This window comes from Thalassophryne amazonica, chromosome 19 (genome assembly GCF_902500255.1).
Source record: "Thalassophryne amazonica chromosome 19, fThaAma1.1, whole genome shotgun sequence".
Taxonomy (NCBI): domain Eukaryota; kingdom Metazoa; phylum Chordata; class Actinopteri; order Batrachoidiformes; family Batrachoididae; genus Thalassophryne; species Thalassophryne amazonica.
In genome coordinates, this window is record NC_047121.1 from 43,261,773 (window position 1) to 43,479,908 (window position 218,136).

General features: G+C 39.5%; 6 protein-coding genes and 1 long non-coding RNA gene across 9 annotated transcripts; 5 read left to right on the top strand and 2 right to left on the bottom strand.

The window, feature by feature from the left end:
* Positions 1–3,551: 3,551 nt before the first annotated feature.
* Positions 3,552–19,979, top strand: pttg1ipa (PTTG1 interacting protein a). Its single transcript, XM_034194966.1, has 7 exons — positions 3,552–3,798; positions 8,382–8,434; positions 8,821–8,929; positions 9,273–9,375; positions 15,812–15,877; positions 18,966–19,012; positions 19,190–19,979. Exons 1-7 carry the CDS (start codon positions 3,714–3,716, stop codon positions 19,225–19,227), a joined length of 501 nt encoding a protein of 166 aa, XP_034050857.1. The 5' UTR covers positions 3,552–3,713; the 3' UTR covers positions 19,228–19,979.
* Positions 19,980–23,251: 3,272 nt separating this feature from the next.
* On the bottom strand, positions 23,252–39,753 carry LOC117531819. The gene is made up of 3 exons (XR_004566742.1): positions 39,734–39,753; positions 29,347–29,355; positions 23,252–23,507 (listed from the first exon to the last, which is right to left on the bottom strand). It is a non-coding gene; the product is annotated as an uncharacterized LOC117531819 (long non-coding RNA).
* Positions 33,517–41,746, top strand: sumo3a (small ubiquitin like modifier 3a). Its single transcript, XM_034194968.1, has 4 exons — positions 33,517–33,672; positions 34,495–34,623; positions 34,751–34,822; positions 40,982–41,746. The coding sequence occupies exons 1-4, from the start codon at positions 33,652–33,654 to the stop codon at positions 41,042–41,044; spliced, it is 285 nt and encodes a 94-aa protein (XP_034050859.1). The 5' UTR covers positions 33,517–33,651; the 3' UTR covers positions 41,045–41,746.
* A 7,633-nt stretch (positions 41,747–49,379) lies between these two features.
* LOC117531817 (thrombospondin-type laminin G domain and EAR repeat-containing protein-like) lies at positions 49,380–67,162 on the top strand. Its single transcript, XM_034194969.1, has 13 exons — positions 49,380–49,496; positions 49,933–50,153; positions 52,493–52,851; positions 53,137–53,227; positions 57,204–57,360; positions 57,457–57,588; positions 57,671–57,741; positions 61,289–61,453; positions 61,574–61,781; positions 62,735–62,967; positions 64,831–65,009; positions 66,635–66,736; positions 67,007–67,162. Exons 1-13 carry the CDS (start codon positions 49,385–49,387, stop codon positions 67,158–67,160), a joined length of 2,184 nt encoding a protein of 727 aa, XP_034050860.1. The 5' UTR covers positions 49,380–49,384; the 3' UTR covers positions 67,161–67,162.
* A 10,567-nt stretch (positions 67,163–77,729) lies between these two features.
* usp40 (ubiquitin specific peptidase 40) lies at positions 77,730–103,124 on the top strand. 3 transcript variants are annotated; one of them, XR_004566741.1, is made up of 32 exons: positions 77,730–78,304; positions 79,426–79,493; positions 79,595–79,708; positions 80,460–80,624; positions 80,842–80,988; positions 81,190–81,333; positions 81,459–81,587; positions 81,941–82,054; positions 82,138–82,245; positions 82,355–82,549; positions 82,695–82,830; positions 84,587–84,668; positions 92,082–92,256; positions 93,781–93,865; positions 93,949–94,019; positions 94,117–94,517; positions 94,603–94,753; positions 94,870–94,930; positions 95,724–95,777; positions 96,004–96,092; positions 96,300–96,386; positions 96,465–96,501; positions 97,101–97,165; positions 98,182–98,256; positions 98,343–98,584; positions 99,871–99,984; positions 100,119–100,184; positions 100,325–100,535; positions 101,505–101,600; positions 101,672–101,766; positions 101,988–102,693; positions 102,726–103,124. XR_004566741.1 is itself a non-coding variant. In XM_034194964.1 (31 exons), the coding sequence occupies exons 1-31, from the start codon at positions 78,112–78,114 to the stop codon at positions 102,091–102,093; spliced, it is 3,876 nt and encodes a 1,291-aa protein (XP_034050855.1). In that variant the 5' UTR covers positions 77,730–78,111; the 3' UTR covers positions 102,094–103,124. The 3 variants fall into 3 exon arrangements, 2 of the variants coding, with proteins under 2 accessions (XP_034050855.1, XP_034050856.1); XM_034194964.1 differs by having other exon boundaries at positions 101,988–103,124; XM_034194965.1 differs by having other exon boundaries at positions 98,343–98,579; positions 99,866–99,984; positions 101,988–103,124.
* Positions 103,125–108,501: 5,377 nt separating this feature from the next.
* Positions 108,502–110,126, top strand: fabp7a (fatty acid binding protein 7, brain, a). Its single transcript, XM_034194967.1, has 4 exons — positions 108,502–108,643; positions 108,817–108,989; positions 109,062–109,163; positions 110,036–110,126. Exons 1-4 carry the CDS (start codon positions 108,571–108,573, stop codon positions 110,084–110,086), a joined length of 399 nt encoding a protein of 132 aa, XP_034050858.1. The 5' UTR covers positions 108,502–108,570; the 3' UTR covers positions 110,087–110,126.
* Positions 110,127–118,365: 8,239 nt separating this feature from the next.
* On the bottom strand, positions 118,366–216,931 carry LOC117531812 (trichohyalin-like). The gene is made up of 63 exons (XM_034194963.1): positions 216,333–216,931; positions 209,926–210,110; positions 209,753–209,836; positions 209,547–209,651; positions 209,305–209,460; positions 207,717–207,860; positions 207,351–207,494; positions 204,390–204,533; positions 204,146–204,265; positions 178,237–178,380; positions 177,991–178,110; positions 177,570–177,713; positions 177,326–177,445; positions 176,001–176,120; positions 175,651–175,695; positions 175,497–175,544; positions 175,382–175,408; positions 171,250–171,393; positions 169,803–171,158; positions 164,277–166,258; positions 162,572–163,802; positions 160,023–160,115; positions 154,752–154,799; positions 154,324–154,365; positions 153,876–153,950; positions 153,702–153,743; positions 151,677–151,721; positions 151,541–151,582; positions 148,717–148,785; positions 148,479–148,526; positions 148,280–148,327; positions 148,077–148,130; positions 147,861–147,902; positions 147,515–147,586; positions 147,303–147,344; positions 146,731–146,772; positions 144,953–145,003; positions 144,720–144,767; positions 144,516–144,566; positions 137,748–137,801; positions 137,535–137,576; positions 136,791–136,832; positions 135,964–136,032; positions 135,722–135,769; positions 135,521–135,571; positions 135,322–135,375; positions 135,113–135,154; positions 134,840–134,914; positions 132,986–133,027; positions 132,633–132,677; positions 132,510–132,551; positions 131,851–131,916; positions 129,563–129,613; positions 129,439–129,486; positions 128,106–128,153; positions 127,978–128,025; positions 123,993–124,040; positions 123,842–123,880; positions 123,719–123,760; positions 123,564–123,605; positions 119,490–119,531; positions 119,378–119,407; positions 118,366–119,240 (listed from the first exon to the last, which is right to left on the bottom strand). Exons 2-63 carry the CDS (start codon positions 209,957–209,959, stop codon positions 119,155–119,157), a joined length of 8,562 nt encoding a protein of 2,853 aa, XP_034050854.1. The 5' UTR covers positions 209,960–210,110; positions 216,333–216,931; the 3' UTR covers positions 118,366–119,154.
* Positions 216,932–218,136: the final 1,205 nt, after the last annotated feature.

Here is a 218,136-nt window from a genome sequence, read left to right on the forward strand (position 1 = left end):
AGAGAGAGAAGAGAGAGATATGTGTTGTGTACTTTTTTTTATTTGTAACTGGCTTTACAAAATTATGCTTTAATAAATTATTGGAAATTGTCATTGTTTTCCTTCAAATAATTTTAACACATTGCATTATTTGCTTAAGATCTGTCCTACTTTAAAAGCTACAAACCTAAACTCTGACCTCACTGTAGGGGGATATTAGTCTACTTTTACATTTAAATAGAGGTGGAATTTCCTCATCTTCAAAGTTCCTGCATGCAGAAACAATCCTGATTAAAGCTAAAGTACACCTCTTTGTACATCCCACCTTCAAACACAGCCTCATACGACCGTCCATGAAAACTCTACTTAAGCTCCCAATTTTCTATAAGAATACAAACTTCCCTGCAGCACTGCACTAGTAATAATAATCCAATCAGACAGTGAAAGAAGTCACTCAGGTGTTCTTAGCAACATGCTTCATCACAAAGTTATTTCAGAATTAAAAATGATACGTAAATTGACCTGGAGCTTGTCCATGGATTGTCCCAGGCGGGGAAAACCTGCTGACAGCTCTGCTCCATTTTCTGTTCAGGAGTTTCATTCTTTGTTTAAAAAAATAAAAATAAAAATTTGACTTCAGTTTTATTCATCAACAAGGTTGAACTCATTCTGAAACTAGAAGCACTCAGAGAGTGCAAACCTCCGCCAAGGCCATGGGGTCACTGACGCCATAACATCTACACACAGTGGAATCACTGAACCTAAAAAAGTCTAACAATGATGTTTGCTCAGTAGTAAAAAAAAGTTTCATCTGCTGTGACTGGATAGCATGTATCCTTAGCGCTTGCCATTATAGTTTATTGTAACTTGCACCTTTCCCAGAAGCTACTGTCATCTGAGCACTGATACTGATGTTGCATGTGCTTATAGACAAAAACAAATAAGAGACAAAATTCTATTTATTATTCAACTAAACTGCAAATATATGAATTTTTTAACATTTATGAAACTCTAAACAAGGCCATAGGGTCACTGACCCTAAAGAGATTCCCTCCTTGGCACAGTGATCTATTTCTTTTTGTCTCTTTCTCTAAAATTGTATATAATAATCATTACATTATAATATATAAACAAAAATAAATTTAAGAAATATTACAATTTGAAAACAAATGCACCCAAACGTGATGACAGCTGCAACTGCTTAATGCTAACTTTTAACATTGAAAATGCCATAGACATGCTAACGTGTTAGCATCGGTTTCAGTTTTTTAGTGGTGATCCGGATCACCACTAAAATTTAATCACTTGTTCCTCTTGTCATTTCCAACCACTCCACAAAATTTCATCAAAATCCGTTCAAAACGTTTTGAGTTATCCTGCTGACAAACAGACAAACAAACAAACGCGACCGAAAACATAACCTCCTTGGCGGAGGTAATGAGTCAGTTTTACTGACCGTGACAATTCCATGCGTATCTCAGCAGTACGGAGGTAATGCTCACACAAACGCCGCATCTACAAACCAAAAACAGAACTGGTCATTGTTTTGTTCCTCTGACAAATAAACATGCTTCATTCTAAAGAGCCGGCATAACTACTAAAAAGTTTTTGGATTCCACATAAACTGCAAATACTCTCTGACCTGCTCTCATTTTAATTTCCTGCAATTTCAGACGTTGGTATCACCATTAATCAGTCCCTGGTAACCAGACAAGCTCTGAACAAAGGAAATATCTCAACCTTGCCAGTTGTAAAACATGACATCAACTAAATGTGCCAAATCAGAAATACATTTATTCACAAAAACATTTTCATTTTAATTTCCTGCACTTTCAGTTAAAATCATTATAGAAACTTTGCATAATTTATTACCACCCTATTTTACTACCTATTTTATAAACACTACCCAATCTAGAGCCCATGGGTCCCCACAGGCAATGCACTAGTTTCTATACAAATTGAACATGTTTATCATATTTTGCAAAAGCTGGTGAGAAATAACACTTCTAAATTGAGAAACTCTGTTTTTGTAACCAGAAACCACCGCTGAAGTGATTTACAAGACATCTTATGGAGATGTTAGGAGGAACACCGTCATCCTCATTTGAAGCTAATGTGACCGCAGGCTTACAATCAGAGTTGAAGGGATGCCGCCACTATCTGGAACACCACCTGCTAATGTCTGACAGTAAATCTAATCTAACTAAATCTAACCGCGGGTCTAGTTGTCCCCTCAGTAGTCAAGCACACAATGCCAACAAAACGATGTTCGATATACAAACATCTGAATATTCCACCCGAGGGAATCTAGTAACTCCCTCTCTGATCTGAAATTAATTGATCTCCTAGGTCTTCAAACAAAAGCAACCAGACATGCATACTGTGTTTTCATTAGCCATCGACTGCACTCAGCCAAGTTCCGCGAATAACCAGTGTGGGCTTGCGTTAAACAACAGGAAGTGGAAGCATTTGGTCAGACTATGTAGAGCCCGCTTTCATAAGGCAGTCTAATCTTTTAGTCTGCTAACCCTACTCAGTCGACTAAGGTTAGTCACTCAACATTATCCATCTAATCTCCATTTCACATCAACGGCTAAACTTGTAGATTAGCCATTTTACGGTAGTCTACGATTTTCATGGTCACAGCGGCCTCATGAGTGCCATTGCCAAGAAACCCCTCCAATGCGCGACAGTTTTGTTTACTTCTGGGTTGGTCCATCTGCTACAAACATAGCCGAGTCCACTGCAGCACAGGAGAAGTGCTCCTCACCTCAGCATCCGTAACATTTCCAATAGATTATTCCGGTCTCAGAATACCGGCTCATGCCACAATTCTCTTCTTCCTTCCTCCTCCATCAAGTGGTGGCACTTGATAGCCACCTTTTTTAGCTAAGACACTGAAGTTTGATTGACTAAAATAAGATTAACCTCCCCTGTACAAGGGTAAAAGCTTTAGTCCGGTTAACGCAAAACTTTAGCCGGCTAACCGCTTTGTGCAATGACTAACATCCAAAGATGAGTCCACTAAATGAGTTTTGTCCACTAAACAGGATTAGGCTGCTTTATGAAACCGGGCTCAGGTCACAGGTGTCACTGGTCCATTTCTGCAACCCCTTCATAATCTGCTGAGCCTGTGATAGAAAACAAATTTGCAACACTGGCCATTCATTGTCTGACTCATTACCATGAGCATGACTCTATGCAGCCTGTTTACAGTGACAGATGTACTCCTCTGCCTGGGTCATGACTCGTAATCTTACTGTTACTGGGCTCAGTACTCCATGGAGAAATGTTTCTTCTCTGGAAGCAGAGTGGGCGTGGCCAGGAGCTTCTTTCCACATGTTCCATTTAATGGAGCAGACACAGAAACAGACCAATTTATCATGAATTTAGCTACAAACTTTAATTATCTATTTTTAACGCATCTGGTGACGAGTTTGCTAATGAAGCACAGCACAGAATGTGACCCCTTTAAAGCAACACAGTGCCTGTGTACTGGATGAAGAGAACAACAGGTCTGATCGCGCACTCCTTCCTCCTGCTCCTCCTCCCCAGTTCCGTGCGTAATGGGCATGCGTAAAAGGTGTGCGTAAAGGGCGTTTGGTTGTTTCTCGGTAAACTCTCGAGTTTCAGCCGTCGATCAGAAGAGTAAAAGTGTTTATTCCATCGAATTCGCAGCGTCAAAGCTTCTCAGAAGAAAGTCCGATCAATAAATCGGCGATATATTTACGCACATGATGGATTTACAGAAGTTTGTTGCTGCGCTGCTGCTTTTCGGTTTGGCGACTGTTGTCACTCAGTCTTCTGCTAATAATAAAGGTAAAAAAGATTTAACATTATTTATTAAACATTTGAACACTTAGTTCGTCTTTAGTTTTGTGATTTTTAGACAATCGGTCAGTATCTTTTGTGGTTTTTTGTGGTTCTTTGTCAAAATAAATAAATGTGGGTGTTTGATCTTTCAAGCTGCTTTTTAGTTCTTAAAAGTCAAACATTCGTCAAAGAAAACCTTAGAAAATCTTTAGTGATGTATACCTCTGATTTGAAAAGTGGCTGTATTACTGTAAATTAAAATCTTTCAAGAGAAACTACGTTAGTTTTCAGTCCCCCCCCCCCCCCCCCCTCTCTCCTCCCAGGTTTTTTGTTTTCCACCTTTTAGTTTGTAGAATTTAATGGTTACAGTTTCCTCTTTTGTCCTTTGTCTGATAATAATAATATGACTTGCTCTGCATAATGCGTTCACTGGCTTCTGTCTCCATGGGAAATTTCATGTCCCAGGATGATTGTCATGGTTACAAAACGCAGACAACACAAACCAGCAGGCCTCCTTTTTACTATCTGGTTATATCCCCCCCCCCCCCCCCCCACACACACACACACAAACACAAAATCTGCGCAAAGTGAAGTTTGATGGTTTCTTATGTAGCAAGGAAAACAAAACACAGACCTTAAATTTCACTGCCCAGGAGTGAAAAAAAAAAAAAAAAAAAAAAAAAATATATATATATATATATATATATATATATGTGTGTGTGTGTGTGTGTGCATCTGGAAAGTGTTCATAGCGCTTCACTTTTTCCTCATTTTGTTATGTTACAGCCTTATTTCAAAATGGATGAAATTCATTTTTTCCCTCAAAATTCTACACACAATACCCCATAATGACAATGTGAAAACATTTGAGATTTTTACAATGCTCAGCTGCATCCTGTTTCCACTGATCATCCTTGAGATGTTTCTAAAACTTAATTGGAGTACACCTGATTGGACGTGATCTGGAAAGACACACATCTGTCTACATATAAGGCCCCACAGTTGATAGTGCATGTCAGAACACTAAACCAAGCATGAAGTCAAAGGAATTGTCTGTAGACCTCTGAGACAGGATTGTCTCAAGGCACAAATCTGGGGAGGGGTACAGAAACATTTCTGCTGCTTTGAAGGTCCCAATGAGCACAGTGGCCTCCATCATCTGTAAACAGAAGAAGTCTGCATCCACCAGGACTCTTCCAAGAGCTGACCACCCATCGAAACTGAGTAACTGGTGGAGAAGGGCCTTAGTCAGGGAAGTGACCAAGAACCCACTAGGCACTCTGTCAGAGCTCCAGCATTCCTCTGTGGAGAGAAGAACCTTTGAGAAGGACAACCATCTCTGCAACAATCCACTAATCATCAGGCCTGTATGGTAAAGTGGCCAGACGGAAGTCACTCATTAGTAAAAGGCACATGGCAGTCCACCTGGAGTTTGCCGAAAAGGCACCTGAAGGACTCTCAGACCATGAGAAACAAAATTCTCTGGTCTGATGAGACAAAGATTGAACTCTTTGGTGTGAATGCCAAGTGTCATGTTTGGAGGAAGCCAGGGACCATCCCTACAGTGAAGCATGGTGATGTTTTTCAGCAACAGGAACTGGGAGACTAGTCAGGTTTGAGGGAAAGATGAATGCAACAATGTACAGAGACAGGCCTCAGACTGGGACGACAGTTAATCTTTCAGCAGGACAATGATCCTAAGCACACAGCCAAGATATCAAAGGAGTGACTTCAGGACAACTTTGTGAATGTACTTGATCCGATTGAACATCTCTGGAGAGATCTGAAAATGGCTGTGCACTGACACTCCCCATCCAACCTGATGGAGCTTGAGAGGTGCTGCAAAGGGGAATGAACAAAACTGGCCAAAGATAGGTGCACCAAGTTTGTGGCATCATATTCAAGAAGACTTGAGGCTGTAATTGCTGCCAAAGGTGCATCAACAAAGTATTGAGCAAAGTGTGTAAATACTTATGTACATTCATTCATTCATCTTCTACCGCTTAGTCCAGTTAAGGGTCATGGGGGGCTGGAGCCTATCCCAGCAGTCATAGAGCGCGAGGTGGGGTACACCCAGGACAGGACGCCGCAAATAGACAAACAAACACAGACACACCCACACACACACGCCTTCGGACAATTTTAAAGAGCCCAATCCACCTAACCCACATGTCTTTGGATGTGGGAGGAAACCGGAGCACCCGGAGGAAACCCACGCAAACACGGGGAGAACATGCAAACTCTGCACAGAAAGGCCACGTGAATTGAACCCATGACCTTCTCGCTGTGAGGCAACAGTGCTAACCACTAAGCCACCGTGCTGCCCACTTATGTACATGTGATTTCTTATTTTTTTTTATTTTTAATCAATCTGAAAAAAAACTTTTTCATGTTGTTATTATAAGGTGTTGTGAGTAGAAGTTTGAGTGAAAAATAATGAATTTACTACATTTTGGAAAAGGCTGTAACATAACAAAATGTGACTCAACATGTCAGTACCGGAAGAGTTAATGCAACTAGTTGGCCAGATAACAGCAGTTCACTGAATGATTTGAAATAAACAAAAAGAATAAGAATTATAAAATAACAGGTTATATTTGTAATGTCAAAATACAGCACCCAAGTTGGTGGTTATCTGTTTCTTATACTTATATTCTTATAATTTTTCTGGGTTTTAGGTGAACTGCTAATTATGCCAGATAATGTATGGAGATGGAGCATTGGACTCATAGTGGACAGTCATAAGGAAAATGTTAAGTGTTGATAGAATATGCTGTCACACTGTAAGTGCAGTCGCTACAATTCTCTTAGCATATGGGCTCACACCATCATGAGTTTAACATATGGTGTCTCTCTGTTGTGGCTTTGCGTATGAGGTCACACCATTGTGGATTAGTACATGGGGTCACACTGTGGTTGATTAGACTATGTGGTTATACCATCGTGCCCTAGTGTATGCGGTTACACCATCGTGGATTTGCGGATGAGGTCACACCGTTGTGAGTTTAGTGTATTGTCTCACGCTATCTTGGGTTTAGTGTATGCAGTCTCCCTATCATGGATTAGCATATGGGTTGCCACTGCCATGGGTTTAGTGTATGTGGGGACACTGTTGTCACTTTAGCTTACGGGCTCACACAGTCATGAGTTAGCATATGGGGTCACACCATCATGGGTTTAGTATATGTGGTGACACTGAAGTGGGTTTAGCGTATGGGGGTCACACCATTATGGGTTTAGCATATGTGGTGACACCTAAGTGGGTTTAGCATATGTGGGTCACACCATTATGGGTTTAGCATATGGGGTCACACATTTGTGGGTTAGCATTTGGGGTGACACAGTTGTGGATTAACATATGGGGTGACACTGAAGTGGGTTTAGCATATGGGGGTCACACCATTATGGGTTTAGCATATGTGGTGACACCTAAGTAGGTTTAGCATATGGGGGTCACACCATTATGGGTTTAGCATATGTGGTGACACCTAAGTGGGTTAGCATTTGGGGTGACACAGTTGTGGATTAACATATGGGGTAACACCGAAGTGGGTTTAGCGTATGGGGGTCACACCATTATGGGTTTAGCATATGGGGGTCACACATTTGTGGGTTAGCATTTGGGGTGACACAGTTGTGGATTAACATATGGGGTGACACTGAAGTGGGTTTACCGTATGGGGGTCACACCATTATGGGTTTAGCATATGTGGTGACACCTAAGTGGGTTTAGCATATGGGGGTCACACCATTATGGGTTTAGTATATGGGGTCGCAAATTTGTGGGTTAGCATTTGGGGTGACACAGTTGTGGATTAACATATGGGGTGACACTGAAGTGGGTTTACCGTATGGGGGTCACACCATTATGGGTTTAGCATACGTGGTGACACCAAAGTGGGTTTAGCGTATGGGGGAAACACCATTATGGGTTTAGCATATGTGGTGACACCAAAGTGGGTTTAGCATATGGGGGACACAGCATTATGGGTTTAGCATATGGGGTCACACATTTGTGGGTTAACATTTGGGGTGACACAGTTGTGGATTAGCATATGGGGTAACACTGAAGTGGGTTTAGCGTATGGGGGTCACACCATTATGGGTTTAGCATATGTGGTGACACCTAAGTGGGTTTAGCGTATGGGGGTCACACCATTATGGGTTTAGTATATGGGGTCACACATTTGTGGGTTAGCATTTGGGGTGACATAGTTGTGGATTAGCATATGTGGTGACACCTAAGTGGGTTTAGCATATGGGGGTCACACCATTATGGGTTTAACATATGGGGGTCACACATTTGTGGGTTAACATATGGGGTGACACAGAAGTAGGTTTTGTGTATGGGGCTCACACTGTTATGGGTTTAGCATATGGGGTCACAACATCGTGGCTTAGCAGTATGTGGTCACATTATTGGTTGGCATGTGGGGTTGCACTGTGACAGCATATTTTGAACATGTATGGGGTCATACTAACAATGCTAGCATTTCAAGTCATGCTAGTCACATATGCATGCGGGCTTCATGCCAGTATATTTATAGGACATATCATGCACTTTTAATTTTGATCATATTTTCCCTTAGCGTGTGAGGAAAGAAACGGGACCAGCTGTGAAGAGTGCCTGAACAACGTGACGGTTAGTCCTTTATGATTCTTGTCTGCTCACCTGATTTCATTCCATGTTATTGGAACAAAAGGAATGTTGTGAGTGAAGCAACCGTGCAGACTGCTCCCAACCTCCACACCTGTTAGACTGGTTAGAGGAGAAACTGATCTTCCCTTCCCTTCCCTTCCCGAATGTCCTTTTTTTGTGTATTCTGGCTGCCCTGAACATTCAGGTTTATTTGTGTGGCTGAAAGTCACAACAATACCTCTGAACACTCCTTAATCTGTACAACACAAGTTTATTCATAGTTCCTGTTTTTAATGGATCAGGAGGAAATACACAAGTCTTTATGAGTCATAATTCATTGTTTTTTTGAATAAAAGGACCATTATTACATGTGTTACGTTTCTTTACAGTGCTTGTGGTGTATACCCACAAAGTCATGTTTGACATACCCTGTGAGGACCATCCTACCACCACATGCTCTCTGCCCACTGAATGATGCACGCTGGGGTCTCTGCTGGAGTAAGATACCACACCACCACAACGCCAACTTGATTGTACTTTTGTTTTTATGCCCTGCTTCGAATACTATATACTAATTAATTAAATTGACGTCATTAAATATTTTAAATGCCAAGGGCACCCAAATATTTTATGCCACTATAAATTCTATAAATGTGAAAGATCTCATTCTAATTCAGAATAATAATTAATGATTCACTGTCTTCTCCTTTGTTTGCCACATCACTCATTTATTATCACCAATAACATAACAGCAACAAATGTGAGTTATAGAATGACCATAACATGAAGAGAAAAGAAATCAGTCATCTGACTGTGGTTTTTTTCTATCATCTTCTTGTAGTGAACTTCCAGACGCTGATAATCACTTTGGCGGTGTTGGGTGGCGCCATCATCATCGCCCTGCTGGTGTGCCTGTTTTGTTGCTGCAAGTGTGAGAACTTTGGGTAAGCCTGAGTGGGAGCACAGTTACAGACTACCGTCATGATCTACAACAGTAAGGCGTGAACATATTCACACTCAGGTTTCAAATAGGATATGATCACTGCCAAGAGGTGGATTTCATGAAGCTATTAAAGTTTCCTTTGTCTACTGAGGAACTACAGTGTATGAACAGTAATCGAATAACTGGATTTTCTTTATTTTTTCCCTGGTAAAAAAAAAAAAACACTTTTACATGTGTAAATTCTTTAGGGGTAGTAATTCAAGGAAACAGTTCTTAGAGCAGCAAATAGCTGAAACAATACTTCACATGGTGATACAAGCACCAAATCCAGCACAAATTCTCCTTAGACATTGCTCTTTTGAAAAAACCGACGGGCCACTTGAATTTTCAATAGGCGGCCACGTAGGAGTCAATTGAAGAATTACACAGGGGTTAAAATATAAAAATGCTCAAATCATATTGAAAACTATACCACATTATTTGTCTGATCATAAAGATTCCAAAAAGGTATAGTTTACATTATCTAGGACTGAATGTTATGGAGTTATGGGGTAAAAACCTTAAGAATGGTGACAAAGGTCAATTTCAGTTTGTACAGGGGTCAAAAGTTAAAGTTTCTCCAATTTTAGCAAAAAATTGTGCAAATTGTTGATTGAGCTACTTGGATTCATAAATGAAATAGTTTGACTGTGTTGAATGTTTGGTCTCTAAAGTAAAGGTCAAATAATGTTGACGTCCATTGAATTCTATGACATGTGACATATGTTACCCTGTAACGTGATAACTAAGCATGATACATGGTGCAAACTATTCCTTTTTAAAATCCTATTAACTCAGCCAATAATTTGCATCACCTTTGAACAGAATTGGAGCAACTCTAACTTTTGACCCCTGTACAAACTGAAACTTATGTAATTCCAGGGCTGGATCCAGAGTGAAAATCTGACAGATGCATTTTTGCCCAATGATAAAATAAAAATCGCACGAGTCTTGTTATTCAGTAATCTTCATTCTTTTATTTGGCTTTTTCTTATCATGCACACGCTCTGTGGAACAGTCTTCCTGCGACCGTGAAACAATCGGAGTCTGTGGACATTTTTAAGTCAAGACTTAAAGCCTATTTTTATTCTCTTATGAATAGTTTTTATTTTTATCTGTTTTATTCTTTACTTCTGTTTTTAATTATGTATTTGAATTTTTAATTTTATTTATTTATTTTATTTTATTTTTTTATGTTGAACAGTTCCGCCTTGAGATGGATTTTGTTGTGATTTGGCACTTTATAAGCCAATTAAATTGAAATTGAATTGAAAATGAACAATATTTTATTGAGTCTTAAAGTAAATAAATATGAAATTGGTCACTGGATCCTTAAACTTTGGACATAATAAACTCTACATGGTGGATCCTTGATCTCTGGACATAAATAGGAATAAACAAAATCTGTAGTTTTTGTCAAAAGCATTTCCTTTCAAACATTATTGGCATGAATGTCTTTCCATATATCTGAGCTGAGCTCTTGCAGCTGCTGTGCTGCACGTCAGGATGTAATTTGTAAAGAAATACAGCACGTCTCATTGTGGGGAAAAAAAAAAAAACGTTTTAGTCTATTGTACTTTATTATCTGTATTACAAAATTTGTAAGAGGTGTCATTTTATTTAAAGCGGCAATTCGTTTTGAAGTTATTAATTCCGACCGGACTCTGTCTCGGCAGAGAGCCGCGCAATGTTTGGAGCTGTGCCAATGGAATGGAGGACGATTCTCTTTTCTTGACTACAAGACAAGAGTCCCAGTTAGTGACTTTAATCCACACAAAAGTGACTCACGGTATTTTAATGGCTTTGACACTGGTTAAGAAGCAGACTTGCCATTTCTGAAGAGCAGCAAATCAAAGAACCAACGAGCTAGTGGATCGAAGCATTGCTTCAGTGGTTCACGCTTCAAAGTGGAGTCGCGCTGCAGAAACAGTTGATTACAGAGCCACTGCAGACCAAACCCTGAATATCTGACTTTATTTGTACGTCCGTATGACTCTGAAACTCGGAAAAATCAGTTTAATTTACGGACAATCCGTATAGGTTGACACAGTAAGTCTCTTCGGCTGCTCCCTTGTTTGCACTTGGGGTCACCACAGCAAATCCAAGGTGGATCTGCATGTTGAACTGGCACAAGTTTTACGCCGGATGCCCTTCCTGACGCAACTCCACATTACATGGAGAAATGTGGCAGGGGTGGGATTTGAACCCGGAACCTTCTGAACTGAAACCAAGCGCATTAACCACCACCCCCTCCGTATAGGTTGACATGTATGTCGGAAAACCACCGAAAATGTAATTTCAGTCATCATAGAATGCCTTTCAAACACACTATTGTCTGAAAACTATTTATAAACCACTCACCGTTTCTTGCTGAAATAAGTGCCCAATTTTCCTTGCACAACTTTTTTTCCTGGATGCCATGATCATCGACTCGACTGGACTGACGCTATGTTTGGTTGATCCGGTTGAATTTTCATGTGTACACTTGCGTGGTGCATTGTGGGCTCAAATCAAAAGCTGTGTTCACCGCGGGGACATGTTCGGCACTATTCAAGATTTTTTTTTTTACCGATGACAAACGCGTAAAAAAATCTGACCGATGCAACTGCATCATTCCAAACCGGTCTGGATCCGGGCCTGGTTATTCTTCAGTTGACCCCTACATGGCCGCCTACTGAAAATGCAAGTGGGCCGTCTGTTTTTTCAAAAGAGTAATATCTAAGGTGTACTATTGCCAAATTTGGTGCTTGTATCACCACTTGCAGGATTCCTCTATAATATTCTGTTATCTGCTGCACTATCTGACTTTTCTTATAAATATATGTAAGACATTACATAATGTCAGAGACCATCTGTTAATAGGTGCAGTTTTCTAATATTTTTGTTTAAATAGAACATATACACATTTCAAAAGGCAAGTGCGAGTCTTAAAAGTTAATATTAAATTTTGTACTCCAAAATACCCCACAGGAATTAAAGATTTACAGCCTTTTAAAAAGGTCAGTTATTAGGAGATTTCTATGCCTGTTGTATTATGTGAAGATACCGCTAGCCACGCTCCCTTTCCCTTTGGATGCGAGTGTTTTTCTGTCACCCATGAAATCATGTTGATGCATCTCACGGGACAAATTGTCCCAGTAGATGTTTCTCAAAGAGCAAGCAGCAATCCAGATATGAGCTTATGTGACACACGTCACAAAATCCAAAACAACTGATTGTATTCAGTGATTAAATTTAGCTTCTTGTATGAAAGTTGTGTGTACACAAAATTAAACTGAACAATAGCTTCATCTTGATCACTGAAAAACCTGAGAATTCTTTAACAAACAAATTTGTGTTATTACGTTTTTATCCTTCAAAATCAAAATTTTGTTTAAAACCGCTTCATTCGATATCAAGTCTGTGTGGGTATGTATTGCAGCTGTCAAAATAACATGTTAATTTACATTAATTCATTACAGCATCTGTATAACGCATCAGTTTTTTAAAATCTAGATTTAGTGCATTTGGATCATTTTTGTTTTGACTTCACTGACTTGGTCGGTATAAAGAATAACTGGTTTGAATGTCTGTGTTTTTGGACACTTGTTTGTATGGTTAAAGAAACATCACTAGACCAGAGGAAAAAAATTAATAAATTCTTATATATATGTGCCAATGGAAACAAAAAATATTGCTATGAGCACGTTCTTTGTCGTGAACAATCAAAACAGCCTCATTAATCCTCAGTGATACATGCAGGTGAAATACATGTTGAATAGTAATTTGCTTTATTAACTGTCATCAGTATATCTCAAACGTTATGTTAATTGTTATGTTTTTGTGGTGAAATGCTGCTTAGGCTTTAAGAGTCATTAATTAACAGCCACACAGTGCTTTTACAGGTTTAAAACAGTATAAAAATGGGGATGCTTGAAAATGAAATTATCTTGAATCCAGTAAGATAATGATTAAAAGGGTCATATTGTACCAAAACACTTTATAATCTACCTTTTACATTTTCATGTTTGATATTTAATGTTCAATATCTCCAACGTTCCACAATACTATGAGTGTTTTCACAGATGGTTTCCTGATTTAAGCAGAATTTATACCTGACACATGTTTTTGTCTCTGTGACACATGTAACAGAAATAACCCACCCCCCTCAGATCCTCTCATTTTACCTCCGATTATGTGAAAATTACTACATCTCACACACATAGACACACCACCTCAATAAAGAAGTGACAAAAATGTTTTGAAAATACATTTTGTGGTGCAGCAATAAATCATGCTCAGTATGTTCATGTTGACCCATTTTTGCAAAGTTCATAGACTGCACAGTTTATCTTTCTATCTCAGGTGCAAATATTTCTCTGCCATGTGAACTATGCCTGCAGCGAACATTATGTTTATCATCAGCAAGATGTCCTTAGTGGTTTGTGAGTTTGTCTTCCAACAAGAGAACATTCCACGGACAAAAATTTCAATTACATGGTCCACACAGGTTGCTTTTGGCCATTCTTGTTTGAAATGTTTTAGTTGGCAAGGGCTGTATTTGCTATACATCAATAGCATTTATCATTTTGATCGTCAGTTCAGATTTCAGAAAACAAAGGTATATTTTACACAGAGATGCTTATCCTCAAGATTAAGGAAAAATCCTTCATTTAAATCCTTTAAATCCTTAATTTATGATGGAAGGGCGTAAAAATAAGCTTCAGCCCTTTTCTCACGTTTCTGGTTGTGCATCCCTTCAGTTGTGACAAACTGGTGTGTGAGGGTCACAGTTGATGTCGTAACACGATTTGTACCTTGTGACGTGTGCTAAAACAACTGTAACTTGCCTGTAGAATAAAAAGCACAACATTGACACTTTTGCAAAACCTTCTGATGATGTTACGACATGTAGAACAACATCATGGGACCAGAAATAGGAGGGATTACTAAAATATGTCCAGTCTTGTCATTGGGGGGGAACAGGTTTTTTGACATCTTGAAAAGGTAGTGAGTGAAGTCACCCCACTGTGAACTCACCCCAGGTGAAGTCACCCCAGTCCAGCTACTCCAGCTATCCATACTTAAATAATTATGAATGACTAGTTTAAAGTTAGTGACCTGCCAGTGTGATGTATAGAATTGGGCAGTGCGCCCTGCTTCTCCTATCAGTGGGCTTTTTAGCTGACAATTACATTCTGACATCATCTCACTTACAAAACATGAGTAAGAACAGTGTATTATGCCACTGGTGTGTATAAATAATTTATTACATGAACAATTTCAATTTAATTTCAATTTATTTCATTTATATAGCGCCAGATCACAACAAAGCTGCCTCAAGGTGCTTCACACAAGTAAGGTCTAACCTTACTAACCCCCAGAGCAAGCACACAGGTGACAGTGGTAAGGAAAACTCCCTCTGAGGAAGAAACCTCAAGCAGACCAGACTCAAAGGGGTGACCCTCTGACTGGGCCATGCTACACACAGAAATTACAAAACAATTCACAAAACGAACATACAGGAAATGTTGCAGGTGCACAGAACAGACACCATACCCATCTCTGGATGGAGCCGCACCTCAAACAGAGAGAGAGAAAAAAAAAAAAACAGAATCAGGCATCAGAAAGACAACAAATACAATATAATTTGTCAGCATTAAGCAACAACAAGAACAAAAGAAATACTAAGGTGTTTGCCTGCCACTACCCCTAAGCTTCAATAAAAGACCCAGAATTTAGATAAAGTTGAGGCCGCGGCCTGTCTGTTTACTAATAAAATGAATTAAGAGTAAAAAGCATAGAAACATACTATGCCAGTATGCTAGCCATATGAAAGGGAAAATAAGTGCGTCTTAAGTCTGGACTTGAAAGCTTCTACAGAATCTTACTGTTTTATTGTGAACATATCAGAATTGAAATATTGTGTTACTAGAGTGGGGTGACTTAACCTGGGGCGAATTGGGGTGACTTCCTTATGAACCCTTGAAAATCCCACGATGATTAAAACAATACCATGTCAGAAAGAGGACACATACCAGTTGATCATGCAAAATCTTTCGTAACCATCTAAAGTTTTTCCAAGTTATGGACAAGCTTTCAAACTGCGACCTACTGGGATGCATGTCCATGAAAGTGACAACGGGGCTTTATCATAAAGTGTGGAATTCATGTTGTCAGATCCAAATTAAGAAAACTGTTGTCCATTAATGTTTCAGTGAGAAAAGTGATTCAGTTTAAAAGTATTTTTAAACACATACAGGTCCGTTTAAATCTAATCAGGTTTCTGACATAATCCTGTTGTTGGCTTTGGTGTGGTCACTTTATCCAAAACACACACACGCACAGAGTCTCGACTTCACTGTGGCTTTTTGACAAACATGTTTAGTGATTTTAACATCTTTGCCTTATGTTTGCAGAACCCAAAGGTTTGAGGCCAAAATGCAGAGACAGGCCGAAAAGACAAGGACCAAACAAGAAGCACGGTGAGGGAAAACTGATATGCGTGTACAACGTCGTTTCAAGTCTGACCCTGTTTTCGTTGGCAGTCTTTTTTTTTTTTTTTTTTGAGCAACATGTTGCAGGTTTGCATTCCAACCAAATACTCCTAATTCCTCTGATTAACATTGCTATAGGTAGAATAAGGGGGAGGTTAGAGCACTCAAATCTGATTGCTATCCCCATCAGATCTTTGTGATGTCATAAGGTGAAATTATTGAAGAATGAAAATACCCAGTTTGCAGTGTTCAACAAATTGAAGATAAAACAAAACAGTCAAAGCAGGTTTGGGTCATGACATGATTTGATCATTTGTTCTTAACAAAGGGACCATTTCACCATGAAATTTAATTTAAAACCTTAAAACATAATCTCAGTTTTAGTGCTGACAGACACACAGGCAGGAGGCATCATGTGTTGATTGGGCCAAGCTCCTCCTACCCTCGAGTGATGGGGTGAGGAGGAGTAACAGGAGGACAGGGGATGGGAAGGAGAGGAACAGTAGGAGTCAGTAAGCCAGTAGCAAGCAGTATTCTGGTATTTATATTTACATTTTGCAAATTGTTTTTTACTTTTGATACTCTGTGTGCTTCTTACCCTGTATGCTTCTATACAATATTGCTGGAAGCTCAATTTCTTTGAGGGAGTCTTCCCAAGGGATAAATAAAGTTCTATCTAATCTAACCTAGCAATAAATGCATCCACCAAAAATCTTGTCTGACTTCTCAACTGAAGTCAAAGGTTCAAGTAATGGCAACAGGATGGGTAGTTCTGTTCACATGACTTGTTGCTTTACCGTAATGGTAAAATGCACCTGAGGATTTTGACACTTTTCCCAGAGATTCCAAATTCAAAGCTTTGTTGTCTTATGTACAGAGTATGGTGGACACAGTATAATGAAATTCTTGTTTTAATGCCTTCTTCACAGAATAAACAATTAACAAGCAGTCCAACGTTACAATAAGTGCAATAAAATTCTGTATAACTAACTCTACTATTATCAATGTGACCATGAAGGTGAAAATGGTAGAGTGTAGAGGGATTGCGCAGAGTTTGACTTGTTTGTTGTGTGTGTGTGCAGGAGGTAGCTGAATATAATGTCAAGTAACATCAGCTGGTCTGGATTTCTTTTCTGTGTCCCGTTCAGCTCTAGACTTTTACAATCGCCTCTCCATGATTTTGAACAAATATGACCCCCTAATGGGCATAAAACTTTGTCAAAGCAGCTGAGTATGAGACGACTGGGATCGCTGTCTCTGTTAATTAGTTTGGTTTAATTTTTCAACTGCCTTCATAAACTTGGTTTCCCATGAGTCTTGGCGTTACAAAGGTCAGATCCAGTCTGGGAGCATGTGCCCATGTCAGACGCCCTGGGTCCTAAATTGCAAACACCTGGTCCATCCCAGTTTATGAGACGTAACCATCTGTGTAGCAGTCAGGTGAAACTTGGGCATGTCCTTGCCCTTCTCCAGTTGTTGCGGTCCTCAACATTGAGACATCTGTGGAATTGTGCGACATTGCCAAAATGTTCTTGCTTGTGTTCCCTCACTACTCAAGTACAATGCAGACTTGTGGAAAAAAATGTTTATTCTCTTTTTATTTTGGTTCATGAAGTGTTTGGGGTGGGAAAGTCTTTTTGTCACCACTAAGGCCTATGAGAAACAGGCTGCAGGACTTTACAGGGGGGAAAAAAGTGGCTTAGCTGGTCTTCTTTATATGTGTGTACTTTCATAGTTATACATGGAAAAAGGAAAATTATGCGGGCTGTATTTAATAATGGATGATAAAGTGGACCATAAAATACTTATTAAATGGCCATAACCAGCCCACAGACCCCTGGTTTGACACCCTTGTAACACGTTGGTCCCCCACAGTACATAATTGTCCATCCCTGTCTTTCTACAGTGCACTGAAAAAAAGGGACTGCATTTATATAGCGCTTGTCCATCTGCATCAGACACTCAAAAAGCTTTACAATAATGCCTCACATTCACCCCCAACTAGGGGATTAAGGACCTTATCCAAGGGCCCTTAGTGATTTTCTGGTCAGGCTGGGATTTGAACCAAGGATCCTCTGGTCTCAAGCCCAATGCTTAACCACTAGACCATCACCTCCCCAACTTAAAAAGTTACTTCAATTGGTTACACTTGAATGAATTAAGTTGTTTGAACTTAAGTTTGTAAGTTAGATCAACTCTAACTTACAAACTTAAGTTCAAACAACTTAATTCATTTAGATGGTACCAACTGAAACAATTCATTTAAGTTGGTTGAACTATTCTCGCTTTTCAGTGTAGATTTGTACTGTGTTCAAATGCTTTTCTGACTGCCTGTTTAACATGGGCCTCTTTATGTGATTTGTCTTTAAATACCATAAGTCTTTCTCAGAACAGGACACCTAATTTTAATACATGGCTTTGACAGGAAATAGTGTGCCATCAGCCACATAGCCAAGAGATTTTTGTTGTAACCTGTTTCAGCTTGATATCTGATATGATGATGGAATCCAGAGTTGGAACAGTTCTTTGTGCAGTGTACTATTACACTTAGTCTCAGTGGGTTTTCAAGAGCTAAGGGATAGTTTCAGCAAAATGGGGATAGTCAACAGTAAGATTATTAGAAGCAAGAACAACACACTCCCACTATATTTAGTCTTATTAATATTGCTGCACACAAGTTTTTATCTTTTTACAACAGTAATTGATCCTGTCTTGACATACAGTGACTTATATAAGCAATATTCAATAGTTCTTTAGTAATAAGTGAGTCTGTAATTGGTCTTTATGGCTCTAAACTGTATCTTCCTTTTATTTCTGTTTTCAGGTAGTCTTTCAGTCGTATTAATGTGTTTCTAAGTGTAATTTTCCGGGTGCTTCCAGCTGTCCGTGCTGCATTGTTGGTCATGGCTGCATATCACCTTTCCTCATAGCAGAACACAAAAGCAGCAGTGATGCGGGAATGCTGCACACCAGCGTCACTTGCACCAAACCAGTTTGTGCCACGTGACTTGTGGGAGTGTTTGAGAATCAAATCTTAGTCATTGCATGGCTCAAAGATGATGTTTTCCCTTTACAGGAGAGAAGAGATGAGGCAGAAACATGACGAGATCAGGAAGAAATATGGTGAGCTGTCCTAGTCACTGATACCCTGTATTTTTCTTGCTCTCCAACACATTTGTGGGCACAGTTTACATTTATCAATATTGAACAAAATCTCATCATCATCTTCTTTCATCTTAGGCATGGTAGCGTTTCCTTAAATTACTGCCCTTATTTGTTGACTGTTTCCTGTTTTTGTAGGGCTAAGTGGAGCCAACCCCTACTCCAAATTTACATGAGAGGACTGAAGAACTTGGTGCGATGCTATGGACCGCCCAGCTTTCCCTGACCTCTGACCTTGTGCCTTACAGACATCCCCAGGCAGGCTGTGCCTGAAATACTCCAGATTCGAATGAAATGTGTGCACGATATAGTAGTAGTGCCCTCCAAAATTCCAACAATGCAGCCAACGGTAATATTCCCTGCATCTGAAAACTCTGTATATACTAATGTCGGTTAGGAACCTACAATACAACTGTTACTATAGTGCATATGACAGCGCTGCCATCTTACCTCTTCTTTGAGTCCATATGCACATATAAATGTGTCAAATCTGGGCACAAGCGCTGGTGCTGCTCTGCATCTGAACCACCGTGGGTCCTGGATGACAACCACCCAGGCAGACAACTGGTTCGTCTCCACCTCGCTAAAGTAACCACTTCTATCTGCAACATCCAAGTGAAGTGTGGGTGTGCCACAAAAACTTGTATTTTTCAACAGCAGTCTTTTTAAAACATTCCTGATACTGATTCCTCATATTTGTACAATAACACAGCCCCTTGGATGCCGCTAGCATTTATATATAGACTGCGTGCTGAGCATTCAGATGCTCTATGGATTGTAACGTAGTGCTTTTTAGCTATACTATGAGCAGTGGTGGGCACACTTCCGATAATCCGATAACAGATAATGATCAAAGATAATGTTTTCATTATCGGATTATCTTTTTAGATAACTTTAAAAACCATTATCAGACTAATTATCTTCCGATAAATTCTTGTTGGATAACTTTTAGACCGATAATGTAGTAAACCAAGCTGAACAGCAGCACACATTTTTAAAATTTAAAATCAGTTGAGACCTACCTGTTTAAAAGCTTCCTAAGAGATGTATAGTTCTATCTTCTGCAAACAGAAGAGAGCTGCTTTCAGGAGAAACCACTCTATCCTCTGCAGGCAAAGAACTGGTTACAAAAAAAAACAAACATTTTCTTTAACACCATACTGATACACTGGCAATATCACCCAAGTCTTCCAGAGGCATACATTTTTAACTTATGGTTCAAATTTTAACCAAACTAATTTTGGACAAGTTATTTAAAATTACTGTCATGTCTGAAGTTTTATAAAGTGAAAATATCAGATATATGTTTTAGTTTTAAAGTAATGTGCTAATTTTTAAGGTTTTGTGAGCACATGCTATGCCCAGCAGTGCATTATGGGTAGGATAGGGTAATCTCAGTACGTTCACGACAGGATAAATGCATTTCAGACAGTTCAGGCTCCACGGACAGCAGCATTAAACTCTAGTGCCTAAAACTCTTGAGAATATATTCTCTGGGTTTATAGACGTTATTGTATTTGCGTTTGTTAAATTCCACGCATCTTAAATGTAGCAGACACGGATTATCTGGAATTTTGTTTTGGCAAGTTTTCAAGGCCTCTACTGCCATCTACTGGCCATTAGTGTTCATGGCAGTATTCGCCCTAAGTACTAAGCATCTGGGCACCAGTAGATGGCAGTGTTCTATTTATTTTGACCCTGGTTATATCAGATGGTTGTCAAATCAACTTTTTGGCTTTGCAAATGGCTTTTTTTTTTTACAAATTAAGTTTAAAAGCAAAACAACAACAACAAAAAAAACATTACAAGACAGCTTCGCAGTGTTTGCACATGCACAGTGCGAGCGGTTGGATGCTTATAGCTCTTCAGCAGCAGGATACCCTCACGACGGCCGACCAGAATAATATCAAACAGGTTTGATTTTCATTCAACCATACGATCGGCGATCAGGAGGAGGTGGTTGTGAGATGTTGAACGCAGCTTATTACTCCATGTACACTGCATGATGCAGGACGCGCGATTAACCTGAAACTCAGTGCAAAAAATTTGCGCATGAATGAAAAATCATCTGAAAAAGGGCCAAAACTCGCAGAGTGTAAAGCCAACATTTATGTGTCAAGATAATATTGAGTGCACGTTTTACAACATCATAAAACGTGCGCACATCATAAAACATGCGCACAGCACTAATAAAACATGCGCACATTCTCTCCACATGCAAAACATTTTGAGATGACACTTCCAGGGCTCCGTAAAAATGCCTGTTTTTACAAATAAAAATAGAATATTTTACAAAAGCACATTTATCTGTAAACACCAACACACGACACACGTCACATTAACGTGCTGGTTTACATAATGAATGACTGAACCAATCAGTGTTTAGCAGAGGCACTTTTACCCAGAATCCTTTGCGATCTGTCTGTGTTTGTTACAAAACCTCAGAATTAGTGCATTATTCAACATTAAAAGATATGTTATATTTTAACTTTGTACAAATGACAGAATTGACATTAATGGAGTTATTCTATCAGTATTCACACAAAACCATAAGTCAGCATGCCTTTATTTTTCAAGACCTCCGCCTGACCAGAGCATTGTGATTAGTAGAGAGCTGGCTTTGTGATTGCTCTGAGGGTGCTTCTGTGCTGTAGCCATGTAGTTTCCAGCAGGGGCAGCATGTTCAAACATAGAAGTGTGGGCTTGGCTCATTGTTTGGGTCTTTTGATGCTTCCAAAAGCGATTGTGGTGTTAAAACTCAAATTCAGCTTGTTAGTAGTTGCAAATGTACCAGAGACAATACTAGAATTTATCGGTTATCTGTAACTTCCGATACATTTTTGGGTGGTTTATTGGTTTATCTTTATCAAAGATAACTTTTCAGTTATCTGATTATCTGTTATCAAAGTTAATTTTTTGGTTGTCTGTGCCCACCACTGACTGAGTATTCCCATGTAAAATTATTATTATTAAATTATTATATCAGTGCAGTGCTTCACATATAAAATGCAAATTCTAGTGATAGCTAATAAAACCCATTAATTAGGACAGAAATTCATTGTCAAATGTCCAAAATCTTAAATCACCACCAACTGCATACAGCTGTAACTTGTGTAAGGAGTCATTTCAGACACAGTGTCTGTCTTGTGGTTCACACACCTCATGACTTGTACTTCATTGAAACTTTGGCTTAGATTTTTTTTCTTTTTTAATAAAAGAAACAGTGTTTTAGTTTCTAGTTTTAATCAACCAATGAGCAGATCTATTCAAGGAATGCTACTTACTCTCATGATGCACAATGCTACAACAGAAGGCTAAAGTTAGAGGGGCAGCAGTGTTCTTTGTGGCTGTAAGTCGGCTTTCTTGTGACTCGTGTAGCATTTGTCGACTTATTCTGTTTATTAGTCTAACTGTTTAGTTTGTGAATGTGTGTAAAGAATTCATTTTTCTTAAAAATATCTTGGAAAATATCATGCAAATCATCAGGTTTTACAGATTTCTGCACAAGATTCATTAATTGCTGATTTAAACAATGGGAAAATGTAATCATTTTACTTTGTAATTTTTCGATTTTCAAAATGACTTATTTTGAAGTATTGCTAATTGTAAATCATGGAAACCATTTATGTTGATACTGCTGTTTAGTAGCCATTTGTAGCTGCTTTATGATTTTTGGAAGAGAAAAGAGTGAATAAAATACTGACCAAAATTCCAAATTTAGCATTTTTTTTTTTAACTTAATTTTTATTTACTTTTTATCAACAACAGTGTAATGTATACATTTCTGTATTTGTGTATATTTATATATATTCAGACACTGGATACACGAAATGTTAAATGTCCACTTCCAAACATTCGAGGGGACTCCGATAATATTGAGCTTAACGACTGCAACAAAAGTTTTTTTGCTTTTTTTGAAAAAGTGTCGTATGTATGACAGAATGGGTGATAATATGACGTGTATAGAAGGAACAAAACTAAGAGTCAGATGGGGGGGGGGGGGGGGGGGCACAAAGTAACCCTCTCATTGCATTGACAAAGCCATAACTGGGCTCCATCACCCAACAAAAATGGATTTTTTTTGGAGCCCTAAAGTGTATATAATTTGCTCCGTTTAATAGAGATCCCACACTATTTGGTTCCATATATTATAACTTGATGGATCTGGCCTCAGCCATTTAACATTACACATACATACATTGTAATGCAGCTGTGAATAAAATATTCAGTAGATATTTTGTGGCCCTCTCCTCCAGTCCTCCAGGAATTACCCCCAATAATGCCACTGTAGGTTCCTATGGGATATCGTGTTGTAAACCCACTTTAAGGGCATCAAATATCTCTTTCCAATAAACACTTAAATTAGGACAGGACCAGAATATGTGAGTGTGATTAGCGATAAGTGCTACACAGTTCCTCCAACATGAGCTGGAATGAGCTGGGCTCATCTTGGCTACTATCCTAAAAATGTAGTGATTATTTTTCATTTAAATTCCCTCCATGTGTTTGAATTTGTGGCCAGATCTTCATCACCTGGATGGGCATTGAAGGGCAGGTGCATCCGTGACACAGAGAGGCATCAGGGGTGACCTCAATGGGGCTTCCATGTAGAAAAAATCTGGAATAAAATTTCTACAGTAGGAGCACATCCCCAGAAAAGACATTTGTTTTTTCGTCTGTGGGCGGGGCACATTAATGATGGCTTGAACACGTGAGGAACTCGAGCGTCAGTGACACTTTATGTCCATTCTCAGCCAAATGTGTAAGGAGAAGTAATGCGTCATGTTCACATTGGGCCTTGGATGGTGCAGCAACAAGCAAGTCGTCCACATATTGTAATAATGCGGTTCCCTGTGATAAGGTCAAGGAGGCTAAGCTATCAGCTAATGCTTGACAAAAATAATGGGGACTACTGGCGAACCCTTGGGGCAAGCGAGTCCAGGTATACTGTTGTTGACCCTTGAAAGTAAAAGCAAACCAGAACTGAGAATCTGGATGTACTGGGATGGAAAAAAAGGCATTTGAAAGGTCAACCACTGAGGAAAATTGTGACTCTCCTGGGATCTGAGACAAAATTGTGTGAGGATTCGGTACTACTGGGGCGAGCGGTATGATTGCCCCATTCACGGTGTTCAAGTCCTGAACAAAACGCCATTCAGTGGGATGTCCAGCAGGACGAGTCTTTTTCACTGGGAATACTGGCGTTAAAACAGGAGAGTTTTGGATGGGTACCACGATTCCTTCCTTCAGCAGGAACTGAAAAACAGGTGTTATCCCATCCATAGCTACCTGTCTGAGGGGATATTGTTTTTTGATAGGCCTGAAAAATTATTTAGATTTTAGAGAAATCATAGCGCAACCTTTGATCAAACCTACATCATACTTACGATGCGCCCACAAGGTGAGTGAAACAGAAGAGAGATAGGAAGGGACTTTCAAATTTGGCATAGAAGTGGGAGTAGAAAACTCCTCAGCGTCATCGAACTGTCAAAACTCGATGGCCTGTCAGTGTGTGTTGTGCACCGGTTGCCTAGCTAAATGCATTTGTTGAAGATGAATAAGAAATCATAGGCACATTGGTATCTTCCCAATTATATGTTGCATCACAACAAAACACAAATGGACTTGTGTCCTTCCACTCCTTTGAAATGGAGTTAGCAATTGAAATGTGTGGGACCGAGCCAGGGACATCAAAGACTTCCTGCTGATTGTTATTTAACAATATTGAAGCCACAACAAAAGAGTGACTAAAGTAAACATCAGTCACAGTCAGTCCTCCGTTTGCTTCACAGACAGAGAAAAACCCCAAAAACTTTTGTTCATAAAGAGAATCACGTTGATCACAAATATGTGCAGTACAGCGCATTTCTTCTGGTCTCATTTTCAAAAGTTGGAGAGGTTAAATTTTTCACATGCTCTAACTGCATTTCACCAGTAGGTGGCAGCACAGACCAGTTGTACACACAATGAATCATTCAGGCCTTGGGGTAGCAGCACACACTGATTTAGGTCATTGGGGGACAAATACACCTTAATTTCCATGCCCATGCAAGTTAAAAGAAAACAAAATATCACAGCCCAACAACTTTATAGGGCACTTTTGAGATATGACAAACTCATGCTAAAAAGGGTGATTTCACATTTCCCAGTGACACAGAGCAGGTTTAGAGAAAGGTTCTCTCAGAACGTCCCCACTTGCACAAACAAACACGTGTCTTATCCCCAGTTTCAAGACATTCAAAATCAGAGCTCTGTATTAAAGATTTAGTAGCCCCAGTGTCAATCATAAATTTTATTTTTTTCCCCATTCACAGTTAATTCAGCTGTAGGCAAAACTTCAAAAGGCTGAGGTGACGTGAGATACATATTGATATGGATTTGTTTGCTTTTCTAACTCATCAATTTTACTCAGGATTAATTGTTGTACCTCTGGAGTAAAGTTTTGTTTGATTTTTATGCAAATAATCATTTACTTTGTCTTCAAAGCGTGTGTCGGTGTTATGTACCACGGCGGGTGTAAGCGTAGTGTTGGTGTCTGATTCACCGTTTGCCGAGTTGGACGTCTGTCGTGGTCGGCCCCCTAGGGTGTCTTGGCTCTGTTGGGCTGGACCCTGTTTTCCACCGCATCTGCCTTGCCCAAGTGAGAAGCCTCCACGTCTGCATTGTGGCTCTTCATGGTGATGTGAGCACCAAGAGGACCAGTGCTCAGAAGCCCCACAAATAAAACAGCCGTTTGGATCATCAGTGTCTCTGGGTTGAGGGCTGTTAGTCGGTCTCTGATCAAAGTTCTGTTGGCCACGTTGACAAGGGCGCCCCTTTTGAAGGACATCATGGGGAGTGCAGCAGCAGATGTTTCAAGGGCATTCATCATTGTCTGGTGATCATTGTGTCTCCTCTTGGTGGCTTTCCTCACCTCTCTTGTTTCAGCATGGCATGCATGTTTCAGGATTTCTTTCACTCGGTTATCAGCCCATCCTCCAATTAGGGTTTATTCGACTCCAAAGTTGTCTCTTTGTCTCCACTGTAAGCTTCATCGGGCCTCTCACCACTGTGTGCAATGAACTCCTTCTCCAGACGGACGAAAAAGTCTGTCACAGTCTCACCAGGCTTTTCTTTGCAGGCTTGGATTGCTGCCATGTCCACTGTGGCTGGACATTTAGCTTTGATGTCCTCACAGACTGCTTTGACGTGCATTTCATAATGGCTGGTGTTATCCCAAGAGACCGTCTCCGCTCTCAGTCTTTGTGCTGCTTGTTGTTCAACCACAGCCTGGATTTTCAGATATTGTTGGACTGGAAAGAGTGTCTTTAAAAGGCTGGTCGTTTCTTCACCTGTTGGTCTCCAGGCTTGACAGAAAGCAGTCAGTTTTCAGCAAACCCCTCTCCACCCTGGTTGAGTGGAGGTAGGTAGTCCTTTGCCACCATCAGCATTTCTGTCCACATGTGACGATGAACCAAGGCATTTTCACCATTGGCGCCAGGAAACTTGATCATCGGCATGACAATCTGTGTCACTTTGGGTCCTTGGTGTTTGGCAGATGATCTGGTGAGGATGGGGAAAAAAACCTGCCTGCACCTTGGTAGTAAATGGCACTTTTCTGACCCCCAGAGGGACCGGGGCGGTCGTCATCCTGGATTGAGGACAGGACTGGGGGTGGGGGGAGGAGGCTAGGGGCAACATCAGTATGTTCTGTAGCGGAGCAGCGGCTGGTGGATCTGGTTGTTGGGCTGCAGCAGGTTGCTGGGGCCGACAATAAACAGGACACCAGTCTTCCCCTCGTAGACTTTGACCTGTGACATCAGGCTCAGCAAGGCTCGGCTAAAGAGTGTTTGAGGCGTAGGGAGGTGGAAGAGAGGAAAAGGATTAGTAGGTATCCTGTGGATGTTTGTGTGTGTGTGTTTTTTTTCATTTGTTCAGCATTCTTTTTCTGTTTCTTATCTCTTAAATCATATTCGTTTGACCACACAGCATATGCAGCGTAACAATCTGCTATATCTGTCACATCCACTGTTTTCACTTTGGATTTGGACATAATTTTGGCTTTTTCCTTATCTAAATTAGCTTTTAGTAAATCCACTTGAGTTCTGCTTAAACTCCCTCCTGTCGGAAAACCAAAATCTTTCACCCATATATTCATATGTGTGAGACATTTTTCTTCATATTTCTCCTTCATTATTCGTACAATAGAACACCAGTCAACTTCATCAGGTTTTTCTTTTCCTGTTTTGTGTCCTACCTCAGAAAAAAATATTATTATTATTATTATTTTATGGTGACCCCTACTCAGAGAATTAAAATTCTTCTATCCTCAGAGATAACACACTCCTACCACTTAGAATCACTTTTTGTCGTGACTCCTACATAACTCAGAAACCCGCAGGTCTCCTACAAAGGCCCAAAGTCAGTTAAAATAAAGTGTTATTTTAACCTACAATGCCTGTTGTCAACTGGTCAATTTTAATTTCCACAACAAAAGAACAGCCTTGCTCACCAGTGCTGTGTTGGTACAACACGCATGATTCGTGGAAATGCTGCACTGGCGATCGGGAACCCAAACTGGTCGGTCCTCCTTCCGTCAAAGCCAAAGCTGGGTACGAGGCAGACCTCTACTGGCACCGTTTGGCAATCCGCTCGGTTCGGTCCGACGGTCGAGAGAGCATCCCCACTTCAGACACCAATTGTTGAGGTGAAAAATGACTTTAAGTCAAGTTGTCTGAGGCTGTTTGTGGAAATGAAAAAACAAATTGACAGATTGTCGATAAACACAGGCTTTTAATTCGAAGCTTTGAAGTCACACCCAATGCAGCAAAATTCTGAGAAAAGAGTGTGTGAGTGATAACAGCAGAAGTGCTCTTTTTGTACATTCAGAGAAAGGCGGGGTTGTTGCAAACGGTCACGTACATTTTGCCAGTAAATGAAGTTATTCAGCATTTTGCCAGTAAGTGAAACTGTTCAGTCCATGAAAACTCTCGCTAAGAATGAATGTTATTAGAGTTTCTGCCTTGATGGAGAGACAGCGAGTTTATCAGTGCAGCTGCAAAACAGCATTACATAAAAACAATAGAATTTAGATGCAAAAGTTTTAGGCAGGCTATCTGTAAGGCAAAAATGAATAATTTGACATGATATTCCTATTAACAAAAACAATCTCATAATGTGATGGCGCCTTTATAGCAATATGTGTGCTGTTAATAGCTCCAATTACATTTGGGAAACCGGCAGTCGCTGCAGAATCCGCTGTAATGTTGGACTGTGATGTACCTGGATGAGATTTGGATGATTGCATTCCACGGCACAAAGGTGACTGGCACACACCTGACCGATCAACAAGCTCACGCTGGAATTCCCATGATGCCAGGATGCCCAGCATGGTCAGCACCTGGCTCCTCACCATATTACGTTCTGGGCCAGCAACAGCAATCGGTGAGCCAGCTCACCATGTCTCCGGTTTGTGGACAGCTGTTTATTGGCAGGCCATGATGTCTAGTAACCTCTTGGGGACACCATGAGTTCTCAAGATATCCTACAAAGCACCCCAGTCAGTGAAATGTAAGGCTTTGTTAAAATCAACATAGGCCTACCAATAATCCCTGCCAAAATTCCTATGTGTTCATTGAGTATTTGCACAGCCAGGACCCCACCACTGATTAATGTCTTGGACATGAAACCAGACTGATCTGATCACCAAAGCAGCTGGCACTGAATACTACATAGAATGATACTTGCAAATACCTTGCTCAGCATGGAGATAAGTGTAACTGTAGCTGTTGCAATACAAGAAGTTTCTGTCATTTCCAGAGACAGACAACAAGTCCTTTCTTCAAGTTTCTTGGTATCATACCCATCTCCCAACAGAAGCACTATTTGCTTGAAATACCAGCAGAACAGCAACCAGAAGTTTAACCTCAATACTACAAATCCTTGTGGTTTACCCGCCCCCTTTCCCCACCTTTGGAATCTCACTGAAATTTGATGAATCTCAGCTGACCGGTGGATCAGCCACTAGAACCCTAACAGCAAAGATGTTCAACATCCTGGCAGAAGGATCAGCCTCACACAATTACTCTAGCTGGCTCAATGGTACATTACAACAGGATTCTACCATCAACTGTCAAGATTGTGGAGGGGAGAGGTTGGGAGGAAAGCTCTACTTCAGTTCCTCTCTAAGCAGACGGAAGATGGTGTGGTCACAGATTCCTCTAACAAATGCCTCATTCTTCACTCTTAGTATCACATTGCATGCCAGCTGACAGTTTTGTGTGTATGTGTGTGTCTGTGTCCCCTCTTTACAAAACCTATGTATGCTCTGAGACCCATTGATGCTGCGGCTTATCCCGGAATACTGTAGCATGAAGTGGAAGAAAGTCTACAACTCCTTTGCATGAAATGTAAGCTTATTGCAGGATACTTCCCCAGCCAAATCCATACCCATTCACAGCTGGGTGGATCAAGATAATTCAAATGATGTGTCTTGTCAAGGATCCTAAACATAGTGCAGCAGATAAGAGAATATTTAGAGCGGCATCCTGCAAATGGTGATACAAGCATCAAATTCGACATTCCTGTTTTGAAAAAAGAATTGGCCACTTGAATTTTCAATAAGCAGCCAGGTAGGGGTCAATTGAAGAATTACACAGGTCTCCAAATTAAAAGATGTTCCAATCATATTGAAAACTATACCGCATTATTTGCCTGATCATAAAGATTCCAAAAAGGTATAGTTTGGACCATCTGTCACTGATTGTTATGGAGTTATGGGGTAAAAACAACAAGAATGGTGACAAAGGTCAGTTTCAGTTTGTACAGGGGTCAAAAGTTAAAGTTGCTACAATTTAGGTAAAAGTGATGCAAATTATTGGTTGAGTTAATGGAGTTTTAACAAGGAATAGTTTGGACCATGTATCATGCTTAGTTATCATGCTACGGGGGTAACATATGTCACATGTCATAGAATCCAGTGGACACTGACCTTGTTTGACCTTTACTTTGCAGACCAAGCATTCAACACTGTCAAAACCATTCAATGTATTAATCCTATGAGGTCAATCAATAATTTGAATTTTGACTCCTGTGTAATTCTTCAATTGACCTTTACCTGGCTGCCTATTGAAAATTCAAGTGCCCAGTAGGTTTTTTTTTTTCTTCAAAAGACTAATGTCTCTAAGGGGTATTTGTGCCAAATTTGCTGCTTGTATCACCATTTGAAGGATTATTTCAGTTATCTGCTCCACTAACAGATATAAGTAGTTTGTGGGCTTGTTGAAATCACCAGTGATCAGAGAAGTGTCACCTCTGGGAAAGCCATCAATCACAGATTAATGCAGTTTAGGTTTGGGAACATGCATTGGTGTCATGTGGTGCCATATATGTCACACCACAGAACCACCCTGGGTCCTGAATGGCAACTGGCCAGGCAAATAGCTGGTCCATCCCCACCTTTTGAAAGGTGCTATCTATTTATCTTCCACTGCCAAATGAAACATGGACATCCCCTTGGTCTTCTCCAGGTTGTTGGGTCCTTAACACAGAGACATGTGCATGCTGGATCATACCCACAGAAATGCCCCATATGGACGAAATGCCATAGCAGGTGTTCCATCATGATGCAACAAGGGTCCAAGGAGAGATCAAGTACGAAAGACACCTAGTTGTGTTAGGTCACTCTAAATATACTGTAAGAAGCTATACATGTACTAAACAGACAGGACACCCAAAGAACACCTAATTGTGAGCCTCGTGATATGCTCATTGACAGAGGTGATACCTGACACCACTGGCATAGCCAGACAAAAAGTAAATATATCCATCCATCTATCTGGCCACTAACAGGTCTGTGGACCTCGGAGAACAGTGGCACTGCAATGCAGAGCTTTCCTAACTTCATCAGCAATGGTGGAAGATAGTCTTCTTTGCCGAGATCTGCACCAACATGAACTGCCTCAAGTTTGAACCTGTTCACTGCTGTGCACTGGACATCCCTTTAACACCAAACCATTTGCCGCCCTTGGTGCTTACCAGTGGTTTCTTCTTTTTTCAGGGATGAGGACCCAAAAAGCTTTCAAACATTCAAGTCACGATGGAAATCAGCATCAGAGTTATTTCCATGGAAGTCAGAATCTAGAGATATTCTTTCCCCATGACGAGCTTTGCCCAGGCCAGCGATCAAAGATCAGCGACCAAAGATGAGTTATCTGGATCAAAGATCATGATCAAAGTAATCAGGATGAAAGAGCAAAATCAACACTCAGTGATTAGGAACATGTCAGCAATCAGGATCAGAGGCCAGGATCTAAGTGTTGTGGGGCAGACGTCAAACAAAATGATCTTTCACATGAAAGGAAAATGTGTTATTTGTAAATTGTGCAAACATGGCTGTAGCGTAAACGCGCGCTCGCGCACAAACACACAAGGAAACTCTGCAGTCTCTCTGTGCACATATTTTTGCAATGCCCTCATAGGCGCCATGCTTCGCGGGGTCGAGCATTTTGTATAGGCGCGCGCCACCGCTTTGAGTGTGCCTTAATCACCCCCCTCTCCCCCGCATCCGCGCTCCCGTGAGCGACGTCACGTGATCCTGTCGCATCCAATGGTCAAACGCAGCAGCTCAGTGAAGCTGACACCCCCCACCACCACCTCCACCCGCGTAAAAAATCCATGCAAACACTGAGTGCTTCGTTTGTGCAGATTTGTGCCGTTAAATTTTTTTGTTTGTGCTGCTATGGTTTTTGAGATATAAGTTTTATTTTTGGGCACACGTACAGCGCGAGCAGGCGAGTGCGCTGCTGCTGCGTTCAAGTACCGTTGGAAATTACTCGCGTTTTTTTTGTTGTAAAATATATTTTATGTTAATAAACCTGTTTAATGAACTGTATTATATCTTTACTTCGTCAGTCACATTTCTATCATCACAAGACATTAAATGCAATTGCTTGAAAGTTTATTTAGGAACGTGTTTTTTTTTTTACTTTATTTAAAAAATGAACATTATTAAGAACATTCTATACTCCCCATTAAAAATTACACAAAACGGTGTTTCACAGCGAATCGACAAGTCCTCTGAAACAACAAATTCAATGATCTCTACACAATTTTACCATCCAAGACATTAGTAAATGAACTTGTAAAATACAGAGGTTTTAGTTAAAAAACGGAGTTAGCACATGATATAGCTAACATTTTCAATAGGTAATATTTTAATTTACAAATGTTGGAGACTGATATGCTTGTGTCTCCAGGCAGATAATATGGGCCAGAATTAATCTTTTGTGTGGATACAATGAATTATTTTTACCAAAAATAAAATCAAAATCACACCCTTGCCACAAGCCTGTTTGAAACAACAAAAAAGCCGTGTAATTTCTGACGGTACCTGAACGCAGCGCCGTGCGTGTGCCCGCCGTTATCGCGCAAAAATAAAACTTGCAATATCCCAGAAACTATAACAGCACAAACGATTTTTTTAACGGCACAAATCAGCACAAACGAAACGCTAAAAAAAATTGTCCAGTTTGGTTCACTTTGGAGCAAGCTGGGGGGGGGGGGGGGGGGGGTGATGACGTCAGCGCGCAAAAATACAACTCTTAATATCTCAGAAATTGTAACAGCACATATAGATATTTTAACGGCACAAATCAGCACAAGCGAAGCACTAAAAAAAGTAGAAACAGTTTGGTGCATTGTGGAGCAAGCTGGGGGTTGATGACCCCTGAATGACCTAAAAAAATCTTTAATATCTTAAAAACCATAACAGCACAAACGAAAATTTTAATGGCATAAATCTGCACAAACGAAGCACTAACCACTCAATGTGTTTGCTTGGATTTTTTTTTAACACGGGGGAGTGGGGTCCCCCCACCCGCTTCACTTAGTGTGCCTAGATAGAGAGAGTGGCGACATGACGAGTCGGGGGGGGAAATCGGTCACGTGACTCCTGGTGCCATTTTGGGTTCAAAATAGCATTTGTTATTAATCTGTCTGCATGTAAATCCAGCTATTTTATTTATTTATTCGCTGAAAATGCTGGGTTGTTGTGCATTTGGAAGCACAAATAGACAGAACAAGGGCTTTAAGATGGACAGATTCCCTTCAGATCTGAATATTGGAAAAATTTGGGAAAATAAATTCAGCCGTGTGGGATGGAAGCGACTTCATCATCAAAGCTTTGAGAGGTAAATTTATTGTTCAGTCCCATGTACAGTAAAACTCATCTAATCCGCCATTGTATAAACCGGATATTCGCAGTCACCGGACAAAAAAAAATTGTATGCAAATTTAATAGCTTAACTATTTTTATATTTATTTTTGATAGTACCTGTACCTGGATATGTTGCTGTATGTGGTTAAATGATTTAAAAAAAAATGCTGAAAACATTAAAGGTTCATTCAGTAGTTCAGCGCAGTTAGACCCAAAATGGCGCCATGTTCTGTGTTGACGCCACTCTCTCTATCTAGGCACACTAGCTTCACTGAGCTAAACGCAGCATTGGTCCAGGCGCGCACCCGTCACTGGAGGAGGCGAGGGAGCAAAAGGCGTCCAAAAGACAAATAACGGCGGTTAGCCAGCGTTTATTCTGCAAATTATTACACAAAATCGAGCAAGGATGTCGGAGGAAAAGCCAAAGGTAAGATATCAGGCTTTAAAGTGGAACAATGGTGGCTTTGCAGTGCTCCTGCTAAACTGCGATTTTTTATTTTTTTTTTAGATGTGCTATCGAAAATGGCCTGGTTTGCACGTTTGTCTGAATTGGCGCAGTGTTTGTTTCGCAAATGAATGAGTTTTAGCGCATCCATCCTTATGTTTATCACCACTCAATCAATGCAAAATAGACGCGGATGTGAGTTATTCAGTCTCAACAGTCAGAGTGGATACGATTTTGAACAGATATGTCTGTTCCACCGTGATTGCCATTTGCGCATTTTTCCCTTTGTCGGAGCGGGACCACGTTAGCGTCATGTCCGCAACGCTGCAAATGCCGCAAATGCACCAGCAACAATAAAGCGCTACAAGGTGTGACGCACTAATCGAAAAAAAACAGTAGGGCCGTGCTTGTTTAAAAATTTTTTATATTAACCGGCTTTGAAGTGTTTGTCCACAATATAGCAAATAAGTGCTAGCAGGGTTAGCCGGCTGCTAACAGCAGCATCCAGAGGGGCTCGCGTGCCAAACACTTAGCCTGGAGCTAACCATGCTAACTAGCGTCTGTATCCTATAATATATATATTTTTTAAATATAGACTTTATTTTGTATTTTTATAGTAAGCACCACAACAGCACGTATTTGCTTTTTTTAACCTTGTAGTTTTAAGATTGTAGGTTTTTTTTTTGTTTTTTTTTTTCCTCTTGCATTTTTGTAGCATCTGCTGGTGCATTTCTAAAGATCTGTTTGTTGTCTTTGCAGTTTACGGTTTATTTTACTCCATAATTAACCAGTTAATTTCTTCAGGAGGGAGTGAAGACTGAGAACGATCACATCAACCTCAAGGTTGCTGGACAGGATGGTTCAGTGGTCCAGTTTAAAATCAAAAGACACACACCGCTCAGCAAACTGATGAAGGCGTACTGTGAACGACAGGTAGGAACAAAACACAAGTTCCTCCTTTATATGTTGCTTGAAAATATGTTTATCATCTGTATTATTATTAGCCATATGTTTTCATTTCACATGGGTTCACCTTTGTCATCACTGTCTTCTCCATCAGGGTCTCTCGATAAGGCAGATCAGGTTCAGGTTTGATGGCCAGCCGATCAACGAGACGGATACACCTGCACAGGTAAGAAATTGTGTTGTAGCTGCCATTAGTGAGTTTAAGTAGTGACCGTTTTAAGGATCTGTTACGGTGATGTGCGTTTATTCGGTGTTTCGCAGTTGTGAATCTCGTGCCGTCTCGCGGTCCGTGACTCACACGAGAGGTCAGTTTCAGCAGAGATCTGGTTCAGGGTTCAATGTAAACAAATGTGAAGTATGGACAACATCAGGGCACAGCAGAAGTTCATCACAGGTGCTACATACACCTCCTCTAGGTAACCCTCTCAACTTGGAAGAACGTGTCATCATCATAATCCCCCGTGAATTTGCTGGATCAACACGATCCATGTCCTTGTTAGTCATTATTTACATGCACTATGAGATGCTGGAACTCTGTTGGTAACTCAGTGCATTCTGGAAAGCGCAGGGGATCATCAGGGGCATTATGGGGTAAAGTACCGATTGGTGTAGCAGCACAGGTGAGGAGCTTAAAAGGGGACCTCTGGGATTTTACAACCTGAGCTCTGTTTGGCATTTTGTGGGTAATCTTTTCATTTGGGATAATAATGAAATGAACTTATGCATTATTGACTTAGAACGCAAACACCACCACTATCTAACCGACTCATTTATGTAACGGTGCAAGGTTAGCTAAACACATGGAATAAACTACCTCTTGTCACCATGGAACATGCGAAGATGTCATTAGAGGTGTCTGGAGCATGAAGAGAATACCTGCAGAGGTAAATGTGTGCATGTGTCCGTCACTAAATGTGAATAAAGTTTAAAACAGCTGATTATTCAGTTATATGCTTACCTTAGCTACATAGCCATGAGCTGACTGTCCACTCAGTCAACTGCTGACAAAGGGCTCCTTCTATAATGCCAAGGAGCAGTTTACTTGGTGCGTTTAGCTTGCTCCATGCCATTACGGTAGTTAGGTGGTTAGCTCATGATGGGGTTTGTGCTCTTAAACAGTAATGCCCCAATTTAGTTTTTGTTCTAATGGAAAACATGACCCCCGAAATGTGTAAAAATAGAGCCCATGTTGAAAAATCCAGAAGTTGCCCTTGAAACCATGATGGTCAATCTGAGCTAATTGGGTAATTCAGTGACAGCAAAATCTGGCCATATTTTAGCTCAACATTAAAAATTTGTTCTTGTTGTAATTCCATTCCCACGAAATTGGCTGCCTACAAAAGCCAAGAGGAATACTGTAATATATGCTATAACTAATTCTGGATTGATTCTTTGATGGCAAAAGGGATTTTGCCCCGATTATCTGACACAGCTGCTTTAGAATAAATTTGCAAAATCTCTGATACACGTTCCTGTCCACTATAGAATTGTTTTAAAACATGTTTCACTTAAAAACAAGTTTAAATTGCAAGATCCTCTTACCTCACATAGTGGCACCTATTGGAAACTCTGTTTGCTGTTGTGGGCCTGCGGGATACAGTGATTCATCAAGATACCAGATGTGCTAAAAGAAAACTATTTCTTGTTGTTGTAGTGGAGTTTAAATCTTTTACTGCTTCAACTCCCTATTAAGTTCTTCAAAGCATCTGTGTCTGGTTTCAGTAATGAGAGCTTTCTGGGAATTCCTGGAAATCCAGGTTTTTTATTAACATGGTGTACGTTTCCTGGTTATCTTTGTTTTCCCTGCCCGCGTCCAATGTAGTCTGTGGTCTGATTACATGATGTTTGTTTTTGCAAAAACGTTTCGAAATGTCTCTGAGACGCCACAATGGAGATTAGGTATCACGTTTTCATGTCGTGATCCAAGACCGAAGGACAAATGTAACATGCCGCCGCTCGTCCACACAGCAGCAAATGAGAGACACCATTACACATTTTACCGTTAACTCCGCATCGTGTTGAAACTAAAACAGTTGGATGGAAACATTGTTACGTTTCAGGGAGAAGATTATTCACCAAAACGCCGATCCCCAAAAAAAAAAAAAATAAAAATAATAATAATAATCATTATTTATATGGAAAAGCTAACACTCCTGGTAAGTTTTCGATCATGTTTTTTGACGGAATTCATTGTTAGTTGACATTATTTCACATGAATTGGGTTGAATTTCCACGAATTGGGATGAATTTACTTCAAACTGTCTCAGTGCAGACATGATAAACATTTAACAAGCTCGTAGAAGTCACATATTGATGTGAAAAATGTGTTTGCGTCGTTTTGCACCTCACGTAAATTGTCAGTATACAAAAATGCTGACTGGTCCAGTGCAAATATGTGGTTTTATGAAATGGTAATAACACAACATCCTAATCCATGTGACAAACTGTGTATTATACTTCTGTCATCTTGCCAATATGGGAAAATGTGCCTTATTTTGACTAAAGTGAGCAAGAAAATGGGACTAAGAAATGGCTCTCATTTAGCTTACTAATTGCACCAAATTGCATGTAATATTTCAAAATTCAAATTCCAAAAAGTCCCCCAGGCCCCTCATTGGGTGCTGCAGTCCTGTCCTGAAAAAAAACCTTTCAGGTCTTTTTTTTTAAACCAGTATCTGGTAACATGGTATGTTTCAGTCCATTGGTGGTGTGTAAGTTGTGGACAGTGTCAGAGTTATGACTGGGTCAGGCCTGAATTTGTTGGCAGCAGTTCCGGGCTCACTGGGAGCTGTATAATTCATTGCCAAAACAGTAGCTTTGTATATGTCTGGAAGCAAAAGCTACTGGAAGAATTTAATATGGTCAGGTTCTGCAGCAATGGCCTGTGTGGTCTTTGTCAGTCCTGGGCGCATGTGCTGTTGTTGCACATCACCACATCCATAATGCTACAGAACCACCATGGGTCCTGGATGGCAACCACCCCAGCAGACAGCCAGTCCATCCCCACATTTCTAAAATGACCATCTATCTGCCACACCCAGGTGAAATGGAAGATAACCCTTGGTCTTCTTCTGCCTCTGGGTCCTCAACACTGATGTGGCTGCGTGCTGGATCATGCCCAGAGAAACACACCATGTGGCCAAAATGTCGTAGTTGATGTTTCCTCACAATGCGAATGATACTTGTCCATCTCAGTTTTCTTAAGTAAATGTTAATTTGACACAGTGGATCCTCAAAAGAGACATTGGTACCAAAGACATCAAGCTGTTGCCTTCGGTCATTTGGTGGGTAGCATCCAGTTCTCACAGCCATACAGTTGGGAAGCACCAGGATCCTTAGGACTTGGGCCTTCATTCTCCTGCAGAAATAATCACCATCCTCAAACCAATAACATCACGACTACACGAGCTCTTTCCAGACATCGTGTGATCGCTAAAGCAGAGGAAAAGACATGAATTGCACTGCTGAGATTACTGAATGCGCTGTAGTCAGTCAGGGTGTGACGATAACTTCAGCTCATGAAACAACATATTGGGTTCACAATAACAAGACATGGTTGTAACACTTTAAAAAATGTCAATGATCAGATATGACTAGAAGGACTTTTGATTTAAAATTAAAAAAACAAAACAATGCAGGTATATTTTAACATGTTTTAATGATGTAATGATTGTCACTTCAATTCTACTTTCTGAATATGAATTACATGCAGTCAAAAACTATAATATGAAAACGGTGTAAAAGGTTTTTCTGTAGACTACCCTGACTGACTTCTGGGGGTTTCATGACGGCTGATTTTTACCAGTTGACAAGTTTTTTGTTAATAGGAGTAGCTGACACACATGTACAAGCCCCCCTCCAGCCGTCTGAAAAATCTAAGGTGTTGTTTGTTTGTTTTTCTTCACTGTTTGAGGCTGACCCCACCAGCTGAGAGGCACCACATGCTCTCCTCTCTTTTTCTCTCAGTCTCCCATTCTTGACAAAGGCATGCTCCTCTACCTATTTGCTGACTGGCTGGTTTCTGTGCAGTAAAAGTCACCAGATGTGGCGCTAGTCACCTCAGTGTGTGCTCTGTCTTGGAGCTGCAGCGAGTGATGACATGGTGCCTTCTAAAAACTTGGGATTTTCAAAATAAAACACTTGGCTGCAAAAAGAAAAAGGGTCAAAGCACTCTGAAGAAAGACTCGGCTCTACATTATCACCCTGAGGAGAAATATTGTCATGTTTTAATGATGTGAAGCAATCAGGGTATCCCTTGATTCCGTATAAATTGCGGCATCGTTGGGCTCTGTGAAGCTTTTTTTTTTTTTTTTTTTTTTTTTTTTTTTGACAACAGGAGCACCTTAGTTGCTCATCTCCACAACCTGACAACTTCCACTCCATGCAATGTCTGAACCGTGTAGGATTCAGAATACATCGCTGAATGCCAGGCTTCAATCAGGAAACATTCAGCCCTGCTCTGTACAGCACTCCCAGTATAGCTATGGTCACATTAGCTACAAGTGTCGGAGACAGAGTGGCTACTTGGCATTCGTTTGAATCAGAGTGGGCGTTTTGCAGCAGCAAGAGAGAACTTTTGACAAAACTTGTAAAGATGTGAAAAAAATAATTACCCAGGAAAACAAAGGGATACACTAAACCCGACAATCTGAGTGGTGGCGCAGCGACATTGTGCCATTGCTTAGGGAGAGCCCTGGACTATTGATGTTTAAAAATGCAAAAGTACTTTTTATCTGATTACTCAATTAATCGCCAGAATAATCAATTACTAAAATAATCGATAGCTGCAGCCCTAGTTACATCGAGTCTGATGTCTGGTGACACATTCAGCATCTCCACAGAGTTGCTGTGTGTCCTGGATGGTCACTGCCCAGGGAGACAACCTGTCCATCCCCAGCTCTGTAAAGTAGCCATTGTGGTTCTCACCAGGATTTTTTCACAGCATAGGGGAGAACTTGGCATGGTATAATCGCACGGCGAGCGCTGCAGGCATGAGTATTGTAAGAGGGTCTGGGGCCAATGGCATGTCATCATGAATACTTTGTGTTGCTAACTGTGACGTTAAATAACGTGCAACATGTCCTAAAAAAAAAAAAACCCGGCATTGGTTAAATCACAGCGTTGGAGTTCAAATCACAGCTTTTGGGGATCCAAATAACGGTGTAGGACCTGCGCTCACGAGAACCCTGACCATACATCTGCTGCAGCCGGGTGAAACATGCACATTGTCTTGGTGTTTTCCACGTGGATATGGTCTTCAGCATTAAGACACTTACTATACATTATGAATCATGCCCAGAGAAACAAGCCAGACAGCCAAGAATGGAAAATAAGAATCTTCAGAAAGGTGAGGATACCCCTGCTCTCCCTCTGTTGGATGGTGAAGATAACATGTTGGTGACATATTTCTGTGACTTTTAGATTGGTAAGTAAGGTTTTTGTATAGCATCTATCAAGATAAAATCACAAAGTGCTGTACAAGAATTTAGGAACACAGAAATAAAAATACACAAACTAAAAACAGCAATAACATAAAACTAGTTAAAAGCAAGCCTGTACAAATAGGTTTTGAGCTTCTCCGTAAAAGTTCCAACAGAGTCCACGGAATGTAGGTGGAGTGGCAGTGTATTCCACATTTTGGGTGCCACAACCTCAAAGGCACAGTCTCCTTTGGTCTTCAGCCTTGATCTTGGACCTGCTTGTCACATACGAGTGCAACAGTTCACTGATGTAAAGTGGCATTTGATCATGCAGAGCTCTAAAAGTCATCACCAATATTTGAAATTGCAGTCTAAACTGAATTGGGAGCCAATGCAAAGAGGACAGAATGGGTGTTACGTGAGACCACTTAGAAGACCTTGTAAGGAACCTTGCAGCTGCATTCTGGACCATTTGTGGGCGGTCCAGCCAAGACTTACTGAGGCTAGGGAATAGCGAATTACAGTTATCAAGAGGCGAAGAAATAAAGGTATGAATGATCTGTTCTAGCTCAGCTTGAGACACAGTGTTTCTAAGGCGGGCAATGTAAATGAAAGAAGCAAGACTGCACAAGACGGGTAACGTGTGTGTCAAATTTGAGAGCCTGGTCAAATGTAAGACCCAAATTTCTGACTGCTGAGTGAACAAAAGAGGGTAGAGAGCCAAGGGGGCTCAAACAAGGACTTCAGTTTTTGCTGTATTAAGTGACAAATGTATCCAATTTAACAGTTGCCATATTTAAAGTTTTACACTGTTACATTTAAATCAGGGCAGATGTTTGTATTATTGTAGTTGCATAGTTTTCTGGACACACTAAATGAAGCGTCTGTTCTTTTGTCTCTTTCAGCTGGAGATGGAAGATGAAGACACCATAGATGTATTCCAGCAGCAGACAGGTGGCTACTGCTAAGCCCCTCCTACCTTATCGATGGCCACCCTTCAGACCACGCCCTCTGCCACCTTCACTGTCCCTCCCCATTGCTCCTCTCTGTTCTTATTATTATAAGAATTATTATTCTTTCAGTTTAAAGATGTTGATGGATTTTGTCAGGTGCTGGGTGGGTGGGGGTAGGATTTTTAGCTTTTTACATACCCCCTCAGCCATGACTGAACTTTTAGTGTCAACAGTGTCTCTGCTGGCCAATCAAATCAGTTCCTTCTGACACTGCAAGCTGATCGGACCAACAGCACGTCAGAGGTGTTGTTGGTTTGTGTGTGGTTCTGTCTCACTCTCCAGTGAAAGCGTAGTATCCCGGTAGTTTGACGTGCTTTACATCCGTAAGGGTCATGCAAGGCCCTAGAGTTACTCATCAGGGGTCACAGTCGGTTGGCGTGAAAATGTTTTGAAGTGGAAGCAGTACTTTAACTTAATACACATCTGCCATCCATTTCACTTCATTTTCCTTTTTTCTCTGAGTGTTGACAGTTTCTGTTTTGTCAACATGTATTTTTAATTGCATTTTTAGGAGGTTTTGCTAAAAAAAAAAAAAAAAATGAATGAATTAAATCAATTTCTATTTTCTTTTAAGAGATGAAACCCAAGAGCTTGTGAGGTTTCTGTACAGAAGTATCAGTAGATGTTGCATAAACGATCTGTGGCTTGGGTCAAGGCAAAAAAAAAAGGTCTGTTGCATATTTGATATATATATATATATATATATATATATATATATATATATATATATGGATCTCCGTAAAAGCAAAATTGAAGTTCACATTTAGGACTATTTCATCATTTTCTTCCTCCTATCTGAAAGTGTGTCTGTAGATATCTGCCATACAAAGTATTAAGTATTCATTGATCTGGAGGGGGAAAAAAAAATCAATCCAGGTGAGGAGGTTTATGCCGTTGATAGGGATCATTGGTTGGATTCCGGCAGTGCGACCGGAGTCTCTTCATGTAGAATATGTAATTCACCTCTCCTGTTTTTGAAGAAGTGTGCCAATGGCAAGTCCCTGTAGTGTTCTGTCAAGCAGCATTGCTCACTGTTTTTGGATTACGGGCTGAAAGTTCCTTGTGTGAATAAGTTGATAAGTATTTTTGGGGTGAGGGGTGGGGGGTGTGCTGTCAGATGCCAATATTCACATATAGGCTCGTGCGATGGCTGATTTGAGAAAATGCAGTGGCTTCCAGCTTGAGCAGTGAGGTCTTGTGATTGCACGCCTTCATTACAACAGTTTAAATAAGCTATTCGCTGGACACTGCTGACTGGGAGATGTTGTAGACTTTTGCGAATACACCCTTGTCTGCAGTGCTGGTGATTAGCATCTCGACTGTTTTACATTTCAGAGGTAGTCAACCAGTGGAGTTTAAGAGGAAAGTGTTCCGTCCGCATGGCCCCGTTCTTTGTACATGGATTACTGACGTGAGCATGGATTTATAAGAGTCACCATCAGGTCAGTGTTGTGATAAATAGGTGACTTTTTAGGTGTCATCAGGCTTTGAGTAAGGGACTCTGGGATTTTGAACTAGAACGGCACTCTGAGAGCACATGCATCCGACAACAAGCCAGATCTCACCTGTTAAGTATTAGCACTCTACATTTGCCGGCTATGTAGGAGGCTATGTTTTCAGTGCTGTTTGACAGTTATCGGGATTGCACAATAACTACTAAACTCGTTTTTGTGAAACTGGGAAGGGTGGGGCATTGGCCAAGTAAGCAACCATGGTGAATGGATAATCTCTTGAGGAACTCAGAGAAATGTTGAAATATGTCTTATCTTGTAATGGCAGAGAAAGTGGCACTGGATCTGCTCCCAGTTATTGGTTTCCTCCTTGGCCATACTCTACCCTTCCACAAGTTTCAAGAAAATTGGCTCTGTTTTTTTATTTTTGTTTTTTATCCTATATCCTAAAAGACATGCCACTGAAAACGATCTCCTTGGCGGTGGTAAATGCTGTTGTTTCAACTGTATAGTGATTGCAGCAGACTGTTTCTGAAGATGCACTGACACAAGCATGCCTGTGACTCACGCAAGAACATGAACATTGTCATGATGATCCCACCCGCTGTGTTCACAGCTGGATGCCATTCTTTGTTCTACCGCCTGCCATGTGCACTGTGCTGAATGCTGCGTATATAAAATAATTATTTTTGTGGCGGATTAATCATTTTTTTCTGCAAATTGGCCATTGAGATCAACTTTAATCGCTTCCTGAATCACAGAGGAGGCTGCAGCCGGAGCCGTTGGCACACGTGTGCCTAACTACCTGCAGAAAGCATTTTGAGCCGTCTAAAAAGGTAATTATTTGTCATGTTTACATGGTCATGGCTTGATGAAAGTTGTGTGTTCTTTCCTTTGCAGCTGTTAAAGTATGTTTATAACAAGAAGTTAAATCTCTCATAATCCTTCAGACAAGCTGTGCTCTGATGCGATCCACTGATGTCACCACTCGCTCTCACTTCTTTACTCCACTTGACAAGCTGCACTTAGTGTTGGAGATTAGATTGCGGCACATAGCACGACATTTGTGCGTGAAAGTTTTTTTTGAACATTTCAAAATTCTCTGCGCAGTAGCACGTACCGGCGCTCCTCTGGTGTCCTGTCTGCGCCCTTTAAAGACGAGTTTACTCTGCAGCATGACACAGGTTGTCCTATTGCGTGAATCAAAACCATGCTCTTGTCAGTGGGCCTTAATGTAGGCATTTAATCATGCAAATGCAACATGTGTCGGTTCATTTATGAACCGACGTTGCGTAATGACTGGACACTCAGTCATTATGACTGTATTAGTGGATGGTATACAGTCGTACCTTTGTGTGTGATTATTCCCTCATGGCTCGTTCTCCCTACTGCATATAGTCACATCTGTGCCACCGTGCACTATTATATTTGCTTCATTTTAGAGATTTACAGTCAAACAATCTTCTGATTACATTGTAACTGGCACAGTCAGCCTTAAAAAAGTAAAACTAAAATACATCCTATAAGTGTAAACCAGTTTGGACAATCCTAACTAAATTAATGCATACCTTGCAACACAAGGTACTACTTTTACTTATAAAGTTGCTGGCGTATAGCAGCCACAGATAATATTGTTCGTCCTCCTGTACAATGCAGCTTCAGGATTTCCGAGTTCCATGACTTTGATATGACGGTTATTAAACATCCGATGGCCATGGTCACGCTTGTATTTCTTTGTTCTTTTGTCCAGCTACAGTCAAGAAGCCAGTAAGCATAGACCTCGCTAACAGCTAGCAGTGCTAACTGCCTCAAATCCATGTGTCCACTCCACAGCTGTCCTGCTGAGGTCGCTAACCCAATGTCACTTCATAAAAATTGCAAAATTGTATAAACCCGTGCAGCTTTCTCATAGACGTAAAACTAACAAAGGTGTCAAGCATTGTGAACAGTGAGACCGGAATTTGGCTGAATTGGGGGAGGGGGGGGGGCTGACTTGTTAATGAAGCAATGCATTCAAGTTCGTATGTTACTTTTTTTCCCCCTTTGTATGCAGTAGAGAGAACTGGGACCATGTCAGGGAAAATGAGACTCCATCATTCTGTTCTGTGTTTTGTTCTTGAGAGGTTTGATTTTTCGCATAAAATTCAGTGCCTATAAAAAGTACTCAGCATCTTGTGCGTTTTACACAACTATACAGTTTTAAGACCTGCAAAAAATCTAAATGTTTTTTGTTTTTGTAAAATAATTGCAAACTGCTACTCTGTTCATTCATTTTCTGTACCCAATTACTAAGTCATGGGGAGAGAGGGGGTGGAGCAGTTTATACTGTTTAATTGAAGATTATCACATTGATCTGAATGAACAACATTAATAGGTTACATAATAACGCACCCCTTTTCACAGCACACCCAGATCATTTTTGGGACCAGTTGGATGAACGTTTTTGCTCTGTTACTGGACGGCATGTGGCAGCTGTCTTGGTGGCTTCCTTCACCAGTCTTCTTCGTGCATAGTTTGGTTTTGGAGGGTGGGCCTGCTGCAAGCCACTTAGGGAATAACACTGTTGTGTCTGATTTGTGGATGTTCATGCTAGAATTTATGGTCGAAAATTGAGTTTTACCAGAGCCGGTAAAATGGATGTTTGCGACTGTAGTCCAGCATGAACGTCCGCAAATCATCAGACACAACAGGGTTATTCCCATTCTAATCCAATTCCATCATTTGCACAGTTTTTTTCTGTAAGTAATTAGGTCGGCGAATCGTTGTGAAAGGATTTGGTCTGCTCTTCAAAGCTTACAGTAGCAACAGCGTCTTCATGCCAAACTGGAAATTCTGAGAGTAGGCCCACAGATTGTTCCATCTCGTCAGCTGCAATGAGTTAAATCCACGGTAAATCCATTAATCAATCCAGTTAAATCCACACATTTTGGCATCGTCGTCGCTGCACGAGTTTCTGTTGCTCTCAGCTGACAGCGCCATTATTGACACCTGCGCATCACTGCAGTCGGAGCGTAGTTATACATCAAATGTGAAACGGTAGAATATTTTGCAACCATCTACTCTATTTTATGGTCTGAAATCTCACACGGTTAATAAATCAGATTTGTGGAATGAATGTAATTGGATTAGAATTTGCGATATTGTGCCATTGTCTTAGATGAGTTGACTGATCTCCAAGTGACATGCAGTGACGTCTTTTTCTTTTTTTTGTTCCCCCTGTCTAGCCCAATTTGCTGAAAGCCACCTGGCTGTAGAAGTGTTGATTTTGTACTTGATAAGTGGAGTGAGTACAAATGTAACTGGATTTATTTCCCTCACTGAGATTTCAAAATGATTATTAAAATTACTGTATAAAGAAGCTTGTAGCTTTTATTTAAATTTTGATGTCAAAAAACCTGTAAGATAAATGGGTGAATTTTATAGGCACTAAATTCCTTTTTGTAATCTAGGTTGCGCTGAACCACAGGAAAATTATATTCAGCTGTTGCCTAAGCTATGAAACTAACAAATGAGCATTATTTAAGCATAAAACTCATGGTGGAGTTGAGGAATTTTGAATGTTTGTCTCATGAAGTAGGGTGTTTTCATGCAGCCTCCATCAGTATGTTCCATAGATCTTTACGTTCCAGTTGGCTGCTAAAAGTAATTTTCCAGCTTGCATATGTTATAATAAAACATTCACTGTGTTATGACAGTGTGACAGAAAAAGATGATTTTTGTTGTCATCTGCTGTTTAAAATGTGCTCTAGCCCACAGGAATACAAATTTGAACCAGTGTCCCCTGTACATCATCTCAGTTTGTACTTTTCATGATCCTTCTGTTTTTTTTTTTAAAGCACAGTTACACTATTGAGAGAAAAAAAAAATATCAGCTTTTGCTTTTCAGGAACTGAGACCAGCAATTACAACTGGCTAATATAAGCCGAACGTATGAAGAACGGGGCCCAGGTGTTGTCATGTTATTTGTTTCTCTACTGATTTGTACATTATTTGTGGTCTTTTACTACTGTATACAATAAATATAGTTTGGTACTCAGATTCACTGTCACTGCCTTCACTTTTATCTAAAGGTACTGCTTTGTGGAGTTGTTGAACATTTTTAAGCATTGATTGGGATATTTGATGAGACATTTATTGCCGTGCTTGAAATGGAAGTACTGTTAGTCCATGGGCCAAGCAGGTTTTCAGTACCACTTAAGGTGACTAAACAACACTTAGAATCCAGCCTCTGTGTATCACGGCCTATACAAAAATGTATGATAGCAATCTCAGGGTGGTAGCTGTAGCCAGCTAGGGGTCAGTGAAGAATTACAGAGGTCAAACTTTAAAAATGCTCCAATCATGTTGAAAACTATATTACTTGTCTGATCATAACGATTCCAAAAAGGTATAGTTTGGACGATCTGTGATGCAGTGGAGTTAACGGGGTAAAAACAGCAAAAATTGTGACGGTCAGTTTCAGTTTGTACAGGGGTCAAAAGTTAAAGTTGGTCCGATTTCAGTACAGAATGATGCAAATTATTGGTTGAAATAAAAGGATTAATAAATGGAATAGTTTTGACTGGGTTGAATGGTCTCCAAGGTAAAGGTCAAACAAGGTCAACGTATATTGGATTCTATGACACGTGACATATATTACCCTGTAACATGATAACTAAGCATGACAGATGGTACAAACTATTCCTTATTAGAACCCTATTAACCCAAACAATAATTTGTATCATTTTTACTGAATTTTAGCAACTTTAACTTTTGATCCCTGTACAAACTGAAATTGACCTTTGTCACAATTTTTGCTGTTTTTCCCAATAACCCCAGAACATTCCATCATAGATAGTACAAACTATACGTTTTTGGAATTGTTATGATCAGACGAATAATATGATACAGTTTTCAACGAGACTGGAGCATTTTAAAATTTTGACCTCTATGTAATTCTTCATTGACCCCAACCTGGCTACAGCTACCACCCTGGAATGGCTATCATACATTTTTGTGTAGGCCATGGTGCACTGAGACTTCAGTCACCTTCAGTGGTACAGATTAGGTCAAAATTGATGACTGGCTTATGGACTATGTCCTCTGGGCAGAAACTGACTATATGCCTGAGACATGTTGGATCAGCTAGGTGGCGCCACTAAACTTGACAAGTCTCAGATTTGCTGTGGCCTGGAGAGCAGATTTTTAAACTGTTGGCTTAACACAGTCTTATGGTGATAGCGTTATGACCTGATTTAATGTGAGCTCTCTAACTTGTTGAATGGGCTATTGCAGGGATCAAATTGGAAATTGGAACTGCAGCACGTGGTTACCTGCAGTGATCTTTGCACTTGTAATGATGTCCAATTGCAACCACACATGGTGAAAAATAATTTTGAAAATTGAAAAAAAAAAAGTGATATTTTGTGTGCGTTATATTGTATCATGAAGTCTTGCACCTTGGATTTGATTTGTAAATATGGTAGAAAGTGGGTCATAGGATTCTGAGGGTGTATGGTGGGAGCAGGAAGTTGGTTTTAGGTTCTTGTCACATGACTATAAATCTGATGCCATTAAGTCAGTTGTTGAAATAACAATAAAAGGAAAAGCTGATTAAAACAATATCGTGGTGTCATAAAGCCAGTTCTTAACACAATGGGAGAAAGAAAATGATCAGATTAAAGTAGGCATTCCTTAACTATATATTGTGTGTGTGTGTGTGTGTTACAGAATGCTTATTTTGTAATTGATCAGAAAGATGTGATTCATTACAAAGTTTGAAATTCTGAGATGTTTTAATTTTTTTTAATGACCTCTCACAGTCCACCTGCAATACATCGATGGCCCACACTTGCACTGTGGTAATTACAATGTCTTTGTGATGTCATAAAACAGGTTTTACAATAATGAAAAAAAAATGTATTACAGGTAAGATCTTGAATCAGTTCTGCAGAATTATAAGTTTTTGGTGTGATTTAATGTTTGCTGTTTGGATGAGAAAAGCTCAAAGTGGGTGTGGAACAATTTTTGTGTAATAGGACTTTTAAAGTGATTGATAGTACGAGTATTAGTGTACTACTTTCAAGTTACCTGCTAGAACACGTAATCATTTCCTGGTCTTGTCTATTCATGCAGATCTGCCCACATTCTTTTAAGCCCCCCAACCCCCAAGATTGCTTTTTGAGCAATCCTGCTGATTTTTTTTTTTTTTAAAGCATTAAAAGATAACTTCAGCTGGTAATAAGAATTATTTTGCAGAGGGAAGAAACATGGCAGACTTTACTGTGAAAGATGAGTTTGTGCATGCACCGTGCACTTTAAGACCATAATGAGGCAATTGCCTTCATGATAACAGTAAAGCTCATATCCATTTGTTCCACATGATTCTCTTAACTTTGACAAAGGTTATGATGTAATGCGTGAGAAAACAAACCATCACTCTGGTTGTCTTTGAGTTAATGTGAACCTTAGACTCTCACAAACAGCACAGCAGCTCTCCCCCTCTGGCACATTTGTGTCATCAGAAGCGGGTGAGGGTGGATGAGTGATTTGCATGTCTCCGGCATTTAAAAGTGGGTGCATGTGCAGGAATCGGCGCACAGATGCACGGCCGCCTTTAAAGACGCATGCTGTGGGACTGTCTACCTTTTCTGTGTGTTCATGTGAAACCAGTATAGGCATTCTGACTTTCAGCAAGTTTATTTTGAATTTGCATGTGTGTGTGGTAAGAAAATGCTGACTTGGATTTGTTTGTTGGGGACACCACTCCTGTGTTCTGCATCAGTGCAGAAGCTGGAGAAAGACAGATAAAGACAGAATAAACCAGTTTGACATGGAGACATCAAGGCCGACTGGAAACAACCAAATGGGCTGTTTGCTGGAAGCAGATGTGATGCCATCGCTGATGTTTTTGCTGCTCCTGCTCCCGGGGTTAAGGGTCACCGCTGTGATGGCAGATGCAGAGAGACGCCGCACAGGTACTGTCCGGTTCTTCCTATTTTTCACAGTTCCCCACACATCTCAGGTTCGATTACTGATTATTCACTTGGCAACTTACGGTTTTATCTGAATCTTGAGAACACCTGAGGGTAAAATTCTTTTGGATAATTCCAGCTGCTTGCAGTGGGGTGGGAATACTTGTGTGTGCAGATATGCCTGCATTATTAATTTACTGTGATGTTCAATAACGAGTACAGGCATTGGATGTGGTTGAGGTTATGCAACAATAATGAACAGAACAGCAGGACAAACGGAGTGAATATTAAAGGTATATAATGTGACACCTTGCTTTGCCTCTTTAAACCCATAAAGCGCCACCATCGGGTCTGTTTCCAACACTGCAGGAACTTGTGCTGCCTGTTAAGTATGACCATTTCAAGCAGTAAAACAATTTTATCTGGTTGTTTTCTGTAGATTTGCTCCCAGTGGACATTCTGGCATTTGTCCTCAAGCAGGACGCCTCCAAACCTGTGCCAGGGGTGCACATGCAGGAGGCTGGAGGGGTGAGGGGGGTGCGTTTCTCAAGTCCATGTACTTCCACAAGCTTTCCCTTTTCTCATCTCCTGAACTGTGACCATTTCCCCAAAGAATTCTCCCTGGTTGTGACATTAAAGGTCGCTGACATTGCACCCAAGGTAAGCCTAGAAATACACTGCTTACATACAGCCAGGCTTATAAGTATTTGGACAAGGACACCATTTTTGTAATACTGTCTCTACACCACCTCAATGGAAGTGAAATGAAACAATTAAGATGCATGGTAATTCTGTCCGGAGGAGGCTGTTCTCAAAAACTGAGTGACTGTGCAAGAGGAAGACTAGTGAGGGAAGCCACCAAAACACACATGACGACTATGAAGGAGTTATAGTCTTCTGTGGTTATAACGACATCGTTCAACTTTCGTCTGTTGCACCACCAGTCACAGCTTCATGGTGATGTGGGATAGAGGATTTTCACACATGAAAATGGATCATATCTAGGATTGAGTTGGTCATGGTGTTTGTCAATCTGTAGATGAAATTTCACATCTTCATTTTAAGAAAATCCTGTTCACTCCACCATGAAGCTATACCACAGGTAATGCAGCAGACAAAAGTTAAACTATTCACGGTTTCTCCAATCACAACCACCAAAGCCACTAACTTTTCAGAGTTGTCATGGGTGACTTGGTAGCTTCCTTCAGTCATCTTTGAGTATTCACTCAGTTACACAATTTTGTGTTTAGTGGACTTCAAAAGATGGCGTGAAATTTTAGCGGCAGTTTATGAGAAAGTACATCGGAGACTTCCAACAAAACTTTTAATGGGTACAATCTCTGCAATCCCAGCCAACGGAGCTTACAACTTCTTTAGAGTTGTCTTGGTGGCTTCCCTCACCAGTTTCCTTGTTGCACAGTCACAGATTTATCATGAACAGTACCACACTGTATTTCCTAATGACTGATGTAGTTGAAGTTTCATACAAGCAGTATTCATTGACTTGGAAATGTTCTTGTTCCATCCTGTGACTTGTCCCAAGAAAACTGTCTTTAAAAGTGATGATCTGTATACACAATTCTTGTATTTGGTTTGTCTAATTATTTATGGCCTGTGAAAATGTAACGTGTGTATCGCTTGAATTAAAACTAAAAGTTTACATACACAACAACCACATCTTAGCTATTTCATGTTAACGCCATTGTGGTGTGTAGAAGCAAAATTACAAATATAACACAATGCTGAAATATCCTTGGACATATGAGCATAGACTCCTTTATAATTTACAGTTGTGTTTATATATATATATATATATATATATATATATATATTGGGTGTCCCAAAAAATATACAATATGTTATCAGTAAAGAAAATGGTCAAAGCATATGTCTAGGAAATAAATTTATGGCTGGATAGAAAGCTGAAAGATTGAAGTTTTTCATACCAATGTCAAGGGCGTGTGTGTGCGCGCATACATGAGCTTTTGAAAAGAGCAGAAGTTAGCATTGAGCTAACGGACATGAGCATGCACGCTGACATCTGTGAGATCAATTCAATTTATTTCTTTATAGTGCCAAATCACAAGACACTTCACACAATTAAGGTCTAACCTTACCAACCACTCCAGATATGTTATCAGGTTACAAAAACAGCATTTTCCATTTTAGAAGTGTTTATTTGTAGGTAGCTTTGACATAATACATGAGAAAGATGTTATATTTACACACAAATGAAACAGAGTTAGCAGCTAGCTATACCAGACAGTGCTGTCACCACGCTAATGTCCGCAAAATTTCTTGTAAATCACTCCAGAGGCATTTTCAGTTATAGCTGTGTTTATTTTTCACTAGCTTTCAGAGGTGGGAGTAAGTCCCCATCAAGTTACTCTCAAGTCATGAATTAGCAAGTCCCAAGTCAAGTCTCAAGTCATAATGACTACCAAGTGTTTGATAGCTGACTTGAGACTTACAGATTGATGACTTGAGAATGACTTAAGAATGACTTGACAGTGACGTTGTCCCACCTCTGCTAGCTTTTACATAATACATGAGAAACATGTTATATTTACATATAAATGAAGAGGTTATGGAGCGCCAGAGAGAGACCAGCCAGTGACATCACGGTGCTGCTCTACTTGGATTGGCTGTCACTCCCGCCCCTCAAAAAGCAAACCAACAAACAAAAACAAAAAACTGATTTGCATGATTCATAGCATAAAAATATGAAACACAATTTGACTTTTTAACATCTTAAAATAGGTCAAGGTTAGTCATCTTGGAACTTGTTGAAGGTCTGTGTCCCAAGAATGTTTCCTGTGAATTTGAATACTCTGGCAGTAATAGGACGGGACTTATGCTGAGCACAGACAGAAGGACAGATGGACGGACGCAAAGCCTCTGCAATACCCGATGGCCATATTTAATGTCCTAGGGTAAAAAATCATATCACTGCTCAAATACGTATGGACTAGACTACATTTTTGCCCTTTTCTTTTCAGAGGAATGAATATATCTTTTCCCTGATGGCACCAAAAACAGTGGAGACCAGAGCTGCAGAGAAGGATGCTGGGAAAATGTCAGCTGGGCCAATTGAAAGACTTGTTGATGAGGAACTGGAAGCTGGACAAAGAGGCAAAATGAGGAGAGCCAAAAGCAATGAGCGACGTGGCCGGCTGATCATGGCACTGAGATTATCTAGAACGCGTGTGCACTTTGTTTTTAAAGGCCACAGAGGGGCCTTGGAGCAGTTGGCATTTCGAAGCACCTGGTTGGCTGATAACCAGTGGCACACCTTACTTTTTGGAGTTGACAGTGGTCATGTCAGGCTCACAGTGGACTGCAGCTCCCCACAGGAAATGTAAGTTCTGTTCTTTGACACACTCCCTTGAGTGATAATAGATCCTTCATCACAATACAGTGGCACTGTTCCAAATGTGCTCACACCCTGAAGCTGTATCACAGTGCCCTGACAGGATGTGATAGATGGTTTTTAGTGGAAACTCCCCACGGGCCACAGAAGGAGGAATATCGTCACACATACAGCCTCTATACAGTGGCAGCACAGAAAAAAGGAGCAGCCGGGTATAGTTTGGAGAAGTAAAGCCTTCACACTTACGGAGTAATTATATCTTTATGGATGCAGGGTTCCTTCCAGGCATTTTCCTTCAGACCTCAACATCCAAGGTTCAAGATTCCACGTCGGCAGTAGGGGGAGATCGAAAGGCTCCTTCTCAGTAAGAATTATGTGCTTGTATGCGTGTGTGTATATATATATATGTACATACAATATAACATACAACCCTCACGGTATGTCTAATTCATAGTGGCTCCAAACTGTTTGAGTTAAGCAATTATTACCTTGAGTTCAGGCTTTCAAGGTCCCCAATGGTCACATGACTAATAGAAATGTGACATATGAATTAATGTTAGTGTTTATAGTAACCAACCATAGGTGTATCTGTCATCAGTTCCTTGGAATAATATGAACACTGGTCCAAAATGTTGACCTTTTTTTCTGTGAACTTGACATTTACCCATTTTTTCTCAAAATCAAATTGTTTTGTTTTTGGGCTGATCCTCAAGCATTCCGCCAGTTTTGGTCTCCGTAAGTTAAAATGTCTTAAAGTTATTTTGTGTACACCAGGATAGATGCATTGTGTACACCACCAACAACATGAACTATCAAGTGCAGGGGTAATAAATCTTTGGCTTGAAAGACAAAATGACGAATATCGAAACAAAAAAATACAAGAATAAAGGAAACAAGACATATGGAATCATGAGTACTGAGAGTAAATTATAAAATATCCAGCTACAAACAAAATAAATGCACAGGTTAAATCATGAAAAGCCACTGGTCCAAAATAATCTCCATCTATATTATAATAGCCCAGTGGCCTCTGTGTGCATGCGTGTGTATGGCTTCAGTCATGACAAAACTGGGGAGAGCTGACATTTGCCGTTTGGTATGCTTATGTATTTTGGGTCAAGGATGAATGCTGCAAAAATGGAAAGTTGATAGGACTAATATTTTTGGAGAAATTAGGGATATTAGCTAATAACAGTGAACAATGGACATTGTGCTGTAATGCACCATGGGAGTTCTGGGTTTTGGGATTTTATATGTTATTGTCATTCATGTTAGTTTAACAGTGTTGTTAGTGTTATTGATTTATTGTGTTTTTGTAGTTAAATTGGTTTAGTCAGTTTAGTGACGTGTCATGTTGCCGTTACCATGAGTGAGTTAAGTGTCACAAGCAGTATTCTACATACTACACTACACTAAGCACTACACTTTTCACCATGGGTGAAAAGTGTAGTGCTTTTGATGTCTCCAGCCAAAGTCTCTGTTTGTAGGTGTGTAAAAATAAAAGCATCTGCTTGCGGCAGAATGCAGAAAAGACAAAAAGCTCAGGTGCATGCGTGATTCTATTTAGTAAGTTCAATGTAGGTACATAATAATTGCAAATATGTTAAAAATACATGGATGACTGTCAGGGCTGGGTGTGACATGGCACAGAAAGTGGTAGGGCACACAATGCAGACTCACAGGCTGAAGCATGGAGGTAAAAATAGGCTTTATCCAAAAACAGGTGATGGTTCGGTACACAAATAGGCAGTCAGCGGGGCGGCAGTACAGACAAGCAAGAGGCAGATTCGTAGTTCAGTACACAAGCAGGGGTCAGGTTCACAGCGTGGCAAAGATCAGGTTAAACAAGCAAGGTAAAAAAACTAGGCAAACAGACTGACAAGGAAGGCAAGGATGTGACACACGATCAACAAACTAGCAGGGAAGTGAGGGACTGTGAGAGCTTAAATACCAGGGGAGTAATCAGGGCGTGATGCAAAACAGGTGTGGGGAAGGTTCAGGAAGGGGAGTGGCCAGACAAGACAGGTGGGTGTGACAGACAAAACAACTCAGAGCCAGAGACACACCCACAACCAACAGAGACAAAAAGAACTGAATACCACAAACTGATGTGCTCATGTGACAGGACCCAGAAACTAAAAGGCAGAGACTTAACTAAGGCAGAACTCACCAAATGGACATACAAGAGTAACAAATACAACCTATGATCAAACAAACAGATACGTGTAATACTAACAATCTAGTGATGAACGGAACAGATGACAAACAGAATAAAAGGTGATACAATAACTGATAAAGTGGCAAGCAGACTAATGACTAACTAGAAAAAAGATGATTGACAGAGAATGAAATACACAACCAAAGGAACATAACCAGGAGAAAACAAGATAATCAATAACCAAAACCCAGGACTAAAACATAATACACTACATGTGATAAAACTAAACTGAGACTGAAGTAACTAAAGGGACCATGAGTAAAAGAATACAAATACATAACAATGAGCAATAAAGAAAAACAAATTACAAATTGGACAAGAACAAAGACAAAACTAAATAAATGGCAACCAGGTGAAACAAAGAAAATAAATGAAACAAAACTAATCATGAACAGAGCATAACAAAATGAGAAAACATAAGACAGATGAACAGAACCCACAGACAGAAGAATCAAAACCGGATGTGAGGCAAAATGATGAAACCATTACCAGGGCCCTGAGTGGGCCAAATCCTGACAACGACACAAGAAAGTGAAAACAGTTATTTCCATTGTGGTCCATTTAAAAATCAAATGACAAAATAGAAGTAATAATAAAATAATAATACTGATAATAATAATAATGATAATAATAATATAACTACATCAACACAGTAAAGTAACATTAAAAAATTACATAATCAAAGGGTTGAGTTCTTCTAAAACTGTTGAGCTCTAAGGTTCTGGAAATCATTCTGGACTATTCCAGCTCATTATAGAAACTTTGCATAATTTATTACCACCCTTGAAAAATGTCAACTATTTTATAAACACTACCCAATCTAGAGGCTGTGGATCCCCACGGGCAATGCGCTAGTATAAATTAAACATTAAACACACCTTTGTGTTTTGAGGAATATAAAGCTATCTTTTAATTTTCTGACCTTGCATTAATTTATGATTGGTTTCAAAGCAATATTATGTCATTTTTAATTGTCATTTATCCATTCCTTTTCTACGCTTGCTTATTCAAGTTAAGGGTCATGGTGCAGCAGAGGCCCCATTACAGCATTCACTGGCCAAGACAGACTAACTAGATAACTGCAGATGCACAGATTTGGACTGTAACGAATTATGGTGAAGATTAGAGTTTGTGAGCTGCAGCTGGTCTGCTCTGTGTAAGCCTGATCCTGTCAGATCTCAGAAGCTAAGCAGAGCAGGATCTGGTTAGTACTTGGATGGGAGACCTCTTTGGAACACCAGTGGCTGTGTGTTTCTCCAGGTAAAACTGGAGTTGTGTCAGGAAGGGCATCCAGCGTAAAACATGTGCCAATTACCGATGCAGATCTGGCTGTATCCACTGTGGCGACCCCGAACAAAACTGGGAGCAGCCAAATGAACAACAACATTAGAGCTTGTGAGCTCATATTGTTTCTTGTTAATTGAAGTGGGTTTGTGTTATTACCATATTTTCTGGAGTATAAGTCGTGTTTTTTCTTTTTTGTTTACTAGTTTGGGAGACCCTGTGACTTTACACCAGGCGCCCTCTGGTGGCCATTTCTGGCCGATGAAAACATCACTGAGCTCAATACAAATACATGTAATTTGGTCACTTTTCAAAGGGGTCAGACTCGTCAGTAAAGTTAATTTAATGTACAGTGGTTCATTTCAGGTCAGCTTGGTGTATAAATCTCATTGTTTCAGGCAGTGAGAGCTGTCAGCTGGCCGTTAGAAACAAGTTAGAGACAAAACAAAACCAGCTGATCTCAATAGACAATGCAGCCCGAGGTGGTTTTCATCGGGTGGCCAGTCACGGAAGTATGAATTCTCGCCTTCGGATTGGCCACTTCGCCGGAAGTGACACGGCTCTGCGGCAACCCATACTCGGGTGCAACGTATACACTGAAAATAAGTTTGTTATTCATAATAACAGTTACATGATTTATATAGCACTTTCACAATAATCAAACGCTAAACAAAATAAACTCCTATAATGAACAAATAAATGCCAGCAATAAGGGAACTTCAACAACACACAAAAATCCCAATTTAATTAGATGAAAATAGATGTGACGTATATTTCGGTGAGACTTCCTGTATATGTTTTGGTAAAATCATCTGTTTCTCCTGTTGCGCCTGCACAGGGTTTGCTGCGACAGCTGGTTCTGGTTCCAGGTTCTGATGCCATGCCTCTGATATGCCACTCTTCCTCGCCTCAGCTCTCAGCTCTGTCAGTCCCACCGCTCCTGTTAGACCTCCCTGTCAATGCGTGTGAGGCTGAAGGCCATTTTCCTTCCTATGGTATCATACATGCACATTTCACATGAAGCACGTCCTGCGTTCAGACGTACATTTTGATTGTCTGCTCATCTTTGTGTTTTGATCGTGTGCCATCAGAAGCAGAGCAGCGAGTGTCAGTGGGGTTAGAACGGTCGTGTTCACAGCTGCTCCGAGGTCAGATGTGGTTTGAGCCATTCAGGAAAGGACTCTACCTCTGCGATGGAACAGCCTGGCTCACTGTGCTGCAGGGTGAGAATCCACCGTCGGCCATCACATACTCATGAGATGGTTTCTGTTGCATGAAAAACGACCCACCTTTCCACATTCTCAGATCATAAACGTCTGGACTATGTGTTGGAACATCAGGTCCTTATCACCAGCTCAGAGACGCATGATGTAGAGGTATCACTCCCTTCTTCATATTCTTTCATCTATGTGTTGTATGTCCCTACTTTTGCTGTGTTATAAGTGTGTTCCATATTCAGAGGATGTGTACTGTAAGTAATTTTTAAAAAGTTGCTGATAATCAGTGAATCACCAGACACACACAGCTTGAATTGGCTAAATAGTGGGCGTGTTTGTGAAACAATTGCATTTTTTTTTTTTGTTAAAAGTACTAAATCTTGCATATTGTTTGATATATCATAGAAATATTACAGAAAATGACACTTAATTTGTTGTTTTCTATGTTTTCAGGATGAATCCATTCAAACACAATTACATTGATTTTAAAAAAGAAGAAAAAAATTGAGCTTCCTATTGTATCTATTATTATTTTTGTTTGTTTGTTTGTTTATTATACAATAATGTACAAAATTTGGCAACTTTACCATAAAACACATATTCATAGATATTCTACACATATCTGCCCCACTAAATGTGCTACTAACGTTTAGTCTCCCTAGGGTTTTTTAAACAAATATCATATTTCTAAACCTTCACCCCGACTAGCATACACTTACTGTATATGTCTCCCACTTGTCCTGATTTGCATAAAAGTATTATATTAAAAAACCTCTAGCTGTTTTAATTGTTGTATTTAAAAAAAATCATGTTGTGTCCATGATTTGTGTCCACCTGTGTGGCGCTCACCAATCAGAAAGTAATTTGGTTGCATCACTGTTGATGCCGCATTTGAGAATTCTGGTAGGGGTGGAAATTGACTAAAGAAAACAAGTGGTTGTCAGGCACCGTTCACCCCCTGCTCGTGCACTGCGCCCACAGCATGGTCCGATGCAGCTGTGGTGATGGCTATGGGGGCCTCTGTCAGTGGATGAGCCAGCATTGTTGCAGCAGCTAAGGCGGCTTTGGCATCCATGAATACTGTGTCTCTCTCAGCGGACCAATCCACTAAGTGCTTGGGGGCTTTCCCCTTTATGGCCTCATACGAAGGGCACATAACAGCGGCAGCCTTGGGAATGAAGCTGTGGTAAAAGTGCACCATTCCCAAAAACCTCCCGCAGGGCCCTTACCTTGACCGGCCCTGGAAAGGTCTGGACCACGTCCACCTTAGACGGGAGTGGCACAGCCCCTTCCTTGGTGACTCTCTGTCCCAGGAAGTCAATAGTGGTCAAGCCAGACTGGCACTTAGCTGGGTTGATGATCAGCCCATGCAGGCTGAGGCATTCAAACAATATCCACAGGTGGGACAAGTGTTCGGTTTGGGAGGAACTGGCCACAAGGTTGTCATCCAAGTATACAAATAGGAAGGACAGGTCATGTAGCACAGAGTCCATGAGGCGCTGGAAGGACTGGGCAGTGTTCTTAAGGCAAAACAGCATTCTCAGGAACTCAAATAGTCCAAAAGGGGTGATAACCGCTGTTTTGGGGACAGCTGGCGGGTGAACAGGCATTTAGTAGTATCCCTTGACATGATCCACCTTCAAGAAGATGATCTTACCCATCAAGTTCACTGAAAAATCCTGGATGTGGGGTACTGGGTAGTGGTCTGGTGTCGTTAAGTTGGCGGTAATGACCGCTTGGACGCCACCTGCCACCGGGCTTGGGAACCATGTGAAGGGGTGATGCCTATGGGCTGTTGGAGCGACAGATAATGCTGAAGTGTTCCATGTTCTTGAATTCAGCTTCAGCAACACAGAGCTTGGCCGGGTCGAGACGCCTCACCCTGGAGTACACAGGCGGGCCCGTGGTGGCAATATGGTGCTCTACTCAGTGCTTGGCAGTGGAGGATGAAAGAAAAAAGTGCAGGAAATTCTTCAAGCAGGTGGTGAAACATGTCAGCCTGTGACAGCACGTTAGACAGTCTGATGGAATCCACCCCACTGGGGGTGCAGCCGTATGAATAAAAGGTGGTGGCATCAATCAAGCACTGGCTTTTGATATCCCCCTATAGTCCATAAGCACACAGAAAATATGCACCCAGGAGAGGGACAACGACTTTAGCCGTGACGAAGTCCCAGCTAAATCTCTGGCCCGCAAAACACAAGTCCACATGTCAAGTGCCATATGTGCATATGGTGCTGCCGTTTGTGGCTGCCAGGGGGTGGGGGCAAACCCATCAGCACCATATGCAGCTGGGATGTCCAGTATGGAAGTGGGCAGAATGCTCCTCTGTGCACCAGTATCACACAGGAATTTGTGGCCAGAGACGGTGTCTTGGATGAACAGTCGCCTGTTGGTAAGGCCAAAACTCATGGCTACTACTGAGCATCAGCTCCGATGTTTCCCTTTCTGCTGAAAGCACAGGGTGAGCAGCAATGCTTGTCCCTGGATCCATATTTATCATGGTAGAAACACAAGCTGGGTTCAGGATGCTACCGAGGCAAAACAGGTGCCGTTGCCATGAGTGTTGCATCACCTGGTAGTGGTGCAGGCATGTGAAAGGTGTGAGCTGGGGCACTTGTGGCAGTGTGGGCAGGGATGAGTGCTGCACCAGCCATGCTGTGGTGTTAACTAGCTAGAAAAAAACTTGTCCGCTTCATTTGCCAACGAGCAGCAGTGATGGTGGTGTTGGCCAAATCTGCATGCACCTGAGAGTGGTGTGGCCGCAACAAGAGGTGGATGAAGAGGAAATCAGTCCTGTGCTACCGTAGGAGCTGTAACATTCTGTCCATAAGCTCAGAGGGTTTGCTGTCCCCTAAGCCGTGCAGAGAAAAAGCCTGCTGGCCCTCTCAGCATCAGAAAGTTCAAATGTCTTTAAAAGGTGAGCCTTGAGAGCTGAATATTTATTCAGTGCAGGGGGAGTTTGCAGGAGACTAACCAGACTTGTCGCTGTGGAACTGCTGAGGGCCAACACGACATAATAGTATTTTGTGTCATCGGCGATCTCCCACAATGCAAACTGCGACTCTGTTTGGGCGAACCAAGCCGATGCTGATGACTCCCAAAACTTGGGGAACTTCAAAGCCACAGCGTTTGCAGTCATGCTTGCGTTGGTATGTCCTTCATAAACGTTCAAAAGACAGATGTTGGGGTCACCAGTGTGGAAACTGCGATGGATGAAAAAAGGAGCAACAATTTTCCATTTTGACAACACAACAGCGTGATACTTTCTCTCTTCACACAATTCGCAGACTTTTTATAACAGCTTGGCCCTGCCCATTAACCTCACAGGAGTCCTGATAGTGAAAGCACCACAGGGGCTGAGACAGCTTGTCATATACATAGCAGGAATAAACATCACCCATTATCCATGCAGGTGCTAAGACAGGAAACATCAATATGCACACCTCTATGTGTCAACACATGCAGAACAAGGACACATCTGGGTGTGTTACTACATCTCAAACAGGGAACACACTTGGTATGGTGAATTATGTCCACAATGCCCATTACATGTTGAATATCCACCACACAGATAAATTTTGGGTATCATGTAACTTTATTTTTCATCATCCTGTCACTTGCCTTGATACTACAAAGGTAAATGTGCAAATACGTTCAGTGTGTGTATAAGAACTACCTTATTTTTCTTATAACGTATTGTTAGGTGTTTGAGGTACCCGACATGGGTCTAATGGCTGCTATGGCTCACCAGTCCACTGCCTTTGGATCTGCTGTGTATCTGTGGAGCAATGCAAGTTTCCAACTCTATCAGAACATCAGCACCTATGGAGCCCTGGCCTGGAGACACTTCAGCATCGGCAAAAGGTGTGCAAAAAGGAAAATCTGAAAATCTTATGGACTATATAGAGACTTATCATGTAAGCTGTATGTACTATTTCTGATACAGATTTTGAACAAACAGATCATGTGTTTTCTTGTTTCAATCTAGATTTTTCTGGTGACATCTAATTCTGAGAATGAGCTACCCGTGAATGCTAACAAACAGTCAGATGCAGACATCTCTGTGATTTACAAGTGGAGCAACAAAATAAAACGGTTTGTGCAGTTCCAGACACTGCAGACGCATTGTGCACGAGACTGGGAGGCCTTTAACATCAATCGAGAAACCTATCTTGCTGTGGCGAATCACAGACGAGGTTAAAACCTTAACAAGTTTAATTTTTTTGTTTTGTTTTTAATGAAAATTGTGGTGTGCTTGCAATTTGTGGCTTCTTTGTGCGTGTCAGTGTAATTTGCCATCACTCTCCAGCCACTGAGTGAAAATATGTTGCACAACTTGTTTCCTCAAATCGCATGTCATGACATGATAGGAACTGGACAAAGGGCGGGGTTTCTTGGGTTTTTGGTGGTTGTGACATCATATGTATAGATATTTGTGACACTGCAAATATATTTTTTGAAAACAGGTCAAACGATAAAGTGGAAAGAAATACATGAATGAAAAAAGAGAGAATGATAGAAAATCAAAGAAATAAAGGAATTTTATGGATCATTGTGATCTCATAAACAGAAAACTGGGTAAAAGTAAAAGAAGGTGAAAATGGAAAACAAAAGAGAGGGAAGTCAAAAGAAATAGCCAAAGTAATATGTACAGCTCTTCATGATGTCATAAAGCTACTGTTAAAAAAAGAAAATAATGATAAAGGATAAAATCAAGAAAGATGTAAATTGAAAAAGAGAAAAAGTGGAAAAAAAGATTCAAGAAATGTATCAGTGTTAGTGATATCAAGTACAGTTTTTGAAAATTGTAAGAAGATAAATTTAAAAAAAGTCCTTGGTGATAGCTTAAAATGATTTCTTGAAAAATAATGGTGGGGTGGGGGTGGGAAATTAAAGGAAATTAGAGAAATAAAATATAAAATCTGGGTTTTCTCAAATATATTGGAAGAGTGAAGCACCAAAAGTGGTCATAGAAGAAATTTTGTCTTTTGGAATTTTTAGGCAGAATACTTGAGGAAATTAATAGTGGTGCTTTTGCATTATATGCAAGCACACCTAATGATGTATTTATGACGATGAAGGTACTGCTAACGCTCGGAAATCCTGCCATGACCCACACATAAAATATTCTATTGTGTTTATTTTTCAGGTAATAATAATCACACTATAAACAGTGTGATATACAAATGGAACACGCTAACAAAGTCTTTTGAGGTTCAGCAGCTGCTACGCACCTCCGGCGCCTATGACTGGGAGTTCTTCACCGTTGGACCGTACCATTTCCTGGTGGTCGCAAATGCATTTGATGGAGTGACCACGTCGGTGGACTCTGTCATCTACGTGTGGGTCAATGGAAGCTTCCAGGTCTTCCAGACAATTAAGGTGAGTGCTGACCAGAAAACAAATGACAACTAGAAAAAAAAAACTAATTTATTAAAAAAAAAAAAAAAAAAAAAAAAGATAATCTGGCTTAATGGTGCTTAAATATAAAATTTTATAACTAACTTCCACAACTTTTTTTTTTTTCTTGCAGGAGCTGTGCTTTTATTTCCTCTAATGAGATTTGTGTCTCTCAGTATGATGAGGAAAAAACAATAAAAACTATAGCATGGATAGAATAAAAAGAACATAAACAGTGAAAGATAAAACCTTAATGAAAGAGATGCAGTGCAAGGAACAGGTGTGCCTGTTCATTAAAGAAGGGCTAAAAGTAGAGTTTGTGGCTTGCTGTGATTTGCTTTAAAGATAGCGTAGTGCTTTGAATAAACTCATCCAGAACCATGTAATTGAGTCTCGCCACATTTGAGGGGAGAGTGTTGACACGTTGACGGTCTTGTGTGAAACTATAAACAGATCTTTAATTTAGGGGAACTCCACAACTCCACAGTAGAGGAGCACCTTGGGGCTAGGTGGAATTTGTCTTCTGAAATCATGTAGAAATGAGTTAAAATAGAGAATCTGGTGCTTTTTTCACCTTTATTTTTCTGACAAATGCGGTTGTTGTTTTTCTTCTAATAATAATATACAAATAATTAATGTTTATAAGTTCAGTGGTATGAATATTTCCCCTCGTTAAATGGAACATTCCAGCTTTCACTGAATTAAATATTCCTTCCATTCATAGAATGAAAAAACATTCATTGTTTGTTTTATATAATGGTTAAAATAGATCCTTGTCATTTGATATTTTATTAATTTAGAAACAACAGAAAAGGGACTTACATTTTGGTGTTTTACTGGTGCTTAACAGTCTAACGTGAACTTTCAACTGCAGTCCAAAATTGCGACGATGTAGTCCGTGATGCTGTACACTGATTTTATGTACTTCCAAAAAAAAAAAGAAAAAAGAAAGAAAGAAAGACTTTGAGTAGTTCCTCAGTCCAGCAAAAAGTCACGTCAGATATCTGTCCAGCTTTTCATCCTAACACCTCTTCATGCATCGATATGGCTTCCAGCATAGCGGATTTGTTTTTGTATTACAAGAATTAGCAGCGTCAATTTGCTCCTTCAAATTGTTGTCCGCCAGTGAAACAAACTCCACTATGCTTAGTTAAACACTGCCCCCGGTAGTGTGAGCGGGTGCCTTGGTTGGGGCATGCAATAGCACATTTTATATAGCACCAAAATTGCACGCTAAAAAAGAAATATTGCACGGTCAATGAAACACAATGGCAAATGGTACGAATAATCCATGTCAAGTGACATACAACCCACCAATCAAATGACAAGGATCCACTCAGCCATTATATAATAACCTTTATTTAACCAGGTAGAAACCAATGAGATCGAATTCTCTTTTACAAGGATGACCTGGCCAAGAAAGGCAGCAGCACACGTCATAATGGACAGGTTAACATCAACATGAGAACATTGGTGAAAAATAAAATACAGTCATCTTGGTCATAATAACATTGCACACAATGTTGTGTGCAATGTTATTATGCAAACAATGTCTCAAACAGATTTAGGTTTAGAAACATAGGCATTGTGCAAAAGAATCCCATTCGCGATCTCGTAAAATAGACCGGAAGGTGTTCAAGGAGGTCAGTCTGGACAGTTTCAGTTCAGATCTATAGAGTAAACTGGATAAATAGGTCGGAACCAGACCAATAAGAGTTTTGTAAATCACCCAATGTGTATATCACCTAACAGACAAAGAGCGCATGTCCGCTTTGGCGTACAACTCACAATGGTGGGTGAGGCGGCTACAACCAGTGATGAATCTTATTTTTCCTCTCACTCTAGACATATTGTGCCACAGATTGGGAAATGTTCCAGATCGGCAGCAGAGTGTTCTTGGCTGTTGCTAACGGGCATAGGCTTGATGATAATGGACAAAGCCGATATGCCATCAGCTCGACAATATACGAACTGGACATGAAAGGAAAACTCTTCATCCGCTTCCAGGATATTGTCACCCACAGGTACAATTCCTCAAGCACTAAACATTCAGTAAAACACTCCAAATCTGAATCTTCTGTAAAGAAATATTGTTTTTGCACAATCAGTTTGCATAACTCTGGTGATGGGCACAGTTCAGTGAATCAGCTAACAGCTAATTAGTGACGCTAACTTAGATGTTAGCAGTTTGGCTTTTCAGTTAACTATGAGTGGACCAATTAAATGTTTGTAAGCAGGAGTTTCTGTGCATGTAGTAGTTAATAGGCCTCACTCCCCCAACAACCAAATAGTGCAGCGGATAACTGAAAAAATCTTGATGCAAGCACCAAATTTGGCTGAAATACACCTTAGACATTACCCTTTTGAAAAGGCACGGTGCCCACTTGAATTTCCAATAGGCAGCCAGTTAGGGATCACCCTACCTAACCCCAACCTGAGATTAATGAAACCTGGAGCATCTGAGTCTGACACTTTACACCCAAAGCAATCAAAGGGAATAATGTGATTATTAACCAATAGATGACAATGTAAACCCTCTTAAATCACATGCAAACCGTTACGCCACCACCTCCCTGAAGAAGACAATGGTGCCTGGGCAGAGGTAAAAACCTTCCTTCAGGTAAGAAACGTCTACCTTGGCTCCGTTGTCTTCTTCGTTTTAGCAGACTTCCATGTCTGAGAGGAGGACTGTTAATCAAATATCACTCTTCAGAAACGCCCAATCACAGTTTTGCGCAAGAGATCAGAAATGCACTGTGCGTGAGCAGAAATCAACTTTGAGAGGGTGGGAGCACACTGGTCATATTTCCTCCTCACTTGTAGCACCTTTTTCCTCGTTGAGGAACAGTTTCCTCTGAGTGCATGCTTGCAGTTAATATTTAGGTGTGTGAAAAAATATAACACACCCGAATGCATGTTTTATCTCGAGAGTGGTTTTGGCACTAATCTGACACCATAACTGACCTTAACTGGTGTTTCATGTGGACCGCTTATTACAACCCCAATTCCAATGAAGTTGGGACATTGTGTCAAATGTAAATAAAACAGAATACAATGATTTGCAAATCCTTTTCAACCTATATTGAGTGTTGTTAGAAGGAAAAGTGATGTAACACAGTGGTAAACATACCACTGTCCCAACTTTTTTGAAACATGTTGCAGGCATTCATTTCAAAATGAGCAAATATTTTCACAAAAACAATAAGGTTTATCAGTTTTAACATTAAATATCTTGTCTTTGTGGTGTATTCAATTGAATATAGGTTGAAGAGGATTTGCAAATCATTGTATTCTGTTTTTATTTACATTTTACACAACGTCCCAACTTCATTGGAATTGAGGTTGTATTCAGTTTCAAAAGGATTGGTTAACAAGCAATCCCCAATCCACAGCCAGACTGTTGTAACTCATACACACTGCAGTATCAACTCTACGGAGTACATTCTTGACACAGAAAGGAAAGTTACAAAGAGTTATAAGTACATATCGAAGGAATTAGTGTCCAAAATTAATATATCATGTCTAAATAAATATTTTGGCAAATTTGTACTGTCCATGTATATTGACTATTCAAACACTTCCTCTGCAATTACCTATTCCTTTGTTTTCCCTCCCTTTTCTCACCCAGTACTATTTTCTGTCTCTTCAGTGCAATGGACTGGGAGTTCTTCACCCTCGGGGAGGAATATTTTTTGATTGTTGCCAACTCCTTTAATGGCGACTCCTACTCACTCAACAGCATTCTCTACAGGTACTCCGTCTGTCAATAGTGTGAAATAATTAATCTACCCTGATTGCCTCTAAATAGTGGTACTTGTCAAAATATGATGCCAGGCACGCACCGTACTCTTGTAAAGATGTTACATAGTCTCATTTTCCATGTGTGGGCCAGATTTATGGAAGCATTCCAGCACTTTTAATAGTAAAGATCCAGTAGGAACAGAGCATTAGTAATTTGGTGTTTGGAATCAAATGCACCACTGATGTGAATTATCTTCTGTTTTGTTTGTTTTTGTTTTAGGTGGCAGGGATATGAAGGTTTTGTTCCTGTTCACTGGCTCCCAACTATTGGGTGCAGTGACTGGGAATTTTTCAGCTCTAAGGGAGAATCATATCTGATCTACTCCAGTGCCAAAACATCTCTCGCCAAGGTGTTCAAACTGAAAACTTACTAAAAAAGTGTGAATATGGATTTGTATAATATATTTGTATGTATGTATGTATGTATGTAGAGTTGTGTAACCTATGTACATTTGTAATTAGGAGAAAATTCTTGTACATGTGGAAGGAATACCTTAAAATAATGAATTTCCCCAGTCTTGATCAATCTTACACTGCTTTCAGTTTCACTAAAATAACGTTTGTCCGCAGTGCGCTATTTAAAAGTGTAGTTTCAGATCCCAAGGCCTTATACAGTTCTGTTTATTGGTATAGTGCCAAATCACAATGTAAGGCATTTCAAAGAACTATACACAATGATTAAGTTCTTATACACCCCACAAGCATGCACATTTGTAATTTAACATCAATTTAATATCTATTTGACATTATTGTTTGTATGAGACTTTAATACTGAGCTAACACTACCCAAAATTAGAGTTTGATGACCCTAAAGTGAGAGACAAGCCAATAATGCACTACAGATAAGCTACTGAGAACAGACGTCTTTAGTTTGGAATTAAAGGATTCAGTAAAATTACAGTCTCATCTCAGCAGGCAGTCTATGCTAGCTCAGTCTTCTCTGACTTCAGAAGCAGGAAGTTATGTGACATCCAATTTTTGACTGAAACCAGACAATCCGCTCAGTTTGTAATATGAGAGACATTATTTGCATTCAGGGGCAGGTAAAGCTGAGTGCCATCAGTGAAAATGTATTTGGCAGATTTCCATTATGTATGCAAGAGGTGCTCTACAAAGCAACAATAACAAAAGACCTAAAACAGAACCCTGGGGTACCCCATATTGTTGTTACTCAAAACACATTAAGCTGGTTGGACAAGTATAATGTTAAAGAAAAAAGAACCTGACCAAAAATACTTTAACAACAACATGCAGTGATCTCTAGTATAAAAAGTTGTACTAAGTTCTAACAGCAGCAGTACAGGAGTGGTATGTGAACCATGAGAGGAATTTTAGAGAAGGCATATGAAAATGAAATCCACACCCAACAACACGCATATCTGGAAGCATAAGGTGTCGGACCCCTCCTCGCTGGACTGACATCAGGCACTGTTTTAGACTTTACCAGAAGGAAAAAATGAGATTTGGGTGTGGTTAATACTCAAAACTCCCGTGTAAAGGCTGAACAAGCATCAGTGGGTAATCTGGTTTGAGTGAGGGAAGGGGAGGCTTATGTTTCACCTCAGAGCAGCTATTTTTCTCTGTCTGAAGAAATTCAATCAAACCTATTTTATTTTTTATCATATTTTAAATAATGTTGAGCAAATGGTTGTCAGATTTGAATCATTAATAATGATTGGTATTATTTTTCTTAGTCAGTTTGAAATAGCCTGTTAAAAACAGATGTCTGTGTTTGTATACATTGCGTTTGGCAGAAATTAAAGTGATCATGACAATCCCTGCAATCGATACCATTTTGCACAAACAATTAATATTAATCTGTAACAATTTTCACTCCATAAATGTGTTTTCCCACAGTTGTATCTAAAGATGTTTCATTTTCAGCCAACACTGTGATGTATGTTACTTCAACAGTCTTTTTACACAGGTTTCTTTACACTTGAAATCTGAATTTCACATATACGAGGGATGGCTGAAAGGTTTTGCCTCCAACACGATTACTACAACAACAACAACAACAACTCCTCACTTGGGGTGAGGAGAAGTAACAGGAAGACAGGCGACAGGAAGGAGAGGAACAGTAGTAACCAGTAAGCCAGTAGCAAGCAGTGTTTCTAGCATTTATATTTGTTTTTACATTTTGCAACTTTTTACTTCTGCTTTTGACATTCGTGTGGTTCGTACCCTGTGTGCTGCTATACAATGCTACTGAAACCTCAATAGGAGACCACAGTCTCGTTTGAACCCTCCGTGATATCACAGGATTTGACTACTTACGGGGACCTCCATTTAATATATATACACAGCATAACTTTACACAGATAAATTGTACTGTTTTGTTTTCCACTGCAATCACCGAAGCAATCCCAAAAAGTATTTTTTTCAGTTCCCAGTGGAGAAGAAAAGACGACGCTAGTGGGAGACGCTGTGTTGGTTAGCCTACACAGCTAACCAGAGTAGCTGCGTTCTCTCGCCTGCAAAACTGCCTCAACACGTTTGACCGCCGATCATAAACAAACCGCAACATATGTCCACTTTCCCACCGCATCATCACTTTTTCTTTGCATTTTCTTAGCAGTTTCATTCTTGGCCCACTCTTACCAAGTTTTAAGAAAATCTCTTTTGTAGCGTTTGCATAATCTGACAAAAAGACAGACACACAATGTAGAGAAACGTACCTCCTTGGTGGAAGTAAAAATGGTAAAAGTGTGCTCTGTCACAAATTGAAACAGACCTATCACAACCCAGCATGCAAATCATGATGATAATGAGATATGTATATATATATATATATATATATACACACACACACACACAGAGTTGTATGTAAAAGTTTGGGCATCCCTGATGATTTCTGTGATTTTCCTTTATAAATCATTGGTTGTTTGGATCAGCAATTTCAGTTAAATATATCATATAGCAGGCAAACAAAGTGATATTTGATAAGTGAAATGAAGTTTATAGGATTTACAGAAAGTGTGCAATAATTCTTCAAAATTAGGCGGGTGCATAAATTTGGGCACCCCAACAGAAAAAAATATATCAATATTTAGTAGATCCTCCTTTTGCAAAAATAACAGCCTCTAAACACTTCCTATAGCTTCCAATGAGAGTCTGGATTCTGGTTGAAGATATTTTGGACCATTCTTCTTTACAAAACATCTCAGATTTATTGGTTTCCAAGCATGGACAGGCCGCATAAAATCACACCACAGATTTTCAATAATATTCAGGTCTGGGGACTGAGATGGCCATTCCAGAATGTTGTACTTGTTCCTCTGCATGAATGCCTTAGTAGATTTTGAGCAGTGTTTTGGGTCATTGTCTTGTTGAAAGATCCAGCCACGGTGCAACTTCAACTTTGTCACTGATTCATGACCATTGTTTTCAAGAATCTGCTGATATTGACTGGAATCCATGTGACCCTCAACTGTAACAAGATTCTCAGTACCTGCACTGGCCACACAGCTTCACAGCATGATGGAACCACCTCCAAATTTTACTGCAGGTAGCAAGCGTTTTTCTTGGAATGCTGTGTTCTTTTTCAGGCATGCATACCGCCCCTTGTTTTGTCCAAATAACTCAATTTTAGTTTCATCAGTCCATAGCACCTTATTCCAAAATGAAGCTGGCTTGTCCAAATGTGCTTTAGCATACCTCAAGTGACTCTGTTTGTGGTGTGCACCCAGAAAAGACTTCCTCTGCATTACAGCATCTCTTTGTGCAAAGTGTGCTGTACAGTTGAACTATGCACAGAGACACTATCTGCAGCAAGATCATGTTGTAGGTCTTTGGAGCAGGTCTGTGGGTTGACTATGACTGTTCTCACCATCCTTCGCTTCACCTTATCTGAGATTTTTCTCTGCCTGCCACTTCGGGCCTTAATTAGTACTGTGCCTGTGATCTTCCATTTCCTCACTATGTTCCTCACAGTGGAAACTGACAGCTGAAATCCCTGAAATAGCTTTTTGTATTCTTCCCTTAACCATGATGTTGAACAATCTTTGTTTTCAGGTCATTTGAGAGTTGTTTAGAGGCTCCCATGTTGCCATTCATTAGAAGAGATGCAAAGAGGGGAAACATTTGCAAATGGCCACCTTAAATACCCTTTCTCATGATTGGATTCACCTGTGTAAGGAGGTCAAGGGTCAATGAGCTTACCAAACCAATTTTGTGTTCCAATAATTAGTGCTAAATGTATTCAAATCAATAAAATGACAAGAGTGCCAAAATTTATGCACCTGACCAATTTTGTTTAAATTACTGTACACTTTCTGTAAATACTAGAAACTTCATTTCACTTCTCAAATATCAGTGTGTTTGTCTGCTATATGATATATTTCACTGAAACAACCAATGATTTATAAAGAAAATCATGAATATTGTCAGGGGTGCCCAAACCTTTGCATACAACTGTATATAATGTTTACATACCCTGGTAGAGTTTTTTGGGGGGGGTTTTTTTGGCCGTTTTTCAGAGAATATGAATGATAAAACAAGACTCCAAGCTGTCATTGATGTTAAAGGTGGGAATTCACAGTATTATGAACAGGGGTTCATTAAAAAAAAAAAAAAAAACTAAACTAAAATTCTGTCAGGGTATGTAAACTTCTGAGCACAACTGTATATGTGTGTATGTATGATATGATTTTTTCAGAGAGGAAGCAGAAGATGTGCAATGTTTTTGGCTGTTTGTTTTTAGCAGTTCTTGGATTTTTTTTTTAAAGGTTACATATGGCAAAACACTTTCTACAACATTTACAGTATATATGTCATAACTAAGTGCTTAAGAACATATTTAAAAGGGACACACTATTTAAAATTTGTTTTTAATATACCTTTTACAAGCATGTGTGGAAAGGCTTAAAATAAAACATTCCAGACGTCCCACATTTCAATGATTATACATGTGGAAATTTTGGTGCTGTAGGCAAATTTTAAACATGAAACAGCTTGTTCTTCAGTGACAAACCATTTTTGGCAGAACTTTTAGTACCCCTGAATATTAGGTGCAGATTTTAAAATAATGTATGTTAAGAAATAAATGCACCTGAACCTTTTTGTACAATGAGAATACTTAATAAAATGTACAAAGTTATTACAAAAACAACTAAGCACTCGGAGAGCGCAAACCTCCACCAAGGCCATAGGGTCACTGATGTCACATGGAATACCCTTTAGCAAAGAGACTTATTCCACATCATTTCACACATCTACTGTCATGTTTCAGATTCAGTGGTTAAACCCTTAGCTCTTCAGCAAATGTATACTCAACAAAAATATAAACGCAACACTTTTGGTTTTGCTCCCATTTTGTATGAGATGAACTCAAAGATCTAAAACTTTTTCCACATACACAATATCACCATTTCCCTCAAATATTGTTCACAAACCAGTCTAAATCTGTGATAGTGAGCACTTTTCCTTTGCTGAGATAATCCATCCCACCTCACAGGTGTGCCATACCAAGATGCTGATTAGACACCATGATTAGTGCACAGGTGTGCCTTAGACTGTCCACAATAAAAGGCCACTCTGAAAGGTGCAGTTTTATCACACAGCACAATGCCACAGATGTCGCAAGATTTGAGGGAGCGTGCATGTTATGTGTTGGACGCAGGACGGAGAACCGACCAGCGTTTGAAGGAACCAGTATGAAATAAGCAGAGCACGGTACAAAGGATAACTGAATTTAATACATAACAGTGATGTGATAAAAGATATAACAAATAAGTGCGCGGTCTGGCGTGGTAGAAAAGCGGTGCGCTCCCAGCAGCACTAACGGTCCAGAGCCAGAACCAGTTCGGACCCAAGGACCCCGCCGACACCCCCCAGGTGGCCGCGACAAACCGAGTCTGTGAAAGAAGAAATCATTATGTGAGTCCACACTCCACACACAGAGAGACCGCTCAAGGTGTACAAACAGCAAACACTTCCTGGCTTAATTACTAATCAGCTTCCCACCCTGCAGGCATGGAACACCCTGTTCACAAACTCCACTGCAGTGGAAGCTGATTAAACGACTAACATACAGCTCAATATAATAAGGTGTGAGGGACACCACATTTACTGACTGTGCAAATGTTAGTCACAAAACCTAACGTACCTCAGGAAGTGTGCTGACGAGTGTGAGACCTCACCCCCTCCTCTTTCACAGACCATGCATCAAACCTGGACGTTCTCTGCATCCACTGATGATGAGATGGCTCTCGAGACGACGATCTCACCCGTCTGGTCACAAGGTCGAGTCTCTGGCAAATACACACTGTGTACTCCAGTCTTAAATGCCACCATGTTCCAATCCGTGTAGATGCACCACAGCTGTGAGTCCTGACGAGCCGCACCTGATCAGCCTCAGGTGATCAGGGTGAGGTCCTGGTAACTCAGCCACACAACCACTCAGTCCTAAACGCAAGCCACCTGGAAGGAAAACCAAAAGACAGAAACAGAAGACAAACAAAAGCCAGCCAGGCACGCCAGCCACAACAGTGCAATTGGCATGCTGACAGCAGGAATGTCAACCAGAGCTGTTGCTCGTGTATTGAATGTTCATGTCTCTACCATAAGCTGTCTCCAAAGGCGTTTTCAGAGAATTTGGCAGTACATCCAACCAGCCTCATAACCGCAGACCACGTGTAACCACACCAGCCCAGGACCTCCACATCCAGCATGTTCACCTCCAAGATCGTCTGAGACCAGCCACTCGGACAGCTGCTGAAACAATCGGTTTGCATAACCAAAGAATTTCTGCACAAACTGTCAGAAACTGTCTCAGGGAAGCTCATCTGCATGCTCGTCGTCCTCATCGGGGTCTCGACCTGACTCCAGTTCGTTGTCGTAACCGACTTGAGTGGGCAAATGCTCACATTCGCTGGTGTTTGGCACGTTGGAGAGGTGTTCTCTTCAACTCTATGCGAAGGAGATGTTTTGCACTGCATGAGGCAAATGGTGGTCACACCAGATACTGACTGGTATCCCCCCCCAATAAAACAAAACTGCACCTTTCAGAGTGGCCTTTTATTGTGGACAGTCTAAGGCACACCTGTGCACTAATCATGGTGTCTAATCAGCATCTTGATATGGCACACCTGTGAGGTGGGATGGATTATCTCAGCAAAGGAGCAGTGCTCACTATCACAGATTTAGACTGGTTTGTGAACAATATTTGAGGGAAATGGTGATATTGTGTATATGGAAAAAGTTTTAGATCTTTGAGTTCATCTCATACAAAATGGGAGCAAAACCAAAAGTGTTGCGTTTATATTTTTGTTGAGTGTATTTATAAAGAGAAACTGCATGAACTACACAATTTTTTTTTTTTAAATTTTCTAAAGTTTATTCAATGAAGACAAACAAATGCTAAATTATTGTTGTGTCATAACTTAATTTTTGTTCAGCCTTTGTGACCCGTCTTCATGACGTTAGATGCAAAAATGTTGAATTAGGCCCTATCCTGCAATGATAAAGAATCCTTAAAAAAATTACTGGATCCGGATCGTGTTCCGGATCATTACCAAAATTGAATGACTTCTAAGTTAGGCCAAGATACACGCCTGGTAAAAATTTCATTGAAATCCATTGAGGATTTTTTGAGTAATCCTGCTAACCAACCAACCAACCAACAAACAAACAAACGGATGCGACTGCAAACATAACCTCCTTGGTGGAGGTAATAAAAACAAACCCAAATACTTCCACATTGTGAAATAAATATAAATAGTGACATAAAATATACATGTGGCAGTTTCTGTATTATTGTGCACACAAGCAAATGGACTGAAATTATAGTAAATCATTACTTTTCCAGGAATGAATGAAAGTCATGGGATGGATACATGAACATTTCAAGGATGCCATTTACATCAATCATTAAGAAACACAATCTTACACCGACTATACCCTCAATCTACCTAGAGTCAGTAGTTCTCAACCCTAGCCACCAACACATCCAACAACTCTGAAGGAGATTTTCTGATGTGAAAGTGCACCTTTTGTCTGTTGCATCACCAATTACAGCTTCATGATGGAATGGAACAGAGAAAAGATTAGTATGTATTTCCTTTATTCACAAACTTTAAAAAACAAAGTTGTTCAGCAAAATAGAATAAAACACAGAAAAGAAATTAAAAAATATAAAATAAAATAAAAGCACCAGACCTTTACCCTGTACACAGGTGTGTAATCATGGCTGTACATTCTTGCTTGCTTCACAGTTATGTCTCATTGCACACAATTATATAATTTCTTGTGCAAGATTGAATACCTCCTCATCAAAATTATGCTGCCAAGAAGCACAAACATTACTAATGGACTGCAATCTGCCATCCCTACAGGACCTGTACACCTCCTCATCAAAATTATTCTGCCAAGAAGCACAAACATTACGAATATCACACTGAAATTTATATGAAAGGTATCTCCTGTTAACACCAATTATAGAATGGGCCCATATTGGTAATTGGTAATCATCATTCAATTCAATTCAATTTAATCATCTTATAAAGAGCCAAATTACAACAAAAGCCGTCTCAAGGCACCTCACACAAAACAGTTCAACATAAAAATAAAAATAAAAAAATTCAAGTACATAATTAAAAGCATAAGTAAAAGAATAAAATGGATAAAAAATAAAACTATTCATAAGAAAGAATAAAAATAGGTTTTAAGTCTTGACTTAAAAATGTCCATGGACTCCGAAGGCCTCACGGTCGCAGGATCATTATCAGTATTACACATCTTATCAATAAATGTTATACAACACTTAGCAAAATGAAGCTCAATACTTATACAATTTGCAAGATATGGCAGTATTACAATGCTTGGTATATGGCACATGGTAGACTTTATGTATAGCCTTTCTTCAAGCACAATAAACAGTTTCAGTTTCATTTCTGCACAAAGGAAGAATTTGGCAAACAAAAAATGAAGTACAATACCTATGAAACAACTCATTCCTTATGATGGAGTTAGCATTTTTAAAATAAACAAAAAACATATTAAACTAATGATTAAAATCTGCCACACATTTGCCAGCAGTTAAACTAAAAATGTCTTCATGAAGTTCATGACCCAAGTAAGTCTTATGAACTGGAGGTGTAACATTATTTACAAAAATAACAGGATGTGATGGTCTAGCCCTAGTACACTTGTAAATAATAAGCTTGTGCTCTTTTTGCCATTAAACAAAGTGTCAAATTTTTTAGCATACTCCTCACAACCAGTAATCATACATTGTAAGGCTAGGTGCCAGTAATTTGATATCATCTGCATAACTAAATGCACTAGCATAAACACTACCCATATGACAACCAACACACACACTTTGCAACTTGTTCATCAAACCATCAATATACACACAAAACAATATATGAGTCGAGACATGACCCCACCTTGTTTAACATTAGAAATGGAAAAATGCATATTCTCTCATCTAACCCATCGGTTTTTGACTGAGATACATATTTAAAAGAAACCTACAATACATGAGACATAAACGTCTATCAAATAAAACTCTAAATAAATTACAGTAATTAACCCTGTCAAATGCTTTACTTGCATCTAACATAAGCCCGTACCCGAGAACCATTGTTGACATAATATGAAACAATTTCAACAACCATTGCAGTACACATACCCGTTGACAAGCCATCCTTATACCCAAATTGCAAATTACTAGTACATAATTTAGTGCTTTCCTGAAAAAGGATAATAATATCAAATAATTTCCAAATAACACTGACTAACATGACAGCATGAAAGTTATCTGACACTGTTAAATTGAACCACCTACCCTTTGGGATGGGTACCATAGTGCCATCTGACATGCCATCAGGTGTAAAACCATGCTTAATCACGGAAGTATACGAATGGAGAGTACAACACAATTTGCAACTACCATAATATGAGCCGTTGCAAGCTCAGAGGTACCATCTCTCTTATTACATTTAAGTTTTTTAACACCCTCAACAATGTCAGATACTGTGATACTGTGTACATGTAGCATCTACATTACTATTAGCACATATTAACTGATTCATTTCTGATTAAAACTTGCACATTTCATCTTTGTCATATGGAAGACTATTATACAATGCACTGAATTTGATTTTAAAAAAGATCTACAATATTTTCCACAACAACTGTATGATCAACCTTACTTGGATATGAAATTCTCCTACTTCTGAAAGACCCTAACATGCCTATACAAATTTGACGTAGACTTACGGGCCACTCCATCATATCACACTTGATGTCACCCTCTTTCCTAACAACCATTTTATAAGTCCTATGATACTGTGCTCTGGTTTTTCTCCTGAGATCAGCTATCACACCTTATCTAGGACATCCATTATCAACCCACGTTATGCCAGAACAGTGAGGTTTCAAAATACTTTTTGACATACAAACAAATAAATAAATTATTTTAATTTTAACCAGCAGAAAAGTGTTACGATATAACCTCAGTAGCAATTTTCTTTATTATCTGGCGTGTAGATGGAGTGTGAAATACTACATCGCACAAAACTATTCTTTTCCTGTGTTACCTGTGACAACATGAATGACATAAATCAAAATGTGGCAGTAAATTATAATAAACAGGGCTTCAGCTGTTAAAGCTAAGTAATTATGCATCGCTGTGTGGAAATAACTTCAGTTACTGTATATTAATTTTGGATAAGGCTGCGCAAATATGTACCCTGCAGGATCAAAAGCATAAAAGTTTTCATTCCAAGTAATTTCACAGTTAATCAGACAGCTGTTTCGTTCTTTGACACGAATACAAGCCTGCACGCATGGCCCTGGGCACATTTTTGTCAAGCTCAATAAACATTAATTAAAAGGGGGAAAAAATGACTACAACACTACAAATCCCAGGATACCTCAAGAAAAGACCCGAACCACATCAGAAAACTACAAGTACCATAGTGCACCGCTCACGTTTCTGTCTGGGAGAAACATGGCTGCTTACAGTTCTCCGACGGTGCATTTATTTACTTTTCTTACATTTTTGACTACAGATGCGTTAGAAGGCTGCGAAGGGAGGTAAAACGAAACCAAATGTCCCTCTGGTGAAAAAGCAAGATTAGCGCTTCTGGAGTCCGTACACTGAGATTCGCACTGTGACCCAGTAGCATTAGTTAGCCTGCTAAGCTAACTGTTATTAGCTATGTTTAGCCCCGTCAGGTCTTCTTATTTCAGAGTCAGTCCGACTATTATCAACAGAGAACTTGGCAAGACAAAGATGAGATAGCAAGAGGGCACTGACGCACACAAATTACAGCAAGGCTGAGTTCTGACCTAACTGAAGAAAAGTCACAGGAAACCATGTTTGGGAATCTCTTCAAAGAAGAACAGGAGGAAGGTTTTTCTTCCATCCCTTCCAGGGGAAGAGTTGCTAAAGGAGAAGAGCCACCTCCTTCGCGAGGAAGAAGCAGTCTGTGTGGTCTCAAGAACCAGGGAGGCACCTGCTACCTCAATTCTCTCCTCCAGACTCTCCTGTTCACCCCAGAGTTCAGAGGTAAGGTCACATGCTTTCCCTGTGCTAGCAACACAAAACTATAGATGAGTGGGTTTGTCCATGCTCACCAGCTTGTGCAGACGGCGTCCAGACGATTGCAGTGCCTCACCACCACCAGCTAATATTTTGATTTTGCTTGATATCAAAGGGTTGATGCGTTTGCTAGCCCCATGAGAGCAAATGTCGATGCAGAAAAACACATTTCAGTATCTGTTCTTGTTCCAGAGATATGGACACTTCAGGCGATAACCTCTGATATGACATTGACCTTACAGTGATGGCCTTGTCAGAAAACTCCAAACTCTGTCTTCTCACTGGTAGATTTAGTTTGAAAACCACTGGTCCAGATGCAGAGAGACTGCCTTGGTCAGGGGCAAAGAAAGTAGAAGACCCTAAATAGGCATGTCTTTTAAGCCATGTCGAAGTATACATACAAATGAGTGAATACAAGAACATCTCCATATTAAAGAAGCCTGAATCAAAATCTATGCTAAACAGGTACTGTGAGTTAAAAGTTTGACCAAAAAAACTTAGTCATCTTATAGTTTCGATCACATGAAGCGTGATTTCTTCATTTGGAGTGGGTTCAGGATCTTTTTTCCTCCTCTGGCTGCTGCATGTCAGAGATGAGGGGTTTGTCAGTGCGCACGATTCTGCATGATGATTTCTACATTTGGAGTGGGTTCAGAATCTTTTATTTCCCTCCTTCGGCTGCAGTGTGTCAGCACTGAGTTTCGTCAGTGTGGAAGATTCCTGACAATTTGAAGTTTTTGGAGGTGACTCTTTAGATCCTTATTGCCAGTTCAGATTGGGCTGGCTCCCTGCCACACATGCGCCTGCACAGAATCGTCCTCCCTCATGCTGATGAGGAGCAGCCGGAGGAGAAAGAAAGAATAACTGTCCAGAATCGTCTGCACTGACGATTCCTCCCAAAAATGGTTACCTCAAAATTGACTTTTCTACAGTAGTCTGAATTTTCGGGGTCCACAACTTGACCGTGAGTAAAGCCGAATCATGACTTGCTTGTGTATGAGTTAACGGGGCTCACCTGTATATATTTTTCTCCTTAAACTAGATAATCAGAGGTTGATTATTTATTTGTTTGGTGTACATTTGTTTAGAGGAGCTGTTTAGTCTGGGGCCAGAAGAACTAGGGTGTCTAGAAGACAAAGAGAAGCCAGGGGCCAAAGTGAGTATTGCAGAACATATGTAATGTGCATTTTATTTAGCTTTTTTTTTTTGTTTGTTTGTTTGTTTGTGGGACAAATTGTAATTCTTTCTTGTTCTCAGGTCAGAGTCATCCCGTTGGAGCTCCAAAGACTGTTTGCTCATCTGCTTCTCGTGGACCAGCAAAGTGCTTCCACTGCTGATCTTACTGGCAGCTTTGGATGGAACAGCAGAGAGGTTTGTAGGAGCAGCAGAATAGCATCCAGATATTTACCAAGTAGAATATACAGTCAGGTCCATAAGTATTTGGACAGTGACAGACTCTTTGTAATTTCGCCTCTGTTAACCACTACGCTAGTTTAAATTAGTAATTGACAGCATTTACTGTATGAAGGTCTCCACTCTAGTTGTGAAGTGCACCCTGTCTCATTCAGTCCCTGAGTGTAGGTATCATATGTGGAGATAAAGCTGGAACAGTGGATTTGTAGGAGAAAGAGAGGCTTAAGTTACAGTTAAGTGTTACCATCCACTTATGTTAGGATATATAATGGATATACTGCAATTGGTTTACATCAAACATGCTGTAAGTATGAAAGTGATGGTGGCTGCACAATGGTTAAATTCTGTTTCGTCCTGATACAGTGTTGCAGTATCTGCACAAGAGCTTTAAGCACTCAGAGAGAACAGGATGTATCAGTAATGCCACAGGATAGGGAACATGATGCCAGCAAAATGGAAACTGTAACCTGAGCCCAAGGTGAGGGGCAGATACTATGTAGGGGGCAGGGTGTAAGAGTGGCTATACCTTTCTGTAGTTTCTCTTTAATTTATAGTTTTAAGACTTTTTAACTTTTATTGTGCAATGAAAGAGGTGGTGGAGACATACAGTAACGGTTGTGGTTTACGTCCTAACCTCTGTTCCTTCAGCAGTGTGTCCCGTCTTTATGTTATTTAGTGGACTGAACCATTTCTTGTTACAATTTCTCAGGGCACGAATCAGCATGATGTGCAGGAACTGAACAGGATTCTTTTCAGTGCTCTGGAGCACTCTCTTGTGGATACCAGTGGAAGTGCGTTTATCCGCCATCTGTACCATGGGACCATTGTCAACAGCATTGTCTGCAAGGAGTGTGGTAACATCAGTCAGAGACAGGTGTGTGCCCATTGTGCAGCGTCAGACTCATCATTATGCAGGCAGTCATGTTTTAATTTTTTTATGCTTATTAATTAGGAGAGCCAAGAGGAGATGGTAATTAGGTCAAATAATGTATTGAATTCGTGAACTGTTAAATTGTGAGTGTCTCAAACTGCAGGAGTTGTTGGAATAAATTTCACTCCCACTGGTAAGTTTGTGTTTGTGTCTTATGTAGGAGGACTTCCTGGACTTGACGGTGTGTGTCTGTGGCGTGGCCAGTTTGGAAGGGGCTTTGTGGGACATGTTTGTCGAAGAAGAGTTGTTTGAAGGCAACAACTTGTACCGCTGTGCACAGTGTGATAACCTTGTCACTGCTGCCAAGGTCTGTCCCATTCATCAGATTGTCTTAACACAATAAGAAGGCTCAAAAAGCTTCCATTCTTTTCTTTCCTTTGAATATATTTTATAGCACTCCATCAGTTATATTAAAAAATAATGAAAATTCAACATGTTAGCTTAAAGGATGAGTGCAACAAAATGGTCTCCTGCTGTTTGTCACCCACCTCTCCTCGCTTTTATTCAGTCTGCCAAGTTGAAGGAACTTCCTCCATTCATGACTATTTCATTGCTGAGGTTCAGCTTTGATTTTGACAAATGCGAGCGGTACAAGGAGACAGGACGCTACAGTTTTCCCCTCACCATCAACCTGCGACCATTTTGTGAACAGGTACTGAACAAATTGTAACAAGCTGTCCTCTGTGTTGTTTGTGGCTTGGTTTTATTTCCAGACTGTTTTCTAGAAGGATTTTAAGAAGTGTCAGAAATTGAATTGTCATGTTTTTACACCAACAGACAGATGGAGAGGATTCTGATTATGCCTATGAACTCTTCTCTGTAATCATCCACAAGGGCGGCTGCTACGGCGGCCACTATCATGTTTATATACGGGATATTGACCAGCTCGGCCAATGGGAGCCACCGGTAAGCAAGGGCAAATGAGAAAAAGAGCAAAGGAAAGCAAATTACAGTTGTAGATGATTAGAATAAGTGCTTGTTAGTCATTTTAAAGTTTATGATGTCAACAGTTCTTGTAGTGATCAAAAAGCTAACCAAAACACACAAAAAAACAGCAAAATGAATAATGTATTCACAAGAAAAAAGGCACCCCTGAAATATTCCCTCCCTGAATAGGGATGGGATGCATACAATTCTGTGTAATTTATTTTAACATATTTTCTTCTGTGCATTACTGTCTACATAGCAAGAAATAAAATATAAATTAAATTGTGGACATGTGCAATGGGAAGGACAGTATATCTGCGTGTGTTTGCCAGGAGGATGACTGCAAGTCTAAGGCTCAGACGAAAGCCAAGCAGGAGGTCAATTTGTGGAAACCAAAGCTACAAGAAGATGATCCTTTGTCTGTCCTCACTTCTGTTATTGCCCAGGTATAAAAGCAGCAAATCCAAATAGTCCTTTGTTTGCATTTGGTTCCTTTATTATTCAGGGTTGTTAAATACCGATCCACCAGGACCCATCGAAGAGTGTTCTGTTGGACCAGCTCGGACAGAAACTGATGGATAAAATTGGATCGTCCTGGAGCAAAAAGTTCAGAAAGCATTATGGTCCAATAGGCAAGGTGTGTGGTTACATTTTTTCCTGTACCACTTATTTTGGGTTTTTGTGGTTCATTTTCTTCATATTATGTGAAAATCCTTGTTTTTGCAAAAATCTTTGCTTTGACATAGTTCCTGCAGTCGCACAGTGATGTTTTCATGTTGGTGTGCAATGGTACCCGAGTAGCACTGAAGGCAAACCCACCAAGCCAGATGAATGAATTTTCCAGCGTAGAAGAGCAGACTGCTAATACTGATACTTCAGAACTCCTAGCCTCAGGATCTGGTGAAGAACAGCCAGGGCCAGCCAGGGCTCCTGAACCCGAGGTACTCCAGTCATATTTTAGGAGCAGCCAGTGGTTTTTACATTAGAAGACTATCCTTGCATCATTCTAGTTTATTTTTGAGCCTTGGTCAATATTTAATTAGGACATCAGTGACTGTCATTTTGTGGATTCTTGTTCTTTTGAAGGGTAGCCATTGGTTTGACCTCAATGACTCCAAGGTGACCTCCATCAGGGAGTCTGACATAGAGAAGCAGTTCCAGGGTAAAGAGAGCGCGTACATGTTGTTCTACAGAAAAACACAGCTGCACAGGCCGAGTGAAGGTGATGTTTTGTAAAAATGTGTCTTCCTACTAGTCAGAACGAATGGAAGGAAACTGGAAAAATAAAAGCAAATATTAGTGTTTAAATTTTGTAAATTTAAGTTAATCATTTATTGAAATGAATATTGACAGTTTTTATAACTTTAGAAATGCTATAAGTTGATTTCTTGGAGTTACATAATTACAATGCTTTCTATGTTTATGATGGACACCAAACCAGTTTTAAGGCCCCTTCACACATAATGCAAAGTTTGGTAGAATACGGCGAAACAGTGCGAAACAGTTTGAATTAGTGCACCATGAAACATTGTGCCGATGGGCAGGCGTGCATGATCCCGGTGCGAGGGGTCGTGTATGCGACGGTGTCTTTTGAGCAAGAACGCAGTGCGAGAGGCACCACATCGTGCCGTTGATGTGGAATAATTACAAAATAAAAACCAGCTGGTACCCGTGGAACCACATTGTGCTGCTTATGTTGAGTAAAGAAAAACTACCTGGTACCTGTGGAACCACATCGCGCTGCTGATGTGGATTAAATTAAAAACAGCTGGTACCTGTCGAACCAGATCGCACAGCTGATGTGGAATAATAATAATAAAAAAACATACCACCCACGGGATTCATACCTACATTTTACTGATTGCCAGCCCGAAACTTTACCACTGAGCTCCGTCACTGGCCTGTAAACGGTGCAGTGAAAATGCCTGAAATCAACAAAGACATGGACATATTTAAAAAACAAACAAAAAACCCCCCAGCATTTTATATTTAATCCCTCTTATCAAGCGGGCAATACAAATATGATCCATCTGTTCCTCTGTAGATGACCCATGGTCACAGACATACAGTCATGAAATGACATGAATGAGAAGCAGTTCGCTCTTCTCATGTCAACATCTGCTGACGTGTGTCCTGCCTGACGCGTGTCTAGTGGATGCCGCGCCAGAACTGACATTGTGTCATATGGAACAGAGCTCACGTGGGTGACGTGAAAGTCAGATCACCCGCTGTGTATTCTGATTTGACGGTCTGTTTCAGCCTGGGAGTACCCTGTCGCATGCGCTCTGCAGCCCACAGCATATATCGCCACATCGATATATGTTTTCATTTATGTTCATGTGATGACAGCAAACAGACACACGCGCGTCACAGTGGGCAGTTGTTCGTTCATGTCTGTCCAACACAGTACGTGTTGTCCAGCTGGGATGTCCAGATCGACAGATCTCCACAGCTGCTTCTGTCAGCGGCCACACTTCCTGTCAGTTCAGCGCACACACCAAAGCCACACTCGTGGGGAACTTAGACAAATTTCATTGAGAGTACAACAGTGATTGTTTGCTGACTGTTGTCGTGCCAAGAGTCTGAATGGCCACATATTTTCTAAGTGCCATGTGAGCGGTGTTGGATGATCATGCGTGTCACCTGGAATTTGGCCACCACCTGCCGCGAGAGGGATCGATGGCCTCGCACAGTGCACACTCTCTTTCAACCGCTGGTGTGCGCAAATAGTTGTAGCAACAGGTGTATGAGGTGTTTGAGGCAGGGACGATTTTAGCCATTTTGCACACGATTCCTGCTTCATGCACACTTTGCGCGAACTTCGACCACACTTTGCACTATATGTGAAGGGGCCCTTGAGACGGTAATGCATGTACATTCTCTCTGACTATGATAGAAAAGCATGGACAAGCATTATTTAGATAACCAGTGTTTATGTACTAATGGAGATTATCACTGTTAAAAAAATGCATTTATAGCTCTGAACAACCCCCTCTATAAAGTTCCTCCTCATCTCATTCAAATGGCTCAGGAGGAGAACAGCAGATTGCAGCAGTTGCGGTAAAGAAACAAATGCACACATTCACCTATTCTATGTTTTCCCATTTAATATAGTGTCTGAGTGATAAATCTGCCACTCACTACACAATGATGCAATACAAATGTCTGTGTTGCCTGGATTATAGCTGTTTCACCTTGGGCACAGCACCTGTGTTAAAAATGTGCATCTTGGTGCGATGAGACCACCATGCAGCAGATTGAGCATGTGCAAAATGTCTGCGATGTGACGGGTGCAGTATTTCCCGTATTACCTTTTTTCTGGTATATATGTCAGTTTTGTGTACCAAAAATTTTGTTCTTCAATAATAATAATAATAAATGTGTTTATGTAAGGCGTTCCCAGGAATCAATACAATAAACAAAAGAATCTCCCAACGATAAAAGTACACTACGACAATGCACAAAAATCCCAAATTAAAGAGCTGAATAAAAAAAAAAAAAAGTCAAATGTACACATTTTTATTATTTCCAGTGCTGTTGGTCAGGCATCCTTATCCATTTATGTCAGTTAATTTCTAATATGTTGTCCATCATCCATTTATTTGTCTATCTTGATTGTTTTTGTTAATTTAAAAGTCTTATCTCCAAGGACTGCTTATGCACTACTTGCACTTTAAATTACACTCAACAAAAATATAAACGCAACACTTTTGGTTTTGCTCCCATTTTGTATGAGATGAACTCAAAGATCTAAAACTTTTTCCACATACACAATATCACCATTTCCCTCAAATATTGTTCACAAACCAGTCTAAATCTGTGATAGTGAGCACTTCTCCTTTGCTGAGATAATCCATCCCACCTCACAGGTGTGCCATATCAAGATGCTGATTAGACACCATGATTAGTGCACAGGTGTGCCTTAGACTGCCCACAATAAAAGGCCACTCTGAAAGGTGCAGTTTTGTTTTATTGGGGGGGGATACCAGTCAGTATCTGGTGTGACCACCATTTGTCTCATGCAGTGCAACACATCTCCTTCGCATAGAGTTGATCAGGTTGTCAATTGTGGCCTGTGGAATGTTGGTCCACTCCTCTTCAATGGCTGTGCGAAGTTGGTGGATATTGGCAGGAACTGGTACACGCTGTCGTATATGCCGGTCCAGAGCATCCCAAACATGCTCAATGGGTGACATGTCTGGTGAGTATGCCGGCCATGCAAGAACTGGGACATTTTCAGCTTCCAAGAATTGTGTACAGATCCTTGCAACATGGGGCCGTGCATTATCCTGCTGCAACATGAGGTGATGTTCTTAGATGTATGGCACAACAATGGGCCTCAGGATCTCGTCACGGTATCTCTGTGCCATCAATAAAATGCACCTGTGTTCTTCCTCCATAACAGACGCCTGCCCATACCATAACCCCACCGCCACCATGGGCCACTCGATCCACAACATTGACATCAGAAAACCGCTCACCCACACGACGCCACACACGCTGTCTGCCATCTTCCCTGGACAGTGTGAACCGGGATTCATCCGTGAAGAGAACACCTCTCCAACGTGCCAAACGCCAGCGAAGGTGAGCATTTGCCCACTCAAGTCGGTTACGACGACGAACTGGAGTCAGGTTGAGACCCCGATAAGGACGACAAGCATGCAGATGAGCTTTCCTGAGACGGTTTCTGACAGTTTATGCAGAAATTCTTTGGTTATGCAAACCGATTGTTTCAGCAGCTGTCCGAGTGGCTGGTCTCAGACGATCTTGGAGGTGAACATGCTGGATGTGGAGGTCCTGGGCTGGTGTGGTTACACGTGGTCTGCGGTTGTGAGGCTGGTTGGATGTACTGCCAAATTCTCTGAAACGCCTTTGGAGACGGCTTATGGTAGAGAAATGAACATTCAATACACGAGCAACAGCTCTGGTTGACATTCCTGCTGTCAGCATGCCAATTGCACGCTCCCTCAAATCTTGCGACATCTGTGGCATTGTGTTGTGTGATAAAACTGCACCTTTCAGAGTGGCCTTTTATTGTGGACAGTCTAAGGCACACCTGTGCACTAATCATGGTGTCTAATCAGCATCTTGATATGGCACATCTGTGAGGTGGGATGGATTATCTCAGCAAAGGAGAAGTGCTCACTGTCACAGATTTAGCCTGGTTTGTGAACAATATTTGAGGGAAATGGTGATATTGTGTATGTGGAAAAAGTTTTAGATCTTTGAGTTCATCTCATACAAAATGGGAGCAAAACCAAAAGTGTTGCGTTTATATTTTTGTTGAGTGTAGTTTGAAGAAACTCATCAATGTTGAATCACTGCTCAATTTGCACAAAAGATATTGCTACCACCAGGTACCTCACTGACCACATTCTACTGTCCTAGCGTATTTATATATTCTTTTTATAGTCTACTACTGTGTTTTGTTACTCTGTATTGTCTGGGAGACTGAGAGTAATGGAATTTCAATTCTCAGTATGTCTGTGTATCCATTACAAAATTAACAGTTGACTTGACTTAATGGCACACACCACAAACTGAGAAACTGGGGGCTCTCTGCAAAATTCACTGTTCTACATCCGTGTATGACATTTTCTGTTGTCCAAAGTGCACCAAATAACATTCAATATGTTGTGCATCATGTTTGTCAGTCTTGCTCATTTTTGCAGCTCAAAAGTCCTTTTGTTAAATAACAGCACATGCTATGGTGTGCACACGTGCAACACTGACCTCCTGTCTGTTGTTAAAATCACCCCCAGGCAAATTGTTGAAAAGTGAGGTGCACGTACACATAAAAGGTGTGAATTCTGTTTTGTTTTTTTACTCTTCAGAAGGCATTTTATATGGTTTTGCTCCCATTTTGTATGAGATGAACTCAAAGATCTAAAACTTTTTCTACACACACAATATCACCATTTCCCTCAAATATTGTTCACAAACCAGTCTAAATCTGTGATAGTGAGCACTTATCCTTTGCTGAGATAATCCATCCCACCTCACAGGTGTGCCATATCAAGATGCTGATTAGACACCATGATTAGTGCACAGGTGTGCCTTAGACTGCCCACAATAAAAGGCCATTCTGAAAGGTGCAGTTTTATCACACAGCACTAGGGCTGTCACAATTAGGAATTTCTGGAGACAATTGTCAGACAAATAATTGCGATTGACGAATATATTGTCTATTTTTTCCCCCTTCTTTATATTCTACTATTGTAGTATAATTACACAACTCTGGAAGAATGTTTGGCTTCTGTGAGTGGAGAAACTGGGAATGGTGCAACATTTTTATTTTATCTTCATTTTACATACAGTCCCAACTTTTTCTGATTTGTGGTTGTTTCTGTTGCATTTCTGAAATTGTTTCTCCTCATCAGTCACGTTTTGTGCTTAAACACTGCATTAACCTCAAGATTGAACAAATAAATACCTTTGGAAAATAACAGCTGTTAAAGTTCAGAGTTCTCACCGGCTTTTTGTGATCTGTGCGTCTGAACATTGTTTTTTTTTGTGGCTCAGTTCATTCATATATTCTCATTTTTTAAATGTTTTTAAAGATATTTGTTTATTTCATCTCATGATCTCATAAATTCAGCATACGATGCGCACATAGTGTGAATAGGACGGTAACGGCAGAATCACACCTTTAGAGAAAGTTCAGAGAGAAGTAAAGGCAGCTTCACGTTTTCGTTTTCTTAACATGTTCACTCGGGTTAAAATCCTTTCTCTGCTCCGCGCTCTCTGCGCACTGAACGTGTCGCGCCTGCATTCAGGAATCTCCCTCACCCACCCCCTCCCTCGCAGTCTGCAGCCTCTTAACTCCGCGCGCGCACACACACACACAGGTACAGACACACACACAGACAGCTCCGCATTTTAGACGGCTTTTGAAGAAGACGGCACTGTTTTAATCGGCCGTCAGCCTCCATGTTATTGTCCTGCCTTAAGACGAGAGCGAGGCTGCAGCACAATGATTCGGAGTCGTTTTATGCTTTGTGGATAAAATAAATAATTCACGGTAATCGCGAATATGAAAAATAATCGCGAATATGAAAAATAATCGCGATTGACGAATATTGTAATAATTGTGACAGCCCTACACAGCACAATGCCACAGATGTCGCAAGATTTGAGGGAGTGTGCAATTGGCATGCTGACAGCAGGAATGTCAACCAGAGCTGTTGCTCGTGTATTGAATGTTCATTTCTCTACCATAAGCCGTCTCCAAAGGCGTTTCAGAGAATTTGGCAGTACATCCAACCAGCCTCACAACCGCAGACCATGTGTAACCACACCAGCCCAGGACCTCCACATCCAGCATGTTCACCTCCAAGATCGTCTGAGACCAGCCACTCGGACAGCTGCTGAAACAATCGGTTCGCATAACCAAAGAATTTCTGCACAAACTGTCAGAAACCGTCTCATCTGCATGCTCGTCGTCCTCATCGGGGTCTCGACCTGACTCCAGTTCGTCGTCGTAACCGACTTGAGTGGGCAAATGCTCACATTCGCTGGCATTTGGCACGTTGGAGAGGTGTTCTCTTCACGGATGAATCCCAGTTCACACTGTTCAGGGCAGATGGCAGACAGCGTGTGTGGCATCGTGTGGGTGAGCGGTTTTCTGATGTCAATGTTGTGAATCGAGTGGCCCATGGTGGCGGTGGGGTTATGGTATGGGCAGGCGTCTGTTATGGACGAAGAACACAGGTGCGTTTTATTGATGGCATTTTGAATGCACAGAGATACCGTGACGAGATCCTGAGGCCCATTGTTGTGCCATACATCCAAGAACATCACCTCATGTTGCAGCAGGATAATGCACGGCCCCTTGTTGCAAGGATCTGGACACAATTCTGGGAAGCTGAAAATGTCCCAGTTCTTGCATGGCCGGCATACTCACCGGACATGTCACCCATTGAGCATGTTTGGGATGCTCTGGACCGGCGTATACGACAGCGTGTACCAGTTCCTGCCAATATCCAGCAACTTCGCACAGCCATTGAAGGGGAGTGGACCAACATTCCACAGGCCACAATTGACAACCTGATCAACTCTATGCGAAGGAAATGTGTTGCACTGCATGAGGCATATGGTGGTCACACCAGATACTGACTGGTATCCCCCCCAATAAAACAAAACTGCACCTTTCAGAGTGGCCTTTTATTGTGGACAGTCCAAGGCACACCTGTGCACTAATCATGGTGTCTAATCAGCATCTTGATATGGCACACCTGTGAGGTGGGATGGATTATCTCAGCAAAGGAGAAGTGCTCACTATCACAGATTTAGACTGGTTTGTGAACAATATTTGAGGGAAATGGTGATATTGTGTATGTGGAAAAAGTTTTAGATCTTTGAGTTCATCTCATACAAAATGGGAGCAAAACCAAAAGTGTTGCATTTATATTTTTGTTGAGTGTACAACCCCTGGCAAAAATTATGGAATCACCGGCCTCGGAGGATGTTCATTCAGTTGTTTAATTTTGTAGAAAAAAAGCAGATCACAGACATGACACAAAACTAAAGTCATTTCAAATGGCAACTTTCTGGCTTTAAGAAACACTATAAGAAATCAAGAAAAAAAGATTGTGGCAGTCAGTAACGGTTACTTTTTTAGACCAAGCAGAGGAAAAAAATATGGACTCACTCAATTCTGAGGAATAAATTATGGAATCACCCTGTAAATTTTCATCCCCAAAACTAACACCTGCATCAAATCACATCTGCTTGTTAGTCTGCATCTAAAAAGGAGTGATCACACCTTGGAGAGCTGTTGCACCAAGTGGACTGACATGAATCATGGCTCCAACACGAGAGATGTCAGTTGAAACAAAGGAGAGGATTATCAAACTCTTAAAAGAGGGTAAATCATCACGCAGTGTTGCAAAAGATGTTGGTTGTTCACAGTCAGCTGTGTCTAAACTCTGGACCAAATACAAACAACATGGGAAGGTTGTTAAAGGCAAACATACTGGTAGACCAAGGAAGACATCAAAGCGTCAAGACAGAAAACTTAAAGCAATATGTCTCAAAAATCGAAAATGCACAACAAAACAAATGAGGAACGAATGGGAGGAAACTGGAGTCAACGTCTGTGACCGAACTGTAAGACACCGCCTAAAGGAAATGGGATTTACATACAGAAAAGCTAAACGAAAGCCATCAGTAACAGCTAAACAGAAAAAAACAAGGTAACAATGGGCTAAAGAAAAGCAATCGTGGACTGTGGATGACTGGATGAAAGTCATATTCAGTGATGAATCTCGAATCTGCATTGGGCAAGGTGATGATGCTGGAACTTTTGTTTGGTGCTGTTCCAATGAGATTTATAAAGATGACTGCCTGAAGACAACATGTAAATTTCCACAGTCATTGATGATATGGGGCTGCATACATCATCAATAAATGCACAAGTTTACGTTGATATTTTGGACACTTTTCTGATGTTTAAGGATGATGAAATCATTTTTCAAGAAGATAATGCATCTTGCCATAGAGCAAAAACTGTGAAAACATTCCTTGCAAAAAGACACATAGGGTCAATTTCATGACATAGGGTTAATGTCAACGAGCAGATGTGATTTGATGCAGGTGTTGGAAATGGGGATGGAAAGTTACAGGGTCATTCCATAATTTATTCCTCAGAATTGAGTGAGTCCATATTTTTTTCCTCTGCTTGGTCTAAAAAGGTAACAGTTACTGACTGCCGCAATCTTTTTTTCTTGATTTCTTATAGTGTTTCTTAAAGCCAGAAAGTTGCCATTTGAAATGACTTTAGTTTTGTGTCATGTCTGTGATCTGTTTTTTTTCTACAAAATTAAACAACAGAATGAACATTCTCCAAGGCCGGTGATTCCATAATTTTTGCCAGGGGTTGTATATGACTTGTCCAACTTGTATGTAACTTGTATGTGTGACTTATACTCCAGAAAATATGGTACATCATCATGTGCATTGGATAGTGTTGCATAGATGTTATTACAAGCAGACAGACAGAGGCACTATTAAATGTATTTATGAATGAATTTATTCGGGACACTCAGCAATAACAAAAACTCATAAATGACAATTTAACAGTGAACATATGTGACCGAAAGGGAGTGGGCAGAAGCAAAAGCTTATAAATGCCCACCCCTTTTACCACAAAAGTAAAATGTATACATACGCATACTTCCAACAGCAAATACCAGCACAGACAGTATAAATTAATCAATAACAATAATTAAAAAAAAAATCCAAACACAGCTGTGTTTCAATTTCTGTGTTTATTATTGTGCGTTTCTTATGTAGTACACTTCTGTGTTACATTGGAAGGGCACGCATGCAGCATATCGTGTAGTGAGTGGCCGGCTTTAAGTGGCATCTCAGTTTGTCTCAAAAGTGAGCTCACTGCGCACATTTATTTATAAAGAAAAGGGTCTCTGTTTCCCAAAATTAATTCAGCCTGTGTCAACATTGTTTGTGTTGCAGTGAGAAGTTTGAAGCCAGCAACAACTCTGTGGAGTTACGGCTGCACCTGGCCCCCTGTTACAAGGTCGAAAATGGAGCCCTTCGGCCTGCTAGCCAAGAGCACAATGGGAACATAATCACCCTCACCTTTGACCGCAGGAAGACTGTGGGAGACCTGCGATTATTCATCTACCAGGTAACACATTTACCAACACTAGCTGGGTTTCTATTACAGATTTGTGCAGAAGATGTTAATAATAATATAGCTTTTATTGTCATTGTACATATACATACATGCATACAACAAAATTTGTTCTCTGCCTTTAACCCATCCTAATTCATTAGACACAATCCAACCACTAGGAGGAGTGGGCAGCCACAGTCCGGTGCCCAGGGACCAACTCCAGATTTACAGTCACTGCCTTGATTAAGAGCAGAGAAAGGAACAGACCCTAAATAAGCATGTTTTTGATTGTGGGAGGAAGCTGGAGTGCCCGGAGGAAACCCACACATATGAAGCAATATTGTCAGAATGTGAACAAAACACGATAGCAAAGTACCAGCACTGTAATCCCAGTAGCCATGGCGACGGCTGGGTACATTCTCTCAGTATTGCAATTAGTGTTTTTCATATTCAGTCTTGCTGTAATGTCTTATAAGGTTTAATAAGTGCTCTGTCTGCATGTACCATGCCATGTATTTTAGAATGTCATGTCACTTCTAATAATGAGAAAAAGTTGTAGAAAAAAAATTCCATTTGAGTTTTGTGACTTATGGCTTTTTTTTTTTGAATGGCCTGATATTTTGAGTTTTTTCTTTTTTCTTTTAATGCCCCGCGCAGTACTTGCGCTGTGAGGCGGGGCATATAGCATCCGGGTTGTCTGTCCAGCCGCAATTCATTCGCCGTAACGTAGCTTGGCACCTATTGCTCGCAGAAACTTCATAGTTGGTGGGTACATGCTTTGGAGGAGTACTTTGCATGGGTTTTAAGGCCAGTGACCTTGACCTACTTCTGAAGGTCACCAGTGGTCACAACTGTCAAATCCTTTGCCACAACAATGCTCGGCACTCATTGCTCACAGAAACTTCATATTTGGTGGGTACGTGCTTTGGAGGACAACTTCGCATGGGTTTGAAGGCAGGTGACCTTGGCCTACTTTTCAAGGTCACCAATGGTCACAACTGTCAAATACTTCGCCTGAAATTTGTTCACTGCAATGTACCTCGGCACCTATTGCTTGCAAAAACTTCATATTTGGTGGGTATTTGCCTTGGACGAGTACTTCACATGGGTTCGAAGGCCGATGACCTTGACCTACTTTTAAAAAATTGCCAATAGTTGCATTTGTTCGAAGGCTACCGACTTTTTATGGTCACTGTTGGCCACATCCTCTAAATAAATGTAATGTCAGTTTTTCCAATTTTTCCACTGTGTATCCCAGTTTACATCAAACACATGAGGATTCAACCAAATACTTACCCCACACATGTACATATTACTGCACTTTACATGGAAAATAGTACTGTGCGCGGGGCATTTCGTGATGAATGTCTCAAGTTTTCTCAAAATTCACTTTTTCGTCAAGCGTATTTTCAATTCACTATTTCAAATTGTGTGATTTGAAGGTTAATGTAAACCCACCTAGTAAGGGACTGTTTTGAAATCCTGAACTTAAAAATGGAAATAAGTTGTGTATTTAACATCAACTGGTGTGTTCAGATGCAGGAACTATGGGAGGGGGATATGGCACTGAGTGTGGCCAGAAGTCATCCAGCAGGCCTACATCTCTACAGTACTCTTACAGGTTAGACTCTCAGCACATTTCCTCAACAGGAGAAGATAAGATTTGAATATATTTCTTTGTTTTGTTTGCGCCACTCTTTCCAGATGATACTCTGTCCCTGTACAGTGCAGGCGTCTTTACAGACTCTGACCTATTTGTGTGGAACGGCAAAGATGTAAGTGCAGCATCATGTTTCCAAAAATGCTTTGTTTGAACAAACATGCTCCCTTGTCAGTGTCCTAATTCTACTGTCCTGGTACTCATTATTCCAGGTGTGTGGCACACCTGTCCTAACTGGAGCTGAGTGGGAGCCTGTGCTGCTCACCGTAGTCCGCCCCTTCTTAGGGGAAGATGAGGAGCATGAGGTGAAGGGGCGGGTCGGATGTGAAGAAGTTACTAGGGAGATTGAAAATGGAGGGCCGGGGCTTAAAAGGGAGGCGAGAGGATTTGCAGGTGGTGTGACTCTCGGGGAGGTGAGAGATGCCTTGGGCCAGCCAAAGGAGAGTCTGCTTTGCCAGGAGCATAGGGGTGGCACAAGAGGAGAGCAGGAGGGAGGAGGTTCAAGCGGATGGAAGGTGTTCCCCCCTGATGACATGCAGCGCACCTTAAAAGAACTGTCGCTTAAAGACGGGGACGCTCTGCTGGTGCTGGAGCCTCATTCTTTTGGAAGCAGGTAAGTCAATGTCCTCCCCCCTCCCACGTCCTTACACACTGGTGCCTCTGCGTATGACTTTCACAACTACTTCCACTTTATTTAGCATGTTCACTCTAAATGGAGATGTTGTCACGGTGACAACACCGTCTGACTGCCGCTGGCTTCAGGTGGAGTTTCAGCCACACAGAGGAACTGGAGAACAGGAGTCTGAGGGGCAGATAAGGAAAATAAAGGTTCCAGCCACAGGGAATATGGTCAGTGTATTATTTACCTCCCCTCTATGTTCTTATTCTGCCTGGTTGCTCCATTGTAGCATTATAACTTTACTTTCTTCAAACTGATTGTGGTTATTATTCTGTTCTCCCACCAGCTGCTGTGTGAGGTGAAACAGAGAGCTATTGAGGAGCTGCAACTTCAGGAGCAGTTGTCAGGCAAGATACTCTGTGCTCAGGAATAACGTGCAATCCCTTCACTGTGTCCGTCAGGGCCAAGCATCAGCCCACCACCCTTTTTTTTGAAGAAAGTTGGTTAAACGCCCACCTTAAATTAAATTACATGAAATACATTTAATGAATGAGAAAATAACAAAAAATGGACACAATCAGGTGAGTTATTTATGATGAAATTAGACATTTTATTGAAATTGGCATGTCAACGTACATGATATTGGTCATGCTCGGGCATCGGCCCAGAATTTTGCATGGAGAGCCCTGGGCCCTCTGATGGGAGAACTGACTAATATTTTCTGGTGGCCTTCAGTGGCCCTCAGACCCCTTACCAACAAAAGTGCATTTTGACCCCCCCCCCCAATTTCAGATCCTGGCTACAGGCCTGAGATTTTAATTGGTGTTGAATTAAGTAAAAGCTCTAGATAGAAAAGAGATATGGTGAACAGTTTGATCTATGCATGAAAAATTTTTTCAGTTAGATTTTTTTCTTTAATCCCTGCAACTGTCATATTGGCATATCGACCGATATCCACTAAAATGCTGAATATTGGTCAGGCCGATAATCAGTCAACCCCTAATTTGTAATACCTTACATCCTGATAAATTTAAATGCTTTATCTTCATGGACCACAGTTTGACTGGGACATTTTTGGAACAGCTAATGTGTTTGTGAACTTTGTTTTTGTTTGTAATAATATAGCTGCGATGGAGATTTTAACCAAATGTGTTTGACTGTGTACACTCTTAAAGGAATTGTTCTTTGTGTCACTGCTAGGTGAACAGTGCTGTTTAAGACAGGTGGACTGCACTGGGAAACGCCTTCCTCCAGGTACCGTACTTTTTCCCAGGGGGAAGATTTTTTTTAATGGTTCTCATTACTCGTGGAAAACCCCCTCATAATTTAACCTAAATGTTAAGCTAAATTCCTCTAGAGTATCCCCTTGTTAAATGTTGAAAGGAATGCTGCTGTTTGTAATATTTTATTACGTCACCCATCTTTAAAGTCAGTGTTTCCTAAGTGCAAATGTGTTTTTGTGCCCTTCTTTGCTTGACAGTGTGTGAGGAGTTAAGTGTTCGAGATGCAGGGGTGCGACTCATGACAACACTGATTCTCTGTCCTGGGAATGCCCCCAAGACATCACAGGTGTGCCTTTTTATTTTAAATCTTCAATAAGTCCTTTGATCTTGCAGCTGCACAAGAGAAAAGTAGCTTAAAGAACTACAAAACCAAAGATAAAAGTGATGTTAGAATTAATATTTGTGCGACAACCCCTAATTTTTAAGCAGGTGTGCCAGATGATATATAAACGTGGCTAAGAGCTGTTTACACCTTGGTGTCTCTGAATTTCAGCTTTTCTTGCACCTCTCTGTGGGCACAGCGCCCTCTGCTGGCATGGAAATGGACATAATTGTGGAAAAGACGTGTACTGTAAAAGAGGTGAGGGAAAATTATTAATTTGCGAAAGTTGTAAAATATGGATTCTGTGTATTTAATATTTTATTTTATTTTTTTCAGTGTCTAAAAGCAATGTTAGATGCTGTTGCACTTGAAGGTAAAACCCCACAGCACTTGTTTTATTAACTTTTTTACTGGACAGCACCAACTTTTGGTCAACCAGCATTGTCATATTTCTGGATAATCTCTGTGAAAATGATTTAGGCTGTGTACAATTAAAACTGAGAATCAAAAATCTCTCTAAATGCATTTATTTATTAGTGGGCACAGTTCCGCTAACAGCTAATTAGTGACGCTAACTTTTTTGTTAGTGGATTAGCGTTTAAGATAACTTTGACACCATTAGCGAGCCATTATCACAGGTTTTGTGGCTTTCTGCACTGAGCAAACTGTTGAATGGAAGCTTTGTAATTTCATTTGTTGATTTAACTGAGGTGTACATCTCATCAACTGGTCTTGGCACGCTAAACCTTTTTTGGGACCTTCCATGTTTACCTTTTTTCAGGGTTTTAGAGCCAAAAAAAAAACAGGCCAAAGCTAAATTCATTTAATGACAATGATAATAAAAGTTTGCACTTGAATTAAAGGTTTTATTAGTTTAGTTTTATCGCTCTTAAATTTTCAGTTAACAGATTAGCGGTTATCAAAGCTCACCTTTTTTTTTTTTTTGTTAACTTTCTTAAAATGTGGTTCCAGGCAACAGTTGGCACTTGAGGAGGCTTGACTGGTGTGAAGAGGTTGGGGAGCCACTAGTAGACGAAGTGAGTTTTGGACTGTGCATCTTGCGTCATCCTTAAATGAACTTCTCTTTCAGCTGCTCCTCTTTGGGGTCGCTACAGCAGATTGTCTCCGTCTCACCCTGTCCTATCCTTCTTCCTCTTTCATTGTATTCATGAACCAGCTTGGTAGCTCTGTCATCCTCATCCTTTAACTGATGTGTGCCACATCACTCCTCCACACATGCCCAGACTATTTCAGGCTCACCTCTCTGTCCAAACTGTGCAACATCTGCTGTACCCATTCATGAAATCAGGTCCTTTAAGGTTTGGACAGTGACACTGTATATTTACAGTATCTACCAGGCTGGCTCTTCTGTACTTTTCTGTGTGTAGTTTTTCCTGTGTCAAAGTTCTTTCTCCTTGTTAATGTAGAGTTGTCTCAAGGGGCCCATCCAGTGTAAAACGTGCAGATCATCAAAATCTGATTAGAGATAGATAATCTGCTGTGGCAATCCCAAATCAACAGGAGCAGCCAGAAGAAAAAACTTGACATATACATTTGTATGCCCCTCAGTATCTTTGGCAGGAAACTGAGGTCTTGGGTTTTTAAATTTCTCATGTTAAAGTTGAACATCAGTGGGGTAAAAATTGCTCTCGTTTGTTTACACAATAGTGTCTAAAGAACAGCTTGTTCTTCTGAGCAGTGTGGCTGGGATGATCATAAATATTAATGAGCTAATTAGCCAATATCTGCAGAGCACTGTTAGACCTCAAAATCAGCACTTGAAGCTCACATTCTTTATTTGATCTCAGCTCTGTTATATTATGGTGGACAGCTTTAAAAAAAAAAAAATCCAAATTTTGTCAGCTGTGTTCTAGATTTTTTTTTTTTTTTTTTTTTTTAAAGGCTAACAGGATTTCACTTTAGAAGTGCTTTCCTATGCAGCTAAATATTTATGCAATCTTTTAATTTTAAAATGTTTCGGATAAACCAACATGGCTTTTTTCCAAAATTAGTGATCAGGTTAACTAGCACATTAATGTCTTTCTGTCCTCAGGATGCTTTTCTATCCGATCTGAACATCAGCCAAGGAGAGACGTTGGTCATCACAGAAGGACGACTTCCTCCAAAGGTGTTTACTTGCTTCGCTTTTGGCTGAAGTCTGATACCTGTTGATTTTTATTTTCATGGTAGTCATTTGCATCTTTTTTCTGTCAGGGTTTTCTCAAGCTGCTTGTGTGGCTGTATCTGGATCCCAGAAACAATCCACCAGCTTCCACAGAGACAGTCTATCTTCATAACGGTCCTGATGAGAAGCAGAAGGTGGAGACTGTGACTGCTGGAGATGTGTGCAGTCAGTCATTCGCTTCATTTGGTGGCAGTGTGACTGAACCCAGAAGTGTAGGACAAGTGGAGATATCAGATGAAGCCACACTGGAGGAACTCAAGACTCAGGTAGTACACCTTATGAATGCATTCCATAAGAGAAGGTGATTTGTATTCATGAGGAAGTCATCAGTGGTCAGAAATTAAACCATCTGAAATCTGTTTTTGTTTTATTCTTCATAATTTACTGTGTCTGCACACATACCCCCCAGTTCTTTCAGTTAGTTTACTACAACTAGGTAATAGTAGCCAATGTCATGGTGTGAAGATGCTCAGGGCTATGGCAGTCTACCATTTTCCACTTACCTTTACCCAAATGACTTCTCAGGGTAATTCTGGACTCCACATAGGTGCGTGCCACATTTGGTCCAAATCAGGTTGAAAATCAAATTCCTTGACTTTTGCCAAAATTAGTTATTTCAGGGCAAGTTTTGGGTCAACTTTAATTGACATGCCAAATTTATTATGAGTCATATAAAGGAGCGTTGAGGCTAACAAACGGGCAGATATGACCTTGACCTCAATGGCTGACCTTTGGCAAATTTGATCTCGCCTGGGCAGTTCTGGAACCCACCTCCATATGTGTAACAAGTTTGATGGACAACAGAATCAAGTTTGGGAGAATGGACTGGTGCTGTGCTTCGCTGCATCCACAACACCACGGAACAACCTTGAGGATGGCAACCACCCAGGCAGAGAACCGGTCCATCCCCACATCTTGAAAATATCCATCTACTGCAGCAAGGTGAAGCGTGGGCGTCCCCATGGCGTTCTCCAGCCACTGCGGTTCTCAGTGCTCAGGCACTTATATGCTGGACTACGCTTGAGGAAATGCACCACATGACCAAAATGTCAAAGCTGACACTCCCTCACAATGCAAGTGAAAATCAAGATTTTGCCCTTTGACTCCAATGACCTTGACCTTTATCAAAACCAAGTCTTTAAGCTCACCGCTGGTGTTTCACGTTCATCCACATACAAAGTTTGGTGGAATTCTGGGAAAGGACCTGGGAGGAGTTGTGGAACAAACACTTCTCAAGTTAAAATGAACGGGGATGTGCGTTGTTCCAGTGGTGCAATTTTTAGCATGTTATGTCAATGTTTTATTTCTTTTTGTATGGCATGTGACATGGCAGAAAGACACCCCCCCCAATTGCCAAAATCTGTTTGATGGTTTGTTAGCATTGTTAGTAGAATTACATCAACAAACCAAAGTTTTGTACCAGATTTGGTGGAAAAGATGTGTTCAGTCCAAGATGGTAATAATTTAATTGTGAAGATCTGCTTAAAAGGGGTGGAACTATAAAGCTTTTCTCTCCTAATTATCTCTTCTTCCTCGTCTAAATGTGTGTCAGGTGTCGACCCTTCCTGCTCTTCAGGATGTGTGTTTTCCAGCTGCTGCGTTCTTGCGTTTGTGGCAGCTGGAGGGACGGAGGCTGACCCGCATCATCAGAGGACATCAACTCACACTCAGGCAGGAACGCCGCTCTGACTTTATTCATTTTTATAAACGTCATTAATGAACACCAGCTTCATTGCAGATAATAGGTTTGAGTCATTTTGCTGATTTTTGTTTTTTTATTATTATTATTATTTCCTCCTGCTCAGGAAGTTGAAGCTCACCAGCGGCACAGAACTCTGTGTGCAGCAGCTGCTGAAGGAGGAAGATCTTGGGTAAAGCTTGGCATTGCTCATTTCTGGTTATTTTTGGTGTTAAAGTATATTGTAGCATCATACTGTTATATGCACAGTGATCTTGCAGTGAGATAAGTTTCTTCTTTTCCAATATCTTTTTTTTTTTTTTTTTAATTCAGTCCAAAAGATGTGTTACTAAATGTTCAGATGGGTGTGCCAGGGGAGAGATCTTATTATCCTGCAGAAGAGCTGGTTTGGGATACGTCCCATGAGTCCTCTCCCCACTCGCTACGCAGTTGTTTAGCCGCGCACTATGGCCTCCCAGTGGACTCTATGCTCGTCGCCAAACACCAGCCAGAAAAGCACACCTGGGAAGAAATCTCCAACTGGGTAAGAAAATAAGAAACAATTACTTTGTTGTGGCACTCAAGATGCACTTTGTGCATTTGACTTGATGAGTTTTATTCCCTGCTTTGGTAGCTGTAGGGCTTGGACAGCAAACCCTGTGAGACGCATTTATATCTCAAAAAGATGACATGATTTGTGTATGGTGATATATCAGTTCAAAGGCAACTTTGTCTGTCATATCCTGTAGATATGTCTGCCACCTGCTGAATGGATTATGGAAAATTAGGAACAGTTGTTTTACTTGCATGTAGTTGACCTGCCACCTGCTGAAACACACTGAGTCAGTCGTCTGTGTTGGTTTGCTCCATCCTTCATGTCAGCATCTGCTAATGAATTAAACTAACAACTGTGGTGAGAAACATGATGCCCAGTACATGGAAAACATGGGACAAAATAATCGGAGGTGGGACAAAGTCATTCTCAAGTCATCAATCTGCAAGTCTCAAGTCAGCTTGCAAACAATTGGTGGTCATTATGACTTGGTAGTTGCTGATTCGTGACTTGATGGTGATGTATCCCACCTCTGCAAAATATGCAAGTCATAAGAAAGTAAAGTAAAACCAGAATTAAGCAAAAGATAGACTGTCTGGCTGGGGATAGTGCCAATACTGTTCATTGGAATGGCAAAGCAGTGATGGCTACCTCAAAATACTGCTTCCAAACACTTCAAAACCCTTAAAATGCCTGTATTTCAAACATTGTTCTGGAGTCTATGTGAAAATGAAGCAATCATGCTGTTTTGTCACCTGCATGATGCTCCATCCATAGCACATTATAAATTTAATTTTTAAAGTCTGTGGTCAGCACAGAACATGTATTAGTACAAACAGTGCTTGTTGGCATTTTATAGGATTATTATAACGTGATGAAATTTAGCACAAAATATTTGCATTGCATTATCTCATTCATTGACATGCGACCTTGATGCATAATATGTTACTTATTTTTCAGATCCAGCAGATTTCCAAAAGGAAAAAGAAGAAAAAGTCTGAATCACTTCTGTCTGTACCTTTCCACCTCAAAGATGGTGACACAATTGGCATCAAGGTACTGGAAAGAAGGGGGTGGGGGGGTAAATGATTGCTTCAGTTATGTGAATGTGATATTTCCTTTTACAGAACCTTTTGATTGACAACAATAAGGACTTCTGCACTCTGGAGGATGAGCTTGGACAACAGCGGCTCAGAGAACAGGCAGAGCAGGGCCGGAAAGGGTGGGACTTCTGTGCAATCACAGATTACTTTTTAAATGTTTTTTATGTTATGGTAATTGCATGTTTTACTTTCTGAACTAATGGCTGAGACAAAATAAATATTTCTACTAAAGTGAATTTTTTGGTGTGCTCTTGGCCTTGGTCAGTGAGTTGTACTTTTAAAAACTACAATGTGTAGCTAGTTTTTGAACTCTAAAGTGTATTTGTTTGCTTATTGTTAGAGGCTGCAGCGATGCTCAGGAGGCTGGCCCAGTGAAGAAGCTGGGAAAAGCCAAGTCCAGGAAGCCAGAGGTGGCGCTGTCTATCAGTATTGGAACATTTAGATAGCACAGATGACCACACACACACCAAACAAACCCCCCCCCCCCCCCCAAAAAAACACACAATCCGATGCCACGTTGAAAACATAAAACACTTGACATCAATTTTGTGCCATTTTTTTTTCTTGATGAATATAATTTGTCCAGATGGTTCAGATGTAGATGTTTTCTGATTTTTATGAGATGCTTGTGGCAGAGCAAGTTTAGGAATTCCAGCACTGACCTTTTCATGTAACTATAGAATGTATATGTCTAAGTAACATGTGACTACACAACCACACAGCCTTCACACATACTGTACCCTGTGTTTTATCTTCATTTACCCTTTCATTTCAATTCATTTGACTAAAGGATCCTCAGACACTTTGATCTTTAGAAATTAATATTTTGAACATGGATCCGTAATTGCAGCCAGAATTCCTGTTTTGTGTACTATTATAGCAGGTTGTTATACAACAGAATTGTTGCCAAGTGTCATGCGCAAACTTTTTATATATATATATATATATATATACATACACCAGTTAGTGTTTTTTAATATTTGGCTTGTATTTTAAATCCACTACAGTAGCTCCAGTGTTCAGCCCTCATTTGGCCCTGTTTTAGCGTATTGTTGGGGCTCTCCTTTTTATAATCTAGTCATCTCTGTGCTCTGTAAATAAATCAGATTTGTGGGTTTTGTATATGGGCCAGATGTAGGATGGAAAAAGAAGAGAGGTCGGCCTTAATGTGGAGCAGCGTCGGCGCAGCTCTGCCCCTCCCTACCTCACTCTCTCTCTTTGTTCTTACCATCATTTGTATTTCTCCTTTTCTCAAAATGCCTTTGCTTCCTGTGACCCATCATTAAACCAGAACGGCACTCCCTAGAGGGCGTGCATCTGCAAATGCCCAAAATGGACTACTGCTTTATCTGAAGTTTATGTTCTCACTTTCAGGCCAGGTTCAGCTCTGTCAGGGAGTTAATCGCAGTTTTGAAATAAATTTGACAATCCAACAGACAAATGTACTCCAGCAAATGTGTTACATCATTTGTGGAGGTAATAATTTGGACGGCACCACACAGTCTTTGTTTTTTGGTTATGAGATATCAAAACCACAGCAGGGTTAAATGTTGCAGTTTCAAGTTAATTTCTATTCATGAGGAGTTTGAGGAACTATCGTCTGTAATAGACATAATCAAACCTCCATCAAAGTTTCAATTTATAATGTGTTCCCAATGAAAGCAGATATCTGGACAGTTACTGTAGTCATTTCACATTCAGAGATGTAAACATATAATCCTTAACGAAGATACACAGAAATATACTGTAAAATAACATTCTGCTGCTTCCTGATCAGATACAGTTTACATCAGTAAAGATACCATATTTTCTGTTTATTTCGTAATGAAGTAATCCATTTTTTTTTTTTTTTTTTTTGCAAACTTCAGGGAGTCAAATATTCTTTAGATAATTTGGGAAAAGCTACAAAATGTTTGTATAAAAAAATTGTTTGTTTTGGAGAAGAAAATTTTGTAACCTGGACTAAATTGGTGCCAAGAAGTTTTCCAAAAAGAAATTGGTAAACGTTTTTTTTAAGTAAATGTCGGAAAACTGACAATAGATTTTGCAACTGCATTTATTTCTTAGTTTTTGATATGTAGTTTTTGTGATGAGTGATTACTGTGTTGTGACATAAGTCTCTTTTATGTTACATCTGCACAAAATCTGTAAACAATAAAGTTATACCATAGTAAAAACGACCGTAGTAAGCTGTTGTTTTCACAGAGTGACTTGGATACAGAATCTATCTATCTTTTCTATCTATCTATCTTTTTTTTTTTTTGTTATGCATACTGAGTTGTTGCAATGTTGCCCTCTAGTGTAGAAAACCTGCTTTAAAAATAGCTCTTGCTAATCATATCCCAGTTTGCCTTAACCCAGCCACTACACCCTGCTATTGAGGTGGGTGCCATCACTGAGGTATTACCTAGATTTACAGAATTTGATAGTATCTTACTAGGCGTGCTGACAAAAGTCGTAACGTCTACAAAAAACACAACCTGCTTATTTGATCCTATACCCACAAAACTGTTTAAGAACCAGTGGCCCACTCTTGGGCCGACTGTCTGGGCTGACTGGATTTGTTCCTAAATGTTTCAAATCTGCAGTGATTAAACCGTTACTTAAGAAATCTAATCTTGACCCGAGTATATTGAAAAATTATAGGCTGATATCAAATCTATCATTTTGCTCTAAAATTCTGGAGAAGGTGGTTTCACAACAACTCGTGGACCACCTTACTGAGAATAATCTTTTTGAGCCACTGCAGTCTGCTTTTAGAAAATATTCCACAAAGACAGCTCACATACCTGCTACTACAATGCCTCCCTACCTCATGTGCCATGTATCAGCCACTAGTAAGCCACGACTGACCTGTCATTTGAGCCCTGTCCAGCCTTGAATGGCTCGTGCCGCTGCATATGATCCACATCAAGCCACATGTGATCCATATGGTGCCATGTAACGTGACGGTGCACGTTTAGGCATGGGTTTGGTCCAAACCTCCAGCCCTCCCGCACTTGGTCCCTTGTCACATTTTTTTAAACGCAGTCCAAATCAAAGACGCTCCTGGACAGTGCGGCGGGTGTGCGCATCCATGCACCAGGCTGCTGTTCACCTGTGTTCCAGAGTCATTAAATGCAGCAGTTCTGCATGTTCACTCAGCTGTCTGTGACCAGAAGAAAAGACACCACAATGCTGATTGCTGTGGATCACTCTGCCCCCCCCCCCCCCCCCCAAAAAAAACCCACAACACAAAACACATCCATAGACCAGCTAGAACCGAACCACGGATTCCTGGACAGTCGCCTCTGTGCTTCTCGCTGGCTTTATTTCTTCCATGGGTTACAGTCATTTTGACAGTGTGATCCAACTTTTAATTTTGTGTTTGTCCTTTAATGTCTGTAAAATCTCTCATTTGCGTTCTGCGTAAATGCTTGTCTTGAGCGCGAGTCATTGTGTCAGCACGCACAGAGTGCGTCTAATCTCTATCATACGAGTAAACATAATTTTACAGCTGCTTATAAAGAAGGAATGAACATGCAACTGTGTTACCAAGCTTGACCCAACTTTTAACTTTGTGTTCGTTTCTGCAAAATCGCTCTTTGGAGAGCTTGCGTTCTGTGTAAATGCTCGTCTTAGGTGCGAGTCATTGCATCAGTGCGCACACAGGAGGGAGGAGCTCATCTGAAACAAGATGTTAAATCTATCATAAACATACCTTTACAGCTGCTTATAAAAAGGAGAAAGAATGAACAATGAATGAAAGAAGGAATGAACATGCAACTGTTTTACCAAGCTTTTTACAATACAAAAATTACACATAATTACCTTTTAGGCTGTTACAAATATGTTCTCCACCTCAGCGCATGAGAGAGAGAGAGAGAGAGAGGGGTGGAAAAGGGTCCAGATGACACAGTCGTTTGTGATTCCAGAGGCGATTAGAGGTGTTTTCAACTACCAAACTGTGACAGAAGATGATTAATCCACTACAAAATTATTTTATATACAGCGTCCAGTGCACAAAGCAGGTGGGATTGTAGTGCGCAAGAGGGCTGAGCTAAAATAGCCTGTCCTGTCCTTGTAGCTGCCAGGTGCTCGGATAATGGGCTTTTAACAGCCTCATTCTCACTACAAACATGCCTCGAAAATCTTTGTTTGTCCTCGTAGTACCTTGTACACAAACTGCCCCATGCTGTTGTTGCTGAATTTTGAACTTCTTGAAATTAGCGTCACGCTTAGAGTTGAGCCTCATTAGCGAATATTCTGCCTCTCAGAGACACTATTCTCCCACAATTGTTGAATAACTGGACTCATACCAAAAAAACAAAAAAATGTTATTTGGCTCATTATTCATCTGTCATTATTTGGTGGGACCAGGGTTGTAGCTTAAAACATGGATCATTCTTCGAATAATCGCTGACACACCCATGCATGGCTTATTTGGTTGAACTGAGGCTTTAGTTCTACGTTTGATACCGTGGATCATCATGTTCTACTCGATAGGCTGGAGAATCATTTTAGGATTACTGGGAATGCCCTTGCATGGTTGACATCATACCTGACCAGTCGTTCACACTGTGTTTTCTACAATAACACTAACTCTAACTTTAGTGAGATGAAATTTGAGGTTACATAGGGGTCTGTCTTAGGCCCTCTGCTTTTCTCCCTTTATATAGCACCCCTTGGGCACATATTGCGGTGTTTTGGGATTATTTTTCATTGCTATGCTGATGATACTCAGTTGTACATGCCAATAACTGGTAATCTCATCCACATAAAATCCTTAGAAGATTGCCTTGCATCAGTGAAAAGCTGGGTGTCTAGCAATTTCTTACTTTTAAACTCTGATAAGACTGAAATGATGGTTCTTGGTCCAGTGAGACATTGGAATCAATTTGACCAACTAATGCTTAGCCTAGGCGCATGTGTCATACGTCACACTGAAAGTGAGGAGCCTTGGGGTAATTTTTGATCCTACGTTATCATTTGACCTACACATTGGAGATATTACGAGGACTGCTTTCTTCCACCTGCGAAATATAGCGAAGATTTGTCCCATCCTGTCTATGGCTGATGCTGAGACCCTGATTCATGCAGTTGTTCTCAATTATACTACTGCAATGTTCCATTTTCTGGTTTACCGCAGTGAAGCATTAGGGGTCTCCAATTGGTTCAAAATGCTGCTGCCAGACTTTTGACAGGAAGTTGAAAGTTTGACCACATTACACCCATGACCCAAGCAAAGGGTCACCCCTTTGAGTCTAGTCTGCTTGAGGTTTCTTCCTCAATATCATCAGAGGGAGTTTTTCCTTACCACTGTCACCTGTGTGCTTGCTGTAGGAATTGGTAAGGTTAGACTTTACTTGTGTGAAGCGCCTTGAGGCAGCTTTGTTGTGATTTCGTGCTATATAATTGAAATAAATGAATTAATACAAAAAAAGCCAAACTGTAAGTAATTACGTAATCTGTCTGGGAACTCTAGTTAGTGCAGCAGATAACTGAAAAAAATCTTTCAAGTGGTGATGCAACTACCAAATTTGGCACAAATACACCTTAGAACTACCCTTTTGAAAAGTCGACTTGAATTTCCAATAGGCAGCCAGGTAGGGGTCAATTGAAGAATTACACAGGGGTCAAAATTAAAAGATGCTTCAAGCATTAAAAATTATACCATATTATTTGTCTGATGGCAGGGATTCCAAAAAGGTATAGTTTGGACTCTCTGTGACTGAACATTATGGAGTTATGGGGTAAAAACAGCAAGAATGGTGACAAAGGATAATTTCAGTTTGTACAGGGGTCAAAAGTTAGCAGCCGATCTGCTCTGTGTCAGCCTGATCCCGTCAGGTCTCAGAAGCTACGCAGTGCGGGACCTGGTTAGTACTTGGATGGGAGACCTCTTTGGAACACCAGCGGCTGTGTGTGTTTGTCCAGGTAATACTGGAGTTGCATCAGGAAGGGCATCCGGCGTAAAACCTGTGCCAAATATCAATGCGGATCTGGTTGTACCCGCTGTGGCGACCCCGAACACAAAACGGGAGCAGCCGAATGGACAACAACAACAGGGGTCAAAAGTTAAAGTTGCTCCAATTTTGGAAAAAAAAAATTAATGCAAATTATTGGTTGAGTTAACAGGGTTTTAAAAAGGAATAGTTTGCATCATGTCTCATGCTTAGTTATCACGTCACGGGGTAACATATGTCATAGAATCCAATGGACGTTGACATTGTTTAACCTTTACTTTGCAGACCAAACATTCAACACGATCAAAACAATTCCATTTATTATTCTTATTAGCTCAACTAATAATTTGCACCACTTTTTACCAAAATTGGAGCAGCTTTAACTTTTGACCCCTCTACAAACGGAACTTGACCTTTCTCACCATTTTAGCTATTTTTTTTTTTTTTTTTTTTTTTTTTTTTTTTTTTTTAACCCCATAACTCCATAGAAGTCAGTCATAGATAGTCCAAACTATACATTTTTGGAATCTTTATGATCAGACAAATAATATGGAATACCTTTCAGTATGATTGGAGCATTTTAAAATTTTGACCCCTTCGTAATTCTTCAATTGACCCCTACCTGGCCGCCTATTGAAAATTCAAGTGGGCACTCTGCTTTTTCAAAAAAGTAATGTCTAAGAAGTATTTGTGCTGAAGTTTCCATCACCATTTGAAGGATTCCACTCTGTAAATATTCTCTAATCTCCTGCACTAAATTCGAGAGGTGCAGGAGTACCTTGGGCAAGCATAAATAATTATTTTGCAGTGGCCAGTCACAGCTGATGAGATGACTGACTCAACCAATCAGATGTCACCGTACGCTGTGTCACCAACCCCTCCTACAGTATTAGTTTGAGGGACTTGGTGTGAATTTCCTGCACTGGGAGCAGTTTGCAGTTAATTTCATTCTGACCTGGACCAAGATAATCAGCAGAAATGGTTGACGCGTTCTGTGCTAAGTGGAAACTGATTGACAGCCAGAATTTTGATGAGTACATGAAGGCGCTCGGTAAGCAGTTTATTTTAATGAGCTGTGATATTGTATCATGCATGCAGGGTTTTTTGATTGGCTGCAGTTGTTAGACATTATTCAGGACACAGGTTGCTATTTTTGCTCAAAAGCAGGTAAAATGAATAATGCACGAGTGAAGCTTCTGCAGTTTGATTTTCTATTTTTGATAGGTGTCAGTTTTGCTACAAGGCAAGTGGGAAATGTTACTAAACCAACAGTAGTGATCAGTCAAGATGGAGACAAGGTGGTGGTGAAAACCCTCAGCACCTTTAAAAACACAGAGATCTCCTTCAAACTGGGAGAGGAGTTTGATGAAGTCACAGCAGATGACCGGCATGTCAAAGTAAGAGGAATAACGTCTTCTCTGCTCAGCTATCTTTAACATGTGCCGGTTTTAAATCACTGCTGCTTGCAGTCTACCGTCACCATGGAAGGAAACACCCTTGTGCATGTGCAGAAGTGGGACGGCAAAGAGACAAAACTTGCCAGAGAGATCAAGGATGGGAAGCTGGTGATGGTGAGATTAAAATACAGATGCATGCATGGAACCTTAAGATGACAGGCTGTCAGTTACATTAATTTGCACTTAACAAACCACAGTATCGCGCAAAAGTCTTGAGCACCATGTTACTACAGGAATTGTTCTGTTTTCATCATTAGTGTGTCAGAAAAAGACCAAATTGATGTGAAATGCTCATTTACAGAAAAATCATAATTTGCTTTTTCAGAAAGTAAGATTTTGTCAGTTGAATAAATCAGATTACATTGTAGGTTTATAGCCCAGTGCTGGATTCCACAAATTCCAGTGAATGCACGCATACATTCTGTATTTGAGTGTACCCATAACTTAAACAAAATTTGAAATTTTTCTACAGAGTATTTATTCTTGGACGATGATAACTTGAATAAATTCAATTTGATTGTCATCAAATTTGAAGTGGACATTCCAAATGAGTGTATCTAAAACCAGGTCAAATATGAGCAAGATCACATTTCACCAAGACCCTCTAAGGATCCTCTAATTATCACTGATGGTTGACGTTAATGGTTAACAGTGATGGCCTTTTGTCATTACTATGTCAAGTACAAACGGCTTGGAACACGCCACATCTAGAAAACCAGTAACGTCTAGAAAATTTTCATTTCTGCTAATCGATAAAAGGGGTTGAAAAAAAAAAATCATTATTTGCATTTCAAGCAGTTTCTCAAATATTTGTTTTATTTATGAATTGAGTGACTTTTTTGTTTTAGGTTGTTTGGGGTGTGGGGGTGGGGGGCTTCTGCACTACTTTCTGAAGATTGGTAACCTAAAAAGATCAATCAAGTTCATCATTGTTGCACCCCTGCATAGAGCTAACTTTGCCATCTGATTTCTGTCCTCTGCCTCAGACTTTGACGTTTGAAGGAATCCAGGCTGTCCGAACATACGAGAAAGCTTAAGAAGACAAATCATCCGGTTGTGAATGAATGACATTTTTTTTTTTAAATTGATACACATCAGTTTTTTTTTTTATTTTCTTGAACATGATTTAATTTTTGTCATATCATTTGTAAGAAATTCTGAAAATTGTAAGGTGGAATATGGGGGAACAATAAATCAACTGACTGTCAACTATTTTTTTTTTAAAAACCTCAGTGGATGTTTAAAGGTTTTATGTGGTTTGTTGTAACATTGTATCTTAGCAGAACACTCTCACCCTCTCTCTTCTGTCCTCTATTTCAATGTGGTTTTGTATCACTGAACAGTGGCGTTCTTATGACGTGACAGCTGCAGACCAAAGACCACTGTTACATCAGCCAGCGTGCCGTTGAACCCGTGAGAGGGGAATGTACTTTAGTAGCCCCCAGATGGCTGCAGGAGCGAACAGTGGGGGTGGTCATGTCGCTCACCTCAGGATAATCCATTTTAAGTAGTGGCGTCATTATGTCACAGCAACATTTGATAGCCTGGGCCAAATCCAGTTTCGGTATCACAGCGTAGTCAGCATTTGTAAGCTCCAGCTGTCACACGTTCAGTTTTTAATTTAAGCAAGAAGATTGTGCAGTGATTTTGGAAATGTTAATCTGATTTGAAATTTGACCACTTCTATGTTTCTTAGTTTTTATTTTTAATAAATTTGCAAAAATTAAAAAAAATGGCAAATGGATTGCATTTATATAGCGCTTTTCCATCTGCATCAGATGCTCAAAGCGCTTTACAATAATGCCTCACATTCACCCCAATGTGAGCCTGCTGCCATAAGGTGCTCACTACAAACCGGGAGCAACTAGGGAATTTAGGACCTGCCCAAGGAGCCTTAGTGATTTTCCGGTCAAGCTGCGATTTGAACCGAGGATCCTCTGGTCTCGAGCCCAACACTTAACCACTAGACCATCAGCCCCCCCCCAAAAAAATTTTTTCATGTTGTCATTGAGTTTTGTTAGTACAATTTTGAGGGGAAAAGTGAATTTACTCCGTTTTGGAATAAGGCTGCAACATAACAAAATGTGGAAAAAGTGAAGGAAATGGTACTCATGGTTAGCGTTAGCATAAATGCTCCACATCTGGAAATCCGGTAACTTCTGCAAAGCTGTCATTGTTCAGTATGGCAAACATTGACTCAGAAAACTGCACCATCACATGGTTGGCTGAAGTCAACATCAACAGTCTGTACAACATCATGTTCAAGAAAAGAAAGAAACTGGGGAAATTTGTGGAGTTGCTTCCAAGTCAGAAGGTGGTGGTTCAAGACTACCTGTGTCCATTCTCCATGTAACGTGGAGCTGTGTCAGGAAAATGTGCCAAATCAGCATGCAGACATGTTGGATCTGTTATGGTGATGCCGAGAAAAAGGGGCGAAAGAACTTACAAATAGTTTTTCTCAGTGATTCAAGACCAGTGGAGAAAGCTATTTATAAATGTGTGTGCACAAACCATACAGTATGTGCACGTCTCTTCCTACACAGGAACTGGAAAATATAAGAAATACGTGTGGTGAGAATGTGCATACCTCATACATTCTGCAAACAAGACATAAAGAAAGTTTTCAGATCAAGTCTTACATGGTGACATGAAAAAAATTATACAATTTAAGACTAAACATAGCCACCACTTGAATTTCTTATTTGAATACTCGTATTTCTGTTCACACAAAGGGGCAACACGGTGGCTTGGTGGTTAGCACTGTTGCCTCATAGTGAGAAGGTTATGGGATTGATTCCCACTTGTGGTCTTTCTGTGCAGCGTTTGCATGTTCTCCCCGTGTTTGGGTGGGTGCTCTCTGGGTGTTCTGGCTTCCTCCCACATCCTATGAAGTGCAGGTTGGGTGAATCTGAAACTTTAAATTGTCCATAAATTTGTTTATCTATATGTGGCTCTGCGTCCTGTTCAGGATGTACCCCATCTCACACCTTATGACTGCTGGGGTAGGCTCCCGTGACCAATTTTGGTTAAGCAGTTGAAAATGAGTGTGTGTGACTATGTGAAAAATTACTTTCACAATAATCAGCTGATTAATCAATTAGTTATTAGGGTGATAAAAAGTCAGAAAATGGTGAAAAATGTCAATCATTGTTTTCTGGAACCCATGATACCTTCAAATGTCTTGCTTTGTCCACAGCCCAGAGATAATCAATTTACTGCCACATACGTCTAAAGAAACTAGTAAAATAAACCATAAAGTATTCATGTATAAAAAGGTGAAATCAGAGAATGTGGGCATTGGACAAAAAAAGACTCAAAATGATTAATCAGTAATCCAAAGTTTTCAACTAATTTAACAGTAGATTAGTAATCAGTCGCTGCAGCTCTAGTTCATACACTCTCTCTCTCTCTCTCTCTCTCTCACACACACACACATTGATATTTAAGATTTTCTATTCACAAACTACATTGTAAATACACCTGATCATGCATCTTATAAATGTTAATTGATGTCCCTTAGCAAAAAGAAGTTTATTCAAGTGTACTATGAGTATACTTATTTTTTTTACTAAAATTGAGGAAGTATACTTGAAGGTGCCTTTTTATAAACTATATTTTATATACTTAAGAATAGTTTATTGAAGTATACTATAGGCTTATACTGAAAAGTATAAACAAAAGTCTAAGTCTAAATACATTAATACTAAGACTTACACTTATACTTTAATACTAAAACTTATACTTTAGTATACTTTTTACATCTTTCTGCCACAAAGTACTAACACTTATTATGCACTTGGAGCAAGATATACTAAGTCAAGCCATTGACTCAAGTAACTCAAAAGAAGTCATAAAAGTACAGATTTTTTTTTTTTCTATGTAGTTATTTATTTTTGGTTCCAAAGGTTCGCACTTTTCTTTTACCTTTTTTGACAAGGAAGGACTTCTCAGTTGAGTTCTCAGTTGAAGACGCTATATTTACATTTTTACAAATAAGGACTTGATCTTGGAGAGACCATTATGTTTACATTTTACATGCACTTTTTCCTTTAATTTTCTCCACAAAGGAAGGACTTGATTTCATGGGTCTTTGCTTTTGAAATGTTTGAAAATATATCAAATTTGTTTTCAACATTCTGTCTTGTGATTTTTTAAATGCATCACACTCAAACACTCTCAAAGTTCAAACCTTAGTAGGAAAATAATACCAAACTGTTTTCAGGCCCAAACATTTTTTTGAGAAATAAAAATAGAACGTTTTCCTATAAATAATTATGATGGCATTTAGAACTAACGAATTAATTTTAACGATCAACAAACGAGGTCGGACACATAAGAAATTATTAATAGTGACTGACCAGTATTTCACAGATCGCTCCTCTGCGTCCTGACGCCGCGCCTTTTTCCACTCACACCTGGCTGCAGGTGTGTGTTTCCGTGTGACAAACACAGTTATGAGTTGTTTGCGCTCTTTTCTCTTCTGGGCAACAAGATTCTTATAAACAGACACGCAGAACACAGAACACTGTAAAAACAAACAAAAAAAAGGCATGCAAAATTGGACTAAATACTCCGCGAGACTCCGAGGCCACGACAGGTGAACGGCGTTATAGTGAGGGACCACTGTATTCTCTTTTCACGTCAATAATTCTTGACATGTGGATATTTGCTCGCTCAATTAATAAGACACGCCTAATCTGCCAGATTTCTTTATTTTTTAAATGTATTTCTGTATTTATTTTATTGTGACAACCGAATGGAGATGACAAAACCTGGTTGCAGCACGGGTGAATTAAGGGAATGACGAAACTACAGTTGTTATTATCAATTTCATTGTCTAAAACGATCACACCACATGAAGTTAAGCTCAGCGCTGCAGCCACGGATCATGCTCCATAACAATCCCGCAAAGGCGGGATTTGTATTGATTATTATGTAGTATAATCAGGAAAGTGCTATTTATGTAACATATGCATTGATTTGTATAATGGCACTGTTTATCATGTTGATCATTTTCATTTTTATGTGGATTCCAGCGCTGGTTCATTTTGGTGTATAATTTACGCCACCTCTCGACCTGGTGTATATTTTCAGCACAGCGTACGCCAACGACCACATTGATAAATGCCAAGTAGCGCAGCCGTTTTGGCGTACACCCCATATACGCTCAAATATCGCCGTACGCAACGTTGATACATGAGGCCCAGTATGAGTAAACTTTAAGAATACTTTAAGGAGTATATTTTCAGTATATAAATAGTAAGCTACAAGTAATATGCCAAGCAAAATTAAAGTAAAATAGTGAAATAACCAATGTGTATACCAGTATACTTTAAGTATACGATAATAAACTAAAAATAGGGACTCAAAGTATACAACTAGTACAATGGCAGTATATCGATAAGTTCACTTGTGGTATACTTTAAGTATAGGAGAGGGATATATCAAGTACATTGATAAGCGTACGTGTGATATACTTTAAGCATACAAGAGGGATATACCAAGCATATTGATAGTATATAGATGAGTGTACTTGTATACTTTAAAGTGTACTTTTGCAAACTTAAAACGAACTTTAAAATATACTTTTATAAACTTGAAATGTTCCAATTTAGTCAGAAAAAGTATTAAATTTGTGTACTTTCTAGTATACTGACAGTACATGGTCTGTAGTATACTTGCTACATACTTAATAAAATGAACTTTAAGAATACTACTTTTTGCTAAGGGTTATTTGTGTTGTTGATTGTAGGTGTGTTTTGCGTGTGAGCTTATCACCTGCATTATTTTGTCCATCCAGTGTTTTTTGTTTGTGATTCCAGAACTGACACATTCATTCATTCATGGTGGTTGTAGACCAAGCAGCTCAGTCCACACCTCTCTGATGCAACCAAACAAAACTTATTTTACTCTGGGAGCAACGACCACTATCTTTGCGCCCCCCCCGGCCTAAACCAAACCAACTTTTTTAGGTTCCTTAGATGACCCCAAAACACAATCAGGATGTTCCCAAAAAACAACATATAAACAACTTAAATATCACAGAGATTCAATACTAAGGGTCTATTGGCGGCCATTTTAGACGCCATTTTGAATCTTAAACCCATGAATGAATTTAGTTTAGGCACAAGAGTTTGCTGTGACCTGCAATGAATCCCATTGAATCTACACACACGCATTTACAACTGGTGTAAAGAGCGTTACGTGTATGCACCTTTCTTCCTTTGTGCATACATGTAGCTTTAGTCATGGTTCTAATGCCCCTGGATTTTACAGACTGTGTCACTGTGTAAACTGTACCATCACTGTCCTCGTAGTTCAAACACATTGCAGAAGCTTGTGCCAGTTTCTTGCTGTTGCTGTCCTTAATTTATAAAGACATTTGTGTGATCATGAAAAAAGGTATGAATACAGAGAATCTGATTCTTTTAATCTTTATTATTAGTTTATTATTGCAGTGGTGTCACATTTTGTGAGCCAAACTTAATGTTACCGTAGATGATATTCACCAAAACCTTTGAGTGCGAGAAATCTGCTTCAGTGATGTCATGACTGTAACTACAAATTTAAGAACAGGAAAAATAAACTCCCCAGTAGAAACAATGAATAAAATTTTCTTCTAGACAAAAAGACAGACAATGTACATTCAAAAAAGTGAATGTTGATTTCTTCATGCACTTAGTAACTAAAATAGCACAACAATGCCACAATAGGCGGCAAAAAAAAAAAAAAAAAAAAAAAAAAATCTGCAATGTATTTGCATCTCAAAGAAATAAACTTAGAAAATAAACACTTGTTAGTGTTTTAATGTCATTTGTTTAATTGCCAATGCAATGTAGTTTGCAAATGTAAAGTACAGTTTCTGTTTCAGGCATAAAATGTGTAAGGAGTGTTTTTGTCTTTTATTTCCCCCACTGAACTATTTACAACGAGGCTATTTAAAATAGAAGTGCAAACAAAATTACTATCACTAAGAACACATTGAAAAGCATAAAGCAAAACTGCAAACATAATGCACAACTCTGTCATCGTGTCAGACAAAGTGCTTTGATCAAAGGTGGTGTAGAATTATTAATTAAATGTCATTTTTAATTAAAATATCATTTCAGAAGGGTCATCATGCTGGAACAGAACTACTGCAATTTCATCAATGACAGAGAGGTGTCGCTTTTACAAGTACAGCTGAACAACATCTCTGCTAGTGGGGGCAGCATAGCAATACAATTGTTCCTTTTGTGCTAAAAGCATGGAATTTGGAACACATATTCTAAATTAACTAATGTTTATTTTCAGATATGGAGCAATCCTGGCGCTGACCTCTAATGAGCTACAGGGGTCAATAAAGAATTACAATGGAGTCAAAATTTAAAAATGGTCCAGTCATGTTGAAAATTATATCACATTATTTGTCAGATCACAAAGATTCCAAAAAGGTTTAGTTTGTACTATTTATGACTGAATGTTCTGGAGTTATGGGGTAAAAACAGGAAAAATAGTGATAAAGATCAGTTTCCGTTTATACAGGGGTCAAAAGTTAAAGTTGCACCTAAAAAGTAAGTCCCTTTGGCTGCTCCCTTGTTTGCACTTGGGGTCGCCACAGCAAATCCAAGGTGGATCTGCATGTTGAATTGGCACAAGTTAAAGTTGCACCAATTTTGGTAAAAAGTAATGCAAATTATTGGTTGAAATAAAAGGATTAACAACTGGAATAGTTTTGACTGTGTTGAATGCTTGGTCTCCAAAGTAAAGGTCGACGTCCATTGGATTCAGTGACGTATAACATATGTTACCCCATAACATGATAACTAAGCATGACAGATGGTGCCAACACTTCCTTTTTAAAATGCTATCAACTCAACCAGTATAATTATTTATTTATTTTTTTTTAATCAAAATTGGAGCAACGTTAACTTTTGACCCTTGTACAAACTGAAACTGACCTTTGTCACCATTTTTACTGTTTTTAACCCCATAACTTCATGGAATTTAGTCATAGATAGTCCTAACTATACCTTTTTGGAATTGTTATGATCAGACAAATAATGTTGTATAGTTTTCAACATAATTGGAGCATTTTAAAATTTTGACGCCTGTAGCTCATTAGAGGTCAGCTCAAGGATGGTTCCATATCTGAAAATAAACATTAGTTAATTTAGAATATGTTTGACAAACACAAACACTGCAATGACCGCAACTCCATGTGCAGATGTACTCAAATATTAGACTTAATGCTAACTCAAATATGTTGACATTGCTCATGATACAGAGAACCGACTCTTTCAGGATTGCGTTTCAGACTGTCGTCGTTCAGAGATTTTAAATGTGATGAGGATTCGCGGCATTTAAATTCAATCTGAATTGATGCAGATCTTCTGCTCACTTATGCAGAACATAGAGTAAATATCAATCCTCTTTACACTGCTGGAGTTCCCTCATATAAGATTTGTTGTCTTTGTCAATTTTTTTAAAGCCATAATACTCAGACAGAATTTTTGGTTTATTGAGGAATCAGTCATTTCGACAGCAATCCTTGGTTTTGACAACAACATAAATCATGTGCCCTGTACTTTTCACTGGTGTCCAAAAAACCCCCCAAAAAAACAAAAAACAAAAAACAGATTTCATCCTGTCAATAACAGTGCTAAAATTTAAAAGCATTAACTAATAGACTGTTTTTCCCCTGACTTACCATCTGGCAAAATTACTTTGGTAACATAATAAAAACATTAACAATAATAATAAGAGTAATTGGAGATTTCTCTCATCTGCCAATCCGGATCCAGATCACCTCCAAAATTTAATGGAGTCTTCCATGCCCTAATATCTATCGGTGGTACAAATTTAGTGAGAATCCGTGACGTAGTTTTGACGTGAGCCTTAAAAGCCTATATGAAGTGAAATCATGATCCAGATCCGGATCACCTAAAAAAAATTTAATGGAGTCTTACATGGCTGAATATCTATCTGTGGTGAAAATTTGGTGAGAATCCATGACATAGTTTTGATGTAATCCATAATAGCCGAAATCTTGATCCAGAATCCAGATCCGGATCACCTAAAAAAATTTAATGGAGTCTTACATGGCTGAATATCTATCTGTGGTGAAAATTTTGTCAAAATCCGTGCAGTAGTTTTGATGTAATCCCACTAACAGACAGACAAATAAATAAACAAACAAACGTCGATTTTATTACATCCTTGGTGGATGTAATAAATGTATTTATACAGCACTTTCTATTAGAGAATTCCAATGTGCTTTCCATAGTAACAACTGAAACAATAGAAAATAAAAATAGCATGATGTGCTTGATGTTATACTTCATTAAAGCATGAATTCAAGCCTTGTTCTGAGAGGTGCCATTTCTTACATAAATATCAGAATAAAGGTGCACAGTGTACATTTTAATAAGACATTAAATATTCCATTGGTTTATCTGCATTTATGGGAGCTCTCACGTACAGTGCACGGTCATTCCTATTGATGCATTGTTTTACACAAGAAAATAGAAAATGTGGAAAAAGTAACTAAAAAAAGTACAGTTAATGACATACCCAAATGCACTTAAAGGACACGCAGAACATTAACAAATATGCCATTTTAGACGCTACCATAAAAAAAAAAAAACCCCAACTATTGCCACTACTGATATTTTCAAGTAAACACCACTTTCAGGTGTTGATGTGGCGACATTTGTGCCCTGTATAAAACATTGAAGATTACAACAGTTTTCACCATCGTGCAGCACCGCTGGCTTTTCTTGTTAATGTGCTGTATTAATGTGTTGTAAATATGCTTTAAAACATTTGCATGTGCTGCTGTGCAGACTTAAGCCACAGCTGTTGTTCACAATGTTCTATGCGCACCTTTGAAACGGTTTGAAAAAAAAAAAAAAAAATGAAAGGAATGACGCGAAGCGGCACGAGAGCTCAACCAAATGTTCAAAGATAATAGAAGTTGTTGATGCGTCACCCATCATCCTTTGCTGCTCAGGACTTTCTGCATTAGATGCAGGCCGCGCGTCAGCAGCGGACAGCGTGACACCACCGTGTCATCTTCAGTACATGGACTCGGTGCCAAACTGCAGACTGGATTCAGACTGAAGCTTCACATCTGCAGCGGCGAGAAAGCGTAGAATGGAAACTGCGCCTCGTCCTCGTCCACAAAGAAACACTGGAAATAGGGCAGCTCATCTGTGGACAGTCACAGTGCAGCAGCATCATATCGAGTTTGAACTCTACTCAGTGTGTTCCATGTCTTTATTTCAGGCAAAAGAGAGGCCATTTTTGGAGTCCGTTAGTTCACTAATGTGTGCCTTATTCATACGTACCTTCCATGATAAAGTCTGTTAAAGCAGGTTCTGTGTTCAGAAAGACAACAGTGTTGACTGCACAATTCAAGGCCTTGTTTGACAACACAGCATATATAATGCATAGGGATACCTGTTTTCTCTTCTTTCACTTCTTTCTTTTCAACAACTTTTTCTACAAGAGAAAGCAGATTTATTATTATTATTATTACTAGTATTACTACCCTGCAGGTCACTATAGCGGCGATAGCAGGCTATTGTTTTCTCTGGCGTGTGTGTGTCTTTGGAGAAGATAAAGCAAAAATGGCTAGACTGAGTTTGATGGGAATATTGCTTTGTTCGATATCTGGAGGTGATTAGATTTTGGAGTAAATTGATCAGAGGTCAAGGAAGTTGTGGTCTGAAAAACATTGTTTTTGGTATATTTCAACAACCAAGAAGCCTAGGTTGATGATGTAAAGCATGTACAGCGCATCCAGAAACTATTCACAGTGCTTCACTTTTTCCACATTTTGTTATGTTACAGCCTTATTCCAAAATGGAGTAAATTCATTTTTTCCCCTCAATCAATCAACTTTTTTTTTTTTTATATAGCGCCAAATCACAACAAACAGTTGCCCCAAGGCGCTCCACATTGTAAGGCAAGGCCATACAATAATTATGAAAAACCCCAACGGTCAAAACGACCCCCTATGAGCAAGCACTTGGCAACAGTGGGAAGGAAAAACTCCCTTTTAACAGGAAGAAACCTCCAGCAGAACCAGGCTCAGGGAGGGGCAGTCTTCTGCTGAGACTGGTTGGGGCTGAGGGAAAGAACCAGGAAAAAGACATGCTGTGGAGGGGGGCAGAGATTGATCACTAATGATTAAATGCAGAGTGATGCATACGGAGCAAAAAGAGAAAGAAACAGTGCATCATGGGAACCCCCCCACAGTCTACGTCTAAAGCAGCATAACCAAGGGATGGTCCAGGGTCACCTGATCCAGCCCTAACTATAAGCCTTAGCGAAAAGGAAAGTTTTAAGCCTAATCTTAAAAGTAGAGAGGGTATCTGTCTCCCTGATCTGAATTGGGAGCTGGTTCCACAGGAGAGGAGCCTGAAAGCTGAAGGCTCTGCCTCCCATTCTACTCTTACAAACCCTAGGAACTACAAGTAAGCCTGCAGTCTGAGAGCGAAGCGCTCTAATGGGGTAATATGGTACTACGAGGTCCCTAAGATAAGATGGGACCTGATTATTCAAAACCTTATAAGAAGAAGAATTTTAAATTCTATTCTAGAATTAACAGGAAGCCAATGAAGAGAGGCCAACACGGGTGAGATATGCTCTCTCCTGCTAGTCCCCGTCAGTACTCTAGCTGCAGCATTCTGAACCAACTGAAGGCTTTTTAGGGAACTTTTAGGACAACCTGATAATGAATTACAATAGTCCAGCCTAGAGGAAATAAATGCATGAATTAGTTTTTCAGCATCACTCTGAGACAAGACCTTTCTGATTTTAGAGATATTGCGTAAATGGAAAAAGGCAGTCCTACATATTTGTTTAATATGCGCTTTGAATGACATATCCTGATCAAAAATGACTCCAAGATTTCTCACAGTATTACTAGAGGTCAGGGAAATGCCATCCAGAGTAAAGATCTGGTTAGACACCATGCTTCTAAGATTTGTGGGGCCAAGTACAATAACTTCAGTTTTATCTGAGTTTAAAAGCAGGAAATTAGAGGTCATCCATGTCTTTATGTCTGTAAGACAATCCTGCAGTTTAGCTAATTGGTGTGTATCCTCTGGCTTCATGGATAGATAAAGCTGGGTATCATCTGCATAACAATGAAAATTTAAGCAATACCGTCTAATAATACTGCCTAAGGGAAGCATGTATAAAGTGAATAAAATTGGTCCTAGCACAGAACCTTGTGGAACTCCATAATTAACTTTAGTCTGTGAAGAAGATTCCCCATTTACATGAACAAACTGTAATCTATTAGACAAATATGATTCAAACCACCGCAGCGCAGTGCCTTTAATACCTATGACATGCTCTAATCTCTGTAATAAAATTTTATGGTCAACAGTATCAAAAGCAGCACTGAGGTCCAACAGAACAAGCACAGAGATAAGTCCACTGTCCGAAGCCATAAGAAGATCATTTGTAACCTTCACTAATGCTGTTTCTGTACTATGATGAATTCTAAAACCTGACTGAAACTCTTCAAATAGACCATTCCTCTGCAGGTGATCAGTTAGCTGTTTTACAACTACCCTCTCAAGAATCTTTGAGAGAAAAGGAAGGTTGGAGATTGGCCTATAATTAGCTAAGATAGCTGGATAGCTCAAAATTCTATGAACATCCATTTTTGTCTCAGACCAGAAAATTTTGTTTCTCATGGTCTGAGAGTCCTTCAGGTGCCTTTAGGTAAACTCCAGGTGGGCTGCCATGTGCCTTTTACTAAGGAATGGCTTCCGTCTGGCCACTCAAAGCATACCTGATTGGTGGTTTGCTGCAGAGATGGTTGTCCTTCTCAAAGGTTCTCCTCTCTCCACAGAGGAATGCTGGAGCTCTGACAGAGTGACCATCGGGTTCTTGGTCGACTCCCTAAGGCCCTTCTCCCCCAATCGCTCAGTTTAGACGGGCGGCCAGAAGAGTCCTGGTGGTCCAGAACTTCTTCCATTTATGAACAATGGAGGCCGCTATGCTCATTAGGACCTTGAAAATAGTAGAAATGCTTCTGTACCCTTCCCCAGATTTGTGCCTCAAGACAATCTGTCAGGGTTTGGATTTTTGCTTTGTGTCATGTTGTTCTGTTTAGTTATTTTGTTAGACTGGTTTTGTTGTATGTGATTTCTCTTGCTGGTCTTTTCCTGCTTAGGTTTTTTTCTGTCCCTATCTCTCTTGTCTGTCTCTTGGTGGTGGGTGTTGCACTTTGTCTGGCCACACCCTTGATCTGGTGCTTTCCACACACCTCCTAGTCTGTAGCTCATCACCTGGGTGTATATAACTTCACTGGTTGCACTCGCTCCTCACCAGATCGATGTGCCTTGTGCATTCCTTTCAGCTCTGTTCTTGTGTTTTTCTCGTCGTGCCTGCCTTGTTGTGTTTTTGATCACCTGCCTGTTTACCTGACCACACCATTGGCCTTATGATTTTTGTACTGTTGCTTCTTTTGGACTGCCTTCACGTGTACCGACCCCAGCTAAGTCTTTCAGTAAACTGTTTTAAACTTCAGAGCTGTTTGTCTGAGTCCTGCATTTGTGTCCAGCCATTCCTGACCATCGAGCCTGATACAATCCTGTTTTGGAGGTCTACAGACAATTCCTTTGACTTCATACTTGGTCTGTGTTCTGACATGCACTGTCAACTGTGGGACCTTATATGTAGACAGGTGTGTGTCTTTCCAAATCATGTCCATCAACTGAATTTATGCCAGGTGACTGAGATGTAAGCTGTAGAAACATCTCAAGGATGATCAGTGGAAACAGGATGCACCTGAGCTCAATTCTGAGCTTCATGACAAAAGCTGTGAATATTTATGTACATGTGATTTCTTAGTTTTTTTTTTATTTTTAAGAAATTTGCAAAAATCTCAAAATAACTTTTGTCACATTGTCATTCTGGGGTACTGAGTGTAGAATTTTAAGGAACAATATTAATTTGATTCCTTTTGGAATAAGGCTGTAACATAACATGTGGAAAAAGTGAAGCATTGTGAATACTTTCTGGATGCACTGTATTAATAAGTAAATTCTTTTGGCTTGTCCCTTTATTTTTCGGGTTGCCACAGTAAATCCAGAGTGGATCTGCTTGTTGATTGGGCACAACATTTACATCAGACTTCCTTCCACAGGCAAATCCACATGACATGGAGAATGGATGGACAGGAGTGACCGTGAACTGGGAAGTTTCTGGTCTGGAAACAAGCACACTCACTGCTTGGCCATCAAGCTGCTTTGTAAAACTTATTTTGATCAGCAAAATGTTTGTAATTGACTGGTATGAATGTCTTCATAATGAAGTCACATAGAAGTCATGTGATGAAATCAGTCATAGTAAAACCAACAACAACAACCCCCCAAAAAACTTAGAGATGTGTATTTACTTGTACATTTATATCATGATGTGTAGAATGTGATCTAATGGATAACATTTTTTTGTGTGGTGATAATTAAATCCCACCAATCCATAAACTCAAATGTATTTAACAGTTAATACCTTTCTTTGCAGGCTCCTGTATCTCTTTCAGAACTCTGGCTTCTGCAAGTCATAAATGTTTTATAATCAGTGAGTAAGACCATAATCAAGAGGTTTTAGCAAACATTTCAGATATTTTCATAAATTCTTGTTGTTGATGTTAAATCATGTTGTACCTTTAACTTTGTCATCTGTAGTTGTTTTCTTCAGTAATTTTTCTTTAAAAAATTGAGAAAAATGATTTGATGTTTGTGCTTTACAAAGTACTTACAAATCAGAGTGAAAGAGACTCATCATACCTTTTTTTACAGGCTGTTGTTCCTTAAGAACTCTGTCCTCTGTAAGTAGTTATAGACAGCTACTATTCATTATCAGAACTTTTGCCGTTAATCTATCAGCCATCGTGTGTGCTGTCAGCTACTTACGGTAAAGTTGGTTGCAAACACTTACCTTTCTTTTCTACAGCAGGTTTGACTTTTTTTCTGGAAACTTCAGGCTCTGTTGTGAGAATAAGACGTGAATATAACGCCACAAAATATGGGAAATATAAAAAAAAGTAAATACACCAAGAAGTTGAAGAATAATTGTTGCATTGTAGAACTGAGTAAATACAGATATTGATTGTGTCAATATCTGTTGTCGTTTTATTTTTTATTTTGTTATGTTCAAAATAAATCTTCAATTCAACTGTGTGTGTTGGGTAATGAGGTAGTGCTACTGTTTTGTTTTATTTAAGTCATAAAAATAATTTTCTTGGGCACCACTATAATTTTATTCCTGAGCATTTAGATAAGGGATTTATAATATAATTTTCGCCCTATTGAGATATCCCATAATCCCTTGTGCGCCAGAGAGTTGCTGCAGTCTAAACAACAGAGAATCCACATGAAGACAATTGCTAATGAACATTATACTACCAAAATGTAATTTTTTATGCCTTTTATCACATTAATAAGAGACTGCATGCATGAGACCCTGAAAACTTCTTAAAACAAATATTAAAAATATTCTGCTACGTTTAATCTGCGAGGAACTTCATAAACACAAACCGAATTTCAGACATCTTATATATATTCCTCTGGAACAAACAGGTCAAACAGTGTTGTAAAGGACAATAAGCAGGGCGTTAAAGAGCAAACTTCAATTTCCCCAGAATGACATGAACAGGAAGCGATCGCAGCTCACAGCAAATCCCATTGAAAATAAAGGCCAAACAAGCTGAGTTTCTTGCATGTTTACATAAAACAAACACCATAACAATGTCTAAAAACTCAGATTATATATTCATGAGAGTTTTAGGCACAATATACAAAGAGTTTTATTTTGCGATGTTAATGATGTTGTCCGTGTGTAGCGGTTAAAGTGCAGCCTGATCAGAGCATCTCAGTGCAGTTCTTAATGGCTACATTACATGCCATTAATATTCGGGATAAGGTCAATATTCCTGTTTCTGAATCATTAGGAATAACCCGTTTACATGCGTAAGCACACAGAGTTACTCCTGTATACATGGTCATTGGTATCACTTGGAATATCCCCATCTAAACAGCGACGCACGTCTTCCACCGGTGCTTGATTTGGTCTGGCGTTTGTGCAAATCCTGCTTCGCGTAACTTTTCGGCCACCTTCTTGTAAATGTCGCTATCTCAGTACTTTCTACCATCAATAAAAGACATATTCATGTCTTTCATGATACTAATGAAGTACTCGGTTTCCTCCTCACTCCAAAAGTGTGGTGCTGTGCTGCCGCGTCTGGATTTCCCCATGCTTGTTTCCTTTGTTTGCTTGCTTGTTTGGTGTCCGGTGGGTTGCGCGCGCCGCATACAAGTAGTTGCCGTACTCAAAAGACCAAGATTCCTTGTGGATAGGACATGCGCAGAACAGAAAATAATGTTCCTTTCTATAGGAATATTCCGATGCATGTTTATATGACCTGATATTCAGGTTAGAAAAAGAGTAACCCAGGGGTCATATTCGGGTTTTTTAAAACCGGAATATGAGCATCTTCGGGTTTTTGCGGGTGTTTACATGGCGCACAGCCATGTAAACACCCGCTAATATTCCTTAGCGGGTTATTGCTAATATTCCGGTTATGAAAGGGTTATTGGCTGCATGTAAACGTAATCGTTACTGGCATTTCGCAGAGTGACGAACTCTCCAAAGTTTTGCGAGATTTGAAACCTCAATAGGGCGAATTGCAATATGACAAAAATTCATGCCGCTGTAAGAGAGGAATCAATCCCACAACATCGGAGGATTATTATTATTATTGTTTTTCTTTTTACACAGACATAACTTCACTTTGATCAGCAAACAGTTGAGTCATGACTGACATCTTTGACAGAGGTTGATGAATAAATTGTGGACTCACTACTTAATAAAATCATAATCAGCCCCCCATTATGCTCTCAGGCTCAGGCACACACTTGCCTGACACATGAGTATGATGATTAGATTCAACTTTTACAACATATTCGAGTTAGGGATGATGCGGTTTGTCCCCAAACAATCCCAGCATGCACCGCGCCAGTCGGCTGGCTGCAGCAGGCTGGCTAGTGATGTCAAAGCGCTCGCAGACGACGGTCACAACTTTTGTGTTTTATTTTGTGTATTTTGTTTTATTTCCTCGGTTTGCTTTTGCAATTGTTAGACGAAGTTACACAATTTGAAGCAAATTTCAGCGCCGAGCACTCGTTGGAATCTCAAAGCATGCTTCGATGCTTCGAATCAAAAGGTTTCGCCGGCTGATCTCGGAAGCTAAGCAGTGCCTGGTTAGTACTTGGATGGGAGACCTCTTTGGAACACCAGCGGCTGTGTGTTTCTCCAGGTTACACTGGAGTTGCGTCAGGAAGGGCATCCGGCGTAAAACGTGCCAAATGCCAATGCGGATCTGGCTGTATCCGTTGTGGCGACCCCAAACAAAATGGGAGCAGCTAAATGGACAACAACAGGTCTCCGTGGTCATAATGATCATTAATATGAAATAGAATAAATAACAGATAGAACATGGAGACATAATATAAACAATTAGGTTAAAAAATAACAATGTCAGCAGGGTTCTAGCTAGAACTGTTTTAGTTTGGGTAAATTACGGCGGGGGTCAAGGCAGTGGAGCCCCCTGAAGCTATAGGGTTTTATATCTCTAAAACGTTATCTGCAAGCCCTGTTTTAACTAATTTTGTGTGGTTTTAGATGCATTGAAAGAAAGAATAATAGACTAAAAATGGTATTTATGTTGAAATATTTGTAATACTAAAGTTCTTTTATAATGTTTCTGTCAAAGTCTAAATTGATAAAATAAATAATGTTGAAAAGGTTAAAAACACATTAATATTTGATGGGCATATAGCATTTGCTCTCTTCCTCAAAAATGACAGTGTACCTTTTATTGCTGTGAAGCAGGCAGAGTTTTTCTGTCATGACAGTTTCTTCCCAACATGTTTAAGTGGGATAGCATAATTTAAAAAGCAAACAAACAAAAAAACAATATAACCTCCAATTGCCTTGTTTGAACAAGAGCTGAACCTGGACTGATTTGATTGTCGGTTTTTCACTTCACTCTGATTCACTGAGGCTCCTCCCCCGCTCTGCCTCCCCTCTCGCTCTCTCTCGTGTGGTCCCCTCTCCCTCGCTCTCGCCGTCTCCGAGCTATTTGGAAACAGGGAGCCTTTAAACTTTAAAATAAATCGTAAAATTCTGAGTATATTATCAGCATCTGCCGACACAGAAGCAACTCTGGATTATGAATCATTTTTCTGGAGGATTTTTTTCCCCTTACATTCGAGCGGAGCGTGTCTATCCACTCTGATCTCTGCTTTCAGTGTTCTGCGGCTTCACAGAGTGCTGAAAGCAGCTGACTGCTGTTCTTTCTGCTGTTTGTGCATAGATATGTAGAAAATGAGAAATATATTTCTTATTTCTTTAATTATTTGGTTGAAATTGCAAAATAAAACAAAAGTACGACTCTATAAGCTTGAAATGCAATCGAATTGGTTTCTCAGCAACATTTCAGTTCATTTATTGGAAAATCCGTGGTGGGTGGGACAACCAATCTGAACGCGAGAGCTGGGCGGAAATTTGCAGTACTGGGCGGTACCACCCGGCGCCGCCCATCGTAGCTAGAACCCCGAATGTCACCATGCATAAGGTTGGACGCTCCAGCACTATAAAATGATCTACAGGGGGAGGTGATGGTCTAGTGGTTGAGACCAGAAGATCCTCGGTTCAAATCCCCGCCTGACTGGAAAATCACTAAGGGTCCTTGGGCAAGGTCTTTAATCCCCTATTGCTCCCGGTGTGTAGTGAGCGCCATGTATGGCATCACCCTAACATCGGGGTGAATGTGAGGCATAATTGTAAAGCGCTTTGAGCGTCTGATGCAGATGGAAAAGCACTATATAAATGCAGTCCATTTATCTACAGACAGAATCGGCACCTTTCTTCCTCAGCAGTGATTTAATTTTTTCCTTCGTTGCTTCTGGCTCTGTTTGAGAAGAAGCACATCCACATGAACAACAATCCTAGAAATATGATTTTTTTTCTTCTTTTTTATGAAAGACTTACCTTTCTTTTCATGAGCTTTTTTTGCCTTCCCCTTTGTGACTTCTGGTTCTGCAATGACACATATGACAACTGAACTGAATTTGGTGCAGAATGACTTTTGGGTTTTAATAACATTTTTGATTTGATGTAAATGGCTGACTGACGGGTAATCCTTTTTTTAACCTTCGTCCTTTTCAGCAAATGTAGTTTGCTGGTAACAGAAGCTACAGTAACATCTGCTGTAGTGCACAACAGCAGTGAGTACTACCCTGTGCAGTATCGTTTAAATGTCAAATGATTCCAAATTGTATCACATCTCAGTAATTGCACTGTGTCTCAATAATTGAGGTTCATTTTCCCATAATGGCTTTTGGTATCTGTGTGCTGTTAATGCTCAAACCTTCAGAATTACCACATTACTTTAAAACTAGAACATATGTGCAACATTTTTCACTTTGTAAAAATGACAGAGTTTATGTTTATTCGATAAACTGTCCGGAATTAGTTTGGTTTATGAATCTAGCCATAAGTCAAAATTGCCTTCCTTTTGATGTATTCTGCCACACGTCTGTGCTGTTCCATGTTGAAAGTAAATGACACTTCCTTACAGCAGTGAGCAGGGCGCTCAAAGACAGCAGCTCTGAGTCGTTGTTTGTGTTGGGTTTGTGATTGCCTTTGAGTTTACTCAGAAGCATTGGTGGTGCTTAAACTCAAAACTGGCTCGTCAGTAGCTGACATTGTACTGAAGTCAATACTAAAAGTTAGTGGTTAACTGTAGTGTCTGCTTAATTTTTTAAAGCGGTTTATTGGTTTAGTGTTATAAAAACTTTTCAGTTAGCGGATTAGTGGTTTATAGAAACTAACTTTTTGGTTAGCTGTGCCCACCACCGATAAGAGTGTTGCCTCATATGAACACATACTTTAGAAAGACTATAAAGACTACAGACCCCAAATTGTCAACTCAGTACAACAAAATTCAATACAACATATATTTCCAGAGTATATAAATCACACTGAAGTGTAAGTCGCACCTTTTTCCCCCTGTATTATTAGCTGTTTAATTTTGGATTTTTGTGCATTGTTTTAGTGTACTTTTCTATTGGCATTTATTACTTTATTATTGGAGTTTGGCTTGTTTAGTGCTTTTATTCCTGGGATTTTTTTTTGTTAATAAGAAGAAACAATACGTGTCTTAGACATACTGCAGTTGTTGACATGTGATACAATTTTGGATCATTTGACATTTCAGTGACATTGGACAGTTGCTGCTGTTGTACACGGAATGTGGTCTTTTAACCTTTAATATACGAGTGAAATGCTGTTGTAAAGCTCACAGCAAAAAATAAAAGTGAACCTTTTCTGATGGTCTGTGGTGCCACCTTCTTTTCTTTGAGAGTTTCCGGTTCTGAAATAAACGAGGAACATGAATCTCTGCAATCAGTTACCATGCAGCAATATTTTTGAGTGGTAATGTTTTGTTTTACTTTTAGTGGGTGCTGGTTTGAGTTTCTCTCGTGGAGCGAGGGGCACTGACAGAGAAAACAGATCACAGTGTCAAAATCGGAATTCTTCAAAAGTACAAAACAGTGCAAATGAAATTAATTAGAGCCCGACCGATATACGTGGTCTGTCTATAAATTAATGGTCCTTTTTATTTTTTTAAAAACTATATGGATTTCATTCATATGTTTTTACGTCAGACATGCTTGAACACTCGTGCGCATGCGTGAGTTTTTCCACGCCTGTCGGTGACGTTATTCGCCTGTGAGCACGCCTTGTGGAAGGAGTGGTCCCGCCCCCTCGTCGGATTTTCATTGTCTGGAAATGGCGGAATGAAAAGGACTTTTTTTCCATCAGAATTTTTTCAGAAGCTGTTAGAGACTGGCACCTAGAAACCATTCGAAAAATTTATCTGGCTTTCAGTGAAAATTTTACGGGCTTCAGAGAATAAGGACTTTAACTACAGCTTTAAGGACCCCTTTAAGGACAGTCGGTGCGCCGTGCTGCGACGATGCGGCACAAACCACTGGATCATTGCTAAGCTGATGGCTCTGTGGATACGAGACCGTTGTGTGCTCTTTCTCTGGTTATCACAAGACCTGGACATCAGCCATTTTCCGTCAGATTTCACTTTTAACAAGAGATTTTGTCATGGAAAGCCGCGCGGAGGCTTCGCGCGTCACGACCGATTCGCTGATGAAGCGAGACAAAGGAATACCTCCGTTTCGGAGTGTTAGAGGACAAGTTTGGACATGCCTATCTCGGCTTTCAGTGCTTATCAGTCCAGTAAGTATCAGAGAAATTGTGGAGAGCTGGACATGTCCCAACTTGTCCTCTAACACTCCGAAACGGAGGTATTCCTTTGTCTCGCTTCATCAGCGAATCGGTCGTGACGCGTGAAGCCTCCGCGCGGCTTTCCATGACAAAATCTCTTGTTAAAAGTGAAATCTGCTGGAAAATGGCTGATGTCCAGGTCTTGTGATAACCAGAGAAAGAGCACACGATGGTCTCGTATCCACAGAGCCATCAGCTTAGAAATGATCCAGTGGTTTGTGCCACATCGTCGCAGCTCGCAGCACGGCGCACCGACCGTCCTTAAAGGGGTCCTTAAAGCTGTAGTTAAAGTCCTTATTCTCTGTGAAGCCTGTAAAATTTTCACTGAAAGCAGATAAATTTTTCGAATGGTTTCTAGGTGCCAGTCTCTAACAGCTTCTGAAAAAATTCTGATGGAAAAAAAGTCATTTTCATTCCGCCATTTCCAGACAATGAAAATCCGACGAGGGGGCGGGAACACTCCTTCCACAAGGCGTGCTCACAGGCGAACGACGTCACCGACAGGCGTGGAAAAACTCACGCATGCGCACGAGGGTTCAAGCATGTCTGACGTAAAAACATATGAATGAAATCCATATAGTTTTTGAAAAAAATAAAAAGGTATGATACTTTATGGACAGACCTCGTATCGGCCGATATAAGCCCTTTTCAAAGTACTCACTCTTGGCCGAAATTTTGCCGATAGAACGCAAATAATTTCTCATAAACAGAACAGTTACTGAAATAATGTTTGTGTCGGCAATGTAAAGTGTCCTTGCACCGTTTGTCCAGTAGATGGAGCTCTGACTCCATTCAACTGAGAGCTGCTTATACCCCTGCTTAAATGTGTTCATCACCGGCCCCCGTAGTTCGCCGTCACACTGCACTGATTGGCTGACAAAAGCATACAAGTTTATAAGGATCTATATCCTTATCCTGAACTTATATCTAAGCTGCAGCAACAAGAGGTACAAGATCAGATATATTTCACAACTCTTTTTAAGGATATGTATTTGCTAATTTCATAAAGGTTTAATTCTTGATTGCATTTTTTGAACTTGAAAATTCTTCTGTTATAAAGTTAATCAATATGATGACAAAGCTTCAGCTTTTAGCTCATACCTTTTTGTTAAGGGTCCAAAAAAGAACATTTTATTCATTAAAAAAAAATATCGGCGATTTATCGGCTATCGGTAAATCAGCCAATTTATCGATTATTGGCATTTTTTTTCATCCAAATATTGTTATCAGCATCGGCCTCAAAAAATCCTTATCGGTCGGCCTCTAAAATTAATGCACTTGCAGGATGATGTTGCAAAAGTGACAAGGGTTAAAAAAAAAAAAAAAAAAAAACGCCAGAAGTGATCAATCGTTAAACTCACAATTTGATTTTGAGCTTCATAAGAAAAAAAAAAAGCTCTAAATCCAAAAGGCCGGCTGCTGGAAAACATACCTTTCTTCAGTGGTACAACTTTGACCTTCGTCTTTGTTAGAGAAACATTTTTCTGTTGAATTTCTGCTTTAATGACAAATAGATGGAAATCAACTATAAACTTATTACTTAAAAGCATTAACCTGTAAGAACAAAGAGAAGAAGTCTTTGTTTTAACTTTATAAAGGCTGCCTTAAATTTGCAAGTTGAGTGAACTTGAAAAGATGAGTTGGTGTAAGTTTTATAATTCAACCATTTCAATACAGTATCACATCTTTTCATGTCATACTCACAAATGACTGATCTATGGATATGTAGTTCAGAAAGAAAGTGTGCCTTGTTTCATGTTTTGTTTTGACTTTAATTTTGCATCATTTTCACTTTGTACAGTATTTTCACTGAACCAAGGGCAACTTTGATGGGTGGCCCACAAAATTCGAGCATGTTCTGTGTCTGAAATACATGTCACTCTGCATGAATACACAGATCAGTCATTTGGACTATGACATTAAAAGCCCTGTTGCTGTGTTGTAATGGTATAAAATTTACCTCAGTGTATCTCTTCAAGCTCAATCAGCTAAAAATTTAAGGCATACTGAACACTAACTTTTTAAATTTAATGCAGACTTCTTTTTTTCTTAACACAGTGTAAGATTAAAAAAAAATTGTTGCATACGTACCTTTAACTTTTGGCACTACTTTTGCTTTTAGTGCAAAAGGTTCTACACAAACAGATTTTATTTGGTTATTCCAAATAAAACATAAGATGACAGGATGAAACCAAACACAGAACTGAACCGTACCTCTCTTTGTTGTAACTGGTTTGGACTTTGGCTTCAAAACCTCATCTGTTAAATCAAACATGCAAAATTATTTTATATCCGCTTATACTCTAAATATTTTGTACATTTAATAATGTGAAATATAATTACAGCCATATATATTTGGAAATCCCCCCCAGCTGTCCATTGCAGCCTGTTAGCGTTGATAATTATAGGAGCATAGAAAATATTCTCTAATTCTACAACATTCAGTGTATTTTTATGTAATCGCTCTCAATTTAAAGCTGCTAGTCTTTTCATCTGTAATATACTGTGACACACATGCAGCTAAAATACAACAAACAACATAAAATGCGAACCTAAATCTATTGTACCTGTCTTTGTCGATGCTGGTTTGACTTTTGGCACTTTGATTCCTGCATTAAAGTAACATGAATGCTTTGATATACAGTCAACAAATATGGTGTTAAATCATTTACAGTTGTGATTGGATGTTTGCATACAGTCGTCATGGTAATTTTGGGCTTTTAATGCTGTCTTTGAACTGTTCTTTTGTCAGGGTGGAATAATTGTACAGCATACATCATACTTAAAAAAAAAACAAACAAACAAGAATGCACGAGTTTGAATTATTTCTGATATCCTCTCATCCACACAGGTTCAAAATTATACATACAGGCTCAAATATATACATATACCTCCACTAACATTTGGTTAAATGTCCCTCAGCAAGCTGCACCTTGACCAGATGTTTTTGGTAGCCATCAACAAGCTTCTGGCATAATTCTAGCTGGACATTTGACCACTCTACTTGGCAGAATTGGTAGATTTCAATTAAACTGGTTGGCTTCCTGGCAAAATCCTGTCTTTTCTGCATAGCCCGCAAAGTGTCAATCGGGGTGAGGTCGGGGCTTTAGGAAGACATTCCAGATTCCTACTTTATCCGACCGAGAACCAGTTTTAATGATTGTTTGAGATCATTGTCCTGTTGGAACATCCAGTTGTGGCCAGATTTCAACCATCTAGCTGTTGATTTGAGGTGACATTGAAGAATTTGGAGGTAATCCTCCTCCTTCATTATTCCATCCACTTTGCCAAATGCACCAATACCACTGGCAGCAAAACGGCTCCACAGCATGATGCTACCACCATCATGACAGTTGGTACAGTGTTGTCAGGTTTGAAAACCTCAGCTTTACTCCTTCAAACATGCCTCTTGTCATTGTGGCCAAATAGCTCAATCTTTGTCTAGTTTGACCATAAAAATCTTGTTCATGTGGGCCGCTGCAAATTTCTGTCAACTCTGAAGGCCTCGATTTTGTAGCAGGGGCTTCATCCTTGATTGAGATCCTCTCAGTCAATGGCGACATAAAACTTGCTTCACTGTGGACGGTGACACTGGCATTCCAGCAGTTTCCAGGTTATGGGAGGGCTGAGGCTTGGTGGTTCCTGGCTTGTTCCTGAGCATCCCCAGTTTCCTCCCATCTGAGGGTAACAGTTTGGGTCTTCATCCAGACCTTGGCAAAGTGGTGACACATCTGAGTAACTTGTACTTATGACAACTGTTTGAAATGATGATCTTGGAATCTGCAGTTTTTTTTTTTTAAATGGCTCCAAAAGACTTTCCTAATTTTCTTAAATCTACAGTTCTCCTTCATAGTTGGAGATCTCCCTGATTTCTTTGGACTTTTCCATTGTTCTGAATATTGGTCAGTCCAGTGAGTGCTGTCAAAACACAATTTTAATGCTGGGAAAGAGAAACTACTAGTTGTAGTCAATCATGATCACTAACAAAAAGTTAATAGGCCTTGTCACGTTAAAAGACATTATAGAACCTTCAGCACCACTTGTTAAAAGATTTAAATGAATGTATGTATATATTTGAGCCTGTATGTAAAAATGTTGACCCTGTATGAATGAAAGAAGAGCCAAAATAAATTCAAATGTGTGCATCCAATTCTTGTTTTTTCAAGTCTGTCATGACATACGCTGTACAATCATTCCACCCTGACAAGTGAACAGTTGAAAGACATCATTAACCGGCTGAAATTACCATGACGTTCATGCCCATCATGACTACATGTAAACCTCCAATTACAACTGTACATTTAGAAATGACTTGCTGGGATCAGATACAGTTGTTAACTAATCCTCCACATAATTATTCTTTGTCATATTAACAACAACCTCACAAGTCTGTGATCTCTTACGAAAAGCAGTATGAATACCTTTCTTCATAGGCACTATTTTGACCTTCTCTTTCACTAGAGAAACATTTCTTTGGACACCTTCTTGTGGAATCACTAAAAATGGGAAAAAATTAAAAATATACATTTTAACTCCATTTTGTAAAAAATTCAAAATGCAATAAAACTGAAAATACATACAAAAAAATATAAAATCACAGTCATAAAATATGATTTAAACAATGTTGCTTATAGGAGACTATTTTTCCTTTATAATAAAAACAAACAAAATGTGCTAATTACAAAAAAAATTACCTTTCTTGATCGGAGCGGCTTTGACCTTTTCCTTTGATATATCTGTGTCACAACATAGGGCACAGTGATTATGCTAGTTTTACTTTTTATTTTGTTTATTTAAATTTAAACCATTTGCATCAATAAATTACAGGAGATATAATAATGTAAAAACTACATTATGCAAGCACAGTGACACATTTGGTACTTAATGCACATTCCCACATTACCTTTCTTTGTAGGTTCTGCCTCAGCTTTTGCTTTAATTTTAGAAGCGTCTTTCTCTGTGGGAAAATTACAAATATCTGTCAGCATTCATGTATCTAAAGGTATCATCTTGTCTGTGCACCAGCAGATAATAAACTATGTAAAATGTTCTTTCTTTGCAAGCAGCTCAGATACAAAAAGTCAGCGCAGAAATAACTGAACCTTTTGTGATGGTTCCTGGTTCCATCTTCTTCTTCTTGACAATTTCAGGTTCTGAAATTAGGAACATGAACTTCTTCAATCAGCTATGACTCTAAAGTTATAGTGCGCTTAGATCAGAAAATGTAAAGAAAGGAATGCAGAGAAATAATAAATAACTGAATTTTAAATAAAGTAACATTTTTGAGTAGTAAAAAGTTTTACTTTTATCCACAGGTGCTGGTTTGAGTTTCTCTCTTGGAGCCACTGGCGCTGACAGAGAAAACAGATTACAGTGTCAAGATTTGCTCTTTTTGTACAAAAGAGCACAAATGAAATGAACGAACTTGTAGTATAATGTTCCAAAAGTGACAAGGGTTAAAAAAAAGGCTGGAAGTGATCCATCGTTAAACTCACAAACTGATTTTAAGCTTCATATGAATTCAAAAGGGCAGCTGGAAAAGTACCTTTCTTTCGTGGTACAACTTTGACCATCGTCTTTGTTAGAGAAACATTTTTCTGTTGGATTTCTGCTTCTGCGACTAACAGATGAAAATCAACTACGTTATTACTTCATTACACCGTAAGAACAAAGAGAAAGACTTTGTTTTAATGTTACAAAGACTGCTTTAAATTTGTAAGTTGAGTGAACTTGAAAAGATGAGTTTGGGTAACTTTTATGATTCAACCGTTTCAGTACAATATAACATATTTTCATGTCATAGTTACAAATGACTTAACTATGGATATATATTTCAGGAAAAAAAAAGTGCACCATAAAAAACAACAAGTAATTTTATGTTTGTTTGATGTTTTGTTTTGCGTCACTTTCACTTTCTATTTTCACTGAATCCAAGTCACTCACACCTTTGAAGTGCAGACTTGTTGTGAGGCAGGTGCACGACCAGTGTGCTACTAAGTTGTTACTGTAATAAGAGCAAATAAGTGTATGTTACCTAGGTAACAAAACTTATTTGTGTTATCCCTGCATGGTCGTGCACAGGTTGTGTACCTGTGTCACAGGTGTCTCGAAGGCACCAGTGCATCTGTGCTGTGCGGAATCCCAGCGTGTTTCTTTTAAATATAAGTTGCGCTGCACAAATCCATAAATCAGACATTCATGACTATGAAATAAAAAGACCTGATGCTGTGTTGCAATGGTATTAAAAGTTACCTCAACTTATCTCTTCAAGCTCAGCCAACCTAAAATTTTAAGGCAGATTGAAAAGTAACTCTTTAAATTTGATGCAGTCTCTTTTTTAACAGTGCAAGATAAAAGTTTCTGCATACATACCTTTAGGTTTTGGCACTGCTTTTGCCTTTAGTGCAAAAGGTTCTATACAAACAGATTTAATTTGGTTACTCCAAATTAAACATTATAAGATGTAGCGAATTTGGCCAGTCAACAAATAAGGCGTCAAAATATTCACATTTAGAAATGACTTGCTGTGATCAGTTACAGTTGTTAACTAATCTCACACATAATTTTTCTTTGTAATATTAACAACAACCTGACAAGTCTGTGATCTCTTATGAAAAGCATTTTGAATACCTTTCTTAATAGCCATTATTTTGACCTTCTCTTTCACCAGAGAAACATTTCTTTGGACGCCTTCTTGTGGAATCACTAAAAATGGGATAAAAAAAAAAAAGTATTTTAACTCCAGTTTCAGAATTTGTGAGTTTGATGTGTTTTTTTAGGACATGTTAAATGGTACATTTTTTTCACTTTGTCAGTATTTTCTTTTATGGCAGCAGCCTCTGTGTAGTGTATAGTTATAATTTATTAATGTGACACTTTCCAAATTGTTTTACAAAGGGTTTTACATCATTACTGTAAAAATTCAAAATGCAACAAAAGTGAAAATGCATACACACAAAAGATATAAAATCACAGTAATAAAAGATGAATAAAACAATGTTGCTTGTAGTAGTCTATTTTAACTTTTCTCTGGAAATACTATTACTATGTACTATTTCACTCATTAAAAAAAAATTACAAACACGGTGTGCTAATGATTTATACAAAAAACATTACCTTTCTTGATCGGAACGGCTTTCACCTTTTCCTTTAATATATCTGTGTCACATAGGGCACAGTGGTTATGTTAGTTTACCTTTTATTTTGATTTTTTTTTATTTAAATTAAAACCATTTGCATCACTGAACTACTGGAGAAGATGTAATAATGTAAAACCTGCATTATTCAAGTACAGTGACACATTTGGTACTTAATACACACTCACATTACCTTTTTTTGTGGGTTCTGTCTCGGTTTTTGCTTTCACTTTGGAAGCATCTTTTGCTGTGGGAAAATTACAAATATCTTTCAGCTTTCATGTACAGTGAGGAAAATAAGTATTTGAACACCCTGCGATTTTGCAAGTTCTCCCACTTAGAAATCATGGAGGGGTTTGAAATTTTCATCTTAGGTGCATGTCCACTGTGAGAAACATAATCTAAAAAAAAAAATAAAATCCGGAAATGTATGATTTTTAAATAATTTATTAGTATGTTACTGCTGCAAATAAGTATTTGAACACCTGTGAAATTCAATGTTAATATTTGGTACAGTAACCTTTGTTTGCAATTACAGAGGTCAAACGTTTCCTGTAGTTCTTGACCAAGTTTTCACACACTGCAGCAGGGATTTTGGTTCACTCCTCCATACAGATCTTCTCCAAATCTTTCAGGTTTGGAGTTTCAGCTCCCTCCAAAGATTTTCTATTGAGCTCAGGTCTGGAGACTGGCCAGGCCACTCCAGGACCTTGAAATGCTTCTTACAGAGCCCCTCCTTAGTTTCCCTGGCTGTGTGTTTGGGGTCATTGTCATGCTGGAAGACCCAGCCATGACCCATCTTCAGTGCTCTTACTGAGGGAAGGAGGTTGTTGCAGTCATCCTGTCCCCTTTGCAGAAGAGCACCCCCAAACTATGATGTTTCCACCCCCATACTTCACAGTTGGAATGGTTTTCTTGGGGTTGTTCTCATCCTCTAAACGTGGTAAGTGGAGTTGATTCCAAAAGCTCTATTTTGGTTTCATCTGACCACATGACCTTCTCCCATGCCTCCTCTGGATCATCCAGAAGGTCACTGGTGAACTTCAAATGGGCCTGGACATGTGTGGGCTTGAGCAGGGGGACCTTGCTGCCCTGCAGGATTTTAAACCATGACAGCATTATGTGTTACTAATGTAATCTTTGTGACTGTGGTCCCAGCTCTCTTCAGGTCACTGACCAGGTCCTCCTATGTAGTTCTGAGCTTTCTAAGAATCATCCTTACCCCACAAAGTGAGATCTTGCATGGAATCCCAGACCGAGGGAGATTGACAGCCATCTTATGTTTCTTCCACTTTCTAATAAATAACACTATGTAACAAATTTTTATTTTTGTTTTGTTCCTGGGTACACAGTGTGTTTTCCTAACCTGTTATGCCTTAAATAAATAGAAAATAGCTGTTATTCCACAGAAACTTTGCTTCTGTGATCAATCAAATCAGTTTTTTTTTATATAGCGCCAAATCACAACAAACAGTTGCCCCAAGGCGCTTTATATTGTAAGGCAAGGCCATACAATAATTATGTTAAAGCCCAACAGTCAAAACGACCCCCTGTGAGCAAGCACTTGGCTACAGTGGGAAGGAAAAACTCCCTTTTAACAGGAAGAAACCTCCAGCAGAACCAGGCTCAGGGAAGGGCAGTCTTCTGCTGGGACTGGTTGGGGCTGAGGGAGAGAACCAGGAAAAAGACATGCTGTGGAGGGGAGCAGAGATCGATCACTAATGATTAAATGCAGAGTGGTGCATACAGAGCAAAAAGAGAAAAACACTCAGTGCATCATGGGAACCCCCCAGCAGTCTAAGTCTATAGCAGCATAACTAAGGGATGGTTCAGGGTCACCTGATCCAGCCCTAACTATAAGCTTTAGCAAAAAGGAAAGTTTTAAGCCTAATCTTAAAAGTAGAGAGGGTGTCTGTCTCCCTGATCTGAATTGGGAGCTGGTTCCACAGGAGAGGAGCCTGAAAGCTGAAGGCTCTGCCTCCCATTCTACTCTTACAAACTCTAGGAACTACAAGTAAGCCTGCAGTCAGAGCGAAGCGCTCTATTGGGGGTGATATGGTACTACGAGGTCCCTAAGATAAGATGGGACCTGATTATTCAAAACCTTATAAGTAAGAAGAAGAATTTTAAATTCTATTCTAGAATTAACAGGAAGCCAATGAAGAGAGGCCAATATGGGTGAGATATGCTCTCTCCTAGTCCCCGTTAGTACTCTAGCTGCAGCATTTTGAATTAACTGAAGGCTTTTCAGGGAACTTTTAGGACAACCTGATAATAATGAATTACAATAGTCCGGCCTAGAGGAAATAAATGCATGAATTAGTTTTTCAGCATCACTCTGAGACAAGACCTTTCTAATTTTAGAGATATTGCGTAAATGCAAAAAAGCAGTCCTACATATTTGTTTAATATGCGCTTTGAATGACATATCCTGATCAAAAATGACTCCAAGATTTCTCACAGTATTACTAGAGGTCAGGGTAATGCCATCCAGAGTAAGGATCTGGTTAGACACCATGTTTCTAAGATTTGTGGGGCCAAGTACAATAACTTCAGTTTTATCTGAGTTTAAAAGCAGGAAATTAGAGGTCATCCATGTCTTTATGTCTGTAAGACAATCCTGCAGTTTAGCTAATTGGTGTGTGTCCTCTGGCTTCATGGATAGATAAAGCTGGGTATCATCTGCGTAACAATGAAAATTTAAGCAATACCGTCTAATAATACTGCCTAAGGGAAGCATGTATAAAGTGAATAAAATTGGTCCTAGCACAGAACCTTGTGGAACTCCATAATTAACCTTAGTCTGTGAAGAAGATTCCCCATTTACATGAACAAATTGTAATCTATTAGACAAATATGATTCAAACCACCGCAGCGCAGTGCCTTTAATACCTATGGCATGCTCTAATCTCTGTAATAAAATTTTATTGTCAACAGTATCAAAAGCAGCACTGAGGTCTAACAGAACAAGCACAGAGATGAGTCCACTGTCTGAGGCCATAAGATCATTTGTAACCTTCACTAATGCTGTTTCTGTACTATGATGAATTCTAAAACCTGACTGAAACTCTTCAAATAGACCATTCCTCTGCAGATGATCAGTTAGCTGTTTTACAACTACCCTTTCAAGAATTTTTGAGAGAAAAGGAAGGTTGGCGATTGGCCTATAATTAGCTAAGATAGCTGGGTCAAGTGATGGCTTTTTAAGTAATGGTTTAATTACTGCCACCTTAAAAGCCTGTGGTACATAGCCAACTAATAAAGATAGATTGATCATATTTAAGATCGAAGCATTAAATAATGGTAGGGCTTCCTTGAGCAGCCTGGTAGGAATGGGGTCTAATAGACATGTTGATGGTTTGGATGAAGTAACTAATGAAAATAACTCAGACAGAACAATCTTAGAGAAAGAGTCTAACCAAATACCGGCATCACTGAAAGCAGCCAAAGATAACGATACGTCTTTGGGATGGTTATGAGTAATTTTTTCTCTAATAGTTAAAATTTTGTTAGCAAAGAAAGTCATGAAGTCATTACTAGTTAAAGTTAATGGAATACTCAGCTCAATAGAGCTCTGACTCTGTCAGCCTGGCTACAGTGCTGAAAAGAAACCTGGGGTTGTTCTTATTTTCTTCAATTAGTGATGAGTAGAAAGATGTCCTAGCTTTATGGAGGGCTTTCTTATAGAGCAACAGACTCTTTTTCCAGGCTAAATGAAGATCTTCTAAATTAGTGAGATGCCATTTCCTCTCCAACTTACGGGTTATCTGCTTTAAGCTGTGAGTTATACCACGGAGTCAGGCACTTCTGATTTAAAGCTCTCTTTTTCAGAGGAGCTACAGCATCCAAAGTTGTCTTCAATGAGGATGTAAAACTATTGACGAGATACTCTATCTCACTTACAGAGTTTAGGTAGCTACTCTGCACTGTGTTGGTATATGGCATTAGAGAACATAAAGAAGGAATCATATCCTTAAACCTAGTTACAGCGCTTTCTGAAAGACTTCTAGTGTAATGAAACTTATTCCCCACTGCTGGGTAGTCCATCAGAGTAAATGTTATTAAGAAATGATCAGACAGAAGGGAGTTTTCAGGGAATACTGTTAAGTCTTCTATTTCCATACCATAAGTCAGAACAAGATCTAAGATATGATTAAAGTGGTGGGTGGACTCATTTACATTTTGAGCAAAGCCAATAGAGTCTAATAATAGATTAAATGCAGTGTTGAGGCTGTCATTCTCAGCATCTGTGTGGATGTTAAAATCGCCCACTATAATTATCTTATCTGAGCTAAGCACTAAGTCAGACAAAAGGTCTGAAAATTCACAGAGAAACTCACAGTAACATCCAGGTGGACGATAGATAATAACAAATAAAACTGGTTTTTGGGACTTCCAATTTGGATGGACAAGACTAAGAGTCAAGCTTTCAAATGAATTAAAGCTCTGTCTGGGTTTTTGATTAATTAATAAGATGGAATGGAAGATTGCTGCTAATCCTCCGCCTCGGCCCGTGCTACGAGCATTCTGACAGTTAGTGTGACTCGGGGGTGTTGAGTCATTTAAACTAATATATTCATCCTGCTGTAACCAGGTTTCTGTAAGGCAGAATAAATCAATATGTTGATCAATTATTATATAATTTACCAACAGGGACTTAGAAGAGAGAGACCTAATGTTTAATAGACCACATTTAACTGTTTTAGTCTGTGGTGCAGTTGAAGGTGCTATATTATTTTTTCTTTTTGAATTTTTATGCTTAAATAGATTTTTACTGGTTATTGGTGGTCTGGGAGCAGGCACCGTCTCTACGGGGATGGGGTAATGAGGGGATGGCAGGGGGAGAGAAGCTGCAGAGAGGTGTGTAAGACTACAACTCTGCTTGCTGGTCCCAACCCTGGATAGTCACGGTTTGGAGGATTTAAGAAAATTGGCCAGATTTGTAGAAATGAGAGCTGCTCCATCCAAAGTGGGATGGATGCCGTCTCTCCTAACAAGACCAGGTTTTCCCCAGAAGCTTTGCCAATTATCTATGAAGCCCACCTCATTTTTTGGACACCATTCAGACAGCCAGCAATTCAAGGAGAACATGCGGCTAAACATGTCACTCCCGGTCTGATTGGGGAGGGGCCCAGAGAAAACTACAGAGTCCGACATTGTTTTTGCAAAGTTACACACCGATTCAATGTTAATTTTTGTGACCTCCGATTGGCGTAACCGGGTGTCATTACTGCCGACGTGAATTACAATCTTACCAAATTTACGCTTAGCCTTAGCCAGCAATTTCAAATTTCCTTCAATGTCGCCTGCTCTGGCCCCCGGAAGACAATTGACTATGGTTGCTGGTGTCGCTAACTTCACATTTCTCAAAACAGTGTCGCCAATAACCAGAGTTTGATCCTCAGCGGGTGTGTCGCCAAGTGGGGAAAAACAGTTAGAAATGTGAACGGGTTGGCGGTGTACACGGGGCTTCTGTTTAGAACTACGCTTCCTCCTCACAGTCACCCAGTCAGCCTGCTTTCCCGGCTGCTCGGGATCTGCCAGAGGGGAACTAACGGCGGCTAAGCTACCTTGGTCCGCACCGACTACAGGGGCCTGGCTAGCTGTAGAATTTTCCACGGTGCGGAGCCGAGTCTCCAATTCGCCCAGCCTGGCCTCCAAAGCTACGAATAAGCTACACTTATTACAAGTACCATTACTGCTAAAGGAGGCTGAGGAATAACTAAACATTTCACACCCAGAGCAGAAAAGTGCGGGAGAGACAGGAGAAGCCGCCATGCTAAATCGGCTAAGAGCTAGTAGCTGCGCTAAGCTAGCGGATTCCTAAAAACACGCAAAGTGAATAATGTGTAAATAATTTAGAGGTGATTCAGCAGAGGGAGTGCTTTAGTTAAGGCACGTTAAGATTACACTGGGAAACAAATCGTTATCTAGATAACTAGATCAATCTAACTGCGCAGATTAAACAGCTAACAGATACAGAAAAACACCGCTGTGCTCCGGAACAGGAAGTGATACAATACCGCAGTGAGAGCCAACCACCAGTAGAGGCAAGCAAGAGCAAAAAGGACAATGATATTTTGAAATTTGTCTGTTTTCAAGAATATTCTCGATTTGCCTTCACTACTACTGAGTAGTCTTCTGGAATATTCTTGAATTGCTAGAACTGTCCAGAATTTTCTAGAAGTTTCCAGAATTATCTAGAAATTTCAAGAAACTTTTAGAACTTTCTAGAACATTAAAAAACTAAAATCAAAGTTTGTGCTGAATGTAGTCATTTTTCCATAGACTTTAGTCATAAGCAGTTGAAATATAACACTTAGAAGCCAGGAACCAAAATTGTGTTACATAGTGTAATCATAAGAGTTGTTGTCTTCTACCAAGCTGCTTGCCTGTTGTCCTGTAGTCCATCCCAGCCTTGTGCAGATCTACAGTTTTGTCCCTGGTGTCCTTAGACAGCTCTTTGGTCTTGCTATAGTGGACAGGTGTGATTGATTGAGTGTGTGAACAGGTGTCTTTTATACAGGTAACAAGTTCAAACAGGTGCAGTTAATACAGGTAAAGAGTGCAGAATAAGAGGGCTTCTTAAAGAAAAATTAACAGGTCTGTGTGAGCCGGAATTCTTGCTGGTTGGTGTTCAAATACTTTTTTGCAGCAGTAACATACAAATAAATTATTAAAAAAATCATACATTGTGATTTCTGGATTTTCTTTCTGTTTTTTTTTTTTAGGTTATGTGTCTCACAGTGGACATGCACCTAAGATGAAAATTTCAGACCCCTCCATGATTTCTAAGTGGGAGAACTTGCAAAACAGCAGGGTGTTCAAATACTTATTTTCCTCACTGTATCTAAAGGTATCATCCTGTCTGTGCAGAAACAGATGAATATCCAACTATGTAAAATGTTCTTTCTCTGCAAGCAGGTCGCATACAAAAAGTCAGCACAGAAATAAACTGAACCTTTTGTGATGGTCCGTGGTTCCACCTTCTTCTCCTTGAGAATTTCAGTTTCTGAAATAAGGAACATAAAACTCTGCAATCAGCTACGACTCTAAAGTTCTAGTGCACTTAATGTAGATCAGAAAATTTAAACAAACATGCAGACAAATCATAAATAACTGAATTTTAAACAAAGTAACATTTCTGAGTGGTAAAAAGTTTTACTTTTTTCCAGGGGTGCTGGTTTGACTTTCTCTCTTGGAGCTACTGGTGCTGACAGAGAAAACAGATCAGTGTCAAGATTTGATTTCTTCAAATGTAGAAAAGAGCACAAATAAAATGAATGAACTTGCAGGATAAACGAGAAGGAAAAAAAAAGTTAAAAAATGATCCATTGTTAAACTCACAAACTGATGATGAGCTTCATAAAAAGAAAAAAGTACAGAAAACAGACATACCTTTCTTCAGTGGTACAACTTTGACCGTCTTTGTCTGTTGGATTTCTGCTTCTGTGACGAACAGATGGAATTCAATGATCAGCTACTTTATTACTTTAAAAACATTAAACTGTAAAAACTTTGATAAAGACTTTGATTTAACTTTAAAATATTAGTGTTTGGACTGCCTTAAATTTGTAAGTTGGCTGAAATTGAAAAGACAAGTTGGGGTAACGTTTATGATCCAACCATTTCAATACCATATCACAGTAGAGAAGCTTGAGTCTTCGACTGGACTGGGTTGCTTGACGCGAGGACGTTTCGCTTCAAATCGCAGAAGCTTCTTCAGCTAAAATTCTTGCTCTGGAAGTCTGACTTCTGTCTGACTCTTGTAGAGACGAATAAACCGAAGTCACAAAAGCTGGAGTTTTAAACCTAACCAGACCCCTCCTACTGAGAGGGCAGCTGTCCCTCCTAATGATGGGATGGATGCCCCATTGTAAACAGGGGATAAAGCGGGTCTCAGACCCCCTCCCCGGTTAAGGCTGGGTTTCAGACGTTTCACAAAGAATGCCTCCTTGACCCCTCTCTCAAACCATTTCTTCTCTCTGGCTAATATTTTAACTTCCTTGTCCTCAAACATGTGGTTAGTGTCTTTAAAGAGGAGGAGGAGGCATTCTTTGTGAAACATTTGAAACCCAGCCTTATTCAGGGCGGGGGTCTGAGACACGCTTTATCCCCTGTTTACAATGGGGTACTCAGGTCAAAGGAGTTTCAGTCTTTTGTTCATGGTAATGAGTCATTCAAGTCATCAGGAGAGTCATCAAGGGAGCCATCAGGAAAGGCATCCATCCCATCATTAGGAGGGACAGCTGCCCTGTCATTAGGAGAGTGCTGACTAGAGCACAATAGTTGCTAATGAGAGCTATTGTTTATTCACTAGCTTATAGCAGTCTGCCTCTCAGTAGGAGGGGTCTGGTTAGGTTTAAAACTCCAGCTTTTGTGACTTCGGTTTATTTGTCTCTACAAGAGTCAGACAGAAATCAGACTTCCAGAGCAAGAATTTTAGCTGAGGAAGCTTCTGTGATTTGAAGCGAAACGTCCTCGCATCAAGCAACCCAGTCCAGTCGAAGATTCAAGCTTCTCTACTATGGAAACCACCTGGACAACTGAGAGTTTACACAGAAACAATACCATATCATGTCTTTTCATGTCACAGTCACAAATGATCTATGGATTTGTATTTCAGAAAAAAAAGTGCTCCTTGTTTAATCTTTTGGTTTGACTATTTAATTTCACATGTCACTCTTATTATATTTTCAGTGCAAATACTGAAGGTCACCCAACGCAGACTTACTTGTTGTCAGGCAGATTACTGATAAGAATATGTTTAAAAATAAGTATATGTTACCTATTTAACAAAAACTATTTGTGTTATCCCGGCATGGTCGTGCACAGGTTGTGCACCTGTCTCACAGGTGTCTCGAAACCGCCAGCCCACCTATTTTATATTTTATGCAGTGCAGAAGTTAAGCGTATTTCTTTTCAGAATAATTGTCATTGTGTATGAATCCACATTTCAGTCATTTGTGACTGTGACATAAAAGACCTGTTGCTCTGTTGTATTGGTATAAAAAGTTACCTCAACTTATCTCTTCAAGCTCAGTCAACTCAAAATTTTAATATTGGACTAAAAACTACCTTTTTAAATTTAATGTAGGCCTAGTCTCTCTCTCTCTCTCTCTCTCTTTTTTTTTTTTTTTTTTTACAGTGTAAGTTAAAAGTTTCTGTGTACGTACCTTTGACTTTTGGCACTGTTTTTGCTTTTAGTGCAACAGGTTCTACAAAAACAGAATTAATTTAGTTATTCCAAGAAAAAACATTATAACTTATTATAAATTTTTTTCTAAATGCAAATTTTGATTATATTAGTAATGTCATAATATGAATCCCCTATAAGACTAATAAATAAAATTATAGTGGTGCCAAATAAAATTCTTTTCATGCCTTAAATCTTAAAAAGCTTAATGGCTTCATACTTTTAATCAAACATACTCAGTTTTTTTTTTATGTCTGCTCATCCATCAAATATTTTGTACATTTTAACACTGTGAAATAAAGTTAGGGGCATATATATTTGAAAATTAATTTTTTTTTAATTTTTATTTTAGCTGTCCATTGCAGCCTGTTAGAGATGATAATTGAAGGAACACAGAAAAAGTGCTGTAATTCTACATTTAGTGTAATTTTATGTAACCACCCTCAATTTAAAGCTGTTAGTCTTTTCAACTGTGATACACTGTGACACACATGCAGCTAAAATACAACAAACGTGGTCAGAATGTTAACTGCAAACATAAATCTGTTGTACCTGACTTTGTAGATGCTAGTTTGACTTTTGGCACTTTAATTCCTGCATTAAAGTAATACAAAAGCTCTGCTAAACAGTCAACAAATAAGGTGTCATAAATCACTAACTGGGATCAGTTAGAGTTGCTAACTAATCCCCCGCATAATTACTCTTAGTAATATTAACAATAACCTCACAAGTTTGAGATCTCTTATGAAAAGCACTTTGAATACCTTTCTTTATGGGCACTATTTTGACCTTTTTCACCAGAGAAACATTTCTTTGGAGATCTTCTTGTGGAATGACTGAAAATGGGGAAAAATAGCAATAATTTATTAATATGGGACTTTCCAATTTGTTTTTATAAAGGGCTTTACATCATTGCTGTAAAAAATTCAAAATGTAATAAAACTGAAAATGCATATACACAAAAAAGTTATAAAATCACAGAAATAAAAGATTAATAAAACAATGTTGCTTGTAGTAGCCTATTTTTACTTTTTCTGTGGAAATACTACAATTTTACTCATAGAAAGAATTACAAACATGGTGTGCTAAGGATTTGTAGAAAAACATTACCTTTCTTGATCGAAGCAGTTTTGACCTTTTCCTTTGATATATCTATGTCACAACATAGGGCACAGTGGTTATGTTAGTTTTACCTTTGATTTTGTTTCTTTATTTAAATTAAAACCATTTGCATTAATAGACCACTGGAGAAGATGTAATAATGTAAAAGCTGCATTATGCAAGTACAGTGACACATTTGGTACTTAATACACACTCTCACATTACCTTTCTTTGTAGGTTCTGTCTCAGCTTTTGCTTTCACTTTGGAAGCTTCCTTTTCTGTGGGAAAATTACAAATATCTTTCAGCTTTCATGTATCTAATGGTATCATCTTGTCTGTGCACCAGCAGATGAATACTAAACTATGTAAAATGTTCTTTCTCTGCAAGCAACTCAGATACAGAAAGTCAGCACAGAAATAACTGAACCTTTTGTGATGGTCTGTGGTTCCACCTTCTCCTTCAGAATTTCGGTTTCTGAAATAAGGAACATGAAACTCTGCAATCAGCTATGACTCTAAAGTTCTAGTGCACTTAATGTAGATCAGAAAATGGAAACAAACAAATCTAGAGAAATCACAAATAACTGAATTTTAAATAAAGTAACATTTTTGGTAAAAAGTTTTACTTTTTTCCAGGGGTGCTGGTTTGAGTTTCTCTCTTGGAGCTACGGACGCTGACAGAGAAAACAGATCAGTGTCAAGATTTGATTTCTTCAAATGTACAAAAGACCACAAATGAAATGAATTCACTTCTAGGATAATGTTGTAGAAGTGAGAAGAAAAAAAAAACTCGAAAGTGATCCATCTTTAAACTCACAATTGGATGTTAAGCTTCATAAAAATAAAAAGGATAGAAAAAAGTACCTTTCTTCAGTGGCACAACTTTGACCTTCGTCTTCGTTAGAGAAACATTTTTTTGTTGGATTTCTTCTTCTGACAAACAGATGAAAATCAATGATCAGCTACTTCATTACTTAAAATGAAGTACAAAGAGAAAAGACTTTAGCTTTACAACCCCAATTCCGATGAAGTTGGGACATTGTGTAAAATGTAAATAAAAACAGAATACAATGATTTGCAAATCCTCTTCAGCCTATAGTCAGTTGAATACACCACAAATACAAGATATTTAATGTTCAAACTGATAAATTTTATTGTTTTTGTGCAAATATTTGCTCATTTTGAAATGGATGCCTGCAACACATTTCAAAAGAGCTGGGACAGTGGCATGTTTACCACTGTGTTACATCACCTTTCCTTCTAACAACACTCAATAAGTGTTTGGGAACTGAGGACACTAATTGTTGAAGCTTTGTAGGTGGAATTATTTCCCATTCTTGCTTGATGTACGACTTCAGTTGTTCAACAGTCCGGGGTCTCCATTGTTATATTTTGCGCTTCATAATGTGCCACACATTTTCAATGGGCGACAGGTCTAGACTGCAGGCAGGCCAGTCTATTACCTGCACTCTTTTACTACAAAGCCACGCTGTTGTAACACGTGCAGAATGTGGCTTGGCATTGTCTTCCTGAAATAAGCAGGGCGTCCCTGAAAAAGATGTTGCTTGGATGGCAGCATGTGTTGCTCCAAAACCTGGATGTACTTTTCAGCATTGATGGTGCCATCACAGATGTGTAAGTTGCCCATGCCATGGGTACTAACACACACCCATACCATCACAGATGCTGGCTTTTGAACTTTGCGCTGGTAACAATCTGGATAGCCTTTTTCCTCTTTTGTCCGGAGGACACGACATCCATGATTTCCAAAAACAATTTGAAATGTGGACTCATCAGACCACAGCAAACTTTTCCGCTTTGCGTCTGTCCATTTCAAATGAGCTCGGACCCAGAGAAGACGGCGACATTTCTGGATGTTGTTGATGTATGGCTTTCGCTTTGCATGGTAGAGTTTTAACTTGCACTTGTAGATGTAGCGACAAACTGTGTTACTGACAATTGTTTTCTGAAGTGTTCCTGAGCCCAAGCGGTAAGATCCTTTACACAATGATGTCGGCTTTTAATGCAGTGCCGCCTGAGGGATCGAAGGTCGCGGGCATTCAGTGTTGGTTTTCGGCCTTGCTGCTTACGTGTAGAAAGTTCTCCAGATTCTCTGAATCTTCTGATTATATTATGGACTGTAGATGATGGAATCCCTAAATTCCTTGCAATTGAACATTGAGAAACGTTGTTCTTAAACTGTTGGAGTATTTTTTCATGCAGTTGTTCACAAAGTGGCGATCCTCACCCCATCTTTGCTTGCGAATGGCTGAGCCTTTTGGGGATGCTCCTTTTACACCCAATCATGACACTCACCTGTTTCCAATTAGGCGTTCTTTGAATATTCATTAGCTTTCCCGGTCTTTTGTTGCCCCGTCCCTACTTTTTTGAAACGAGTTGCAGGCATCCATTTCAAAATGAGCAAATATTTCCACAAAAACAACAAAGTGTATCAGTTTGAACATTAAATATCTTGTATTTGTGATGTATTCAATTGAATATAGGTTGAAGAGGATTTTCAAATCACTGCATTTGTTTTTATTTACATTTTACACAATGTTCAACTTCACTGGAATTGGGGTTGTACAAAGTTAGTGTCTGAACTGCCTTAAAGTGCATATCGCTAGTAAATGAAATTTCAAATGAGCTGACTATTCTAAATAAATAATTATGAATTTTTGGTGCCATGTGCCCTGAGAAATTAAGCCATAAACATGGGTAATTTAGCCTGATTTTATCTGCTGCTGATGAACGCTCAGAAACATGAACCTGTAAGAAATGTGGGCTTCGGTGACATCATGTGAGGCAACGCTCCCTCAGACCCATTTATTGAAACAAATCGGAAAACTATAATTTTTTTGCAGCTCGAAATCAATGTTTTTTGTGGACTCTGACAGTGAATATATCGAAGTGGTGAGCAGGTGTGTTTTGGGAGGAAAAAAAGTGGTACTTGTTTTATGTGTTGTTTTGTCCATTTCATTTTGCGTCACTCTCACATTGTATTTTTAATGCAAACACTGAACCTAGGTCGCCCACAGCTTTGAACTGCAGATTTATTTGTTGTGAAGCAGGTTACTGATAACAAGAACAGGTTTAATAATAAGTATCCGTTATGTAGGAAAATAAACATATTATTGTCATCCTTAACGGCATGGTCATGCACAGGTAGAGCACCTGTCTCACAGCTGTCTCAGCGGCACCAGTGCAGCTGTGCTGTGCAGAATCCGTGTGTTTCTTTTAAAAAATACGTGTCACTCTGCACGAATCTATAGATCAGTCATTCTATGACCCGATGCTGTGTTGTAATAGTATAAAAAGTTACCTCAATTTATCTCTTCAAGCTCAGTCTGACTTTAATTATAATGCAGCCTTTTTGTTAATATGTAATTTTATTTAATCTTTATTTAACCAGGTCAGTCCCATTGAGATCGAGACCTCTTTTGCAAGGGAGACCTGGACAATTATAAAGTTTCTAGTTAACCTAACCTGCATGTTTTTAAATGTGAGAGGAAACCCAGAGCACCGGGAGGAAACCCACACAAACACAGGGAGAACATGCACACTCCACACAGAAAGGCCACAGGTGGGAATCGAACCTATGATCTTCTTACTGTGAGGCAACAGTGCTAATCACTAAGTCACTTGTGCTGCCCATATAGTTTTAAGATAAAAGTTTTTGTATACGTACCTTTAACTTTTGGTTCTGCTTTTGCCTTTAGTGCAACAGGTTCTACAAAAACAGATTTAATCCAGTTATTGCAAGTAAATTTTTATACATAAGAGGACACAATAAATCTAATCACACAGAAAGAACTGAGTCGTACCTCTCTTTGTTCTAACTGGTTTGGACTTCTGTTTCAAAACCTCATCTGTTAAATCAAACATACAAAATTATTTAATGTTTGCTAATCCTGTAAATATTTTATGCATTTTAAGACTGTGAAATAAAGTTGGGGGCATATACATTTGGAAATTGACATTTTAAATTTTTAGTTTAGTTGTCTGTTGCAGTCTGTTATAGTTGATAATTGTAGAAACATGGAAAAATCACTATCAGTTTAAAGCCGTCAGTCTTTTCATCTGTAATATACAACCCCTGACAAAAATGATGGAATCACCGGCCTCGGAGGATGTTCATTCAGTTGTTTAATTTTGTAGAAAAAAAGCAGATCACAGACATGACACAAAACTAAAGTCATTTCAAATGGCAACTTTCTGGCTTTAAGAAACACTATAAGAAATCAGGAAAAAAAATTGTGGCAGTCAGTAACGGTTACTTTTTTAGACCAAGCAGAGGGGAAAAAATATGGAATCACTCAATTCTGAGGAAAAAATTATGGAATCATGAAAAACAAAAGAACGCTCCAACACATCACTAGTATTTTGTTGCACCACCTCTGGCTTTTATAACAGCTTGCAGTCTCTGAGGCATAGACTTAATGAGTGACAAACAGTACTCTTCATCAATCTGGCTCCAACTTTATCTGATTGCTGTTACCAGATCAGCTTTGCAGGTTGGAGCCTTGTCATGGACCATTTTCTTCAACTTCCACCAAAGATTTTCAATTGGACTAAGATCCGGACTATTTGCAGGCCATGACATTGACCCTATGTGTCTTTTTCCAAGGAATGTTTTCACAGTTTTTGCTCTATGGCAAGATGCATTATCATCTTGAAAAATGATTTCATCATCCCCAAACATCCTTTCATTTGATGGGATAAGAAAAGTGTCCAAAATATCAACATAAACTTGTGCATTTATTGCTGATGTAATGACAGCCATCTCCCCAGTGCCTTTACCTGACATGCAGCCCCATATCATCAATGACTGTGGAAATTTACATGTTCTCTTCAGGCAGTCATCTTTATAAATCTCATTGGAACGGCACCAAACAAAAGTTCCAGCATCATCACCTTGCCCAATGCAGATTCGAGATTCATCACTGAATATGACTTTCATCCAGCCATCCACAGTCCACGATTGCTTTTCCTTAGCCCATTGTAACCTTGTTTTTTTCTGTTTAGGTGTTAATGATGGCTTTCGTTTAGCTTTTCTGTATGTAAATCCCATTTCCTTTAGGCGGTTTCTTACAGTTCGGTCACAGACGTTGACTCCAGTTTCCTCCCATTCATTCCTCATTTGTTTTGTTGTGCATTTTCGATTTTTGAGACATATTACTTTAAGTTTTCTGTCTTGACGCTTTGATGTCTTCCTTGGTCTACCAGTATGTTTGCCTTTAACAACCTTCCCATGTTGGTTGTATTTGGTCCAGAGTTTAGACACAGCTGACTGTAAACAACCAACATCTTTTGCAACACTGCGTGATGATTTACCCTCTTTTAAGAGTTTGATAATCCTCTCCTTTGTTTCAATTGACATCTCTCGTGTTGGAGCCATGATTCATGTCAGTCCACTTGGTGCAACAGCTCTCCAAGATGTGACCACTCCTTTTTAGATGCAGACTAATGAGCAGATCTGATTTGATGCAGGTGTTAGTTTTGGGGATGAAAATTTACAGGGTGATTCCATAATTTTTTCCTCAGAATTGAGTGAGTCCATATTTTTTCCCTCTGCTTGGTCTAAAAAAGTAACCGTTACTGACTGCCACAATTATTTTTCCTGATTTCTTATAGTGTTTCTTAAAGCCAGAAAGTTGCCATTTGAAATGACTTTAGTTTTGTGTCATGTCTGTGATCTGCTTTTTTTCTACAAAATTAAACAACTGAATGAACATCCTCCGAGGCCGGTGATTCCATAATTATTGCCAGGGGTTGTACTGTGACACACATGGAGCTAAAATACAACAAACGTGGTCAGAATATAAAATGTGAACCTAAATCTGTTGTACCTGTTTTTGCAGGTGCTGGTTTGACTTTTGGCACTTTAATTCCTACATCAAAATAACATGAATGCTTTGATATACATTCAACCAATAAGTTGTCAGATCATTTACATTTAGTAATCACATGCTGGGATCAGATACAGTCGTTAACTAATCTCTTACAAAAAACAGTATAAATACCTTTCTTTATAGGCACTATTTTGACCTTCTCTTTCACAAGAGAAGCATTGATTTGGACGCCTTCTTGTCGAATCACTAAAAATTGGGGAAAAAAATAATATTTGAACTGCAGCTTCAAGACAGCAAATTTATTTGTGGAGCACATTTCATTATTGAAAAAAATCATCATTTTTTCATTGTTTCAATCTTTTCTTTTGCATCCACTGTGTGTTATATCATAGTAATCTATGAATGTAGCAATTTACAATACATTTTTTTAAATGTTGTTTACTGTAAAAAATTCTAAATACAACAAAACAATTCAAATACATAGAAAACCAGTAATAAAAGATGAATCAAACAAATATCACTTATAGTCTTCTATGTTTGCTTTATTATGCAATTACTACTATTTTGCTAATAAAAACATCACAAGTATGGTGTGCTAAACATTTGTGAAACACATTACCTTTCTTGATTGGAGCAGCTTTGACCTTTTCCTTTGACATATCTGTGCCAAAATATAGGACACAGTGGTTATGATATGTTTTTTTTTTTTTGTTTGTTTCTTTATTTAAATTAAAACCATTTGCATCAATAAACCAAAGGAGGAGGTGTGTAGTTTTTACCTTCTCCACTGGTTTATTGTGTAATATCATCCTGTCTGTGCAGCAACAGATGAATATTGAACGATTAACTATGTATTGAGCTGCGTCAGCTTATGAAATGAATTAGGAACATGAATCATTGCAATCAGCTACAACCATACAGTTGTAGTGTACTTAATACAGTTTATGACAAAGTAAATAAATCTAATCAAGTAAATGCAGAAAAATCATAAATAAATGAATTATAAAAAAGGAAAAAAATTCTGAGTGGTAAAACATTTTAATTTACCTTTTTTAGTCAGTACTGGTTTGACTTTTTCCTTTGGAGCTGTGGGTGCTGACAGAGAGAAAACAAGTTAAAGCGTCAAGGTTTGACTTCTTCAAAGGTACAAATAAGCAAATGTAATTAAGGCACTTGAGGGATAATATTACACAAGAGACTAATCTTTAAACTAACAAACTGATGTTGAGATCCAAAAAAAGGAGGAAAAAAAATAGATGTACATAAATTCAAACAGGCAACAAAAAGCGAATTACGTACGTCCAGAAAGTATTCACAGCGTTTCAGTTTTTCCAGTTTTTTAATGTTACAGCCTAATACCAAAATGAATGAAATTCATTTATTTCCTCAAAACTCTACACACAATACCCCATAATGACAATGTGAAAATGTGAGATTTTTGCAAATGTATAAAAAAAAAATAATAATAAAAAGAAATCACATGTACGTAAGTATTCACAGCCTTTGCCATGAAACTCAAAGTTGAGCTCAAGTGCATCCTGTTTCCACTGATGAACAGCCTCATTGGAGTCCACCTGGGGTAAATTCAGTTGATTGGACATGATTTGGAAAGGCACACACCTGTCTACATATAAGGTCCCACAGTTGACAGTGCATGTCAGAGAGCAAACCAAAAATGAAGTCAAAGGAATTGCCTGAAATCAGAGACAGGATTGGCTCAAGGCCCAAATCTGAGGAGGAGTACAGAAACATTTCTGCTTCTTTGAAGGTCCCAATGAGCATAATGGCCTCCATCATCCATAAATGGAAGATGTTTGGCTCCACCAGGACTCTTAATAGAGCTGTGAATGTCCTTGAGTGGCCCAGCCAGAACCAAGAACTGAATCCGACTGAACATCTCTGGAAAGACCTGAAAATGGCTGTGCACTGACACTCCCCATCCAACCTGATGGAGCTTGGGAGGTGCTGCAAAGAGGAATGGGCAAAACTGTCCAAAGGTAGGTGTCCCAAGGTTGTGGCATCATATTCAAGAAGACTTGAGGCTGTAATTGATGCCAAAAGTGCATCAACAAAGTATTGCGCAAAGGGTGTGAATTCTTATATACGTATGATTTCTTATTTTTTTAATTTTTTTAATTTTTAATAAATTTGCACAAGTTTCAAAAAAAATCTTTTTTCTTTATTAATCTTTGGTTATTCCAGGCAAGAGATTATAAAATGGCACACACGTAGACCTGAAATGTACCTCTCTTTATTACTTCAGGTTTGGACTTCTGTGTGGAAAATTCATGTTAACTCAAATGTAAATAATAATTTTGTGTTTGCTCATCCTCTATAGTAAACATTTTAATCCCCTGAATTACAGTTAGGACCATATATATTTGTAAATTAGCAATTAAAAAAAACATTTTAGCTGTCCATTGCAGGCTATTAGATCTGATATTCTTCCAATAATTACGTCCGTCAAGGACACAATAAAATCATTGGCATTTATTTATTTGTCTGTCTGTCTCTCTGTTAACAGGTTTACTTCAGATCTACTGCACGGATTTTGATTAAGTTTTTTACAACAGATAGATATTAAGCCATGGAAGACTCCTTTAAATTTTAGAGGTAATCCAGAGCCGGATCCAGATCCAGATTCTTGATCAAGATTTCACTTTATACGAGGTCTGTCAATAAAGTAACGGTCCTTTTTATTTTTTTCAAAAACTATATGGATTTCATTCATATGTTTTTACGTCAGACATGCTTGAACCCTCGTGCGCATGCTTGAGTTTTTCCACGCCTGTCGGTTACATCATTCGCCTGTGAGCACGCCTTGGGAAGGAGTGGTCCCGCCCCCTCGTCGGATTTTCATTGTCTGGAAATGGTGGAATGAAAAGGACTTTTTTTCCATCAGAATTTTTTCAGAAGCTGTTAGAAACTGGCACCTGGAAACCATTCGAAAAATTTATCTGGCTTTCGGTGAAAATTTTACGGGCTTCACAGAGAATAAGGACTGTTATTACAGCTTTAAGGACCCCTTTAAGGACACTCGGCGCGCCGCGCTCCGAGCTGCAACGACGCGGCACAAGCCACCGGACCATTTCTAAACAGATGGCTCTGTGGATACGAGACCATCGTGTGCTCTTTCTCTGGTTATCACAAGAGCTGGACATCAGCCATTTTCCGGCAGATTTCACTTTTAACAAGAGATTTTGTCAAACGCCGGTTCTCGACTGCACCAGTTCTGGTGCAGCCTGATCCTGATCGCCAGTACATAGTAGAAGTGGATGCCTCTGACTCAGGGATAGGAGCCGTGCTGTCCCAGAGCGTGGAGGTTGATAAGGTTCTCCATCCTTGTTCCTTTTATTCCCGGAGGTTGACCCCCGCTGAACGGAACTATGACGTCGGCAATCGGGAACTTCTTGCGGTGAAGGAGGCTCTTGAAGAGTGGAGACACCTGCTGGAGGGGGCATCGTTGCCCTTCACGGTTTTCACGGACCATCGGAACCTGGAGTACATCCGGACCGCCAAGCGGCTGAACCCCAGGCAAGCCCGCTGGTCTCTGTTCTTCGGGCGCTTTGACTTCCAGATCACGTATCGCCCCGGGACCAAGAACCAAAAACCAGATGCATTGTCCCGGGTGCACGAAGAAGAAGCCAAAGCAGGGCTGTCGAACCCCACCGAGACCATCATCCCCGAGTCCACTGTCGTGGCCACCCTCACCTGGGACGTGGAGAAGACCGTCCGGGAGGTCCTGACAAGGAGCCCGGACCCGGGGACTGGCCCCAAGAACCGACTGTACGTCCCACCAGAGGCAAGAGCTGCCGTATTGGACTTCTGTCACGGGTCCAAGCTGTCCTGTCATCCCGGAGTGCGTAGGACCGTGGCAGTAGTCCAGCTGCGCTTCTGGTGGGCGTCCCTGGAAACCGACGTCCGGGACTACGTCCATGCCTGTACCATCTGCGCCAGGGGCAAGGCAGACCATCGGAGGACGACGGGCCTCCTCCAACCCCTGCCAGTGCCTCATCGCCCCTGGTCTCACATCGGCCTGGATTTCATCACGGGCCTCCCGCCGTCCCAGGGCAACACCGTGATTCTCACAATAGTGGACCGGTTCTCCACGGCGGCCCACTTCGTGGCCCTCCCGAAGCTCCCGACGGCCCAGGAGACGGCAGACCTCCTGGTCCACCACGTCATGCGGCTGCATGGGATACCATCGGATGTTGTATCAGATCGTGGTCCCCAGTTCTCTTCACAGGTGTGGAAGAGTTTCTGCAAGGAGCTGGGGGCCACCGTGAGTCTCTCGTCCGGGTACCACCCCCAGACCAACGGCCAGGCAGAGCGGGCCAACCAGGAGTTGGAGCAGGCCCTTCGGTGTGTCACCTCCGCGCATCCGGCGGCCTGGAGTCACCATCTGGCCTGGATCGAGTATGCCCACAACAGCCAAGTTTCGTCTGCTACCGGCCTCTCCCCTTTTGAGGCATGTTTGGGGTACCAGCCTCCATTGTTCCCACTGGTGGAGGGAGAGGTCGGTGTGCCCTCGGTCCAGGCCCACCTCAGGAGGTGCCGCCGGGTGTGGCGGACCGCCCGCTCTGCCCTATTACAGGCCCGGACGAGGGCTAAGACCCATGCGGACCGCCGACGTTCCCCGGCCCCCACATACCGGCCCGGGCAGGAGGTGTGGCTTTCAACAAAGGACATCCCCCTTTGTGTGGACTCCCCTAAGTTAAAGGGCAGGTACATTGGACCATTTCACATCTTCAAGATCATCAACCCGGCCGCAGTGAAGCTCCGACTCCCGGCTTCACTGCGGATCCACCCTGTATTCCACGTGTCCCGCATCAAGCCATACCGCACCTCGCCCCTCTGTGCACCTGGACCTATGCCGCCTCCTGCCCGGCTCATCGACGGGGAGCCTGCTTGGACGGTCCGCAGGCTCCTGGACGTCCGTCGTAAGGGCCGGGGGTTCCAATACCTGGTGGACTGGGAGGGGTATGGACCTGAAGAACGCTCCTGGGTGAAGAGGAGCTTCATCCTGGACCCGGCCCTCCTGGCCGAGTTCTACGCAAGACACCCGGGCAAGCCTGGTCGGGCGCCAGGAGGCGCCCGTTGAGGGGGGGGTCCTGTTGTGTGGGCCGCTGAAGAGGAGGTACTGCTGGCCCACCACCACCAGAGGGCGCCCTGCTTGGAGTGCGGGCTCCAAGCACGAGAGGGCGCCAGACCCAGAAGAAGTGACAGCTGTCACTCATCCTCTGCACCAGCTGTCACTCGTTCATCATCACCACCATAAAAGCCGAACTGCAACACCACCTCCCTGCCGAGAAATCGACTACCATTACCAAGGTAATTTCTCTGTGAACTTAAGACTGTGTATCTGTCTAAACTCTTCTTTGCAGCCGTTTTCCTGTCGGTGAGACTCGTCTGTGGAGGTGGCGTTTGAGGTGTTCAGCGACGGCTTCGCAACACCTCCCACCCAGATAAGTGCTCAAACAGGAGCTGCACGAGTGTGTGCTTGGAGGTGGAGGCGCCTTCTCCCTCAACTGTGGATTTACTGAGTGTGCGGACTCACACTCACTCATCATATTTCTGCTTTCTGCCAGCAGTACCAGGGTCGACAGCCGAAGACAGAGGCCATCTGGGGACTCGGGACTTGGCGGCTCCGGTGTTCTTCAGACCGTTGGTGGTGGAAGCCGTGTGGGACGCAGCTTCTCTCTCGTCGGGGGTCTTCTATCTTCGAGCCTGCCCACACGTCACCTGGTGTTAAATTGACTGTGCAGATTATAGTACGTTTCGTTGTGTATTATCGCAACATTAAATTGTTACCTTTTTGGCTTATTCATTGTCCGTTCATTTGCGCCCCCTGTTGTGGGTCCGTGCTACGACACCTTCCCAACACATTTGCTGTTAAGGAACCAAGGAATTAAATTTTTTAAATCTGATTTATACCAACTGTGGCACACGTTTGAGTGGATTTCATACTTCTCCTGGCAAAGTCAGCCAGGGGTCAGTCATTTAAGTGAAGATCAAGGTAACTGGGGTCAAATGTCAGATTTCCATGTCTTCACGCCCATGGGTACTTTTACCTAGTTGTACAAGTACGCAAAATAGGGCTCTAATGTCTTCAGCATTGGGTGTATTTTTCTGTGGAAATAGATTCAACATCCGTGTATCTATCTGTACCGTCAAATCACTGCAGCAGCAGACGAATGCCCAGCTTTGTAAAATGCTGTACTTTCTCTGCATATTCCGCTTTTGTTTTCAATAAATTATTTTATAGTCCTCACTGAGGTAAAACATCAAGATGACACCATAATTTCCATTCTGTCTCACCTGTTTTTGTAACATTGAGATGCTCCTTCCTCAGGAGAGATGCAACCTTTTTCCTGATGACTTTAACCTTTACAGGCTTTTTCTGTGTGTCACCTGGAAAAAAACATACATAAAAAAAAAAATGCTTACTGGCAATAGCTGCATAAAATAAGAAAAAAAAAAGATATATTTATCGTAAGAATACAAATGAATAACAGAAAGAAATGCATTTTTATTGAACTAATGAAGTACATCAGGACATTTATCCTTCAGTTATCTTCTTTTTAGATTCTCTATGAACTATATTGCTTTATAAGAAATCATGATTTTGATTATTATTAATTTAAAAAGATATAGCTGCTCATTCCTCATGTATTTTGTATCATTTTTTGATTCTTTACTGTATGTGGCATTAACAGGGTTGTAGCCAGGATTTTCTGAGCTGTTGGCATGCAAGCACTGCTGTCTGTTTCACCACTTAATATTAATTTTAATACAAAACCCTATTTTTACTGACATAACCATAACTGCATATGTGTCGGCGCTCCCCCCCAATACTTTACTTCATATAAATCCTGTATTCAAAATGTACAGTACATGTTGTGGATGCTGCACATATTTTGGGGGCAAGCTAAATTGTGCTTATTAAAACTAAACGGGCCTTTGACAGGATTACTAAGTAAAAAATTGTAGTCCAAAATTGAAACTTAATTTGGAATGGGGAAGTTGTAGTTCCCAGGGGTAGCACACCATCATTTCTCTTCTACCTCACTCACATCTCACATCACTTCTCATCTTTCTTGACCTCATCGCAGCCTGTGAAACCACTGACCACTGTATCCTTGAGCACCACCTCCACTCCTCCATCAGACATCCACTGACTCTACCCTGGCCTGGTTCACATCTTTCCTCACAGACAGAACGGAGTCTGTGTCTCTGGGAGGAGCTAAGTCGGACACGCACTCTGTCACTTGTGGTGTCCCTCAAGGATTGGTCCTTGGCCCTACCCTTTTCACTCTGTACATGCTCCCCCTTGGCTGTATCATCAGCCGGCATGGAATGTCATTCCACCGTTATGCTAATGACACCCAACTCCACATTAAAAACAAACCAACTCCCTCTGCAGCCTTGCCCTTATCCACACTCTCCACCTGCCTGGAGGAGATAAAGGCATGGATGACGACTAACTTCCTGTAATTAAACAGCACAAAACAAAGCCATTCTTGTTGGCACTCCACATCAGACCTGGTCATCCACCATCACTAGCATCACCTTCGCTGGTCATGACATCCACCTCTCATCTTCAGTCACTAACCTCTGTGTCAGAATGGACTCTAACCTCACCTTTGAGGCTCACATAAAGCACTTATGTAAGACCTCCTTCTTCCACCTCAGGAACATTGCAAAACTCCGCCCTACAGTCACCCTCTCAGATGCTGAAAAGCTTGTCTATGCCTTTGTTTCGTCAAGGCTGGACTACTGCAATGCACATCTCATCGGGGTCCCCAGTGAGAACATCCAGCAGCTGCAACATATCCAGAACAGTGCTGCCAGGATCCTGATGAGGGCGCGAAAGTACGATCACATCATACCCTTTCTCAAATCCCTCCACTGGCTTCCTGTCCAGTAAAGGATTGAATTTAAAATCTCCCTGCTGTCCTACCATTGCCTCAATGGCACTGCCCCCCTTTACCTCAAATAACTGCTCACTCCCCATTCCACCCCACACCATCTCCACTCTAGACAGTCCAACCTCATCAAGTCTCCAAGGACAAGGCTTAGGACTGTGGGTGACCGCGCCTTCTACTCAGCCACTCCCTGTCTGTGGAATGCTCTCCTTGACCATCTATGGGCACCACAGACTGTGCTTTTATAAAAGGCTTAAAAACTCATCTTTTTAGAAAATCATTCGACTGACTATTTTAATTATAGCCTCTCTGTTCTTTTGATTTAGCTATGTTGCCATAGTTTAATGTTATCTCTTAGATGTTTTCTAGCTTTTTTAATCTCTTTATGCGTTGTAGCACTTTGAGATCATTTATTTGATGTAAAATGCGTTATAAATGAAATCTGTTATTATTATTATTTATCACACTGTTTATGCCCATGCATTAAACAGTTTTAACAGCTGAGTGGATCGTTGTCATTTGATTGGTGCTTTGTATGTCACGTGACATGGATTATTCATCCCATTTGTGTTGTGTTGCATTTAGACTGCAATTTGGTTCCATACGTTTGATACAAGATGACTCAAAAAGAAGATGACAGATTTCAGGAAAAATTACACATGGAAAAACAGCTTTTGGTGAAAGTAAATTTTTAGAGGCTTTATGGGTCTGCCTCAAAATTGTCCATATTTTATATTATGAGACTGGGTTTCTTCTAATTTCTATCATTATTGCAGGTCAAGTGTTGAAGCATGCACTAGAGCTGCTCACTATGGAAATATCTTGGATCCTGGATGATCCCCCCCACACACACACACAGCAGGCAGACAGCCAGTCCATCCCCACCACTCAAACATAATAGAGTTACTCTGAGCATTATGTTACTGGGGAAACAGTAGGTACCTGTCTTAGTGTCTCTGGCCTTTATAGGTTTTGTTTCCTTTGATTCTTCTTTAGGAGGCTTCTTTGTTTCTTTCTCTCCTTTAGAAGTAACAACCGGTTCTGTCTCTGTCTCTTCTTCAGAAAGTTTCTTGTCTCGCCTCTCTTCTTTCCTTTCTTGAAAAGGTTTCTTGGCAGCTTTCTCTTCTTTCATTTTTGGAGGTTTCTGAACTTCTTTTTCTTCCTTAGATGGCTTCATTTCTTCCCTCTCTCCTTTAGAAGGCTTCCCTTCTTTTGGTTTCTTGGCAGGTCTTTCTTTCCTTTCTTTTAAAGCCTTCCCCACTGCTTCTTTCTCTATTGGATGCCTTTTCTGTTCTTTTTCTTCTTTAGGCATCTTTCGTTCTTCTATTTCTACCTTCGGTGGTTTCTCTATTCGTTCCTCCTCTTTGGAAATAAATGTAACTTTCTCCATTGTCTGTTTAAGAAATTTTATTTGTTCTTTGCTTTTGTTGAATGGCTGCTTTGCCTCTTTTTCTTCGATTGTTATCTTCATGTGTTTATCTTCTTTGACAGGTTTCTTTACTTCCTTCTCTTCAAGAGGCTTCTTCACCTCTTTCTCAACTTTCAAATATTTCTTGATTTCCTTTTCTGAAGGTTTCTTGACTTCCCTCAGTTCTTTGAGATGTTTCATTACCTCCTCTTCTTTGGGAGACTTTCTTTCTTCAGTCTCTTCTTTGAGAGGTTTCTCTAACTCCATCTTTTCTTGAGGTTTCTTTCCTTCCTTCTCTTCTTTGAGAGGTTTCTTTAATTCCTTCACTTCCTGGAGAGGTTTCTTTACATCCTTCTCTTCTCGGAGAGGTTTCTTTACTTCCTTCACTTCTTGGAGAGGTTTCTTTACTTCCTTCACTTCTTGGAGAGGTTTCTTTACTTCCTTCACTTCTTGGAGAGGTTTCTTTACTTCCTTGTCATCTTTGAGAGGTTTCTTTACTTCCTTGTCATCTTTGAGAGGGGTCTTTGCTTCCTTCTCATCTTTGAGAGGTCTCTCTACTTTTTCTTCTTTGGGAGGTTTCTTTACTTCTTTCTCTTCTTTGAGAGGTTTCTTTACTTCCTTCACTTCTTTAAGAGGTTTCTTCGGTTCCTTCTCTTCTTTGGGAAGTTTCTTTACTTCCTTCACTTCTTTGAGAGGTTTCTTTACTTCCTTCTCTTCTTTGAGGGGTTTCTTGACTTCCATCTCTTCTTTGAGAAGTTTCTTTACTTCCATCTTCTCTGAAGGTTTCCTTACTTCCTTCTCTTCTTTGGTAGGCTTTGGTTTCTTGACTTCTTTTACTTCTTTGAGAGGTTTCTTTACTTCCTTCTCTTTTTTCGGAGGTTTTGGTTTCTTGCCTTCCATCTCTTCTTTGAGAGGCTTCTTCCATTCCTTCTTCTCTGAAGGTTTCTCTACTTCCTTCTCTTCTTTGGTAGGTTTTGGTTTCTTGAATTCTTTCTCTTCTTTGAGAGGTTTCTTTACTTCCTTCTTCTCTGAAGGTTTCTTTACTTCCTTCTCATCAAAAGGTTTCTTTACTTCCTCCTCTTCTTTGGAAGGTTTTGGTTTCTTGATTTCCATCTCTTCTTTGAGAGGTTTCTTTGCTTCCTCCTCTTCTTTGGAAGGTTTTGGTTTCTTGATTTCCATCTCTTCTTTGAGAGGTTTCTTTGCTTCCTTCTCTTCTTTGGGAGGTTTTGGTTTCTTGACTTCTTTCTCTTCTTTGGAAGGTTTCTTTACTTCCTTCTCTTCTTTGGGAGGTTTTGGTTTCTTGAATTCTTTCTCTTCTTTAAGAGGTTTCTTTACTTCCTTCTCATCAAAAGGTTTCTTTACTTCCTTCTCTTCTTTGGAAGGTTTTGGTTTCTTGATTTCCATCTCTTCTTTGAGAGGTTTCTTTACTTCCTTCTCTTCTTTGGTAGGCTTTGGTTTCTTGACTTGTTTTTCTTCTTTGAGAGGTTTCTTTACTTCCTCTTCTTTGGAAGGTTTTGGTTTCTTGAGTTCCATCTCTTCTTTGACAGGTTTCTCTAATTCCTTCTCTTCTTTGGTAGTTTTTGGTTTCTTGTCTTCTTTCTCTTCTTTAAGAGGTTTCTTTACTTCCTTCTCATCAAAAGGTGTCTTTACTTCCTTCTCTTCTTTGGTATGCTTTGGTTTCTTGACTTCTTTTTCTTCTTTGGGAGGTTTCTTTACTTCCTTCTCTTCTTTGGGAGGTTTTGGTTTCTTGACTTCTTTTTCTTCTTTGAGAGGTTTCTTTACTTCCTTTTCTTCTTTGGGAGGTTTTGGTTTCTTGACTTCTTTCGCTTCTTTAAGAGGTTTCTTTACTTCCTTCTCAACAAAAGCTTTCTTTACTTTCATCTCTTCTTTGAGAGGTTTCTTTACTTCCTTTTGTTCTTTTGGGGGCTTTGGTTTCTTGATTTCCATCTCTTCTTTGAGAGGTTTCATTACTTCCTTCTCTTCTTTGGGAGGTTTTGGTTTCTTGAATTCTTTCTCTTCTTTAAGAGGTTTCTTTACTTCCTTCTCATCAAAAGGTGTCTTTACTTCCTTCTCTTCTTTGGTATGCTTTGGTTTCTTGACTTCTTTTTCTTCTTTGGGAGGTTTCTTTACTTCCTTCTCTTCTTTGGGAGGTTTTGGTTTCTTGACTTCTTTTTCTTCTTTGAGAGGTTTCTTTACTTCCTTTTCTTCTTTGGGAGGTTTTGGTTTCTTGACTTCTTTCGCTTCTTTAAGAGGTTTCTTTACTTCCTTCTCAACAAAAGCTTTCTTTACTTTCATCTCTTCTTTGAGAGGTTTCTTTACTTCCTTTTGTTCTTTTGGGGGCTTTGGTTTCTTGATTTCCATCTCTTCTTTGAGAGGTTTCATTACTTCCTTCTCTTCTTTGGGAGGTTTTGGTTTCTTGAATTCTTTTTCTTCTTTAAGAGGTTTCTTTACTTCCTTCTCATTGAAAGGTTTCTTTATTTCCTTCTCTTCTTTGAAAGGTTTCTTTATTTCCTTCTCTTCTTTGAAAAGTTTCTTTATTTCTTTCTCTTCTTTTAAAGGTTTCTTTACTTCCTTCTCTTCTTTTAAAGGTTTCTTTACTTCCTTCTCTTCTTTGAGAGGTTTCTTTATTTTCTTCTCTTCTTTGAGAGGTTTCTTTATTTTCTTCTCAACTTTGAGAGGTTTCTTTACTTCCTTCTCATCTTTGAGAGGTGTCTTTACTTCCTTCTCTTCTTTGAGAGGTTTCTTTGCTTTCTTCTCTTCTTTTGGAGGTTTTGGTGGTGTTCTTTCCTTTTTTTCCTTGGCAGGTTTTTTTACTTCCTTCTCCTCTGGTAGTTTCTTTACTTCCTTCTCTTCTTTGAGAGGTTTTGGTTTCTTTACTTCTGTCTCTTGTGTGAGGAGTATGTTCACTTCTTCCTTTTCTTTGTGAGATATCTCTGTTTGCTTTTTGGGAATTTCTTTCAAATCCATCTTATCTTTGGTATGTATCTTCTCTTCTTTTAAATGCAACCTTGCCTTTTTTTCCTCTTTTTGTTTTTGAAGTTTTCTTGTTGAATGGATTTTTTCTTTCCTCTCTGCCTTTGTGGTTGTTTTAACTTCAGGCTTCTTTACTTCTTTCTTTTCCTTCGAAGGCGTCTTTGCTTTTTTCACATCTTTCAATGGCTTCTTTATTTCTTTATCCTCTTTTTGTGGTTTTGGTTGTTCCTCTTTTGTGATTTCTTTCTCTAAAAACAATCACAAACATGCCAATTTCATCACAACATGACTGTAATCACACAAGCTGTTTTTAAAAATCACACTGAATAATTAATATCTATACATTAAAAAAAGTAAAGATTTTTCCATATGGACACAGTATTTTGTAAAGCCAGGCAACATGATTACCTTTGGGTTTTAGTTTCTCTTCAGTGTATTTCAACATAGGTTTAGCTTTGTCCTTTGGCTTTTCTTCTTTTGGTTTTATGTGTTTCTTTTCCTCAAGTTTGGATTCCTTCTCATTTTTCTCATCTGTTTTGATTTCTGGGATGTCTGATCATGTTGTAAAAACTTTTAGGTGTTGATCTACACCCACACCTTCTTACTTTTTCTTTAACTATTCTAATAACCGATGTTTAGATCAGAATGCTTCGGGAATATTGAAACAACAAAAGATGTATTGCCTTTAATAAGGGCATCTTTACTTTCTTTTATTGCATATTTTTCCTGTGATTGAGAACTATAATATATCATAGACATATGTAACAATGGTATATGTAAAAAAAAAAAAAAAAAAAAAAAAAAAAACAAGTGCTCAAAGCACAATTCTGCTGTTAGCACATGCACGAAGGAAGTTGATGTAATCCTACAATAAGATGTAATCCTACAATACGTCAAACTTGCTGAAGCATTAGTCTTAACCAAACCACAGGCAGTTCATGTTATAATGTTATAACAACAGCAAAACTTTAGTGTTGGACTGATGTAATGTAAAGAAAACATAACTTGGTATTCATTTATTCGTGGTAACTGGAGGTCAGTTTGTTGGCTATAACATTTTCAAAGAAAAACTGAGGCAGGAAAACCCTGCATATCAAGTGAAAAGACACCGATATATTAAGTAAGATTTCCCACTGAAACTGTGTTCTCAGAAAAGGTCTCATTAAGTTACACACCTAATTTAACTTAAGTCATTGTCGCTGTACTGCTAGGTGCATGATAACAAAAACACAAGCTGCTGGCAATGATAAGTCAAAAATAAAATTGTTTATGCATATATATAGTTTTTCTGTTATTTTTAAAATAAATATTAAACAGTATTTTGAAATCAAAACATTTAATTTTATATTTAGCAGATTCTCATGATTTGTAAAGTATTGCATATTCAGCACACTTTCATTTGTTTTATAATTTTATATCATTTAGATTTAATTATTTTGTAATTTAAAAAGTATTTAGATTTAATTCTATTTTAATAAAAAAGTATTTAGCAGCTTTTCAGCTACATAAAAATTAGATTTTTAAATGAAATCTTAACTATTTTGTATCGTTTTATTATTTTTAAAATAAATTTTATATATCAAATGGCTCTGTTATTTTATTTAATCATTTTGAAGTTCTAGACATAATAAATATGTGTAAAACGTTTTCTCAACACTATCAGCTTACACACACACACACACACACACACACACACACACACACACACACACACACACACACACACACACACACACACACACACACACACACACACACACACACACACACACACACACACACACACACACACAAAGAGTGCATGTTCATTTTTCCCCTCAAAATTCTACTCACATCACCCCGTAATGGCAACGTGATTTTTTTTTTTTTTTTTTTTGCAAATTTATTTTAAATATAAAACTAAGAAATTACATGTACATTATAAGTATTCACACCCTTTGCTCAATACTTTGTTGATGCACCTTTGGGAACAATTACAGCCTCAAATCTTCTTGAATATGATACCACAAGCTTGGCGCACCTATCTTTGGGCAGTTTTTCCCATTTCTCTTTGCAGCACCACTCAAGCCCCATCGGATCGGATGGAGAGTGCCGGTGCAGAGGCACTTTCGGATCTCTCCAGAGATGTTCAGTCTGATTCAGGTCTGAGCTCTGGCTGGCCCTCTCAAAGACATTCAAAGAGTTGTCCTGAAGCCACTCCTTTAATATCTTGGCTGTGTTCTTAGGGTTATTGTTCTGCTGAAAGATAAACCATTGCCCCATTTTGAGGTCAGGAGCACTCTGGAACAGGTTTTCATCCAGGATGTCTCTGTACCTTGCTGCATTCATCTTTCCCTCAATCCTGACTAGTTTCTCAGTTCCTGTCGCTGAAAAACATCCTCACAGCGTGACGCTGCCACCACCATGCTTCACTGTAGAGATGGTGCCTGGTTTCCTACAAACATGACTCCAAACACCAAAGAGTTTAATCTTTGTCTCATCAGACCAGAGAATTTTGTTTCTTATGGTCTGAGAGTCCTTCAGGTGCCTTTTGGCAAACTCCAGGTGGGCTGCCATGTGCCTTTTACTAAGAAGTGGCTTCTGTCTGGCCACTCTACCATACAGGCCTGATTTGTGGATTGCTGCAGAGATGGTTGTCCTTCTGGAAGGTTCTCCTTTTTCCACAGAGGAATGCTGGAGCTCTGACAGAGTGACCATTGGGCTCTTGGTCACCTCCCTGACTAAGGCCCTTCAACCCCAATTGCTCAGTTTAGATGGGTGGCCAGCTCCAAACGTCTTCCATTTACAGATAATGAAGACCACTGTTCCCGTGGCCTTTCTGTGTGGAGTTTGCATGTTCTCCCTGTGTTTGCGTGGGTTTCATCCGGGTGCTCCGGTTTCCTCCCACATCCAAAGACATGCGGGTTAGGTGGATTGGAATCTTTAAATTGTCCTTAGGTGTGAGTGTGGGTGTGTCTGTGTTTGTTTGTCTGTTTGTGGCCCTGCAACAGACTGGCGTCCTGTCCTGGGTGTACCCCGCCTCACGCCCTATGACTGCTGGGATAGGCTCCAGCCTCCCGCGACCCTTAATTGGACTAAGCGGTAGAAGATGGATGGATGAATGGATGGATGGAAGACCACTGTGCTCATTGGGCCCTTCAAAGCAGCAGAAATATTTCTGTATCCTTCCCCAGATTTGTGCCTTGAGACAATCCTGTCTCAGAGGTCTACAGACAATTCCTTTGACTTCATGCTTGGTTTGTGCTCTGACATACACTGTCAACTGTGGGACATATATGTAGACAGGTGTGTGTCTTTCCAAATCATGTCCAGTCAACTGAATTTACCCCAGGTGGACTCCAATTAAGCTGTAGACAACATCTCAAGGATGATCAGTGGAAACAGGATGCACCTGACCTCCATTTTGATTCTCATGGAAAAGGCCGTGAATACTTAGGTACATGTGATTTCTGTTTTTTTTTTTTTTTTTTTTTTTAATAAATTTGCACAAAACTAAAAAAATATATATATATATTCACATTGTCATTATGGGGTATTGCATGTAGAATAGAATTTTGAGGAAAATAAATGAATTTCATCCATTTTGGAATAAGACTGTAACATGACAAAATGCGGAAAAAGTGCAGCGCTGTGAATACGTTCTGGATGCACTATATATATATATATATATATATATATATAGTAGGTAAACATTACATTCAGTTTGGTTTACCAAAGCCACACATGTTGTCACCATATTATAATGGCAGCACACAATGACAGTGTGAGGGTGATGATGATGATGGCGTGTACCTTTCTCAGGATCTTGTTTGAGGCCAGTGCTGTCAAAGGGAATATGGGTCTTCGGTTGTCGTTCAGAGTCTGCTTGCAGACTCTCACTGTTGTTGTTGTTTTCATTGTGATGATCAGCTTTTTCATCCTGGTCGTAAACGGGTGTTTCATCATCATGTTCAGGCAGTGAACTGTCATCCTCCCCCTTTTCTTTTTCCACACCCCCCTTGTGCTCTTCCTTAGTTTCTGTGCCATCTTTTGAATCTAGATCATCACCAGCTGTCACATCTTTGCATTCTTCTCTCTCAGCAGTGTCATCTTCCTGTTTTTCAGCAAGAACCTTTCTGTCTTTGAGGACATCTGAATCTTCAATTTCTTGATCCTCCTCTACCTCCTCCACTCTGTGTTTCTCTTTGTCCTCATCAGAAGTAAGAGCAATGGTCTCCTCCTTCTTCTCACCGTCATGCTCTTTTTTGTCTTCATCCTGTACAGTGAGTTCATCTTTCTCCTCTTTTGTATGTACCTCCTCTTTCTGGCTTTCATCATCCTCCCCTGTTTTAATTCCCTCTTCCTCCTCCTCCTTTTCCTCACATTTTGGTACATCTTCTGCTTTACTCCTCACCTCCTCCTTCTCCTCACTTTCTCTTGCTAAATGTATTGATTTCATCTCCCATTCCTCATCCACCTCCTCCTCAACCTCCTGTGCCATGTCTTCTGTTTTGTTTCTCACCTCCTTCTCCCCACCATCATCTTCTGCCACATCTTCTGTTGTGGCTCCATCACCTTGATATTTGGACACACCTGTCTCTGCCTCCACTTTGTCTCTCACCTCACCATCTTTCACCACACCTCCCCTGAAGTCTTCAGGATCCTCCTCCTCTTCCATTGCATGTGTTTTAATCTCCTGCTCCTCCACCTGTTCCTCATTATTTTGTGCTGCGCCTTCTGCTTGAACCTCCTCATACTCCTCCTGATATTTTAACACATCCTCTTTCTCCTCATCAGCTTTTGTCACAGTTTTTATCTCCTCATCTCCTGTGGAGTCTTTTGGTTTCATCACCTCCTCTGCTGATATGATCCTCTCCGCTTCCTCCTCATCTATGATCATATCTTTTGTTTTACTGTCCTTTTCCTCCTTGTCCTCCTTCTCTTTGTCACTTACCACTTCATCCTTTTCCATTTTTCTTTTTAACTCCTTCTCCTCTTCATCAGCTATAACATCTTTTCTTTTAATCCCCTCCTCCTGATATTTCATCCCACGTTCTGTTTTTGCATCCACCTCCCTCTGTGCCTCTGCCTCACTCCTTTCCTCTTCTTTATCTTCCTCCTGCTCCTTTTCCTCCTCCAGTGACACCTCCTGTTTGGCCCCTTTGGCTGCTGATGTGACAGCAACAGATTTATTTTCTTTCATTGCTTTAAATTTGACTCTTCACTGATCATTTCTTTCTGAAAAATGGTTTTCAAATACCATCATCCTCCTCTGCTTCTCTCCCATCTGCTTCACTGGATGCCTCAGCCACCTCTTTATTCTCCTCCTCTTGCATCCTTGAGTCTGCAGCTGCACTTGTTTGTGCAGCTGCTTCCTCTTTGGCCGCCTGCACGTTCTCAGTACCTGCACCATGAACCACGTGATCTCACCAGCCCTTCACGGCTTTTTATTTTACACTGACACTCAGGCCCAGTGTCGTTTTAATGGCCAGAGACAGAATGTGATGAGTTGAAATGGAATCTCATACAGCACAGTCCATAAGTATTTGGACAGCGAGGCATTTATTTATTTATTTTTGTGTAATTTTACCTCTACACGCCACCACATTTGAGTTGAAATGAAAGGAAAAAATAATCAAAATGTGCTTGCAGTGTAGACTTTCAACTTTAACTTAGGGGGTTTAAGAAAAATATTTTGGCAGCACTGTGGCTTAGTGGTTAACAATGTTGCCTCATAGAAAGAAAGTCATGGCGTTGTTTCCCTCCTGTGACCTTTCTGTGTGGAGTTTGTATATTCTCCTCATGTTTGCGTGGGTTCCCTCCGGCTTCCTCACTCATCCAAAGACATGCAGGTTAGCTGGACTGGACACTTTAAATTGTCTGTAGGTGTGCGTGCGGGTGTGAATGTGTTTGTTTGTCTATATGTGGCTGTGTGATAGACTGGTGTCCTGTCCAGGGTGTACCCTGCCTCATGCCCTATGACTGCTGGCATAGGCTCCAGCCCCTGTGACCCTTAATTGGAGTAAGTGGTTGAAAATGAGTGAATGAGTGAGACTTGAACAGGAAAAAGTTGCGTGATCCCTAGTTTCTCCAATCACACCCACAGAAGCCTGTAACTCCTTCAGAGTGTCTTGGTGGCTTAAGAATTAAAAATAACTCTTACAATTCATTTGATTATTTGTGGTCTCTGAAAATAGCTTAATTTGATAAGGATTTGGGTAGACTTGCCTTTTATTTGTGGTCATGATACTTGTTTGTGTCCTCAGACAACATGTGTCCTCAGATAAGACATTTCATTTACAGGGTGACCCCCCTCCCCAAAACACAGAACCCATAAAAATTGTAATAAATCCTACAAAGGTCCAGCAAATTCCTTGAAATTTGCTGGACTTAAACCTCAGTCTGTGTATGATCTTTCCCCAAAGTTTCAGTTATCTTGGTCATTTTGCATAAAAGTCATGTCCTTTCAAAATTATGCTCCAAATGGTATGATTTGTTGGTGAAATAGGCCCCCAGGCAAAATGTCTTTTCCTTGGTTGACCAAGTCATGTTGGGGAAGATGATTGGAACAGTATTCTTGCTGGACCTTTGTAGGATTTATTACAATTTTTATGACTTCTGTTTTTTTGGGGGGTCACCCTGTACATTATCCCTATCCATCCAGCTGTAATGGTAGTAGTACTGACTGGGGAAGTATCTTATGTCAGACTGGTGTCCATCCAGGAGCAGTCATAGGCTGTACTCTGCTTCATACTACAAATCCAGGGATAAGCACCGGCACTTATAGGTCTCAGAACCCCTATAGACTTCTTATTGAATTTATGATGAAAGTCTACACTACAAGCACATTTTGTTTAATTTCAAGTCCATTGTGGTGATGAACAGAAGCAACATTACAAAAAATATGTTGTTATCCAAATACTTATGGACCATACTGCATGACAACCAAAACATGAGTGGCATTTTACAGAGTAGATGCATGCTGGAGTTAGTGTTCCTCAACATTAGTTATTCAACACTCCACAAGATACTTCAATCCAGAATATTATAATCATTGATACTGTCAAAAATACTTTGAGTGTAAACATTTGTGATTCCATGCAACGATGCATAAAAAATATTTGTTCCAATACAAACCACCCAAGTACGTCCATATACAACCCCTGGCAAAAAGTATGGAATCACTGGCCTCGGAGAATGTTCATTCAGTTGTTTAATTTTGTAGAAAAAAAGCAGATCACAGACATGACACAAAACTAAAGTCATTTCAAATAGCAACTTTCTGGCTTTAAGAAACACTATAAGAAATCAAGAAAAAAAGATTGTGGCAGTCAGTAACGGTTACTTTTTTAGACCAAGCAGAGGAAAAAAATATGGAATCACTCAATTCTGAGGAAAAAATTATGGAATCACCCTGTAAATTTTCATCCCCAAAACTAACACCTGCATCATATCAGATCTGCTCATTAGTCTGCATCTAAAAAGGAGTGATCACACCTTGGAGAGCTGTTGCACCAAGTGGACTGACATGAATCATGGCTCCAACATGAGAGATGTCAATTGAAACAAAGGAGAGGATTATCAAACTCTTAAAAGAGGGTAAATCATCACGCAGGTTGTTAAAGGCAAACATACTGGTAGACCAAGGAAGACATCAAAGCGTCAAGACAGAAAACTTAAAGCAATATGTCTCAAAAATCGAAAAATGCACAACAAAACAAATGAGGAACGAATGGGAGGAAACTGGAGTCAACATCTGTGACCGAACTGTAAGAAACCGCCTAAAGGAAATGGGATTTATATACAGAAAAGATAAACAAAAGCCATCATTAACACCTAAACAGAAAAAAAACAAGGTTACAATGGGCTAAGGAAAAGCAGTCGTGGACTGTGGATGACTGGATGAAAGTCATATTCAGTGATGAATCTCGAATCTACATTAGGCAAGGTGATGATGCTGGAACTTTTGTTTGGTGCCATTCCAATGAGATTTATAAAGATGACTGCCTGAAGAGAACATGTAAATTTCCACAGTCATTGATGATATGGGGCTGCATGTCAGGTAAAGGCACTGGGGAGATGGCTGTCATTACATCATCAATAAATGCACAAGTTTACGTTGATATTTTGGACAATTGAAAGGATGTTTGGGGATGATTAAATCATTTTTCAAGATGATAATGCATCTTGCCATAGAGCAAAAACTGTGAAAACATTCCTTGCAAAAAGACACATAGGGTCAATGTCATGGCATAGGGTCAATGTCAACGAGCAGATCTGATTTGATGCAGGTGTTAGTTTGGGGGATGAAAATTTACAGGGTGATTCCATAATTTATTCCTCAGAATTGAGTGATTCCATATTTTTTCCTCTGCTTGGTCTAAAAAAGTAACTGTTACTGACTGTCACAATCTTTTTTTCTTGATTTCTTATAGTGTTTCTTAAAGCCAGAAAGTTGCCATTTGAAATGACTTTAGTTTTGTGTCATGTCTGTGATCTGCTTTTTTTCTACAAAATTAAACAACTGAATGAACATCCTCTGAGGCCGGTGATTCCATAATTTTTGCCAGGGGTTGTAGACCAGTTTCATAGACTACCAAGAGAACACTTAATATAGTTTTATGCAAACGCTGGGGCACCTCTGATTAAGTTACAACACTTTTAAGACAATTGACAGACAAAAGACTTCTGGATACAAAAGTCTAAGCAAAAAAAAAAATCATAACACAAAAAGGGAGTTAAATGAAAAGTACTGTGCGATACATTCTTTTTCTGACCTCTAAAAAAAATTAAACAACTGAATGAACATCATCCGAGGCCAGTGATTCCATAATTTTTTTCCAGGGGTTGTACTATAACATAACATATGGTATTACTCAACAGATAATCGAACATCAGAGGAGACATTAATCATGCTTATAGTAGTTTTACATTTACACGTCATATGATGATTTGAATGAAAACCACTTAGTGGCAAGACACGTGAACAGAATGCACAGTTTCATGAGGTGTTAAAATCAACCAGCTACTGGACTGTCAAAGGGATCAAAACGAAAACCACATGGATCATACAAACATTTATTGCAGTGAAAACATACAACACATTTTGTTCATGCAGTACATCTTTTTAATTATTCTGTAAGTAAACAGAAAAAGACATTCAAATATAAAAAGTCATATGCTTTTAGGCTTATGATATAATAACAGACATTCAAATAACGTAAAAAGAAAAAACTAAAATTAATGCAACTGTGCATGAAAATCCATCAAAAGAAAAACATGATTAAAACATGTTAGTAGTTAAAAGATCACCCAGCAGGTCTATGCACAATGTTTGCTGAAGCACACTGTGGAAAATGTGCAGTCATGTGTAATATGTGATGTTTTCTTACCTTTTTCTAAAGGTGGAAGAAATTCTCCTACGTTTGAAAGATTTAGTTTTAATTTTCAAAGAACCAATTATGTGTAACAGCAACGTAAATAAAAACTTAACAAGTCGGTGCTTACCTTTCTTTCTTACCAAATGGATATCAGATGGTGAAACTACTGTTTCATCTAATCAAAGAGAAGAAAATGAAATGTTGAGTAATCCTAGTGTATTAGTGCATATGTAGTGGACATTTTTAGAATAAGGTCACGGAGATGATTAAAAAAGCAAAACCTTTGTCTGTTACAATATTTACAACTGGTGTGGCAACAGGTTCACCTAGAAGAAGAAGAATAAATAAATAAATAAATAAATTATATATATATATATATATATATATATATATATATATATATATATATATATATATATATGTGTGTGTGTGTGTGTGTGTATACACGTGCACACACACACACACACACACACACACACACACACACACACACACACACACACACACACACACACACACACACACACACACACACACACACACACATCAGTCTCAGTATATATTCTAATATATACTTGACCTTAATGTAAATGTTGAAGTCACCATGCAGGCTTTAAACAAATCAGCTCACCCTGTTCACCAATGAACATGCCTGACATGTAGGCTAGGAACAGATCTTTCTTGTCTGAAAACTCCAACACAGCATCTGTGATGACCTTCATGGGGTCAACAGACACTTCTGGTATGATTCCTGCAGTATTAAAACACACAGTGCAAAAATAGTATGAGAATGTTTGTTATTACCCCATTAAACCATGTATTTTAAATGTTAAAGGTGCTATTAATGAATGTTCTACCACTAGGTGTCACTCTAACGCCACAGTTCAGCATGTAAATAAAGCTTCCCTCCTTGGTCACGCCTCTTTAAACTGCTGTGGGGGAGGGGTAGCGGTTGCCTCCAGGCAGGGATCTCATGCACAGAACATGTACTCATGGAAATCTCATGTGCTAAAGGTGCATGAGCAGCCATACCAAGGAAGTAAACAAGAGTGACAACCTCATAGCACAAAGGGAGTGCTGCTTCATTCTCTGCATAGGGCACCATTAAGACACTAATTATTTACATAGAAAATATTTGTTGGCTGCCATATTAGTGTGTAAAATAGCATTTAGGATACTTTTAGGGACAAAGTCATTGACTACGTTTACATGCAGCCAATAACCCTTTCAAAACCTTTTCATAACTGGAATATTAGCAATAACCTGGTTGCGCACGGCCATATAAACACCCGCAAAATCCCGAATATGCTCATATTCCGGTTTTTAAAAACCCGAATATGACCCCTGGGTTACTCCTTTTGTAACCCGAATATCAGGTCATATAAACGTGCATCGGAATATCCCCATAGAAAGGAACATTATTTTGTGTTCTGCGCATGTCCTATCCGCAAGGAATCTTGGTCTTTTGAGTATGGCAACTACTTGTATGCGGCACGCACAACCCACACCACAGAAGCAGAGGTAAACAAGCATGGAGAAATCCAGATGCGGTAGCACAGCACCACACTTTTGGAGCGAGGAGGAAACCGAGTACTTCACTAGTATTGTGAACGACATGAATATAATGTCTTTTATTGACGGTATAAAGTACCGAGATAGCGACATTTACAAGAAGGTGGCCAAAAAGTTACGCGAAGCAGGATTTGCATGAATGCCAGACCAAATCAAGTGGAAGATGTGCGTCGCTGTTTAGATGGGGATATTCCAAATGATACCAATGACCATGTATACAGGAGTAACTCTGTCTGCTTAAGCATGTAAACGGGTTATTTCTGTTGATTCAGAAAATGGAATATTGACCTTATCCCGAATATTAACGGCATGTAAACGTAGCCATTGACATATCAGCAGTACAGAGTGTATTTAAAGTATGCACTGAGTCACGTTGATGCAGACCTTGTTCACCCGTCAGCATTGTGGAAAAGTAGCTCACAAGCATGTTCATCTGTTCTTTAGTGATTTCTGCTGTTCTCTTGACAGCTGTCACCGGATTGAATCCCACAGCCTCCTGGACATCTGGTTAAAAAAAAGTGGTCAGTTGCCTGTGCTCATGAATTAATAGTTAAATAGAAGCTTGTTATTGAGGGCTGCAGAGGATAATATGTAATGATATATACAGATTAATTGAAGGATACTGTACCTTTAATTGTGCCCAGTATTACAGCCAAAACTGCACAAAGTACATCCTGGATATACGTCACAATGCCGCTCACAAAATCATTAATGGCGCTGAAGATATTTCTGCCAATTACCACAGGATCAATGAAGCTGATGTCTGTAGTTCCTGAGAAAAAACAATGTACATTCAGGAAAACACTAAACGTGCATGAGCAGCCGGACCAAGAAAGTAAACAAGAGTGAAAAGCTCATAGCACAAAGGGAGTGCTGCTTCATTCTCTGTACAGAATGCCATTAAGATGCTAATGATTTACATAGAAAATATTTGTTGGCTGCTATATTAGTGTGTAAAATAGCATTTAGGATACTTTTAAGGACAAAATCACAGACAAATCAGCAGTACAGAGTATGTGTAATATCTGCACTATCATGTTGAAGCAGACCTTGTTCACCCATCAGCATTGTGGAAAAGTAGTTCACAAGCATGTTCATCTGTTCTTTAGTGATTTCTGCTGTTCTGTTGACAGCTGTCACTGGATTGAATCCCACAGCCTCCTGGACACCTGGTTAAAAAAAGCGGTCAATTGCCTGTACTCATGAATAAATAGTTAAATAGAAGCTTGTCATTGAGGGCTGCAGAGGGTAACTTGTAATGATATATACACATGACTTAAAGGACCTTTAAGTACCTTTAACTGTGTCCAGTATTACATCCAAAACTGTACAAAGTGCATCCTGGATATACATCACTATGCCGCTCACAAAATCATTAATAGCACTGAAGATATTTCTACCAATTACGACAGGATCAATGAAGCTGATGTCTGTAGTTCCTGAGAAAAAACAATGTACATTCAGGAAAACGCTCCAGTGAGTTACTACTTCATTCAAACATCTTTCGTACATAGAAAATTAAAGAATTATAGAAATTTATAGGAGCTCATGGACTGCAAATGAATCATTTCAACAGATTATCTTATATTCATCATTTAAATTAACAACCAATTTGCTCTCCAGTGTTAAGCCAGCAACAAGTTCACTTGTAATTAGTAATAAAGTGGACAAAATAATCAATTTCTAATAGTGTTCATATATGCATTACTGTGCATGAACTGTATGCAAAATAATGACAAAGAAATCACAAAGATGCTGCAAAAATAATAAAGAGCTTCTGGGAAGTTCCATGAGACTGTTACACCCTTTTACACTTTCAGTTGGTTCTGCTGTCATCTAATTGTTGCAGAGAATTATTGTTTGTCTCGTATTTCTTCATCCTTTTGTGATTAAGATGTCTCTTGCACAGCTAGATCACAGCAGGACCACTCAGCACAGTAATGGACATGAAAGTCTCATGGAATTTCCCTTCTTTATCAAACGTGGGAATACCCTTTACCCTTAAAATCATTCAATTTACAAAAACATCATGTTGATCAATTTATTGTTCATTGATTATTTTCCCTTTTGTTGTTTTTGTGGAATTGTGCATTGGACTGTAAACCTACTAAGCATTCAGCTTTTTATTTATAAAAAAAAGTCTTTTACTTTTTGTTTAGTACAGTACTTCACAAAAACAAGAAACAAGTCAGACACATTTTATTTTTTTTAATTAACATTTGTAAACATCAAATGTGATCATTTATGAACATATTAATACAGGAACAAGATTGACACAATTTAAAGTGCCTCATGTATTTGCACAACCACAGCTGTGGGAAGAGGGTTTGGGGGTTACTGAGCCGACAACAACTCATCCCAAAAGGCTAAACACAATATTTTAACAGCATAAAATTTACTATCTTTCGTTTAAACCCCCACTCTGTGACAGGGCATGGACGTCAAGCATACGCGCACACATTCATTATCAACTTCAACAAATCAATAGATGATTGAAAAAAGACAAACAGGTGTTGCAGCTAAAGCCCCGGACACACGGCACTAACGAAGGACACCAAATCCAAAATGAAACAAGAAATCTGGACATACATTGACTTTTGGAGACATTATTTAACCGTCATTCAGCTTTGTTTCTGTAGCTGGTGCTTCATCAGAATTTTCAAACTGTAGAAAAATGTGAACGAATCTTGATGACGACCTCAGTTCGTCTGTATTTCGTTTTGCTTTCTGTTTTGACGGTTCCTCATCATTTGCGTAGTTCCCATACCATCAGCGTTCCGTTTGATTGTTGTCCAAACTCCCAAGTCCGACATCTTGCACAAACATTGACAATGTCTGAACGGATCAATAACTAAAGATCCGATCAGCTGAAAGTGACTCGTCCATGTGTGGGATGAAAAGCAACGTTTTCATACAGAAACAATAGCGGCAAGAATGTTTGACCAACTACTTTAACTATTTACGCACATTGCAGCCATCTGTGGCTGCAATGTGCATGTGCGTGCACACGTTGTAGTGAAGACAGACCTGTTGTCAAGACAACTAGCTCTCGCAGCTGCAAAGCGTCAAGGTCGATGTTCCCTTTGTTTTTCTTTTGTTAGTTTTATTTCATTTCAGTCATTTATGCACGCTGCACTCGCAGGCTTTTCGGTGATGGGAGAAGTGCACTCTCATTCGTCCACTTTTTTGTGGCTTTGTGACTTTTTTTCCTTTGTTCAGCTACCGCCGTGTGTCATGTGACCGGCCCTTAAAGTTACCAGATTCTGTTACAGGTTGCAGTGTTATAGAATACTGATTCATAATTGTTTATTGTCCTCAAAACTTAATCAAACTTTAGATTTTTGTGTAAATAACAACAGGGAAACTATTTTAAATGTTTTAATACATTTATTAATTTACTTATATTTTGTCATCTATCATTCCAGTAGGGGGTGCTTTAGCACCCCACTTCCCACAGCTATGTGTATAACACAGCACACAGAAAACACCTAAGGATTTAGTATTATGGAATGTACAGTTAATAAAAATCATTGAAAATATTGTATAAAATTAACCTCAGTGTTAAAAGATGAAGGAGATACCTTTAAATATATCCAGAATGCCGTCAACTATGGCACAGAACTTGTCACGGATGTGGCCCACTATTCCACTCACAGTATCATCAGCAACAGTGAAGATACTCCGACCAATTACCACAGGATCCATGAAGCTTAGGTCAGTGGTTCCTTAAAAAAAAAAAAAAAAAATTAAAAGATCAATCTGAAAACCAAAAATAAACAGGCCTTATATTTATTCACTTATAAATATTTTAAACGATGATAGAATAAAGTTAAAAAATGTAAGTATTGGCTTGGACATTTACATTGCTGACAAAGTGATAATAGATGTTTACAGGTTACAGAGGAGAGTGTTGGTAAGACAGGGACATACCTTTTACAACATTCAGAACATTGTCTAAGATGGTGCACAGTGTGTCCTGGATGTAGCTCATCACGCCACTTATGGACTCATTAATTACACCAAAGATGCTTCTGCCTATCACCATAGGGTCAACGTAGCTAAGGTCAATTTTACCTGAGAACAAAGACATTTATGACTGCTACACTCTAGTGCCAAACTTCAGCATGTAAATAAAACTTCCCATTTCAGACACTCCTCCTAACCTACACCCCCACCCCCCCCAAAAAAAAAAAAAAAAACAACCTTGTGAACAAACAGGTGTTTTCATCTGTGGTCTAGATCGTACTGCCTCCATTTCTTCCAAAAAAAAAAAAAGTGCCAGACTACTGATTTGTCTGACCACAATGAAAGTTTTCACCGTGTGATCATCCATCGCAGAAGCCACCAAGCCAAGAGAATTTGATGCCCCGTCTGGGCAATATTAACATAAGGCTTCTTTGTTGCACAGTAAAGCTTTAAGTGGCATTTGGGAATATAACTCTGAGTTGTGGTGCTTGACAAAGGTTTCCCAATATAATCCCTTGTCGATGTTGTTATATCAGCTATTGATGAATGATTGTTGATGCAGTGCTTGTCTGAGGGATTGGTGATTGGAGATTACTGGTGTTCAGATTCAGATTAGGTTTGTGTCCTTGTCCTTCATGCACTGAAAGTCCTCCAGATTCCTTTAAACTTTTAATGATATTATGTACTGTAGAGGGAGAAATATCCAAATTGATTGCAATCTTTCTTTGAGTAGCATTATTTTTAAACTTTTCAATAATTTTCTTGCACATTTGTTGACAAACTGGAGATCCTCTGCTCACTCAAAGACTCAGTGTTTTGTGGATACTGCTTTTGGACCAAATCACAATTACAATCACCTGTTGATGTCACGTGTTTGAAATAACATCATTTAATTAACCTTATTACCATAGCCTCAGCCTTAAATTGCCACTGTCCCAACTTTTTTTTTGGAATATGTTGGCAGCCTGAAATGCAGGAATGGATGTATATTCACAAATAAGATGAAGTTGACCACACAAAGCATGAAACATCTTGAATTTGTGCTGTCTGCAATGAAACACAAGTCAAAGTAAATTTAAGTATTACTGCACTATTTTAAAATTTACCTTTTCCATCTTCCATCCCATCCCAACTTTTTGGATTTGGTGTTGTAAATGAATAAGGATAGTGTTGTTAATGAGGCACTCATGTAATTTTCAGTTAGTTTCTATTGATTGAGTATGATATGAGTGTGTAATTCTTGGACTTTGCCAGCTTGACCATAATTTGGACTTTTTCACTATCACGCAATTTAACTGTTGTAACTGTTAGAATGGCCTAAGCAGTGGGTCACCCCTCTGAGTCTGGTCTGCTTGAGGTTTCTTTCTCAACAAGGCCACTGTCGCCTATGTGTTTGCTCAGGGGGGTTGGTAAGGTTAGATCTTTCACGTCAAGCGTCTTGGGGCAGCTTTGTTGCTATTTGGCACTATATAAATAAAATGAATTCAATTGATGTGGACAAAGGGGGGTAAACTGAAAGTTTCTGAAATAACAATTAAAAACAAAGGTACCTTTATGTATATCCAGAGTAGTATCCAGCACAACATCTGTAATGGCACACAGTGTGTCTTTGAAGGAAGCCACGACCCCATATATGATATCATTAGTAGCGTGAAAAGCCCATCGACCGATGACCACAGGATCAACATAGCTGAGATAGAAGTTTCCTGGATTTTAGGGGGAGATTACCAGTCATATCACAAATAACATGACAGATGCTAAAATGTGTGTACGTTGGTGTTGTGCGTTTACATACCCTCCTCATTTGAAAAATATCGAACAAACCCATCTTTTGCTTCTATTATTTCATCAGATGCATAACGGGCGACAGATATCGGATCACTTAAATCTGGTGCACATTCTGGAGGTAAAAAAAACAAAGAGTCACATTACATATAATATGACAATACAGATATGATTATGAATCAACAAAATTATTATGGAAAATATTTATATGATATTACCTTGGACCTTATTAAGCAGAGAGGTTACTTCATCTACGGCGTCGTTTACAGCTTGGACAGGGTCCGTTACTATTTGTTGGATGTCTGTCAGAGATCACAGAAAAATAAATCTTGATAATGAGGAAATGCAAGAACAACAAATGTATGTTTGTGAAGCAAAATGGATAACTAACCAGGGACTGCCTTGTACTCGACAAAGTCAAACATCACCACCCCGACAATCACCCAAGACAGAAGAGCAGCCAGAGTGATCAGAAGCTCCACCGACACCCTCAGCTTCCTGAGTAAATCCAGGCCTTTGGACTTCAGCGAGCACGACTGTGGCGCTCCTCCTCTGGTAGACCCCCTGGTTGATTTGACTGTGTTGTGTCAAAAAATAGAGCTATAGTGAGATCACTAAGCATTGCTTTCCAAAATCCTTTCAAATATAGTTGTACTCAAAAGTTTACACAAGCTGCCAGAATTTTTTAATTTTTTATTTATTTTTTGCCCATTTTTCAGAGAATATGAACTCATGGTTAGTGGTTGTGTGAAACCATTTATTGTCAAACAACTGTGTTTACTTTTTAAATCATAATGACAACAGAAACTAACCAAAGGTTTACATACCCTGGTAATTTTGGCCTGATAACATGCACACAAGTTGACACAAATGGGTTTGAATGGCTACAAAAGATAACCATCCTCACCTGTGATCTGTTTGCTTGTAATCTGTGTGTGTGTGTGTGTGTGTGTGTGTGTGTGTGTGTGTGTGTGTGTGTGTGTGTGTGTGTGTGTGTGTGTGTGTGTGTGTGTGTGTGTGTGTGTGTTTGTGTGTGCGTTTGTATACAAGGTCAGTGAGTTTCTGGGCTTTTGACAGACCCTTGCATCTTTCATCCAGTGCTGCACTGAACTTTCTGGTTTTTGAGTCATAGTGGAAAGTAAAAGAATGGTCAAAGAAAAGGTAACTGAACTGTATAAAACTGGAAAGGGACATAAAAAGATGTCCATTGTGTGAGAATGCCAATCAGCAGTGTTCAAACTCTGATTAAGAAGTGGAAAATGAGGGATTCTGTTGGAACCAAACGACAGTTAGGTAGACCAACAAAAATCTCAGCAGCAACTGCTAGGAGAATTGTTCAGGAAGAAAAACCCACAGATAACTTTAGCTGACTCTCTGAAAAAAAGTGATGTGGCTAGTTCAAATCCATGATAAGGAGGCACTTGAAGAAAAAACGGCTGCATGTTCAAGTCGCCAGAAGAAAGCCATTACTACACAAATGCCACAAAGTATCTTGTTTACAATACGCCAAACAGCATAGAGAACAAAGTCATTTGGAGTTATGAGACCAAAATTGATCTTTTTGGCCACAACCATAAATGTTACATTTGGAGAGGAGTCAACAAGGCCTATGATGAAAGGTACACCATTGCTATTGTGAAGCATGGAGGTGGAGCGCTGATGTACAAAGGCACAGGAAACTTGGTTAAAATTGATGGCAGGATGATGAAGCATGTTATCAGAAAATACTGCAGGAAAATCTGCACTCATCAGCCTGGAAGCTGCACATCAGATGTACTTGGACGCTCCAAACATGACAGCGATCCAAAACACAAGGACAAGTCGACCTGTTATTGGCTACAGCAGAATAAAGTGAAGGTTCTGGAGTGACCATTTCAGTCTCCTGACCTCAATATCATTGAGCTATTCTGGGTAGATCTCAAACATGCAGTTCCTGCAAGGCTGCCAAGGAATTTACAGGGACTGGAGGCTTTTTGCCAAGAAGAATGGGCAGCTTTACCATCTCAGAAAATAAAGAGCCTCATCCACAACTACCACAAACGACTCCAAGCTGTTATTGATGTTAAAGGGGGCAACACATGCTATTAAGAACTGGGGTATGTGAAGTTTTGATCAGGGTCATTTGGATAGTTTCTGTTGTCATTATGACTAAAAAAAGAGTAAACACAGTTGTTTGACAATCAGTGGCTCCACACAACCACTAACCATGAGTGCAAATTTTTGTGTGTTATCATTCATATTCTTGGAAAACTGGCTAGAAAATCTAAAATTCTGTCAGGGTATGTAAACTTTTCAGCCCAACTGTACAAGACAATGGCAGGTGACATTTTTGTATACAACCCCTCAAAATATTTGCTGCTTGTACCTCTGCTTTCATAGTTTAAATTTTGCAGAATACTGAGAAGGTGCATTCTTGTTCCTCAGTGAGAGTCACATTTGACTATGGAAACTTTATTTTTAGCTCCTAATGTACTGTTGCCCTACCCTAATTTGCTATTGTATTTCTCTGTGTACACAGCAGCGTTTTTGTTTAAGCATATATACATAAATATATGCTAAATAAATTATATACACTAAATGTTGCAATGTGGCTTGGGAACACCTCGGGATCCCCATGGGAAGAGTTACAGAACATGGCTGAGTATAGGGAAGTGTGGGATGAGCTGCTTTGTCTGCTGCCATTGCCACCCAGACCCAGAAAAGCGGCAGAAAATGAATGAATGAATGAATAAATGTTGCATCAGTTTACCCTCAAATAAGCAAGAATTTATGTTCCAAACGTAGCCTGTCTACAATAGTACTCTTATATTGTTGTCAACTGTACTAATGTTACACAAATGTTTTTCTTTACTTTGAAAGTTTTTTCCAATTTCTAGCCATGTTCTGTAATAAACTGACTGCATTTATATGGCAATTTTCCATTTGACACAGATGTGCACGCATGGACACACACACACACACACACACACACTGGAAGCACCTTAGGGATTAACATCATTTGAGGATGGGGAATATGTGCGCTGCCACAGCCAAAACACCAAAGAACCTTACTATGTCTTTGATGGGAACAACCCAATCTGACATCTGGCCCATCCTTACATCTCAAAAGTAACTTATCTTCCACAGCCATGTGAAATGTGGGATTCCCCTTGGCCTTCTCCAACCGTTGAGGTCCTCATCGTTGAGGCACCTGCATGCTGGATCATGCCAAAATGTCGTAGGTGAAATTCCCTCACCATGCAAGTGATACTTCTCACTTTAGTTTCATTAAAAAAATGTTCATTTAAAGCAAAGGCATTCCAGCATTACCCAAGGGTCCTGTGAAGAAACGTGGTAAAGACATCTAGTTGTTGCCTTAGGTCACTGTCCAAGTTTCGCAACCATACAGTAAGTATAGGAAGGACCAGGATCTTCTTTAAAGTTGGACCTTTGCTCTCCTTGAAAGATATTGGCATCACCAAATACCTCTGGTCCAGGGACCTCATGCCTCTGTAAGCTCTTCCCAGGTATCTGTCAATTTCAAAGGCCAAGGACCCAGACAGAAAAATGCCAGTGTCGACATAGTTGGGCATCTCTACAAGTTCATGCTTTCACCACACAATGAATACACACAGATGGCTAAGCCAAGAAAGTCAGTGAAAGCCTAGATCTGTCTTGATCCAGGATACGATTCCTCATTCAGATTCTCAAGTGTGGCAAACAAAGTGTCAATTGATTCTGTGAAGGTCACAGCATCATTCTCAGTCAAGGTCACTAAACCTTTCCTTACCAAAAAAGGCTCCTAAGCTACTGGTTTCCACAACCTAACCCAACACCCAGCCCATGCAAACACTGAACAGTATAGAAGCTAGAACACATCACAATGCAGCCAGTATTCCCTCTGAAAAATACAGACATTAGGGAGGAGATTAAGGATTTTGCCAGACCTAAGGATCATGTGTTCACTTGGTAAATCTCTAACCTCTGTGTTATCACCTTCCCATAAGTACTTATAATATGTTTTGCTAAAGTATTAAAGAAAGTTCTTTTATGTTAATAACCTTTATTTGAGCCTTTATTTTGTTAGCTGTTGAAACATATTTTCTTGTCAGGTAAGATTTCACAACTAACATGTCTAGAAGTAAAATTCTAACACCACAGAATGAAGCTGTAAATTATGTCATTACACATATTTACTGTACTCTATTATCATATGTCTTGAAAAAGACATTCTTGTTCTGTAGGCATGCTCTGTCTAATCTCAGTTGTAAGTGTTTCACTTAACTCATTGCAAAACAAATCTTTTATTCTGATTATGTGTTGCCCAATGTGTGAAGAGAAAAAAAAAAAACTTACGGCTGTACTCACCTACATATAAAAAAGATTTTAAAGTCCTTAATCAACATTATTGTTCTTTTTCATAAATAACACAACATGTTGACTCAATTTGTTTGATAAATGCTGTTTCTGGAGTTTTAGCACCCATCATTATGAGCTTCTACTTTAATTTATCACAAAATGCTAAGGAATTACACATAACAGGCAATAAAACAATATTTTCCTTATATAATTTCTATAAATATAGTTTGGATCTAACTTGTCGGTTGCAGCTCTGCAATTAAGTCAGCTATTCATGTTACCAAATTATTTAGCGACATCACCTCTTTCTCCTAAATGTCAGAGAGAAATTTAAGTCTGTAAGGATGAGAGTCTAAAATAAAAGGTATCATTAGTTTACAGGAGATAAACCCCATGGATTTAAATACTGCAATGTTGCAGACAGTGTGTCTGATGCATTACTTGATGGAACCATCAGTTCTAAAGTTTGTCTTGATATCTGAGCTGGTGTCATATTGTCAGATTAAAGATCCAAAAAGGGCAGAATCAACTGTCATTTCCATTTCAGCAGTGAGAGTGTCTAATAAGTCCCATCTGTTGAGTATAGTGGAAAAGGGTGCTATCATGTGCTAAAAACAGAGCAAAATGGAATCGGTGCCAAACCTTTGGGGACATCTACATTTCAGTTTCAATTTATTTTTTTATTTATATAGCTCCAAATCACAACAAAGTTGCCTCAAGGTGCTTCACACAAGTAAAGTCTAACCTTACCAACCCCCAGAGCAAGCACACAGGTGACAGTGGTAAGGAAAAACTCCCTTTCATGATTTGAGGAAAAAACCTCAAGCAGACCAGACTCAAAGGAGTGACCCTCTGCTCGGACCATATTAGTGACACAATTTATAAAACAATTCACAAAAAGGAATATACAGGAAATGTTGCTGGTGCACAGGACAGGAGGGTTTCAGAAACAAACACCACACCCATCTCTGGATGGAGCCAAACCGCAAACAGAGAGAAGAAAAACAGAATCAGGCATCAGAAAGACAACAAATACAGTATAATTTGTCAGCATTAAGCAACAAGAAAAACACAAGAAATTCTAAGGTGGTCGCTGGCCACAAGCCCTAAGCGTCACTAAAAGACCCAGAATTTAGACTATGAATGAATTCTAAGCATGCCTGACTTGTGATTCACTTCCTCATATACAACTGCTGAGTTATTAAAACATTAAAACACACAAACACTTGAATAATTCATTATAGACTGACAGTGTCATTATGTTTCCACAAATCTTGTTTTGAAATTGTGCATTTTAAGGATCTTGATCTCTCAAATGTCATGAAATGAATGATTGAGCTACGGAACATAGTTCATAAAGTCAGAAAGGAAACATTTGAAAGTCAGCTAATGTTGTAAGCCAAAGATCAGTACCTGCAGACATGTCAGAAGACATTACACTAATACTTTGCTACATGATATCCTTTATTTATAGTGACTGTCTTTCAACACATTTTAAAAAGATGACACGGTTGTCAAAGCGCTGCCATTTATTTTAAACACTTTTAGAGATAATTTATTTAACATTCATTTGGTGTTAGCTTAAGTTAAAATAGCTAGTGTTAGTTTAACTTTAAATTTAGGTCAGTTACAGTAGTTTTAGATTCATTTTTTGTTTGGTTTCCTTTATGTTTAGTTATTTTGATGTTGCATTAGCTTTATATTCAGTTTGCGTTAGAGGCTGTTGTTTTCAGTATTAGTTAGCTTTTCCTGTCGCTAATTTTATGTTGAGGTTGAGTTATATTCAGTTATCTTAATATTCCATTAGTTTTGTATTCAGTACGTTTCATAGTTGGTTAGTTTTATTTTCAGTTATCTTAATATTTAGTTTTATATCTAGTTAGCTTCATAGCTAGTTTTATGTTACGTTAGCTTCGTAATCATTTAATTTTTTGTTCAGTTAGCACTATATTCAGTCCATATGACATCATATTCTGTTCATTTTAGTTTCATTTTGGTGCATTTTTTTATTCAGTTTTATATTTAGTTTGCTTTTTGGGTAGCTTCATTGTTCTTTAGCACTGTGCTCACTTAATTGTCGACTCAGTTTAGCTGTTCAGTTTCATATGCTCATTTTGTGGAGCAGTAGTTATCCTTTTGCTCCACAGGAAGAAGGTCATGGGTTCAGTTCTACCAAAGCCCTGTTTCCTTCTCTGTAGGGGTTGTCTTTTTGTGGGATTACTCATCAAAGCATTCATATTAGATTCAACTCCAAATAGGCTAGTGGCAGGATTATGATGTAGTCACCATAAAAAAAAACAAAAGAAAAAAAACAAAACAATTCAATACCACATGAAGAGGAAGACTCGCTGGTTTTTTATGCCGTCATCCCCATCAGGGTGTAGCAACAAACAACTAAACTGCTGGCATACAGTAAAGTATCCGTACTCATTTTTAGCATATGCTGTTGTTGATTTCAGTGGCAACAAAACAGCTCTACCTTCAGCCATGGTGATACCCAGTTGGGTACAATCCCAGCTTCAGTAAATCCAATCAATGTCCACGTGTCAGCAAAACCATGTCCAAGTGCATATATATTAATCCATTTCCAAGTGGTGACCACGGCCCCGGCAAATATACAGTAATCCACAGTTTATGCTGTTCCAAAAGTAAAAAAAAAGACAAGGAGCAAACTAGAAGTCAAGTATAAACTCTAACTTTACAGATTTGGGGGGATTTAGAGCTGCCTGTGTGGCAGCGTTGCCAGTGGGCAAGTGGGGATGATGGGGCAAAGGAGAACAAAGCTGGATTGGAAAGAGCCAAGCTAAGCACAGGCCTGGGTAGGGAAAGGGGCTACTAGCATATCCAACCCCGTGTTATTGGTGCCTCACATGGGTATAGGTCAGAGCAAAGCATAGGGAGGTTTCAAGGTAACTTTATCCCCACAAATGTCCAGGTTATTCTTAGAGCTCTGCACACCAGCTGCTCTGCAGACCTTTTTTGGCTGTTCAAGACCATCTGTATAGATCAGCTTGCTTAATAGGGCACCCCTACTGGCACAAATGTGTCCCCAAACCAAAGTAACAACCAGAGGAACAGCACAAGATGAAGTATCATAATATTTTTTCAACTTAATTAAAAACATTGTTACAAGCACTTTGTGTGTGACTCCCCGAATAATTCTATATATATAATTTGCTGTGCAGATCCACCTGTAAAAGGTTGACACTGCAATTTATGCCACAAAACAACAACACAAATACAAGACAGTCAATTGCTAGACAAGACTTACTTTATAACATGGAAGTTGAAATCTCAACAAAAATGCATCATTTGAGGCAGTTGAGATGTCAAATCCATGAAAGAAAACATCAACCAGACACCATGCTCTACAGAGCAGAACAGAAGAATCATCTGCAAATTGAATTTTAATTTAATGCATATAAATTTGAATTCATACAAATATAAAATTACAGAATCTTGGCATTTTGTGTCCCGGTCACCCTTCAATCACGAATTTTAATGCTAACCCCAACCGTAACCCCAACACCCCCGTGTCACCCCTAATTTCATGATGCCATCACGACATTTTTTCATCACGCCATTAGAAAAATCTCTTCCATTTCACGATGCTAACGGATTAAATCAGTTTTCATGACGCCATCACAATTTACGAACTTGCTGTGAGATCAGTTGAATCTCACATACACAGTGTTTCAGCTTTAAGACAAAAATGTTTCCGAAGTCATAAATATCCCAAATTAGTAATAAATAAATAAATAATTGGATTTTGGACCTTTGATCTTAATTGCAACAGGTGGACCATTCATGGAGTCTGGTTCTGGTTGAGGTTTCTTCTTGCAAAAAGGTTTTTTTTTCTTTCTCAAAATTAGTGTCCTTACTTTTGGGGGAATGTTGGGTCTCTGCAAATGATGTAATACAGAGAACAGTCGCAACCTCCTGTATGGGTAAAGTACCTTGGGATGATGTCTTTTCTGATTTGGTGCCATATAAATCAAATTAATATAAATTTTTTTTTTTCCTTACCTTTTGAGTCTTAACTTACTGTAGGTACCACTTTATGAGGTCTGCCTCACTGGAAAGAAATGTTACTGGACAGACACAATGTTTTCCAAGATTTTCCTGAAATCTATTGCATTACATTGTAGTTATAGAAACGAGATTCCTGCAGAATTACCCAGAATAGAAAGACCAACAAACCTGTGTACATCCTTGAGCCAAACAGAACCCGTGGTATACTCTTTGCTCCACAGACAGAGGAATTTAGATACAACCATCATAATGTAGCTACTGCCATTAGAAGCTGCCTACTGCCTACAAGTTCAGACTACATCAATTTTAGCATGCAGTGCACTCTGCAATTGGGCACCTTCATTCATACAAAGCAGTATGACATTCACCCTCTCTCCGGCCACCACAATCATTCATTCAGTTATTAATCAATATTTTATGGTGTTTGGAGGAGGGGGACTGCAGTGACATGCATTTTCAACCTTAAGTACAGCATTCATGTATAATATATGAAGATAAGTGTTAAAAATATTTATTCTGAATTGTTCAGAAATGGTAGATTCACAAATAAGGATGGTAAAGTTGTTTATTTCAAACCAACTGTGTACAAGTAACAGACAATAAATAATGCAGACCAAAAAACATTCCTTCGTTATACTATCTACTGAAATGACAAAGTGATACAAAATCTCAGGTTTTGTTCACTTTTTCTTCCCCTGAAAAGCAACACAAAAACAGACATGATGTGTTGTCCTGGAATGAAACTCGTCATCTAGAGAGAGAAGCTCAAGCTTGACACTGTGATAAAATGTTTTCCAGAGTCGAAGGCAAACATAACTATGATGACATACAAGACTGGCCCAAAAAAAAAACAAAAAAAAACCAATGAAATTTAACAAAAAATTGCTTGGTCTCCTAGGCCGTGTTATTTCCAGAGACACATTATGGAGGGATGAACACACACACACACACACACACACACACACGTACACATCCTTCGTGTCTGTCGCGGTAAACGGCAGTTTGGTTAACAATCTGAAGGTTCAAAGCAGAATTCTTACACTGTGCACTGCCATACAATGATGTAAGTTACGTTTTAAAATAGTGTCAGGATAATAAGCAACTAGTTGACATTGCTGTTGGAGAAGATTCGGTAAGGAATAAATGCGATGGATGCACTTAATACCAGTGCAGACGATACAGGTTGGGTGGAAGTGTCCATGTTGCAATAGGCATTTAGTTAGTGTAGAAAGCATGAAGGCATTCCCTTAATTTTAAGAATATTACTAACCATGAAAAGGCAAGAACATGTGTTATAGCACATCTAAGTTCCTTGAGAAGAGGATAGCAGTATAGTTACCCTGGATTAAAAACAAAACAAAAAAACAAACAAAAAAGGTTGCGTGGACTCCCAGAAACATATCTGAGATATTTTAGCCCATGATGTCTAAGTAACACTAGTTCTTACAATTATTATGTCACGATTTGTTACCAACTGTGAGTCTGACATGTTTCTACAAGCCATACCTTTGACTATGATCTTTAAAAAAAAAATCTACAACATTTCCCAAATATCAAAAGTAATATCAAATGAAACAAATAAACAAAAGCAAACAAACAAAAAAGATAGTAAACAAGCAATTTATATTTACACTACATACAACTTTCACAAACTCTTCTTTCATCCCCATGGCAGTCATTCACCAAAACATCGTTTGATTTGATAGTCAGTTTGCGGGCGTAGCCTTGGCTCGCCTTTGGAGGAGCTCAAAGCCAGATGTCAGGGAATAAGGACTGGTGGTGTCTGGCTCCCTCTGGTGGACAGCCGGTGATGTGATGGGTGGCGAGGGCAGCAAGCGCTCAGAGGTTATCTCCCGGCTGATACTGTGGCTCAGTGGCAGTGAAGTAGTCCTCCAAAAAGGCCTGCAGATACTCGAAGGTGGGCCTCTCCTCCGGGTCTTTCTCCAGCACTGCACCACTCAGCTCGTGCAGGGACGTGGGGCAGTCCTGAGGGCACGGCATCCGGTAGCCACGCTCCACCTGCTCCAAAACCTCCCGGTTGTTCATACCTGGAGAGATATGGAGGGACAACACTCAAATTACATACAACTGTGAATTATAATAAGTAACTACAGAAGGGGTTTTCTGCCATACATGCTCATTAAGGACGATGACGAAGGCCAAGAGTCGAACCAGGCCCCACATTTTATACTCCAGGTTCAGGGCGGGTCTGGGAACATGTGCTGGTGCTGGTGAATCACTGAATCCACCAAACTGCAGTCCGGATGGCAACAACCCTAGTTTGACAACCGGTCCATCTGTAGCATTTTACAAGTAACCATCTATCCTGCTACAGCAGGGTGAAGTGTGAGAATCCTTTTATTCTTCTACAGCTACAGCTTCTACAGACCATAGTGGTACTTGTGCAGGAAGTTACTGAAGACATACGGTCTTCAAGTATGTAACACCATCTACAAATAAATGAAATGCTGGCATTATAGCAATTGTAATCTTTATAAACATGGCACACTCCGGCATAATATATCATCCATTTCATGTCTGGAGACATGTCAAGGACAGCAGACAAAATCAGTCATTTGGCCATAGACTGGTGATCTATAAGGATTATTTTTCATCAAGTCAGTTCAATTATTTATTTAATTACAACATCTCTTACCAAAGGCACTTTACTAGGGTAAGGTCGAAACATTACCAATTCCTGATCAATCACATGGGTAACAGTGGTAATAAAAAAATTCGCAGGTACTTGTAAAATCCAGTGATCATGTGCCAGTGTGTCAAGTGTGCAATAATGTTTGACCTTACCCTAGTAAAGTGCCTTTGGGTGAGTTACTTGTAATTTGGCACTATATAAATAAATTGAATTGATTAATGAAGAATAATCCTTATAGATCACCAGTCTATGGCCAAATGACTGATTTTTGTCTGCTGTCCTGACATGTCTCCAAACATGGAATGGATGATATATTACACTGCAGTGTGCCATGTTTATAAAGATTACAATTGCTGTAATGACATTTGATTGTGAATGTAAAAGGCTTATCTTGTTACTGTAATTAAAAACTGTATTTTGTGTTTTGAAGTGAAGGGATTTATTTTCTAACCTTGTCAGTAGTAGTACTACGTGACCTAAAACGATTAATCCAGGTTTTGAGTATATTCCTATTGTTACATGGGAAACACGGTACAGTAGATTCAGTAGATTCTCACAAATCCAACAAGACCAAGCATTCATGATATGCCACCTCTTAAGGCTATGAAATTGTGATATTAGTAAAAAAAAAAAGTAGAAAAGGGGGTGTTCACAATAATAGTAGTTGTGGCATTCAGTCAGTGAGTTTGTCAATTTTGTGGAACAAACAGGTGTGAATCAGGTGTCCCCTATTCAAGGATGAAGCCAGCACCTGTTGAACATGCTTTTCCTCTTTGAAAGCCTGAGGAAAATGGGACGTTCAAGAAGAACAGGTAGTTTGATTAAAAAGTTGATTGGAGAGGGGAAACTTATACGCAGGTGCAAAAACTTATAGGCTGTTCATCTACAATGATCTCCAATGCTTTAAAATGGACAAAAAAAAAAAAAAACAGACGCATGAAGAAAACGGAAAACAACCAGAATGGCAAAGGCTCACCCATTGATCAGCTCCAGGATGATCAAAGACAGTCTGGAGTTACCTGTACGTGGTGTGACAGTTAGAAGACGCCTGTGTGAAGCTAATTTATTTGCAAGAATCCCCCGCAAAAGTCCTCTGTTAAATAAAGACATGTGCAGAAGAGGTTACAATTTGCCAAAGAACACATCAACTGGCCTAAAGAGAAATGGAGGAATATTTTGTGGACTGATGAGAGTAAATTTGTTCTTTTGGGTCCAAGGGCCGCAGACAGTTTGTGAGACGACCCCCAAACTCTGAATTCAAGCCACAGTTCACAGTGAAGACAGTGAAGCTGGCGGTGCAAGCATCATGATATGGCATGTTTCTCCTACTATGGTGTTGGGCCTATATATCACATACCAGGTATCATGGATCAGTTTGGATATGTCAGATACTTGAAGAGGTCATGTTGCTTATGCTGAAGAGGACATGCCCTTGAAATGGGTGTTTCAACAAGACAATGATCCCAAGCACACTAGTAAATGAGCACAAATCTTGGTTCCAAACCAACAAATGAATGCCTCGCAGATGTGAAGAATCATGAAAAACTGTGGTTATACAACTAAATACTAGTTAGTGATTCACAGGATTGCTACAAAAGCAGTTTGAACATAATAGTTTGAGTTTGTAGCATCAACAGCAGATGCTACTATTATTGTGAACACCCCCTTTTCTACTTTTTTTTACTAATAGGCCAATTTCATAGCCTTAAGAGTGTGCATATCATGAATGCTTGGTCTTGTTGGATTTGTGAGAATCTACTGAATCTACTGGTACCTTGTTTCCCATGTAACAATAAGAAACATACTCAAAACCTGGATTAATCTTTTTAGTCACATAGCACTACTATTATTCTGAACACTACTGTATAAAAAAACAAAACTAATCAACCAGATAAAAGCAATTAAAGAGCAGCGGAACTCTGTCTGACCTGGGTAGGGCACTCTGCCCTTGGTCACCAGCTCTGTCAGCAGGATGCCGAACGACCACACATCTGACTTGATGGTGAATTTGCCGTAGAGTGCAGCCTCGGGAGCGGTCCACTTTATTGGGAACTTTGCACCTGCAAACGAGAGAAATCTCAATTTTGTGTTTAGCTCTCAACATACACTGAGAAGACGCTTTCCTCCTGCCTTCTACCAAAACCTAAGGAGAAAGTAGGTCAGACTCCTTGGTGTGTTTTGATTTGCCGCAGAGACATGAGGACATGATAAGATCCTGCTGGAAAAAAGAAACCACTCAGTCTGGCAGTTGTACAGGACAACTTAGTAAACATTTAATTCGGGCTAACTAATGAACATGTTGACTGTGTGACTAAGGAAGACCTTATTGCCAACACAAACACAAGATCTTAAGTGTTTCGCCGTAAGCATCTGTTCCAAGACGAGACACAGCATTAAATCACGCTATCCTAATTCCTCAGCTCAAGCCGTGCACATGCATGATCCACTGCCACGTTTCTGACCATGTGGTTCTGTTTTCCACTGGTGTCGCAGAGACATTTCTCTGCTTGCTTGCTGTCGTTAGTCTGAAAAAGTTGTGCATGTGCCGATGAGTCACATTTTTCCTCTGACTGCTGCATATTTAGAAAATGGCGTTGTTGGAGGGTGACAGAATAATACAACACAAAATGAGCCAATGAATGGGAATGATTTGTCATTTAGGGCGGCACCTTGTCTCGCTGTGTATTCGTTGTCCTCGATGAGCCTGGCCAGGCCAAAGTCGGCGATCTTACACACCAGACTGTCTCCGACCAAGATGTTGGCAGAACGCAAGTCTCTGTGGATGTAGTTCATCCTTTCAATGTACGCCATGCCTGCTGCCACCTGGGAAATGGATTTTTTTTTATTATTATTTCAGCAGCACATATTGCATCGCTGAAGATTCTTTGACAGTCAAGCTGTTCTAAGTGATAATTTCACATTTACAGCTACATTAAAAGCAAAACAGGTGTGTAGATCAGAGTTATATTCACCAATAAACCTCAAAGATTTGTTATATTTGGACAAATGAACTCTTTTTTTTTTTTTATGAAAATCACACTGAACTCATCAACTTTAATCATTTTGATTCTATTTGTTTTTTGTTTTCTATAAAGTGATCAAAGATGAGGCAGTTTCATAAACAAAACTGTTCTACACAGACTTCAGTGGTATACGTTATTTCCCTTATTACTACAGCTGTAAGTTTTCAAAGCTCACAATGATTTAATGTTTTAGATCTGCGGAAGTGAGTCATCTAATGAAACTCAGCACATTTTTCCTACAGCGCACAAACCTCTACACTGCAAGTTGCGCCCACTCAGATTTTTGGAAGGCTACAAGGTTTTCATTTTGGTTTCAAATACTGGTGTGTCTGTCAAAATAATTAGATAATTAATAAAATAATTCAGATGAAATAATTACAGTAGCTATAATGCCTCAAATTTTTAAAAATCTAAAATAACTATAAGTACAGGTACATTTGTTGTGCACGGATTATCTTTATGTTGTTCTCCAACGTGGCCAATAAAAGAGCCTTGCTAATGTTACCTGCTGCTAAGCAACACACGTAGGAGAAATACCTGTTGAATAATATTCATACCAAAGTAAACTGCTTTAATAACTGTCACTGTTATATCGCAAAAGTGATGTTTTTGCAGTGAAACACTGGCTTCAACCATCGTTAATTAATAGCCACTTGGAGCTCTTAAAGGTTTAAAGCAGTTTAAAATGTTTCATTCATGATGTTTTTCATCTAGATTTTATTGTTCAATGGGCAGATTTAACAAGGAAATGATCTTGGACCCAAAAAGATAATTATTAAAGGTGTCATAATGTGCCGAATCACTTTTTATCCATCTCTTACATTTTCATGTGCTTGACATTTAATGATCAACATCTCCGACGTCCCACTATTCTATGTTCACAGATATTCTCCTGATTTAAGCAGAATTTATCTTGTTTAACACCTCTGTGACATATGTAACAGAAATAACTTGCTCTCCAGATGCTGTAATTTGACTTCAAATTATTAAAAGCCTCCAAATTTCATAGATTGCACAGTTTACTTTTATACACTGAAATATTTCTGGAATTGTTTTTAATAAGAGTGATTTTTTTGTTTTGTTTTTTTTTGTTTGTTTTTGCATTTCTAATATTTGCAAATTGTATGTGTCTTGCAATTTCATGGGTGATATTTAAGAGAAATTATACATGTAGTTAATTTAGAATAATGAATCGCCAAGCTTGCAGTATATGTTCTGCAGTAAAAGTCTCACTCAGCGCTTTAATTTGGGATTTTGGTGCATTATTGAAGTGTACCTTTTATTATTGCCATTTATTCTTTTTTTTTCATTCTGTTCAGCGCTTTGATTCCTGGAAAAGTCCTATATAAATAGTCATTATAGCTGTTATTAATAACAAATTTGTGATTTTTTTTTTCCGAGAACATAAGTCGCAGGGCCTCCCAAACTATGCAGCCGATCTGCTCTGTGTAAGCCTGATCCCGTCAGATCTCAGAAGCTAAGCAGTGTGGGACCTGGTTAGTACTTGGATGGGAGACCTCTTTGGAACACCAGCGGCTGTGTGTGTTTCTCCAGGTAACATTGGAGTTGCGTCAGGAAGGGCATCCGACGTAAAACCTGTGCCATATATCAATGTGGATCTGGTTGTATCCGCTGTGGCGACCCTGAACACAAAACGGGAGCAGCCGAATGGGCAACCAACCATATAATAAACTATACTTATATTCCAGATAATACAGCAACTATGTCCCGCACATTCTCAGATGTGCCCGCGGTACATTTATATGTTGCATCCAACCTTGCTGAGTTTGTGTCAGGACAGCGTTGTGAGATTGGGTTGGAATGTGACACATTTTGGAAACATTTTCAAAGCGTAAGCGCTTGACTAGAACTGAGAGAGATTTTATTTCATGCAATACATTTCAGTCTCGTCTTTTGTCATCAACAATAACGCATGTTAATTTTGTCTTAATCAGCGTTTTAGAACACTGATGTAGTACAACCCCTGGCAATTATGGAATCACCGGCCTCGGAGGATGTTCATTCAGTTGTTTAATTTTGTAGAAAAAAAGCAGATCACAGACATGACACAAAACTAAAGTCATTTCAAATGGCAACTTTCTGGCTTTAAGAAACACTATAAGAAATCAGGAAAAAAAATTGTGGCAGTCATTAACGGTTACTTTTTTAGACCAAGCAGAGGGAAAAAAATATGGACTCACTCAATTCTGAGGAATAAATTATGGAATCACCCTGTAAATTTTCATCCCCAAACCTAACACCTGCATCAATAATTAAAATAACTCTTACAATTCATTTGATTATTTGTGGTCTCTGAAAATAGCTTAATTTGATAAGGATTTGGGTAGACTTGCCTTTTATTTGTGGTCATGATACTTGTTTGTGTCCTCAGACAACATGTGTCCTCAGATAAGACATTTCATTTACAGGGTGACCCCCCTCCCCAAAACACAGAACCCATAAAAATTGTAATAAATCCTACAAAGGTCCAGCAAATTCCTTGAAATTTGCTGGACTTAAACCTCAGTCTGTGTATGATCTTTCCCCAAAGTTTCAGTTATCTTGGTCATTTTGCATAAAAGTCATGTCCTTTCAAAATTATGCTCCAAATGGTATGATTTGTTGGTGAAATAGGCCCCCAGGCAAAATGTCTTTTCCTTGGTTGACCAAGTCATGTTGGGGAAGATGATTGGAACAGTATTCTTGCTGGACCTTTGTAGGATTTATTACAATTTTTATGACTTCTGTTTTTTTGGGGGGTCACCCTGTACATTATCCCTATCCATCCAGCTGTAATGGTAGTAGTACTGACTGGGGAAGTATCTTATGTCAGACTGGTGTCCATCCAGGAGCAGTCATAGGCTGTACTCTGCTTCATACTACAAATCCAGGATAAGCACCGGCACTTATAGGTCTCAGAACCCCTATAGACTTCTTATTGAATTTATGATGAAAGTCTACACTACAAGCACATTTTGTTTAATTTCAAGTCCATTGTGGTGATGAACAGAAGCAACATTACAAAAAATATGTTGTTATCCAAATACTTATGGACCATACTGCATGACAACCAAAACATGAGTGGCATTTTACAGAGTAGATGCATGCTGGAGTTAGTGTTCCTCAACATTAGTTATTCAACACTCCACAAGATACTTCAATCCAGAATTATAATCATTGATACTGTCAAAAATACTTTGAGTGTAAACATTTGTGATTCCATGCAACGATGCATAAAAATATTTGTTCCAATACAAACCACCCAAGTACGTCCATATACAACCCCTGGCAAAAAGTATGGAATCACTGGCCTCGGAGAATGTTCATTCTTGTTTAATTTTGTAGAAAAAAAGCAGATCACAGACATGACACAAAACTAAAGTCATTTCAAATAGCAACTTTCTGGCTTTAAGAAACACTATAAGAAATCAAGAAAAAAAGATTGTGGCAGTCAGTAACGGTTACTTTTTTAGACCAAGCAGAGGAAAAAAATATGGAATCACTCAATTCTGAGGAAAAAATTATGGAATCACCCTGTAAATTTTCATCCCCAAAACTAACACCTGCATCATATCAGATCTGCTCATTAGTCTGCATCTAAAAAGGAGTGATCACACCTTGGAGAGCTGTTGCACCAAGTGGACTGACATGAATCATGGCTCCAACATGAGAGATGTCAATTGAAACAAAGGAGAGGATTATCAAACTCTTAAAAGAGGGTAAATCATCACGCAGGTTGTTAAAGGCAAACATACTGGTAGACCAAGGAAGACATCAAAGCGTCAAGACAGAAAACTTAAAGCAATATGTCTCAAAAATCGAAAAATGCACAACAAAACAAATGAGGAACGAATGGGAGGAAACTGGAGTCAACATCTGTGACCGAACTGTAAGAAACCGCCTAAAGGAAATGGGATTTATATACAGAAAAGATAAACAAAAGCCATCATTAACACCTAAACAGAAAAAAACAAGGTTACAATGGGCTAAGGAAAAGCAATCGTGGACTGTGGATGACTGGATGAAAGTCATATTCAGTGATGAATCTCGAATCTACATTAGGCAAGGTGATGATGCTGGAACTTTTGTTTGGTGCCTTTCCAATGAGATTTATAAAGATGACTGCCTGAAGAGAACATGTAAATTTCCACAGTCATTGATGATATGGGGCTGCATGTCAGGTAAAGGCACTGGGGAGATGGCTGTCATTACATCATCAATAAATGCACAAGTTTACGTTGATATTTTGGACAATTGAAAGGATGTTTGGGGATGATTAAATCATTTTTCAAGATGATAATGCATCTTGCCATAGAGCAAAAACTGTGAAAACATTCCTTGCAAAAAGACACATAGGGTCAATGTCATGGCATAGGGTCAATGTCAACGAGCAGATCTGATTTGATGCAGGTGTTAGTTTGGGGGATGAAAATTTACAGGGTGATTCCATAATTTATTCCTCAGAATTGAGTGATTCCATATTTTTTCCTCTGCTTGGTCTAAAAAAGTAACTGTTACTGACTGTCACAATCTTTTTTTCTTGATTTCTTATAGTGTTTCTTAAAGCCAGAAAGTTGCCATTTGAAATGACTTTAGTTTTGTGTCATGTCTGTGATCTGCTTTTTTTCTACAAAATTAAACAACTGAATGAACATCCTCTGAGGGCCGGTGATTCCATAATTTTTGCCAGGGGTTGTAGACCAGTTTCATAGACTACCAAGAGAACACTTAATATAGTTTTATGCAAACGCTGGGGCACCTCTGATTAAGTTACAACACTTTTAAGACAATTGACAGACAAAAGACTTCTGGATACAAAAGTCTAAGCAAAAAAAAAAAATCATAACACAAAAAGGGAGTTAAATGAAAAGTACTGTGCGATACATTCTTTTTCTGACCTCTAAAAAAAATTAAACAACTGAATGAACATCATCCGAGGCCAGTGATTCCATAATTTTTTTCCAGGGGTTGTACTAACATAACATATGGTATTACTCAACAGATAATCGAACATCAGAGGAGACATTAATCATGCTTATAGTAGTTTTACATTTACACGTCATATGATGATTTGAATGAAAACCACTTAGTGGCAAGACACGTGAACAGAATGCACAGTTTCATGAGGTGTTAAAATCAACCAGCTACTGGACTGTCAAAGGGATCAAAACGAAAACCACATGGATCATACAAACATTTATTGCAGTGAAAACATACAACACATTTTGTTCATGCAGTACATCTTTTTAATTATTCTGTAAGTAAACAGAAAAAGACATTCAAATATAAAAAGTCATATGCTTTTAGGCTTATGATATAATAACAGACATTCAAATAACGTAAAAAGAAAAAACTAAAATTAATGCAACTGTGCATGAAAATCCATCAAAAGAAAAACATGATTAAAACATGTTAGTAGTTAAAAGATCACCCAGCAGGTCTATGCACAATGTTTGCTGAAGCACACTGTGGAAAATGTGCAGTCATGTGTAATATGTGATGTTTTCTTACCTTTTTCTAAAGGTGGAAGAAATTCTCCTACGTTTGAAAGATTTAGTTTTAATTTTCAAAGAACCTATTATGTGTAACAGCAACGTAAATAAAAACTTAACAAGTCAGTGCTTACCTTTCTTTCTTACCAAATGGATATCAGATGGTGAAACTACTGTTTCATCTAATCAAAGAGAAGAAAATGAAATGTTGAGTAATCCTAGTGTATTAGTGCATATGTAGTGGACATTTTTAGAATAAGGTCACGGAGATGATTAAAAAAGCAAAACCTTTGTCTGTTACAATATTTACAACTGGTGTGGCAACAGGTTCACCTAGAAGAAGAAGAATAAATAAATAAATAAATAAATTATATATATATATATGTGTGTGTGTGTGTGTGTATCACGTGCACACACACACACACACACACACACACACACACACACACACACACCACACAAACACACACACCACACACACACACACACACACACACATCAGTCTCAGTATATATTCTAATATATACTTGACCTTAATGTAAATGTTGAAGTCACCATGCAGGCTTTAAAACAAATCAGCTCACCCTGTTCACCAATGAACATGCCTGACATGTAGGCTAGGAACAGATCTTTCTTGTCTGAAAACTCCAACACAGCATCTGTGATGACCTTCATGGGGTCAACGACACTTCTGGTATGATTCCTGCAGTATTAAAACACACAGTGCAAAAATAGTATGAGAATGTTTGTTATTACCCCATTAAACCAATGTATTTTAAATGTTAAAGGTGCTATTAATGAATGTTCTACCACTAGGTGTCACTCTAACGCCACAGTTCAGCACTGTAAATAAAGCTTCCCTCCTTGGTCACGCCTCTTTAAAACTGCTGTGGGGGAGGGGTAGCGGTTGCCTCCAGGCAGGGATCCTCATGCACAGAACATGTACTCATGGAAATCTCATGTGCTAAAGGTGCATGAGCAGGCCATACCAAGGAAGTAAACAAGAGTGACAACCTCATTAGCACAAAGGGAGTGCTGCTTCATTCTCTGCATAGGGCACCATTAAGACACTAATTATTTACATAGAAAATATTTGTTGGCTGCCATATTAGTGTGTAAAATAGCATTTAGGATCCTGTTAGGACAAAGTCATGGACTACGTTTACATGCAGCCAATAACCCTTTCAAAACCTTTTCATACTGGAATATTAGCAATAACCTGGTTTGCGCGACGGCCATATAAAAACACCCGCAAAAATCCGAATATGATCATATTCCGGTTTTTAAAAACCCGAATATGAACCCCTGGGTTACTCCTTTTGTAACCCGAATATCAGGTCATATAAACGTGCATCGGAATATCCCCATAGAAAGGAACATTATTTGTGTTCTGCGCATGTCCTATCCGCAAGGAATCTTGGTCTTTTGAGTATGGCAACTACTTGTATGCGGCACGCACAACCCACACCACAGAAGCAGAGGTAAACAAGCATGGAGAAATCCAGATGCGGTAGCACAGCACCACACTTTGGAGCGAGGGAGGAAACCGAGTACTTCACTAGTATTGTGAACGACATGAATATAATGTCTTTTATTGACGGTATAAAGTACCGAGATAGCGACATTTACAAGAAGGTGGCCAAAAAGGTACGCGAAGCAGGATTTGCATGAATGCCAGACCAAATCAAGTGGAAGATGTGCGTCGCTGTTTAGATGGGGATATTCCAAATGATACCAATGACCATGTATACAGGAGTAACTCTGTCTGCTTAAGCATGTAAACGGGTTATTTCTGTTGATTCAGAAAATGAATATTGACCTTATCCCGAATATTAACGGCATGTAAACGTAGCCATTGACATATCAGCAGTACAGAGTGTATTTAAAGTATGCACTGAGTCACGTTGATGCAGACCTTGTTCACCCGTCAGCATTGTGGAAAAGTAGCTCACAAGCATGTTCATCTGTTCTTTAGTGATTTCTGCTGTTCTCTTGACAGCTGTCACCGGATTGAATCCCACAGCCTCCTGGACATCTGGTTAAAAAAAAGTGGTCAGTTGCCTGTGCTCATGAATTAATAGTTAAATAGAAGCTTGTTATTGAGGGCTGCAGAGGATAATATGTAATGATATATACAGATTAATTGAAGGATACTGTACCTTTAATTGTGCCCAGTATTACATCCAAAACTGCACAAAGTACATCCTGGATATACGTCACAATGCCGCTCACAAAATCATTAATGGCGCTGAAGATATTTCTGCCAATTACCACAGGATCAATGAAGCTGATGTCTGTAGTTCCTGAGAAAAAACAATGTACATTCAGGAAAACACTAAACGTGCATGAGCAGCCGGACCAAGAAAGTAAACAAGAGTGAAAAGCTCATAGCACAAAGGGAGTGCTGGCTTCATTCTCTGTACAGAATGCCATTAAGATGCTAATGATTTACATAGAAAATATTTGTTGGCTGCTATATTAGTGTGTAAAATAGCATTTAGGATACTTTTAAGGACAAAATCACAGACAAATCAGCAGTACAGAGTATGTGTAATATCTGCACTATCATGTTGAAGCAGACCTTGTTCACCCATCAGCATTGTGGAAAAGTAGTTCACAAGCATGTTCATCTGTTCTTAGTGATTTCTGCTGTTCTGTTGACAGCTGTCACTGGATTGAATCCCACAGCCTCCTGGACACCTGGTTAAAAAAAGCGGTCAATTGCCTGTACTCATGGAATAAATAGTTAAATAGAAGCTTGTCATTGAGGGCTGCAGAGGGTAACTTGTAATGATATATACACATGACTTAAAGGACCTTTAAGTACCTTTAACTGTGTCCAGTATTACATCCAAAACTGTACAAAGTGCATCCTGGATATACATCACTATGCCGCTCACCAAAATCATTAATAGCACTGAAGATATTTCTACCAATTACGACAGGATCAATGAAGCTGATGTCTGTAGTTCCTGAGGAAAAAACAATGTACATTCAGGAAAACGCTCCAGTGAGTTACTACTTCATTCAAACATCTTTCGTACATAGAAAATTAAAGAATTATAGAAATTTATAGGAGCTCATGGACTGCAAATGAATCATTTCAAACAGATTATCTTATATTCATCATTTAAATTAACAACCAATTTGCTCTCCAGTGTTAAGCCAGCAACAAGTTCACTTGTAATTAGTAATAAAGTGGACAAAATAATCAATTTCTAATAGTGTTCATATATGCATTACTGTGCATGAACTGTATGCAAATAATGACAAAGAAATCACAAAGATGGCTGCAAAATAATAAAGAGCTTCTGGGAAGTTCCATGAGACTGTTACAACCCTTTTACACTTTCAGTTGGTTCTGCTGTCATCTAATTGTTGCAGAGAATTATTGTTTGTCTCGTATTTCTTCATCCTTTTGTGATTAAGATGTCTCTTGCACAGCTAGATCACAGCAGGACCACTCAGCACAGTAATGGACATGAAAGTCTCATGGAATTTCCCTTCTTTATCAAACGTGGGGAATACCCTTTACCCTTAAAATCATTCAATTTACAAAAACATCATGTTGATCAATTTATTGTTCATTGATTATTTTCCCTTTTGTTGTTTTTGTGGAATTGTGCATTGGACTGTAAACCTACTAAGCATTCAGCTTTTTATTTATAAAAAAAGTCTTTTACTTTTTGTTTTAGTACAGTACTTCACAAAAACAAGAAACAGTCAGACACATTTATTTTTTAATTAACATTTGTAAACATCAAATGTGATCATTATGAACATATTAATACAGGAACAAGATTGACACAATTTAAAGTGCCTCATGTATTTGCACAACCACAGCTGTGGGAAGAGGGTTTGGGGGTTACTGAGCCGACAACAACTCATCCCAAAAGGCTAAACACAATATTTTAACAGCATAAAATTTACTATCTTTCGTTTAAACCCCCACATCTGTGACAGGGCATGGACGTCAAGGCATACGCGCACACATTCATTATCAACTTCAACAAATCAATAGATGATTGAAAAAAGACAAACAGGTGTTGCAGCTAAAGCCCCCGGACACACGGCACTAACGGAAGGACACCAAATCCAAAATGAAACAAGAAATCTGGACATACATTGACTTTTGGAGACATTATTTAACCGTCATTCAGCTTTGTTTCTGTAGCTGGTGCTTCATCAGAATTTTCAAACTGTAGAAAAATGTGAACGAATCTTGATGACGACCTCAGTCGTCTGTATTTCGTTTTGCTTTCTGTTTTGACGGTTCCTCATCATTTGCGTAGTTCCATACCATCAGCGTTCCGTTGATTGTTGTCCAAACTCCCAATGTCCGACATCTTGCATCAAACTTGTGACAATGTCTGAACGGATCAATAACTAAAGATCCGATCAGCTGAAAGTGACTCGTCCATGTGTGGGATGAAAAGCAACGTTTTCATACAGAAACAATAGCGGCAAGAATGTTTGAACCAACTACTTAATCTATTTACGCACATTGCAGCCATCTGTGGCTGCAATGTGCATGTGCGTGCACACGATTGTAGTGAAGACAGACCTGTTGTCAAGACAACTAGCTCTCGCAGCTGCAAAGCGTCAAGGTCGATGTTCCCTTTGTTTTCTTTTGTTAGTTTTATTTCATTTCAGTCATTTATGCACGCTGCACATCGCAGGCTTTTCGGTGATGGGAGAAGTGCACTCTCATTCGTCCACTTTTTTGTGGCTTTGTTGACTTTTTTTTTCCTTTGTTCAGCTACCGCCGTGTGTCATGTGACCGGCCCTTAAAGTTACCAGATTCTGTTACAGGTTGCAGTGTTATAGAATACTGATTCATAATTGTTTATTGTCCTCAAAACTTAATCAAACTTTAGATTTTTGTGTAAATAACAACAGGGAAACTATTTAAATGTTTTAATACATTTATTAATTTACTTATATTTTGTCATCTATCATTCCAGTAGGGGGTGCTTTAGCACCCCACTTCCCACAGCTATGTGTATAACACAGCACACAGAAAACACCTAAGGATTTAGTATTATGGAATGTACAGTTAATAAAAATCATTGAAAATATTGTATAAAATTAACCTCAGTGTTAAAAGATGAAGGAGATACCTTTAAATATATCCAGAATGCCGTCAACTATGGCACAGAACTTGTCACGGATGTGGCCCACTATTCCACTCACAGTATCATCAGCAACAGTGAAGATACTCCGACCAATTACCACAGGATCCATGAAGCTTAGGTCAGTGGTTCCTTAAAAAAACAAAAAAAAAAAAAAAAAAAAAAATTCAAAGATCAATCTGAAAAACCAAAAATAAACCAGGCCTTATATTTATTCACTTATAAATATTTTAAAACGATGATAGAATAAAGTTAAAAAATGTAAGTATGGGCTTGGACATTTACATTGCTGACAAAGTGATAATAGATGTTTACAGGTTACAGAGGAGAGTGGTTGGTAAGACAGGGACAGACCTTTTACAACATTCAGAACATTGTCTAAGATGGTGCACAGTGTGTCCTGGATGTAGCTCATCACGCCACTTATGGACTCATTAATTACACCAAAGATGCTTCTGCCTATCACCACTAGGGTCACGTAGCTAAGGTCAATTTTACCTGAGAACAAAGACATTTATGACTGCTACACTCTAGTGCCAAACTTCAGCATGTAAATAAAACTTCCCATTTCAGACACTCCTCCTAACCTACACCCCCCACCCCCCCAACAACAAAAAAAAAAACAACCTTGTGAACAAACAGGTGTTTTCATCTGTGGTCTAGATCGTACTGCCTCCATTTCTTCCAAAAAAAAAAAAAAGTGCCAGACTACTGATTTGTCTGACCACAATGAAAGTTTCACCGTGTGATCATCCTCGCAGAAGCACCAAGCCAAGAGAATTTGATGCCCCGTCTGGGCAATATTAAACATAAGGCTTCTTTGTTGCACAGTAAAGCTTTAAGTGGCATTTGGGAATATAACTCTGAGTTGTGGGCGTGACAAAGGTTTCCCAATATAATCCCTTGTCGATGTTGTTATAATCAGCTATGGATGAATGATTGTTGAGTGCAGTGCTTGTCTAGAGGGATTGGTGATTGGAGATTACTGGTGTTCAGATTCAGATTAGGTTTGTGTCCTTGTCCTTCATGCACTGAAAGTCCTCCAGATTCTTTAAACTTTTAATGATATTATGTACTGTAGAGGGAGAAATATCCAAATTGATTGCAATCTTTCTTTGAGTAGCATTATTTTTAAACTTTTCAATAATTTTCTTGCACATTTGTTGACAAACTGGAGATCCTCTGCTCACTCAAAGACTCAGTGTTTTGTGGATACTGCTTTTGGACCAAATCACAATTACAATCACCTGTTGATGTCACGTGTTTGAAATAACATCATTTAATTAACCTTATTACCATAGCCTCAGCCTTAAATTGCCACTGTCCCAACTTTTTTTTTGGAATATGTTGGCAGCCTGAAATGCAGGAATGGATGTATATTCACAAATAAGATGAAGTTGACCACACAAAGCATGAAACATCTTGAATTTGTGCTGTCTGCAATGAAACACAAGTCAAAGTAAATTTAAGTATTACTGCACTATTTTAAAATTTACCTTTTCCATCTTCCATCCCATCCCAACTTTTTGGATTTGGTGTTGTAAATGAATAAGGATAGTGTTGTTAATGAGGCACTCATGTAATTTTCAGTTAGTTTCTATTGATTGAGTATGATATGAGTGTGTAATTCTTGGACTTTGCCAGCTTGACCATAATTTGGACTTTTTCACTATCACGCAATTTAACTGTTGTAACTGTTAGAATGGCCTAAGCAGTGGGTCACCCCTCTGAGTCTGGTCTGCTTGAGGTTTCTTTCTCAACAAGGCCACTGTCGCCTATGTGTTTGCTCAGGGGGGTTGGTAAGGTTAGATCTTTCACATGTCAAGCGTCTTGGGGCAGCTTTGTTGCTATTTGGCACTATATAAATAAAATGAATTCAATTGATGTGGACAAAGGGGGGTAAACTGAAAGTTTCTGAAATAACAATTAAAAACAAAGGTACCTTTATGTATATCCAGAGTAGTATCCAGCACAACATCTGTAATGGCACACAGTGTGTCTTTGAAGGAAGCCACGACCCCATATATGATATCATTAGTAGCGTGAAAAGCCCATCGACCGATGACCACAGGATCAACATAGCTGAGATAGAAGTTTCCTGGATTTTAGGGGAGATTACCAGTCATATCAAAATAACATGACAGATGCTAAAATGTGTGTACGTTGGTGTTGTGCGTTACATACCCTCCTCATTTGAAAAATATCGAACAAACCCATCTTTTGCTTCTATTATTTCATCAGATGCATAACGGGCGACAGATATCGGATCACTTAAATCTGGTGCACATTCTGGAGGTAAAAAAACAAAGAGTCACATTACATATAATATGACAATACAGATATGATTATGAATCAACAAATTATTATGGAAAATATTTATATGATATTACCTTGGACCTTATTAAGCAGAGAGGTTACTTCATCTACGGCGTCGTTTACAGCTTGGACAGGGTCCGTTACTATTTGTTGGATGTCTGTCAGAGATCACAGAAAAATAAATCTTGATAATGAGGAAATGCAAGAACAACAAATGTATGTTTGTGAAGCAAAATGGATAACTAACCAGGGACTGCCTTGTACTCGACAAAGTCAAACATCACCACCCCGACAATCACCCAAGACAGAAGAGCAGCCAGAGTGATCAGAAGCTCCACCGACACCCTCAGCTTCCTGAGTAAATCCAGGCCTTTGGACTCAGCGAGCACGACTGTGGCGCTCCTCCTCTGGTAGACCCCCTGGCTGATTTGACTGTGTTGTGTCAAAAAATAGAGCTATAGTGAGATCACTAAGCATTGCTTTCCAAATCCTTTCAAATATAGTTGTACTCAAAAGTTTACACAAGCTGCCAGAATTTTTTAATTTTTTATTTATTTTTTGCCCATTTTTCAGAGGAATATGAACTCATGGTTAGTGGTTGTGTGAAACCATTTATTGTCAAACAACTGTGTTTTACTTTTTAAATCATAATGACAACAGAAACTAACCAAAGGTTTACATACCCTGGTAATTTTGGCCTGATAACATGCACACAAGTTGACACAAATGGTTTGAATGGCTACAAAGATAACCATCCTCACCTGTGATCGTTTGCTTGTAATCTGTGTGTGTGTGTTGTGTGTGTGTGTGTGGTGTGTGTGTGTGTGTGTGTGTGTGTGTGTGTGTGTGTGTGTGTGTGTGTGTGTGTGTGTGTGTGTGTTTGTGTGTGCGTTTGTATACAAGGTCAGTGAGTTTCTGGGCTTTTGACAGACCCTTGCATCTTTCATCCAGTGCCTGCACTGAACTTTCTGGTTTTTGAGTCATAGTGGAAAGTAAAAGAATGGTCAAAGAAAAGGTAACTGAACTGTATAAAACTGGAAAGGACATAAAAAGATGTCCATTGTGTGAGAATGCCAATCAGCAGTGTTCAAACTCTGATTAAGAAGTGGAAAATGAGGGATTCTGTTGGAACCAAACGACAGTTAGGTAGACCAACAAAAATCTCAGCAGCAACTGCTAGGAGAATTGTTCAGGAAGAAAAACCCACAGATAACTTTAGCTGACTCTCTGAAAAAAAGTGATGTGGCTAGTTCAAATCCATGATAAGGAGGCACTTGAAGAAAAAAAGGCTGCATGTTCAAGTCGCCAGAAGAAAGCCATTACTACACAAATGCCACAAAGTATCTTGTTTACAATACGCCAAACAGCATAGAGAACAAAGTCATTTGGAGTTATGAGACCAAAATTGATCTTTTTGGCCACAACCATAAATGTTACATTTGGAGAGGAGTCAACAAGGCCTATGATGAAAGGTACACCATTGCTATTGTGAAGCATGGAGGTGGAGCGCTGATGTACAAAGGCACAGGAAACTTGGTTAAAATTGATGGCAGGATGATGCAGCATGTTATCAGAAAATACTGCAGGAAAATCTGCACTCATCAGCCTGGAAGCTGCACATCAGATGTACTTGGACGCTCCAAACATGACAGCGATCCAAAACACAAGGACAAGTCGACCTGTTATTGGCTACAGCAGAATAAAGTGAAGGTTCTGGAGTGACCATTTCAGTCTCCTGACCTCAATATCATTGAGCTATTCTGGGTAGATCTCAAACATGCAGTTCCTGCAAGGCTGCCAAGGAATTTACAGGGACTGGAGGCTTTTTGCCAAGAAGAATGGGCAGCTTTACCATCTCAGAAAATAAAGAGCCTCATCCACAACTACCACAAACGACTCCAAGCTGTTATTGATGTTAAAGGGGGCAACACATGCTATTAAGAACTGGGGTATGTGAAGTTTGATCAGGGTCATTGGATAGTTTCTGTTGTCATTATGACTAAAAAAGAGTAAACACAGTTGTTTGACAATCAGTGGCTCCACACAACCACTAACCTGAGTGCAAATTTTTGTGTGTTATCATTCATATTCTTGGAAAACTGGCTAGAAATCTAAAATTCTGTCAGGGTATGTAAACTTTCAGCCCAACTGTACAAGACAATGGCAGGTGACATTTTTGTATACAACCCCTCAAAATATTGCTGCTTGTACCTCTGCTTTCATAGTTTAAATTTTGCAGAATACTGAGAAGGTGCATTCTTGTTCCTCAGTGAGAGTCACATTTGACTATGGAAACTTTATTTTTAGCTCCTAATGTACTGTTGCCCTACCCTAATTTGCTATTGTATTTCTCTGTGTACACAGCAGCGTTTTTGTTTAAGCATATATACATAATATATGCTAAATAAATTATATACACTAAATGTTGCAATGTGGCTTGGGAACACCTCGGGATCCCCACGGGAAGAGTTACAGAACATGGCTGAGTATAGGGAAGTGTGGGATGAGCTGCTTTGTCTGCTGCCATTGCCACCCAGACCCAGAAAAGCGGCAGAAAATGAATGAATGAATGAATAAATGTTGCATCAGTTTACCCTCAAATAAGCAAGAATTTATGTTCCAAACGTAGCCTGTCTACAATAGTACTCTTATATTGTTGTCAACTGTACTAATGTTACACAAATGTTTTTCTTTACTTTGAAAGTTTTTTCCAATTTCTAGCCATGTTCTGTAATAAACTGACTGCATTTATATGGCAATTTTCCATTTGACACAGATGTGCACGCATGGACACACCACACACACACCACACACACTGGAAGCACCTTAGGGATTAACATCATTTGAGGACGGGGAATATGTGCGCTGCCACAGCCAAAACACCAAAGAACCTTACTATGTCTTTGATGGGAACAACCCAATCTGACATCTGGCCCATCCTTACATCTCAAAAGTAACTTATCTTCCACAGCCATGTGAAATGTGGGATTCCCCTTGGCCTTCTCCAACCGTTGAGGTCCTCATCGTTGAGGCACCTGCATGCTGGATCATGCCAAAATGTCGTAGGTGAAATTCCCTCACCATGCAAGTGATACTTCTCACTTTAGTTCATTAAAAAATGTTCATTTTAAAGCAAAGGCATTCCAGCATTACCCAAGGGTCCTGTGAAGAAACGTGGTAAAGACATCTAGTTGTTGCCTTAGGTCACTGTCCAAGTTTCGCAACCATACAGTAAGTATAGGAAGGACCAGGATCTTCTTTAAAGTTGGACCTTTGCTCTCCTTGAAAGATATTGGCATCACCAAATACCTCTGGTCCAGGGACCTCATGCCTCTGTAAGCTCTTCCCAGGTATCTGTCAATTTCAAAGGCCAAGGACCCAGACAGAAAAATGCCAGTGTCGACATAGTTGGGCATCTCTACAAGTTCATGCTTTCACACCACAATGAATACACACAGATGGCTAAGCCAAGAAGTCAGTGAAAGCCTAGATCTGTCTTGATCCAGGATACGATTCCTCATTCAGATTCTCAAGTGTGGCAAACAAAGTGTCAATTGATTCTGTGAAGGTCACAGCATCATTCTCAGTCAAGGTCACTAAACCTTTCCTTACCAAAAAAGGCTCCTAAGCTACTGGTTTCCACAACCTAACCCAACACCCAGCCCATGCAAACACTGAACAGTATAGAAGCTAGAACACATCACAATGCAGCCAGTATTCCCTCTGAAAAATACAGACATTAGGGAGGAGATTAAGGATTTTGCCAGACCTAAGGATCATGTGTTCACTTGGTAAATCTCTAACCTCTGTGTTATCACCTTCCCATAAGTACTTATAATATGTTTTGCTAAAGTATTAAAGAAAGTTCTTTTATGTTAATAACCTTTATTTGAGCCTTTATTTTGTTAGCTGTTGAACATATTTCTTGTCAGGTAAGATTTCACAACTAACATGTCTAGAAGTAAAATTCTAACACCACAGAATGAGCTGTAAATTATGTCATTACACATATTTACTGTACTCTATTATCATATGTCTTGAAAAAGACATTCTTGTTCTGTAGGCATGCTCTGTCTAATCTCAGTTGTAAGTGTTTCACTTAACTCATTGCAAAACAAATCTTTTATTCTGATTATGTGTTGCCCAATGTGTGAAGAGAAAAAAAAAAAACTTACGGCTGTACTCACCTACATATAAAAAAGATTTTAAAGTCCTTAATCAACATTATTGTTCTTTTTCATAAATAACACAACATGTTGACTCAATTTGTTTGATAAATGCTGTTTCTGGAGTTTTAGCACCCATCATTATGAGCTTCTACTTTAATTTATCACAAAATGCTAAGGAATTACACATAACAGGCAATAAAACAATATTTTCCTTATATATTTCTATAAATATAGTTTGGATCTAACTTGTCGGTTGCAGCTCTGCAATTAAGTCAGCTATTCATGTTACCAAATTATTTAGCGACATCACCTCTTTCTCCTAAATGTCAGAGAGAAATTTAAGTCTGTAGGATGAGAGTCTAAAATAAAAGGTATCATTAGTTTACAGGAGATAAACCCCATGGATTTAAATACTGCAATGTTGCAGACAGTGTGTCTGATGCATTACTTGATGGAACCATCAGTTCTAAAGTTTGTCTTGATATCTGAGCTGGTGTCATATTGTCAGATTAAAGATCCAAAAAGGGCAGAATCAACTGTCATTTCCATTTCAGCAGTGAGAGTGTCTAATAAGTCCCATCTGTTGAGTATAGTGGAAAAGGGTGCTATCATGTGCTAAAAACAGAGCAAAATGGAATCGGTGCCAAACCTTTGGGGACATCTACATTTCAGTTTCAATTTATTTTTTTATTTATATAGCTCCAAATCACAACAAAGTTGCCTCAAGGTGCTTCACACAAGTAAAGTCTAACCTTACCAACCCCCAGAGCAAGCACACAGGTGACAGTGGTAAGGAAAAACTCCCTTTCATGATTTGAGGAAAAAACCTCAAGCAGACCAGACTCAAAGGAGTGACCCTCTGCTCGGACCATATTAGTGACACAATTTATAAAACAATTCACAAAAGGAATATACAGGAAATGTTGCTGGTGCACAGGACAGGAGGGTTTCAGAAACAAACACCACACCCATCTCTGGATGGAGCCAAACCGCAAACAGAGAGAAGAAAAACAGAATCAGGCATCAGAAAGACAACAAATACAGTATAATTTGTCAGCATTAAGCAACAAGAAAAACACAAGAAATTCTAAGGTGGTTCGCTGGCCACAAGCCCTAAGCGTCACTAAAAGACCCAGAATTTAGACTATGAATGAATTCTAAGCATGCCTGACTTGTGATTCACTTCCTCATATACAACTGCTGAGTTATTAAAACATTAAAACACACAAACACTTGAATAATTCATTATAGACTGACAGTGTCATTATGTTTCCACAAATCTTGTTTTGAAATTGTGCATTTTAAGGATCTTGATCTCTCAAATGTCATGAAATGAATGATTGAGCTACGGAACATAGTTCATAAAGTCAGAAAGGAAACATTTGAAAGTCAGCTAATGTTGTAAGCCAAAGATCAGTACCTGCAGACATGTCAGAAGACATTACACTAATACTTTGCTACATGATATCCTTTATTTATAGTGACTGTCTTTCAACACATTTTAAAAAGATGACACGGTGTCAAAGCGCTGCCATTTATTTTAAACACTTTTAGAGATAATTTATTTAACATTCATTTGGTGTTAGCTTAAGTTAAAATAGCTAGTGTTAGTTTAACTTTAAATTTAGGTCAGTTACAGTAGTTTTAGATTCATTTTTTGTTTGGTTTCCTTTATGTTTAGTTATTTTGATGTTGCATTAGCTTTATATTCAGTTTGCGTTAGAGGCTGTTGTTTTCAGTATTAGTTAGCTTTTCCTGTCGCTAATTTTATGTTGAGGTTGAGTTATATTCAGTTATCTTAATATTCCATTAGTTTTGTATTCAGTACGTTTCATAGTTGGTTAGTTTTATTTTCAGTTATCTTAATATTTAGTTTTATATCTAGTTAGCTTCATAGCTAGTTTTATGTTACGTTAGCTTCGTAATCATTTAATTTTTTGTTCAGTTAGCACTATATTCAGTCCATATGACATCATATTCTGTTCATTTTAGTTTCATTTTGGTGCATTTTTTTATTCAGTTTTATATTTAGTTTGCTTTTTGGGTAGCTTCATTGTTCTTTAGCACTGTGCTCACTTAATTGTCGACTCAGTTTAGCTGTTCAGTTTCATATGCTCATTTTGTGGAGCAGTAGTTATCCCTTTTGCTCCACAGGAAGAAGGTCATGGGTTCAGTTCTACCAAAGCCCTGTTTCCTTCTCTGTAGGGGTTGTCTTTTTGTGGGATTACTCATCAAAGCATTCATATTAGATTCAACTCCAAATAGGCTAGTGGCAGGATTATGATGTAGTCACCATAAAAAAAAACAAAAGAAAAAAAACAAAACAATTCAATACCACATGAAGAGGAAGACTCGCTGGTTTTTATGCCGTCATCCCCATCAGGGTGTAGCAACAAACAACTAAACTGCTGGCATACAGTAAAGTATCCGTACTCATTTTTAGCATATGCTGTTGTTGATTTCAGTGGCAACAAAACAGCTCTACCTTCAGCCATGGTGATACCCAGTTGGGTACAATCCCAGCTTCAGTAAATCCAATCAATGTCCACGTGTCAGCAAAACCATGTCCAAGTGCATATATATTAATCCATTTCCAAGTGGTGACCACGGCCCCGGCAAATATACAGTAATCCACAGTTTATGCTGTTCCAAAAGTAAAAAAAAAAGACAAGGAGCAAACTAGAAGTCAAGTATAAACTCTAACTTTACAGATTTGGGGGGATTCAGAGCTGCCTGTGTGGCAGCGTTGCCAGTGGGCAAGTGGGGATGATGGGGCAAAGGAGAACAAAGCTGGATTGGAAAGAGCCAAGCTAAGCACAGGCCTGGGTAGGGAAAGGGGCTACTAGCATATCCAACCCCGTGTTATTGGTGCCTCACATGGGTATAGGTCAGAGCAAAGCATAGGGAGGTTTCAAGGTAACTTTATCCCCACAAATGTCCAGGTTATTCTTAGAGCTCTGCACACCAGCTGCTCTGCAGACCTTTTTTGGCTGTTCAAGACCATCTGTATAGATCAGCTTGCTTAATAGGGCACCCCTACTGGCACAAATGTGTCCCCAAACCAAAGTAACAACCAGAGGAACAGCACAAGATGAAGTATCATATTTTTTTTTCAACTTAATTAAAAACATTGTTACAAGCACTTTGTGTGTGGCTCCCCGAATAATTCTATATATATAATTTGCTGTGCAGATCCACCTGTAAAAGGTTGACACTGCAATTTATGCCACAAAACAACAACACAAATACAAGACAGTCAATTGCTAGACAAGACTTACTTTATAACATGGAAGTTGAAATCTCAACAAAAATGCATCATTTGAGGCAGTTGAGATGTCAAATCCATGAAAGAAAACATCAACCAGACACCATGCTCTACAGAGCAGAACAGAAGAATAATCTGCAAATTGAATTTTAATTTAATGCATATAAATTTGAATTCATACAAATATAAAATTACAGAATCTTGGCATTTTGTGTCCCGGTCACCCTTCAATCACGAATTTTAATGCTAACCCCAACCGTAACCCCAACACCCCCGTGTCACCCCTAATTTCATGATGCCATCACGACATTTTTTCATCACGCCATTAGAAAAATCTCTTCCATTTCACGATGCTAACGGATTAAATCAGTTTTCATGACGCCATCACAATTTACGAACTTGCTGTGAGATCAGTTGAATCTCACATACACAGTGTTTCAGCTTTAAGACAAAAACGTTTCCGAAGTCCTAAATATCCCAAATTAGTAATAAATAAATAAATAATTGGATTTTGGACCTTTGATCTTAATTGCAACAGGTGGACCATTCATGGAGTCTGGTTCTGGTTTCTTCTTGCAAAAAGGTTTTTTTTTCTTTCTCAAAATTAGTGTCCTTACTTTTGGGGGAATGTTGGGTCTCTGCAAATGATGTAATACAGAGAACAGTCGCAACCTCCTGTATGGGTAAAGTACCTTGGGATGATGTCTTTTCTGATTTGGTGCCATATAAATCAAATTAATATAAATTTTTTTTTTTCCTTACCTTTTGAGTCTTAACTTACTGTAGGTACCACTTTATGAGGGTCTGCCTCACTGGAAAGAAATGTTACTGGACAGACACAATGTTTTCCAAGATTTTCCTGAAAATCTATTGCATTACATTGTAGTTATAGAAACGAGATTCCTGCAGAATTACCCAGAATAGAAAGACCAACAAACCTGTGTACATCCTTGAGCCAAACAGAACCCGTGGTATACTTTTTGCTCCACAGACAGAGGAATTTAGATACAACCATCATAATGTA

What these genes read in the sequence shown, in the direction of transcription:
- pttg1ipa (XM_034194966.1), top strand. Translation starts at nt 3,714, where the DNA reads ATGATGGATTTACAGAAGTTTGTTGCTGCGCTGCTGCTTTTCGGTTTG. An exon ending in TGCAAGTGTGAGAACTTTGG is followed by an intron (nt 9,376 to 15,811) that starts GTAAGCCTGAGT and finishes TTATGTTTGCAG; the next exon opens with AACCCAAAGGTTTGAGGCCA. An exon ending in AGGACCAAACAAGAAGCACG is followed by an intron (nt 15,878 to 18,965) that starts GTGAGGGAAAAC and finishes TTCCCTTTACAG; the next exon opens with GAGAGAAGAGATGAGGCAGA.
- sumo3a (XM_034194968.1), top strand. Translation starts at nt 33,652, where the DNA reads ATGTCGGAGGAAAAGCCAAAG. An exon ending in TGTCGGAGGAAAAGCCAAAG is followed by an intron (nt 33,673 to 34,494) that starts GTAAGATATCAG and finishes TAATTTCTTCAG; the next exon opens with GAGGGAGTGAAGACTGAGAA. An exon ending in AGACGGATACACCTGCACAG is followed by an intron (nt 34,823 to 40,981) that starts GTAAGAAATTGT and finishes TGTCTCTTTCAG; the next exon opens with CTGGAGATGGAAGATGAAGA.
- LOC117531817 (XM_034194969.1), top strand. Translation starts at nt 49,385, where the DNA reads ATGGGCTGTTTGCTGGAAGCAGATGTGATGCCATCGCTGATGTTTTTG. An exon ending in TGTGGCGAATCACAGACGAG is followed by an intron (nt 61,782 to 62,734) that starts GTTAAAACCTTA and finishes TTTATTTTTCAG; the next exon opens with GTAATAATAATCACACTATA. An exon ending in CTCAACAGCATTCTCTACAG is followed by an intron (nt 66,737 to 67,006) that starts GTACTCCGTCTG and finishes TTTTTGTTTTAG; the next exon opens with GTGGCAGGGATATGAAGGTT.
- usp40 (XM_034194964.1), top strand. Translation starts at nt 78,112, where the DNA reads ATGTTTGGGAATCTCTTCAAAGAAGAACAGGAGGAAGGTTTTTCTTCC. An exon ending in AGACGTGTACTGTAAAAGAG is followed by an intron (nt 96,387 to 96,464) that starts GTGAGGGAAAAT and finishes TATTTTTTTCAG; the next exon opens with TGTCTAAAAGCAATGTTAGA. An exon ending in AAGGACGACTTCCTCCAAAG is followed by an intron (nt 98,257 to 98,342) that starts GTGTTTACTTGC and finishes TTTTTCTGTCAG; the next exon opens with GGTTTTCTCAAGCTGCTTGT.
- fabp7a (XM_034194967.1), top strand. Translation starts at nt 108,571, where the DNA reads ATGGTTGACGCGTTCTGTGCTAAGTGGAAACTGATTGACAGCCAGAAT. An exon ending in CAGATGACCGGCATGTCAAA is followed by an intron (nt 108,990 to 109,061) that starts GTAAGAGGAATA and finishes TGCTGCTTGCAG; the next exon opens with TCTACCGTCACCATGGAAGG. An exon ending in AGGATGGGAAGCTGGTGATG is followed by an intron (nt 109,164 to 110,035) that starts GTGAGATTAAAA and finishes CCTCTGCCTCAG; the next exon opens with ACTTTGACGTTTGAAGGAAT.
- LOC117531812 (XM_034194963.1), bottom strand. Translation starts at nt 209,959, where the DNA reads ATGTTTGACTTTGTCGAGTACAAGGCAGTCCCTG. An exon ending in GGCCAGAGACACTAAGACAG is followed by an intron (nt 160,116 to 162,571) that starts GTACCTACTGTT and finishes GTTTTTTTCCAG; the next exon opens with GTGACACACAGAAAAAGCCT. An exon ending in GACAGAACCCACAAAAAAAG is followed by an intron (nt 137,577 to 137,747) that starts GTAATGTGAGTG and finishes TATGTGACACAG; the next exon opens with ATATATTAAAGGAAAAGGTG.